Source organism: Spermophilus citellus (genome assembly GCF_964194105.1).
Source record: "Spermophilus citellus genome assembly, chromosome: 8".
Taxonomy (NCBI): domain Eukaryota; kingdom Metazoa; phylum Chordata; class Mammalia; order Rodentia; family Sciuridae; genus Spermophilus; species Spermophilus citellus.
Window position 1 is genome coordinate 43,895,387 of NC_138189.1, and position 288,358 is coordinate 44,183,744.

At 40.7% G+C, this 288,358-nt stretch overlaps 4 protein-coding genes across 7 annotated transcripts; 2 read left to right on the plus strand and 2 right to left on the minus strand.

Annotated features, from left to right (window-relative positions):
• The first annotated feature begins 26,643 nt into the window (after positions 1–26,643).
• Positions 26,644–49,818, plus strand: REST (RE1 silencing transcription factor). Of its 3 annotated transcripts, none has more exons than XM_081304109.1 (4): positions 26,644–26,812; positions 29,743–30,646; positions 41,928–42,011; positions 46,480–49,818. In XM_081304109.1, the coding sequence occupies exons 2-4, from the start codon at positions 29,752–29,754 to the stop codon at positions 48,738–48,740; spliced, it is 3,240 nt and encodes a 1,079-aa protein (XP_081160235.1). In that variant the 5' UTR covers positions 26,644–26,812; positions 29,743–29,751; the 3' UTR covers positions 48,741–49,818. The 3 variants fall into 3 exon arrangements, with proteins under 3 accessions (XP_081160235.1, XP_081160234.1, XP_081160236.1); XM_081304108.1 differs by lacking the exon at positions 26,644–26,812 and adding an exon at positions 27,127–27,740; XM_081304110.1 differs by lacking the exons at positions 26,644–26,812; positions 41,928–42,011 and adding an exon at positions 27,127–27,740.
• A 17,381-nt stretch (positions 49,819–67,199) lies between these two features.
• On the minus strand, positions 67,200–80,064 carry NOA1 (nitric oxide associated 1). 2 transcript variants are annotated; one of them, XM_081303889.1, is made up of 7 exons: positions 78,479–80,064; positions 77,149–77,313; positions 76,448–76,653; positions 74,136–74,267; positions 72,955–73,071; positions 70,081–70,201; positions 67,200–69,183 (listed from the first exon to the last, which is right to left on the minus strand). In XM_081303889.1, exons 1-7 carry the CDS (start codon positions 79,620–79,622, stop codon positions 68,972–68,974), a joined length of 2,097 nt encoding a protein of 698 aa, XP_081160015.1. In that variant the 5' UTR covers positions 79,623–80,064; the 3' UTR covers positions 67,200–68,971. The 2 variants fall into 2 exon arrangements, with proteins under 2 accessions (XP_081160015.1, XP_081160016.1); XM_081303890.1 differs by lacking the exon at positions 77,149–77,313.
• An 81-nt stretch (positions 80,065–80,145) lies between these two features.
• On the plus strand, positions 80,146–132,304 carry POLR2B (RNA polymerase II subunit B). Its single transcript, XM_081304103.1, has 25 exons — positions 80,146–80,281; positions 86,307–86,379; positions 91,858–92,008; positions 95,020–95,132; positions 95,250–95,469; positions 95,750–95,908; positions 98,393–98,557; positions 102,899–103,095; positions 103,241–103,360; positions 104,271–104,457; positions 112,034–112,177; positions 112,412–112,551; positions 112,656–112,767; positions 115,587–115,741; positions 116,639–116,837; positions 117,135–117,303; positions 122,508–122,604; positions 123,586–123,680; positions 124,721–124,971; positions 125,054–125,143; positions 125,438–125,545; positions 126,303–126,416; positions 126,817–126,977; positions 130,896–131,091; positions 131,826–132,304. The coding sequence occupies exons 1-25, from the start codon at positions 80,263–80,265 to the stop codon at positions 131,913–131,915; spliced, it is 3,525 nt and encodes a 1,174-aa protein (XP_081160229.1). The 5' UTR covers positions 80,146–80,262; the 3' UTR covers positions 131,916–132,304.
• Positions 132,212–200,553, minus strand: IGFBP7 (insulin like growth factor binding protein 7). The gene is made up of 5 exons (XM_081304115.1): positions 200,016–200,553; positions 140,326–140,435; positions 134,137–134,253; positions 133,394–133,520; positions 132,212–132,479 (listed from the first exon to the last, which is right to left on the minus strand). Exons 1-5 carry the CDS (start codon positions 200,488–200,490, stop codon positions 132,460–132,462), a joined length of 849 nt encoding a protein of 282 aa, XP_081160241.1. The 5' UTR covers positions 200,491–200,553; the 3' UTR covers positions 132,212–132,459.
• Positions 200,554–288,358: the final 87,805 nt, after the last annotated feature.

The window sequence follows — 288,358 nt, forward strand, 5'->3', positions numbered from 1 at the left end:
AAATATCAAAATAGATCATGTGTTGCAAGCTCCTCTTACAGGTGCTCCTCCTGGAGTACTTCTCAATAAACTCAGTGCATGCAATTCTCTCTTGGCTCTGCCTCCAGGGAACTCAATCTACTGTATACTTTTATAGTGAGTCCCAATGATAAAAGGCATTTCTCTTTGTTTTTCTTCTTTGTGGTGATAGGGACTGAATCTAGGGCTTCACGCTTGCTAGCAAGTCCTCTACTACTGAGCTACATCCTCTAAATGTTTTTCTTGCTGATTATCCAAGTCAGCAAGATTTGGAGTCACTGATAGGATTGATATTACCATTGTACCACCCAGTATTCCTCTTTATTGGTGACAGCGTCCTGCTTATTTTGGGTAACACTCTTCTGACTTGAGTCAGGGGTTATTGTGTGCACCTCTAACTTAAGTTCCCTATATTCCACCAACACCTAATACACATCACAGGTGTGGGCCTGTGCCTCAATCCAGCCCATCAGAATCCATTCCTAGAATTTTTCTAATCAGAATAAAAAAAATAGTCTTTTCCTGGGGCCTACTTAGCCCATGAACAGACAGAGGAGCAAGGGAAATATGGAGAATTAGACTCCTATAATCTTTTAGTCTGCTTCCAGGGCAGCCTTGAGACCCCACTTTACACTTCTATTATCCATCCCTGGTTCTCTTTCTAGGTGGGCTTCTTTTTCTTTTTCTTTTTCTTTTTTTTTTTGGTACTTGGGATTGAATCCAGGGGCACTGAACCACTGAACCACAACCCCAGCTCTTTTTAAAATATTTTATTTAGAGACAGGGTCTTGCTAAATTGCTTAGAGCTTTGCTAAATTGCTGAGGCTGGCTTTGAACTTGCGATCTTCCTGCCTCAGCCTCCTGAGCCGCTGGAATTACAGGCATGCAGCACTAGGTGGGCTTCTGCCATTGTAGGCAACAAGATCCTGACAAACAGATTTTTAAGAAAAGCAGATTATGGCCAAGTGTGGTGCTGCACACTGTAATCTCAGCAACTCGAGACACTAAGACAGGGGAACAAAAGTTTGAGGCCAGTCTCAATAATTTACCTAGACCCTGACTCAAGGTAGAGCAGTTGTCTAGCATGTACAAAGCCTGGGTTTAATCTCCAGTACAAGAAAAAAAAAAAAAAAGACTGTCTCAAAATAAAAACAAAAAAAGGCTAGGGCTGAACCAGGCACAGTGGTGCACGTCTATAATCCCAGTGGCTCAGGAGGCTGAGGGAGGAGGATCATGACTTCTAAGCCAGCCTCAGCAAAAGTGAGGCACTAAGCAACTCAGTGAGACCCTTCTCTAAATAAAATACAAATTAGGGATGGGGATGTGGCTTATTGGTCGAGTATCCCTGAGTTCAATCTCTGGTACAAAAAAAAAAAAGCTAGGGCTGGGCGCAGTGGTTCACGCCTGAAATCCCAGTGGCTCAGAATGTTGAAGCAGGAGGATTGCAAGTTTGAGGCCAGCCTCAGCAATATAGTGACACCCTAAGCAACTCAGTGAGACCCTGTCTTAAAATAAAAAATAGAAAGGTCTGGGGGGATATAGCTAAATGGTAAAGTGCCTCTAGGTTCAATCCACAGTACCCCTCTCCCAAAAAAAAAAAAAAAAAAGTCTGGGTAATTTAGTGGTAGAGCACTTGCCTAACATTCACAAGGCCCTGGGTTCATCCCCTAGTACCACAGAAGGAAGGAAGAAGAAGCATATCATGATAATTCATCAAGAAAAGAGACAAGCCAGGCATGGTAGCACATGCCTGTAATCCCATTGACTTGGGAGCCTGAGGCAGAAAAAATCACAAGTTCCAGGCCAGCCTCAGCAAATATAGTGAGACCCTTTTTAAAACTCAAAATAAAAAGGATTAAGGATGTATTCCATGGTAAAAATTCCCTGGGTTCATTTTCCATTACTGCAAACAAACAAACAAAATATAATCAGCTGCTATACTGCTCCTTACAGCTCATAATTTTTTCTTTCCTCTATCACCTTCCGCCTTCTCCCTTTTCTTAGGTCTAGAGATGTGGCTCTCTGGTAGTGTGCATGCCTGACATACATGTAGGCCCTGGGTTCAATCTTCAGCACTGAAAGAACAATTAAACAAACAAAAACCCTCTTCTAAATCAAATCAAACTGCTCCTTCAAGACTTGTTCAAACACCCCCTGCCCAATAAAGTGGAACTTCCTGCCACTCCCAATCAAGTACATGATAACTTTATGCACAAACATGCATTGAGTTTTTGCAACTATTAAGCCATGGCTGCTGCTGTGCTGGTACAAGGCCAAAGACCTCCAGGCACCTTAGCAGTACAGTGTGGGAGAATGACCCAGGAGCAGATGATTACCACCTGAGGTGTTTGGTATAATGAAAGAGCTGTTAAAGAGTCCCTAGGAGGGGAAGTATTAGGTAGCCAGCTTCTAAGATAGCCCTAAATGACCCTGCCACTTGGTATTCTATAGTTGTCCTCCACATTTTTTTTTTTTTTTTTTTGGAGGAGTACTGGGGATTTAACCCAGAGGCGCTTAACCACTGAGCTACATCCCAGCCCTTTTTATTTTTATTTTTTTGAGACAGGCTCTCACTAAGTTGCTAAGGCCCCTCTAAATTTCTGAGGCTGGCTGTGAACTTGCTAACCTCCTGCCTCAGCCTCCCAAGTCTCTGGAATTACAGGCAAACACCACTATGCCCAGCAAAATTTCCTTTACAAAAACATTTGCTGGTAGGCTAGCTTTTTTAGTCACTTATAGTTTACCAAATACTGGTCGAAGTCATAAAAGACATGGCAACTTTTGACTTGCTTTCTTTGGTCAAGCACCATGTCATAAGGACAGTTGAGTCTTTTTTTTTTTTTTTCTTCTTTTTTAAAGAGAGAGTGAGAATTTTTAATATTTATTTTTTAGTTCTCAGTGGACACAACATCTTTGTTGGTATGTGGTGCTGAGGATCGAACCCAGGCTGCACGCATGCCAGGCAAGCGCGCTACCGCTTGAGCCACATCCCCAGCCCCAGGACAGTTGAGTCTTATAGAGAGGTCCACATGGGGAGGAAGGCCTCTACTAACAGCCAGCACCAGGTGAGCCACCATATGATTAAACTATTTTCTTTCTTTCTTTCTTTTTTTTTTTTTTTTTTTTGGTAACAGGGATAAACTCAGGGGCGCTTAACCACTAAGTCAAATCCCCAGCCCTTTTTTATTTTTTATTTAGAAACAGGTTCTCACTGAGTTGTTTAGGGCCTCCTTAAATTGCTGAGGCTGGCTTTGAACTAAACATCTTTCTACCTCAGCCTCCCAAACTGTTGGGATTACAGGCATGCACCACCAGGCCCAGAGAGTGAGCTGTTTCCTAAGTGATCTTTTATCTCCAGCCAAGCCTGTAGGTGAAACTGCAGTCCCAGCTACACCTCCATAAGTGACCATGAAACTAGCAACACTCAGCTAAGTCATTCCCAAATTCCTGACCCACAGAAATCACCTGAGCTGGTAAATGTTTGTTGTGACTTTATGTCACCAAATTCTTTATTTTTTTTTATTTTTTTATTTTTTGGGTACTGGGGATTTAACAGAGACACATTACTACTGGGTCACTTCCCCACCCCTTTTTGTTTTTTATTTTGAAACAGGGTCTCACTAAATTGTTTAGGGTCTTGCTACCTTGCCATCCTCTTGTTTCAGCCTCCCAAGTCACAAGCATGCACTACTGTACCAAGCTATACCACTAAGTTTTAATATATTTTTCTTGCAGAAACAGAGAACTAGCCAGAAACAGTGGAGCATGCCTGATAACCCAGGCTGAGAAAGGAGGATCACAAGTTCAAGAACAGCCTTAGCAATTTAGTTAGGACCCCTAAGCAGCTTAGTGAGACCCTGTCTCAAAATTTAAAAAGGAAAGGGGTGTGTGTGAATGGAAATGTGGCTCAGTGGTAAAGTGCCCCTGGGTTAAATAGAAAGAAAGAAAGAAAGAAAGAAAGAAAGAAAGAAAGAAAGAAAGAAAGAAAGAAAGAAAGGGAAAAGAAACAGAGAACTAACTCCAAAGATTTGCTTCCCTCCTGACTGCTAATATAAGTGTCAAAGGAATGGTAAGTTCTAACTTGAGCTCCTTGGACAGTGATCATTCAAATTACAAATGCAAAAGATTCAAACTGGGGACTTACTGCAAAAGATTCAAACAATATACAACTTCACAGAACAATCACTCTATCTCAACTCCCCATTCTCCTCAGCCCTTGCAATGAGTGTTAGAAATATTGTGTATAATCTTTTAGCCCCTTCTTTATAGTATGGGATATCTAATTGCTTCTTTTTACTTCCTGAGCACCATGGGCATTTCTCCCACCCCAGCCTCTGGAGTAGCCAGGACTGTCATGCAGAAGAGATGTCTCTGGAGAAGGGTTGGAGGAGTCCCTGGAGGAGGGAGAACTTGTCTCAGGACCAGGGGGTTTCTTGTCATATGTGACCTGAAAGAATTTCAGCACATGCCAAAGGCATGGGCAGAATTTTATTTAAGAAAGTAGATACAGGGCTGGGGATGTGGCTCAAGCGGTAGCGCACTCGCCTGGTATGCGCGAGGCCCGGGTTCGATCCTCAGCACCACATACAAACAAAGATGTTGTGTCTGCCGAGAACTAAAAAATAAATATTAAAAAAAAAAAAAAAAAAGTAGATACAGCCAGGTGTGGTGGCCCACATCTGTAATCCCAGCAATTTGGAAGGAGGATTGCAAGTTCAAAGCCAGCCTCATCAATTTAGTGAGGCCCTAAGCAACTTAGTGAGACCCTGTCAAAAATGAAAAAAGGGCTGGGGATGTAGCTCAGTTGTAAAGCATACCCAGTACCCACCTCCACTACCACCACCCCCCCCCCAAAAAAATAAGAAAAGTAGGTAAATATTGAGAGGAAAATGGAGGTGATTTCAAGAAAGAGATGTCTTTTAGATGAAGCAAGGAAAACTCATTCAAGGGAGAATGTGGACTCTCTCCAGAGGGAGGGACAGCAACCCATTGGTATTGGGAGTTAATATTTATAGAGGGAGGGTTGCTAGGCTGGACAGATGCAGGTGCATTAGAGCTACATGATTTGGTGCCAGTTTTCCCAGAGCTTGTGCAGTGCCCTTGTGTTACGTTTGCAGAAAGGGGCTTGGGTCAAGGGTGCCCGCCAAGGACTGCTTTCCTCAGGAGTTCAACTGTTCCTGAGTGTTTTTTTCAGTGTTTTACGGGCACTTCCTTTGAGATTGATATCTCTCTTTTTATTTATAAATTCCTATTCAAAGCTACATATACACACCTCTTTGCCCCCATAAAGGTATAACTTTCTCTAGCATTTCTTTCTTTCTTTTCTTTTCTTTTCTTTTTGGGAGAGGTGGTTCCAGGGATTGAACTCAGGGGCACTAAACCACTGAGCCCCATCCCCAGCCCTATTTTGTATTTTATTAGAGACAGGGTCTCAATGAGTTGCTTAAGGCCTTGCTAAATTGCTGAGGCTGGCTTTGAACTCGTGATCCTTCTGCCTCCGCCTCCAGAGCCACCAGGATTACTGATGTGCCCACCGTGCCCGGCTCATTTTTTTATCTTATTTAATGGTCTTTATCCCATTAATGGTTTTCTTCAGGAATAGCTTCATGGATGTGCAACATATACAGTTGTACCAAGCCCCATTTTTAAGGGCTTGGTACAACTTGTATACAATGCCTTGTATTTGGCTTGATATTCTGTTGTCATTCTTGAAATTATTATTATTTTGTGTGTGTGTGTGTGTGTGTGTGTGTGTGTGGTGCTGGGGATCAAATACGGCCATGCGCTCTACCACGGAGGTACAACCCCAGTCCCTAAATAAATAAACAGCTGATGCACACCATATTTTCATTTTTACTGAGTCTGCTTTTCAAATTATGAAGGCAGGGACCTGGGATAGGGATCCTGTCATGACATCTTTGAGTTCCCTACTGCACTTTGTCAGTGCCTGAAGTAAACTCTTGTTAACATCAAGAGAAAACTCCTTTTCTCTGAAGGACATTTTTTTCCTTATTTTTTAAATTTTGTTTTGTAAAGCCACATTCAGCTGGGTGAGATGGCACATGCCTGTAATCCCAGAGACTTGGGAGGGTGAGGCAGGAGGAGACCAATCTCAACAATTTAGCGAGACCCTAAGTATTAGAAATATCAAGGTATCCATCGGAGTTGATGGGAAAGTCAAACTTTACTTCTGCACTGGATATTTTCAGGTGGTCAAGTTCTTTGAATTTCCTGGACCAGGTGTGCAGCTCAGTGGTAGAGCACGCACTTAGCATGCAAGGTCCTGGTTCAATCCCCAGTGCCATAAAAAGAAGCAAAGTTCTTTGAATTTCAGTCATGGGAAGATTTATGACAACTTCTTGCAAAGGCTATATTATATTTCCAGTTATTTTGGTTAAATCTATTAGAATAGCTTTGGGGGAGGGCAGTGCCAAACTTATACACACCACTGAGCTAAAACTCTGGCCCCAGACAGCTTATTTATATCTTTATCTATTTGGTACTGGGGATTAAACTCAGGGGCACTTTATCATTGAGTTACATTCCCAGTCCTTCATATCATTATTATTATTTTCTTTTTTTTTTTTAAGACAGGGTCTTGCTAAATTTGCAAGACTGGCCTCCAATTTGTGATCCTCTTGCCTTAGCCTCCTGAGATGCTGGGATTACAGGCATACACCATGATGCCCAACTTGAAGTAAAGGTTCCTAAGAATGTGTATTAAAAAATTAAAAGGGCTGAGGATGTGGCTCAATGGTTAAGTACCCCCTGGGTTCAATACCTGCTCCCCCCCCACACACACACACACACAAAAAAACCCAACTCCCTAAGTAGGAAACAAACAGTATTCTCGATTTTTTCCACCACACCTGGCAGGACTTTTTATCTTTATTTTTTATTTTGAGACAGGGAGACCTCAGCCTAACCAAATCGCTGAGATTACAGGTATGCACCATCATACCCAGCTAAAAATAAAATTTGAAAAGAACTGGGGATGTTGTTCCATGGTAGAGTGCTTGACTAGCACATGTGAGGCCCTGGATTCAATCCCCAGTACAACTAAAGAAAAAGAGCCTGGTGCCATAGAACATGCCTGTAATCCCAACAGCTCAGGAGGCTGAGACAGGAGGATCACAAGTTCAAATTCAAGGGCAGCTTCAGCAACTTAGTGAGACCCTCAACAGTTTACTAAGAACCTGTCTCAAAATAAAAATAAAGGACTGGGGATGTAGCTCATGGTAAAATGTCTCTGGGTTCAATCCTCCAGTGCTGAAAAAATAAAAAGAATGCTTAATTTTAGCTAGTGATATATTATATGAAAAAAAAAAAAAAAGCCCTGCAGATTTAGATATTCATTGACAGAAAAGATCTTGCCTGGAATCATTGCACACACTTGTAGTTCCTTGATAGGAGGCTGAGGCAGGAGGATCACAAGTTTAAAGTCAGCCTCAGCAATTAATTTAGTGGGGCCCTAAACAAGATCAGTGAGATCTTGTTTCAAAGTAAGAGAAAAACAAAGGGCTCCGGGTTTGGTCAGTGGTTAAGCACCCCTGGATTCAATCCCCACCAACAAAAAGAAAAAAAAAAAAATATATATATATATATGATTTTTTACATGATTTTTTTAATGGCCAGTTGGAGAAGAATTTTTCTGATGGACTGAAGCCAAAACTGACAATAATAATAATAATAATAATAATAATAATAATAAAAATAAAAATAATTGATAATTAATGTGAAATCTCTAGTTTACATTCATATGCTCCCCTGCTGTAGTCAAATTTTCATATTACTTGATGCAATGCTGTGCACATAGTAGGTGCTGCATAACTATTTGTATTTGCTGCAAGCTGGCAGGAATGTATGAACTTACTGTGGAATGGAAAACAGATGTGACCACTTCAAAGTGTAATCAAACCCTGTTTGAGGTACTGGGGAGGAGTGTATTTGCAAACCAGGAAATAACCAACCCCAGGAAGCAGATGCTGGTATGCTTTAGGTGAAAACATCTTTTTCATAGAAAGCCCTGGGGTTTCATTTTTACCTTAGTGACTATCAAAATTTTTAATCTGTCTAAGGAATTTATCTCCAGGATGACATTCTGAGTGGCTGCCTCCATTCACAGCAAGCTGGGTTTTACGATAATTGCCTTTGATGTCTGTTCTGTGGCCTTTCTCCCATGCCTAACCCCTGTCGCTGTCAATTACCCTGGGAGGTGGCCCACAACAATGGAGACTATTGCCTCGGTAACAACCGTCCAGCCTCCTATCAGTGGAGCCAAAGGCTGCAGGCACTGCTGAGGGCTATACCAGGGGAGAAGGGAGGCCCTGAGGGTCAGACGGCTCACAGTGAAATACATGGTTTTCCTTTCCACTGTATAAGGCCAGCATCACATGTTTTTAGGGGGCATTTCCATCTCAGATCTCAGCCAGATTCCCAACTGAGTGCAAGATGATTCTTAATATTACAGCGGGGGAATTCAGAGGCGGGAAAGAGGAAACCTCAGCTCATGGGAGAGATGATACTGCCCTGGAGGCTGTCTCTCATAAACCACTTCCACTTTCTACACTTACTTAAGATATTTCAGGCAGTATCAAAGGAAGGAACTAACATTTATCGTTTATTGAGTAATGATTGTGATCCATGGTTTGTATGTTTTATTTTGTTTTGTACTTTGGTTCCAAGGGGTGCTTTACCATTCATCCCAGGCTTTTTTTTTTTTTTTTTGAGACAGGGGGTCTCACTAAGTTGCTTAGGGCCTCACTAAGTTGCTGAGGCTGGCTTTAAATTGTGATCCTCCTGTTTCAGCTACCCAAGTCGCTGGAATGACCGGTATGGCCCACTGTGCCTGGGAGATACACCTTAATTCTATTATATTTAACAGGAATTATCAATCCCACTATATAGATAAGAAAAATGTGGCTTCTCTATGGTCTAAACTCAGGTTTCTTGACTATTTTATTTTTGTGATTCTGGGAATTAAACCCAGGGCCACTCTAAGGCACATATACCTCCAAACTTTTTTGTTTTTTAAATTTTATTTTTTGGTATTGGGGATTGAACTCAGGGGCACTTAACCACTAAGCCATGTTTCCAGACTTTCTTATATTTTATTTAGAGACTGGGTCTCACTAAGTTGCTTAGGGCCTCCCTAAATTGCTGAGGTTGGCTTTGATCTCGCAATCCTCCTGCCTCAGCCTCCCAAGCCACTGGGATTATAGGCATGTGTTACCACACCAAGCTTTTTTCTTTATTTTTGAGACAGGGTCTTAACTAAGTTGCTGAGGTTGGTCTCAAACTTGAGATTCTCCTGTCTCAGCCTCCTGAGTCACTGGGGTTACAGGCTTGCACTACCATGCATGGAACAGATCTCATCTCCAAAAATATTGTTCTCAAACTGGACATGGTGGTCCCAGTAACTTGGGGGATTGACACAGGAGGATCACAATTCAAAGCCAACTTCAGCAACTCAGTGAGACCCCTGTCTCAAAATTAAAAAAAAATAAAATAAAAAGGCTAGGATGTAGCTCAGTGGTAAAGCAACTCCTAGATTCAATCCCCAGTGCCAGGGGAAAAATAGAAGAAAACAAAACAAAACAACCAGTATTACGGGCACTATTAAGAGACTCTGTTCACCTATAAAAATGAAAATAATAATAAATAATAACAACCCTGTCCCTCTTTGGTTCTGCTCTGAGATAAAGGGATTTGTTTGTTTGTTTTTGAACTGGGGATGGAACCTAGAGCACTCTACCCCTGAGCTCCATCACCAGCCCTTTTTATTTTTTAGATTGAGTCAGGTTCTCCCTAGTACTGAGGGTCTCACTGAGTTGCCAAGGCTAGCCTCAAAACTTGCAATCCTCCTGCCTCAGCCTCCTGAGTTATTATAGATGAGCACCACCACAGCTTGTGAAGTTTTTTTAATTTATATTTTTAGGTTTATTTGATGCATAATAATTGTACGCATTTATGGGGTACAGTGATATTTCAATATTACGTGATTGTAATGATCTGATCAGATCAACTGGAATATCCATTACCTAAATCATTTATTATTTCTTTGTATTGGTGTTACTGAAAGCTCAGTCCTTGTCCCCAATAGCAATCCAATAACGAGGAGTTGGTTTTTATTTTTTTTTTTACTTTTTATTTTTTATTATTTTTTTAAAGAGAGAGAGTGTGTGTGTGTGAGAGAGAGAATTTTTATTTATTTATTTTTTTTAAAGAGAGAGAGAGAGAGAGAGAGAGAGAGAGAGAGAGAGAGAGAGAGAGAGAATTTGTTGGTATCTGGTGCTGAGGATCGAACCCGGGCCGCACGCATGCCAGGCGAGCGCGCTACCGCTTGAGCCACATCCCCAGCCCAGGAGTTGGTTTTTAGAAAAAGGAAAAAGATGTTTTTTTGCTTTGCTAGCAAAGGAAAAACACAAGGCACTCCTGTCCCAAAGGCTGTGATTCTGCCCATCAGTAGGAACCAGGGGGCTTTTATAGAGGTGATTCAGAGAAAATGAGATTAGGGAGGAGAGATCATAAAGGAGAAGATGAGGGAAAAGAAGATCAGGGAGGAGAAAATCTGAAAGGAGAAAGTTAGTGAGAAGAAGTTCCGGAAAAAGAAAAAAACATGTAAGTTTCAAAGTGACAAGGGATACAGTCAAAGCATCAAGTGAATCCCTGTTACAGTGGGAACATCCAAAATCCTCTTTACTAGCTACTTTGAAATATACATTTTTTTTAAAAAAAAATTATTAGTTATTGATGGAACTTTATGAATTTGTTATATGTGGTGCTGAGAATCGAACCCAGTGCCTCACACATGCTAGGCAAGCGTTCTACCACTGAGCCACCACCCCAGCCCCTGAAATATACAATTAATTGAAGTTAACAAGTATCCCTCCTGTGCTATGGGACATTGGGAATTAACCAACTGCACCCCTGTATGAGATGAAGGGCTTTGAGCTGAGAAATAACCTTTGTGTATTTTAAACTTCATCTAGGCTGTGTCACTTCCCTACTCCCTCACATCAGCCATAGTGGTGTTTTACAGAGAGAATCAGACCACCTTTGAAGGGAAAGTGAAGAACAAGACAGGTAAGCGAGAAATGAAAGAGGGAGACCAGGCAGAGATACACTTTATTTGTCAGAGCTGACAAATAAAGGTCTTCTCCCTACAGGAGAGAGAGGCAAAACAGGCTTGAGTTCTAGGACTTTTATGGAAGAGGCTCAGGAATCAGAGCCAGGTGGGTCCTAATGTGGGTGGTTAGGGGTTGGGCTTGTATGAGGAAGTGGTGAGCCTTTCTCAGAAATGCCCTTGGGCAGGAAAGCAAAACTTTTTCCTTAAAATGTCTGTCACTTAAGATGTCCATCCAGATGCTAAGCAAGGGCCTTATAACCTTATTCTCCACCTCCTGGCACAGAGATGAAAATTTTAACTCCTAAAACATGTAAAAACAAAACAAAACAAAACAAAACAACTAAATACCAAAGAAAATTTCAGCAAAATGTGTCAATTTGAAAGGAAAATGTGTGTGGTATTTTCAATCAGGTTTCCTGATAAGACATTAAGGAGTGCAGGGTGCATCCCTGTCTAAATTAAAACCAGGTTCAAGGGAATTGTATAGGTCACTTTGAAGGAATCTGCATATGCAAGCAGATTTCTTAAGCTTATCTTTTCAGCCCAAACCATATCTCAGACTGGGGTGTAACTCACCGGTAGAGCACATGCCTAGCACATGGTAAGGCATGTGGGTTTAATGCCAGAACCTCAAACAAAACAAAGAAAAACCCCAAACCTTATTTCCATTTAAAGACCTTCCTTCTGTTAGTGGAGAAGTTTTATATTATTCCTGAAACTACATATTACAAATGCATCATAGAGGCAGAGACCAGCCAGGTGACATACGCCTGTGATCCCAGCAACTCAGGAGGCTGAGGAAATTCCAGGTCAGTTTCAGCAACTTAGCAAGATTCTGTCTCAAAAAAAGGGCTGGGAATGTAGCTCAGCAGTAAAGCACCCCTGGATTCAATGCCCACCCAATGTCCCCTGCAACAAATTTCTATCCAAGTGTGAAAAATCCATTTTATGTGGACTTTCAGTTCAAGAGGACCTAATACTTGTTAGTGGGAAAATTTTCACTGATTATTCTCTAAGCATGTAGCACCTCACCACAGGCCAGGTGCATCAGGGGATATCAAGTAGAGATCTTAACATCTAATCTCAACAGCTCAGTGGGACAGTTCCCTCCCACCCCTACAGAGAACTCTGATTTCCTCACAAATCACTGTCTGCTCTAGGAAGCATGTTCTGACCCAGCCTGGGTTAGGTACCGATGTAATGGGTCTCTTTGACTGCCAGGGCCCCCATCTGTCCATCCTAGCTTGCATTTCCAGAACACACTCTCATCCTTCCCCTGACTTCTCAGTCTGCGCTCACCCCTAAATTGTGAACTTCTTTTTATTCCTAACTTGTCATTTGTCCACAAATATTCATTTGAAAATCTGTTCTGTATCAGGCACCATCTAGGTGCTGAAGCTACAATGGTAACAAAACCAAAAACTGACATTATGGAATTTATAGTCTGGTTGGGGAACCATTCATTAAATAAATAAAAATCCTATAATCCCAGGGATTCTAGAGGCTGAGACAGGAGAATCACTAGTTTGAGATCAGCCCTGGCAATTTAGAGAGACCCTGTCTCAAAATTAAAAAATAAAAAGGGCTGGGGATGTGGCTCAGTAGTAAAGTGCCTCTGGGTTCAATCCCTGGTACCAAAACAAACAAACAAACAAATAAACAGCCAGGTGCAGTGGCCTATATTTATGATCCCAGCTACTTGGGTGACTGAGGCAGGATGATCGATCATAAATTAGAGGTGAGCCTGGATAATTTAGTATGATTCTGTCCCCAAATAAAAATTAATGGGGCTGGGGATGTGGCTCAATAGGTAGCGCACTCGCCTGGCATGCGTGCGGCCCGGGTTCGATCCTCAGCACCACATACAAACAAAGATGTTGTGTCTACCGAAAACTAAAAAATAAATATTAAAATTTTTAAAAAATTAAAATAAGGACTAGGGATTTATTTGTCTAGTATGTGCAAGGCCCTGGGTTCAATCTCCAGTACCAAATAGAAGATATACAAAGAAGATATTCATGACTTTCACTTGGCTATGCCCACCAATCCTATACTCTCATGTTATAAATTTTGCCCATTCAGTTCTCTGACTTAAAAGTCATCCAATCTGGGCCTAAACACCTATAATTATTCTCCGATGACTATTAAAATTCTGCCAAGGTGCCATTCTTTCTTGTGGCATCATCCTGATAAACTTGTCTTCACTCGATCAAAGGTTTTTTTGATGGTGTTTTGGGAGGTTAATGATTGACAGTAATAATTACATCACAGAGCTGTCGTGAGCAAAAGTGAATGAAATTAAACACCTGTAAACAGTAATGTACCATCCAGTGCAAGGCGAAGGCCTCACTGTTCTCCTCTTCCCCAGTCTCTAAACATCATAGCTTACTGGAACCAAAGAAATGTAGAAGACATTTACTGAGCACTCAGTATACTAGGCACTCTGCCAGGTGCTCTCTCTCTGTGATAATATTTGATTCACACATCAGCCTTGTTAAGTTGTTTACTAATCTGATTCGCCAGACTAAGAAACTGAGGTTTGGGGTGTAGCTCAGTGGTAGAACGAGTAGTGAGCACAGGGGAGGCCCTGAGTTCAATTCCCAGCACCACAAACAAACAAAACAAAACAAAACAAAAATAACTAGCAAGAAAAGATGGGTTTTCCCAGTCATAACTCCATGGTAAGTCCAGGAAGGAAAGCAAGTCAGTCCATATTTTTGCCTCATTTAATGCATTTGGGAAATATGAATATTTGGTTTATATCTCATAGAGTTGTTTGGAAAATATAATAACAGTAAAAGCTAAGAAATTGGTTACGCAAGCCTGTTATATCTTTTTTTTTTTTTTTTTTGGCACTAGGGATTGAACTCAGGGGCACAGAGTTCAACCACTGAGCCACATTCCCAGCCCTATTTTGTAATTTATTTAGAGACAGGGTCTCACTGAGTTGCTTAGCCCCTCGCCATTGCTAAAGCTGGCTTTGAACTTGAGAGCCACCTGCCTCAGTTTCCCAAGCCACTATGATTATGAGCTTTTGCCACTGCATCTGGTACCTGTTAAATCTTAATGTAAATAAAATTTAAAAATAATTTTAACTAGATGTCTCTTTGTAGATCTAACCATGAGAGTTATATCCTTTTCTGAAAATAAACAATTATTTCATACAAAACCAAAAACCAACTGAATCTGAGAGGACTTAAGGGGTTTGCTTAAGGTGCATCTACCCCATACCAGGAATTGAACCTAGGGTACTTAACCACTGAGCCACATCCCCAGTCCTTTTTATTTTTTATTTTGAGATAGGGTCTTGCTAAGTTGCTCAGGGTCTTGCTAAGTTGCTGAGGCTGGCATTGAACTTGCAATCCTCTTGTCTCAGCCTCTTAAGTTACTATTCTGGGGATTGACCCCATGGTTTTGCACATGCTAAGCAAGCACTTTATCACTGAGCTATATACCCAGTCCTTTTTACTTTGAGACAAGGTATCATGAGTTGCCCAGGCTGGCCTTTAGTTTGCAATCCTTCTGCCTAAGCCTCCCAAGTAACTGGAATTACAGGTGTGTGCCACCACACCTGGCTTGAAGTGTAAATGGCAAAGTCAGGATTTCACCCAGGCTTGTCTGACTCAGTTTGTACATTCTCTCCTGTATTACTTTGCTTCCCAGAATCACACAGCTGACCTTCCATATGCTCATGTTCTCCATCAGTGGATTCAAGCAATAATAGATGGAAAATATTCAGAAAAGAAAACTATGTCTATACTGAATATGTAGAAACTTTTTTCTCTTGTCATTATTCCCTGAACATTACAATATAACAGCTATTTACAGAACATTTACATTGCATATTATAAGTAATCTAGAATGGTATAACAAATCCAAGAGTTTGTGTGGCTGGGCATGGTAGTGTGTACCTGTAATCCCAGTGACTTGGGAGGCTGAGACAAGAGGATTGCAAGTTTGAGGCTAGCCTCAGCAACTTGGCAAGGCCCTAATCAACTTAGTGAGACCAGGTCTCAAAATAAAACATAAAAGGACTGGAATGTGGCTCAGTGGTTAAGTGAACCTAGGTTCAATCCCTAGTAACAACAACAAAAAAGTTTGTGTGTAGGTTATATGTGAAAACTGTCATTTTATATAAAAGGCTTGAGGATCCTCAGATTTTGGTATCCACAGGGGTTTGTTGTTGCTGCTGCTACTGTTGTTGTGGTGGTAGTGGTAGTGGAACTGGAGATTGGACCCAGGGCCTCGTGCATGCTAGGCAAGTGCTCTATCACTGAGCTAGATCCCCAGTCCTTTTAAAATTTTTATTGTAAGACAGGGTCTCACTACGTTGCTCAGGCTGGCTTGGAATTTGTGATCCTCCTGCCTAAGTCTCCTGAGTCATTGGATTTATAGGTGTGTGCCACAACAATTGACTATTGTATTGGTTTAACTTTATAGAAGGTAGAGTTGAGATTTTCAGGGAAAGAAGCTGCTCAGCCATTTAATAGAATCCCATAGAGGGCTGGGGATGTGGCTCAAGCAGTAGCATGCTCGCCTGGCATGCGTGCGGCCCGGGTTCGATCCTCAGCACCACATACAAAAAAAACAACGATGTTGTGTCCGCCAAAAAATGAAAAATAAATATTAAAATTCTCTCTGTCCTCTCTCTCTCTCTCCTCTCTCTCTCTAAAAAAAAAAAAAAATTCTTCAACACTTAAAAAAAAAAAAGAATCCCATAGAGGAAAATAACATTCTAGGGCAGCACCGATTAAAAAAAATACATATATAATGCAAGTCAACTTGTAATTTTAAGTTTTTTCCACGTTTCATATTGGGGATTGAACTCAGGGGCATTTTACCACTGAGTTACATACCTAGTCCTTTTAATTAATTAATTTATTTATTTTGAGATAGGTTCTTGCTAAATGGCTGAGATTGGACTGGAACTTGTGACCCTCCTGAGTCACCATGCTTAGCACCAGAAAGATTTTATGTTTCTGTACCTGACTCCCATTTCCACACCATCCTTGTGCTTTCAACAGAGAAAGTGCTTAATAAATTCCTGTTGAATAAAACAGCATTGCCTTCTACTCTGTGTCTTTGATGAAGATATTTGTCTTTGGATTTAAGACACACTCACATAATCTGGGATGATGGCTTCATTTTAAGATCCTTAATTTAATTGCATCTGTAAAGCCTTGGAATAAGACTATGGCTGGCATTATGGAGATGCATACTTTACAATACCAACCAATAGCCTGTTGCAATATTGCATACCTGTAATCCTAGTGGCTTGGGAGGCTGAAGCAGGAGGATGGTAAATTCAAAGCCCCTGGTACCCCCCCAAAAAAAAGCTAATTTATAAATGACTTAATTATGGCTTTAAATCAAAGGATGGGGGAGTTATATTCACCATTATGTTATTCAGTGAGCATGGACTTAATGTCAGGAGAGATAAGTAATGTGGACATCTATTATAAAACCATAGAAAATCCCTGTGAATTGTCCTTGTCCTAATCCTAGATTATACATTTTTATCTGCTAGATTCAGCATCTCAATCCTCCCTGGACAGTTTTAAGTGAATAGTGCCAATTTTTCCCTTATTATTTTCCTCCTTTCCAGAATGCATGCAGACTAGCTTCTTGTAGAAGGACACTCTTTGCTGGGCATAGTGGTTCACAACTGTAATCCCAATGACTCTGGAGGCTCAAGCAGGAGGATCACAAATTTGAGGTGAGTCTCAGCAATTTAGTCAGATCCTAAGAAATTTAGTGAGATCCTGACTTAAAATAAAAGTAAAAAGGGCTGAGGATGTAATTCAGTGGTAAAGTGCCCTGGGTTCAATCCTCAGTTCAAAAAGAAAAAAAAAAAAAGACATTATTCTAAGCACAAAGCACAATGCAGGAATTTGGACTTCATCTGGGCACTTGATTAGCTCAAAGTTTGACTATCAACCAGGATTCTAATTGGATTATAGTGCTATGATTGTGCTTTTCTGAGAGACTTCTTCACCCTTTATAAAAAGGTGTGTCCCATACTGATCTCAGGCTCTTCAGCTTCAGTCCTATTTTGTTCTAACTCTAGCTGTCTTGCCAAATTTTTTTTTTTTAAGAAAGAGTGTGAGAGTCAGAGAGAGAACTTTTCTTTTTAATATTTATTTACTTTTTAGTTTTCAGCAGACACAACATCTTTGTTTGTATGTGGTATTGAGGATCAAACCCTGGCTGCACGCACGCCAGGCGAGCACGTTACCTCTTGAGCCACATCCCCAGCCACCAATTTGGTTTAGTGGAACCCTTCTCCTGCATCTTCATCTTTCAGAAGGACCAATCTCTGTCCCTCCTGAACCAGCCCATTCATAAGGCCTTAAAGTAGTTGATTTTTGCACTTTGGACTCTTCATGTAAACTGTGCCCACAGACTGCTTAGTTTCCAGCAAGGCAAAATCCTTGAAGCTTGCTCATCCTTGGGCTGGAAGCAAGTTCTCCTTGGAACACTAAAAGCTCTTACCGCCCATGTGTTTACTTAGGCAGAACATATTTCACTTCCTCAATTAGGTTATAAACTGGAGAAGGTCAAACTCATTTTATACTACCTTACCTACCTACACACCACTATTTTACCTTAACAGCTTTAAGGATAGGAAGTGATAATGACAATAATGGTGATGATGATGTGTGGTACTGGGATTGAACCCAGAGGTTCTCTACTGCTGAGTCACACCTCTAGCCATATAATGAGATAGTCTCCGATTGTTACCCAGGTTGGCCTCAAACTTGCAGTTCTCCTGCCTCAGCCTCCCAAATTGCTGTGATTACAGACCTGTGCCATTGTGCTCTGCTGGAAGTGATTTTTTTAAAGTATAAATTAATAGAGACTCTATGGGGAGGAAAGACATTATTATCAGACAATGACATTTTATGAAAGAAATTGAGCATTTTACTTAAGTATTACAAATAACTAAAACTAGCATCAATTGCTCACAATTGTTTTCTCTCTTTCCTTCTCCCTCCCTCGTTCGTTCCTTCCTTCCTTCCTTTTTTGGGTATTGGGGATTGAACCCAGGGCCTCCCTCATGCTAAGCCCACACTGCACCACTGAGCCATACCCACCCCCCAATAGTTTTTTTTTCCCCTCAACTGAGGATTGAATCCAGGGGTATTCTGACACTGAGCTACATTCTCGGGCCTTTTTATTTTCTTTTATTTTGAGACAGAGTATCCTTAAATTGCCTAGGCTGACCTTAAATTCATGATCCTTCTGCATCAGCTCCCAGTAGCTGAGATTACACATGTGCACCTGGCCCAACAATTATGTTTCTTAAAAATAAGACTTATTGAGGTATAATTTGTACTCAGTAAAAATTTGATTTTTAAACTGTTCAGGTCTACAAATTTTGAGAAATGGCTACAGTTGTGTAGCCATTGCCAGAGCTGAGATATGGATCATTTATGTTGCCCACAAAATTCCCTTGTGCCCTGGTTTTCAGTCTTTGTGGTCAGTCCTCTTCCTTCACTTTCACTGCCAGCTCCAGACACCCCTGACAGGACTCATGTCTCTTATATTGCCTTTTCCAGAATGTTATATAAATGAAAGCATAAGCTAAGTGACCCTTTTAAAACAGTTTTAATTTTTCTGGACCCATAATTTTTCTGTGCACACCCATAATTCAGCCATTTGGGAGGCTTGAGCAGGAGGATTGAAAGTTTTTTTTTTTTTTTAAAGCAGACCATCTTTTAATGGCCTGACTGCTTTTATTTATTTTTTATTTTTTTACTTTTTTTTAAAGAGAGAGAGAGAGGAGAGAGAGAGAGAGAGAGAGAGAGAGAGAGAGAGAGAGAGAGAGAGAGAGAGAATTTTTAATATTTATTTTTTAGTTATCGGCGGACACAACATCTTTGTTGGTATGTGGTGCTGAGGATCGAACCCGGGCCGCACGCATGCCAGGCGAGCACGCTACCGCTTGAGCCACATCCCCAGCCCTAAAGAACTCAATTGTTATAAATCCCTTTCCACAGAACAACTAGGGACAATTGACCCTTATCACTTATACAAAATACATGTATAAAGATGTGAGAAAAAAAAAAAAGAATAGCATCACCTTAGAATCACCTTAGATTGAGTAGAGAGAAGTGATGGGAGGGGAGGGGAGGGAAGGGGATGGGAGAAAAGAAGGACAGTAGAATGAAATAGACATTATTATCGCTGTATGTATATACGTGACTACATGACCAATGTGATTCTGCAACCTGTACACGCAGAAAAATGAGAAATTATATCTCATCTGATTCAAATATATGATATGTCAAGGTCATTGTACTGTCATGTGTAACTAAGTAAAACAAATAAAAATTAAAAAAAAATAAAGAAAATTGACCCTTATCACCAGAAATGAAAGTCTCCATAGCACACCTAAAACACATCTTCCCAAATCATCTATTTTCCTAGGGGCCCTGGAAGGTGGTGAGGTGGTGCACACTGTTGTCCCAGCAACTGGGGAGGTTGAGGCAGGAGGACTGCAAGTCCCAGGCCAGCCTCAGCTACCCTGTCTCAAATAAAAAGGGCCAGAGATGTAGCTCAATGGTAAAGTGCCCCTGGGCTCAAAAGACAAAACAATAACAAACAACGAAAAAATCACTTGGGAACTGGGGGTGCAGTGCAGAAATAGAGCTCTTGCCCAGCAGGCTCTAGGCCCTGGGTTCACCCTGAGCACTGCCCCCAAAATAAGCCATTTGTTTTCTCATAAGTGACCTTTCTTCTTTTCCATCATTCAGAAATCCTTTAGGTGCCTGTCTTCCTACCCTTCTCCTATTAAGATGGTTTATGAACAGGACACAGTGGTCCTGCCTATAATCCTGGTGATTCCAGAAACTGGAAGATGGCAAATTCAAGACCAGTCTTTCAGCAACTTAGTGAGACCCTGTATAAAATACACAATAATAATAAAAAGGGCTGGGGATGTATCTCAGCACTAGAGTGTACCTGGGTTCAATCTGTAGTGGGGAAAAAGAAAGAGAAAAGAAAGGTAGAAGCCAGGCATGGCTGTAATCTCAGCTGCTTAGGAGGCTAGGGCAGGAGGATCTCAAGTTTAAAGCCAGCCTCAGCAAATTAGTGAGGCCTGAAGCAACTCAGTGAGACCCTGTCTCTAGATAAAATACAAAAAAGGGCTGGGGATGTAGCTCAGTAGTTAAGTACCTCTGGGTTCAATCCCTGGTACCAAAAGAGATGGGGGGGGGGGAGAGATTTTTCCTTAGAACATTATTATTTGATTGTATATTTATTGTTTTTCTTCTCTCCTTCCTTCCTGCCAGTAATGGAGATTGGATCCAGGGCCTCACACATGCTAAACAAGCTCTTTACCACTGAGCTACATCCCTAACCCCTCTATTACTGCCACACCCCCAACTTTTCATTTTGAGACTGGGTCTTGCTAAATTGCCCAAACTGGCCTCAAATTTGCATTTCTCCTGTGTCAGCCTCCCCAGTAGCCACCACACTTGTATGGACATATGACATTTTTTTCTCCTTTCCAGCATGGTGGCAACATGCCTGAAATTCCAGCTTCTCAAGAAGGTTAAAACAGGATGATTGCAAATTCGAGCCCTTAAGGAACTTAAGGAAACCCTATCTTTTGTGGGTTTTTTTTTTTTTTTTTTTTTTTTTTTTTTGGTACTGGGGATTGAACCCAAGGGCACTTAATTATTGAGCCAAATCCTCAGCTCTTGTAGTGTGTGTGTGTGTGTGTGTGTGTGTATTTTTTTTTTTTTTTTTGAGACAGGGTCTCATTAAGTTTCTTAGGGCTTGGCTAAATTGAGACTGGTCTCCAACTCCTGATTCTCCTGCCTCAGCCTCCAGAGTGACACTGTGCCCAGGTGAGACACTATCTTAAAAAAAGGGGGAGCTGGGTTTGTGGCTCATTGGTGGATGCTTACCTAGTATGCACTAGGCCCTAGGTTGAATCTCCAGTACAGAAAGAAAAAAAAAAAAAAAAGAATAAGAACAAAAGTAAAGAAGCCAGGTGTGGTGGTGCAAGCCTGTAATCCCAATGACTCCCAGTCTGAGGAAGAATGATCACAAGTTCAAAGCTAGCCTCAGCAATTTAGTGAGTCTCTAAGCAATTTGGTGAGACTCTGTTTTAAAATAAAAAATAAAAAGAAAGGGCTGGGGATGTGCCTCAGTAGGTAAGCACTCCTAGGTTCAATCGCTTTAAATATATACATATATATATATATATATATATATATATATATATATATAATATTTATATATTTTTTTTAAAAAAAGAAGGAATGAAAAAGAAAGAAAAAAAAAGCATTTAGTGATGTAGCTCAGTGGTTTGGTTCTTCCAAAGGCCCTGTTATCAATCTCCAGTAGACGGAAGAAGAGTTCCTTAACTCCAAATATATACTTTCTTTAAAGCCATTGAACAAAGTGACTCATAGGGCTCATAGGAATAAAAGCTAATTTCTGGAATGGGGCTGTAGCAGTCAGGGTAGAGCAAAGGGAACACTGGAGAAAGTACAAGAGATGTGAGCTGGGCATGGTAATGCACACCTGAAATCCCAGTGTCTTGAAAGGCTGAGGCAGGAGGGTCACAAATTCGAAACCAGCCTCAGCAACTTAGTGAGATCCTGACTCAGAATAAAAAATAAAAAGGGCTGGGGATGTGGCTCAGTGCTTAAGTGCCCCTGGGTTCAATGGGGCGGGGATAGGATAGGGCCAGGGTACTGGATTGGTTGTTAAATATGAGCTTGTATCCTACTCCTGATTTTGCTATAACCACTCCCATAAACCAGGACAAGCTGAATGCTTGGAAGCCTGTCTCCTTTCATCTATAAAACAAGAGCCTAGACTGTCTCTAAAATGTCTTTCAGTGGTGAAGCACCCCTAGGTCCGATTCCCATACCAAAAACAAACAAAAAGAGAAAATAGAGGGACACCTGACACCTAAGGACCAAAAAGATTGTTAATATTGCCAAAGAAAATCCAACCATAAATTGATGTGTACCACTAGGAGTGTGCTAGGAACAAGGCACACAGAAGATGGTCAAGCAGCAATCAGAACAGTGGATCTGAGTGGAGAGCAGCCTGGCTGAATGGAGGACAATAAGGAGAATAATTCAAAACGTGACAGGAGGAAGAGCATAGGGATCAGGAAAATTTATTTCTGCATTCAAGAAACAATTGGGAGTGTCAACATTGGTAAGGAGGTTCTTCATTTGGAAAGACTGTCATACCAAGTTAGGATCCTGTAGCCATAGTTGTTGGGCAACTACCAAGTCATAGACACTGGAGATAAAGCCACAATTGCCTGCCCTCTGGAGCTTAAATTCCAGTGATGGAATACAAACAATAAATAGTGTAAGCAAATAAAATAACAGAGCCAGGGGTGCAGTTCTATGGCAGTCCTTCCCCTAGTTTAGCATGTTTGAGGCCTGGGGTTTGATCTCCAGGACCAAGAAAAATATATAGGGGGTGGGGAGGAGGGGACTAGGGGAGTATTTCAGTGATAGAGCACTTATCTAGCATGACTGAGAGGCCCTGGTTTGGTCTCCAGCACCACAAAAAATAAAATAAAACAAAATACCTAGCATGTTAGTTAGTGTTAAATGCTAGAGAAAAACACAAAGTAGGGAAAGGCAATTAAAATTGGATGTAAAGGGAAGAGGGTTATAATTTTAAATCATGGGGCCACTGAGAAGACGGTATTTACATGGATGAAAGGAAGGAATGAGCAACAGGGAAAGAAGGGTACTGCACAGTCTTTCAGAAGGGGAACAACAATGACAGCAGTGGATCTCAGAGGAGGTAACCTGGGTTCAAAGAGGCTGTGGCCAATGGAAGACAATAAGGAGAGCAATTCCAAACTGGGCTCCCGAAGCAGGCAGGAAAAGCCCAGCTCAGACTCCAAGTTCCTTGTTTGCCTCCTTCCCTGGAGCTGTTGATGTCAGGGTAGATAAGAGACTGTGCTCCAGTTATCAGAACAGAACTAAAGGTCAGAGTCAACTGGGATCAAGGGTAGATGATGCTGCATTAAACCAGACCAAACCAGGCCTTAAATATATGTCTTAAGATACCTTCAGTCTTTTTATCCCCCCCCCCCCCCCCCCCCCCCGCCCCTCGGGTGTTACTAGTGATTAAACCCAAGTCTTTACACGTGCTAGACAAATACTCTTCCACTGAATCACATTCATATCACTTCTCAACTTTCATTTGAGACAGGGTCTCACTAAGTTACCCAGTCTTACCCCAAACTTGTGATGCTCTTGCTCAGCCTACCGAGTTGCTGGGATTACAGGCTTGTGCCACCATGCCTGGTGATATAATCAATCTTGAGGCCAATACTTCTCCGGATTGGCTGATGCGTCTTCAGAGATATCAAATAACTATAGAGAAGAAACCAAGAATGCCAGGTAATGTGAACTTAAAAATTTTTCTAATTGTGATAGGAAATACATGCATAAGTTTCAAAATTTTAAGCAGAATAAAAAACACCACAAATATTTAAGCTTCTGAGGATTTTACACATCACTTGTCCAACCTCTTTATTTTGCAGACAAAATTCAAATAAGTGATTCCTCAAAGCAATGGAGGGAAGAAATAAGCAGATTCCTGATTCCCTGTCCATCACACTTTCTATTTTATCACAACCTTTTCTACCCTACTGAAAGTTTCATAACAAAGTTACAGAGAACACAAAATATTTTGTTTATTTTTTTGTGATACTAAGGATTGAACCCAGAGATACTCTCCCACCAAGCTATATCCCCAGCCCTTTTTATTTTTTATTTTGAGATAGTGTCTGGTTAAGTTATTAAAGCTGGCCTGAAACTTGGCAATCCTCCTGCCTCAGCTTCTCAATTACTAGGATTACAGATGTCTGCCACTGTGTCTGGCTTGTACCCTAATTTTTAATCAGTACTTGAGTCAGATATAACATTTACAGCAGATTATTGAACTTCAATGTAACATTAATGTGGATTCAGGAAAATTAAGTTCTTTTCTATAGAAAAAAAATGAAACATGGTTAGAAATAAAAAGCACATGGAGGGCACGCTGGCCTGGCATGCGTGCGGCCCGGGTTCGATCCTCAGCACCACATACAAATAAAGATGTTGTGTCTGCCGAATACTAAAAAAATAAATATTAAAAAAAAATTCTCGGGCTGGGGATGTGGCTCAAGCGGTAGCGCGCTCGCCTGGCATGCATGCGGCCCGGGTTCGATCCTCAGCACCACATACCAACAAAGATGTTGTGTCCGTGGAGAACTAAAAAATAAATATTAAAAATTCTCTTTCTCTCTCTCTCTCTCTCTCTCTCTCTCTCTCTTTTAAAAAAATTCTCTCTCTCTCTCTTTAAAAACAAACAAACAAAAAAATGCCTTATCTAACAAAGCCTAGCGTGACTACTTGTTAAAAAAAAAAAAAGCACATGGAAGCTCCAAACAATATTTTACCAAACTCTTGAAATAAACCTCTAGAGAAAAATATGATTAAGAACATATGATAATTAAATTTTTAAAATACAGATTAATTCAATATGTAGGAAATAACCCATATTAAAAAAAGGAGAACTCATTCATATTTCAAAGACTTTATCTTGCAGAATATCATAGATTTTGGATGCAGCAAATTGAATATAGCTTCTTGAAAAACAAGAATTGAAGTTAGATTTTTTTTTTAATTAAAGAAAAAAGAATTCAATTTCATAACACCAGCTTCTCCCAAGTAAACCTATTGATTTGTAATTCGGCCTTGGACATGACCTGTGGCCTTCATGTCATTATAATTTGGGTCACTCTGAATATGCATGCCCTCCCTTGAGCAAGGGCCTCTGCTAATTTTGAATGAATGCAGCTGCCCATTTGCTATTCTTCTATTTGCATCACAATATGTGGGAATAAATTCGCAATTAATAGAACATTTCCAATAAGTGGTCAGACTGAGGAAAGCAAGGACATTTATCTAGTAAGTTTAAAAAGAAATGTTTAGGAGCCGGAAGGGGAAGTGTTCATTTTTACCTTAATTTAGGATATGGAATGCAAAGAAAACAGTTCCTTGACAGTCTTGGTACCTTAGGCTACAGCAACTAAAAAAGCCATGTAGTTTGAAGTCAGATTTTAGTTCAGCAAAGAATACATGAAGTAAAGTTTGAATGGGGCAAAAACACCAGAAAACAACCAACTAACCAACAACAAAACAAACCTCTCAATAACATGCATGATGTAACACCACCATTTTAAAGTGTGAGTTGTGGGGTAGGCCTGTAATCCCATCTACAGAGGAGGCTGAGGCAAGGGGATCCTCAAGTTTTAAGCCAGCCTGGGCAATTTTGTGAGAAGCTATCTCAAAACCAAAGTAAACAAAAAGATGTTTAGTGATAGAGCACTTGCCTAGCAATCCCCAGTATCGCAAATGCCTCTTTCCAAAAAACAAAATTCTCACCAAAACCAAAACCAAAACCTTAAACAAAGCCTCTCCACTTTTTTTTTTTTTTCCCTTTTGGGGCGGGGGGGGGGCGGGCAGGCTAAAAAGGCATTTCAGGTGAGAAAAGAAAGGAAGGGGTATACGAAATTTCTCCTTAAAAGAATATTACTTTGTGCCAGGCATTAGGCTTGATCGTCGTTGGCTGCATGATGCGGAAGTCAGGTTAGTCTCCGGACACCGTGGTCCCAGGCAGCCTCTGGTTCCTCACTGCTCTCTCCACCTTCTGTAACGTGAGAATAATTCCTCCACCCAAATCGTGCTTTCCGGGCTCAGAAGTGATCCGCTACATGACCCGTCTAGGAACGTGCCCCTCAATCCTCATTCTCACTGTTCCGAGTCCTTGCTGAAACAAGTTCTTCTCGTAACTCACAAAATGATCGCATTCCCCCCGTCCCCGCTTATAGTTTGAAATTTGGAAGGCATTTTACCCCAGAAGCTTAAAACTAAGCTTAATTAGCTAAGGTAAGGGTGGGTAGAGAGTTAAAAAGATTCTGAAGGGCATTTTCGAGCGCTTTCGACTTGAGAGGCCGGTGACAATAGTTCTAAAGAATGGTCAAAGCCTGCACATTTTTCTTTTAACAGCTCTATTCTCATGCAAGCGCGCCAGGGCTCCCGGTAACTTTTGTTGTTTGTTTATAAAAGAAATCCAGAAAGGGAGAGGGGCCCGCCCCTTTTCTGACCTCAGGGCAGGAGTGAGCGCCCTGGTGGATTAGGTGCGGCTCCCCCCTGGGCGCTCCCCTAGCCACCCGACCCAAGCCAGGAGCTCTGCCCTTCTCCGAGGGGCGGGGCGCGCCTAGCGGCCACGCGCGCGAACGGCAGAGGGGGCGTGTCCCGCGGGCGCGCGCGGGCGGCGGAGGGGGCGTGTTCCGCAGGCGGGCGGCGGCGGCGCGGGCTGGTGCGCGGCACAGCGTCCTGTGTTGGAATGTGCGGCTCCCGCGAGCTCGCGGCGCAGCAGCAGGCCAAGCGCCGCCGAGGCCCCTGGCCCCAGACCCCGGCGGCAGCCCGGACGGCTGGGCGAGGGCTGGCGGCCTGAGCACTTTCTGCAGCCCCGCTCCTGGCCTTTAAGGGCCTCGACAGCCCAAGCGCCCAACTTTTTCCACCCCTCCCCCCCTCTCCTAAAACTCCAACAACAAAGAAAAGTAGTCGGCGGAGGGGTGGCGACGCCGGGTCGCCAGTTCCCCCTCTCCGAGGAAGACCGGTAAGCGCGGCGCGGGGCTGGGGGCTCGGCCGGGGTGGGGGAGGGCCGGGCGGCCGCGACGGCCGCGGGAGGGGGAGGGCGCGGAAGGACGCGGAGCGAGGCGCTGTCCAGGGCTGATTTGCAGATACTGTGGCTCCGGCGACGGCCGCCGCGCCGGGCGGGGGCGGGCGGCCGAGCGGGATCGGGTTACACGGCAGCGGCCCGGGGCTGGGCCGGGGGCGTTGGTGGAGAGCTGCACGTCTCCGGGACCCCCTCCCCATTTGAGGAAGGCCGCCGCTTCCGCGCGGGCCCGCACGCCCTGCCAGTCTAGACTTTCAGGCCAAGAGCGGAGCTGCTCGGGGCCCTAGTCCTGAAACTTCCTCCTGATCTTCAGCCTCCGGGTCCCGCCGCAGCCCCGCGCCGGCCCGCCGCCCTCTGGGCCCCCTCCCCCAGCCTGTCGCTTCGCCGGAAGGCGCCGTTGAGTGCGGCGGGGCGGGTTGAGTCAGCCCCCGGGCTCGGGCGGTGCCGCCAGCGGGCTGGACAGCGATTTCTGCGCTCCGACTGCCCCGAGACACGGCCCTGTGCGCCCGGCGGCCCGCGCTGGCAGGGCCGGGGCGCTTGTCCCGCCGGGCGCCGTGGGGGAGTGAAGTTAGCAAACTTCCGGGGCGCGGGGGCGGCCCGCGTGGGGCCCCCTGGCTCTCGGGTCCGCGCCTGCGGAGGGCGCCCGCGGAGCCTCCGCGGAGGGCGAGCCGGGCGGTCGGCGGAGCTCGGGCGCCGGCCACACGGTAACTTTCCGCCCTTTTCCCGGACTCGGGCCCGTGGGCCGCGGAGGGGGCTGTCTTTCTCGGGAAGGACTCAGTTGGGGATCGGAGCCCCGTTTGCTCACCTCCACCGTTTGAATTGGGGGAGCACAGGAAGAGGTTCAGGACGAGCGGTGGGGGCAAGCCCGGTGAGTTGGTGGGCGAATGTGTGCAGGGAGCGGGCGGAGCGGTGAGGAAGCGAGAGCTCCCGAGTTTGCAGAGAGCTGCTTTGTGTTTGGTATTTTGAGAAAATGGCCGAATGCCTATTTCAGTTAGGAATGCCGCCGCCGAGGCAGGCGCCGGTGGCAGCAGCACATAGGAATTTCGTGCAACACGTTGGGCTTTCAGGCAGTGCCCAAACGGTCTTCCTGACAAATGTTAAAATTCCTGTAAGAGTCATGGGTAGGGTGGGTTGGGGAATCTGGAAGGTCGATGTTGGGTTAAATTTCCGAATAGCTTGCGCTGTTAAGCCTTGGAACTGCTTTTGCCCTCCGTTTTCTGTGATGGCATTTGAGCCCAACTTTTGTTGGTGCAAATAACTAAACGGGTTTATACACTTGGGTGGAATGGATTGCTTTTTATCTTTCGGTTTAACTTTATTATTTAGTTCTGTGTCTTTGCTTTTTCTGATTTGCAGAAAGACACGGGCTGGAGACTAGCACCTTTTAGACTGGAAAGTAACTTGGTTAAGATCATTTAAAAACCCAACTTGTTTTCAGGAAGGTGATCTTGTAATGGCTTCCACTGGGCAAGTAGGCCAAGTCAAGCACAATGGAAGAAAGTTGCTGATTGTGGCGTTGAGTTGTGCGATTGTTTTATTAGGGGGTTTGAAAAAAAATGTTAACCTTCATTTGTGAAGTTTCGAATAAACCAAACTTCCCTTTTCATAGGAAAAGAGGCCCATACTTTTTTTCCGCTTTTAAATGTGGGGAGTCATCAAAAAATTGAGACTAAGTGGTACTGTCTCGCAGTTTTTTTTTTCTTCTTTTTGAAGTTAGTTGCGTTCATATGAAATTCAATTAAATTGACCAGTTATTATAGGCTTCCTTCCAGACTTGTGTACTTATACATGCACAGAATGGATTGTTAATTTCTTGGCTTTCTAATTCAGGCCATTAAAGTATTGAAGAGGAAAGTTGGAAGGAAAATAGTTTACTACTAGTGTGTTGGGTTTTTAAAATTATATTTTTTTCCTTTATAGTGGGAATCAGACATAGGGCACTGCACATGGTGGGTAAGTGCTCTACCACTGAACTACTTCCTACCCCTTTTTCATTTTATTTTGAGAGGGTGTCATACCTGTGATTCTCTTGCCTTAAGTCCTGAGTAGTTGGTTTTACAGGCATATGCCACCAACACTGAGCTTAAACAGTTTTTAATTAACATTAAAAATGAGAGTAGGGGGCTGGCATTGTGCTTCAGTGGTAGAGCATTTGCCTGGCACGCTTGGGGCACTGGGTTGGATCCTCAGCACCACATAAAAATAAATAAACAAAATAAAGGTATTGTGTCCACCTACAATAAAAATAATTTTTAAAAAATGAATGTAGGTTTCCCCACCACCACCAGAAAAAAAAAAAGTGCACTTGCCTGTCAGTGGTCGACCTAGTTGATGAATGAATTATGTTAAACAATTGGCAGAATTTTCTTTAGGGGTAGAGGAAGTTTGTGTGTGTGACTCAAGTAAGAGGATTAGGAATTAACAAAACTATTTTAAGAAGTTATCAAAACTCATTTGAGTTTTGGAGGTTATATTGAGAACTATGTAGTTTTCAGTTAGGAAGAATTAGAACTTTGGGGGTCATGGCCACTTGGGAGGCTGAGGCAGGAGGATTACAAGTTCAAGGCCAGACTCCGAAATTTAGGGAGGACCCAAGCAATTTAGCCGCATCCAGTCTCAGAAAAAGCAAATGGACAGTATTAAATAATAAAATTAAAACTTTACGGGACCCAGTCTCACTGGGAATGTAGCTCAGTGTGATAAAGTACCCTAGGATTCAATCCCCCAGTACTATACCTCCCCACACCCCCCCAAAAAAAAAAAAAAAAAAGAGAGCAGAATTAGAATGATGCTTTGGTTTTAGGCTCCTAAGCATTGTGCTTAAACTGTTGCTCTTGTGTTCTTTTTTGTTGTTGTTGTTCCTAATTCAGAATACAGTTATGGCTACCCAGGTGATGGGGCAGTCTTCTGGAGGAGGAGGGCTGTTCACTGGCAGTGGCAACATTGGCATGGCCTTGCCCAACGACATGTATGACTTGCATGACCTCTCCAAAGCTGAACTGGCTGCTCCTCAGCTTATCATGCTAGCAAACGTGGCCTTAACTGGGGAAGTGAATGGCAGCTGCTGTGATTACCTGGTTGGTGAAGAAAGACAGATGGCAGAATTGATGCCTGTTGGGGATAACAACTTTTCAGATAGCGATGGAGAAGGACTTGAGGAATCTCCTGAAATAAAAGGTGAACCTAATGGACTCGAAAACATGGAACTGAGAAGTTTGGAAGTCAATGTTGTAGAACCACAGCCTGTATTTGAGGCATCAGCTGCCCCAGAAATTTACAGCTCAAATAAAGATCTTCCTAATGAAACACCTGGAGCAGAGGACAAATGCAAGAACTTGAAGACCAAACCCTTTCGCTGTAAGCCATGCCAATATGAAGCAGAATCTGAAGAACAATTTGTGCATCATATCAGAGTTCATAGTGCCAAGAAGTTTTTTGTGGAAGAAAGTGCAGAGAAGCAAGCAAAAGCCAGAGAATCTGGCTCTTCCACTGCTGAAGAGGGAGATTTCTCTAAGGGCCCCATTCGCTGTGACCGCTGTGGCTACAATACCAATAGATATGATCACTATACTGCGCACCTGAAACACCACACAAGAGCTGGAGATAACGAGCGAGTCTACAAGTGCATCATTTGCACTTACACAACAGTAAGCGAGTATCACTGGAGGAAACACTTAAGAAACCATTTTCCAAGGAAAGTATACACATGTGGTAAATGCAACTATTTTTCAGACAGAAAAAACAATTACGTTCAGCATGTTCGAACTCATACAGGTAAGAGACGTTTTCTAGGCCATAAATTTAACTCTTGTTTCTGATTTTCAATTTGATGGTCTGCTAAATAGTGCTTCAGAAAAGGGATGCAGGTTGCATCATTTCCTCTGTTTGCAACCTTGGACAAATTATTTATATTCTAAAAACTATTTCCCTAAATTAGACTGCTTTTAAGTTTGTAGATGTATGTATGTGACATTGAACACAGCTAAGATGTAGCATAGTTTCCTAAAAGACTTGAGGGCTTATACAAAAGGAAAATCCAATAATTAGTCTTCCATAGCAGCATTTAACAAAAACCTCACTTGTAAAAGCATTTGACTTGTGGTATTGAGTTCCTAAGTGGAACAACTTGTCTTTATTCCCAAAATATCAGAATGTGAGAAATTAGAGGCTGGGGATATAGAGCACTTGTCTAACATGGCATCAAGTCCTGGGTTGAATCCCTTGTACCAACAAAAGCAGAACAAAAAAACCCAGAAAATTCTCCCTAAAACCATGAAATATAAGAAGTTAGGTTTTGTTTGTTTGCTTGAGATTCTAATGATTGAGCCCAAGAGTGCTCTAACACTAAGCAACATCCCCAGCCTTGAGGGGAGGCGAGGATTGAACCCAGGGTCACTTAACCACTGAGCCATAGTTGCTTAGGGCCTTGCTGAATTGCTGAGGTTGGCTTTGAACTTGTGATCCTCCTGCCTCAGCCTCCCTGGAGTTTTTTATTTTGAGATAGGGTCTTGCTGAGTTGTCCAGGCTGGCCTGGAACTTGCAATTCTCCTGTCTCAGCTTCCCAAGTCCCTGGGATTTCAGGTGTGCGTGACCATGTCTAGTGAGAAATTAGTTTTTAAAAGATGTATGAGATCTCCGATTGAAATCATTTTCCTAAGAAAACAAATGTGGATATAGAACTATTTTTTTGTTTCAGAAACAGTTATATGTACCATGTTCTAATGCATTCAGGTTAAGAGAACATTTCTAGTCCCTAAGTACAACTCTATCAAGAATTGAGGAGGTTCTCCAGGGGTGGTGGTGCATTCCTATAATCAACCAGTGACTGGGGAGGCTAAGGGTGGAGGATGGCAAGTTACAGGCCAGCTGGACAACTTGGACCCAGTCTTAAAATAAATAAAATGGGCTGGGAGTGTATTCAGTGGTGGAGTACTCTTGGGTTAAATCTCTGATGTTATCTTCCCAGCCACCTAGTGTAACTAGGTGTAACTAGGTATAGCACATGCTTACATGGTATGCCTGAGGTCCTGGATTTGATCCCTAGCACTAAGAAGTGTTGAACTTTCTTAAAAATATGAGAAGTTGTCAGGGGAGTGGCCACACGCCTGTAATCCCAGCTACTTGGGAGGCTGAGGCTGGAGGATTACAGTTCAAGGCCAGTCTCCTTGTTAATTTAGCAAGACTGTCTCAAAAAAAACAAAAGTAACTGGGGTTGTAGCTCAATGATAAAACATCCCTGGATTCAATTTCCAGCCCCCCAAAAGAAAAAACATTTCAGACTCCTCAGAAGTAACTAAGAAGCATGTACCCATTATCTTCTCTCAATGGTCTCTTTCACTATTTTATCACATTTCGCATGTTTGAGTTTTTTTTTTAAGTGGTGACTTTTTGGAATATACTCACTAATAACCTGAATTAATATAATACAGTAGAGAGTTGAATTCAATGGGTTTTAGTGTATTCAGAGTTGTGCAGCCATCACCTAAAATAGTCAGTTTTAGGACTTCTTTTTTTTTAATCAGAAAAACCCTCATCTTTAGCAGTCACTTCCCATTTCTCTCCAACACTGTTGATTATTCTCCTTCCTGCCCTCTCTTCTCTATTCTCTCCCTCCCTCCCTCCCTCCCTCCCTCGTACAGGATATTGAATTTGGGGCCTCACACATGCACTGAACTGCATCCCCAATACCCTTTTTATTTCGAAAAAAGTTTTGCTAATTTGCCCATGCCTCAAACTTGGAATCCTCCTGCCAACTCTTCAGGTAGTTGAAATTATAGGCTGCCTCAAATTATTCACTTCTTCTTCTTTTTTTTTTTTTGTACTGAGGATTGAACCAGAGGTGTTTACCAGTAAACTACATGCCTTGTCCTTTTCATGTTTTTTAATACTGGCTATTGAACACAGAGGCTTAACCACTGAACCACATTCCCAGCTCTTTTTATTTTTTTAAAACAATCTCGATAAAATGCTTAGGGCCTCACTAAATTGCTGAGGCTGCCTTTAAACTTTTGATTCTCCTGTCTCAGCCTCCTGAGCTACTGAGATTATAGGTGTGCACCACTGTGCCCAGCTTACTGTGGGGTCTCCATTTTTTTTAAAAAAATGACATTAAAAAAATGTCTTTCAATAGTTAATTTTCACATTCCTTCCTTCCCTTTTCTTTTTGTTGTTTAACTTTTACATTTCTGTTATATTTTCTTGGTAAAAGTTATTAGTTTTGAGGCTTATGACTGGTCTGAACAAAATGGATAAAGAGTAACCTAGTATTGTACTCTTTGGATAAGAGATGAAAAGGGGCTGTGGGGTGTTGTCTATATCCGGTTTCCTTTGTAAGGGTTAGCACCCCACACAACAGAATCCCATAGGTAAAATGGGGTTTAATTAAAACTTTGTAGGTGAAATTCCATTACAATTACAATTCCATGTGCCCAGTGGTACTTGCTAGTAATTCCTCTGAAGGCTGAGGCAGGAGGGTTGCAATTTCTAGGCCAGCCTGGGCAATTCAGCCAGCCCCTGTGCCAAAATAAGGGCTGTGGATGCCATGATGGTGGGTGACTCATACAGTAATTCAGGGACTCGGGAGGCTGAGGCAGGAGACTCTTAAATTCTAGGCCAGCTTCTGCAACATAAAGAAACCCTGCCTCACAAAAAGGAAAAAAGGGCTGGAGATTAACTCATTTGTAGAGCACCCTGGGTTCAGTCCCCAGTACCAATAACAAAAGCCACAGAAATTCCATTGCAAGAAGGACCTCAAAGATTTCCAGGCCCCAGCAGATGTGTTGAAAGATTTAAAATGTAGTCCAGGAAAAATTTTCCAGTCTTTGAAATTTGTTGTAACCTGTGATGTCACCATGCTTTGTAACCATTCCATTCAAAAGTAAAGTTCAGCTGGGTGTGGTGGCGTCCACCTGTAATACTAGCAACTTGGGAGGCTGAGACAGGAGTATTGCAAGTTCGAGGCCAGTGGTGAGTGAGGCCCTGTGCAACTTGGTGAGATCCTGTCTCAAAATAAAAATTAAGGGCTGGGGATATAGCTCAGTTGGTAGAGTGCTTACCTCGCATGCACAAGCCCTTGAGTTCAGTCCCCAGCACCACAAAAATAAAATAAAAATGAAAAACTGGGGATGTGGCTCAGTGGTTAAGCACACCTAGGTTCAATCCCCAGTACCATGAATGAATGAATGAATGGATGGATGAATGAATGAATAAATGCGAAGTTCAAACATTACAAAAATACATACTATAGGGGAGGGAAGTTATTTGGGAATCTTACCCCATTCATCACTTATGGTATGTATTAGACAAAGGGTTAGACTAAACTAACCTCATCTACAATCAGTCTTTTTGTAGTACTGGGAATTGAACTCAGGCCCTCAAATTAGCTGAGCAAACACTGTACCACTGAGCTACATCCCCAGCCCCTCACCTTTAAACCCAAATACTGTATATTCTTCATTCGTAAGTACTTCATATTCATTTGACAGTTTTTCTGGAACTTCAGATTCTAATTTAAGATTGTTTATCTATAGAGTGCACCTATAGTCCAAGCTACTCAGGAGGGAGGATCATTGAAGCCAGAGAAGTTTCAGGTCAGCCAGGGCAACATAGCAAGACCCTTCTTAAAAGAACAAGCAAAAACTGATAATGTTGATCCCACAGGTAATGACTAACCTTAGAGATGTTGGGTTACCAAACAATTTTGACAATTTCCCCCAAAAGCTAAAAATATAAATTTTTAAATACATATTTTTAAAATATAAAACAGCAAATTTAACTTTGTTGATGTAAGAGCAGTTTTAGACAGGCAAAAAATGGAATAAGGAGAGAACAGGAAGTTTTGCTGTTGGTGTGTGTTTTTTTTTTTTTTTTAAAGAGAGAGTGAGAGAGGGGAGGGAGAGAGAGAGAGAGAGAGAGAATTTTTAATATTTATTTTTTAGTTCTCGGCGGACACAACATCTTTGTCGGTATGTGGTGCTGAGGATCGAACCCGGGCCGCACGCATGCCAGGCAAGCGCGCTACCACTTGAGCCACATCCCCAGCCCTGGTGTGTGTTTCTTGTTTTTTGTTTTTTGTTTTGGCAGTACTGGGGATTGAACCCAGGTCCTCGTCCCCAGCCATGATGACTAATTTGTAATTACTGCATTTTATGCATGTACTGTATCATCTGTAACTGTTTCCCCTCTTTTTTTTTTTTTTTTTTTTTTTTTTGAGGGAGGTGCAGTTCTGAGGATTGAGTCAGGGGTTTTACCACTGTGCTACATTTCCAGTCCTTTTAATTTCTTTTCTGAAATGGGTCTTCTAAATTGCTGAGACTGGCCTCCAACTTGTCATCCTCCTGCCTCACCCTTCTAATAGTTGGGATTATAGCAAGGCACCACTGCACCTGACTTAACTTCAGTTTCTATAGGGGGATCCTGGAGATTTAACCCAGTAGTAGGCTCTACAACTGAAGTACACCCTTGGTCTCCCCGCCCCCACCTCCACACCCATTTGAGTGAGACAGGGTCACTTTTAGTAACTAAGGTTGGCCTTCAAACCTGGGATCCTCTTGTCTCAGCCTCCTGAGTCACTGGAACATCTTGCCTTACTTTTTTTTTTTTTTTAGTGATTTTTTTTTTTTTTCCTGGCAGTTTGTGGCATGTGTCTATAATTCCAGTGACTGGGAAGACTGAGACCAGGATCCCAAGTTGGAGGCCAAACTCATCAATTTAATTAATAATTAATTAATTAATTTTCAGCCTTAGCATTTCAGTGAAACTCTTGTCTCAAAAATAAAATGACTCCGGGGTCTTAGTGAGGTGGTAGAGTCTCCCTGGGTTCAAAAGTACTGCAAAAGGAGAAAAGTGATTTTCCCCTCCCCTCATATTTACTTTCATTGTGATCTCCTCCTCCATGGTACTTTTATTTTTTTCTTTTACTTTTCTTTCTTTTTTACATTTTTTTTAGTTTAATACATGAATTAAAGGATAATAGTTTGATTATATAAATTCTGAGAGTATATTGTATGAAATGTATCATTCTCAAAGTATGTTTATAAAAAATTTCATCTAGAATAGAGAGAAAATGAGTGCTGGAATCATTTATTTCCTCTGTACTATTAGGTAGCCTAGTTCTCAAATTGACTTAATGAATTTATACCATTCTCACTGAGTGCACACTGTTGGGCCCTTTTTCCTATGCTAATCTTGAATATTCCATTGGGGAACACTATATGGTAATAGTCATGTTTATAGTGAAAACCATAGATGTGAATGCTGTGCCTGAGGTCATATAGAAGGTCAGAAATCTCATTATTCTACAGGTAATTATTGTTGTGGGGAGGGCAACTAGGGATTACTTTTTGTTTAAACTGACCTCTTACATGAAAACTGTTAATTTTGCTTTTTTTTTGAGCGGGAGTTGTACTGGGAATTGAATTTTATGATATTTAACCAGTTTACAAGTTCTAACTTAAAAGGTAACTTATTTGTTCCATGTGTGTGACTGAAAAATCAGTGCTTAACTAAGCTTTCTAGAAGAGTAGGCTTTTGTTGTTGGCTTTTTGGTACTGTTGATTGACCTAGAGGCACTTAACCACTGAGCCACATCCCCAGCCTTTATTTTTATTTTGAGACAGGGTCTCATTAAGTTGCCTAGGGCCTTACTAACTTGCTGAGACTGACCGCAAACTAGAAATCCTCCTGCCTCAGCCTTGCTTTGGGTTCACTGGGATTATAGGTATGTCCCACCATGCCTAGCTCTAGAAGAGTTATGTTTAGTTTGTGCAATTGTACATTTTCCATATTCTTCTATATTAGAAATGACTTAAAAGTACTAGTGACTTGGGAGGCTGAGGCCAGGAGCATTGCAAATACAAGGCCAGCCTGGGCAATTTAGCAAGACCCTATCCCCCCAAAAAAGTGAGGGGGGCTGGGGCTGTAGCTCTGTGGTAAAGTGCCCCTAGGTTCAGTGCCCAGTAGGAAAAAAAAATCTGGGGGTGGGGTGGTGCAAGTTTATAATCCCAGCCTCTTGGCAGGGGAGTATTGCAAATTTGAGGCCAACCTCAGTAATTTAGGGAACTGTTTGGGATGTAAATATTTTTAAAAAGATGTAATTCAAAACAAAGGTAACAGAAAAAGAAAACATCTTTATAGATTAACATGAAAGATCACTTGAGGATAATTTACTTTTAAATCTTTTTTCTTTTTTCAAAAAAGTATTATAGGGAATTGAACCTGTGGCCAATGCATGTGTCGCAAAGCTACTTCACAGCTCTATTGTCCGTATTACTACTACTACTACTACTACACTTTGGTACTGAGGATTGAACCCAAGGATGCTTTGCCACTAAGCTATATCCCCATCCCTTTTTAAAGTTGCCCAGGTTAACCTCCAACTGGAATCTTCCTGCCTCAGCCTCTGGAGTGCTGGGATTATAGGTGTGCAACATAGCTCTCGGCTATTTTTAATTGTTTTTTTCTTTTAACAGTACTGGAGAGGAATAGTCTCAGCATGCACATTCTTAGCTTATGCTGTACCACTGAGTTACATTCCCAGCCTGTTTATTTTTTCTTACTACCAAATTATAAGAGTACATGGCATTTTGTTATCCATACATCAGTTGGTGAATATTTTTTAAGTTTCATTTTTTTTGGCTATTAGGAATAATACTGCTATGAACATATTATGTATGTATAAGTTTTGTGTGGATAGTTTTGTATTTCTCTTAGGTTATACCTAAGAATGGAACTGCAGTACTGTATGCTATTTGTTTTTGTTGGCATTTAACCTTTCAGGAACTGCCAAGCTGTTTTCCAAAATGGCCTTGCAGTGAATGAGATCTCCAATTTCTCTATATCCTAAAACTCTCCAGTAATGTTAACCTAGGGTTTGGTGGTGTACTCCTAATCCCAGCAACTCAGGAGACTGAGGCAGGAGGATCACAATTTCTAGGCAGTCTGGACAGTTTTTTAAAGGAAACCCTATTTTATCGAAAAGGGGAAAAAAACCAGGGGCTGGGATTATAGCTCGGTGTAGAGCGCTTGTCTAGTAGTATGTTGAGGCACTGGGTTCAATCCTCAGCAGCACATAAAAATAAATAAATAAATAAAAGGTATAAAGAAAATGTATCTGTTTAAAAAAAAAAAAAGGACTGAGATGTAGCTCCACAATAGAGCTCCCCTGAGTTCTTTTTTTTTTTTTTAAATATTTATTTTTCAGTTATCGGCGGACACAACAACTTTGTTGGTATGTGGTGCTGAGGATCGAACCCAGGCCGCACTCATGCCAGGCGAGCGCGCTACCGCTTGAGCCACATCCCCAGCCCAACTTCCCTGAGTTCTATCCCTGGTACTATCGGGGGGGAAAAAAACCCAAATTTTTGTATTTCTGGTTATAACCTATTCTTGTAAGAATTAAATCTTCATTTTTGCGATTTTTTTTTTTCATTTGTTTTTGGCGCTGGGGATTTAACCTAGGGGCACTTTACCACAGAGCCATACCCACAGCCCTTTTTATTTTTTTATTTTGAGACAGGGTCTTAGTAACATGCCAAGGGCCAGGGCCTGGCTAGGTAGCAGAGGCTGGCCTCCAATGTGTGCTCCTCCTGCCTCAGCCTCCTTAATTGCTGGGGTTATAGGTATGTGCCATTGCACTTGCATATCTAGTGGTTTTGATTTTCTTTTCTATTGATGATATGCATTTCTTCACATGCTTTGGCTATTTATATATCTATGTAGAAATACATTAACATTCTTTAAACTATCTTAATTCTTCCCTGGAATCAAGAGCTATAGGGGGATGGGGTGTGGGGTAGTCAGTTGTGGAGACCTTGATGGGAAGTTCTGGCGAGAGATGACTGTTTCCACCTTATGGGGTCCTCCATGTGGAGGCCTGGTATTTTGCAGCACAGCTTAGGTGTGGAAGCCTGATGGTCCTTGGCCCATTCTGGGCTTAGGGAAAATAGTGAGCCCATCTATACAGCATATAGGCTGCTTGCTTGTTTCTGAGCTTCGGTTTCCATATCTGAAAATGCACACAGGCCCCCCATGCACACAGGCAAAAGCGCCCATGACCTGTGGCTTCTGGCCTATTTATTGAGTGGATGACCAATAAGTGATATGTATTGCTTATAGAAGTAAAGGAGCAAAGAGAGAATCCAGGGGATTGGGAAGTGCTGGAAGGGATCAGGAGCTCCAATGCAAATGAGAAACTCATTAGGATGAAGTGTGGGCATTGCTTCTTTCCTTCAGATGAGAGTTCTAGCCATCTCATTTAGGTAGACAAGTACGCCAGGGGCATTGATAACCATTGTGGATTGATAACCAAAGGTTCTGTTCATCCATCTCTGCAGTAGTCAGTCCACTCACCCTCTTAAGCATCCACCCATGTATTCTCCAGCCTGCCAGCTAATTACAATGGAATGGTCACTAGGAACATGTTTTTTGTCCATTTCCATTTTTAGTTTCATGCCATCTTTTCCTTGTCCTGTTTTTGTTGTGTAGGCAAAGTTAATAACTGATATCCCCCTCCCCCCATTATGGGGATGGAACCCAGGGCCTCTGCATACCAAGGAAGTGCTCAGACACTGAACTGTGCCTCACATGCTCAATAACGGATAGTTATTTAGGGCTTCACATGTGCGAAGTATAGTGTTAAATGCTGTACATGTAATATCCAAATTCTTAAAATAGCTTTGCTGGTTGGTACATGTAATCTCAGGAACTTGGGATGCTGAGGCAAGAGGATCGCTCACAAGTTTTAGGCCAGCCTCAGCAAGTTAGTGAGAACCTGCCTAAGAAGGGCTGGCGATGCAGCCCAGTGGTGGAGTGCCCCTAGGTTCAATCCCCAAGAATGCAAAGAAACAATCAAAAAACACCACTATAATGGGAATGAAGCTTCTGATATTTTTATAGATGAGGAAACTGGAAATTGGGCTCCTAAGTAATTTGCCTAAGATCATAATTATTATCCTGAGGCTAATGAAAACAATTTTTCTTTATACTGGGGATTGAATCCAGGCACATTTTTATCACTAAGCTATATTCCCAGTCCTAATTATTTTAAGGCTGGGTATTGCTAAATTGCCCAGGGTTTCATTACATTGCTGAGGCTGGTGCTCAAACTTGAGATCCTTGTACTTTAGCCTCCTGAAACACTGGGATCACAGGTATGGGCCACTGCCCTGAATAGCCCACATTCCCCACCCTCCTCCCTGTGTTGCGGATTGATCGCAAGGCCTTGCACATGTTAGGCAATTCTCTACCTCTGATCTGCAATCCCAGCCCATTTCATTTTATTTTGAGGTGGGGTCTCACTAAGTTGCTCAAGGCTGGATTTGACTCAATCATTCTGCCTTAGTCCCCTGAATAGCTGGGATTACAGGCATGGGCCACCATGTGCAGGGAGTATTAAATTACTATTATTATTGGTACTGGGGATTGAATGCAAGAGTGTGTAACCACTGAGCCATATCCCCAGCCCATTGTTGTGGAGGTTTTTTGGTTGTTGTTTTGGGATAGAGTCTCACTATGTTGCTTAAGGGCTTGCTAAGTTGCTGAGGCTGGCCTGGAATTTGTGATCCTCCTGCATCAGCCTCCCAAATTGTGGGATTACAGGTGTGTGCCACTGCACCCAGCAAGTTTTAAGTTCTTTAATAATAAATCACTGGGCTCTTAACTTTAGTTCTTAGACTTTATAATTTCTTTCAGAATTGGTGACATAGCTGTGTTATAAATGTAATGATCACCACATGCATTTTTAGTTTAAAGCAAGCTCATCCTCACTTGAATATTATTGTTTTAAGCCAGTGATTTCAAATGGTAGATTCATCATTTATAAGGATCAGAAAAAGTACCCAACTAGTAGCATCAGAATATTTGAGTAGAATTTTTTTCTTTTTGTTTTTGGTGCTGGGAAATGAACCCTAGGTTCAATTGCTAGAAAAGAGGAGGAAAAAAGTCTTTGTTATATAGTGGTCAGTAGTGAATATTGTTACATTGTTAGTGACAATGTATTTGCTCTACCACCAAGCTGAACTCCCAGCTATCTATCTATTTATTTATTTATTTTGGGGGGCAGGTTCTCTTTGAGTTGCTGAGGTTACCTTGAACTTACGATCCTCCTTCACCAGCCTCCTGAGGAGGACTCTCGGATTTCAGACATGCACCACCATGCTATTGAACCCAGGGGCCACATAACTATTGAGCCACATCCCCACCCCTCTTTATTTTCTATATTGAAACAGGGTCTCGATGAATTGCTTAGGGCCTCACTGAGTTGCTGAGGCTGGCCTTGCACCTGCAGTCCTCCTGCCTCAGCCTCTGTAGTTGCTGGGATTATAGGTGTGTGCCACCATACCTGGCAGAAGAATAATTCTTGTTAAATATTTCTTGATACATTAGCCAGATAATAGTTTAGTTTTTAATGTAATAATATTTGACATTGTGCCAGGCAGGTGTGGTGACTCATACCTGTAATCCCAGTGATTTAGGAGACTGAGACAGGAGGATATTGGAAGTTTGAGGCCAGCCTCAGCAATTTAGCAAGACTCTGTCTCAAAATAAGACAAAAAGGGCTGGGGATATGACTCAGTGGTATGGGGGATGGGATATATATATATATATTCACTAAAAATTGAAAAGGGCTATAAGAATTCAAAAAGCCGGGCTGGGGATGTGGCTCAAGCGGTAGCGTGATCGCCTGGCATGCGTGCGGCCCGGGTTCGATCCTCAGCACCACATACCAACAAAGATGTTGTGTCCGCCGAGAACTAAAAAATAAATATTAAAAAAAAAAATTCTCTCTCACTCTCTCTCCTCTCACACTCTCTCTTTAAAAAAAAAAGAATTCAAAAAGCCAACAGTATTGTTTGTCAGCAAAGTTAAAATATATATATAGTAAATTCTAAAATGAACCATTTATATTTCTGATGTTTGATAAGTTGAGGCTCTGCTAGAAATAAGAGGAAAAAAGTCTTTATTATATAGTGGTCAGTAGTGAATATTGTTACTTGTTAGTGACAATGTATTTGACTTATTTTGTTATATTTAAAAACTGTTCGTTATTGTTTTGCAGGAGAACGCCCATATAAATGTGAACTTTGTCCTTATTCAAGTTCTCAGAAGACTCATCTAACTAGACACATGCGTACTCATTCAGGTTGGTAGAAAATGGGAACTTTCCCACCATTTTCAGTAAGCTGATGTTATTTTTTTAGAAAGTACTATTATAAAGAAGTTCTTTTTGTTATCATTTTTAGTATTGGGGATTGATCCTAGGGGTGCTTTGCCATTGAGCTACAGTACATCCCCAGCCCTTTTTTTTTTTAATTTTTAGACATGGTTTTGCTAAGTTGCTGAGGCTTACCTCAAACTTACAGTTCCCTGCGTTAACCTCCCAAGCTGTAGGCACCACCATGCCCAGCTTTATTTATTTTGAGACGGTATCAAAAATTGCCCAGGCTGGCCTCAAAACTTGTGATCCTCTAAGGTCCTCCTGACTCACCCTCCTGAGTCTCTGGGATTGTAGGTTTTTTTTTCACTATGCCCAGCTTGCTTGCTTATTTGCTGTATTTTTGAGTCTGTGGATTGAATCCAGGGGTGCTTTTTATTAGTGAGCTACATCTCCAGCCCTTTTAATTTTATTATTTTGAGTCAGGGTCTTGCTAAGTTTTTGAGGCTGCTCTTGAACTTGAGATCCTCCTGCCTCAGCCTCCCAAATTGCTGGGATTACAGGCATGCACCACTGTGTCTGGCTTTAAATGGGGATTGTTAACCTGAATTCTGTGGGTGGGACTCCTGAAACGGAATATAATTTTTTTTTCTATATGCATATTTTTCTAGGAGGATTTTTTGTTTTGTTTTGTTGTTGTTGTACTGGGGGATGAAGTCAGGAATGCTTTACCACCGACCTACATCCCTAGTCTGTTATATTTTTTATTTTGAGGCAGAGTCTTGCCACATTGTCATGATTGGTCCCCTTCAGCCTCCCAAATAGCTGGGATTACAAGCATGTACCCCCACATCTGGGTTCTTCTAAATCTGAGCTATCGGGTTGTGCCCCTTAATCAGAATTTTTGTTTTATTACTTCTGAACACTTCCTGACTTCATTCTCCAAGGGTAACTTGGATTTAATATCAGGCTTAGTTAATGGTAGACATTGTGTCATGTGGATAGCTGTACTCTAGCCAACACATAAAATGTTTAAGTGCTTTATATAGGTTAATTCATCTTAGCTTTATAAATATTATTATGTTGTAAAGTTCTATTCTCATTTTACAGAAGGCAATTTTTTTTTTAAAAGAGGGAGGGAGGGAGAGAGAGAGAATTTTTAATATTTATTTTTTAGTTCTTGGCGGACACAACATCTTTGTTGGTATGTGGTGCTGAGGATCGAACCCGGGCCGCACGCATGCCAGGCGAGCACGCTACCGCTTGAGCCACATCCCCAGCCCACAGAAGGCAATATTAAGGCATTGAAGAAATATGGCCATTTTTCCTGTGGAATGTCTTCCCTTCTAGATGTCTGATTGCTTTCTCATGATGTCATTTTGCTTTTCTTCTGTCCCTTTTTTATTTTATTTTTTTAACTTAACATCCCTCTACCTGTGAGCTGCATCCCCACCCCTTTTCAATTTTTGAGACAGGGTCTCTTAAGTTGCTGAGGCTGGCCTCAAAATTGCAATCCTCTTTCCTTAGGTTCTGAAGTTCCTGGGATTACAGGGGTGTCGTCTATCACTGCGTTCAGCTTCTTTGTATTACTTGTAAATTGAAAATTAAATGCTTGATATCTACCTTGGGATGTGTTTAATCTGAAGCCACATCTAGTGGACCCATTGTGATGAAGGGTCACTGGGTTAGGATGATGACACTTGTGTCCTTTTTGTATTAAATGTTTATGGTGTCTTTTTAAAATTGATAGTATATTTTATTGTTTAGGAAATAATGACAGGAAAAAGTCTACCTACTCAGTAAATACATAATCTTTTTCTTATATACTTTAAATATGGAATTGTTTAAATTCATGGATACAAAACCTTTAGATATAGAGGGCTAATCACTTTATTTTATTTATTTATTTTTTGTATAGGAATTGAACTTAGGTGCTTATCCACTGAGCCACATCCCCAACCCATTTTGGGCAGGGTAGGGGCTTACTGGGGATTGAACTTGGGGCACTTGGTCACTGAGCCACTATATCCCCAGCCGTATTTTGTATTTTGTTTAGAGAGGTCTCACTGAGTTGCTTAATGCCTGGCTTTTGCTGGGGCTGGCTTTGAACTCACTGTCCTCCTGCTTCAGCCTCCTAAGCCACTGGGATTATAGGAATGTGCCACCACGCCCCACCCCAACCCATTTTTGGGATAAGGCTCTTTTTAAAAAATATTTATTTATTTATATATCTTTTGTTTTAGATGGACACATTATTTTGTTTTTATGTGGTGCTGAGGATCGAACTCAGTACCTCATGCATGCTTGGCGAGCACTCTACCACTGACTGAGTCACAACCCTAGCCTAAGATAAGGGTCTTGCTAAATTGCTTAGGGCCTTATTAAGTTGCTCAGGCTGGTTTTGAACTCATGATCCTCCTAAAACAGCCTTCTGAGCTGCTGGGATTATAGGTGTGCACCACTGCATCTGGCTATATAGTTTACATTTTATAATTATAATCTTCAGTATTAACCTAGGAGGCCATATTAGCTTTCTGCTGCCTTTTTATGGTGTCTTGTGTACCTGCTGAGTTAGTATCTTTGCTTGAAACAAATATATTTGGATTTACCAGATGTTTGGTATTTTGCTTGCTTTTCTTTTTGTGATCCTAGGGGTTTAACCCAGGGGTGATCCATCACTGAGCTACACTTCACCTTTTTTTTTTTTTTTTTTTTTAAAGGGGTTGGGGATGTTGCTCTGGTAGAGTACCCCTGAATAAAACCAAGAAAACAACCCTTCCCTCTTTTTTTGTGATGTCCTGGGGATGGAACCAGACATGTATGCTAGCTAGGCGAGTGCTGTACCACTGAGATTCATCCCCAGCATTTTTTTTTTTTTTAATTATTTAGACGGGGTCTTGTTAAATTGCCTAGGCTGGCCCCAAACCCAGTATCTTCTTGCATCAGCCATTCAAGTGGGTGGGATTACAGAGTGGGTGGGATTTCAGGCATGCCCCACCTGGTCTAACTGTATCTACATATGTTAAGGAAATGTTGTCTCCATTTAGATCATTCATGACCCTGTAGGGTCAACTATAGAGTAGCATGTTGTGGGAACCACATTTTGACATTAAAAAGAGTTGTCTAATTAGTGACATATCTAATCTGACATACCTGGAGAAGTGTGTTTTTGTGATTTAGTATTATATAATAATTTTCTAATCATGGAAAGCTTAACATCTACATGGTTTTGCTATATTTCTGAATTTTTGCTTTATGAAAAACTTATAAGATTGATATGAATTTGAGAATGTTTGAGAGATGAATTTTCATAAATGTTAATTTCCATTTCTCTACTATGCATTCCATTGGACCAGTGGGGTATGGATACCATTTGATAATATTTACTAGAAAGTGATCTAGATGGGTATGTATTCAGGTAGAATGTGTTATTCTTATGCCTTTAATTTGGGTTATGGGGGTGGTTCTGGTTTTGTATGTATCTGTGATTATGACTGCTTGTGTTACAGTATCTATTTGTATGCAGCTTCTCGTGTATCTAGTTTTAAGTGCCCATTTTATAGAAAAGGTGAGAGAGGAAAAAAATCACAGAAGTTTTCTGAATAATTACCTTAGCTATATTTTTACTTTAAAATAGCAGCTTTGGCATTAGAAAGCATGCTGAGTAAAACTTACTGAGCTCTTGCCATAATGAACAAAAGGTTTAAATTTCAAGAGAAAACCTTTTCCTCTTTATGTTAGGCTACAGCAGAATTTTAAAACCTTTGTACTTAGGGTCTGGGAGTGTTTCCCAGAGTAAGAGATATTTCTCCCAAGATTTATCTTAGAAAATGTGTGGGAATTTTATAATGTACTCCATATACATTTGTTTTCCCTTAACAAAAAAGTTTAGAATTATTTTCTCTTGAGTGACATTGCCTCAAAATTAACATCCACCCCCCGGTTGAGTTTTTTCTAGTAATTCCATTTCTTGATGAATCTCAGTTGTTTAATGGTGCTTCAGAGCCTTAACTTTATGGAACTTTTTTGAGGGGTGGGGTACTGGGGATTGAACCCAGGGGTACTTAACCATTGAACTACATCACCAGCTCTTTTTAATTTTTTAGTTTGAAACAGGGTTTCACCAAGGTGCTGAGCCCTTCACTTAAGTTGAACTTAAGATTCTTCTGCCTCAGCCTCCTAAGTCAGTGAGATTATAGGCATGTGCCATTGTGCCCAGCTTTATGGAACATTTTTTGAAGATGATGGTGGACAGATAATTTATTCCTCTATTGGTTTGAGAATCAGTGTCAAGGGATAGAGAAAAGCTATACAAATAAATACAGTAAATGCAAGGTGCATGATACATTCTTTTCAATAGTGTTTGTGATTATTTTATATGTACAATTTCTTATGAGCATATTTAAATCTTGAATTTGTTTTAATTTGTCTTCTAACATCTCTTATTTATCTTTAGGTGAGAAGCCATTTAAATGTGATCAGTGCAGTTATGTGGCCTCTAATCAACATGAAGTAACCCGCCATGCAAGACAGGTTCACAATGGGCCTAAACCTCTTAATTGCCCCCACTGTGACTACAAAACAGCAGATAGAAGCAACTTCAAAAAACATGTAGAGCTACATGTGAACCCACGGCAGTTTAATTGCCCTGTATGCGACTATGCAGCTTCCAAAAAGTGTAATCTACAGTATCATTTCAAATCTAAGCATCCTACTTGTCCTAATAAAACAATGGATGTGTCAAAAGTGAAATTAAAGAAAACCAAAAAGCGAGAGGCTGACTTACTTGATAACAGTACTACCAATGAAAAAACAGAAACAGAGCAAACGAAAATAAAGGGGGATGTAGCTGGAAAGAAAAATGAGAGGTCTGTAAAAGTGGAGAAAAAAGATAATGTTTCAAAAGAGAAAAAACCTTGTAGCAATGTTTCAGTGATTCAGGTCACTACCAGAACTCGCAAGTCAGCAACAGAAGCTAAAGACCTGGATGTGCATACAAGAAATAATTCAGAAAAATCCTGTAAAGCCAAGAAAAGCAAAAGGAAGATGGAAACTGAAGCCCATTCCATGCATGATCCTGTGAATGATGAGGAATCTATGACAAAAAAGAAAAGGAAGATAGAAGGTAAATCCAAAAATAGCCAGGAAGTACCAAAGGGTGATAACAAAGTGGAGGAGAATAAAAAACAAAATACCTGCGTGAAAAAAAATACCAAGAAGAAAACCCTAAAAAATAAACAAAGTAAAAAAAGCAGCAAGCCTTCTCAGAAAGACACCTCTCAGAAGGAACCTGTTCAAAAGGAGACTAGTCAGAAGGGGCCTGTTCAAGATGTTCAGAAGGGGCCTCTGCAGATAGAGTTGCCTCTACCCATGGAACCTGTTCAAGTAGAGCCTGCTCACATGGAGGTGGTTCAGAAGGGGCCTGTTCAAGTAGAGCCTGCTCACATGGAGGTGGTTCAGAAGGGGCTTGTTCAAGTAGAGCCTGCTCAGGTGGAAGTGGTTCACCAGGAGTCTGCTCACATGGAGCTGATCCCTCCTATGGAGACTGTCCACATGGAGGAGGTTGTTCACAAGGGGCCTTCTCACGTGGAGCTGCCCCCTCCTGTGGAGTCTGCTCATATGGAAGAGGTTCAGAAGGGGCCTGCTGAGATGGAGCTGCCCTCTATGGAATCTCCTCTTACAGAGGATGTTCAGAAGGGGCCTCTGCAGATAGAGTTGCCTCTACCCATGGAACCTGTTCAGATGGGGCCTGTTAACATGGAGTCTGTTCAGATGGAAGTTGTTCAGAAGGAGACTGCTCAGATGGAGCTGTCTCCTCCCATAGATCCTCCTCTTCACAATGAGCCAATTCCCAAAAGGACTTCTCCCCGAAAAGATAACAGAAAGGAAAGGTCCAATATGCAGAGTGAAATGACACGTAAGGAGCAAGTCCTTATTGAAGTAGGCTTAGTGCCTGTTAAAGATAGCCAGATTCTAAAGGAAAATAAAAGCACACAGGAACTTTTGGCATCATCAACACCACTGCCAAAGGAAGACTTAAGAGAGGAGGAGTCAGAAGACCAAAAATTACTCTCAGAAGGTGAAGGAAACAAAGAAGATCCTTTTCTGAAAGTAGGAACAGAAGAAGCAGAGAAGCGTGTAGCCGATTCCTGTACCAAGGAATCTAGTACTAGTGTTTTATCTTCTGGACAAAAGTTGAATATGCCAGGGGGTGAAACTGTAGCTGATAAGCATCAGACTGACTCAGCTATGCTTTGTGAAGTGGAAATGGACACTGATCATAACCCAGCAGAGAATCTCCCTGATAAAGACTCAGCAGTTGGAGAACCAGTTTCACCATTGCTTCTTCCCCCACCAGTAGACGAACATGAAGCAGTGTCCCAAACTGTGCTGGCCTCACCTCCTGTTACTGTGGCAGTAAATGAGTCTCAGGAAATTGATGAAGATGAAGGTATCCACAGTCATGACGGAAGTGACCTAAGTGACAACATGTCAGAGGGTAGTGATGATTCTGGATTGCATGGGGCTCGTCCAGTTCCACAAGAAGCTAGTACAAAAGATGCAAAAGAAGCCTTGGCAGGCAAAGGGACTGGGGGAGATTTTGTTTGCATCTTCTGTGATCGTTCTTTTAGGAAAGAAAAAGATTACAGCAAACACCTCAATCGCCATTTGGTTAATGTGTATTTCCTTGAAAAAGCAGCTAAAGGGCAGGAGTAATTAAAGATTGGGACAAGATTCCAGTTCTTAGTTTGTAAGAGCTATTAATTTTTATATTCATTTATAATAGTAGAAAAACCTTTCAAGATTGCTTTAATTAGTGTCGAGTATTGATTTTTAAGAGGCATCCTTTTCCTTAGGACTTCATATATACCTATTGATTGTTGTATAAATTTTAGCAAATCCAAGGGAGTTAGTGTACTAAAAACCAGCAGATACCTAAATCTATTTAGCTTATATGTTCAATTGAAACGAGAAGGCCATGATGATATAATAGCATTCTATTGCTTTGTCCATTTACAACTTGTCATTTTTTTCTCCGTGTCTGTCTTCAATCACTTTAGTTTACTTTTCCTTTTTTATTTAGCTCTATAAAAATTGGCTTAATAGCAAATTACTTGAACAATTTGCCTGCTTTATATAAAGTTAGCACTTTAAGATTTCTTTAGAGATGAAAAAAGACATTTAAATTGAAGAAAAATTAGCCCAACATTGTATCAGTCCAGGTATTTACTTCCTGAGTTTTGATCAATATTTTGTGTTAATTGTCATAAAAACAGTGATTTTGGTGTTTTTTTTTTTTTATTTTGGTGCTTTAATGGCTTAAGATGTTGCACATTGTTTTTGTTTTTTGTTTTTTTTTTAACCTATGCAGTTATATTTTTTCTAGAAATAGCATTTGTGTTGAACAGTAACACTTTATACATATATATGCATGTTTATTTTGGCCTCGTCAGAGGAATATTTTTAGGCTTGTTTGCAAAAGGGCAGTTTTTATTTTCTTTGCTGCAATTGTCTTTTTTGCAGAATAATAGTGTGTGCAAGTTTGTGAGCAAATGAAACATGCAGGTTCAATCCATTCATTATGATTTTCATATCTTATACCTATGCCAGAATCTGTATTTCACATTAAGTTATTTATTTTGAATGAATATAGTAAATTCACAGCTCTCTTTCTTGATTTTGCAATAAATAAACCAAGAAGTTTTTATTTTTAAAACACATTTTTATCTCAAATACCAACCATCAGTTACATTATTTTTAAATTTTTTTTTTTTTGCCTGTTATGGTACAGTTACTTCTTTTTTTTTTTAATTTCAAAAGTCATTTTATTTTTTTTTACAGTTACTTCTTAACTGTAATATTATCTTTGGGGAGAACCTTTTCTCTTAAATGGTTGGTGTCCATGTGGCTACTTAGCTGAATAAAGAACTGTAACTGAGATTTGGAAATTGCAAACCTAGAATTAGGAGACGTAATCATTCCTTCAAGTTGTATGGGACATCACTTGTGAGATTCCAAAGCCATAGCTATTATACAGCAAATCTAGAATGAGAGATGGCGTGAGTTCTGGCAAGTCAGCTGCAGCTTCCTGTGAATACAGTGAAGAAGGCTGGGGAACTTCAGTACAGTCCAGATTTTTAAAATCCTACTTTCTCAGGGATCTCCACAAACTAGTGGGTATCCTGGCTGTCCCTGTGACAGCCTCTTCTACAGGTGAGGCCTCAAGTGAATTGCAGCTATCCTGATGTGCCTATAGGGGCACTTTGTATGAAAAAGGGTGTGTACTCCAAAACTGTTCTGTAGGTTCTTTGGCCATTTGCCAGAGAGTATGAAAGAATCCAACATAGGATTTTTATTAACATTAGGAGTTCATTTCAGTAAAATAAAGTATGATCCCAATAGGGAATCTTGAATTCCAACCTCCCATGTTCTATTTTGAAATAACCCCCTTCATGAATATTTTGATAATTTTCTTTTACCTGGTGATCTCTTTGAGGTAGGTTTCAGATTTTGGCAGTACAACATGAAAGATTAGGACAACCATTAATGTATGGGTGGAAAACTTGTTAATCTGAGAGTGAAGTTTGAGTTAAAAGTTGCTCAAACTTGGAATTGACTGGGAGGCCAAAGAATTTTAAGAAGATTCTCTCAAGACATGAGTAAGTTGTGTGATAATGGTGTGTTTGGCGTGTATGAATGGGAATTTATAAATGTTGAATTATAGGCTCCGACAATCATTGTCAGCAGGAGATCAAGCTGCAAATATTTATGTTTTAAACCTTAAATTATACAGCTAGTTAAGTCTTCCTAACAGCTAGTTTTTAATGTTAATGAGCACATTTTACCTAAGTTACCTTTTACATTATATTGAAAAAGATTCATTTTAAGCACAGATTAGAGATTGGGAATCTGCTTGGGGAAGAGGTCTTTCTGGATTCTTTCATACTGTAAAGGAAAGAAATTTGCCTTCTGGGGAATTGAACTAATTTCTAATCTAGCCTTTAAGACTAGAATGCTGAAAACAAAAATATGAAGGAAATTAAAACCCCTTATTAAGTTGATGTGTAAAAACATTGTTACTGGAAATTGATTGGGACTTGAGGCCTTTCTTCCAGAAAACAAGGACTTGATTATCAGGCCTATATTAGGTCCTGAACCTTAATGCCATGTATTTGTACTTTTTAAAAATTGTTTCAATGAAAAATATATTAGTAATTGGAACTTCTGGTCCAGTTGGGAGTTCTTCCATTTGAAAAATGTGATATTTGTATGGAACTGTTTGAATCTTTGTATTTTCTAGTGCCCTCCCCACAATAGAATTGAAGCTAGAACTTTCTCTTTTGATAAAGGAACAATAAACATGTTATTTGTAAATTGGTATTTAGTAACTAGTGGTAAACTTGAAATACTAGAATGCATTATAAGCCTAATCCTAGGTAGTCATGAAAATCTAATTATTTTTGAACCTGTATTCCCATTGGTTTCCAATATATTTAAGTTATATTTTTCCTCTTTATCAGAGCTGCTTCTTATTCGGGGGCTACTTTTATTTTTATTGAGGTGTCATTCATAAGGAGCTAAAATGTTTTTATAAGGCTTCTTATAACTGTAGCTGGATGTTTTGCTCTAGTCTTCCAAGAAGGGCCATTTTATTTTTTAAAGTAGTCACTTATAACGGCATGTGGTCATTGACTTTGGGGGCCGTTTGCATTGCATGCTGATACAAATTAAAACCCCAGTTAAACCTCATCACATGTCACTCCATGAATGTTGAAGATGGAAGGAATACCTTGCCTGTAGTATACTGTCACTTCTGGACTGAAAAGCTGGGGGAGGAAATTTACTTTGCATATATCAAAAAAACTTAAAGCAAGTGTGTCAAGTTCAGTTGTTGACCTCAGCAGATGAAGTGAGTTGATAGTATTAATTCAGATTTAAGAAAATATCTGAATCTTGGTTTGTGTAGATTTATAATCTACATACTATATTAATTAAATCAGATAGCTTTTACAGTACCACATGTGTACATAGGCACCCTCCCATCCCCTTCTGCATCCATTAGTTACTGAACTTTCTGAACTGGCATTGTAACATAACAACAATGTTTTGTTGCACCAATTTTATAAACTTTTACAGTGCAATACGTGTTATTTTTCTGAGGCAAACCAAAGGTATGTTTCTCAAGGTTCTTGCTGCTTTCTTTAGCAGCATTTGATGGCGGATCTTTTATATACATTTGTAATAGATAAAAATAGGCCAGATTGCAAATTCTTTTTAAAATCTTAAACCATGTACCAAGTTTTTGGTTGAAATTGTGTAGGATAAGTTAAATTGCATTCTATTAACCAATGTGAGTGTATTTCTGTAAGCATAGTTATGTTGAAATAAAGTTTTAAAAAGCATGATGCCTTTGTTTATTATTGGTATAAGAGTCAAGGAAATTGAACTTAATATAACTGATAAAATTGTAGGTAGAAAGGGCTGTAGGTAGAAAGGTCATGAAATCTTTATTGTGTGGAGTAACAGTGCTGTGGGTAGCAGTCCAACACCTGTAATCAGATGTGCTGTATTTTGGGAAGTGGAGGTAGGGAAGAAACCAAAAAAAAAAAAAAAATTCACTAGTTTTACATAGTAATCACTTACTACTTCAGGTAAGGATACAGTTTAAATGTTCATATTTCTTCAGTGGCAGGCCTGGGATTAGTACATTTTCATGTATAAAAGAAAATGAAGGGGCTGGGGTCATAACTCAGTGGTAAAGCCTTGCCTAGAACAAGTGAGGTGTTGTGTTTGATCCTCAGCACTACAAAAAATAAAGGTATTGTGTCCATCTACAACTAAAAATATTTTTTTTTTAAAAAAAGGAAGAAAATGAAACCCCAGGGTTGGTGATACATCATCATCTTAGACTCTGCTTACCCTGAAGTGGAAAGAAACAGTCCAAGCTATAGGTTAAGGCATTAGGCGTTTTTGTTTGTGCAGTCCAGAGAGGGGAGAATGAGTTTAGGAAACCCTGGCTATGCAAAGCAACAAGGCATTGTGATGGTATTTTGTCTTGATGCTGTGAGTAGTCTTGAGAGTCCTGAATCATGAGCAAAGAGATACTTGGTATTTGGATTGGTGAGTTACTCACTGTCATACTCCACCCTCGCCCATGAGTCCTTAATAGCAAAAAAGAAAAAATTTAAATTTTGAGACAGGGTCTAAATTTAGCAGGCTGGCCTGGGACTTGGAATCATCCTTTCCCAGCCTCTAAAGTTGCTGGAATTACAGATATGTACAGTTAACAGCACCATGAATTGCCTTTTTTTCCCTCCCAATGCTGGGGATTGAACCCAGGGCCTTGTGCATGCTAGCTAGGCAAGTGTTGTCCCACTGAGCCACATCCCTAGTCCCACAATGAATTTCTAAAGCATTAATTTTTATTGGAATAGTAGAATCTATGACAAGGGAAATAGAAGTTTATACCTGACTGGGATATGTGGCAAGTTTATTTTTAATATGTAAATGCTATTGATAGTCTGATTTGGTAATCTTATGTTATTTTTTAAAATATTTTTTAAGTCATTAATTTATGTAAAATGTACAAAAGTTGTTACCAGAGTCTTCCTCTGGTCCTTTGCTGTGTCCTCAGATCCTTACCCTGTTTTTACATGGACTATACATTCATGCTTTACCTGCTACACTAGAATTACATATTTATTTATTTGTTTATACTGAGGATTGAACCCAGGAGTGCTCTCTACCACTGAGCTATGTCTAGACCTATTTATTGTTATTTTGAGACAGGGCCTGGCTAAATTGCTGAGGCTGGCCTCACACTTGGTGATCATTTTGCCTCATCCTTCAGAGTCAACTGGGACTACAGGTGTGAGTCACCTTGCTGTCTTACTTTTAGATGGAACCAGGGCCTCCTTAGTGTGTTATATTTCTAGCCAGCCTGATTATGTTAACTTTTTTCATTTAATTAAGATGTTTTCTGCCAGATTTCTCTGCTCTGTTTTTCTATATAATCGACATTCTATGGAAAGACACATTAAAACTATCTTATTCTTCAAAACCAGTGTTTGTAACATCTGTTGATTTTTATTTGAATCAATTCTATTATTGTTAAAATACCCTGTATATTAGCTGACATTCTGTCAAGAATGTTCCCTTTCCCCCACTTATTTTACTACTGAATGTTGGTGTAGACTTGAGATTGTTAGCTGGGCTCATGTATTATGATCAACAATGGTCATGTGCCTTTACCTAATTTAACCACTGATTGGTCGTGGGTGCCCTTTGTAGTTCCCTGATTGGGGTAACTTACAGTCTGTTAATACTCTGAAGGGCCCCATTTATAACAATATATTGAAACCCATGTAAATCACACTTCTATTTAAGTCATGATAGCACTATAATTTTTTTTAATTTATGGAAACTTGATGGGAGGTCTTATGGGATAAGTGAAAATAGAAATTTATCAGTGGCCAAGATTCTGTCAACTGAAGAGGTGATCTTGAGGAATAATTTCCTAATTGTTTCATTTATTTGTGACTTCTCTTGGCAGTTAATGAGATTGAACTCAGGGTCTCAATTCATGTGAGGCCAACACTGAGTTACAACCCCAGCCCAATAACTTTAATGTCTAATATTATTATTATAGAGGCATTCTCATTACCAAAACTGACAACTCAGAAGTAATTTGTTTTTAGCCTCAAGACTAAGTTTGTTTATGCTTGTGTTTCTTGTCTTGGTAGAACTTGGGATTGAACCCAAGGGTTCTCTTTATCGCTGAACTACATCCCCAGCCTTTTTTATTTTCTGAGACAAGGAATTTTAAAGTTGCTGAGGCTAGCCTCAAACTTGTGATCCTCCTGCTTCAGCCTCCCACAAAATTGATATCAAAAGTCTGTACCACCATGTCCTCCTACTTGCATTCTTTTTCTTTTGTAATGGGGATTGAGCCTTGAACCCAAGGGCACTTTACCATTCAGCCACATCCCTGGCTCTTTTTTGAGACATGGTCTCCCTAAGTAGCTTAGGACCTCACTAAGTTATGGAGGCTGCCCTCAAACCAAGTGATCCTCCTACTTCACACTCCTGAGCTTCTGGGATTACAGGTATGCACCACTGTACTCAGTTGTGCTTGTGTTTTTAAAGTTAGAAATTTGCCAATAGTACCCAGGTCCTACAATGTCAAAGTTGTTTTGCACAGATGTATATATTTGGTATGCTTAATGTTTCTTGGCAACGACAATGATGAGTTACCAAGGAGTTTGTCTTACCTTGGTCCCTTTATCATAACATCTAACTACCAGTTTATGTTTACTAAAGACAGGAGTTTATCAGTGCAAGCCAGATTAATTTCACTTCCTTGAGATAAAAGTGAACTGGGTTAAAAGTCCCCTGATTCAATTTATGCAGATCTAATATAGAATAAACTGGAACTTTAAGCCACTATGTTATGTGGCTAGCTCTTTAAGGTTGTAAGAATGTGTCACAGTTCTAAGGTTTGGATTTGTTTGAAAATGCTGTTGGGCCCTGTAATTCTCCTGTATTGTAAGCCTCTCAAATTGTCCTGTTTGGTCCACTTATTGTTGGAGGTCCTTATCTCCCACTTTCCTGGAATCCACTGGAGTGGTGAGAACACAATGGACTACCTTCTCTAAGCAGCAGGACAGGGTAGAAGGGGATGAGGGGAGCAACACATCCTAAATGATTAGTCATCTTGGTTGGAATTGAATTTCACTTAATTTTTAAAAAATGGCCAGGCACAGTGGTACCTGCCTATAAACCTAGCTACTCAGGAGGCTGAGGCAGGAAGATTAAAAGTTTGAGGTCAGCCTGGGTAATTTAGCAAGATCCTATCTCAAAATTTAAAATAAATAAATAAAAAAGTGCTGGGGATGTAGCTTAGTGGTAGAGGACCCTTGGGTTCAATCTCCAATACTGCAGAAAAATAAAAATAAAAATTGCTGGGCATGGTGGCACACACCTGTAATCCCAGCAGCTTGGGAGTTTGAGGCAGGAGGATGGAGAGTTCAAAGCCAGCCTCAGCAAAAGTGAGACACTAAGTAACTCAGTGAGACCCTGCCTCTAAATAAAATGCAAAAAGGGGCTGGAGATGTGGCTCAGTGGTCAAATGCCCCTTAGATCAATCCCTGGTTCCCAAAAACAAAACAAAAATAATCTTTTAGATGTAAGCTGCTCTTTGTGCTGTCCTCCCACATCCTGTCTCTATGCAGTCACAGCAGTCATTACACCGATGGCAATAATAGTAACAGACATTTTCTCTTCATTGGTGTTTCTTTTTGGTGTTTCTCAAGTGCAGTATGTGTGCTCACAACACGAATTCTGAGCTGATTTTGGCCGGAGTTCCATCTCTGGTCAGCAGATGGCTTGCTAGCAGGCAGCCCAGCTCAGCCCAGCCCATTCAGATGAGATCAGAGGGTGTAGACCTTTATCTCAGGGCTGTGGTTTCCCAAGTTGGTGAACTCCAGAGGATGGGATCATTCTGGAGGTCCCTTAGGCTCCGCCCACTTGCTCGCTCCCCTTTTTTGTGTGTGTGTGTGTGTTGCTGAGGGTGGAACCCAGGGCCTTGTGCATGCAGGACAAGCACTCTACCAACTGAGCTATATCACCAGCCCTAGGCTGTGCTCTTGTATGTGTGAAATGTACTTTGCAGTTAAGAGCCTAGGAAATCTGAGGCTGTTATGCCCCAATCTCCTTGCATTTTAAATCTTGCCAGAATATTTGGTCACTTTCATTGAATGTGTTAATCTGTAATGTCTAATGAAATGAATTCATAAAGCTTTTAAAACTTTCTTTCTCTTTGCAACTTACAACCACAAAAATGTTCATTTTGGTGAGATTTCACACTAACTGGCGAGGATTGTTCAAATTGTTGCTTTTAGATTTTCAATAATTGATCGAGTCTAAACATCCCAGAATTAAAGCTTCTAGTAAAACCCTGAGTTGAAGCCTGAAGTCACCTCCTCAGTGACTCATGCGGCTCCTGGCTTCTCCCTCTGAGCCCACTGTGCCCTGCAGGATGAGAGGGCGTGGGGAAGGGACAGAAATGAGAAGTGCTGTTTGTTGGCATGGTGGCATGCACTTTGTGATCCCAGGTAGTCATAAGGCTGAGGCAGGAGGGTTTGAGGCCATTCTGTTCAATTTAGCAAGAATCTGTCTCAGCATAAAGAGCTGGGGATACAGCTTAGTGGTAGAGTGCCCCTTGGTCAAATCCTAGTACCACCAAACAAAAACCCCAAACAACTGTAGATTGCCAGTGTGACAAGGGTTCTGAAATTACTTACAGCCACAAGGCCTCAGCCCTCTTCTTGAATTCTATCCTAACTCCCTTTCCTTCTTGGAGAGCACAGGATACTGCTTTGAGATAGAAAGTTTCTTTATTTGGGTATTGTTACCCTCCCCACCTCAGAGAATTCAAGATAGCTGGCTTCCTTTCTGCTAGTAGAAGCACTGCTTGCCTTGCCAGGGAGAGGAGGGGATAGAGATAGCCTAGGATAAATCTGAGAGCTGCTTTTTTTTTTTTTTTTTTTTTAATAGAAAGCTACCAAAGTAACATACACACATAGTTAAACACAAAATATACCAACAGGATTTATGATGAAATAAGTCCACAACATACAGCAGCTATATGAGGTAAATTTAGAATATCATTAAACTTATTTGATAGGTATACTTTGCATTCTTTTTATATAGGTCATAAGAATAGTTTGTAGCCTCTATTCTGGTTGGCGCATGTTGGCATGTTGGCACACGCGTGTAATCCCAGCTACTTGGGAGGCCAAGGCTAAGGATCCCAAGTTTGAGGCCAGCCTCCACAATCTAGCAAGACCCTGTATCAAAAAATAAAAAGGTCTGGGAATGTAGCAGGGATGGATAGATCCTGGGTTTAATCCCCAGTATCACCAAAACCAACAAACAAAAAAATTGCAATCTTAGACTGTATTATCCCCAAAGTCATCAACGCACTGAAATTTCACAGTGGATTAAAAAATCCACAAATTTGGGCTGGGGTTGTGGCTCAGTGGTAGAGCGTTTACATAGCATATGTGAAGCACTGGGTTTGATTCTCAGCACTGCATACAAATAAATAAAATAAAGGTCCATTGACAACTAAAAAAATTTTTTAAATCGCTGGACACGATGGCGCACGCCTGTAATCTCAATGGCTCTGGAGGCAGAGATCGCAAGTTCAAAGCCAGCCTCAGCAATTTAGCGAGGTGCTAGGCAACTCAGTGAGACCCTGTCTCTAATAAAATACAAAACAGGGCTGGGGATGTGGCTCAGTGGTCGAGTGCCCCTGAGTTCAATTCCTGGTAACCTCCCTCCCCCCAAAAGAATCCATACATTCTTTGCAGCCCTTACATTTGGCTTGAATCTGGGACTTGTTTTGACCAATAGAATGTGGCAGAACTGGTGCTGAGTGATTTTTTCAGCCTCCTGAGGGATTGTAGCCTCTATTCTGGTGTTCTTTCTCAACACTTGTGAACAAGCCTGAAGGAGCCTACTTGATGAGACCCTAGGTAGAGAGCCACCAGTGGGAAGAGGCCTGGCTTTGCCAGCTGTTGGATCCATCTCAGCCCAAGCTCCAGTGAATGAGGTCAGCCTGCATGTCCTGTAGGGCAGAACCACTGAGCTGATCCCAGACTAAATTGACAAAATATAGAATGGGATAAATAAATGCTCAAAGTTACTAAGTTTTGGGTGGTTTGTTATTAAGCAATAGTTATGGGCATAAATGTAATCGTGTCCTCAAATTCCATTAATAAAATTTTTCAATTAACAAATGAGCAACTGTACCTAGAAGTGGCTTACCCCATGCCCAACGGGGGAGTTAGTGGGTAAATGGACAGTTACACATTGTTCTCCTTTGTTGAACAGCCTCTTGTCCAAGTTCTTATGCTGAAAATTTTTAACACATTTCTTAGAATTAGCTTTACACAAAGCTTGATTTATCCAATAAAAAAAGACATTTCTTTAGTGTCTCAATAAAAAATACACCTTTTATCTAGTATTTCGAAGGAAAGCGATTCCCATTTCTCTAATTTGCCTTCGTGTTCACAATACAGTTTAAGGAAAAAAGGAATCTTTTTAGGCCATATGCCAAATGCTGAGAAAAACTGGTGATAACAGCTTTTAATTAGGCAAGTAAGAACCCCCTTTTAGTAAAAGTAAGATGTTATAAGGAACAGGAAATGGTATGAGTGCTATACAAGTAGAAAGGGCAGGGTCGTTTAAACAAGTTCACAGCCAAATTAACAGTTTGGTGTTTGAAGGGATTGATTTGCAAGTCAAAAAGAGCTACAGTTCCTCCAATTCTAATAACACTAATAGGATAAGTATTTAAAATTACAGTCTCTCTTCTATGATAGTTTAGCGGTATAATTTGGATGTTTGCATTCCAAATTCCCAATGTATCTAATTTATTCTTTTCTTGATTAGAATTGTGGGTCAGGATCTCCACTCATGCTGTGATCTGTCCGTGGTACTTGGCAAGCTCACTAGCAATGTGAGTTTCCCAGGCAGCCAGGGAAGCAAAGGCAATAGGAAGAATGGAAATCGCGCTGGGACACTCGTTCAGGTTTGGACAGCATTGCTGAAGTCAGATGGCAAGGGTGCATGCAGCACACCTCACAAAGAGAGAGAGAGAGCTCAGAGAAATATTTTCAGGGTGGAATTGTATATGGTGGGATTCAAAAGATAATTAAATGGTAGTAATAATTTCTTTTTTTTTTTTTTTTTTTTGTACTGGGGATTGAACCCAGGGACACCTTATCAGAGCTGTATTCCCAGCACACATCCCACACTTTGTTTTTTAAATTTTGAGGCTAGCCTTGAACTTGTAGTCATCTTGCCTCAGCCTCTTGAGTCACTGGTATTACTAGCATGTGCCATCATGCCCAGCTAGGAACAGAATTTCTAAGGAAATTTTATCATTTCCTTTGGATGTTTCAAAATGGGTTTCTTTTCTCTGAGGTGGTGATGTTTCCTTCCTACATTCAGAGTTCTCATCTTTAGACTTGTGATGGGTTTTACAATCAAAAGGAAAAATTGTGCTGATGTGACTGAGTAGTCTTCTAATTATGGTCAACAAATCCATGCATATGTTAAAATCCATAGAACTACACATGAAAAGGAAAAAAAAAAGGCTGTTTTACTGTGTAAGTAAAAATAATCCCAGATGGAGCTGGTTGTGGTGGTGCACACTTGTGATTCCAGTGACTGGAGAATGAGGCAGGAGGATTGCAAGTCCAAGGCTAGCTTCAGCAATTTAGTGAGGCCCTAAGCAACTTAGCAAGACCTTGCCTCAAAAAAAGGGCTGGGGGTGCTGAGGTTGCAGTTCAGAGGTAGAGAGAGCACTTGCCTAGCCTGCATGAGGCACCTAAGCACCACATAAAGTAAAATAAAGACATTGTGTCCACCTATAACTAAAAAATAAATATTTAAAAAAGGGCTGGGGATGTGGCTCCGTGGATGAGCACTCCTGGGTTCAATCCCTGGTACAAACCAAAACTTCCCACATGGATACTGGAACAAGACTGTGTGGGTTTGTTTGAATCACAAAGCCATTACTTATTTATTGTGTTCCTGGGCAAGTTACTTGTGGCTTAGTTTCCTTATTTATAAATGCGAGTAGTAATAGTATCTCTTGCATGTAGTTGTAAGGACTCAGAATATATAATATGTAAAGCACTTATTAAAAGCGTCAGACATATCATATGCTATTATAAGAACAAAAGGGGTACAAAGAGTGTGTGGATATCTTATGAGAGTAACTATGAGTAGCCTGAACTATTACTTTTAAAATTATTTTTATTTAAAAACTTGTTTGGGGTAAGGAGGATTGAACTTCAGGGGTCTTTTATCACTGAACTATATCTCCAGTCCTTTTTTTAAAAAATATATTTTTAGTTTTAGGTGGACACAATGTCTTTATTTTATTTTTATGTGGTGCTGAGGATTGACCATCAGTGCCTCACACACACTAGGTGAGCACTCTACCACTGAGCCACAACCCCAGCCCCCCCTAGTCCTTTTTTAAAAATCATAGGTAGTATAAAAAATAATATATATATATATATATATATATTTATTTATTTTTATGTGGTGCTAAGGATTGAACCCAGTGCCTCACACATTCTAGGCAAGTGCTCTGCCACTGAGCTACAGCCCCAGGCTACACTCCAACCCCCAGCCCCAACCCTTCCCCCCTTTTTTAGTTTGAGATAGGTTATAGCTAAGTTGCTGAGGCTGGCCTCAAACTTGTGATCTTCTTGTCTCGGTCTCCCAGGTCACTGAGATTACACGTGTGTGCCACTTCTCCTGGCCTGAAATACAGTTTCTATGAGATTCTGCCTTTCTGCAGGATAGGAAGAAACTCTAGAAGGGTTAAGTGTAAATGCTACTAAGCAAATTTAAATCTTCTCTTTGGCTGCTTTCCAGGGAAGGCAAAAACCAACCAACCAACCCCAAATCCCTTCACTCTACTAATTCATTCATTCATGCATTGAATGCCTGCAATTTTCCAGGGGCTTATTGAAAGGTTAGGCAGGATCTTAGCAGTCTTTCATTTCCAAAATCCCCTGACATGTGATGATGTGCTCTCTAGTGCATCCTGCTTATTTTTTAGGGCCTCGGTTTTCTCAGATTCACCACAGCTACTGGCCAGAGTTTCCCACCACGTCTGTGATTAAACTTCATACCTACTATTGCATTTACCAGTGAGAACATTAAGGCCAAAAACATTCTTCCACTAAACTGTCTACCCAGAAGGTTAAGTTCTGAGAACTATTTGGGAAGTAAAAGGCAGCTTTTGAAAAACAGGAACCTGGGAATTGGAGCAGGGGATGTTTTGAAGATGATTTGTATATATTTAGGAGTATTTAGATCATGAAACTTTTTTTTTTTTTTTTTTTTAGATAAAGTCTCTTACCTTAGCTTCCCTTGTGGCTGGGATTACAGGTGTAAGACACCACACCTGGCTAAACTTTCTTTTTGAGAGTTGAGGGACAGGGTCTCACCATGTTACCCAGGCTGGCCACAACTAACAGTGCTCTTTGACGTGAAAAGAAAGGTGAGGCACATTCCAACATGATGTTAAAATAGTAATGTCACACCATTTTCCTCCCACTCCACGGCATTAGTGGGGCACATAAAATGAGGGAGAGACATCAAGAGCAAGCAGAGGTGCTATTTATTTGATTTACATGAGTCTGAAGTCTTTTTTTTAATGTTTAAGCATTATTCTTTGACAGTTGAGAGAAAACAATCCCCCTGGGAAGAGGAAAGCAGCCAAGAGAAAATGGAACAGCCCAAGAAAGAATGGAAATGATTCTATTGCTCCACAACACAGAGCCAAGTGGGCGGGAAGCCAGGGTAAATGATCAGAGGCTGTCTACGGAACGGCTGGCCTCGGCTTGAGCACTGGGTGCCTACTCAGTGAGCAATAACAACTCTGTCACGGGGGACACGGCTGGAGCTCCAAGTTAGTCATCTGCAGGAAACCAGCCTCCATTCTCCATTTTGTGAGAAGTGTTTGATCAGGAAACACACAAAAGAGATTGCATCTGTTATGTCAAAATACAGTCCACTGGGGGCTGGGGTGTAGCTCAGTGGTAGAGCGCTTGCCTAGCATGTGTGAGGCACTGGGTTCGATTCTCAGCACCATGTATAAATAAACAAAATAAAAGTCCATTAACAACTAAAAAGTATTAAAAAATACACTCTATTATCATGTATTTCTAAAAAGAACAAGTTAAAAAAAGAGGAAAAAAAAAGATTGCATCTGTGCTGCACTTCTCCTTGGTTGTCTCAAGTAACAAATTCATACTCTAGAAACTACACAGTACAGCCCTGATGGTTGTAGAGCTTGGTATTTAGGGTGAATAAAAATAGAAAATGTCTACAACTCTAGTTTGATGGAGATGCTGTTATTTTAGTTTTATTAGAGAAGGGAAAAGTAGAGAGATTAGGTCTATCTTCAAAATAAAAAGCTTAATGACCCTAATGTCACATAGAAGTTAAAAAGCCCTTTGAGCCAGGCATGGTGACACATGCCAGCCTCAGCAAAAGTGAGGTGCTAAGCAACTCAGGGAAACCCTGTCACTAAGTAAAATACAAAATAGGGCTGGGGATGTACCCCGGAGTTCAATCCCTGTTCCCACCCTCCTCCCCCATCAAAAAAAAAAAAAAAAGGCCTTTGATGGTGCATAGTTTTACTTCTTCAAAACAAAAGAGGTGACATGTATCATTAGGCTACAGAATTTGGTAAACTTTCTAGTAAAAACTGTTTTAGATGTTTTCTGCTCTTATTCCTTACCCTGCTCCCATATTACGGATTGAACCAAGGGTCACACTACCACTGAACTATGTTCCTCAGTCCTTTTTTAAATTTTGAGACAGAGTCTTGCTAAATCATGGATGCTGGCCTTAAACTTGCAATTCTCCTGCTTCAGCCTCCTGAGTTGCTGGGGATTACAGGCTTGTCACCATGCCCATTATGGTGTGTGTGTGTGTGGTACTGGGGATTGAACTCGGGGTGCTCTACCATTAAGCCACATTCACAGCCCTTCTTTCTTTATTTATTTTGAGACAGGGTCTCAGTAAGTTGCCCAGGTTGGCCTTGAACTTGTGAATTTACCATGTATGCCACTGTCCAACTCTTTGTTCTGTGGAAGTGAGGGGTTGTCCTGACACCTTACCATTAATTTCCCTTCCTTGCCTGGCCACCACCGCTCACTAACTCCTGCACCCTGCATAGTATAAGTGATTAAGAGAAATCTCCATTCTCAGATGAATGGACTAAGGAAGTATCAGTAACTAACAAAAGTTCAGGAATTAACACAGTAACAGGAACTTGTCAAAGCAAGATCCATTGTGGGGCAATTAAGCTTCACTGGGTTGGAGGAATATGGAGTTAATTAATACCAGATCTTAGTAGAAACCCTCCACCCCAATATGAATTGTAATGCATTCTGCTGTCATATATAACAAATTAGAATAAAAAATAATTTTTTTATTATGAAGTGTATTATTTATTGTGAAGCTCTTATTATAGTGTCTGAAATACAGTTGGCTGTCTACAAGATTTTTAGAATGAAGGAATCAGTGAATAAGTGAATGAATGTATGATATTCATGGCAATGAGGATTTGAAATGTCTTTTTTTTTTAAAGAGAGAGTGAGAGAGGAGAGAGAGAGAGAGAGAGAGAGAGAGAGAGAGAGAGAGAGAATTTTTAATATTTTATTTTTTAGTTCTCGGCGGAAACAACATCTTTGTTGGTATGTGGTGCTGAGGATCGAACCCGGGCCGCATGCATGCCAGGCGAGCGCGCTACCGCCTGAGCCACATTCCCAGCCCTTGAAATGTCTTTGGAACATCTAATATTTACAAAGATGATGGAACTGAAGAAGCATGTTACAAAAAAAGGTCATTTATATGAAATCTTTCTCATTAATATGGGGGCAAAAAATTAATAAAATCAAATTTTACACAATTCAAATCCTGTGAAATACAAAAAAGGCTAGTATCTCATAATTTATAAATTTCATTTTAGCTTTTCATGTTTAACTTAGCATTTAAATATCAGTTTTTTCAACTTACCATATGAACAGAATGAAGGAGAAAAACCATACATTTATTTGACTAGATACAGAAAAAGCTGTAAATATAATTTAATAACTCAGTGTTGAATAAATTCTAATTAAATTAGATGTAATAGGAAAATTTCTTTTTTTTTTAATATTTTTTATTGGTTGTTCAAAACATTACAAAGCTCATGATATATCTTCTTTCATACATTTGACTCAATTGGGTTATGAACTCCCATTTTTACCCCAAATACAAATTGCAGAATCACATCTGTTACACACTCACATTTTTACATAATGGCATATTAGTGACTGTTGTATTCTGCTACCTTTCCTATCCCCTACTATCCCCCCTCCCCTCCCCTCCCATCATCCCTTTCTACCTCATCTGCTGTTCAATTCTCTCCCTTGTTCCCCCCCCCCCCTTTCCCCTCACATCCTCTTCTATGTAATTTTGTGTAACATTGAGGGTCTCCTACCATTTCCATATGCTTTCCCTTCTCAAAAAATAATTTTAAAAAATTAAAAAAAAAAAAAAAAGAAACCCTCCACCTCTCCTCCACCAAGTCTAGGCATGGAGTACCTTTTTTTTTTTTTTTTTTTTTTTTTTGGTCTGAGGCATTGTAACCATCCTTTGCTGACTTCCTCTCCTGTTTTTAGAATCATAAGAGGTTAGGAGTAAATCTTTCAGAAAAAAAATCTAGTGTAACTCATTTTACAGATGAAAAAACAAAAATCCAAGGAGATGAAGATAATGAAATTGGAACTTAGTAAATTGCACTGTTTCAAACCACTAAACCACTAGCAAGTTACCTGGGAATAACTTAGATATGCCTAGGTCATGCTTTATGAAACAAAACTTTTGAATTTTAGACTCCTGATAATATGAACATTTTAAAAAATCTTTATTAGTCCAAAAGCCTAAAATCTATTAGTCTAGAGAGAAAAGTAAAAAGAGGGCATGTTCTGTTTTCTAAAATCAATATTCACAAGTTGTCAGGGCAATAAATTCTTAAACTCAGTTCCTCTGCAAATGCCAAGTTAAAGATAAATATAGGGCTGGGGATGTGGCTCAAGCTGTAGTGCACTCGCCTGGCATGCGTGCGGCCCGGGTTCGATCCTCAGCACCACATACAAAGATGTTGTGTCTGCAATAACTAATAAAATAAATACTTTAAAAAATGTATTTATTTAAAAAAAAAGATAAATATATATATTTGGTACTGGGGATTGAACCAAGGGATGCTGTACCATCTGAGCCCTAGCCCTAGCCCTTTTTATTTTGAGACAAGTCTCACTATTTTTTTTGGTAGTGGAGATTAAACCCAGGGATGCTTTACCACTGAGCCACATCTCCAACTCCCTCCTCACGTTTTTATGTTTCTATTTTGAGACAGGATTTCACTCAGAGCCTAAGATTTTCACTTAGAGCCTTACTAAGTTGCTGAAACTGGTCTTAAACTTGCAATCCTCCTGCTTCAGCCTCCTCTGAATTACAGACATGCATCACCACACCCAACTAACTCTTTCAGTTTTTCCTTTAAAAAAATCTATTTAAACTGACAAGATTATCAATATATACTTTTAGCTACATCTGTATTGATTTATATCATTCTTTAAAAATTTTTATTTAAAAAAATCTTTTTGGTACTGGGAATTGAACTCAGGGTGCACTACCACTGAGCTATATCCCCTTTTTAAAAATTTTTTATTTTGAAATGGGGTCTAAGTCACTTAGAGCTTGTTAAATTGCAGAGGCTGGCCTCTATCTTGTGATCTTCCTGCCTCAGGCTCTTGAGTTGCTGGAATTACAGATGTGCCATGGTGCCCAGTTTATTATTCTTTTTAAATCATGCACTGTATATGTATATGTCACTGTATATGTTTTATTTCTTCTTAGATTCATGAGTTCAAAAACATGTTTTATTTTTTGGGTACCAGGGGCTGAAACCAAGGGTGCTTAACCACTGAGCCACATCCCCAGCTTTTTTATTTTGAGACAGTCTCATTAAGTTTCTTAGGACCTTGCTAAATTGCTGAGATTGGCTTTGAACTTGTGATCCTCCTGCCTCAGCCTCCTGAGCTGCTGGAATTACAGGTGTGCCACACTGTGCACCTGGCTAAGAATGTGTTTTAATTAGGAAGTTTGTCATTTTCAGTATGTGGATGAACCTAGAAGATATGCAAAGTAAACTAGGCACAGAGAAACAAGGACCATATGATCTCACTTATATGTGGAACTTAAAAAAGTCAAACTCACAGAAGTAGAGACTAGAGTGGTGGCTGCCAGGAGCAGGGGCAAGGGGTTGCAATGTATCATGTGTTTTTACTAATAGCTAAAAGGATTTTAATTGTTCTTACCAAAAAGAAATGAATAATTGAGGTGAAAGGCTAATTGCTTTGATTTAATCATTCTACAATGTATATTTTGAAATATTACATTGTATCCCATAAATATACACAATTACTATGTCCATTAAAAATAAAATAAAACCTAAAAAAAAAAGTCATGGTGTTGCATTCTCCCCAAGATAAAAAAAAACACTAGAAATCAAGCTTTTTTTTTTGTTTGTTTGTTTTTCATCTTGGGAAGTTACTGCCCTCTACAGGTGTATTTAGAAATGTTGGGGGTACTTTTGGGGTGTAATTGAGGGGTCTGGGGGGAGTGGCTACTGGTGTTTAGTTTCTGGGGACAAGGGATGCCAGACCTACTGAAATGCAGTTTTTTTGTGAAGAACCACCTTCTTCCAGATACCAGTGTAGCTCTGTTTGAAATACCATGAAAGTAAAATGTACAAGTTACGTCTTGCATCTGAAGTACTCCATTCTATTTAGTCTAAGGGACTTGGTGGGAGGGAGGTTAAGGGATGGGGAGAAGACATGAGTGTGAAATTCATAGGGCTCCCATGTGGTGGGATAGAACACAGGTTGTGGGAAGCCACTCCTGAGCTATTTAGCGTCTTCATGGGGCCTTGAGCCAAGGAGATTTTGGTCTGGCATTTCGAGCTATTTTGTGCACCCTCTCCCCGAATGGATTACACAATACACTCGACTTAAGTCTTTGCTTGGCTAGGAAGACTGGCTTCTATCTCCGAAGTTGGGCATGGCCCATTGGGAACTAGAGAGCTCACCCCCTACCTTAATTGGCCAATAACATTCTGTAGAAAGTCTCTGAAATTCTCCCATATTAAAGCAGAACACAGGCACACTCTCTTTCCAGCGTGGAAGCTCGATCCCTAAGGTCAAAGAGCTTTTCTGCTCCCCCACCCCCACCCCTTAAAACTATTTTCTGGGTTGTGTGATTTTTCACAGTATTTTTCAGCTAGCCCACTTCACACAGGGGAACCCAGCTTTCATCACCTGTGTGGCCAAGGTCGAGAATAGGTCTATTAGGAAGTTAATGGATTTAACAGCATTTCAGCCCAGCTTATCATTCCACTGGCCTTTATCTCAACATACGCTATGTCACCTGATGCAGTTACAGTACTACTTACAGAGAATAACAAAAAGTAAAGACTTCTGACTGATGTAATGTTTCTTAGCTACACACAGGCGAATGTTAATAAGTGGTTAAAATTCTCTCTTATTTGTTGAACTGACCTTAGATGCTAGAAATATAAAGCCCGAATTCTTTTTTAAGATTTTCAGGCACTTTCAAACTGTGCAAGGTAAATTTCTACTTGTCTTCCAGTTCATTTTCTCCTTCTTCTCTTGATAAAACCCAAAATGGCTCCCATTTCCCAGCTTCCTTGTAGCCATGTAATGGCTGACCAATGGACTGTGAGCTGTTCACCATTCTGCTTTTCTTCCTCCTTTTAATTAATTAGGGAAGCTGCCTGTTGCCCACTCTTACCCTCTCTTCATACTTGCTGGGAAAGGATGACAACTTGAATGGCCTCCTTGGACAGAGATGGAAGCCAGGTAAAGTTCCACCAGATGGATCCTTGGATGACTGATTACATGGAGTACAGCCAAAGTATTTTGGAGAAGGACTTTTGGCCATTTTTTCATATGCTGACTCCTTAACTGCCCTGTCAACTATAGACTCCAAATAAAATAAATGAAATCTGGTTCAATAAAAATTTGGACTTATTAATTCTTTTTATATATATTTAGGTCACAGGTACATACATAAACATAAACTGCAAAAAACAATTTGTTATATAGGCTCAATATATTATCAATAGTTCAGCCCAGTGCTGAATAGTTTTAAAAAGTCAAAAAACCTAAGGTTTTCAGGAAGGATGACAGCATCAGGGACTTTATTATAGCCATATTTAATATAAATTAATGTATATTACCATGTGGAATATAGTTAATACCCAGTGTGAACCCGGGTCCATGTCATACATTTGTTGTTTTTTTCTTCTTTTGCAGATTGGACACAAGGGAAGGAGGCTTCTTGGTTTTATAGGCTACACTTCTCTTGATGCGCTCTCCTTTGATGTTAACAATATATGGCAAGAGAGGAGGCCGGACAGTCAGAACTGTTCCTTGAGGTGTGTAGCCTCGGAGATGTAATCTGTCCTTAAAATGAGGTGTTACTGCAACCCAACCTATGAAGCATGGGACAGAACACAAAATGCTGTTAGCAACTACCTTGTTAAGAAACATGGAGCCAGGTGCAGTGGTGCACACCTGTAATCCCAGTGACTTGGGATTCTTGAGGCAGGAGGATTGCAAATTCAAGGTCAGCCTCAGCAATTTAGTGAGACCCTGTCTCAAAAAGTTAAGAGCCACGGTGGCCTGAGGCAGGACGATCACAAGTCGCAGAGGTTAATCTCAGCAATTCAGTGAGACCCTTTCTCAAAAGAAGGTGTAAAAAGTGTTGGGGATGTGGCTGGGCACAGTGGTACACACCTGTAATCCCAGCAACTTGGGAGGCCTAGGCAGGCGTGCAAGTTCAAAGCCAGCCTCAGCAGATTAGTGAGGCACTTAGCAACTCCGTGAGACTTTGTCTCTAAAAAAATATAAAAAGGACTAGGGATGTGGCTCAGTGGTTAAGCACCCTGGGTTTAATCCCTGGCGCGCGCACGCATGCGCGCGTGCGCGCGCGCACACACACACACACACACACACACACACACAAAAGTAAAGCATACAATGCATTTGTAAAAAACATAAAAGTTATTTTCAGAATAGGTCACATTATCTAAAAAAAAAACCTGGCAAGTATTCCTTTTTTTGGGTACTGGGAATTGAACCCAGGGCCTCAAGTGCGCTACCATTGAGCATTTATATCCCTGGCTACTAGCATGTACTCCTTAAAATAGGGCACATGTCTAAAAATAAACTCAAGTCAGTAAAACTACTTAATTTGCTTTATAAAAAGTGTCTAGTGTAGGGTTGTGGCTGCAGCTCAGTGGTAGAGCGCTTGCCTAGCATATATAAGGCCCTGGATTCAATTCCAAGCATGGGGGTGGAGGGGAGAGAAGTACTTGGTGTAAAATTACCTGCAGAGGAAAACTTGATGTCAGCCACTGCTTCAGATCCCCCAAGTCCTTCTTCTAATGTTATGTCTTCGGCAACAAGAGGAGGAAATTCTGCCATTCGTTCTTCTCCACCCATTGGAACCTTCCATTGAAATATAATGAAGATGTCTCTACTACAAATTAAATTCCCTGCAACTGTAATATTACATAAATCACTGATAATTGTGTACAGGATCAAAAATGGAATCCTTTTGCTGGGTACAGTGACACATGCCATAGTCCTAGCAGTTCAGGAGGCTGAGGCAGGGAGATCACAAAGTTTCAGGCCAGCCTAGGTAATTTAGGGAGACCTGGTCTCAAATGAAATATGAAAAGGGCTGGGGATGCAGCTCAGTGGTGGAATGACAATTTTGGGATTAAGTCTTTAATCTGTTTCATATTTATTTATTTAGTGGTACTAAAAACAAACAAACAAACAAACAAAAAAACGTGCTGGGGATGTGCCTAAGCAGTAAGGTGCCCTGGGTTAAATTCTCAGTATTAAAAAAAAAGGAAATAAAGCATACAATGCATTTGTGAAAAGCATAAAGTTATTTTCAGAATAGGTCACATTATCTAAATAAATTGACATGTATTCCTTTTTTTTTTGGTACTGGGAACTGAACCCAGGGCCTCAAGTGCTCTATCATTGAGTCATGACCCTGGCTACTGGCATGTATTCCTTAAAACAAGGCACATGTCGAAAAATACACTCAAGTCAGTTAGACTACAAAATTTGCTTTATAAAAAGTGTCTAATGTAGGGTTGTGTCTGCAGCTCAACCCAAAGCATCTGGCTCTAATAAATTTTTTTTCCGCCTCTGTACTGAGGATTGAACTCAGGGGCACTCTGTATCCTCAGTCCTTTTTATATGAGATAGGGTCTTTTTTTTTTTTTTTTTTTTTTTAGAGAGAGAGAGGAGAGAATTTTTTTAATATTTATTTTTTAGTTCTCGGCAGACACAACATCTTTGTTGGTATGTGGTGCTGAGGATCAAACCCGGGTCGCACGCATGCCAGGCGAGCGCGCTACCACTTGAGCCACATCCCCAGCCCCGAGATAGGGTCTTGCTAAATTATGGAGGGTATCACTAAGTTTCTGAGGCTGGCCTGAAACTTGTTATGTTCCTGTCTCAGCCTCAAGAATTGCTAAGATTACAGTGTGTGCCACTGTGCCCAGCTTCCAAAAATACAACCAATATACAACATATACTATCCAATCATAAATATGGTATATCTTGTAAAAGAGCTGAAAACAGTCTCTACTCAGGCAAATGGGCTTTGAAGAATTTTAAGAACGATTTCAATGGCATGGTAAGGGCCAAATGGGGACTACTTCAGGGGTGGGGAACGGGGAGCCAGCAACAAGCAGGTCTGTAAAGAGAAGGAGTGAGCAGGACACTCCCCAGTTTTTTTTTTTAAAATAGACGAAAACAATTTTAATGCATATATAGGCCAAAAAAAAAAAAAAAAAAAAAAAAAAAAGGAGCTAGGATAGCAGGAAAGAAGAGGAGCAATAAGCTAAAATTGGTATCTGAGATTGAGAGATTGAGAATGGGGACTGAACCCAGGGGCACTCTACTGTAAACTTAATTCCTAGCCCTTTTATTTATTTATGAGTATATATGTATTTTTTGGTACTGGGGATTAAACCCAGGGGTGCTTTAACACTGAACTACATCCCCAGCTTTTTCCCTTTTTCTTTTTTCACTCTTTAGTCAAAATTTTACCTTTTAATTTCTTGTTTTTGTTTTTTTCTTGGGTACTGGGTACTGAACTCAGGGGCACTCAACCACTGAGCCATATCCCTGGCCCTATTTTATATATATATATTTTACTTTTTGGTGGACACAACATCTTTGTTTGTATGTGGTGCTGAGGATGGAACCCGGGCCGCATTCATGCCAGGCGAGCGCACCACCGCTTGAGCCACATCCCCAGCCCCTGGCCCTATTTTTTTTGTTGTTATTTATTTAGAGACAGGGTCTCACTGTGTTGCTTAGTGCCTCACTTTTGCTGAGACTGGCTTTCAACTTGGGATCCTCCTTTCTCAGCCTCCCATGCTGTTGGGATCATGGGCATGTGCCACTGTGCCAGGCTTACCTTTTTATTTCTTAATTTTTATTTCGAAACAGGGGCTTGCTAAGTTGCTGAGGCTGAACTTCTATGTCTGGCAACCAGATCATCTTTATTGTGAAAGGATCTGCAGTGCACTACAGGATGTTTAGCATCATCTGTGGTCTCACCACTGGATGTCAGTAGCATCTCCTATTTGTGACAAAATCTGTAATTTCTCTCCACTCAGCATTGTCTAGTATAACTATGCAATGATGTGACTACTGGGCACTTGAAAGATGGCTAGTGTGACTGAGTAACCATATTTTAAATTTTATTTGATTTTAACTAATGTGTTTAAATTTAGGTAGGCATATGTATATGTGGCTAGTGTGGCTACCATTTTGGACACTGTAGTCTAAATACAGCTCTGTGGCTTTTCTAGAAATCACTTCTTTTTCATATAGAACCCCTTTTGCTTTATACCCAGAATCCTCAGAGAGAATGAGGTGGAAGGTTAGCTAGCTGATATATAACAGATAGTTTTGTCCAATACAGGCTTTCTTTCTTTTTTTTCTTTTTTTTTTAATATTTATTTATTTTTTAGTTGTAGGAAGACACAATACATTTATTTTTTTTATTTTTATTTGGTGCTAAGGATCAAACCCAGTGCCTCACGCATGTGAGCGATCTACTTCTATGAGTCACAATCCCAGTGTAATACAGGCTTTCTTGGCAGGGCGGTAGGACCATCAAAGGTGTACCAGCTCTAACTGTGCAATCATCAAGCCGGTTGACTCACCTGGAGTAATGTATGACCTGCATGCTTCTGATACAAAGCATCTGCCCTGTCCAAGGAAGTAATATGCACAGGAAGGAAGTTGGAAGCCACAACTGTAAACCAAGCGGACTGATTTCCCTTAAGAAAGGAGGAGAGAAATTATTTTACCCAATGAAAAACTTGATTACAAGGTATAGTAAAAAAGGAGAAAACTCTTCATAAGAATGGGTAATAATAGCAGCTGTAATCAAATTATATAAATATAAAAAAAAAAAAGGGAGCACAATATGGAAGGAGTGCATTTTACAATTCATGTAAATCATAAGACTAGGACTTTTGCAGACTTGTTGATACTATTGAAGTTAGGTATAAAATATTAAAAATCTATGGGCTTTAATGAAATATACAAGGGTTCTAGATGTGTAAGACTAAAATTTCCAATAAAGTATGATAAAACACAAAACCCAAGGAATGTACTGTAACAATGTACTTGTAAGTTGCATGTTGGTGGACATATCTATGTTTTGTTTTCCTTTCTTCTTTTCACTTTGGCAAAATGAAGAATGATTCTACAGATGCTCTAAAATCCCCAAAATGGTATTATACAGATGAATACCAAGCAAAAAGAACATATAAAAAAGATAATATCTGGGAATTACTTCAATGCATACTAGCTCTGGATCAAAAGGTCTAATCTTATGATTTCCTTGTGAAACAAGAGCACAGGAAAGGGATAGTATTTCATCTTTTTTTTTTTTCTTTTTTTGGTATTGGGGATTGAACGCAGGGGCACTTGACCACTGAGCCACATCCCCTGCCCTATTTTATATTTTTATTTAGAGAGAGGGTCTCAGTGAGTTGCTTAGTACCTCACTTTTGCTGAGGCTGGCTTTGAACTAGTGATCTTCCTGCCTCAGCCTCCCAAGCTGCTGGGATTACAGGCGTGCGCCACAGCTCCTGGCTCAGTATCTGGTCTTAAATGCTAAGTTTTATAGGACATTCAATATCCCTTTGATGATAAGGTTTTTAAGACCCAATATTCCTTTCCCCCCCCTTTCTCCCAAGCTTTTATGGAAATTTCCAAACATATAAAATCATGACTTAGTTATATAAACATTTTGACAGTCTTATTCATAATGTTAATGCTTCTTTAAAGTACATCCTAGTACCTAGTAGTTTTTAATGGTACAGATTTTTCTTACCTGCAGGAAATCTATGCGGCCTATAGCACCCAAAAATAGAACCATTCCTGGTTTAAGCACAAAAGTTCTTGGAATAATGGAATGTGTTGGTAGAACAATGTTTACTTCTTTTTCTGTTAGAAGATTTAAAATCTGTAAGGCAAATGGCAAGTTTAATACAGAATTACTTTTACTGAAAATAAATAATAAAAAAGGGCTAGGGATGTTGCTCAGTGGATAAGTGCCCCTGGGTTCAATCCCCCCCCCCCATCCCACCCCAAACAAAACAAAATCTTGTGAATTTGGTTCTTAGCAATTTAGTGACACCCTGTCTCAAGAAATAAAAAGGTCTAGGTTGGGGATGTGGCTAAAGTGGTAACAGGCTTGCCTGGCATGCGTGAGGCGCTGGGTTCGATCCTCAGCACCACATACAAATAAAATAAAGATGTTATGTCCACAGAAAACTAAAAAATAAATATTAAAAAAATTCTCTCTTAAAAAAAAAAAAAAGAAATAAAAAGGTCTGGGGATATTGCTTAGTGGTAGAGTGCTTCTAGCATGTGAATCTCTAGCTTCAATAACCAGTGCCCAGGAAATAAACAAACATCCCAGTCCTTTTTTATTTTTTAATTTGAGACAGGGTCTGAGTTGCTGAGGTTGGTCTTGAACTCGTGACCCTCTTATCTCTCAGCCTCTTGAGCTTCTGGGATTATAGGTCTGTACCACTGCATCTGGCTATCTGACAGATTTTTATATTAAAAAAAAACCTGAGGGACTTAATTTTGCTAGCCAGAATATTTTGCAAATCTTTGACTTTCTGACTCAACTGTTTCACATGAGGGTACATGACTAAAGTAATGACTATCTTGACCTTTGTGAAAGGAAATAATTAGTTGGTGAAGTTACACTAATAGAACATCACTGGAAAGCAGTCCAGTTATTCAGAAAAGACTGAGCATGAGTGATTACTCTAGGAGAGCAATAAATGTTAAGCTGATGTTTATGATGTGGTACACCAAAGAGTATATGATTCTGAGAATGAAATAGTAACTGAACCTGATAAGGTAAAGGAAAGTACCTAAGAAACCGGTATTGTTTCACAGGGAGGTACGAGATAATTAGGATAATTAAAAACTGGCAGTAGCCAGACTCAAAGGAAGAGATTAATACAACTGTTGTGAGGCTGTATCCCAGATGCCCACTTGAGCCAATGATTTGGATAAAGATCAAAACTGCAAATAATAAAAAGTTGTGAGATTCAATAGGTCTGTTACAAAACAAAATAATTAAGACAAAATCAAAGAATTTAATTAAAACAAAATGAAAGTTACCCATAAGATGCTGCAATTGGATTAAAAAGAGGCCTAGGGGCTGGGGTTGTAGCTCAGTGGTACAGTGCTCGCCTGGCACGTGCGAGGCACTGGATTGTCAGCACCACATTAAAATAAAGATATTGTGGGCTGGGGATGTGGCTCAAGCGGTAGCGCGCTTGCCTGGCATGCGTGCGGCCTGGGTTTCATCCTCAGCACCACATACAAACAAAGATGTTGTGTCCGCCAAAAACTGAAAAATAAATATTAAAAACAAAATTCTCTCTCTTAAAAATAAATAAATAAAGGGCCAGAGGCACTTAAAAAATAATAAAGATATTGTGTCCACTTACAACTAAAATATTAAAAAAAAAAGAGGCCTAAAGGCAAGACAGGTTCACTTAATTCTATTCTAAATTATGCTCATCTAATAAAAACAAAAAAAAAGTGGAAAAAATTAAACTATGCTCATTTGACAGGACTTACAATTTAACATATTTCAAGGGAAATAAGTTTATGTTGATTCCATACAGTTTTGAGGAAAAATGAGTACAAGTTATAGGAAAACTGTTAAGTGCAATACAAACATTGGGTCAAAGACCAAATGGGTTACTGTAGGAGGTTATGTGACACTGCTTCACCTAATAGTGAATCACTCCCTATTTTAGTTCAAATTGGATATCCTTGTGATGGATATGTTACATAGGGAATTCAAACATGGAATAGGGAGCTGGACTGGAGTGGTATTTATGATTTCTTCCAACCTCAAAATCTAGGATCCTGTAAACATCTAATTAAGCTAACTACAATCATAAATATAATCAAGTAGATTGTCTTCAGACAATTTTTTGTCTACCAAAAAAGTAGAGATTTGATGACATATAGATTTGCCTCCTAATTGCTTTATGAATGAATCAGAACTAAATTTAAAGTGGAAGTATAGCACCTTTCTTGCTTTCTACCAATTAAGACAGTACTTCTGCAATTGAAAGTAAATGTTTCTAAAAGAAACCAAAAACGTACGCAATTTTCTTTTGTAATTCCAGGGGTGTCATAAAACCAGTGGGCATCTTTCACATCTTGAGGAGTCAATTCTATCCGTTTGGTGGATTTCTCCACAACCATGACAGGTTCATTTCCCATGTCAAAGGCAAGTGAATCAACATCAAACTCAAAAGTATCTTCTTTCTTTTGTTCTTTTGAATATAAGAATGTTCTTCCAACTCTTCCTAAAATGAATGATATTGAGGTTATGAGTTGCTCCTTTAATGCTTTTGATTTCCAGACAATTTTTATGTTTTTCTCAAACAAGTCACTCAGACTAACTACAGGGTATGGAAGTAAGACTGCAACAATACTTGTGTGGAACTCCCCACAAAGGTAGTGAGAGTCAGACTTTTAAAATGATAAAAGTGCAAGGCTAGCTGTGCACACTCAGGCAGATGGCATTGGAATTCAGTTTTCACTAAAGCCAGGCTGAAAAAGTTACCAAGGAGAGAAGGGTAACCTAATGTAAAGCTGCTGCACAGAATCAATGAGCATTACCACTTGTATTGGTGTGGGTTTCCAAATAGCAAAGCCCTTGTCTCTAAAGGGTCTGTTCCAGAAGAAGGAAGTAAGTCTCTACCCACAGAAACTGGCTAGCTTAAGACAGCTGTATTGTAGGTCTCAACAAAGAATTTTAACAGAGAATCAACAAGGGTTTTCCCAAATAGGGCACTTACCAACTACATAACCATGCTTTTTAAAGCGATTCAGTTGATTTTGTTCTTGTTCACTAAGATCTTCTTCAGCTTTATTTGCATCACTTTTAAGTCTTTTTTGTCTTTCAAACATTCTATAAGGAGTTGGGTTGCAAATAGGAAACTTCAGAAGGTTTAATGTGGTACCTGAAATACCGAAGAATAGTGTTTTCAGAAAAGGGATCAAGGGGAGGAAAATGAACATTTCTTAGGATCTACATTATGTTGGCTGTGATTCATCTCCCTCAACCTCCATGACAATCCTCTATAAAATTATTGTCACTTTAAATGAGGAAATCATCTTAAAGATGGGCTCAAAGGCTAACCCAGATTTGAATCCAAAATCTGGAACCTGATTATTCCCATTTCCACACGGCTATCCAGTACAAAAACAATTCTGTGTATAAGTCAGATGAGATTTGGTACATTCAAAATGACATGGCTGTAAAGAGTTCTGAGTATATTTCAACTGAAAGTGCAAGATAGAGAACAGTGGGCCAGGAAAGGCATGGCGGCACATGCTTGTAATCACAACCTTCCGGAAGGCCAAGGCAGAAGGAAATTTCCTTCTTCTGGAAAAGAGACCCTTTAGAGACAAGGACTCTGCTACTTGCTAAAGCCAGCCTTAGCAACTTAGTGAGACCCAGTTTCAAAATAAAAAATAAAGGGCCAGGGATGTGGTTCAGTGGTAAAGCACCTTGGGTTCAATCTCTGGTATCAAAACAAAAAAGCAAAAAACAAAAACACAAAACAAAACAAAAAGCTCTAACCAAATGCAGTTAAACCCTGGTTTCAAGGGAACAAATGGGGAAGTTAGTTTTGTGAACTTAAATAATGAAGAGGGTCATAGAAGAAATCAGTTTCCCATCACAGAAGTTTCTTAAAGTCACAAAACAAAGCCAAACACCATATTGCATTAACGAATTATTCAGATGTTATGTATGTATGGTGTCAAGAATAAATTCAGGATGTGAACAGTAACACTGAGGGGTGGAGAGCAGTTAAAAAAAAAAAAAAAAAGGAAGCACAATTTTCAAGAAAAACATTCAAAGAAAATAAACTGGAAGGGAAATCTCCAAGACAGTGGGAACTTTGCTTTGTTTGTTCCCTGGTGTGTTTTCTGTTTGAAAACAACATATACTTAATTTCGACGCAGTAAGGTGATACAGAAGAGGGGTGTAACAAAGTATGAGAGGATTTTTAAATGGAAGCCTCCATGCAGTCTAACTTGGTCGTTAAGCAAAGAAACAGTAGGTGCCTGTGCCATGACCAGACGTCCAATTTCTCAGCATGCGAGCCTCCTAAGCCTCACCTGGCCAAGGGGAGATGGTGGCCCTGTCGATGGCCTCGGTGCCCTTTGCGGTGCAGTAATCAGACTCCAGGAGTGTGTTAAAAAGAGTGGACTTGCCAGAGTTGGTGGCGCCCACCAGGTAGACATTGCCACGGTAACGCCAGGAGCGCTGAAGTGCGGAGATCAATTCTTCAATTCCATAGCCAGTCTTGGCGCTGATCAGCCTTACGTCCCTGACCACCGTGCGCGACCAGGCCGACGGATTCGAATTCTCCTCCGCGTCCCCTGGCTTGTCCTCGCTGGACTGCTGTGGTCCTCGGTGGCCAGGGGCCGGCAGGAGTCCGGCACGGATGCAGTCGTCCCACAGCCTGTTTCGGAGTCGCTGCCGGTAGCCGGGAGAATCCTGAGGGAGCAGGTCCACTTTGTTCCCCAGCACGATTAGCTGCTTGGCACCCACCAGCTTGGGCAAGTCGGACAGCAGGGCGTCGGGCAAGTCTAGCAGGTCTACCATGTACAACACCAGGGCTGGCCCAGGCCGCCGCAGCGCGGCGCTCACCAGTTCCAAGTACTGTTCGCGACTCACCTGCACGCGCAGGGCGCGCCGGTGGTGCACCAGCAGCCAGCAGCGCTGGCACACGAGCCGCACAGGTCCGCCGTCCGCCTGGGCCACGCTGGAGAACTTCTCGCTGGGGAGGTAGCCGGGCATGCCGGGGTCCTGGCAGTGCAGCTGTGCCCCGCAGCCCGTGCAGTTCAGGCCGCTAGGAGGCACCGTCGGGTCCGGGAGTTCTACGATCGGGCGCGGGCGGCGGCCGGCCCGTACCTTCTGGTGGAGTCGTTCCTCCTTCCGCTGATCCTGCTGTCGTTCTTTCTCCTGCTGCAGCTGCAGCACCTTACGCAACTGCTCCTCCGGACTCGGTGCCCGCGGGGGCTTCGGGACATATTCCGGGAACACAAAATGCTCCTCCGTGTCAGTGGTTTCTTTGTAGTTCCCAGTGGCCGAGGGGCCACGAGGAAGCCCACGTCCCAAGAGGGATGGGTACTGGAAGAAGGCAGCTGCGCATCTCCTCTCCAGGATCGGATCCCGGAGGCCATGGCGCGTTACGGCGGGCGACAATCCCTGCAGGAAGCGCCACAGCAGCCTATGCGCCAGGCTTATGGGCAGCATGGGGAAGGGAGCCACCAAGAGCGGGGCGGAGCCACGAGCGCAGGCGTGTACCAAGATTCCAGACCCGCGCGAAACCCGAGACCCAAGCCCGGGGGTACTTGGGAATTGTTCACCACGCGTAAAACCTCGTGAGTTCTCGCGATGAAACTCTGAGGCCTTAGAGCCCACTTAAAGTGGACAAGGTACCGTCAAGCACGACGTGCCACAAGTCGTCCTTAATAAATCACATTTTGTCTTTAAAAGTGCAGAAAATTGGCATAGAGTGCTGCGGACTCACGTCCACAACCAAAACCTTTCATTAATACACTGATTGTTTTTCGGGCGTCATTGTTTGTGCAACTACAGTGACAAACAAAACAGACCGAAAGCTTTGACCGGCAGCAACCAACTCTCGGTCTAAACGAGCTATCCTCTTAACACAATTTGCGCGCCAGCAACTCTCCCCGGCTAAACTTTACCCTACTGTCCGCGCAGGCGCAAATCTTACGTCGGCGTTTGCGGGCGGCCTTTGCTGCGGCACGCAGAGCATTCTGGGAATTCCGGAGCCGGAAATTACTTCGCTTCTCCCTGCGGGTACTGGTGGCTGTTGTGCGCTTATCTTTGATTTCTCGAATTAGGAGCTCCAAAGCCTTCTGCCAATATGTATGACGCAGACGAGGGTAGGTGAACACTCAAAACACATTTCGCGGCGACTCATTTAAGAAGGGAAACGGGTGTTACTGGGTGGAGGGAGTTTTGAGGCTCTCTCCCTCGTCCTCCGCAGGCAGCCCCTTGTCGTGTTCCCCACGCACCCCAGGCCCGGAACCAAGCTAGGCTTGCGGGAGGCGCAGGGTCAGGGAACCTGTGTTCATGTTTCAAGTCGGGTTCGTTCTGGTTCTCTCCATCGTCTCCTTCTGTCCAATCTGATATCACCTTTCATATTTGAACTTGAAGGAGCTCCCCTCTGCCTTTCAGTTTTCCTAAAGGTCGCAGTCGATTTATTGAATAGCTGGATTTTTGAGCACCAGTCTTATGCCTCACATTGTATTAGGCTCTGGAAATACAGCGGGGACAAAGGATTTTGGAGGGGGAGGGTTGGTCTAGTTTGGCTTTCCTTCTTGTCTATTAGTCTTTAAGTAAATTGCTTTAAACGATGGCCTTTAAATCTCCCACAGGATAACATAGTTCTCAGGTTATATGTATTCCGCTGAACAGGGCCAATTTATCTTTTTACTTTTCACATATGTTATTCTTAGTCATGCCTAATGTATTTTTTTTTTCTTCCTTTTGGTACCTGGGATGGTGTCCATGGTTTAGTCATTGAGCCAAGTCCCCAGACGTTTTTTATTTTGAGGCAGGGTCACATAAAGTTGTCTGGGGCCTCACTAACTTGCTGAGGCTGGCTTTGAACTTGAGATCTTCCTGCCTCAGCCTCTTGTGTCACTGGGCTTCGTGGAGTGCACCACCACACCTGTCTTTGTGTTTTTAAAGTTCCCTCTTCCTTCTCCACTTCTATTATTTCAGATATCTGTTTTTTCTCTTTTCTCTTTTAAGCTCCCAATTCTCTGGCCGCCTCCCACATTTCTCATTCTCTTAGCCACCTCATAAAGAAAATAGAAGCAAAAACTTAAACTTTTAAAGTTGCTGAAACATCTCAGTCTCATTTATAGCTTTTGTCCAGAAATCTTATATTCTCTGCTTTTTAACTACTATCTCAGTGGAAGAAAAATTCAAGAGAAGTTTTTTTATAGCTTACTTTTTTGAGTGGGTAATATATTCTCATCACTCACAAGCTGGAAAATAAGAGTGTTGAAAAGTATCAGGTCTCATTTTTGTTTTCCATCTGCCCAGTTTGAACCCTCTCCACAGGTGATACTGTTTTTAGATTTTTTTTTTTTTTTTTTTTTTTTTGGTACCAGGGATTGAACCCAGGGGCACTTAATTACTGAGCTACATCCCCAGCCATTTTTTCATATTAGAGACAGGGTCTCACTGAGTTGCTTAGGGCCTTGCTAAGTTGCTGAGGCTGGGTTTGAACTCTCAATCCTACTTATCTCAGCCTTTCGAGTGGCTGGGATTATAGGTGAATAGAATAGAATAATTATATGCTTGGCTTGTTCTGTTCTCAGATTCTTGACATTTATTTTATGGCCTAGGGATGTAGCTCAGTGGTAGAGCACTTACTTAGTGTGGATGAGGCCTTGGGTTCAATCCCAGTGCCATAAAAAAAAACAACAACAGTTTAACTTCTTTGTTTTTTTATGCATATTTAAGCAAATATAAATTGGGTTCTATTTTTCCCCTTTTTACAAACAAAAAAATAACATTCACACTTTTCAGCACTTTGGTTTTTGTAATATGAGTAGGGGTTTTCCTATTACTACATAGAGAGTATTCTCATCACCCCAAAGCTATTGAGTGTGTATGGATGTACCATAACTTAAGTAGTCTCTTATTGAAGGATATTAATAATCGGTACTGTAGTGAATTATCTTGTACATAATCATTTTGCTCAAATGTTTGTAGGATAGATTCCTAGATAATAGAATTGTCAGGTTGAATGATATGTGTGTTAAAAAAATTTTTAGATGGTGCCATGTGACCAATTTACATTACTAATTTACATTGTACTGATTTACATTCTCATCAGTGTTTAGTAATCCTGTGGAAAGTAAGTTTGTCAAAGCTGCTACAGCAGTGAGTCTACCTTTGATTTGTGCAGACCTTCCTCCAAAATCTTTATTAGGTATATCCTTATTAGTTTTCACCTACTTCTTTTCAACCTGGCTTCTTTCTATGTGAAAATGTCAAATCTGGGCTGGGGATATGGCTCAAGCGGTAGCGCGCTCGCCTGGCATGTATGCAGCCCGGGTTCGATCTTCAGCACCACATACAAACAAAGATGTTGTGTCCGCCGAAAACTAAAAAATAAATATTAAAATTCTCTCTCTCTCCTCTCTTAAAAAAATGAAATAAAGATATTTCAGTTTAATAAAGATATTTAAAAAAAATGTCAAATCTCACTTGTTTGTAGGAAAACAAGTTAAACTCTTTTCATTGTTTGCTTTTTCTTCCAATATTTTGTTTTTCTCATCACAGCCAAGCTTTGCCTTATTTCCAATTTCCATCTTTCAGGGTCTCCTTAACCCATGCTAGTCTGATTCTTCTGATGCTGCTACATTAAAACAACTCTTACTAGATTATTTATGACTTCTTAGTTGATAAATCAGATGGGCATTTAAAGTGTCATTTAAAAAGTCTTATCTATAACTATGTGGTATCCAACATTGTTGACAGACTTCCTCCTGGAAATTCACTCATCTCTTTTTCTTTACTTTCACTTGATTCTTCTTACCTATTTGACTTTCCTTCTCATTCTCTTCTACTATTCACATTCTTCCTGGGTGATCTTATCCATTCTTTTATGACTTCAGTTACTGCCTGTATGTGTGTGTCTTTTAGATATGTATTCCCAATTCAGATATTCTGCATACTAACTACTATTAGACATCTGGGATGTCACCTAGGCTCTTTAAACTCATCACTGCCTAAACTGAATTCACTGTGTTCTTTTATCCATTCTCCTTCCAAAGCCTTTGCCTTCTGTGTCCTCCATTTCGGTGAATGGTACTACCCTCTTATTTCTGGTTGTGGAAGTCAGAAGCCTTGGCATTGTATTTTTGTTTTTAGAGAATCTGGCCCCAAATTTCTGTCCTTAAGTGATCCTCCTGACTTAGCTTCCTGAATCACTGGGATTAGAGGCACACATAACTGCTCTCAACTCCTTGGGAATCAGTTTTAATTCCTGTTTGTTGCTCTTGTATCTAATTAACCATCACGTTTTGATGATCAGAGTCTTCTAAATATGTCATATCTGAGTCACTTCTCTTTGTGCCCATTGCCACATTCTTGTTCATGCTACCACCAGCTCTTGGCAAGAACACTCCTGATTTGTGTTCTTCTGGTCTTCTCCAAGCTATTCTGCACACTGGGCATAGTGATCTTTCAGAAGTGACATCTGATCTAGCCATACCCCTATTCAAATCTTAGAGTGGTCTCTCATACCTCTGTTGGTGTGAACCAGATTTGTCTCACTCCCTTTCCAACTTCACTCTCCTGCTTCAGTGGCCTTCTTTCCATGAATATGCCACACGTCTTTCATTATGGAGTCTTTTGCACAAGCTTTTTTTACCGCTTTAAATACTTCTTTCTTTACTCCTTACCTTCACAATCTCATTTTTGCCTAATTTACTGTTCCATTCATGACATGAGGTCTGTGTTTAGCTTAGCTTCCCCCCCCCCCCCCCCTTCATACATTGGTGGTGATGGGGATTGAACCCAGAGTTGCTTTACCACAGAGCCATCTCTTTTGTTTTTCTTTTCTTTTTTTGGTACCAGAGATTGAACCCAGGGTCACTTAACCAGTGAGCCACATCCCCACCCCTTTTTTATATATTTTTTTTAGAGACAGGGCTTTACTAAGTTGCTGAGGCTACCTTTGAACCTGTGATCCTCCTGCCTCAGCTTCCTGAGCTGCTGGAATTACAGGCATGTGTCCCCGTGTCTGGCCTCTTTTCATTTTTTGAGACAGGGTCTCATTAAGTGGCTTAGGATCTCACTAAGTTGCTAAGGCAGGCCTTGAATTTGTGGTCCTCCTGCCTCTGCCTCCGAGTGGCTAGCTTACAGACATGGGCTGCTACCACACCCAGCTAGCTCAGCTTTTGAGATGTCTTCCCTGACTTCTTCAGATCCTGGTTAGAAATGTCCACATCATTTGGGCTTTATTGATTTCACTTTGTCTGTATTTCCCCAATAAGTCATAATCTCCCCAAGGATACAGATATATTTATCTTGTTGAGGGTGGTGTCTCTAATGCCTAGGCCATAGTAGATGCTCATGCTCAAATATTTGATGATTAATTTAATAGATAAATTAATACATGAATCTCCCTCATGGGTTCATTTTCCTTCACATGACTATTAAACAGAGGTATTCCCTAATATCTTGTCTTCAGTCTTTTCCTTATGAAAATTCCCCTTATTTTCTCAACCATTTGTTCAAGATTTCAACTTTGTTTATGACATGAAACTTTTATTTGAGCTTCATATTTATATCTACTTACCTATGGAAAATATTTAAAGGGCTGTATGATCTCAGATATATCTAAAACCTTCCTCTTCATTTCCTCTTTTTTCTGTCTTTGAATGTACTTCTATATGGCAGTGATATTAACCTTTAATCTCTTACCAAAGCTAGAAATCTGTTATTTTTTTATAACTTTCTTAACCTCACCTCCTCCCCCTTCATGCATAAGGATTAGTATTTTTTTTTAAGTTTTATTTTGTCGATGTATCAAAATTTTTTTTGTTTTTGGTACCAGGGATTGAGCCCAAAGGGGTGTAATTACCAAGCAACATCCCCATTTTTATATTTTTTATTAGAGACAGGGTCTTGCTGAGTTGCTTAGGTCCTTGCTAAATTGCTGAGGCAGGCTTTGAACTCGATATCCTCCTGCTTCAACTTCCTGAACTACTGGGATTGGGGCGGGTGCCTGTGCACCCGGGTGGATATGTATCAGAATTTTAATCTAAAGCTTATAAATTTTGTAGACTGTATGTATAAATCAGAATAAAATCCCAAAGTATAGCACACTTATTCTTTTATAGAAGAAAATGGGACTAATACTTGAGGACCAGTGCATAATGATTTTTCCGGTGCCTGTTGTTTAAATTACTATTGGCTGTATAACTACCCCCAAAACTTGCTTAAAAATTACTGTTTTTGGAATCTGTGAATTTGGAATTTGAACAGGGCATTAGACGTGACTTGTCTCTGCCCCACAGTGTTGGTGGTTCAACAGGGAAGATGCCAAGTCCTTAGTGTTGACTTGATAGTCTGTGTGTGTGTACAGGATCTGGATGGTTTACTCACTTGTCTGGCAGACTAGGAAAGACTAGGATTGCTCTTGTAAGTGGCTTCTTCTTGTTTGAACTTCCTCACAGGATAGCAGCCTCAGAGTAGTAATACTTTTTAATGGCAGTTCAGGGATCCATTTGTTTTTGCAAATAAGATGAAAACTGTATTGCTTTTTCTGATGTGACTTCTGAAGTCATGCAGCATTGCTCTAGTTGCATTCTCTTATTACAGAAGAGTTGAAAATTCACTCGGATTCAAGGAGAGGATACATAGACCACTGTATCTTGATAGTAGATCACATCATGGAAGTGCAGGTGGAATGAGAAATGTGGTTGTGGCCATCTTTGGAAAATATAGTCTGTCGTACCTGTATGTGTATGAAATGTTGCTCTAATAGACCATCCTTAGGGTGTTGCAAAGGTATTGGAACCTTTTTCTAGTTCTATCCTCTTAACCTGATCTGCTTCATTCTCTGAGGACCTTGTTGGTTAGAGGACAATGTCTGAGCTTTCTTCTACTTATCATTATCATAAGCTATAAATTAAAATTTTGTGGACTTTCTTGAGAAGATGAAAAACTTACAAATTCATGCAAAATAACATTGAAATTTGTAATAAAATTTCTTTGTATATGGGAAGAATATGTGACATAGTCGTGTTATTCTGTTACGTAATTAGATGAAATTTTAGGAAAATGGGGTAAATATTGCTTTTTACTGAGCTGACTTTAAGTTTGCTTAAGGTGTAAGCTAGTGGTATATTATTGCATATAATATTTTTGTTTTTGTAGATATGCAATATGATGAGGATGATGATGAAATCACCCCCGATTTATGGCAAGAAGCATGCTGGATTGTAATCAGGTAAATTTTTTAGACAAAACTGAATAAGCTTTAAAAGGCACTATAGGGGCTGGGGATGTGGCTCAAGTGGTAGCGCGCTCTCCTGGCATGCGTGCGGCCCGGGTTTGATCCTCAGCACCATATACCAACAAAGATGTTGTGTCCAACGAGAACTAAAAAAAAAATAAATATTAAAAATTCTCGGGTTGGGGATGTGGCTCAAGCGGTAGCGCGCTCGCCTGGCATGCGTGCGGCCCGGGTTCGATCCTCAGCACCACATACCAACAAAGATGTTGTGTCCGCCGAGAACTAAAAAATAAATATTAAAAAATTTTCTCTCTCTCTCTCTCTCTCTCTCTCTCTCTCTCTCTAAAAAAAAAAAAAATTCTCTCTCTCTCTCTCTCTCCTCTCTCACTCTCTCTTAAAAAAAATAAAAATAAAAGGCACTATAAAGCATAAAGGGATTTTTCTGCTTTTTCTATTCCTAATAGGTAGATGTTCTCTATGAATATGTTGTGAAAGAGTTTTTATTAACTTATTTATTTTTTTAATATTTATTTTTTAAATTTTAAGTGGACACAATATCTTTATTTTACATTGATGTGGCGCTGAGGATCGAACTCAGTGCCTCAAGCATGCTAGGTGAGCACTCTACCACTGAGCCACAACCCCAGCCCTTAACTTATTTTTTAAGTATTTCAGACTTAAAGAAAAGTCACATAAGGAATTCAATTATGGGCTGGGGATGTGGCTCAAGCGGTAGCGCGCTCGCCTGGCATGCATGCTGTCCGGGTTCGATCCTCAGCACCACATACAAACAAAGATGTTGTGTCCGCCAATAACTAAAAAATAAATATTAAAAAAATTCTCTCTCTCTCTCTCTCTCTCTCTCCTCTCTTTCTAAAAAAAAAAAAAAAGGAATTCAATTATGCACTTCACTGGATTCTGTAAATGTTACCTTTATATCACATTTTCTTGGTCTCTTTTTCCTCTGTACGTATTTTTTTTCTGAAACATTTGTAAGTTACAGACATAAGAACAATCTTTCCCATGATCACAACACAGGGATTGACTCAGTATTGGTGTAATAATTTTCTTTAGTCATAGACTGCCCAAATTTTGCTAGTTGTCCTACTGAAGTTTATGGAAAAATTTTAAAAACTTTCTTTATCTGATTCTGGGTCCATTCTAGGACCACATATTGTGTTTTGTTTTTGTGGCTTCTTATTCTATCTGTGTCCTTTAATCTGGAACAGTTTCTCAATCTGTCTCTATCTCAATTTTTTTGACCTTGACAGTTTTTAAACATATAGGTCAATTACTTTTTGTCTTTTTTTTTTTTTTTAGTGGTGCTATGGTTTAAACCTATGGCCTCATGCATGCAGGCATTTTTTTCTATCACTGATCTACATCTGAACCCCCTGGTTATTGTATAGAATATTCCCCCGCCCCCCACCACCACCTCAGTGCTTCCTTGGAACTAGATTTAGAAGATTACTTACTTTTGGCAGAAATGATATTCTCTTTTAGTGCCATGTAGCAGAAGATACTTTTGTTCCATACTGTGATGTTCACTTGATTCCATGGTTTTCTCTTTTTTTTTTTTTTTTGTGCTAGGGATTGAACCCAGGAGCGTTTAACTACTAAGCCACATCCCCAGTCCATTTTATTTATTTTTTATTTTGAGATAGGGTCTAGCTAAGTGTCTTAGGGCCTCATTACATTGCTGAGGCAGGCTTCACTAAGTTGTTGAGGCTGACCTCGAATTTGGGGTCCTCCTTTCTGAGAGGGCTGTGATTACAGGCAAACACCACCACATCCAGCTTTTCACATTATTGTTAAGTGGGTAAAGTTATAATGGGTTACCTATCAACCTTAATTCCCATTTAAGTGTAACTGAAATGTATTTAAGTAAAAAGCTTATATATGGGTTAGCTCAGTAGTAGCGCACTTGCCTAGCCTGCAGGAGACCTTTGGTTTGATGCCCCAACACCAAAACAAATAAACAAAAACCTTACATAGTAAAAAATGTAACTTGTAACTTGTAAGCATCCTGAATTAAGTACTATTCCTTTAGGTTATAATGTTAATTTCTTATGACCCTTCTCTTTGATCAGCAAACTGACATTTACTTTGTATAAGCCCTGTCAGTCCAGAGTGTATATTCTTTTGGTTACCACACCCTTTTCAAAGAATATATGTTTCTGACAGTCTGCTATTTGCATTTGGAATATAAATGAATATCTTTCTTGTTTTGTTAGAGAAAGTATTTTTATCTTAAGCAAAAAATGTTATTTTCAATATATGTAGGAGATTGCTTAAGGATAATGTACTGTATTGTGAATAGTCACAGCATTTATCATTTGTTAAAAGATAAATTATTTCATTTAAAATTTTTGACTGTAGATACTTTCCTATTGTCAAATGGAATTTTGTTTGACTTTTTAACATCAAGTGAGTTTTGTTTTATTTAAGTACTGGGATTCAGCCTATGTCCTTGTACATACAAGGAAAACACTTTACCACTGAGCTGTACCCCACCCCTTTTTATTTTGAGACAGGGTCTCACTGAGTGGTGAGGTTAGCCTCAAACTGAGGTTAGCCTCTTGACTCAACCTACTGAGTAGCTGGGATTATAGGCATGTGCTGCTATGCTTGTTTTTTTTTTTTTTTTTATAAAAAAGAGATGGGGTCTTGCCAGGTGTGGTGGTACATGCCTATAATCCCAGCAACTCCAGAGGCTGAGGCAGGAGGATCGAAAATTCAAAGCCAGCCTCAGCAAAAGCGAGGTGCTAAGCAACTCAGTGAGACACTGTCTCTAAATAAAATAGAAAATAGGACTGGGGATGTGGCTTAGTGATTGAGTGCCCCTAAGTTCAATCCCCAGTATCCCCCCTCTCCGCCCCCCCCCCAAAAAAAAAAAGACGGGATCTTTCTGTTTGCCTAGTTTGACCTAAAACTCCAGGGGCTCAAGTGATGCTCCTGTCTCAGCCTCCCATGTAGTTGGGACTTACAGGTGCATGTCACTGCCCCTGGCTAGTTGAAGATTGTTCTGTGTGTTGGTGAGGAGGGTGCTAGAGATCAAATCCAAGGCTGTATATGTACTAGACAAATGTTTACTCTACTGCTACATTCACAGCCCGACAGAACAGCATTTTAATGAAGAACTGTTCTAAAGATTTTAGCAAAAGTAGTTATGATTAGTGTCCTGAAGTAATGAAACATTTCTGTGGTTTCATGAAGATTTTTTATCTTAAATTCTCCATAGCAACCATTGTTATTTATATTAGGCAATGCTTTCCATGTGATTTTTACATATCAGTAGGTGTCCCAAATAGTTGAGAAATTTCTTTGTCCTGCTATCCCAACAGTCTGTGCTGAAAGAAAATGTCCCAATCACTAGCCTCTCTTAAAAAGTGAAAAGAAGGGCTGGGGATGTGGCTCAAGTGGTAGTGCGCTCACCTGGCATGCATGCAGCCTGGGTTCGATCCTCAGCACCACATACAAACAAAGATGTTGTGTCCACCTAAATAAATAAATAAATAAAATTTCTCTCTCTCTCTCCCTTCTCTCTCTCTCTCTCTTTAAAAAAAAAAAGTGAAAAGAAAATGCCCGAGTAATTCTTCAGGTTGCTTTATACAGGGTGGTTGTATGCTTTATTCTCTACCATAGGACCTAACTTTTAATATTGGTGGTCGTAATTGATTGGATCAGGCTGATACCTTGTTACAAAGGCACCCATTTTGTAGGCCTGCCAATGACCTGTGAGGTGATTTGATGATGCCACAGTGGGAGGCTGGTGATTAGTTGAGCTGTCATATCAGAAAATTCATGTGGGGAGCCAAGAGAATTAGTAAAGAATTACTAGGAAGAGGGGAGTAGAGGCTAAGGCGGGGTTACAAGGTGGGGGAGTTGAGACGTGGTGGTGGAGTACTTCTTCTGAGGGATGATGAGGCAATCCAGTTCTTAGGGTTATGCTCCATCTCAGAGCTCTCTAGCCTCTCTGTGCAGCTTTCCTGGGTGGTAGTGGAGAGTGTTCTACTGACATTTCTCTTGCATTTTTATATCTTTCTGTCTTATTATGTGTTTTTTTTTCCCTATCCCTCTACTGAAAAAGTGCCTGACTGTTCCTTGTGAACAATAAGGTTCATCCTTCTCTAAGACTTCACCTTGCAATAACTCTTATCTATACTATTAACTCATCTCTCTCGAATTCTTCATTTTTAATACCAGTCATTGTTGAGTATTTTCACTTAAATGACTTAACATTTAACATACTAACATATTCTAAAGAGAACAATGATCTTTGTTTTTGTTATTGTTTTAGTGCTGGGGTTCTAACCCAGGACCTTGTATGTACATATTCTACACATATTCTATCAAGCAATACCGCTTAACCCTAGAACTAATGATTTTTATTTTAATTTTTTGTTTTTGTACTGGGGACTGAACCCAGGGGTGCCAATGTCTTCGCTGGGCACAAGATCACGAGCCACCACACACCTTGTAGATCCAAACAGCAATTCTTTATTCCCGAACTCACACCGGCCTCTACACACACGTTCTGGGGAAATCCCAGTTCTGCTGCCACCCCATTCACCTACTTGACGAGGCTTTTTTCCAAAATCCCATTTGAACTCAACGGGAACAAGCAGCAGGAACACCCAGCAGCAATAATCTTCAACCTCCAACTTTCCTAAAACCCCTATTGTCTTAAACCAGGAACGCCCTAAACCCAAGGACCGGGAAACTTCCTCAAACCTGATCAGCTCTAAACCTGGATCCGCCTTGGTTCTTGAGCAAGGTCACCTTACATGCAATGTCAACAGCGAAATCCATTTAACATGGGGTACGCTAGCAAGGAAATTTTGATGCATCATTCCTACTTGGCAATGGCCCTCAGCACAGGGGCGCCTAACCACTGAACCACATCCCCGGCCCTTTTTTGTATTTTATTTAGAAACAGGGTCTCTCTAAGTTGCTTAGGACCTCACTGAGTTGCTGAGGCTAGCTTTGAACTCAGGATCCTCCTGCCTCAGCCTCCCAAGCCACTGGGATTGCTGGCATGTACCACCATTCCAGCCCCTATTTTAGTTGTTGATATCACCCTGGTCCCTCTTACTCAAATTAAAATATTTTTTTATTTATTTTTGTGGTGCTGAAAATCGAAACCAGAGCCTCATTCATGCCAGGCAAATACTGTACCACTGAGCCATATCTTCAACCCTTAAAAATTTTATTATTATTTTTCACTCTCCATTTTATTTTGAAACTTTTTTCAAGAAATGTTTCAAAAAGGTTGAATAAAATTTGTCTATAAAATACTTACTGCTGTGACATTATTCATTTTTTTTTAGGTACCTCATGATATCTTGTTTAGTGGTTGGCATATAGTGGCTGGTACTTATGAGTGTTTGAATTGAATTATAATGAGAATGGAGAAATGTGGTAGGAAACAAACCAAGTTGAAACTGATTTTGGACTTCAATATTTTCCTAGTTCTTATTTTGATGAAAAAGGCTTGGTCAGACAACAGTTGGATTCTTTTGATGAGTTTATTCAGATGTCTGTTCAAAGAATTGTGGAAGATGCTCCACCTATTGACCTACAAGCTGAAGCTCAGCATGCTAGTGGAGAAGTTGAAGAACCGGTAAGATAGTTATTCTAATAAAGTTACATGGATAGATGATATTTTGAAATTTCAGCCCTTCTTTCATTTGGCTTTAAGGTTAAAAGTCAGTAAGAATTTTTAGAGTGTACTTACAGCATCTTCAGTCAACTTCTGATTTATTCTTACTAGAGATATGTTTTTGTAAGTAAATAAAAATCCTAATCCTTATGCAGATGGTGGGTATTTAATAGTTGGGAAGAAGGGACTCAAAGATGAACAACTAAGAGAAGCAAGCCAGAAATAATTGTTTTAAATAATACTACTTCTTGGGCCGGGGAATATAACTCGGTTGGTAGAGTGCTTGCCTCACATGCACAAGGCCCTGAGTTCAAACTTGTAACCATCCTGCCTTAGTCTTCCAAGTAGCTAAGATTATAGGCATGTGCCACTACACCTAGATAAGAAAAAGTGTTAGGAGGACTTTTTCTTGATATTTTTTTCTAATTGCATGGGATGCATTATTATAACAGTATGAGATTTGAAAAAGGAAAATCACAAGCTGAGTGTGGGGGTGCCTGTCTGTAATCCTGGTTACTTCAGAGGCTGAGGCTGGAGTATCTCCAGTTTGAGCCCAGCTTGGGTAACATAAGTAGACCCTTCTCAAAGTACAAACAAAAGACAAAGGAAAAGCATCAAAACTTAAGTTTTATTCACATATGTGCATGTTTTAAGCATTGTTAAAATTATAACATTGTTGAATTTATAAGTTTAGTTTTACATAATCATTGTAAAGAAATCTAAATAATGACTGATTTATAATAATGACCAAGTAAATAATGACCAAATAATGACCCAGATTTAGGAAAGTAGAGAGGCAGCTGTGGGATAATTGTTGGGCTTTGATTGACAGGGAAAACTGTAAAGCAAAGTGAGATAGAGTTAGTGCGAAAGGTGGTTATTTCCAGCCATTTCAGTCATATTTCTCCATAGCTTTTATTTAAAGGGATGGTTTGTTCTCATTCTAATTTGACATGCTACACAGAATTTTGCTTTAAGAGTAAAAGTAATTGGCTTTTCAGGGACTGTGATGGAAAAAGGAACATAAGGTTTCTTTTTTATCTCAGTCATTTTTTTCTTCATGGTTTATGCATAAGTAGAGAGATAATAGTGTAACAGTGTATTCAAAGTGCCAGTAGAAGCAATTTGTAAAGTTTACTTATCAGAGCTTAGAAAAGAAGAGCAGAGGAGAAAGATGCTGAGGCATTTCCACAAGAAAATACTTTAGTTTGTGAAGGGGATGGGGATCAGCAATCAACCTGTGAATTTTAGGGCTGGGCTTGTGGCTCAGTGGTAGAGTGCTTGCCTAGCATGCATGAGGCAATGGGTTCGATTCTCAACACCATATACAAATAAATAAAATAAAGGTCCATCAACAACTAAAATATATTTAAAAAAAAAACTATGAATTTAGTTTATCCCTCTCCCCCAATCATACTGGGGATTGAACCCATGGCCTCATCTGTGGTGAGGCAAGTCCTCTACCACTGAGCTATATTCCCAGTCCTTTTTTATTTCATTTTGAGATAGGGCCTTAGTGAGTTGCCCAGGCAGTCTTTCTGCCTCAGCTTCTCAAGTAGCTGGGATCACAGGTGTGTACTACTGCACAGTACAGTTTCTGTTTTTGATCTTATTGGAAGATAAGATGGAGTCATCAGAGGTTTTGGATGATATGAGGGATTGTTGAAAGGTTGTCAGAGAATATTCATAAAGTATTATAACTTAAGAAAGGTCACTTTGGAAATGGTATTTACTTAGAAGGGAAAGAGGCTGGAAGCAAATGAAAATCTTAGAATAGTCTAAGATGATTTCCTAAACTAGAGTGATAATAGGAGTGATGGATGGAGGGTTTCTTCCCCTTGGTTCAATACTCCTGCCAATTATTTTTTCCCTTTACCTATTCCAGCTTGTAAGCCTTGAGTATCAATAATTTTTCCTTAGGAAAGTATCTGCTTAGTCCCATCTTCTATGAGATTTGATGTAGAGAGAAATCCATTATCTGTTTCTCTCTGAAAAATTATATTCTTGGATCTTGTTTAATTAGGCAGCAGATGTTAAATGAGAACTTTTTAAAAATAATCTTTTAATTTTTAGTTGTAGATGGACATAATATCTTTATTTTATTTGTTTATTTTTATGTGGTGCTGGGGACCGAACCCAGGGCCCTCACACATGTGAGGCAAGCGCTCTACCATTAAGCTACAACCCTATCCCAAGAGAACTTTTTTGTTTGTATTTTGTTGTCAACTGAGCTTATAGTCTGCCAGGATTGGAAGTGCTCAATACTTTATATAGAATGAGAATGATTAAGATTTTTTTGGGGTGTGTGTGTGTGTGTGTGTGTGTGTGTGTGTATGTTTGGTACTGGGGAGTTAACCCAGGCGTGCTTTACCACTGAGCTATATCCCCAGGCTTTTAAAAAATTAAAAAAAATTTGAGACAGGGTCCTGCTAAGTTGCTGAGGCTGCTGCCATCCTCCTGTCTCAGCTTCCTGAGTTGCTGGACCTATAGATGTGTGCCACTGTGCCCGGCTTTTTTTTTTTTTTTTTTTTTTAGGTATGTTTAATGGAAGAGTTAGATTTATTTTTTTCTAATATTCTACTGATTAGATTTGAACACCATTCAAAATGTCAATTTATTTTTGTTCTCTGGTCATTTTGTACTTTTGATCCTAACCAAAGAGAGGGTATGAAACTGTATAGGTCATTAATAAAATTCATACTAGTTTATATTAGTCAAAAAAACCTGTGTATACTTTTTATTTACCTATGGCATATTAAATCATTTTTTTTTTCTGCCTTAAGAAAGCAATTAGGTATAAAACTATATACATATAGTTGACTTTGAAGAGTCCTCATATCAATAAAATAGATTAATTTTGCCAGTTTGAAGAGCTAATTTTACTTAAAATATTAATGTCAGTTAAAATGGAATAATTAAAATGTTTATGGGAAAAATTATTTACCTTTTTCATGTTTCTTGTTTAATTTCAGCCAAGGTATTTGTTAAAGTTTGAACAAATTTACCTCTCCAAGCCTACCCATTGGGAAAGAGATGGTGCTCCTTCACCAATGATGCCAAATGAGGCCAGATTAAGAAATCTCACGTAAGAAAGATTTTTTTCCTTGTAATCAATTGATACTGAAATAGAAACCAGTTACGGATTTGCATTTTAGCAAATACCTTACTGTTGCTCAGTTGTGACCCATTTCTATTTTCAAAGGTATTCTGCTCCACTTTATGTTGACATAACAAAAACAGTCATTAAAGAAGGTGAAGAACAACTTCAGACTCAGCATCAGAAAACTTTTATAGGAAAAATTCCAATTATGTTGCGTTCAACTTACTGCCTATTGAATGGCTTAACAGATCGTGATCTTTGTGAGTTAAATGAATGCCCTTTGGATCCTGGTGGCTATTTTATTATTAATGGATCTGAAAAGGTACAGTAACATTATTTTAAAACATTACAAAATGATAGTTAAATTTAAATCATTAAAGTTGAAATTAAAAAGTAGACTTTCATACAAGGTAACCAGAAAGTAGAGGTTAAAATGATATATTTCTATGAAGCATTTATGCAAAATGGAGTTTGTAAAGTTCAAGAATTGATGTTTCTCTGTGAGCCTTTATGATCAAGTTAAATTAAGGTGCATATTTTACTTTTCATACATCAATGACCTTTTGGGTTTCATGGTTGTAACTTCCTTATTGCCCATATAGGTTCTGATTGCCCAAGAGAAAATGGCAACAAACACAGTTTATGTGTTTGCCAAAAAGGATTCTAAATATGCCTACACAGGAGAGTGTAGGTCATGTCTGGAGAATTCTTCCCGACCTACCAGTACTATATGGGTTAGCATGCTGGCAAGAGGAGGGCAGGTAAGGTCTGGGATATGATGTGTTGTTTTTGTTTATTCCTTTGTGCCTTGTTTCATAATTTATCAGATGGAATTCTTAGTCAAAAAAAGCTTCTCGGGAACATATTGGTGTTACATGTTAGATATTATTATTATTGTCATGTAACAGATTCCCCCAGCAGCAACACTTATCATCATGTAGTATCTGTGGGTCAGGAATCTGGGTGCAGCTTAACTGGGTCCTCTGGCTGAGTCTCTCTCATTAGGTATTTGCCTAGGTTACAGACATTTCAAGGCTTAGTCACATAATTGTTGACAGGATGCAGTTCTTTACTGGCCATTGTACAGTTTCAGGTCTTTGCTGGCTATTGGTCGGAAGCTTTTCTCAGTTTCTTGTCATGTGGGCCTCTCCATTCAGTAGCTGACAATAAGAAAACTTTCTTCTTCACAGCAAGCAAGCACAAAAAGCCATAGAACTAGGCATTTGTGTGTAATTCCACCAGCTTCGGAGGCTGAGGCAGGAAGATCATAAATTTGAGGCCAGCCTGAGAAACTTAGCAAGACCTTGTCTCAAAAAAAAAAAAAAAAGAAAGGGGTGGTGCTAAGGATGTGGTAGACCTCCCACGTAATCCTTGGTATGGGGAAGAGGGGCTGGCAGAAGACCTAGAGAGTAAAAGCAAGATGGAACCAGTCTTTTATAACTTACTTAGAGAAGCAGCATCCTATCATAAATTTTTGATTTTCTTTGTGGTACTTGGGAATGTACCCAGGAATGCTCTACTATTAGCTACATGCCCAGTTTTTTTCTTTCTTTCTTTTCTTTTTTTTTTTTTTAATTTAAAAAGTTATATTAGTGCATTATAGTTATACATATAGTGAAGTTCATTTTGACTTATTCATAAATTCATATAACAGTTTTGTGCATTTCACATCCCTGCTCTTTTTTATTTTGAGACAGTCTTGCTAAATTGCCAAGACGAGCCTCAGACTTGCTCTCTTCTCACCCGCTAAGATTGTGGGCATGTGTTGCCATGTTAGACTAGAAGACAGCCTTTGCCCGAGCTGAATGGAATAGATTGAATAGCAGTTGATGAGTAGATAATTTGAATTAGTGGTTCTTAATTAAAAGTTCACATCAATAATCTTAAGACTCTAAAGTATAAAAGATTCGACACCCCCGCCCCTTGACCAAATTATGGGGATGGTGGCAGTGGTGGAATAGGGGCTAGGTATAAGTAGTTGGAAAAAGGTCCTCAGGTGATTGTCATGTACATTCTTTTGGGAATAATTGGCTAGGATTTTGGAGAGGACCAAGATATGAATAAAATTTATTAAGGATATTATGTTGGCAACTCTGGACAAATGTAGGGTTGTGAGGCCAAGAGAAGGTAAGGTGAATTTAAAGTGGAGAAGTATGACTAAACCAAGCAGCCAGGTATGCCAGTGTAGGCTAATCACTTACTTTGTTTTTGTATGTGCATAAAATTAAAGAGGAAGAAGCTGGAAATAAGAAGCTTAAATGTAAGAGGCTGTTTGTTAATTTTGAAGCATTATTCAAATAAGGAGATACCTCACAGATCAACTCTGATCTAATATTTAGCTTTTATTCTGTACTTAGCCTTTTCTGTATTTGTTTATTCATGTCCGTGCTTTTACCCCTCGTCTTTTTCTTTCTTCCAAAGTCCTCTCCAGACCCCAAGATGGAGGGGACAGAAAGGTATCAGTTGTATTTATATTTTTTGGCAGCCAAAATATCATTTCCAAATGTGGTATTTGGTTAATTCTTAGGGAATCTTGACAGGCTGGTGGAAGAGAATGGAAGTTCTATATGGTTTAAATGACCAGGCTGTCCATAAAATTAGTCAACTTATTTCAGTAGTTTTGGAAAGCAGTCATAGGAGGTCCTCAGATTATGGGGAGGCATGTTTTTTTTTTAAATTTTTTTTAAATTTTATTATTTTTTATTGGTTGTTCACAACATTACAAAGCTCTTGACATATCATATTTCATACATTAGATTGAAGTGGGTTATGAACTCCCAATTTTACCTCAAATGCAGATTGCAGAATCACGTCAGTTACACATCCACAATTTTACATAATGCCCTATTAGTAATTGTTGTATTCTGCTATCTTTCCTATCCCCTACTATCCCTCCTCCCCTCCCCTCCCATCTTCTCTCTCTACCCCATCTGAGGCATGGTTTTTTTGAAATACATGAAAGTAAATGGTTTGCTTGCTGTCTCCATTTTTTATTTTTTGGTGGTACTGAGGATTGAACTCTGAGGTGCTTTACCACTGAGCTTACCACTTTTTATTTTTGATTTTGAGACAGGGTTTCACTAAGTTGCTGAGACTGGTCTGGACTTTGCTAGGGCTGGCCTCAAACTTATAAACTTTCTGCCTCAGCTTTCTGAGTAGCTGAAATTTAAATGTTTTTTTTTTGGGTGCTTTTTTATTTCTGAGCTCTTGTATATTTGTGTTCTAATAGTGTTTTATTTTTCTAGGGTGCAAAAAAGAGTGCTATTGGTCAGCGCATTGTGGCAACTCTACCGTATATCAAGCAAGAAGTTCCCATCATTATTGTGTTTAGAGCATTAGGTTTTGTGTCTGATAGAGATATCCTAGAACATATTATTTATGATTTTGAAGATCCAGAAATGATGGAAATGGTAATGTGAAAACAGAATGTATTCATAGTATCTGATAAAAATTCGAGCCAGGTGTGGTGGCGCATGTTCGTAATCCAAGTGACTTGGGAGGCTGAGGCAGGAGGATCACGAGTTCAAAGCCAGCCTCAGCAATTTAGTGAGGCACTTAGCAACTCAGTGAGACCCTGTCTTTAAATAAAATATAAAAAAGGGTGGGGGAGCTGGAGTTGTGGTTCTGCTGTGGAGCCCTCACCTAGCACGTGTGAGATGCTGCTTTTGATCCTCAGCACCACATATAAATAGATAAATAAAATAAAGCTATTGTGTCCAACTACAACTAGAAAAACATAGAAAAAATTTTTTTAAAAAGGGTGGGGGGCTGGGGATGTGGCTCAAGCGGTAGCGTGCTTGCCTGGCATGTGTGCGGCCCGGGTTCGATCCTCAGCATCACATACAAACAAAGATGTTGTGTCCGCCGATAATTAATCTCTCTCTCTCTCTAAAAAAAAAAAAAAGGGTGGGGATGTGGCCCAGTGGTTAAGCACCCCTGCATTTCATCCCCGGTTCCAAAACCCCCAAACAGCAGAAAGCTGTAGTGAGAAGTATTTTTTTGGCTGTTACAAATCTCATGTATAGGGCTGGGGTTGTGGCTCAGTGGTAGAGTGCTTGCCTAGCATGCATGGAGTGCTGGGTTCAATCCTTAGCACCACAAAATAAAATAAAGATGTTGTGTCCACCTAAAACTAAAAAATAAATTTAAAAAAATATCAAAACAAAAACAACAGCAACAGCAACAACAACAAAACAAATCTCATATAGTGAAAACCACCTTTCCTGTCTAGGCCTCTCTCCTGACAGTTCAATATAAAATAGACATGAAGAGTAGAGACAGTCAAAAGTTCAATGGCAGCCCCATGAAGAAAGCAGTAAAGAAAATTATAAAAGCACACACTAGTCTTGTGTTATTTAGTAAAAAGGAAAAATGAATAGTTGATACCTTTAAAAAAAAAACTTTTATTTTGAGGGGAAAAATCCCACTTTTTTTGTTTTGCAGGAATTTCTAACTTATAGAAAAATTGCTAGAATAGTACTGACAACTCAGTGTATTCTTCACTCAGATTCAGTTGTTAACTTGACCACATTTGCTTTATTGTTCTGTTTATGTATTTACATTACTTTTTTTTTTCTGAATCAGTTGAGAGTGAGTTAACAGGCATTAATGCCTCTTTACTCCCAACACTTCAATGTCTATTTTCTAAGAACCAAGGTGTTCACTTACATAATCATAGTATAATTACTAAAATCAAGAAATTTAATGTAGATGTAATACTATTAATATGTAGATCTTTTTATAAATTTTATATTTGTTTTGTTATATATGACAGTAGAATGCATTTATGCACTTTGATATATTATACATAGATGATTTCTCATTTTTTCTGATTGTACATGTTGTAGAATCACATTAGTCATGCAGTCATACATGTGGTAATAATGTTTTGTTTCATTCTACTATCCTTCTTATCCCCATATCTCCTCCCCTTGCCTCCCTTCAGTCCCCTCTACCTAATCTAAGGTAATTTTATTCTTCCCTACTGCCCCCGCCCACTGTGAATTAGATCTGCATATCAGATAAAACATTGGGCTTTGGTTTTTGGGGATTAGCTTATTTTGCTTAGCATGATATTCTCCAACTCCATCCATTTATGGCGAATACCATAATTTCATTCTTCTTTAAAGCTGAATAATATTTGATTGAATATATATACCACATTTTCTTTTCCATTCATCTATTGAAGGACACCTAGGTTGGTTCCATAGTTTAGCTATTGTGAATTGAGCTGCAATAAGCATTGAAGTGGCTGCATCACTGTAGTATGCTGATTTTAAGTCATTTGGGTATAAACCAAGGAGTGGGATGGTTGGATCAAATGGTGGTTCTCTTCCAAGTTTTCTGAGGAATCTCCATACTGCTTTCCATAGTGGTTGCACCAATTTTCAGTCCCATCAGCAGTGTATGAATGTACCTTTTCCCCCACATCTTCGCCAACACTTATTCTTTTTCTTTCAAGTTAATTTATTTATTTTAATTAGGTATATATGACAACAGAATGCATTTTGTACACAATTGCAGCACAACTTTTCATTTTTTTGGTTGTACATGATGTGTTGCCTGTATTCTTGATGATTGCCATTCTGACTGGGGTGAAATGAAATCTTAGATATTTACTAATTGTTCCCATAATATCTTGTTTTTTCCCTCTTGTACTGGGAATTGAACTTAGGGGCATTGTACCACTGAGCCAAAGCCCCATTTGTGTGTGTGTATGTGCATGCACGTATGCAGTGCTAGGGATCAAACTCAGGGCCTTGAGCATGTTAGGCAAGTGTTCTACCACTGAGCCATATCCCGAACTCCCATATTTGTTTTTTATATTTTGAGACAGTCTTGTGAAGTTGCCCAGGATGGCCTGGAAAATGGAATCCTCCTGCCTCAGCCTCATGAGACATTGGGATTACAAGGTGCCCCACCAGCTCCAATAATATCTTTTTAAAAAATTTTTTTTTTTTTTTAGTGTAGTTGGACACAATACCTTTATTTTTTATTTATTTATTTATTTTTTTTTTAAAGAGAGAGTGAGGAGGGAGAGAGAGAGAGAGAGAGAGAGAGAATTTTTAATATTTATTTTTTAGTTCTCGGCGGACACAACATCTTTGTCGGTATGTGGTGCTGAGGATCGAACCCGGGCCGCACGCATGCCAGGCGAGCGCGCTACCGCTTGAGCCACATCCCCAGCCCACAATACCTTTATTTTATCTATTTATTTTTATGTGGTGCTGAGGATCGAACCCAGAGCCTTGCATGTGGTAGGCAAGCACTCTACTGCTGAGCCAAAACCCCAGCCCCGATAATATCCTTAGTAGAATTTTTTTTTTCTTAGTTCAGAATCTAATTCAGGATCATTCATTGCATTTTTTTGTTTATTTGTTTTGGTACTAGGGATTTAATCCAGGGTGCTTTACTACTGAGCTATATCCCCAGCCCTTTTTATTTTTTATTTTGAGATAGAATCTTACTAAGTTGCTGAGGGCCTCGATAAGTTACCAAGGCTGGCCTTGAACTTGTGATCCTCCTGCATCAGTCTCCCCAGTTGCTGGGATGACATGCATGGATCACTGTGCCCTTTTGCATTTTGTTTTTCTATGTCTCTCTTAAATTTTCGTCCGCCTCTCTTTGTCTTTTTTTTTTTTTTTACAATATTTTTTTTAGTTGTCAATTGACCTTTATTTTAGTTGTCAGTGGACCTTTATTTTATTTATTAATATGCGGTGCTGAGAATCGAACCCAGTGCCTCACATAGGCTAGGCAAGTGCTCTTCCACTGAGCCACCACACTAGCCCTCTCTGTCTTTTCTCTTTTTTTTTTTTTTTTTAAGAGAGAGTGAGAGAGGGGGGAGAGAGAGAGAGAGAGAGAGAATTTTAATATTTATTTTTTAGTTTTTGGCGGGCACAACATCTTTGTTTGTATGTGGTGCTGAGGATCGAACCCGGGCCGCACGCATGCCAGGCGAGCGCGCTACTGCTTGACCCACATCCCCAGCCCCCTCTCTGTCTTTTAGAACACTTAAATGTGAAGAGAAGGTAGGCCATTTTTTAAATTTTTTTTTTTTTTTTAATTTGTAGATAGACACAATACTTTTATTTTTATGTGGTCTGAGGATCGAACCTAGTGCCTCACACGTGCTAGGCAAGCGCTCTGCCATTGAGCCATAACCCTAGCCCTAGGCCATTTTTTTTTTTTAATATAGAATTGCCCTCATTTGGAATTGACATATTTCTTCATGATTAGATTCAATTTAGGCACAGGTAGAACACTTGCCTAGCATATGTGAGGTCTTTGGTTCAATCCCAATACTTGTGATTAATACCAAGATTGAAAACAGTTGACACATTTATTTATTTGTAGCTCAGTAAATTTTTATTGGATTCAGAACTTCTTTAAATATTTTTGATATCTGGAAGGAACTTTTATTATTATTATTATTTGCCATTGATTATTAAACTGTAAAAACAAAACAAAAAACCCATATTATTCTTTTTATAGAGGAATTATTTGTATTTTTATTTTTCTAGAAAGTAAAATTGCCTGTACTGATGAATGGATTTTGTGCGAGATCTCTAGATCTTTGAGGTGGTTCTTCTAGTTCTAAGATTTTATAATTCCTTGATTTTCTAAAAACACATATGTATTTAATTAGGTTTATAGGAATATTTGGCATGTTATTAAGTTAAATGACAGCTGACTCATTTTGAGTTGAAAATATGAATTTGAAAATAATTTTTATATGAATTATTTGACAGGTTAAACCTTCTCTTGATGAAGCTTTTGTCATTCAAGAACAGAATGTTGCATTAAATTTCATTGGTTCAAGAGGAGCAAAGCCTGGCGTTACTAAAGAGAAAAGAATTAAGTATGCAAAAGAAGTTTTACAAAAAGAAATGCTTCCTCATGTTGGTGTTAGTGATTTTTGTGAGACCAAAAAAGCATATTTCTTGGGGTATGTTAAATTTTATTGTTTTAACTTCTATACCAAGATATAGTTGAGATAGTGTTTTTCTTAAAGCTAAAATTGTAAAGAATGATGTAAATATTTTGGGGAAGAAACCAAAACCAAGTGTTTTTCACTTCTTTTTTTTTTTTAGATATATGGTTCATAGGTTACTTCTGGCAGCTTTGGGTAGAAGAGAACTAGATGACAGAGATCACTATGGAAACAAAAGATTGGATCTTGCTGGGCCACTACTTGCATTCTTATTTAGAGGGTAAGATATATAGCTCCTATACTCTGAGTAGGGAGATTGACTGTAGATTAGTCAATCTAAGACTAATCTTAGACTGGAGTTGCTAAGCCATCTTGGTATTGTATTATGTACTTCTGTGTTTTCTATGTTCTCTTTGCTACTTGCTCAGATTTAGTTAAGTTCATGTCTGGGAATGATATTTGTGAGCACAGTGAGTGTATTTCTTGTTTATGTTTGTTTATTTTTATTATTATTTTTTTATACTGAGGATTGAACTCAGGGTCACTTTACTACTGAACTACATCCCTAGTTCTTTTTATTTTTATCTTGGTAGTTACTGAGGCTGGCCTTGAACTTGTGATCCTCTTACTTCAGCCTCCAGAGCTACTGGGATTACAGGTGTGGGTGACTGTGCCCAACTGCTGCTGCTTCTTTTTTTTTTTTTTTTGTACTAGGTAGGTATTAAACCCAGGGCATATTTACCATTGAGCTTTATCCCCAGCCCTTTTAATTCTTTATTTTGAGACAGTCTCACTAGGTTGCTCAGAGCCTTGTTAAATTGCTGAGGTTGGCCTTGAATTTGTGATCCTCTTGTATTAGCCTCCCAGGTTGGTGGGATTACAGGCATGCGCCACCATACCTGGTTTAAATTTTAGTTTTTATTAGTATTTTGCACGTTTGTTTAGTGTGTTATAGATTAGTGTTTTTCAGCCTTTTATATTATTGTCCCATGATACTATTTTGGCACATTTTCCTATTTGCTTTGTCTGCACATATGAATATATACTATATGTGTGGGTTTTTTTGTTTTGTTTTTTGTATGTGTGCCCTGCCACAATCATTTTTGCCCCCTTGTGGGCAGTATTATCTTTATTAAGAGTGCATTTTGTTGACATTTACATGTTTAAAACAATATCATTTTATTTGGCAGTATGTTTAAGAATTTACTGAAAGAAGTACGAATCTATGCACAGAAGTTTATTGATCGAGGAAAGGACTTTAACTTGGAGTTGGCGATTAAAACGCGGATAATATCTGATGGCTTAAAATATTCTTTAGCTACTGGAAACTGGGGTGACCAAAAGAAAGCTCATCAAGCCAGAGCTGGAGTATCTCAGGTAAGGGTATCAACTATGACTGTAGGATTCATAGGAAAAATGTTATAGGACTAGTAGTTTCTTTAATTTATTTAATGCAGGTTATTTTGCTTTTTATTTTGTTCTCAAATTGAAATCACTGGGGGTTTTAAATTATGCAAATAAATTTTTAAAATTAACTATTAGCATAACAAAGAGGAACTTAAGTTTTTGGCTTACAGTTTAGAAACTCAAGATAGTTAATAAGAGTGGCTACACGGGAAGTCAGACATTATGAGTTAGCAAAGTCTTTATGTATTTAAAAAACTCCAAAATATAAAAATAATTAAAAGTTCCATTTTAGAAGTTAATCCAGAGAATAAGTAGATATTCCCTTCATTTGTTAGAAAATGCATGATACTTCTGAGTTTTTTTTTTTTTAATTGGTTGTTCACAACATTACAAAGCTCTTGACATATCATATTTCATACATTAGATTGAAGTGGGTTATGAACCCCCAATTTTACCCCAAATGCAGATTGCAGATTCACGTCGGTTACACATCCACAATTTTACATAATGCCCTATTAGTAATTATTGTATTCTGCTACCTTTCCTATCCCCTACTATCCCCCCTCCCCTCCCCTCCCATCTTCTCTCTCTACCCCATCTACTGTAATTCATTTCTCTCCTTGTTTATTTTCCCATTCCCCTCACAACCTCTTATATGTAATTTTGTATAGCAATGAGGGTCTCCCTTCATTTCCATGCAATTTCCCTTTTCTCTCCCTTTCCCTCCCATCTCATGTCTCTGTTTAATGTTAATCTTTTCTTCCTGCTCTTCCTCCCTGCTCTGTTCATAGTTGCTCTCATTATATCAAAGAAGACATTTGGTATTTGTTTTTTAGGGATTGGCTAGCTTCACTAAGCATAATCTGCTCTAGTGCCATCCATTTCCCTGCAAATTCTATGATTTTGTCATTTTTTATTGCTGCATAGTACTCCATTGTGTATAGATGCCACATTTTTTTTTATCCATTCATCTATTGAAGGGCATCTGGGTTGGTTCCACAGTCTAGCTATTGTGAATTGTGCTGCTATGAACATTGATGTGGCAGTATCCCTGTAACATGCTCTTTTAAGGTCTTCAGGGAATAGTCCAAGAAGGGCAATAGCAGGGTCAAATGGTGGTTCCATTCCCATCTTTCCCAGGAATCTCCAAACTGCTTTCCAAATTGGCCGCACCAATTTGCAGTCCCACCAGCAATGTACAAGAGTACCCTTTTCTCCACATCCTCTCCAGCACTTGTTGTTGTTTGACTTCATAGTGGCTGCCAATCTTACTGGAGTGAGATGGTATCTTAGGGTGGTTTTGATTTGCATTTCTCTGACTGCTAGAGATGGAGAGCATTTTTTCATGTACTTATTGATTGATTGTATATCCTCCTCTGAGAAGTGTCTGTTCAGGTCCTTGGCCCATTTGTTGATTGGGTTATTTGTTATCTTATTGTCTAATTTTTTGAGTTCTTTGTATACTCTGGATATTAGGGCTGTATCTGAAGTGTGAGGAGTAAAAATTTGTTCCCAGGATGTAGGCTCCCTATTTACCTCTCTTATTGTTTCTCTTGCTGAGAAAAAACTTTTTAGTTTAAGTAAGTCCCATTTGTTGATTCTTGTTATTAACTCTTGTGCTATGGGTGTCCTATTAAGGAATTTGGAGCCCGACCCCACAATATGTAGATCGGAGCCAACTTTTTCTTCTATCAGACGCAGAGTCTCTGATTTGATATCAAGCTCCTTGATCCATTTTGAGTTAACTTTTGTGCATGACGAGAGAAAGGGATTCAGTTTCATTTTGTTGCATATGGATTTCCAGTTTTCCCAACAGCATTTGTTGAAGATGCTATCCTTCCTCCATTGCATGCTTTTAGCCCCTTTATCAAATATAAGATAGTTGTAACTTTGTGGATTAGTCTCTGTGTCCTCTATTCTATACCATTGGTCCACCCGCCTGTTTTGGTACCAGTACCATGCTGTTTTTGTCACTATTGCTCTGTAATATAGCTTGAAATCTGGTATCGCTATACCGCCTGATTCACACTTCCTGCTTAGAATTGCTTTTGCTATTCTGGGTCTTTTATTTTTCCATATGAATTTCATGATTGCTTTATCTATTTCTACAAGAAATGCCGTTGGGATTTTGATTGGCATTGCATTAAACCTATAGAGAACTTTTGGTAATATCGCCATTTTGATGATGTTAGTTCTGCCTATCCATGAACAGGGTATATTTTTCCATCTTCTAAGATCTTCTTCTACTTCTCTCTTTAGGGTTCTGTAGTTTTCATTGTATAAATCTTTCACCTCTTTTGTTAGGTTGATTCCCAAGTATTTTATTTTTTTGGAGGATATTGTGAATGGAGTGTTTTTCCTCATTTCTGTTTCAGAAGTTTTGTCACTGATATACAGAAATGCCTTTGATTTATGCGTGTTGATTTTATATCCTGCCACTTTGCTGAATTCATTTATTAGTTCTAGTAGTTTCTTTGTAGACCCTTTTGGGTCTTCTAGGTATAGAATCATGTCATCTGCAAATAGTGATAATTTAAGTTCTTCTTTTCCTATTTTTATGCCTTTAATTTCTTTTGTCTGTCTAATTGCTCTGGCCAGTGTTTCGAGAACTATACTGAATAGAAGTGGAGATAGAGGGCATCCCTGTCTTGTTCCGGATTTTAGAGGGAATGCCTTTAACTTTTGTCCATTCAGAATGATGCTAGCCTGAGGCTTGGCATAGATAGCTTTTACAATGTCAAGGTAAGTTCCTGTTATCCCTAGTTTTTCTAATGTTTTGAACATAAAGGGATGCTGTAGTTTGTCGAATGCTTTCTCTGCGTCTATCGAGATGATCATATGGTTCTTATCTTTAAGTCTATTGATGTGGTGAATAACATTTATTGATTTCCGTATATTGAACCATCCTTGCATCCCAGGGATGAATCCTACTTGATCATGGTGCACAATGTTTTTGATGTGTTTTTGTATTCGATTCGCCAGAATTGTATTGAGGATTTTTGCATCTAGGTTCATTAGAGATATTGGTCTGTAGTTTTCTTTCTTTGAGGTGTCTTTGTCTGGTTTCGGAATCAGGGTGATGTTGGCCTCATAGAATGAATTTGGAAGAGCTCCCTCTTTTTCTATTTCCTGAAATAACTTGAAAAGTATTGGTATTAATTCTTCTTTAAAGGTTTTGTAAAACTCCGCTGTATACCCATCCAGTCCTGGGCTTTTCTTGGTTGGTAGTCTTTTGATGGCTTCTTCAATTTCATCCATTGATATTGGTCTGTTCAAATTGTGTGTATCCTCCTGACTCAGTCTGGGCAAATCATATGACTTAAGAAATTTATCGATGTCTTCACTATCTTCTATTTTATTGGAATATAGGTTTTCAAAATAATTTCTAATTGTCTTTTGTATTTCTGTAGCATCTGTTGTGATATTGCCTTTTTCATCCCGTATGTTAGTAATTTGAGTTCTCTCTCTTCTTCTCTTCGTTAGCATGGCTAAAGGTCTGTCAATCTTATTTATTTTTTCGAAGAACCAACTTTTAGTTTTGTTAATTTTTTCAATAGTTTCTTTTTAATGTGTTTTTAATGTGAATGCAATAGCTAATCTCAGGTGTAATATTAGGGAAAAGCTTTTAAAAGGCTCATTAGGTATTTTTATTTTTATTATTATTTTTTGAAACCTTTTATTTATTTGTTATTTTCCTGTGGTGCTGAGAATAGAACTCAGTGCCTCACATGTGCAAGTCAAGCACTCTACCATTTATTTTAAAAAAATAAAAATGCCCCAGCCTGACATTTTTATTTTTTAAATAATTTTTATATTTGGTTTACTTTTTTTTTTGTTTTTGCTAACTGGAGATGGAGCTCAGGGTGCTGAGCTATATTCCAAGCACTTTTTATTTATTTATTTATTTGTTTTTTTTTTTTGTTTGTTTGTTTGTTTTTTTTTTTGAGATACGGCCATGCTACATTGAGGAGGCTGGTCTGGAGTTTGGGATCCCCCTGCCTCAGCCCCCCAAGTCCCTATGATTACAGGCATGTGCAACTGCACCCAGCACCCTTTTTCATTTTGAAACAGGGTTTTGTGAAATTGCCAAGGCTGGCCTCGAACTTGAGAACCTCCTGTCTCAGCCTCCCAAGTTGCTGCAGTTATAGGCCTGCACCATGATGTCATATTTATTGTCTTTTCCTGTGAGATTTTAAACCTGTGATGTATTTATGGGCGTTTGAGGTGGATCTCCCCATTCTCTTTAAAACTAGCCAATATTGTCAAAGTTTAAAATATTTATAAAGAAGCAAGACTATGAATAATGAAATCAGGCAAGAAATGTAGCAAAAAAAAAAATAAATAAAATTACTGGTTTCAGAATCTTAAAAAATAACAAAGAAACAAAAAAAAACTAGCCAATATTGTTATTACCTGATTGATTTGGCATCCAGATAGCAAATTCAAGTTCCTAAACCTTAGATGCTGTGTGAAATTCTAGGATATAGCTGATAACAAAGTTAAATTTTTAGTTCTTTTTAATTCATTAAGGATTTTTTTGGGTATACTTGATGTTTTTGATGCTGGGTTCACAACTTGAATGAGACTCCAAACCAACTCTCAGGGAGTTAATCAGCATTTAGCAGAGTAATATTCATTTATATATAGCTCCTATACTCTGAGCTTTAGTATGATAAAAGATGCCACACTGCAAAGTCAGTTCAGTGAATTGTTATTGGGCCCTCTGATGTGCCAGGTACTCTGCTACATTTTATTTTATTTAATTTATTTTTTTTTAAAGAGAGAGAGAGAGAATTTTTTAATATTTATTTTTTAGTTTTCGGCGGACAAAACATCTTTGTTTGTATGTGGTGCTGAGGATCCAACTCGGGCACGCATGCCAGGCGAGCGCGCTACCGCTTGAGCCACATCCCCAGCCCAACATTTTATTTTTTTAATATATTTTTTAATTTGTTCTAATTAGTTATACCTGACAGTAGAATACATTTTGACAAATCATACATAAATGGAATATAATTTCTTATTCGTCTGGTTGTACATGATATAGAGTTATATAGGTTCTGCTACATTGTAGACATACAAAGATAAATAAAATAAGATTTCTGATCTTTAGTCATTTATTACTATACTTGTAGATAGATGGTACAGTATCATAATAAGAGACCTGCACACCTGCTGGGTGAGAATGCTAGAGAAAGGCTTTATGATAGCCTTAGAGGGTGAAAAGAAGTTTAGGAGATAATACCTGGACCGAATCTTAAAGCACAGTTGGTGGAGAGGAGGGTGGAACCAGCCTCTCACAGAAAAACTGCAGAAAACTCTTAATATCCTGAACAGAAGGATGGAGCCATAAAGAGGGTATGTATGTTGGAGCTGGAGCAATTCAAGATTTGCAAATTAAAATGGTTAGGTGGAGTTGGAAAGGGGGGTTGGAAACAGATTGTAGAGGGGGAGTGGCATCGTTATTTTTGTTTTTTAGACACATTCATAGTAATTGGCAGTATGGAGAAATAAGAAGGACAAGGTTGTTGTCAGGAAGATTATTATAACAACCTGAATAAGAAGTTATTAGGGCCTCAATGAGCAGTTTTGTAGAGATGAATAATGGGATCAAATTTGAGAAATTTTTAGGAAGTAGCTTTTTTTTTTTTCTCCACATCCCCAGTCCTTTTTATTTTTTATTTCTTTTTTTTTTCATTTTTTTTTTATTGTTGGTCGTTCAAAACATTACATAGTTCTTAATATATCATATTTCACAGTTTGATTCAAGTGGGTTATGAACTCCCATTTTTACCCCGTATACCGATTGCTGTATCACATCAGTTACACTTCCATTGATTTACATATTGCCATTCTAGTGTCTGATGTATTCTGCTGTCTGTCCTATTCTCTACTATCCCCCCTCCCCTCCCCTCCCCTCCCCTTTTCTCTCTCTACCCCCTCTACTGTACATCCTTTCTTCCACTTGTATTATTCTTCTCTTACCCCTCCTTTCCTCTTATATGTAATTTTGTAAAACCCTGAGGATCACCTTCCATTTCCATGCGATTTCCCTTCTCACTCCCTTTCCCTCCCACCTCTCATCCCTGTTTAATGTTAATCTTCTTCTCAAGCTCTTCGTCCCTACCCTGTCCTTGGTTACTCCCCTTATATCAAAGCAGTCATTTGGCATTTGTTTTTTAAGGATTGGCTAGTTTCACTTAGCATAATCTGTTCTAATGCCATCCATTTCCCTCCAAATTCTATGATTTTGTCATTTTTTAAAGCAGAGTAATACTCCATTGTGTATAAATGCCACATTTTTTTTTATCCATTCATCTATTGAAGGGCATCTAGGTTGGTTCCACAATCTTGCTATCATGAATTGTGCTGCTATGAACATCGATGTAGCAGTGTCCCTGTAGCATGCTCTTATTAGGTCTTTAGGGAATAGACCGAGAAGGGGAATAGCTGGGTCAAATGGTGGTTCCATTCCCAGCTTTCCATGAAATCTCCATACTGCTTTCCAAATTGGCTGCACCAATTTGCAGTCCCACCAACAATGAACAAGTGTACCCTTTTCCCCGCATCCTCTCCAGCACTTGTTGTTGTTGGACTTCATAATGGCTGCCAATCTTACTGGAGTGAGATGGAAGTAGCTTTTATAAGACTTTGTGGTTGACTAGTTGAATGACGGAAAGTTTCATGGTGTATAGTAAAGAGAAGAGTTCTTCCCGGATGAGAGTTCTTCTGAGTCGATGTCTTTTGTAGAGGTGGTAACAGTTCATCAGACAAAACAGTAGAGAAGTGCATTCCATTCTGTGGCAGTAGCATGGTCCAGGGCAAGGAGGTGAAAGTATGTCAGTGGAGTACAGGAAGTTGGGAGACTGGCAGGGAAAAGTGTTTGGGTCTTCATTAAGAAGGCCTTTAATATTTTGCTCTTCTGAAGCCAGGTCAGCCTGTTTAATAATTTAAGCAGGTGAATGATATGGACACAGTTTTAGTAATTCTGGAAACTGAGGAGGGTAGATTGGAGGCAACAAGGCAGGGATATATACATGTGAGGTAAACAGCTGATCCAAGGTTCTACTGTAACTTTGGGATGAGAGGGCTAGATATTTTAGAAAATTTGAAGATTGAATTTACAGGCTATATTTATCGATGTGTGGAAGGAGATAGAATCAACAACATAATGTTTGATGTGTAGAAAGAATAACTTAGAGACAAAAATTATTTTAAGATTTCTAGGTTGGGAGATCAAAGTTAGGCAGTGATGACATTAACCATGATAGGAGACTTAGGAAGAGGGATGAGGTTTGGGTTTTTTTAGGGCTGGGTGAGGGGTAATTATTTAGAGGTATATTTGGCTTGAATTGCTTGTTTTTTTCCCTCACTAAATATTATCTTATTTATCTTGCTTAAAATGTCTTATATGGGGTTGGGGCTGTAGCTCAGTGGCAGAGTACTTGGCTAACATGTGTGAAGCACTGGATTCAGTCATAGCACCACTTAAAGATAAACACATCACAGAGATGCCCAAACTTTAATGACGTTATTTTTCTCCTAGGTATTAAACCGCCTGACTTTTGCATCTACTCTTTCTCATCTTCGTCGTTTAAATTCTCCTATTGGTAGAGATGGCAAGCTAGCAAAACCAAGACAGTTGCATAATACGTTGTGGGGAATGGTTTGTCCTGCTGAGACCCCAGAGGTAATATATTAGAATTTATATTCAGATCAAAAAGCCTGCTGGTGATTATATAGGACATAATTAAGAAGCCATTTTGTATTAAATTATACATTGTGGTTTAGACCTAAGATATTATTAACCATTTTGTTCTTAGAAAGTAAATCTTGAAATCAAGTTGAAGAAAAAATGTGTATGGAAAAGAATTTGTATAGATATGTAAAATCAATGTGAGTAATTACTTGATTTGTTCCTTAGGGCCATGCTGTAGGACTTGTGAAGAATTTAGCACTGATGGCTTATATTTCAGTTGGATCTCAACCTTCTCCAATTCTGGAATTTTTAGAAGAATGGAGTATGGAAAATTTAGAAGAAATTTCTCCTGCAGCTATTGCTGAGTGTGTATAGATGGAGTTTTCTTTTTAAATAAAATTTTTACTCTTTAGGTATAGCTTAGTAAATGATTGATAAGTGCAAAATGCTTTTTGGCTTTTCATTTTAGTGCGACTAAGATTTTTGTTAATGGCTGCTGGGTTGGAATACATAAAGATCCTGAACAACTGATGAATACCCTAAGGAAATTACGGCGTCAGATGGACATCATTGTGTCTGAAGTAAGAATTTTTATTGTTGTTGTTGGGCTGGGGATCCAACCCAGGGTCTTGTGCATGCTCAGCAAGTGCTCTATCACTGGGAAACAACTCTAGTCCCTGAAGTAAGAATCTTTAATTAGCTAAAAGAGCTTGGGTCTCTAAGATTTTTAGACAAGGCATAAGAATAGAGAATTTTTTTTTTTTTATATTGGCATCTTTCTTTCATCTAGATTTTCTTGAAGCGTGAAGTATATTTAAGGTATTGCTTGCTTTAATCTTTAAATACATGTTCCTAAAAATTTTGACATGAACTTGAAATCATTGTTATATTTTAAACTCAAATTATATATTAAAAAAATTTGTAGGAGATTTTTTCCTAAAGCTGAGACTACTTTTAAAAATGGAAATATTTATCTCTGACTTATCCTTTGACCGAATCCAGAGATTCATCATGAATTGTGATGCACTTTTAATAGATTCTCTTATATTTAGGTGGATGTTGAAGTGATTTGGTATCAGGATGGGTTTTTTCTTTTTTTCAGTCATTAAAATATAGTATGAACTTCATTACTTCCCAAAATAGGTCTTTTAGTATACCATTATTATTTGGGGATATTTCTTAGACTTTTTATTCTTCCAAACCTACTGTCTGTTCTGATACTATATATAATGTATTTTACCTAAGTACTTCTGACAGAATGCTTATACCATACATTGGGGCCTGTGTAGGTGAAAGTGGGTTTGGAAAAAAACTGTAACATGTTTAGCCAGTAGCTGGCTTCCATTACACATAGCAAAGCAGAGAAGAGTATTGAGTTGCTGCAGGTCTTCTGCATCAGGCAGGCCCTGGGATTTGACTCGGGCATATTTACAGCTTAAAGAGAGGAACAGAATGCCTCACCAAGGCAGGCAAGGCTCAGAGAAGGACCTAGAACCAAAGCTGATTATATTTTTCGTGATGGAAAAATTTGTCAGTGATTATTGATTATGCCCCCCCTTTTTTTTTCTGAGACTTTATGTTTTCTATGTTGGGAGACTCCTAAATGGGAGAATTGTGTTATTTTCTAGGTGTTTAATGCTTTTTCTTTTCTTTCATATTTTGTGATGACTAGAGTTCCGTATGTTATCATTTCTAACTTGTTGCACCTGTTAGGTAGGCTTTCTTGCCAGTAGTTGTCTCTAGACCTACTAAAGAATGCCTCTTTCACTTGGAACTCAGAATACTGACCTTTGAGGAGGAAAGCTGTATTTATGTCATCCTATTAAATCGTGTTTAAAAGCACTATCTTTTCTTGAATTTCAGAATGTCATTCATGGTATTTCTGCTCACAAATAATGATTCTTCTCAGATTGCTTTCTATGAATAGGAAATGGGCTAAGAGTATAAATGTTTTTTACTTCTTGGCTTTTTACCCTTTAATTTTAGAGAAGAACTTGGTGTTTATTTATTTGTTTTTAATATTTTTTAGTTGCCAACGGATTTTTAACTTTGTTTATTTATATGTGGTGCTGAGGATCAAATCCAGGGCCTCACACATTTTAGGCAAGTGCTCTACCACTGAGCCACAACCCCAGCCCCTGAATTTGGAGTTTTTGATCAAACTTTTGTTACTTACTATGGTTTTTAAACTAACTCAAATATTTCTCTTTCTTAAATAAATTCAGTCCTTTCTTTAGTAAAAGGATTCAAATGTGATTTACTTTTTAAAGGGTTTGATAGTACTAGGGATTGAACCCAGGGCCTTGTGTGTGCTTAAGTGCTGTATCTCCAATCCCTTAAAGGTCTTTTTGTGGGGAAACACTAATCTGTTCTTCAGTTTTCTAATTCATTAGCAATTCATTTATTAATCAACTTCCAAGATTATATATGAGATCTAGATAATTCACTGGAAATTATTATTTGTTTCCTTTTTGACTTTATATTTTGCATTACTTTTATTAATGTATATGTTTTATTGCAGAATTGAAAGAATATAGTTTGTATACTTTCATGTCCAATAGAAATAGAATGTGAGCCAGGAGTGGTGGCACACCTCTGTAATTCCAGAGGCTTAGGAGGCCGAGGCAGAAGGATCACAAGTTCAAAACCCAGCCTCAGCAATTTAGTGAGGCCTCAAGCAACTTAATGAAATCCTGTCTCAAAATAAAAAATAAGTGCTGCAGTTGTGGTTAAGCACCCCTGGGTTCAATCCCTGGCACCCCCTGCCCCGGCCAAAAAAAAGAATGTGACCCACATATGCAGGTTAAAATTTTTAGTAGTCGCATTAAAAAAGTAAAATAGAAACGAATGGAAATAATAATCCTAACCAATATTAGGATTTTTCACTTACAGAATTTTAAATTATAGCAAGATTTTTAGTAGATTGAACATTGGTAACTAAGTTTTGTCCATTTTATTAATACTTGGTTGCTTCAGAAATTGAGTAGATGTTGTTTATTATTATTACTGTTGTTATTACTTTTATAGTATTGGGAATTGAACCCAGGGGTACTTTACCACTGAGCTGCATCCTCAATCCTTTTTGTTTTGAGTCTTGATAAGTTCCTGCAGCTAACCTCAAACTTGTGATCCTCCTGCCTCAGCCTCCCAAGTTGCTGGGATTACAGGTGTATGCCCCATACCAGATCTTTTATTTTATTTTTGAGAGGGGGCCTTACTATGTTGTCCAGGCTGGTCTTGAATTCCTGGGCTCAAGTGATCTTCCCATCTTAAACCTCCTGAGTCTGGTACTATGAGTGTACACCATTGTACCTGACTGGAACTATTTATTTTTAGCTAAGTTGTTATGATATAGAGAAAGTAAAAGTTCATGAGATTATTTTTATCTTTTCATGTATAGGTTTCTATGATCAGAGATATTCGAGAGAGGGAGATTCGGATCTATACCGATGCAGGCCGTATTTGTAGACCACTTCTGATTGTGGAAAAACAAAAGCTACTTTTAAAGAAGAGACATATTGACCAATTGAAAGAGAGAGAATATAACAACTACAGGTAAAAAACAAGTAGAAAAATGTGTGCATTTAAAAATTGAGCTAGAATTCACATATTTTAAATTAACCATTTTTTCAAAGTGTATAGTATGTTCCCAAGTTTGTGCACCCATCACCCCTAATTCCAGTATATATTTTTATAACGCATGGGATTTATAGGATTGTGTTTAAGTATGTAAGTTTTTGTGATGTGTTAAAATCAAATTCTAAAAATAACAAATATAATGTATATAAAAACACATAATTATGTGAATAATAGAAATTTAATTAAAAGATGAACTTTAAAAAAATAATTTATTTTAATTAGGTATATATTACAGCAGAATGCATTTTGATGCATTGTACACAATTGCAGCACAACTTTTTAAGATGAACTTTTTTTTTTTTTTTTTTTTTTTTACATATTTTATATAGTGCTGAGGATTGAACCCAGGGCCTCACACATGCCAGGCAGATGCTCTAACACTGAGCCACAACTCCAGCCCTAAGATGAACTTTCTTTAAACAAATTTTTAGTAATATGTAAATGTATAGTCTTAATTTAAAAAATTTAAACAACATATAAAAATTAAAAAATGTTAAAGCCCCTAATTCATACTCTCCTCTTCATAACTAAATATTAGTAACAGTTGGGTACATGTATTTTACCAGATCTTATTTTGTATATTATATATTTATCCCTGCCCTACAAGTACAGTGTCTTCAACACAAAACAAACTAATAATAGTTATGGGACAATAATTTATAGTATTGTTCAGTAGCTTACTTTTTTCATTAACAATCTTGCATCTATATTAGAACTTTTCCACAGCAGTACATATAAATATAGGAATACTTTTTATGTAAGCCTTATTAGTTAAAATATATCAAGAACTAAGGAAACTGAATTCTTTTTTAGTTGGCAAGATCTTGTGGCCAGCGGGGTAGTAGAATATATAGATACTCTAGAAGAAGAAACAGTGATGCTTGCAATGACCCCAGATGATTTACAGGAGAAAGAAGTTGCTTATTGTTCCACATATACCCATTGTGAGATTCATCCATCAATGATTCTTGGTGTTTGTGCATCTATTATTCCCTTTCCTGACCATAACCAGGTTGGTAGCTTTTTTTTTGATTTGCAAGAAATTGGGGAAAATTATAAAAATTAGAGGTTAGTGTGTAATCTTAAGAGAAAATACTTTTAATGAAAAGCTTGTGAACACCTATAGAATCAGTAATTTGACATGCTTGCTATTGTGTTTCATTGTTATGGGCCATGATTGATTATTCCAAATAGTGATCACTTGTCTTCCAGAAACTTTTTCTGCCAATTATTTTCCTGATTTATGGTTAGTATCTTTTCCTTTAGAGATTAAATTTTCATTGATTCAACTTTTCATTTCTTCTCTTAGTCCCCTAGAAACACATACCAGTCTGCTATGGGTAAGCAGGCTATGGGAGTGTATATCACCAACTTCCATGTACGTATGGACACATTGGCCCATGTTCTTTATTATCCTCAAAAACCGCTTGTGACTACACGGTCTATGGAATATCTTCGATTTAGAGAGTTGCCAGCAGGTATGTTCAGTTTGTTTTACATTTTTTATGGTCTTGCCAAGCTTATAGCACTTTACTGGGTTCTTGGGAGGGTTAAAAAATGCATATGGCACAGTACCTAGTCTCATGGAATTTATAATGTGATGGAAAGCATGAATGTAGTAAGAAGGTGGATATGTGGAAATTCTAGACTTACAAAGTCCTTTGGAAGCACAGAGTGATAAAAATTATTGATTCCAGTTGAAAGTGTAGAGCCAATTTCATGGAATGGTGGCATTTTAGATTGGAGTAATGCTGGTAAAGTGGGTATTTGAAATTGAGAGACAGTTTTGAGCAAGGGCCGAGATACACAAAGGTGGGAATAGTTAGAGGTCCTTTCAGTTTAGTGTGGCTGGAATGTAAATATATAGAGGTAAAGCTTGGACTGAACATGTGGAGAAAGTCAGAGCAGGTTGGATTTTATTTTGAGAATGACCAACATTTTTGAGCAGGGAAGCAAATAGGATTAGAAATTTGTTTTAGGACCTATTATTTTGACAGCAGTGTAAGGTTAGAATTAGGGCCTGCATTAGCAGGCAGATTATTTAAAGGTTTTTTTCAGTAGTCCAAGTATGAATTGGTAAGGGCTGAAGAAATGAAAAAGAATGATGAATGAGACACTATTTGCAATACATTTGATAAAACTTGAAGATTGGTTGGATATGGAGTGGTGAAGAGAGGGAAGACTGAAATTGGAAATATCTTGGTGTTTATGGCTTGGGTGATCGAGGAGAGGTGCTTTTAAAAAGATTGGGAACTTGGGATGTAGCTTGATGGTAGATCCCATGCATTAAACCCTGGATTTGATCTCTTCATTTCAAAAAGAAAAACAAAGAAACAAACAAAAAACCAAGATTGAGATCATGATACTGCCACATCGATGTTCATAGCAGCACAATTCACAATAGCTAGACTGTGGAACCAACCCAGATGCCCTTCAATAGATGAATGGATAAAAAAAAAGTGGCATTTATACACAATGGAGTACTACGCAGCACTAAAAAATGACAAAATCATGGAATTTGCAGGGAAATGGATGGCATTAGAGCAGATTATGCTAAGTGAAGCTAGCCAATCCCTAAAAAACAAATGCCAAATGTCTTCTTTGATATAATGAGAGCAACTATGAACAGAGCAGGGAGGAAGAGCAGGAGGAAAAGATTAACATTAAACAGAGACATGAGGTGGGAGGGAAAGGGAGAGAAAAGGGAAATTGCATGGAAATGAAAGGAGACCTTCATTGTTATACAAAATTACATATAAGAGGTTGTGAGGGGAATGGGAAAAAAAAAAAAAACAAGGAGAGAAATGAATTACAGTAGATGGGGTAGAGAGAGAAGATGGGAAGGGAGGGGAGGGGGGATAGTAGAGGATAGGAAAGGTAGCAGAATACAACAGTTACTAATATGGCATTACGTAAAAATGTGGATGTGTAACCGATGTGATTCTGCAATCTTGTAATGTTTTGAACAACCAATAAAAAAAAAGAAAAAAAAGAGATTGAGATCATGATAAAAGGAGGAAGAGGTGTTTGGCATTAATTCTGTTTAGTTTACATTGATTTCGAGTTGCTATAAGAAGTGATCTTCCAACCGCAAGTTGCAGTGTTATTTAAGGAAGGTCAACTCTACTATGTGAAGTTTCTTATATTAAAAATAATTATAGATTAATATGAAGTTGCCTAGGGAGAATTTAGAATGATAAAAAAGCTAGAAACATACAGAACTTTAGGCACCAAGAAAAGAAACTGGGAAAGAAGCTAAGTAGCTGCTAATAAGCAGAATCAGGAGTTTGTAGGAGAGTCTCAGCCTGGACAATAGGCAAAATGGTACAGAAAAATCTGAAGGATGAGAATGTTGAATATTAGGGGAGGCTGTGTAAATAATTCTTGGCACTTTATCTTATTGTGTTAACAGAAATTTGGCTTTGAATTGGGTAACTTTTATTGTCAATATTATTAGTAAACTTTGTCTTTAGTGGCTTTAAATTATTAACTCAAAAAGGAACTCTGACAATCTGATAGCAGATTTTCATGGTAAAATTATTTATTTTCAAAATCTTCCACAAGGGGTTACTCTTGTCTAATAAAATTCATTAGGCTTTCTGTAATAGGCTCATATCTCTGGGCTTTGCTTCCAGTGCTTTTTTTAGAAAATACAGTTTCTTTTAGCTAGATAAGAGAAATATAATGTATGGTTGGATTTGAAAGAAAATGTTCTTTCTTAGGTTACTAATGTAAAGTGGTGAGACATGGCTGGTAGAGTCTTCAGCCTGGCCATCAGTTCTGTTATTCATGCTTTCATAATGGTATCTTTTTTTTAAAAAAAAGCCTTATTATGAATAATCTCAAATCTATGGATAACTTGTAAGACTAGACCAAAGAACTCCTACATACCTTTTTTTTTTTTAAAGGTACTGGGGATTGAACCCAGGGGTCCTGTACCACTGAGCTACATCCCCAGCCTTTTTTATAATTTTGAGACAAGGTCTCTCTAAGTTGCCTAGGCTGGCCTCCAACTTGGGATCCTCTTTTCTCAACCTCCTGAGTCACTGGAATTGTGGGTATGTGCCATTGCATCCAATTCTTAATAATCTGGATACTTTTTATCTAGATTTCTTAGTTAACATTTTGTCATGTTTGCCTTATCATTTTCTTCCTTTTCTCTCTTTTCCTGAATCATGTAAAAGTAAGTTGAGGAAGCCACATGAATCTTTAATTCTTTAGGGTATGTTTCTTAAAGATAAGGACATTGTCCTTAGTCCATCAGGTCAACATTGACATCCAGGTAGTCAGCAATCCCAGTGACTGTCAGGTTTCTTTACTTGTTAATTGTGTTTTGTAATTATTAGTAAGTTATAAGTCTTTTGTGGGAGATAGTTTGAGATCATATAAATGTTCTTTGTCAGATGATGATTGCTGCCAAATGGTGGCTTGCAATATCATTCCTTACTTTGATATTCACATTGTTCCAGATTTAAGCCAGTAGGATCATCTTTAAGATTTCTTTTTTGCCCCCTTCAGGATACTGGAGATTAAACCCAGGGGCATTCTATGCCTGGCCACCTCCCCAGTTTTTAAAAAAATTTTAAATTTTGAGACAGCATCTCACTAAGTTGCCTAGACTGACTTTGATCTTGCAATCCTCCTGCTTCAATTTCCATGTACCACCATGCCTGGCTTCAAGATGACTTCTGATAGGTCCATATCATTCTTTCAGCACTTCTTTACATTTTGCCTTATCTTGTGCTTTTCTTCTCGTAAACCTAGACTCAGCCATTTCTCTTTTTGGTGGAAGATAGTATTTAGAAACCAGAATCTGGGTGGTAGGTGTGCTCATTGCTAATTAAAAATCATTCTTTGTAATTCTTTTCAGCTGATAGAGCTAAACATATACATATGCACACTTAGATACTTGTGTCTGTTTTTTGTTTTGTGCTGGGAATTTATGTCTGTATATTAACCATCGGTTCATCCCAGCATTCCTGTCCCATTCCAACAGTGAAGTTTATTGTAGAATTCCATTCCCTGATCATGAGACTCCTAGCTCTCTCTTTTTTTTTTTTTAAAGATAGAGTGAGAGAGGAGAGAGAGAGAATTTTTTTTTAATATTTATTTTTTAGTTATCGGCGGACACAACATCTTTGTTTGTATGTGGTGCTGAGGATGGAACCCGGGCCGCACGCATGCCAGGCGAGCGTGCTACCGCTTGAGCCACATCCCCAGCCCTCCTAGCCCTCTTTGTTCTCAATATATTTGCTCAGTCTATTTATATAACCCCATCTTGGTTGAATTCTTGGCCCTGGCCATACCTGACACCAGCTGCATGGCTACATTATGAACTCACTTACCCCGTAGAGTTAGTGACTATGTTTTGTGTCTGTAGTTCCTGCCACCCCTTATCTGTACCTCTCTACTTGTTAGAATTGTTGCTCCCCTATTGTACACGTAAAGGAGTAAATGAGCCAGGTGCCGTATATACCCCATTATTCCAGTGACTCAGGAGGATGAGTCAAGAGGATTGATAGTTAAGGCCAGCATGGGCAACTTAATGAGACTTAAATGATAGGGCTAGGTTCAATCACCAGTACTTGGAACAAAAAAAAGGGTAAATGAATGTTTTTAAAAATTGAATTTAGCTTTAAGGAGGCAACTATTAATGATTTATTCATACAGCCAAAATATTCAGTCATTTAAATTTTAGTTCTTTGTATTCTGTAGTTTCAAATGTGGAGTACAAATTATAAGTATAAATTGTGTTGCTGTGTTAACTATATGTTCAGATTTGAGTGAATTTTTTTTTAAAGAGAGAGTGAGAGAGAGAATTTTTTTTTAATATTTATTTTTTAGTTCTCGGCAGACACAACATCTTTGTTGGTTGAGTGAATTTTAATTCTTAGAAAATCTGGTGATTCGCATATTGATTGATGTATGTCAGTTACGTTTATTAAAAACCCACTCACATTCAATGTTAATAATTGTGTTTTGTTTCTAATATTGCAGTTTACTGTTTTATAGTGGTGTGGTGTTTGGGGTTTGTTTTGTCTTTTCTTTCTTTCTACCCCACCCTTCCCAGTGCCTGGTTCCTGGGGACTAGGTCTTCTTTCTTTAATACTTGTTACTTTATCTATAAATTTAACAAAGTCGTTTTGGGGGAAGCAAACAAGAAAGGCTTTGTGGTGGGAAATACAGTGCCATTTTTTCGGTGGGATAGGGAGAGGAGCAGCGTAATACCAGTTTCAAACTTAAGACTGGAAATCAGGAGGCAAGGAGCTGGGGCTTGAGCTTATTGCCTTATTAACTTTGGGATCATAGATAAATTATTTAGGTAGCTTCTCAGTAGCACCTTGTTTGAAGCATAGGGTTGCTATGAGCAGATCATAGAACTTGACTTAGGGAGGTATTATAAATATGAGGCAACTTGTGTGCATAATTATTGATTATAAAACTGAATACATTGGGAATGGCAGGCTAGGATTTGCTTGTATGAAACATTTAGCCAGCAGAGTAGTTATCTCACAGACTCTTAATCAAGGAAGAGTAGATTGACAATTGCCCAATTGCCATGATTAAAAACACCCAAAGCATTTATGGCAAATATGATTGAGTAAAATGGATTTAAAAGAAAGGGCTCTTTTTCTTTACCCCCTGGATAATGATTTAATAAATGCTTTTAAATTCATGGTAGGTATCAACTCAATTGTGGCCATTGCATCATACACTGGATATAATCAAGAAGACTCTGTTATCATGAATCGTTCAGCTGTAGACCGAGGCTTTTTCAGGTCAGCTTCTTATAAAATTTGTCAAAATAGATATACAGTAGTGGAAATATTATGTTTTTAAAAAATAAAAAATAGTTAAAATAGGTTTGACTATGCCCTGCTCCCAAAAGCAAAAGGCCTGATTGATGGTCCAGATAGCTGAGGATACTGCTGCTTGTGTCCCTCTGAATTTTCAGATGTTAATATTTTGGTTGGGTCTTTTCTTTTGTGAGCAAATACACATTTGCATTTAGATAATATAGAAACATACAAAGAAGAAATGAGCCAAACATGTTGGCTTATGCCTGTAATCCAGGCAACCTGGGAGACTGAGGCAGGAGGATTGCAAGCTGGCTTCAGCAACTTAGCAAGGCCCTATCAAAATAAAAAACTGAAAAGGGCTGGGAATGTGGTTCAGTGATTAATCACCTCTGGCTTCAATCTCTGGTACCAAAAATAAATAAAAAAAACAAAGCTCATAATATTAGAACTCATCAGTAAGTACTGTTAAAATGCTAAGTGTTTTTTCTTTCACTATGTTTTCTGTTATACTTCACTTCGGTGGTTTTATTGACAAAATTATTGATCTCTAATCTATGGCCTATGAAGGTTATTTAAAAAATAGAGACTTTAGAGGAGAAGATGGGTTTCTCCCCTCCTCCGCTCCTGTGTAGTTTCAGAGGGTGAACATTATGACTTACTATGAAAACTTGTTACTGGAAATGTCTAAGCAGACCCTGGGCGACAAGCTCTCAGGTTTATTATGAAGGGGTAGGAGTTTGGTCTCAATGACCGTGAGTCCTTCGTTGTCCCACTTGTGTTTCCAGGTGGTTAAGATTTTGAGTCAAATGCTACATGATCCTTAGTGCAGTTACTCTTGTCCCTAGATCCATGGCTTAGATAATCTCCCAAATATCAATTAAATGAAAAATTGTTGGTATATTCCAAGTCCTTTTATTTAATAGAAAAATGGGAGTTATCTTTCAAACCATGTGTTTTTAGGTCTGTTTTCTATCGCTCATACAAAGAACAGGAGTCTAAAAAAGGATTTGATCAAGAAGAGGTTTTTGAGAAGCCTACACGTGAAACATGCCAAGGTAAGTGATACTGACATTTAAATTGTGGAATTTAGTTTATTGTAGTTTTCTTAAGTAATTTTGCCAGGTTGTGCCCCTTGCCCCCCTTATTTTGTAATATGGGAATGTGTTTTCATGTTATTCTTAGGATTCATGATGTATTTGCCCAAACTCTTTGCACCTTCAAGAAATGTTCCTATTATAGACTTTCCCTCATGGTCATCCTGCAAGGGGAGGAAATTTAAAAATCAAAGAGGCTACGTAATTCATGGGCTGTACCTTGTAGCCCTGTTTTCACTGTTCTGTATTTATACTTGTTTTTCAGTTTGTACATTTTCATGGGAGCTCTCCTTTTCTTTCCCAGACTGAGGTGTGACTGTAATATTTGTAAACATTTAAAAAATAAATGAGAACATATCAAATAGTTGCTGTTTCTAATGGAAAACTCAAATTTACTTTCTAGTTGTTATTTATTTTCATAGATATGTAAAAACTACTTATACTGTGGGATAGATAGGATGTTCCCAGGGGGATGTGGTGTCTTCTACAATTTTGACTTCTCATAGGCATTGCATAAAGGTAAACATTCCATTTCCTTAGGTTTGTTCCTGTTACATTGGGTGTTTTATGTGGTAGTGAATTGATGTTCAGTGGAGTTAAGACAGCACAAGATGGAATTCATCATTCTGTGAGAGGACATGTGCAGAGGACACAGATTTTCTTTGTCTCATATGACGTGGAGATGGCAACACACACACTTACCCAAAGCCACTCAGTAGATGTCTGTCATGGGACCATCTGCTCAGTCCAGTGTTCTTTTTCCTTACAGACTTTCTTTTAAAAATGAGGCATTACAGAATTCAGCATAGTTTGTAATATTTGCAATAAGGACTTATTACTAAATATGATTTGTGATGGTAGAGATTTCTATGAACTTCCCACCGACTTAGAACTTGTTGATGTGTATGAATTTTAATCTTTGTTGGGGATTGTGGGATGTTTTCATTACTTTTCTGTATGGGAATATCATTTCAGAAAATTCTATGTCTGTTATCTCACAGGTATGAGGCATGCCATTTATGACAAGCTGGATGACGACGGTTTGATAGCTCCAGGAGTTCGTGTATCTGGAGATGATGTTATTATAGGCAAAACAGTCACCTTGCCTGAAAATGAAGATGAATTGGAGAGCACCAATAGACGCTATACCAAGAGAGACTGTAGCACTTTCCTTAGAACCAGCGAGACAGGCATTGTGGATCAGGTTATGGTAACTCTCAACCAGGAAGGATATAAGTTTTGTAAAATAAGGGTGAGTATAGCTTTATTCATTCTGTGTAACTGGTTTTAGGAAATAAACCAACTTCACTTCACCTATTTTTATGTGAATTTAGGTACGCTCTGTTAGAATTCCACAAATTGGAGACAAATTTGCTAGTCGACATGGTCAGAAGGGTACCTGTGGTATTCAGTATAGACAAGAGGTAGGTATCTTTGATCTCACTCACTCCTAACCCAAAGTTTTGTTGAACATTTTATTAAATCACAGTTTTTTTAAATATAGTGTAGTTTATTAATTATTTTCTTTTATGGGCAGTACTTCTCATAATCTTCTTTAACTTAATTAAATCTTAATTTTAGTGTTGAATGTGAACATACCACCTTGAACAGATTTAGGACATGCAAAATTTGGGGGCGATGTCAGTTTTGGTTTTGAAAATAAAAGTAAGATTTTCAGTTTCTTTTAAGTTTTTTTACTAAAAATATTTTCTTTATAGGATATGCCTTTTACCTGTGAAGGTATTACCCCTGATATCATCATAAATCCCCATGCCATTCCCTCTCGTATGACTATTGGTCACTTGATTGAATGTCTTCAAGGGAAGGTAAGAGACTGTCTTGAAAAATACAGGTTGTACAATGATGATTTTTTTTCAAAATGATGATAGATTATTTCTCTTATGTTTGAGCCAGGGCACTTTGTTTAAAGCTATATACTTATTTTCTTGCTTTCAAATTATTTACAATTCTGCCTTCCTCCACTTTCTTTTTTTTTTTTTTAATTTGCAAAATCATGGCTAAGAAAGAATTTTTTAAGACACGTTAACTTCTATCTACATAGATGGTTATCTTATTAACTGGTTCTTTTCTACAGATGGAAGAATTAATTTATTGGTAGTTAGTTCATTGTGAACTAAGTAATTTTATAGCTGTATTTTCAGCTGTGCATCTATCTTTCCGTGGAGGTTTTCTAATGTTAAGTGTCTTAATAAGATAGAACGGCTATAGGCTTATACATGAATGATGTCATTTTCCTTAAGCCAGCAAAAGTATTTGGGAGTCTAACTCTTTTTATACATTAGCCCATGGGTAGATTTGTATTTGAAGGCTTATAATTTGAGTTTTTCCTCTTTAGGTTAATTGATTTGTTATATATTTTGTGGAAGATATTAATAAAATGAGTCTTGATATTTTATAGCTTTTAAGTCCTAAATTTTCCTTACTACAGAAAGAGTTTTTATAGTGGAATGTATTTTTATTAATGTATAACTTCTAGGGGGAAACAAAATGGAAGCAGCATTTTTATTAAGATTTCTTTTTTAATTGGTGTGAAGTAGCATTTTCAATACTTTTATTTCAAAGGTATCAGCTAACAAGGGTGAAATTGGTGATGCCACTCCATTTAATGATGCTGTTAATGTACAGAAGATTTCTAATCTTTTGTCTGATTATGGCTACCATCTCAGAGGAAATGAGGTATATTTTCTATTACTGTAGTAATTTGTTATGTGTATTCTTTTTTTGTGTGTGTAGTTTTATTCTTAAAAATCAAACCTTTTATTGAAGTATAGTACATATTTTCAAATATGTACACAAATCATAAATGGACAGCTTGATGAATTTTCACAAAACAAACACACCTGCATGACTAATGTCAGGATCTAGAAAGGAAAATTACTGTTTTATGCCTAGAAGCTCCCTTCCAGTCACTATCTCCCACCCACACTGCAAGCTATCCACTCTCTTGACTGCTAACATTATACATTAGTTTTGTCTGTTTTGATTTTACAAATGGAATTATATAGTACATGTACATATGTCCTTTGAACTTGTTTAATATATTTAATTCTGTGCTTCAAAAATCTGTCTGTTTCAGGTCCTCTACAATGGGTTCACTGGTCGAAAAATCACATCACAAATTTTTATTGGCCCGACTTACTACCAGCGTTTGAAACATATGGTGGATGACAAAATTCATTCTCGTGCTAGGGGACCTATTCAGATCCTAAATAGACAGCCCATGGAGGGGAGATCTCGGTAAGAGCACTTCTTCATCATCTTTGTTATTAATTAGTTGTTTATTTGAAAAATGTCAAACATGTAAGAATAGGGATCATTGTATAATAAATGCCAATGTTCCTGTCACCCCACTTCTAGTTATCAACTCGTGACCAATTTTATAACCATATCCATCTCCCCACTTGGAATAACTCATGATTATTTTTAAACTAGGCCCATACATCATATAATTTATTTTTAAAATATTTCAGTTATATTTATAAAAGAGTAGTTCTCAAATTTCTTGATCCTGTGACCCTAGAGAGCTTTTGTTCATGCAAGTCAGGTATATATTAATACTTATTATGTTAGAAATTAAAACTGGACCAGGTATGGTGGTACATACCTGTAATTCCAGGGACTTGGAGGCTGAGGCAGGAGGATTGCAAGTTCAAGGCCAGCTTTCACAATTTTAAAAACAAAAAGAGCTATAACAATTTTATAAAAAATAAGGGATAGAGCTCATTGTAGAGTGCCTCTGGGTTAAATCCCTAGTGCGAAGCAAGTGCTATTCTACTACTGAGCTTCAGCCCCAGCCCTGCAGTTATTTTCCAAATGTATTGAAGCATCATGATTGGTCATTTGGAAAATATTGGTTCATTGAGGTATACAGAATTTCAAATGTTGACACATTTCATTACACACACGTGTGTGTGTGTGTTAAAGAATTGCATTTGTTAATATCACCGCTGATGTCATTTAGAAAAGCCTTCACTGAGAAGTATGAAGCCTGTGGTTGTGGGTGGTTTTCTAAAATTCTGATTTTTTTTTTGCTTAGGTCAAATTTTTAGTCATGATTTTCAACAGATGCTCAAAATTGTTATTCTTGGAGTGAAAAGTTCACTTTGTTCATTTTCTTTCATTTCTTTGTCTGCCAGATATCTAAGTTTGAATTAACATTGTTGGTGTGAATGTTGATGATAACATGGTTGGTGTCAGCTGGCTTTCAGGTAGAAAAAGTATGCTCTATGAGAAAAGTGACTTGTTCAGAATTGTGCAGGTGCTTTTCTGCCAAGACAGCCATCTTCATTATATAGCAGATGTGCTTTTTGAGGACTTCCTTTTTGCTTGGAATATTAAAAAGGGTCAGGTTTGATAATCATTTCTACTATTTCATTAAGGACATTCTTGGGCTGAGAATGTGGCTCAGTTGGTAGAGTGCTTGCCTAGAATGCGTGAGGCCCTTGTTTAAATACTCAGTACCACAAAAAAAAAAAAAAAAAAGATTTTCTTAAGTAAAACTGACCTTTACTTAGAGTGCAAATACAACTATACAACTTCTGGTATAGTTGTATTTGCCTTGATTTGTGCTAAGGTGTCACTGGTTTTTATTCACTTTTACATCAGCAGTGCAAATGTGAACACAGTGAAATAGGCAAATAGTACATTGTTAGTAGTATTATAGAAATACTTTTGACCCTCAGGCGGTCTACCGAGCATACTTTGAGAGACTCTGCTCTAAAAGATTAGTATATTTTAAAAAGACCCTAACCACAAAACCTTTTTAAAAATATTTTTTTAGTTGTAGATGGACACAATACCTTTATTTTATTTATTTATTTTTAGGTGGTGCTGAGGATTGAACCCAGTGCCTCATACTTGTGAGGCAAGCTCTCTGCCACTGAGTCACAATCCCAGCCCACAAAACCTTTTTAATATTATTAAATACTCAAGAGTTCAAATTTGTAATTATTATGTAATTCTTTAAACTGTTTGTTGGTTTTTAATCAGGATGCAAATAAGGTCATGTTTTGCAATTGATGTTTCTTTTTTTTTATTTTTTAGTTGTCAGTAGATCCTTAAAATATTTATGTGGTGCCGAGACTTGAACCCAGTGTCTCACAGCTAGGCAAGTGCTACCACTGAGCCCAATTCTAGCCCTAAAATTGATGTTTCTTAAGTTCTTTAGAGAAAAAAATAAATCTATAAGTTGACCTCCGGATGGAGGTTGTTATGTGTATTCTTTTTTTTGTGTGTGTAGTTTTATTCTTAAAACTATTCTCCTTTCTTCTTTTAGGTTATTGAAGAAATGGGACTATTTGGGAGATTTTAATTAGTCTGGATTTTGCTGATTACATCTCAGGGCTGTGTTTTTTTATAAATAGCTAATTTGATCAAAAAGTTTGATATTTAGGGTTTGAGGTTTTTTGTTTTGTTTTTGTTTTTGTTTTTTTAAATGTACTGAGGATTGAACTTAGTGTGCAGTACCACTGAGCTATACCCCTAAGTTATTTTGAGACAGGGTCTCACTAAATTGCTGAGGCTGACCTTGAACTTGTAATTTCCTGTCTCAGTGTCTCAAATTCCTGGAATTACAGGCATGTGCTACCATGCCTGGCCTCAGGCTTGAGATTTCTACAGTAATACCTCTTAGGTGATATTATGTACTTCCAATGTCTGGTTGCCTTTCTTTTTATGATTTTAGTAGCTACTGATGATCATTGCCTTAAGCCCTTGATGAAAAAGGGATTGCAAACTGATGAGATTCTAATTTTTATCATTCCTTCTTCATTAGCTGGACTACTTCTCATTTTTCTTTAACTAGTTACCTGTTATGTAGTTCTTATGGTAAAGGCAGGGTAAAGGTTGTTTAGCATTTTCCAAAGTTGAACAATGACTTTTTTTTTTTTTTTTAAAGAAACACAGGGGACTCTTGTACCAGAGGCTGTGATTCTGCCTATCAGGAGAACCTTTTTTTGGGGGGTGGGGTACCAGGGATTGAACTCAGGGGCATTCGACCACTGAACCACACATCTCCAGCCCTATTTTGTATTTTACTTAGAGACAGGATCTCACTGAGTTGCTTAGGCTTCTTGCTAAATTGCTGAGGCTGGCTTTGAATTCCTGGTTCTCCTGCCTCAGCCTCCCGAACTACTGGGATTACAGGTGTGCACCACCACACCTGGCTCAGCAGGAACTTTTTTTTTTTTTTTTTGGTAATACTATAATAAACCCATTGGTTTTATTTTATGTATTTTATGTTATGAAAATTGCCATCATCCACTTGTACAATGTGTTTCATTTCTGTGTTGGGGAAACCTGTTTTTCTATTACAGTTGCCAACATTGCTTTTATTTCAGGCTTTCCTTCCTGGGAGTCTCATTCATTGAGAAGCTGCTTTGTTTAGATTGACTTTTTAATTTACTTTTGAATATACAGTTGAATTCTAGAAAGTTAAATGATAACATGATGAGCCTATACACTTTGTATTTTATGAGGAAAATTATATGCTATACTTGAGATCTAATGTTATCTTCCATTTGGGTACCTTTTAATGAACATCAAATGTTGTTAGGCTTCTTTCTCTCCTACCAGGCAGAGAGAATGCTAGATGTTTTAGTTAGCTATTTTGCTGCTGTGACTAAAAGATCTGACCAGAACAATTGTAAAGGAAGAAAAGTTTATTTGAGAGCTCAGGTTTTCAGAGGTCTTAGTCCGTAGAAGGCCGACTCCATTTCTTGGGGCTCAAGGTAATGCAGAACATCATGGTGGAAGAGTGTGGTAGAGGGAATTGGCCTGCTTGGTGATCAGGAGCAAAGAGAGAGAGATATCCACTTGCCAGATACAAATATATACCCCAAAGCCATGCCCTAATTCCCACCTCCTTGAGCCACACCCTACCACTTCAGTTACCATTTAGTTAATCCCTGTTTAGGGGATTAATTCACTGATGGGTTAAGACTCTTACAACCCAGTCATTTCTCCTTTGAACCTTCTTGCACTGTCTCACACAAGAGTTTTTTGGGGACACCACATCTAAACCATAACACTAGGATGTATAAATTAAAGCTGGATTCTCTTTGTTTAGTAATATCATTTTTAACCTTTGCTGTTAGTCAAGGTGGTGTTTATAATTTAAGATAAGCACAAAATAATCTGATGTTTTCCCCTCAATAGTGATGGTGGCCTGCGTTTTGGAGAAATGGAACGAGATTGTCAGATTGCCCATGGTGCAGCCCAGTTTTTAAGAGAAAGATTGTTTGAGGCATCAGATCCATATCAAGTTCATGTTTGCAATCTTTGTGGAATAATGGCAATTGCTAACACCAGGACCCATACATATGAATGCAGGGGCTGTCGCAATAAAACCCAGGTGTGTATGGACTTGATCTTTTTTTCTTTTTAAGGAAAGGAACTCAGACTGTGGGCTTTTTTAAAAAAAATTTTTAATTGTAGGTGGACACAATACCTTTATTTTTTTTTTTATTTATATGTGGTGCAGAGGATTGAACCCAGGGCCTCACACGGGCTAGGCGAGCGCTCTATGGCTGAGCTACAACCCCAGCCCCTGATAATTTTTTTAAGGATATAATCATGTAAGGCTGTTTATCCAGGCAGATTGAGTGTGGTGGGACAGATTGTCCTTTTCACAATTTTGGTAACATACCTCTGTGAGATGCCTAGTTTTTTTTTTTTTTTTTTTTTTAATTTGTTCCAATTAGATATACATGATAGCAGAATGAGAGATGCCTAGTTTTAGAAGGAAAAATATTTAGATTTTTCCAAGTCAGCTGAAGTTTGATAATCTATCCAAGTTGTTCATGTCTTTGAAATAATAAGGCCTTGCATAGGAATTTTAAACAATGAATTTTTCTTAAACCGTTCGAGGAGGTGAATACAAATTGTGCCTGGCAAAAAAGCTACAAAACAACACAGACACAGTTCAAGGCCAGCCTGGGCAGCATAGCAAGAAACAAAACAGCCTGCTAGGAGGAAGGAGCACCATGAAGCAAGGTGACAGAATAGGTGGTCACTTCAGTGCTGCTCATTCACTTGCCATCTACAGTGCATACAGTCTGCTAATTACTATTTATTTTTTCTTTTCAGATTTCTTTGGTGCGAATGCCTTATGCGTGCAAGCTGTTGTTTCAGGAACTTATGTCTATGAGTATTGCACCTCGAATGATGAGTGTTTAAATCTTTTAAAGGATTCTCAACCACATTGTTGTAAATGTCCATGTCTTGCTGGGCACAGTGGTGCAGGACTGTAATCACAGCAATGTGGGAGGCTGAGGCAGGAGGATGGCAAGTTCAAGGCCAGCCTCAACAATTTAGCTAGACCATATCTATGTACAAATAAATAAATGAATAAAAAGACTGAGGATGTAGCTCAATGTTGGAGCACCCCTGGGTTTTATCCACAGTACAAACAACAACAACAACAAAAAAACCTGTTTTACTTCTATGATATGGCTTTAAAAAATGACAATGTATTGAGTTGCGATAGAAAGCATTTTATTTGTTTTGTTTAATGATATGCATGATTTTCTTCTGTAAATAGACAATAAAGTTTTGTAGATAGTCTTGATGTGTTGTCTTTAATTGGTATCCTGTGTTAAAACAAGTGACTATAACTAAAGCATTAGTGAATTGGATTAGAGAAACTTGTTACTAGGCAAGAACAGGGTTGTAGTTATTTGTGACTACTTTTAGCTCTTGTTGAGTAATATTTTTTTTAGGTTTATAGTTCAGCACCTTCACCTGTTAAAAAGATAAAAAGATAAAAATTAGTTGCATGTATTGACATGGTTGACTTTCTAATTAGCATTTAGTTCAGTGTTTCCAAATAAATAAAGATGCTTAAAATGCATAAATAAAGGGTTAGGCATGGTGATTTGCACTTGTTGTCCCAGTTACTTTGGAGGCTTTTGCAGGAAGGTCTCTTGAATCTGGAGTTCAAGGCCAGCCTGAGCAACATAGCAAGACTCCATCTCTTAAGAAACAAAACAAAAACCTTGGGATAAGGGATATATTGGGTAATAGTATAAATGATATGCTGAGGTCCTCCTGGGAATTTTAGCTATACAACGTTAGATGTGGAAGGCAGTTCTGCTGTATTGATCCATGTACAAAAGAGGACCTTATTATAGGCCTGGAAGAGCACATTTCACAAACACCATGTTGAGGTCCAACAAGGTTAAGGAACTTAGCTTCGTGGTCCAGCTCTCATTAAAAAATAAATGCCACGTGGATAGAAAAGATTATGGGAAATACAAGCAATTCCAGTCAGGTTTGAGTTTTGACTCTCCTTGAAGATAAGGTGAAAGCTTCTAAGTCATAATATTGGCCTTCATCAACCATCCAAATACTCTTTTGGAACCATGTATTCTACATTTTAATGGCATATTTAATGCCCTTGGGGATTCCTGACTTTACTGAATTTTTATTAATAGTTTTTTTTAAAAAAATATTTAGTTGTAGATGAACACATAGTATCTTTATTTTTATGTGCTGCCTAGGATCCAACCCAGTGCCTCACACTTGTGAGGCAAACACTTTCCCTTGAGCTATAGTCCCAGCCCCCTAATGATATGTTTGATGCTTTGATTCTTGGTTCTGTTTATTAAGCAAATCACTAGTTATTCTTTCAAGTGGCTGTGAGATTGATTACATACCTTTTTTCACTGGTATTTCATGTAAAGCATCAACCACTGTAATTTTTGCTGATGCAGAAGCCTGTCCTTGGGAATTGGATGCATGGCACTCATATTCTCCAGCATCTTCCTTACTTAGGGGAGATACCTGTGGGGAGAAAAAGGATCTTTAGTTCTTCTGTGGTGGTCTTTTTTTTTTTTTTCCTTTTAGTAGCTTCCATTATATCATAGTTTCCTAAGATGACCAAAGAATTTTAGTAAAGATACTATTAGAAGTAGTGCAAGTCCTGTGCTGGAAGACTTATGGTCTGTTGAGAGTATTCATACTCTGAGGAAATGTCATGGGCAACTTTTGAAATATTGTTGAAGTTAAAAACTAGATATGTGCACATACCAATGTTAGGGAAACCTTGATATTTCTAAGTAGTATCTGAATATCAAATGTAAAGTAAAATATTCATTAGTCACTACTCAATTAAAATAATGCTTGGGTCATTTAGTTTCCCATAAGAATTTTGCTTTGAACTTTTAGGAAAAATTTTTTTGAGTTCTCATTAATTCATTGGTTGTTTCTAAAACATCCAGTCAACTTCAACTCTTATTTAGTTCCCTTTGAAATGGGTCCAATGACCGACTCCTTGGTCAGGCTGTTCCAGAGATGTGGAAGAGGAAGTACTTTTCAGGCTGGCAGGACATTGGTTACCTTTACCAGGGCTGAGTGTCTAATCCTAAGAACAAAATTCTTGCCAGCTCTTGGTACTCACCAGCACCCAGCCAGTTACTTCATGCTTTTCTGGGCCACCCCGGGTCTGAATGGCCAGGTTGTCCCGGTCACCAGGCAAGAGTTCTGTCCTTTGAACTCCATACTGACCCCTTTGTACCTGCAAAAACACAAGGAAAGTCAGCTCTCTGCATCAAAACATCAACTTGGAAATGGCTACATTTCCAAAATTGCTCTTGGTGGTCATCAGACATTCTCATTGGGTTAAACCCAGCACTTTACCTACAAGTTCCCTTTACCCAAATACTTGTAAAACAGAAGTCCTCTTAATTCCTCTATTCCCCTATAAGCAGCATGTTTTAAACAAAAATAATGTGCTTCTCTACATGCTTGGAGAATGTACGAGGCCAGCCTTTCCTGCCACTGGCTGCTATCACTCACCCAGGCCCTTAGAAATCCTGCTCCTCGGTACCGGGCCTTTCTTGCCTAACAGGCCATGTTAGACTGACAAACTGTCATCTAGTGCTAGTTTGATGCTTGGGGTCCTTGGGGCTCTTCCTGTAACAGCCTAATGAATGGATAAATAGTAGCTAGAGTCCAAAGCTAGTTCTGTTACTTTGTTCTCAGGGCTAAGTATTCATCAAATGATTTACAGAAGACCTGAGGTCAAAAAGACCTGTCAAATACATGCCACTATCCTTGTTCTCTTATGGCAAAACTTGCTGCCTATTTCTGTGCATGTCATGATGGGATTCAGAAGATGAGTTAAGAGGAAATTCAGTTGGTTTAATGAATATCGTCCTTACCTTCCCCTTCATCTTTAAAGTTTATTATATAAGCTTTGGAAAATACACAGAAGAAATTTACTTGTAATCCCTCCATGTGTACTCCTTAGCAACTCAGAGTACCCAAAATTTTTAAGTTTTTTAAAATAAGGTACAGGAAGTAATGTTTGTTCATTTTATCCTAGGCCTCTTTTAAGAACCAAGTGAATGTTTACTGTTAGTATGTTTGTAATTAGGAAGGATTTACAACATCAGAAAGGTAGTTTCCTTTTAATTTTCTTCTATGCCAAAGCCAGTTAATTTTTTTTTAAATGGAATTTCCCCACATTGCCACCATTAGAAAAAAACAGATAATTCAATATCTTTCTCTCACGAATGCTATAGACAAAACAGATAACTGGAATGTTTTGCTTTCAGTTCTCCAAATAGCTGGTAGAAACAGCAGCTTTTGAAATAGTTACTTAAAAATGGTCTTGGGGCTGGGACTGAAGCTGTAGCTCAGTGGCAGAGCACTTGCCTAGCATGTGTGAGGCACTGGGTTTGATCTTTAGCACCACATGAAAATGAAACAAAATAAAGGCATGCTGTCCATCTACAACTACAAAAAAGAAAAAAGAAAAAAAAAAAAAAAAGGTCTTGGAGCCGATAGTATAGCTCAGTGGTATACTGTGCTTGCTTAGCATGTGCAAGGACCAGGGTTTGGTCCCCAGCACACGCAACACAACTCACACGTTAATAATGATTCTTAATATTTTGGGATAAGTATTAATTTGATTCATGGTTAAAGGTAATATCTCTGGCTTTTATTTATGAAATCCCAGAATCATAAAAAATTGGGAGGGGATTTGCTTTTGAAAAATATATTTTAATGTTTTGGGAAAGTGAAGATAAAAAACATATTCATCTTTTTTATTAACTGGTAAAAAAAATATGGAATGCTTCATGAATTTGCATGTCATCTTTGCATAGGGGCCATACTAATCTCTGTATCCTTCCAATTTTAGTATATGTGCTGCCAAAGCAAGTACTCGTATAAAGGTTTTGTGTGTGACCAAAACAAAACCACTTAGCAACTGAGTGGTTGATCCTTAGATCATGTATCGCTTAGTAAAAAGCATTTTGTGCTAATTAACCCAATCCACTATGCATGGAGAAATTGTTCTTGTTCAACACAATATTTAACAGGACTCGTAATGTATTTTAATTAACACATTATAAAAAGTTATACACCATGTAGAAAACATGGAAATGCCTGGAATTTTTATGTGGCAACTCTCCCTTACTTGAGTAAGTAGAGTTTAAATGCTGACAAATATGTATTTTTTTCTACTTAAAAAATGATGCAGCCTGAGAAAAGTGGTTTCTAAGACAATTCTGAAGATATTCAATAGGCTGGAAGTGGCTCAGAGTCTTAATGTTGAAGTGCAGGCAGGAGAGACTGCCTTGTCAATCACCATGGGAGGCTGACCCATGAAGTTATTTCAGCCTTTCTGGTTGTACTTTAGTTACAACAAAGTCTTCTTGAATCCTGTTATTGTAATGAGCAATAAATAAGACAAAGTTCCAGTGTTTATAGAATCAGAATAGGTTAGTCTGATTCTTGTAGGTTAAAAGATTTCAAGAGTTTGCTGATTTCTGGGAAACTTTAAAGGACATTTATGTATTATAGAACATATTTGCTTTTTGGCAAATCTTCAGAAGAGTTTTATGATGAAATAGAATGTGCATCTCTGTTAAAACATTCAAATCCCTAGTCGCTGTAAACGAATAAAAGATGAAACGGCTGTCTGGGAAAAAAAATGTGTAATACATGATCAAGGGTCAACATCTTAAATGTAAAAAAGCCACAGGCTGATTGTAACAAGGAACACTGCAATATAAAGTGGGCAAAAGGCAAATGAGAGGGCGGTTCAGAGATGAGAAAACCCAGACATGAAAATCTTCTTAATGTAGTCAAGAAGATGAAAGCAATAATGAGATGTATTAACCCAACTGAAAAGGGAGTTATTCAGTTCTGGGTGGCTGCAGGGAAATGGCACCCCCCACACACTGCTGGTGAGAGAGACTTATTGCCATCCTTAGATAGTAATTGGACAATGTCTATTAAGACGAACACAGGTAGTTTGACCTAGTCCTGTAGCTTTGGGGGCATCTACCCTAAGGAAATGGAAGGGATGTGTACTAAGATATTAAGGGAACATCACTTAAGATGTAAAAAAAAATGGAAACAATGAAAACAATACAGGAATGGTTTAATAAATCATGGCCCCTCCATCTGTGGAATATTATAGCTACTGAGAAGAAGGCTTAAGGGATGTCCATGAAGTATTTATTGAGAAAAGCAAATCCAAACGAATCTATTAGCAGACTGTTTTCATTTTACCGCTCATGCTAGGGGGTATGTTTTTATATGTTTGAAAAGGGGAAGAGAAGGACACAAACCAGGGCAGTTCACATTGGGTATTTATTTCAGGGGTGGGCAGAGGAGGGATTATGAAATCTTTCTTTATATATCTTTGGATATTTCCTCTCTTATCATTATCACTGTGTTTAATTAAAAAAAAAACACAACATTCTTAGAGGCCATTCAAGCCATAATCTAAAGAAATGTCCAGACAGGAAAAGAATTAAATGGACAGCCTCTTAGAAACCTCCATGTCTGGAAGAAGTTAAATTTCATTGCATTATCTCAGACTTACAGAGAAGTCTGGTCATATATGGCTATTTCAGTTCATGTCCCCATTTAAAAATATTGCTCATGGGTTTGCTGAGAAGGTGCAGAATGGTTAATGGCAGGAATGATCAAAACAGCCCACTCACCAGGCTGGGACCCCCACAAAAATTGCTGCTGCAGCCTCCTATGGCTTAGAGAGAAGTCATTTGTGTCCCCTAGTACTGCTGCTGCTAAATCCTTGAGTCACAAAGAACACTGCCGTCTCTGAGTCAGGTGCATTGTTTAACAAGTAAGGATTCTAACGTTCACTTCTATCCAAAGGATTTTGTGCTTAAATTGGATTTGAAATAATATATGATCTTAAATCTGTCTGTATTCTTCATGGCCTGGTTTCAGGAGAGCGGAGAGAAACAAATGCCTGTTTGATTATCTAGGTCAGTGACTTCCTCAGTTTTTGCCATGGCCTAAAGAAGAAGTACTTTTCACCTGGTCATTTGGGATATATGAAAGTTTTACCAAAAAATACCTTAATATGCCCTAACATATTTTCTGTACTTTTTGTCTTTTTATTTTATTTTTTTAAATAAGAAAATGCTGGTTGTGATCCCTGCACCAATTCCAGGACTCACTAATGTGAGTCATGGTCTGCAGTTTGAAAGCCTTTGCTTTAGGTCATGCAAGTGACCTCACATCATGAAGGCAAAGGAAATCAGTGGAGCGTTATGGTTGGGCTTTTGCTCCTTTCTAGCAAGATTTGAGAAAACGTATTTTGTGTGTTTTTCCGTCTACCTTGACTCCTTCTCTTCCCTTCACTCGGCCCTCTCCATCGATCTGTCCCATACAGTTCCAAGGCAAATTGTTCCCTGGTACGTGTGCATGATAGCTGGGGCATGGCAGAGCAAGGACTGAAGATATTACTCTCTGACAAGATTTGGCAATAGGATTCTATGCCCCAGGATACTCAGGCACTCTGGTTTCTCTTGTGTAACTATCCCTAGGGAGCTGTAGAAAACTGCAACAGAGCTTTTTATAGGAATTCCCTTCACACTTTGGGAATCCACCTCTCCACCCACAGGGCAAACCAGTGAGATCCAAATAAGTAATGAGGAATGTCGGCAGCTTGTGCAGTAGAGGCAAAGGAACACATTGGGGGCTGCGTTTCTTCTCTTAATACCCTCCTTTTAAAAACAGATTTTTTTTTTTAAATTGAGGTTAAATTTCATTGCTTCCCAAAACAGGAGTTTCAGCTGTAAAGGGCAGTGTAGTACAGCTGGTGTTGTCTACCCACCCCTCAGCCTCAGGCGTTTTCTGTTATCTCTACTGGGACTCTACTCATACCAGGTGCTTTCTCGGTGGCCACATTCTTGTGGCCACGTGGGGGCGCCAGAGGCTGGCAGGTGACCCGACCTGTTCAAATGCTTACAGAGGGATTTTTGCACTGCAGCAGGGCAAACCCTTTCTTTCCTCTGGGTTTTGTCCCGCCTGGCTGTGGTACCAGAGGTGGGTACCAGAGGTGGAACCCAGGGCCTCACGCATGCTAGGGAAGCACTGAGCTAACACCCCCAGCCCACAATAGCGTTTTTCAATCTGGGGTGAAGTTTTCCCCCCAGGGTACATTTGGCAATGTTAGATTTTTTTTTAATATTTATTTTTTCGTTTTAGGTGGACAATATATTTTATTTTTATGTGGATGCTGAGAATCAAATCCAGTGCCTCACGCATGCTACGTGAGCGCGCTACCACTTGAACCACATCCCCAGCCCCAAAGGAGATATTTTTAATTGTCACATGAGGACAGTGGAAGGGTGCTATTGATATTTAGTGGGTCCAGGTCAGGGATGCTGCTAAACATCTTCCAAAACACAGGCAGCCCCCACAACAAAGAATTATCTGTCCCCAAATTGCAATAGTGCTGAGGCTGAGAAACCCTGGCTTACAAAGAACCCGGCTGACCTGGTGGAAGAACTCACATTCTTTATTTTTCCATTTGGAAAGTCGTTTTAAAGCTTATTTGTTAAAATAATATCATGGTTTTCCACTTGCAAGTAGCATTCAGCAAAATTCAAACAGGAGAAAAATCTTTCCTTTGATGTTCCTCCCTTGTTCTTTTTTTAAATGCTCTGTTCTGGAATAGACTCTCCTGTCTCTAACAGGACCCCGTGGCCAAGGCACCTGGAGGGATACATTGCACCTCACTCCTTCCACCCACTCCCATGTCCTTAACATTTACTCATCCTATTTTCCAACACGTGGGAATCTGTTAAGAATAATGCAGGCTCACAAAGCTTCCTTTAACTTCTTGGCCAGACCCCTGACCTCCTCCTTATAGAATGTGAACAAGGTCTCTCAGCAGACAGGATCCAAAGGAGTCAAATGTTGGGGACCTCAGTCTTAAGTGAGGAGACTGATGCTTTGGCAAATAGTTGGGGGATCCACTTTTGGGCAGAAAGAGAGGAATTCACACTCTTAACCATTATGCTGCAGTCTCCCCTGCGTGCAAACACACACATACACACAGACGGGGTAGGTCAAGGTGTTCAGTGTTGTTGTTTTCCTGGTTTCTCAGGCTCCCTAGCAAAAGTAGGGCAGGGCCTGTTGTGGAGGTCAGTAAAATATTCGCTAGATCCAGGGGAGCTGTCTCAGGCTGCTGTGTTCTGCACTCTGAAGAAATAGCAGGGAATGGGCCTGTAGAGGATTTCACATGGCTATGGTCGCTGGGCAGTGTGAGATAAGCTTGTTACCCTAGGATCTTCCAGAAATCTGTGCCACTGACCTTGTTCCAGATGAGAACAGGGGTTGGGATTCCGATGACCTCACAGCTCAAGTACACCTGGGCACCAGTGACATTCCAGATGTCCTTGGGTGGCGTCACAATGGAAGGACCTACAAGAGAAGGCACAAAGCCAAACCAATTTTTTAATAGCTCTGAACATTATTTGGCATCTTAGGAACTAAATATTGATGTTTATGAAGCTGTCCTCTCTGAGGATATTTGAAATAAATTTCAAAGACTAGTCTGGCTTCTTCCTGACACCAGTCTAATTTGAGTCTCCACTTTGGGAATGCAAGAATCTTAACAAGCAAACCAACAAAAACAATTAGGAAGAAAAATCTGTTCTTTCCCAAACTGTGCTTAAATGTGTTTTAATTTACCAGCTGTTTTGCATCATCTGGGATTTTTCCATTAATTTTAGTTCCAAAAATTTAATGTTTTCTTTCGTTTGTTTATCAGTATGTCTATTTCGGGGAGGGGGATAAACAACCAACCGCCCTTTGGGTAGTCAAAGAAAAAAAAAATCTAAGAGGTTATTTCAAAGTGTGCTGAACACCCAGCCCCGACTCAAGAAGCTGAAGGTTGACAGGTCAAGATGAAGAGAAAATGGGGAGTGCTGGGTGCCTTGATGAAGACATCAAGGAAGATGATAGAGGGTCTTTCTTCCAATACAATTTGTAAAGAACAGTGACTGCCTATTGTGACCAGAACCCCAAGGAGAGGGCTCATTCCCAGAGTCCTCAGTGTCCAGGGCTCTGGTAGGGGACACAGTGAGAGGGGTCATCTTGAAGGTATGGCTTGAATGGAGTCAGCAGACGTAGCACCTTCTGAGGGAGGCCAGAATGACACTTAATTCTGGAAGCCAGCGCTCACTTCCATAGCTCTCCTCAGGGAGGCCCTTACTCAGGTCAGCACCCACACTGTGCATCCTCTTACCACTGACTTGTCTCTCTGGTCACAGAGTTGGCAAAGTGTGGTCCCTAAGCCAAATCTGCCCACCACCCCCGTCAGCCCGGTATTATATTTTATAGTTTGTAAGTTAAGGTCCTTGCGCTTTTTAAATGGTTGGAAAAAAATTAAAAGAAGGCTAATATTTCATGGCATGTAAAAATGGTTTTGGTGTCTGTAAAATAAAGTGTTACTGGACACATCCATGACCATTTGTGCCACCATGGCAGGGGTCAGCAGTTACATCTGAGACCTGGTGGCCTAAAATACTGGTGATCTAACCCTTCACAGAAGAAACTTACCGACTCTTGCTCTAATCAACGGAGGGGAGACGGATGCCTAAATAAGATATCACAGGAGTGGCTCAGAACTTTAATCCTGTGATATATATGCCCATATACACTGGCTGATTTCTGGTTCAGCCCTGACACACGCACTTTTGGAGCAAACAGATGATATTGAAAGAGTGTGTGCTTACTACTGGTTCCTCCTCTGGAGAGGCCAGCTGCCCCAACATCTGGGGCGGGAGGGGGGGTGGAGAAACATACACTTATCTTTAGTGGTAATTACTATTGCACTTATGTTAATTCTGAGCACCAGCGTCCAGCCATGAGGGTCTATCCAAGAGACTTGGAACTGTCCACAGGGGAGAGGACATAGACTCAGAAAGAGCCCCTTGTGGCCCCTCTTCTGTGCTCTACACTGTTTCTCGAATGAATGAGTTAATTATTCCTTCTAAATTTCTTATCTTGGCGGCCCCTGGGGTCTTCTAGTCTAGTCAAATATCTAACTGCAAGGTCATCCCGCATCAGGGTCCTGGGAAAGGACAACCTCCCCTTCAGGGCTGGAAAGTTTTCTGGCATAATCAGCATTCAAAGGACATGAAGTCTCCCCTTTTGCAACAGGCTATTTCCAGCACATATTAATTTCTCGAAACAGAAAGGAAATGACCCCAGAAAGATTTTCCCACTCATCTAAAGTATTAGAAGTTTTTTTTTTTTCTTAAAATCCCTCAGGATATTTTTCTTCTTTTCCCCCCTTTGTAAGAATGCGCAAAACAATCAAAGTTTGAAAGCTCTAAATATATTTTCTGCTTCCTTCCCTTCAAACCATAGGTCTGAATAGGAAGCATGTATCTTGACGTGGGGTCTTGGCTCTTCTGTTGCAGTGGTGGATTTGGGGCATAGCTGTGCTCTATTTATGTATTTTTCTGGCTCAGTCTCAGATGTCTGAAGGCACAATACAGAACCAAGGGCTGGGCCACACCCTCTCCTGGGCTTCCTCCAGGGTCCTGGGATCCCCAAAGGCTTGGACACCACATCACCGGATCTGGCTGGACTTTGAACTACTTTCACCCTCGAAGGCCCCCTGCTGCTCGGTCCTCCTTCCCACACAGACTTGGCAGCCTGACCTCAAAGCTCAGGGGATCTCCAGGGATTGTTCTGGGAAGAATACACCAGTGTTCAGAGATTTGGAGGGGCTCAGGAACAAAGCTTCCTCTCACGTCTCAAAACCACACAAGGAATGCAAGGCGGTTTTGCTGTGAGGTTTTGCTTCACCTTGCAAAGTCCCACTTGTTTTAACCTGTGTTGGTCTCCCTAGTGGCAGCAGAGCTCTCAGTCTTGGTCAGGGGCAGCCTCTAGCGTGCACAGGGAAGAGCGCCAGCCTGGCACGCTGTCAGAGACCTTGAACACAGGCCACGGATTTTCTCATGAAATTTTTTTTTTTTTTTTTTTTTGTTCTAGGGATTGAACTCAGGGACACTCAACTGAGCCACATCCCCAGCCCTATTTTATATTTTATTTAGAGACATGTCTCACTGAATTGCTTAGCACCTTGATTTTGCTGAAGTTGGCTTTGAACTTGTGATCTTCCTGCCTCAGCCTCCCAAGCCCCTGGGATTACAGGCGTGAGCCACTATGCCCAGCTCCATGGAATAATTTTTAAGTGAATGTTCTTCATTTTAATACAGATCACTTTATCACGTTTTTTCCCTCGTGGTTTGTGCTTTTTGTATCCCGTTTAAAAAACTTGCCTAGTCCTATTTTCTTCTACAAACCTTGCACATAAGTTCTTTTCTACATTTAGGTTTTGGTTCCTCTTGAATTAATTTCTGTGAGGTAGGTAGACATTTAATTGCTTCAGCACCATTTATTTAAAAACCATCCTTTTCCTGATGAATTGCTAATGCCTTTCTAGTAAATCCATTGACCATATGTGTGTGGGTCTGTTTCTGCACTCTATTCTGTTCCATTGGTCTGTGCATCTCTTCTTGCACCAGCAACCATAGTATAATGTAAGAATTAATTATGCTAAAATTGAAGCACTAAAGAGAGAGCAGACCTATTATTTCTATCTCCCTCCAACCCTCCTATTATGTCAAGAATCAGAACATTCCAGGGAAGCAAGAATTTTTAAACAAACACTTGAACCCAGGAATACTTTGAATAAGAGCCATTCCAGGGGGTTCAAGATCAGGACAAACCAGGTTGTGAGGTCCCTTTTTTCTCTCCCAATCCTTGGAATCATATAAAATTTTAGGTAAATGGGCTTAAGTCAACAGTTAGACTATTCTAAAAACATAAAGTAATTTGTCCATCTTACTACCAGGTTATGTCTAGAATTCTGCCAGAGTCCTATACCATAAAAAAATCAGTATTATTTTCTATCTCCTGTGGGGTGATGATGGAAGGGCAGAGGAGGGAATGTTGGCTATTTCAAATATTCTTGAACAAAGGTTGGGCTTCATAGCACAATGAGAAGTTTCTAAACTGAACAATTTCTAAACTGAAAAGTGCTGAACTATAAAATGGCCTTTAGGTTTTGATACGTACCCTCTTGCAAAGGGAGGTCATATCAATGGATGATCAGGCAAATACTGGAGTGATCAATAGACCTCACAGAGTCGGTAGAGGCGGGTTGGCCTCAACTTGACTGTGTGATAGGGATCTGCAGCAGCCTGGCATTCTTTGCACTCACTTTGTTCTGAGCTGATACTTGGCATCTCCCTCCTGGGTTCTCCCTGTCTCTGTGCTGCCCACCTGGTCTGGAAATTCCCTGGGCATGAGCGGAGGGAATGGGGGGGACTCTTGATAAAAGCAGAACATAGCAGCATTACAGAGAGCTGAGTGATGTATGTGGTGGGGAGGGAGGGAGAGGTTTCATGGTGACCCACAGGAACTCCAAGAGGACAAGTCATGTGTGGAAGGATGAGAAGGTGAGAGTGCCATTCATCGGCTGCTATGAAGCCACAACAGTGCTGCACCCCGACTCCAAAGCCCATCACCATGAATCCCACTGGGAAGCAACTTCACTGCTAACCATTCTCTTGAACTGTCTGTCGGTCCCACAGTATAATACCAGAAGGTTCTGTTTTACCTGAGAGCACTCAGCTCCATAAGTCTTTAACAAGCAACCAAAGAACTTCTCACCCTCTCCACTCTTTTTTTTTTTTTTTAATTTAGTACTGGGGATTGAACTGGGGGATGCTTAACCACAGAGCCACATCCCAGCCCTTTTAAAAATATATATTTTAGCTGGGCACAGTGGTACACAACTGTAATCCCAGCAGCCAGGGAGGCTGAGGCAGGAGGATCATGAGTTCAAAGCCAGCCTCAGCAAATGTGAGGTGCTAAGCAACTCAGTGAGAGCCTGTCTTTCAAGATGGCTAAACAAGATCCAGAATTTATTTCTGTTTTTAAGGATAAAGAAATTTTTAATTCACTCTGAGCTGATTTTCTCACACAAAACTTCAAAATTGATTATTGAATTGAGGCCAGACCAAGAGTTATGACACTGCCATCTAAATCAGGCTCACTGTTTGGATTCCAATTAAAACAAGTCACAGGATTTTTTAAATGTATAGGGACAGACACCAAGTTAGTTCCAATTATTTATTTATTCTTGCCTTTTTCCATTAAGGACTTTAGTCTGCTCAAACATCTGTCTAGAAAACATCCTGTCCGTAGAATTCTGTCCACTGTCCCTCTCTGTCGCCTACTCACCCAGACATCTGCAGAGAGCAACCACACTGCCCATAGTGCTGGCTGGTGCAAGGAACATCTGCCCTAGGTTTCCCCATGTCAAACCCATCTGGAGTTTTCTGTTTCACATGACTACCTCCGAAAGAGGCTCTCTTGTTTTATTCTCTTACCTTACACAACTCATTTAATCCTCATTCAGTCTTTTCTCAATCTTTTAATTCTTTCCCAAAGTCAGTGTCTATCTTCCAAGCTCATTTTCTTGTTCCCCTATTTTTGATAACTCTTACTCAATACTCTTACATAGGCTTTTCTTTGTAATTATTCAATGAAGGGAAAGAAGAATAAAGAGGAGAGGGAGGAAGTGGAGAAGAAAGAAAAAAAATGATATAAAGTAAGGCAGCCAGATCCTAAATGAAGTTGTAAGAAGAAAGGTTTAAGTTTGGATGGAAACTAAAATTCAATTTCATGAGTCAGCGACACCTTAATGCTACCTAGATGCAGACAGAGGCCTCTTATGGAATCTCCACCCAAGTCTTCATCCTCCTCCTTAGCCCCTTTTAATTGTGTTCTAGATAACTGACCCACAGACCACCAGATTTCTTTAGAAACATTCAACATTAATCTAGGTATACTATATCCTGAGAAACACTAAAGTTATAGCAAAAGCAAAATTGCAGAAGCATGGATTTAAATTTGGAATATTTCAACTTGGTTCTGAAGGGGCTAAGAAGGGGAGTTCTCACAAAACACACAAATTACATGTAAAAAAGACCTTAAAATGGAAGACCTTGAATTTGGCCAGCAATTCATTCAAGTTGATTTCATATAAAGTTGTAATAGAGAGGACAGAGTTAAAGTTCATTATCCTATAATAGGAACAGGGAGGGATAATGCTAACAACATATGTGAACAATTTCCTAGTCTTTTGTAGAGCACAAAGCACTTGCCCGCCATGACCTGAGATGTCTCCATCAGGCTACTATTAAAAAAGAGACAGAACTCTCTGGGGAGAGAATGCTTGGCTCTGGACTCTTGCCAAATTCTAGACGCTTAGACAAACACTTTAGTCATTTTTACAGATTAAGAAACCAGGCCAGGGCTGGTCTTGAGTGTGGGAGTGAATGCACCTATCATGAATGTCCCAGAGTACAGCTGCCGGGTGTCTTGACCGACATCCTTAAAGTTCTGAGGTTCCACTGCCTAGCTCTGGAGTCTAGAGTCCAATGTGTCTCCTCATCTACCAGGTGCAAGGTGTGTGACTCGGAACAAAATTCATTTCCAAGAGATGAGAAAGCAGAACTTACAAAGAAATAACCAGTTACCTACTTAGCCAATATTTTAATCTAGAAGAGCTAGGTAGAAGATGTCAGGAGAAGTCAGGTTTTGAAGCTGAATATAGTCCACAGAGCCTAGGAAGTGGTTAAAAATAAAATTCTCCCCAAACGTAATGTTTATACTTCAACATTATATTCAGCTATATATGTTTTGTTTTATTACGTTTCTCACTTCCTCCATCATCTCTAATTAAAAAAAATTTTTTTTAGTTGTAGATGAACACAATACCTTTATTTTATTTTTTAGGTGGTGCTGATGAAACCCAGTGCCTCACATGTGCTAGGTAAATGTTCTACCACTGAGCCCCAGCCCCAGCCACCATCATCTCTAATTTTTTAAATCTAAAAACTCACTCTCATCTCTACCCAAGATCTCTCTCTGCTCCTGATAGTCCATCCATCATTATGTGCTCATTACCATTTCCAGAACCTTTGCTTACACTGATGTACTTGCCTCCTTGGACTGTGTCCTCCCTCCTCTTATCTCTTGCCTATTCCATTTTCTTTATTTGAGGTTTTAAAATTAAAGTTTCATCTTTCTTTCACAATTCAATGTCCCAGTTCCCACTTATTTCTGCTCCGGGTTCGGAGTTTGTTCCATACAGCTTAGTGCATCATTGTTCCCTAATGTTATTGCTGCCAGGCTGATTAAGGACACCCGTGTTCTGATGGAGTCAGAACTGAGCCAGGAACTGGAAGGAGGGAGAGCCCAGACTACATGCAACAGGTAAAGCACATCAGCACCTTCCAAAAAACACGGTTAGTCAAACAGAGCTAAGAAGGTAGCTACCATCTTGAAAATGCACCAGTGTGCCAATGCCAAGTTATCTAACCAAACTGGTGTTATAGCTATGTCTTATTTATCAGCATGGGGATCATTTATCATGATTTTACTTAATCTTCCACTTGACTTTCTCTTGCCATAAGCAATGCTTCTTGGCTGCTACCCACCTACCAATCAACATCCTAGAGGATGCAAGTGTATTTGAACATCTATCACACAAAGCAAATCCCATGGTGAAGGGAGGTGTGTTGGGGAGAAAGACTCATAAATTATCCTCTCACCAAAAAGAAAGGATCTTGTGCCATGCTGGGTTCTATTTTTCATATTGTGGTGCTCACAGAAAACTTATGAACATGGCTGACATAGCTGAGGGTAGGACTTCTCCAAGTTAGGGTAGATTTGCAAACCACACTCAACTTGACTCTTAATGGTGCTCGGCCTTGGAATAGTTCATACAGAGTGTGTGCATTCTTACCAAATAAGGGGAAGAGGGGTTTAAGGAAGATTTCAGATGCCACATATGGAGCTAAGGAGTTCAGATAATTTGGCAAATGTCCCTCGATTGAGATGGGATTCCGATAACTCACTGAAGGGGAAAGGCCCAAACAAAAGTATAAAATGGGAAAAGAATAGTAGGAAGGCACTATGGCCAGGAGGGGGAAGGGGATGAACCAAGTAGAAACTTCCTGATATTAAATAAAGGGAAGCAGCAACTGTACAGCTAATTAAAGAGCAGAGTCAACTGCCAAGGCAAGTCATTTTGGAAACTTCCAGACATGGTGTGATGTAGCAGCTGAACGATATCTAAGAAATTAGATTATCAGAAGGATCAAACAAGATATAGCAATTAGCAATTCCTTGTATGGGAATCTAGCACTGTCTCAGAGAACAAGAAGGAGAAGAGAAGAAAGTACTAAATCTTAAGCAGTATAGGCCAGATTCAATTCAGAGATTCAAAATTCATATGGTTATAGGAGCCACTACTAGTCATTTACACTTTAGTCTGAATGAAGAATCAACAGTTTATAATGATGGGATACTGCCAGACATTGTCTGGGGCAAAAGTGTACACAACTGCTTCATCTTCTGGAGAAATAAATTATTGGGGGCTGTCTCTCTCTGGAGCTAGCCTGCCTTCTCCCTTGAATGTGTATATTATCCCAAAAGATGTCTCTCCCTTGAGATTATCTGTATTTGCATTCCTCCTTGAATGTGTACCTACTTTCCTAAATAAAGTGTCTCTGGGAAAAAAATCTATTTGGTTTGGGTGGTGGAAAGTCAGCACATTTAGACTATCAACAAAAATTGTTGGGGAGATGATAGACTATGGCCACTTTGGAGTATGGACTTTGGAATCAGGCATTCTGTTCTACCATTTCGGAGTCATGCAATATTGTCCAAGTTGATTTTACTTCTCTCAGTATATTCATCTGTGAAATAGGTTAACGATATCTAAGAAATTAGATTATCAGAAGGATCAAACATGGGACTTACTCAAACTAAAAAGTTTTTTCTCAGCAAAAGAAACAGTAAGAGAGATAAACAGGGAGCCTACATCCTGGGAACAAATCTTTACTCCACACACTTCAGATAGAGCCCTAATATCCAGAGTATACAAAGAACTCAAAAAATTAGACAATAAGATAACAAATAACCCAATCAACAAATGGGCCAAGGACCTGAACAGACACTTCTCAGAGGAGGACATACAATCAATCAATAAGTACATGAAAAAATGCTCACCATCTCTAGCAGTCAGAGAAATGCAAATCAAAACCACCCTAAGATACCATCTCACTCCAGTAAGATTGGCAGCCACTATGAAGTCAAACAACAGCAAGTGCTGGCGAGGATGTGGAGAAAAGGGTACACTTGTACATTGCTGGTGGGACTGCAAATTGGTGCAGCCAATTTGGAAAGCAGAATGGAGATTTCATGGAAAGCTGGGAATGGAACCACCATTTGACCCAGCTATTCCCCTTCTCAGTCTATTCCCTAAAGACCTAATAAGAGCATGCTACAGGGACACTGCTACATCGATGTTCATAGCAACACAATTCATGATAGCAAGATTGTGGAACCAACCTAGATGCCCTTCAATAGATGAATGGATAAAAAAAAATGTGGCATTTATACACAATGGAGTATTACTCTGCTTTAAAAAATGACAAAATCATAGAATTTGGAGGGAAATGGATGGCATTAGAGCAGATTATGCTAAGTGAAGCTAGCCAATCCTTAAAAAACAAATGCCAAATGACTGCTTTGATATAAGGGGAGTAACCAAGGACAGGGTAGGGACGAAGAGTTTGAGAAGAAGATTAACATTAAACAGGGATGAGAGGTGGGAGGGAAAGGGAGAGAGAAGGGAAATTGCATGGAATTGGAAGGTGAGCCTCAGGGTTATACAAAATTACATATAAGAGGAAAGGAGGGGTAAGAGAAGAATAATACAAGTGGAAGAAAGGATGTACAGTAGAGGGGGTAGAGAGAGAAAAGGGGAGGGGAGGGGAGGGGAGGGGGGATAGTAGAGAATAGGATAGACAGCAAAATACATCAGACACTAGAATGGCAATATGTAAATCAATGGAAGTGTAACTGATGTGATACAGCAATCGGTATACGGGGTAAAAATGGGAGTTCATAACCCACTTGAATCAAACTGTGAAATATGATATATTAAGAACTGTGTAATGTTTTGAACGACCAACAATTAAAAAAAATAGAAAAAAAAAAGAAGGATCAAACAAGATATAGCAATTAGCACAGTACCTGGCATGGGGTAAAATTCCCTAAACGAACTTTTCTGCTGTTTATTTCAAAATTCCAGTGCATCTCTGAATGTGGGCGTGACATTACCCAGGTGGCATTTCAGGAGATGAGTTTGGATGTCTTTGCCACAGGATTGGGACAGGGTGGGGATTTTAAGGCCTAAATCAAGGTCGTAGTGATGGGAACTAGAGGAAAGAGAGATGAGAGAGCATTTAGAAAGAACTGACCCTGTGCAGGAGCCAGCTGGATGTGGGGACACAGGAATAAGTTCAAGGTTGTGGGCCTAACGTTTTAGAGGACACTGCCACACCAGAAACAGAAGCAGGGATCTGAAGAAGGTGCTGGAATGGAGGGGTAAGGACCGACTTGGGATTGGCTCTGCTGAACTCTAGGGGATCCCCTAGCAATGAGGGTTGGTTGGATTCCATGGGGAGGGAAGGGGGGACTCACAGAGAGACCAGTGGTGCAAACGCTGTGTGGCTTCCATGGTATCCCTGGGAAGGCCATGTGGGTTCCCTCTTGTGGAAGGAAGCCAGCTTTGCTCTCCCTTTCCCAAGGGAACTCCCTCAACTTGCTGCTGACCACCCAGCCCATCCCACTCTGGCCTGGATAAGGCAGAGAAGTGGGTTGCTAAGGTCAGGCTCAGCCTCCAGCCTCCCATTGCTGGGTGGTCTTCCCGAGGACAGGATTTCCATTATGGCTCAGCCCTGGTGACCGTGAACACGGACACGGTGAAGTGCATGTCCTGCCTGACTCCTGGTTGCCTCTGCACTAGACATCCCAGTCTGGCTCCAGTCTTCAATGCTCCTTAGCGGACAGTTGTCTCCTTTTTCTCAAGCAGATAGTTTTCAGATGTCTTTCTTCAGGGAGTAAATCTTGCAGTCTTTCAAAATTATTACCAGAGGTTTGAACTAACCACAGGATATAAACAAAAGCTGCTTCTTACAGTTTGTGGCTTGCAAGAAAAATCTCAGTGGATGACATTTTTGTATCTTTCCCCTTCTTTTGATGGATCTAGTATGAGAAAAAGTGGGGTACTGATTACAGGTCTGAATGCAGGCTATGGTTACCACCCACAGGTAATTCTGGCACATGTGGTCTTGCGTCATCCTTGGAGGGACCCTGCATGTGCTAAACTGTTCAGGTGCCTAAGGTGCTGAACTCACTGGGAGGGGTGTAGCAGATGAGCTAACACAGGCCTGTGCCAGCAGCAATACCAAGGGACGGGCCAATTTATGGAGGAGAGCTCCACAGATGTTGGAATACCTAAACTACCATCGTATTACCAGACTGACAAATGTCCACACAAGTTAAATTAGCAGGCTAGATTTTGCTTGGTTGGAGCATATGGAAGAATTGACTTTATATAGAGTGCTTTCCTGAAGGGGCACTCCCTAGTTACCAGGGTGTTTCTTCTTCACAGTAATGTAGCCTTGGAAATGCTTTCTTTCTGCCAATCCTGGGCCTGTTCTGTCTGGACTATGACTCACCTTAAATCCAACATATTAAAATTTCTGGTCACTTTTTTTTCCTCCTGTTCCACAAGCACTAAATTGGGAGGGGATATTTCCACAGGAGGGTACTTATTGCTAGACCACTGGAAGGGCCCACCTGATTCTTGGATTCCTAGAAGCCTAGATGGTGAATGCCCCAGGATGCTGCGTCTGAGTCCGTGCCTATGCCTGTTTTCCCTGGCATCCCCAGGCCTGGGGGAAATGAGCAGGCTTTCAGGAGGATCTTTTCCTGAGGCTGGAGGCTCATCCATCCTCAGAGCTTCGTCTCCAGGCAGAGGCTCTGGATTGGCCAACAAGGGCTGCAGTCTGGTTAGAAATAGACATTCTTACACCGGGCCCCCTGGGGAGAGGAATGTACAGGACTCCCAAGTAGCCTTCAACTTTGGGAGGGTTGGACTTGCTAAACTTAGTAGAGAACTCAAGAAGGCTGAGGCCTGAATTCCTGGAGTACCAAGGAGAAAAACACCCGGGTGTTTAGTAGAAGACTGATGTTCCTCTGCTGAGAACTAGTAGAAAAACCCTGGGCACCACTTTCTGCCCAAGTATGAGATTCCTGACAAATTCTCCATGTCAGACTGGCATCTCTGGAAGCAGTCTGAGGGGTATGACAGTGCAGTATTATTTCAGATGAGGACTTACCAGAGGCTTGCTTGGTCTCTGGCTTGGAAAAGACCTTGCAAAGGGTTGTCTGCAGAAAATACAGCTGGGCACACGGAGCCCACAAGAGAAGTTCCAGCTACCTGGCCAACTTCCTGCAGGATCTTAACCAGGGCTGCCAATCTTGGCCGCACACTGGACTCACCTGGGTGTGTTTAAAAAACACCCAAGGCTGGGCCATCTGCCCAGAGTCTCTGTGGGTGTCGGGTCTGGCACTGGGAGTTAAAAAAACTCCCAGGTAGAAGCACACAATTAGAACATGGCTTTAGGGCAGGACATACTCAGATGGTGAGGAAGACAGGCAGGTGGAAAGTTAGAGAGGAGGAGAGGAGTGATTTGGAGAAATAAGGGCCCTGGGTGTTTGGAGGTGGTGGGAGGCCAGGTACAACAGAGAGGTGGTTCTACCTCTTAAATCTTTGGGTGCAATTTAAAACCATGCTCCCTGGGGACTCCGTCTTTGCTCATTTCTTGTCAGGTCACCTCTATGAGGACACATTGGATCTGGCTTTGAGGGGGCGAGGGGCAGGATGAGATGAGGGACCTGTGTGAGCAAGGACCCCTAGGCTTCCACGGACAGCCTAGGGCAAGCTGGCTGCTGCCCGGCATGTGGCCTTGGTACTTGGGGATGTTTTACCCTCTAGCCCAGCCTTGATTTCGTTCAGCACTTTCATGGTTACAGCCGCCTGCCTCCTTGGCAGACAACTCCAGACATGAATCAGCCCCGCATAACTGAGCTCCCCCTGTTCTCAATGTATTTCCCCTCCCAGCCTGTCCCCTCTGGTTATTTTCTGTACCCTTTTGTGATGTCCATAGACCCCAAATCTCTCAGTTATTTGCCCCAAGTCACATCCTTTGTTTATCTCCTCTTTGCTGAGTGTTTTCAGATTTTTCTCCCAGCTTCTTGATAAGATTTGGTATTTCTTCTCCCATTTTCTATAATTTTTACTCTTGTCCTAAGGCTCAACCTGGAACAGAACAGCCCTCTTTTTTCTCTTGTGGGCCAATTCTTGTGTGTCCTGGATACTTACGAGGAATGCTCCTGTATGCTTGCTTTGGGTGCCTCTGTGACCTTACTGGGTGCTCCAGTACAAGACAGTTTTTCTGACTCCTGAGAGGAATCTCATACTATAGAAAGTGCTAGATGTGAGCACATCTGTGCTTGGACGAGCCAGTTGTTCAATGAAGTTCAGAAGGGCCAAATATTACTGCTCTGACAATCAGGAAAATAGGTATGTTTCTCTGATCATGTGTGGTAGGACCTACCTAACTGGGAACTGGTGGACTTTGCATGTACTTTGTATTTATCATTTAGGGAAGCAAGACACACTTGCTCTCATTGGGCTGGGGAACAACACAGAACCCATCCTGTTGGGTGAGAGCCATTAGAAATGGGGGCCAGGTAAAGTAAAGATAGGCCAACACACCTGGGACATGGTTACCCTGGACTAAGGGATCTTGGGAGCAGGGAAACATTCTTTGCTGCTCTTGTTGGTATTTAAAGGACTAGACATTGTTGCACTGGTACTTTGGCTATTTGTAGTCAGTTTTTGTTTTTCTGTATTTAATGGTGCTTGCTTTCTTGGAGTTTTGTCTTACTTGAGTTGTTAATTCCTGTCACAGTGTAGGAGAAACAAAGAAAGGAGTTTTCATTGTTCTATAGAAGACTGGATTTAAAGGCAGGGGTACTGCATTTCACAAGGACTGGGAACGACTACGTGCCAAGGATCCCAAGGGTTGTGGAAGCACCCAAGTTCAGGGGGAGCATCCAAGGTCAGCTGAGCCTGGTAGAATCAGCCTTTTCCTGCATAGTTTTCCTTCCAGAGCAATCATCAGCTCCAACCTTGAAGATTTAGTTCTTTTTAGGTAAGGGAAAATAATTCCCTCCTCAAAAAGGGAACATGGTGTCTTTTCAGAGCAGCCACACTTAAAAGTAGGCAATTCTTTTATGAAGACAGCGAAGCACATGTCCTCAATACTACTGAAATTGGCCTTGAGGCTGCTGCGTCCGCCTCCCCCGTCTTTGCCTTTTGGGTTCGTTCTCAGGGAGTCTCTTTAGCAAAGTGTGTGATCCTTTTAGGAATCGGGCTCAAAGATGATGAAGTGGATCTCTGAACTCGGCTAAGCTGGTGGGCTTCAGACGTCAGGGGCATGCTGCTCACCAGCCTCAGCTGCTCAGGAACAAGGGGAGGAAGTGGAAAAGCAGTACAGCTTGCTTATCCAGTCCATGGGAAAGGATAATGGCCTCTGAGCCTGCAAATGAGTTGAACTGACATTTGAAGAGGAGAAAACACAAAATAAACTCAAATAGAGAAAATAAGAACAAGGCCCTTGGGACGGAATGACGTTGGCCAGTCAGTCACTCAACCTGCATCCAAATTTCTGCCCACATATCTCTGGGAGCTTGACCTCTGTAAGGACCAGAAGAAACATTCACTCTGAAACTGGGTAATTCTTTTCTGTTTTTTTTTTTTTTTGAATAAGCAAACAGCATTTGAACCTATACAGTAAAGATGATTGAACAACGACTTTATAAATGTTCTGTAGTGGCAGCACCAGGGAGTCATCCCCAAATAGCATGTAACAGGCTCAGAAGATGATTAAAGAACGGATCTTTCTAGAATGTCGTGATCATCAGATGTAAGCATGGACTCTCCAGAGATTGATTTCATAATAATTAAAGGATATAAGGGGGAAAAAAGTCATAATCACCATCACTTCAATATCCATCCCTAGGGGCTGGGGCTGTAGCTCAGTGGTAAAGTGCTTGCCTTGAATGTGTGAGGTACTGGGCTCGATCCTCCGCACCACATAAAAATAAATAAAGATACTTTATGTTCATCTACAACTAAATAAATATTTAAAAAATATATCCATCCCTATATTTAGAATACCATCTTCTACCACTGCCTAGTTGAATCTATTCTTTTTTTAATATTTATTTTTTAGTTGCACCTGGACACAATATCTTTATTTTATTTATTTATTTTTATGTGGTGCTGAGGATCGAACCCAGGGCCTCGCACGTGCTAGGCCAGCGCTCTACTGCTGAGGCACAACCCCAGCCCCTGAATTTATTCTTTAAGAGAATACTCCAATGGAAAGATGGTATCAAAGTGGAGGAAGGTTCACAATAATGCCAACTAAAATAATCTTCAGGTAAAAACATGAAATGGATGAATTCATTCAAGGCCACTAGGAATGAAGTGCTATGTAGGGTGACATGAGGGATACAGAGGTGAAGGGGTTGGACTCCTACCCAGGATTTGCATTCCAGGAAGTAGACAGACAAGTCTGTAAGCAATGATAATGTGGATAGAGTGTGGATGGCCCTACAATATAAATATAAATATAAAAAATATTCCTACTGAGTAGGTTAGAACTGAGTTTATGGAAAGAAAAGGGCTCTCAAAAGGTGAGTAGCTAAAATGGTAGCTGGATGCAGGGGCACACACCTGTAATCCCAGAGACTCCACAGGCTGAGGGAGGAAGACTGCAAGTTCAAAGTCAGCCTCAGGAATTTAGTGAGACTCTACCTCAAAAAAACAAAGAAGAGCTGGGGATGTTGCTTAGGGGTTAGACACCACTGGGTTCAATCACCAGTATCAAAAAAAAAAAAAAAAGAAGAAGAAAAATTAAATATTGGTGTGAGTAGGGGTAGATAAAGACATATCAGTATGTACAAAGAGGTGAAGATGCTGGGGTGCCATGTGTGGTAGGTTTAATAATACTTTATTTTGGCAGGGGATTTATATGCCACAGAGAGGTAACTGCAATCTTTTGAGATAAGCAAGTCATCTACAGAGAGAACAGCTGAGTCTCAGCAAGGTCAGGTGTCTCATATGAGGTCACACAGATGTCAAGTGGTGTGGCTGGGACACATGTCCAGGTTTTCAGATTCCGAACCTAGAACTTTCCCTACACAACTTCGGGGCTTCTCTGCACAGTATGGTACGGACGTGATGTTTTGTCTTGTTCTGTTTCATTAGAGAATGAGGCGTTTGGGGAAGAAAATGGACTCTTGAGAATTAGAGGCCAGACTCGATGGCAGAGGTTTTCAATGTCAAGCCAAAGAGATTGGTTATGTCCACAAGTTATCAGGATGCAGCAGGGAGAACAAAGACATTAGTATATTTTGGGAGAAAAGGTCTCGTAATTGCAGGAGTCATAGTGGGGTTGTGGTTTATCATTTCCACTTTGGTCTGAAATGTTTCACAGGTGTTTATTGGTTCTGGATAAGCAGTTTGGACTTGCAACCTAGATAAGTAAGAAACATCCTCCTTCCACTGAATGCTGGGCAGATTTTTCCTCTATCAAATGGTTTGAGTCCTACCCACATCTTAGAATAAAAAACAAATCTGTAAACTCCAGCCCTTTTTATTGGCTTTTAATGTTTTCATTTAATGTTTAGAGTGAAAATCATTATTTGAAAACATGCTTTGCATTTTGTCTTGCCAATCATTGAGAAGGTGCTGTATTCATAGAAATCACCTTTGGTGGCAGAAATCCTATGAAAACTTTAAAAGTCAATGTTAACACTTAGAGAACTCTCATATTAGTGAGCATGTTTTCTCTCTGGCATTAGATATGTGTTAGGTTTACATCTTCATCTTGAGAAAAACTTTACAACTACCAGGAAGGATATAAGTGTTTGGAATAAAGACATTTATTTACTCAACTATAAACCCTGAGTGAATAAGATCTGGTTCTGAGTATTCTCTCAGCCTCTGTTCTTGCCATGTCTCTTCTGAACTCTGAACTTCCTGTGGCTCCTCAAATGTGTCCTGCTCTCCCTAGACTTTGCATCTGCCAGTCCTTCTAGAATACTCTCCTATTTCCCACTCCACCCTCTTTTCATCTGGTTAGTTTCTAGGTATCTTTTAGATATCATCTTAGTTAGCTTTTTGTTCGACAAACTTCCCATGACTCTTTTTTTTTTTTTTGGTACCAGGGATTAAACCCAGGGGCACTTAACCACTGAGCCACATCACCAGCCCCTCCTCTTTTTTTTTAAATATTTTATTTGGAGAGAGGGTCTGAGTTGCTCAGGGCCTCGCTAAGTTGCTGAGGCTGGCTTTGAACTACCGATCCTCTTGCCTTAGCCTCCTAAGCCACTGGGATTATAGGTGTGTGCCACCACATCACACACCTCCTGTGATTCTTTCTTATTGCCTCTCCACTCCTGGGTCCTGTGTGTCTCACCCCCATTTAGAATGGAAGCCTTCCTTGTTTTTTTTTTTTTTTCCCTTAATTTATTTATTTATTTATTTATTTTTTGGCCCAGGGATTGAACCCAAGGGTGTTCAATCACAAAGCCACATCCTCAACTCTTTCAAACTCACAATCCTCCTGCCTCAGCTTCCTGAGCAGCTAGGATTATAGGCGTGTATCATCGTACCCAGCTCCTTCCTGGTTCTTATCTGGCTTTTCACATTTATTCTTAGCCTAGCATTTTCCCAGTACATTATAACTGTCTGCCTACTCCATTAGATCAATTCTGGTAAGGGGTGGACAGTTGATTCTCCCTAGTTCTTTTCTGTGTCCCAGTGCCCAACACTGAATGGGTGATCAACAAATTGCTGAGTAGTTTGGTGAAACGGGACACAATTAATCAAAATCTCTATGTTAACCTTTCCCAAATGCTAGTTTGATTAACTGTGACCTATTTAAAAATTGGTCCTCAGCTGTTTGTAGCTACAAATAAGTCCATGTTTGGGTACACCCTCCTAGGTTCCTGAGTCAGCTACCTAACTATAATAGTAAAATGGCCAGAGTTACTAAGTCTATATTTTACAATTTATACTAACATAGACCACATTTTAAAATCTATTTAAAGAAAGCAGCCATTCCATTTAAAAGTTTAGTTTAATCCCAGGAGATGAAGATAAAGACTAGCTCTGTACCAAAATACTCTTTTATTAGTTAATTTATAAGATCCAGGAATTGGAGCTCAGTAATCAGACTTTTGGGGGGGGGAATCAAAGTGAAGTTTGGGGCAACTATTTAATAATGCAGAAGTGCAAGCTTACATTGATGAGAAGTCATTTATATTGGAAAAGATAGATTTAAAAGAAAAAATTAGCAAGGCACTAAGCCCCAGTTGTAATATACAGTTATATGCAGTTTTAAGTGAAGAACATCAAGTTGCAATCTGTTTCCCAACATGAAGAAAGAATTGCTGATTCCATAAAGTAGAAGGAAATCTCTCACTAAGGGTCAGAACTTTCCAAGTGGCTGGGTGACAAGAAAGCATGTACAGATACCCCTCTTCTAGGAAATAAATCCTTCCCTGTTAATTCTTGCACATTTTAAATTCATCACATAGCCAATAAACTTTAGACTTAGAAGGGCCCTAAGATCCTTCCTGTCCATTCATTTTATAGATGAGGCTTGATGGATTATATATTTGCCTAATCTCATTCCTAGATAAGGGCAGAAAAAGAACTAGAACTATACGAATTCATCTCCTTGCACTTGATTAATAACAAAGTGAAGACTTACTCTGTTGTGTATCAGCTGGAAACCTCTAACCAGGGCAGAGCTGGGAGATTAGAAAGGTGCTGAGACAAGCCATTATACACCCACGGCTACATTTCCTGAGCAGATGGTCAGCAGACAGTTTTGTTGTGGGAATATTTCCAATTTGTATGAATGAGACATGGACAAATCAGATAAGACTGGCTCTAGGCAAGTAATTTCCCCAGTTCCCTTGAGTCTTGGATTGGAAAACTGCAGCCTCCCCTGGAATTCGGGAACATCACAAACATTACTGGATAGGACTCTCCATGTGACAGCCCACACATGCTCATTATGGTCCCAGGTGCTAGTTCACCCAGGGCCTGTGGTTGAAACAGAAAAACAAAGAAAAAAAAATTCCCCCCAAAACACATACATAAGCAAAAACCTATCTTCCTGTGTTCTCTGCTAAGAGAGCTGGAGCAGGCGAGATGGGTTTGGGACTCTGATTCATCCATTAAGACAAATAAACTCAGGCTATGGAGGTTAGGAGGGCAATCTAGGAAGCAAACAAAAGTCTGGTTTTGGAAAGGGGCCCCGGAGAAAACACAGATGCCATTCCCGGGTCTCTCTCCACCATGGGGAGAGACAGGGCTCACTCTCAAAGGCAGAGTACTGAAAGTGCCAACAGGCACACTTCCCCTGGGCAGCTGCAGAGGCCAGCATGAGAGAGGCCAGCTCCTCCCCCTCGTGGACATGTGGCTCTGGGTTCCTAGCCAGTTCTCCTGGGAGCTGGAGCAGCATTTTGGTGGGGAAGAGGACCTCGCATCACAGTTCAGTTTCGCAATGGTAGATGGTGGTTGGACTGGTCTGGAGCAACCCCCCTGCTCCTGGGTCAAAGTCACTGCCCCCATCGTATCACTTTCTGGCAGGCCCTGGGTCTCAGGAAATCTCTGACATATCTTTCAATGATTTACTCCCTTCCTGTGTGTGTTTTAAACTGTGAACTGAAAAATGATAGTTGTATATACTTATGGGACACAAGACGACATTGTGATTTATGTACAATGTGGAATAACCTCGCCAAGGCAACGAACATACCCATCACCCCAATACTATTTTTTTTTCTTTTGTGGTGAGAATGTTAGGTAGTAGCTAGCAATGAGCAGTGAAGTGTAGGCAAGGTCACAAGTGTTCTTTAAATTACTTTAGGGCCCTTCTTTAAAGCCACTTCCAAAGTAGATGAGAAAGCAAAGGGTGGTTGTTAATTTGTAGAAGATAAACAGGAGAAAAAGGAGCTAATTGGGAAATATGTCAAGAGAAAAGGATTAATGGGACTAAGTCTTGACAGGGTCCATTAATGTTGACATAAAGCTAGGAATAATGGCTATAAGGGTCTCCAATGGTCTGGGAAGGAGGATTCCTTTAGGAGCGCAGGCGCACTAAGGTAACCTCTGGCCAGCAATTGACCCCAGTGCCCACATTAACATGGGATTGACTTGTCGATGAAGTTCCGCTAAACAGGATGGCCACTGTGACAGTTCCAGAGAGGACCAAGGAAGGTCAAAAAATCCACCACCTAAGGTGAATGAGGAGTTGAACACCTGACTGGCAGAGAAGGTTCCCCTGGTAAACATCAGTCACAAAACTGGGGACAGCCTTGTCTCCTCTGTCGTTCTCTGCTTGGAGAGGCCCACTCTCTCCCTTGAGGGTGCTTTTTGCTGAAGCCTCACTTTTCTTGTACTTTATTTCCCCCTCACTTTCACTTCTCATAAAGTTCTCTTGCGTGACTTTTGGTGTCTGACTTTAAATTTTCTTTCATCAGAACACAAGAACCGAGGTTTGGAGTTTCAGCTCTCTGCTTTCCTGTGACAAGAACATTTGAAATTTAGTTTCTTAGGGATGCGAAATCAAATGCATTATGATTTGCCATATAGTTGTGAAATATACTTAGAGTAAAAAAAAAAAAATCCAACTTATTCCTCCTAATTGAGGCTTATATTCTTTAACCATTGTCTCCCCATTCCCCTGCCAACAATTAGTAACCACCCTTCTTTTCTTCTTTGAGTTCAATTGTTTTTGATTCCACATGTAAGAACAGGCTATATTCATCTTTCTGTGCCTGGCTTATTTCACTTTGAATGTTCTCCTATTCCATCTCTGTTGTCTCAACTGATAAACTTTCTTTTTAAAGCCTGAATAGTATTCCATGTGTACATATACCACATTTTAAAAAAAATTTTCCGGGAATTGAACCCAGGGGCACCTAACCACTGAGACACTCATTTTTTTTTTTTAGGTGCCCAGGGTCTTGCTAAGTTGCTTAGGGCCACAATAGTGGCTGAGGCTGGCTTTGAACTAGTGATTCTCCTGCCTCAGCCTCCTGAGTCACTGGGATTATAGGCATGTGCCACCACACCTGGATATAGACCACATTTTCTTTATTCGTTCATCCACTGCTGAAAACTTAGGTAAATTCCTTGACTTGGCTTTTGTGGATAGTGCTGCAATGAGTAAGAGTGCAGACATCTCCTTGACATACTGATTTCAAAGCTTTTGAGTAAATACCCAGATGTGGGACTGCTGGATCTCTTCCTAATTTCTGTCTCTGCTCCATCGTCCTGGCTCCCAGAAGACTGATTAGTGTTGGATGGCCAGTTGTTCACCTTACTTCCTGCCTCTGCTCCCTATTCCCTCCACCAACCAGAGATGTGAGTTTACTTATTTTCCCTCTCTTCCTTTGTCACTAAAGTATCTGGTTCAAGTCCTATTCATCCCTTTTGATGCACTGATCTCCCGTCCCTTTATCAGTCCCCCCTCCCTGCCATTTTTTCTTAAGTAAGTGTGGACTGAGCTTAGTGACTTATTCTAGTGACTTAGTTGAATAGAATGTGTTGGGGTGATGATGTGTGACTTCTGAGACTGGGTCATAAAAGGCACTTCAGCACCCTTCTTGCTTTCTCTTGGATCACTAGCTATGAGTGAAGTCAGCCGCCATCTTGTTAGGATGCTCAAACAGCACAAAAGGAAAGTCTGTGATGAAGAACCACATCCTCATGTCAACAGTCATCTGGATGAGCCAGTTTGGAAGACCAAAAGCTCTGCTGACATCTCAATTGCAACCTCATGAGACAGCCCAAGCCAGAATGATGAAGCTAGTTTACTCCCAAATTTCCAACCCACAGAAGAAACTATGTAAGATAATAAATATTTATTGTTGTTTTGGCTGTGAATAATTGGGATAATTTATTATGTGGCACTAAATAACCAATACAATTACAACTTCTTTAAACTTTCCCTATCATCAGCAAGTATTCTACTTTAATTGGCAATCATAACCTGTCTTAGTATGACAATGACTTTTTATTGTCTGTTTTTGGTCATAAAGTCCTTCCCCCAAGGATTAGGGTAAAAACTAAAAACTAAAACAAAACAAAATAAGGCATCAACAGCACACATTTATACACGGATGGATACTTATTGGTTTAGGACAGTTATGATTATGACTTGCCTGCAAGGAGATGTCTGCAATGAAATGATGATCATATCTATTTCCAAGGGCTTTTCTCTGTGTGTCCTTTGTACCTGCCATCCTAGAAGCTGTTACATTACCTTCCTCAAGATGCAAAAACCCCCAAAACTTGTATCTCTTCAATCTCCCCAAAGGAAAAGTCTTTACTGTGAGCATCTGTAACTTTAAACAGCCTATAAAGAACACAGGGCACTCCCCCACCTTGTTAGTCTTGTATTTACATTTTAAAGGAATAGTAAGTGAAATTAACCTGCCATGCTGTAACACAGATGAATCTGAAGAATATTATGCTAAGGGAAATAAGCCACCCGCAGAAGGGCAAATACTGCACAATTCCACACATAGGAGGTTATCTAAGGTAGTCAAAGTTATAGAAGCAGAAAACAGAATGGTGGCTGCCAGGCAGGGGTGATGGGGACATGGGGGTTTCTATTCAATGGGTATAGAGTCCTAGTCATGCAAGATGGAAAGTTCTAGAGATCTGCTGTCCAACGGTTTTGTGCTACACACTTCAAAATGTGTCAAGAGTAGACTTCTGTTATGGTTTTTTTTTTTTTTTTACCACAATGAAGAAAAAAAATGAGTGATGCTAAAATGACCTTATTCCAAAATTCAAACCAGAGATTTCGTTTTTGCAACTCCCCATCCTTCTCTGACAGTGTTATAGTGTCTCAAAACTCTCTCAAAGCCAAATGTTTCTCTTCTTCTAGGAGAACTGGCAGGGTATGGAAGAAAGTGGATGTCACACAAACCAAAGAAAGAGAGGATGTGAACAATTTCAAGAAGTTTGGAATCACTGATCTGGAGATACTTGAAGTTTCAAAAGAAGTGGACGTTAAAAAAAAAGCATTTACATAGCAAAATCCCAAATAAAAGATGGATGTCACCAGTTCACTATCTATATCTCCATATAGCAAAGATACGTGGTCACAAACACCAAAGGATCAAGGCCAGAGAAGCCAGCAATGAGCTAATGCACAGATAAGAGGGGCCTTGAGTTACATCAGTAAGGACAGAGGAAAATAAAGAAGACTTTAGTGCCTTGGGAGAAATGGAGTACACATTGGCGTTCACAGAAAGAAGGAAAGAACATATGGAAAATGGGAAATGGCATAGGAGACCTTCACTGTCATGTATATAATTGTCATTGCCATTTAGCAAACAAGGAACGGGATTAGTGGCAGGCACCAGGAGAAGTGAAAGGAACTCTGGATATCATAAAGACAAGGATATTATAAAGTCAAGTTATACTTAAATTTAGAAATATATGAATACCTTGAGAGTTGACGGGTAGCTGGAGCATACTGTCATTCACTCATTCCTTAATATGCTACTTTTTTTTTTACATTAAAACAGAATTCTTGGTGTTATGCATCTGTAATCCCAGCAATTTGGGAGGCTGAGGCAGGATTTCAAGTTTGAGGCCAGCCTGGTCAATTTAGTAAGATCCTGTCCCCTGCCCCTACCCTGGCAAAAAAAAAAAAACAAAAAAAACAAACAAACAAAAAAAAACGGGGGGTGGGATTAGGGATGTAGTTCAGTGGTAGAGTATACCTGGGTTCAATGTCAAATACCAGGGAAAAAAAGCTAATTCTGGGAAGTTCCTGATGACCACTCTGGGGGCAGGCCCTTCTGAAGGATGTGAGAGAAAAGCTATTAGGAAGTCTTCTAGACCAAGACTTGAGAAGAGCTCTGAGCCTCTTCTGTGGATGTTAGAGGGGGATCTGAGCTGGAGAATGGATCAACTCCATGGGCCTCCACTCCCAGGCCCGCCCCTGGCTGTTTCCAGGAGTCAGGAGGAGGGAGATCTTATGCCTGTCCCTTGTATTGTTTCAAAACAGACTCTCACTCCGACATCCAGACTTTCCCAGTAAATTGACATTCAAATTGTCAGGGAAGCTTGACTGTCCACTTGGGGTCTTGAACCATTTGTGGGACTGGAAGGAGCCCAGGGAAGAATAAAGACAAATAAGCAGAGAGAATTTAGGCCGAGTCATGCATCAGCACATAGTGGGAGCTTTGAATTACAGTTGATTTTCTATGTTCTGCATTTACAGATTTACATGCACCAATCCACCAACTGAAGATCGAAAATATTTGGGGGGAAACTGTATCAGTATTGAACATGTACAGACTTTTCTCCTTGTCACCCCTAAACAATACAGTAAACCAACTATTCACAGAGCATTTACAGTGTATAAGGTATTAAAAGCCATCTAGAGATGATTTCTAGAATGTGGGAGAATATGCATAGGTTATATTCAAATACAACATCATTTTATATAAGGGACTTGAGCACCTATGATTTTGTAATCTGTGGGGTATCCTGGAAAATCCCCTGTGGATGCTGAGGGACAACAGTATTGACACTTCTATCTTTCCAGGCTGTTTATGATCCCTCATAACAAAACAAATACAGAAGGCCCTCCCTTGGCCAGGACCCTTTAGCACCCTTCTTTGTAGGTTTCCTATGGGAATATTTATTGGGTGAGTCTTTCTCTCATCTAGAAGTCCTTCCAGAGCGTGACCTTTTTTTTCCCCCATTTCCCCCTCAGAATGTTGATTGTACTCATATAATACAATGTCTTATTAAGAAAGTAATTTTGCTCTCTCTTTCCTTCCTTCCCGGCTCCATGAGTTGAGAGGCTTTCCTCTGCCATGACCTTCTGCCATGATGCTCTGCCTCACCTCAGGCCCAAAGTAATGGAGTTGCCTGATTATGGACTGAAACCATGAGCCAAAATAAGTCTTTCCTCAAAAAGAAGAAGCTGAGCTTGGTGGCCTACACTTATGATCCCAGCAGCTCAGGAGGCTGAGGCAGGAAGATAGTGAGTTCAAAGCCAGCCTCAGCAAAAGCGAAGCTCTAAGCAACTCATGAGACCCTATCTCTAAATAAAATAGAAAATAGGGCTGGGGAAGTGGCTCAGTGGCCTAGAGCCCCTGAGTTCAATTCCTGGTAACTCCCCACCTGACAAAAAAAAAAAAGGGAGGGGGAGGAGAGGTAATTTTTTTATGAGGGGACGGAATAAAAATAAAGCCAAAGAGCTCATTTCATGTTTGATGAACTTTTTCTGTTTCCTTTAGCCTGCCTCCCCAACCCCCTAACTCAAGAAAAAAAAAATCAGGTTGTCTCATTATATTAACACAGATTCTGTTTATCTATGCATTTCCATTATGGCTAACAAATCAAAAAAAGTATATTTCCTGCCGAAAAATCACATTTAACAAATTGCTTTGGGGACAGAAAAAAGTGCAAGCCCTTTAAAAAGATTAGTTTATGGGGAGAAGTCAGTCCCAAATCACTCCTCTGTATTATTCTCCAGTTAAATGAGGTGGGCACTCCAGGCCACATTTATAATGATGTCGCATTTTCAATCTCTTATGTAGGGCTGAACCATAATTGTTCTCGAATCATACATGCAAAGGACAAAACCAAAACCTTAAATAAGAAAACCTTTGCTTTTCTCTTTTGAATGTCTAGAAAACAGCCAGTTCACGATTTGCGAGAAGAGGTGATAAGCATTGGATGCAGGGGAGACTTGGGGTATTTTCCTAATTTGATTGACTAATGGAAATAGTCTCATGTGGCATTGTTGGATGGTACAACACACTCATTTCAATGCATGATAGAAATCTCAATGCATTTATAGAAATTAAGCTGCTAATTAAAAAGGCAGTTCATTTGAGGATGGAGTCTCTTTGTATATGTTAATTGTATACTATTTCCTATTTTTCCTGTTTTGAACATACCTGGCCCCCAGATTAATGAAGTTACAGGAGTCTTTGTATGTGAATTGCTATATGGTACAGCATGAGTATATTTTGGCCCCAAATGACACCCATCAAAGCATTTTTCTTCTAGGTCTTACTGAAGGCACCGTTTTTGATATATTTGGGGTATGAAGGACTAGCTTGGTATTCACAAAGAATGTTTCTCCTGCTACAGCCTCTGGAAAGCTGATTCTAGTCAAACACTCCATTCTGTGCTGCCATTGAGCACTCATGTGTCATCACATCAGGAACATCCTGCTTGTGTAAGGAGAGGATCCATCAGCAGGAGGCCTACTAGGGTCCTGCATATCTAGCATGTCTGTTTCCTCCTTTCTTCTGTGCTGACCAACCTTTGCTTTCAATCTGGCACTGTAGCTTTTTCTCAGTTCCTTAGGTGTAGACTAAGCAGCCGTGCCTCCCCAGCACTGGCCAAGCTGCAGCACAGAAGGAAAGATGGTGTCTCTTTCTTTCTCCCTGGGTGGTCACTGCAAGGATGAGGTCCTCCAACAGCATGTGTGGAAACATTAGGTCCCTGGCCCCAGTCCCCATACTTAGCCCAGCAGAGGGGCTGGCCTTGGTCAGTCTCACAGCAGGTCCCTGGGAGTCACATTGGTACCCTGTGGCAGACCTGGCCAAGAAAGACAGCAGGTCCACACCTGCTTTCAAAATATTTGGTCTGCTTTGGAGCATTTGTCTTCAGTAGCACTTTTCCCACAGAGGATTACAAATTCTGGCTCCAGGAAGGGAGGTGGTTGTAAGACTGTCCCAGAACTGCCCAAGATTACCAGGGTCTGTGGTTCATGAGGTCAGATCTGGGCTGCCCAATATCCAAAAGGACATTCTCCTAAGCTTCCACAATTACACAGCACCTGGGTAGGCTCTGAGTGTCGAGGCACCAGCCCTCAGCAGAGCCCTGGTTGCTGTTGCTGGGAGCAGTGGTGATCTCCATTGCCCAAAGGTGAGGAAAAGGCAGAACTGAAGGCCTGGTAACTTGCCCAAGGCCAGCAGCTCAGGCAGCCCACACAGCAGCTGTCCTGGCAGGAGAAAGCAAGTCTCCAAAATGCTCTTTCTGTTTCCTCTTTGAAAAATACATCTCTACTCCAGAGCAAAATCATTTTATTGTTTTTTCCCCCCTTCTGTTATGGTTTGAATATGATTTGCTCTGAAACCTGGGTTGAAATTTAATCTCCATTATGAGATATTAAGAAGCGGGACCAGGTGGGACTTTTAAGAGGTGACGAGGGCTCTGCCCTCATGAATGGGTTCATCCCACTCCTGTGATTAATGGATTAGTGGGTTAATGGGTCGTCAGGAGATTGGATCTACTATAAAAGCCAATCTGGCCAGGTCTCTCAGGTGCTGTCTTTTTCCACGTGCCCTGCATTGGGACATAGCCAGCAAGAACTTCATCGCCAAATGTGGCCCCTTGACCTTGACCCTCTTTGCTTTATAATGTACCCAGTGGCTGATATTATATTATTAGCTAAAAGGAGCTAAGTCATGCTCCCTTCCTCTCTCCTTCCTGCCTCTGAATGTGTTAAAAAATAAAAATAAGCCATGACTGGCGCTTGGGTTCTGCTTCTTTTTCAGGTGAATCTGTAAGTAATTCACGCAGGCCCATTCTTCATTACTCTCCACAGGAGGCGCCCACTGACTCTCCAGACTCACATCAGGAGCTAAAGTCACTCTGCCAAACTCTGCACCGCCTTTTTTTCTACCTCTTAGAGTTGGACGAAGGTCCTTCCTTTATAAACCCCTTGCCTTGGGTCCTATGTATACCACCCTAACAACTGAGCTCTTTTTAAACACACCCCCCCCCCCCCCCCCCCCGGACAGTTTGCTTGTTTTAAGAAAAACCAACAACAAACAAAAAACCCACCAACACCCAAGTACTGTCATGCTTCAAGAATTTAAATTATACTTCATTTGGCATAATCTGTGTTAAAACAATTCAGCATTATGTTTACTTCAAATGCACTAGGTACCCTCAGGGTAGAGTTGGGTTTTGTGGGAGAGATATTAAATCTGGTTGGAAATCAACAAAAAACCAGCCTCATGTGGGGAAATCCAGGCCCATCAGACCCTTGACTGATCACATTTCAAAGCCTAGTGCTTTTGCTGAGGGGCATCTTCCTTTAGAAATAAGCAATCCTATTACTCAGAGCCTTCGCTGCACACCACAGCTTTGAAGGAATTTGATAGTTTGCAAATTCAAAGTTGAAAATTAAAGAGCCACGAATAAGACCTGAATCCATTTATTCACGGTAAAATGAATATAGCTTTGAAGAGTCTATCCTTATTAGGATCATCCGAATGTAATCTGTGATCTGGTGTGACGCTGCTTAACTAACCTCTTGCCCAGGAAAGGAGACCCGTTTTCTAATACGAACACTTTCTTCAAAGGACTCAGGAGATATAATAGAATAATAGTCACCAAAGTGCGTTTCTTTTTCAAGGATGTTTCATTGGTTTCTTAATCAGTGTTATTTTTATTTTGCCAGGTGCAGGATACTTCCTCCTCCTTCCCTAAAATGCATGAAAATAAATCCTGGACCCTGCAGGAGGGACTCAAGCTTCCCCATTCACAGAGGAATGTCTATTCCTCCAAGCTCAGGGAGGTTTCCTAACTAATGAACTAGAACATTGTCAGATGTCTGGTTGCCAAGTAATATATTAAAGTGCTTTCCTAACGAGATTTCTGCAAGGTAACTATAAAACCATAAAAAAGCACACTAAGCTTCAGTGAAGCAAATACATTTAAAAAAAAAATAACCAAATGCCTCTAAAGGAGAGAAAAGGTCAATGCAGCAGCTAAGAAAGCTCGAGAGAACTGACAAGCAAGAATATCAAGTCCCAATAATTTTCACATGTGAAAAAAGGGCGGGCACAGGCAGAATATTCTAGGAGGCAGGTCATAATGAAACCACCTGAATGTTTCAATATCTGACTTTAAAAATCTCCCTTTCCTCTCATGTTTGTCTGTTTGGAACATGGAATTGTTGTACACATAACTTCAAATGGGCTCTATCTTGAAAAGAAGAAACAGCTCTTTATTTGTGAAATTTCTTTCTATCTGAGAATTCAGAAATTTCATAGAAAAATCTTGAATATTGAGGACCTTGTCTTTCAGCCTGTGCGGTTATAATAAATACCAGACACTTGACAAACTTAAAAAATTGAAAACTTAAAAAACTTAAAAACTTAAAAAAAAAAAGAAACTTATTTCTCATTCAGGCAAGTGGTGGGAAGTCCAAGATCAGGCCACCATCATAGCTGGGTTCTGGTAAAGGCCTGCTTCTTAGCTTACTGCTGCCTTATTGCTGTGTCTGCATATGGTATAGAGAGACATCGTTTCTCTGTATCTCCTCTTATAAGGGCACTAATCCCAATCATGAAAGCTCCACCCTCATGATCTAATCATCTTTTAAGGGGTCCACATGAATATCATCACACTGGGAAGTAAGGCTTGAAAATATAAATTTTGGGTAAACAAACATGTAGTCCATCACAGATCTCTTTATTAGACCCAATATAATGAAATGCAACCAATACCATGGCATGAAGTCTCTACCATGGACCATTCTGAAACAGTTGGGGGAGTTCTTTCCTTGGCTTCCACTTGTCCTTTTGCTTCATGTTTAATTGTGGAAACTCCCTGACTTCAATGAGGCTGAGAAGCCAGCCTTCTTGGTCTGCATTGTGTGAACATATGAGGTTCCGCTGCATCCTGTTCTGACCTGACCAGTCTTGCGGCACTGGGTCTGTTCAAGATGGACCCAATGCAGTGGTGACATGAGTGAAAGATGAGAGTTATCAGAGATGTATCTTTCATTTATTCACAATTTCAATCAAATCAAATCAAGCGATGGGTTGATTCTAAAGATAATTTTAAAAATTACTTAATGTTATTATGATTACTTTTAAACAACTAACCTCATTAGTATTGGAAAATGATTTATTCAAGATCAACAGGATTAAAATAGTTTTCAAAATATGGTGTTCTGGATCTGAATGAAAGAAATAAAAGAAGAATAAGGCCCATACTGATATGATAGGTATTATATATTTGCTTGATGAGAACCCTTCTCAAAAAAGAAAGAAAAATAAAATGCAGACTTTCTTAGGTGTGGTGGCAAACCCGTGTAATCCCAGCTGTAAGGGAGGCTGGGCAGGAGGATCTCAAGTTTGAGGACAGTCGTGCAATTTAGCAAGACCATGCCTCAAAATAAAAAAAAAATAAAAGGATTAAAATAGTCCTTCCTTTGCACAAATTCCTCAAGGCAAGTACACATTAAAAGGGCAAATAATTGACAGAACAATCACTCTGGCAGTGCAGATCCAGTGCAAATATTGTGTACCTGTCCTTCAGCTGAATTCTGCACTGATGCTTTTGTCTTTAGGAATGTAATAGAGAATGGAATGCAAAGGAAAAGATGTGACATGTTAATAAAAAATCTCTGGACTCAAACAGATCTGGGTTCAAATCCAGGTGACCCAGGGCAAGCTACTTACCATTTGGAGCCTCAGTTTATTCATTTATAAAACAAGGTAATGACAGCACTTGGTTTTGCGGAGTGATTTTCAATGCAAGCACATGGCTTCCCATGCTGCCTGGCACCCAGGGAGCACTCAATAAACAGCCACTGTTCCTTATGATTTCAAAAAGAATTATTTAAAAATGCCACAGGATTTGTTTCCCTGGTGAGGGGAGGCTGGACTAGATGACATTCACGATCCCTATAAGCCATCCTATTCTATTATCCTGTTCCATGTTACTTTTTCCACCCTCAACTGACTCCTGCTCCCATCCCCACCAGTGCCCACCTAACGAAACCAAATGCAAAACCTGTTCCCTGATTGCTCACTATGGGCACTCACGTATGGAACCAATTCATCCTTCTCAATAACCCTGTGGGGTTGGGGCTGCCTCCCTTTTCACAGAGGAGAAAACTGAAGCACAGAGAGGTTGAGTAACTTGCCCAAAGCCACAAGACATAACTGGGATAAAAAACTTAGCAGTGTGGTTCTAGAATCCTGGATCCTAACCACTGTGCCATTGTATCTCGTAGGCAACCTCAAATTCTGCCTCAACAACTAAATAACGGACAAGTAAACTCCTTGGAGCTGATGGGAAAGTGGTAAACGATCCAGTGTTTGCTTTCCATCTCAGCCTTCCATGCTGTTCCTCTAGCACCAATTCTAAGAGCTTCATTCCCACTTATTGATTCCTCTTCCTCACCTTTCACAAGACACCCTTACCTTTGATGGGCCAGAGATATAAATATGTATTTCTCATTCACTTGTGGGCTTAGGGTTTTAAAAATATATGGCTCTACCATGATCTTTTGATCTTTGCTTTCAATGCAGACTGAGTCCAGGGAGGGCTGGAGCTCCCAGCACAGTCAGGCATTTCAGAAATGCGCTTGGATGATAACTAGGAGGTCTTTTTAACAATGGAAAGTTCCCAGTCCAGCTGTTAGGGTGGAGAGGACCAGCCCTGCCACCACCCGCCCACCTCTGTCAACATGGGAGCTGCTACTTGGGCAGAGCTGGTTCCTGCTTTGGGGTCACCTCTCGTCCTGGCCTTATTTAATGCCTCCTGCTGCAGGTGCTCATTTTTTGAGTGTTCTGGATGAGATTCTCTAGGGCTGATGGTAAATGCCTTCCATTGTGTCTATGCAAATGAGGCGCTGTCTATGCAAGCTAGTAGCATTCACTCCACCCACAAAAGCAATCCCTATCTACTCCTCTCAACTCAAAAGCGGTTCTCTTTGCTGTCTTCTTTTTAAATATCATCATTTCTTCAAGCAGCTTTACATTGTCTTGTGATTTCTTTTTTCTTTTTTTTTTAAACTACAAATTGCAGGTGATTCATTGCATTTAGTGTTGCTAAAATTTCCCATGTACTTCATTAGCAAAAGCCCTTTCTCCCCCACCTTTCAACACTGCTTGATGAGATGCAAATAGAACTATTTCAGTTTTCCAGTTGAACAGCCATGAAAAAAGAATAATAATAAAAAAAAGAGCAGAGCCTTGCTTATCTCCATGTTACACATTAACAAGTTCCTCCTTTGCCAGGTTCTTCAAGGTAGGCGTACTGCAAAAAGTCAAATAATTGACAGAATAATTACTCTGGCACTTCAAGGCCAATGTAAATGCTGGGATGCAGCTTCAGATGAATTCTGTACTGAAGCTTCAATCTTCAGGGATGAAATAGAAACTAAGTGCAAAAGGAAGAGGAATTTCCCAACTTCTCCACTAAGATGTAATTAAAAAATAATAATAAACAAAGGAGCTCAGGGAAGGAGCTAGCAAGTTCAGTGTGAAATATTCATAGGTGCCTTCTACCCAGAAAATCTCCCTGCCGCTGACCTCTAACAGCATCTCATTTACCTTTATCATTGTTATTTTTCTCATTAATAATAATAACTTTTAATAATAAGAATGGCCATTGCCCTTACCACCACCATTAACATTGCTTCTACTGCCAATTACTGAGCTGACTATCTCCCAGGCAAAGTGCAAGCTCTTCCATAGGGTGTCTCAGTTTCATACTCATAAGAATCTAATGAGATATTATTAGCCACATTTTACAGATGAGGAATTGGAAACTCTGAGAGTTTGAATAACTTATGCAGACTCATGGAGCTCAGCAGCAGCAGGCCAGGATTCCAGGGTAGGTATGACCCTAAAACATCCATCTTGACGAGGATTCCCAGAGTTTTCTAAATAATCTCTCTCTTTTATCCCCCTTGTGGTTCTGGGGGATAAAACTGGGGGGCTCTATTACTGAGCTACATATCCAGCCCTTTTTATTTTTTATTTTGCAACAGAGTTTTTTTTTTAAGTTGCTGAGGTTGGTTTTGAACTTGTGATCCTCCTGCCTCAGCCTTGCCAGTCAACTGGGGATGTCGCTTAGTGATAGAGCTCTTGCTCAGCCTCCCCAAGTTGCCTGGATTATAGGTATGGGCCATTGTACCTGGCTAGTTTTCTGAGTTATGGTCCTTTGACATGGCCTTTTCCATGCCCTCAGAGTCCACCATAGGGCTTGGTGGACACCTGAATGAATGAGTGACTACAAGAATGAAAGAACCAACAAACAAGAGAATGTGCTTTCTGAAGACCAGATTTTCAAAATACCATACCGTATCTCAGTGGCAAAAGCAAGAAATGTTGCTATAGTTTGGATTTTAAGTGTTCCCCCAAAGCTCACGTGTTACAGGCTTGGTCTCCAGCTTGTGGTACTATTGGGAGGTTGCACAAACTTTAAGAGGTCTTCCAGTCAATGGGGGCGTGCCCTTGAATGGTGTAATGGAACCCCACCACCTTCCTCTTCCTTTTTTTTTCTTCTTGATATCCTAATCCTAAGGTGAGTGGCTTTGTTCCTTTTATGTGTTTCTCCACCACAGACCCATAAGCAATGGGCCCAACCTAAAATGGACTGAACCCTTCATAACTGTGAGTCAAAAAAAATCCTTTTTCTTTATAAGTTGGTTATCTCAAGCATTTGTCACACTGATGGAAATCTGCCTAACACAAACATCCAAAACCGAGTATGGGAATCCTTCTGGTTTTAAAATAAGATCATTTCTCGACCTGCCTAAGATTCAAGGAAGAACACCTGATATTACTTACTGACTCCATTCTACCCACATTTGTCCTGAGTGCTCCAGGCTATGTGGTAATGGTTGACACAAATGAAATGTTCAAAAGAATCTCAATTTTAGAAACATGAAGTATTAATATCAAAACTTTATCAATATTGACCCTCCCACCCCTGTCATTTATGGGAAGATTTCTGAGTGACATTTATTTTCCTTACTTTTTATTTAGCACTGATCTGAGGGGATGACAGCCTTACCTATAACTCCTTCCCCTCAACACACTCAGGTTCAGGAAATGTTGAGAAGGCAAACCAGACAGACAACCCGGAGGAAAGTGCTACACGACATTCGTCAGAGCAGCGCATCAAGGAACGTGCTTTTGGTTACAAAAACTATCTGCTGCATTCTTTTCCTGTCAAGGGGATGTCAATGCCAACACCCTACTCTTCAATCCCTCCTCCTTTCCCCGCCAATGCTCCAGGAATCCCCTGGGTGGCTGAGGATGCTGAGATGCCATCTCACCCTTCCTCTCCTGGAAGTCAAGGCCCATTTCCTCTACAGGGCTTCCCCCTTTTGTCAGAACAGGAAGTGAGAATCCCAACGTGGGTACTTAAAGTAGACCTTGAGTGGATACCTTCTGGAAAATTCCTGACCTTGGGCTGGGAAACCACCCCCCTCCACATTAGTTTTGAACTTGGTTGGTAATCACTTTGGAATTGCCTGCTGTTCACAGCTCCTAATCTTCTTCTCTTTTAGCCCTACTTAGTTCTGGGCTCTACATATGAAAGTTGGCAAGGTATTAAAAATGATTGCTGCCCAGATGCTTAAGAATTATGAAGGGAGGAAGCTGATGTTTAGATTAATTCCCTTCTCCCTGCTCCCACTCACACCATAGACCACATATTTTCCCCTCAGAAAGGAAAACATTCCTGACCTGTGTTTAAATGTTTATCAGAAGCTGTCTGGACTTGTGGAGTCTCTGAAGTCACATTCTTTATTAGTCACATCCTTCTTGGTGTGTGGTGTGACCCTCTGATCGGGCCATGAGGAATGCTTGGACCTTGTGCAGAAACCAATTGGCTGGAAGTGTCAACTACCACCCAGGGATTTTCCCTGAGCTGAAATAAAAGCAGAAGCTGATGAAGACCTTGACTTCCGGGTGGCAGGGGGATGCCTCTTAGTCTCTAATTCTGTGGGACCTTGAAACCTGGATCCAGAGGGGGAAAAGTTGGAAGTTCCAGGTCCTCAGCACAAAACAAGGGACTAAGCAGAGTTTTATCTCAACTCCAAAAAGCTCCTTTTGGGGGTTGTAATCAAATCACTTTGCCTTCCTGGTCCTTTGACATTGATAAATTAGTTCACTTGGGGTTTCTATGTAAGTAGTTTGCATCCAACAGACTGTGGATGGAGTGTAAAAGAATCTGTATGTCGAGCCAATGAGGTGACGCTGGTGTGTCAGAGAGTTAGGCAAGAGCATCAGAAGGGCACTGGCTGGCAGCTGGGTGAGTGGGCTTTGGCTTCAATTCTCACTATATTCACTTGGTTCTCAGTTATTTCATCATTGAAATGGGAAGATTGAAGCAGTGATCTAGGAGGTCCTTTGGGGGTCTGGAATACTTTTGGATTCTTTGTCTTGGTATCTGAAGTGGAGGTAATAGGTGTAAGTTTCAGCCCAGGAGATATCTGTCACAGACTTTCCTGAGAGTAAGCCTGAGTTTGCAAAGAATGTTCTAGAATTTTCCTCTCCACATCAGTATGGGTCTCAAAATGAGGTCTGAGAGAAACTCTTCTGGTGTCCAGAAGAGCTTCCTAGGCTGACAGAACATAAGGGAAGTGGGCTGAGGAACTAAAACATCACTCCAAAATCATTCTAGACCCACGAGACTATACTTTTAACTGTTTTTTTTTTTTTTTTTAAACCAGGGATTGACCCCAGAGGCTCTTATCCACTGAGCCACATCCCCAGCCCTGTTTTGTGTTTTATTTAGAGACAGGGTCTCACTGAGTTGCTTAGCGCCTTGCTTTTGCTGAGGCTGGCTTTGAACTCTTGATCCTCCTACCATTGCCTCTTGAGCCACTGGGATTACAGGCGTGCACCACTATGCTGGGCTACACTCTACTTTTTAATTAACCTGCTGGCAATTAAAAGGAGATAGAGCTGGGGCTGGGGCTTGGTGCTAGCACACTTGTCTGGCATGTGTGAGGCACTGGGTTCAATTCTCAGCACTGCATATGAATAAATAAAATAAAGGTCTAGCAACAACTAAAAAAGTATTTTTAAAATAAAGGAGGTAGAGAAAATTCTTTCATATTTTTAGCAACATTTATCATGTTATGTGGGGAATAGCAATGATGTAATGGGAATGTATTCTTTAAAAAAATTTTTGGTATTAAAAATATACAAAAGTACATGCTCATTGTAGTGATTCAAACAATATAAAAGTATGCAAAATGGCAGAAAATTTCCTATTTTGATTCCATGATAATCCTACCATTGATAACTTATATAACTATATATGCACACATTTTTTCCATTTTCTTTCTTTTAAAATGAAGAATGTTAAACATATTACCCTTCAAATTGCCTTTTTCTCACTGAACAATAACTATATCATATGTTGATCTTATTAGGTCAATGCATGATCTTATTAGATCTATAAGAGTATAGACTCATGGGTCAATGCATGTAGGCCAGATTCATTTTTAATAGCTGCAAAATGTTCTATAACATGGATATACTTCTTTAAGAAATTCAGGATGTTTCCATTGTTTTCTATATACAGACTATAATGAAATAAATATTCTTGCACACAAGTCCTTATGTAGTAAAGCTTCTGTTTCTGTGATAGGTTCCAAGAAGTGAGATTGCTGGGTCAAAGGGTATGAGAATGCTAGATGACTTTCACAAAGCTCGTTAGGAATTCATAGTCGTGGCAGTAGAGGCTGAGGGTTCTCATTTTCTCATACAGTTCCCAGCAGTGGGAGTTAGTCATTTTCCAAAATTAGGCCAAGCTGAAGGGGGACACATTGTCGATTACTGTTGTTCTAATTGCATTCTGGGACTATCTGTGAGGCTGAGCAACTCTTCACACGTTTATTGGCCATTTGAAGTTGCTCCTCTTTTTATTCATTGTTTATATTTTTTCCTCACTTTCCTATTGTGTTATTTGTCAGTTTATATGAGCTCTGTTCATTACAGATATTTACTCTGTTTACCACACATTTTGCAAATTTCTCCAGGCTAGCACTGTCTTTCAGTTTTGCCATTTAGCATATAAGCTCCATGAGAGCAGCGAGGCTACTTGGTATGTACACTGCTGTATCCCCAGCATCACGAACTGTGCCCAGCCAGGTCTAGTGTCACATGCCTACAATCCCAGCAACTCAGGAGACTGAGGCAGCAGGACTGTGAATTCAAACCCATCCTTAGCAACTTAGCGAGGCCCTAAGCAATTCAGTGAGAGCTTGTCTCTAAATACAACAAAAAAATGGCTGGAGATGTGGCTCAATGTTTAAGTGCCCTTGGGTTCAATCCCTGGTACAAAAAAAAAAAAAAAAAAAAAAAAAGAACAGTGCCAAGCACATGGTATGTTCTCAATAAAACAATTGCTTAATGAGTGGATGAATGAATGAGTATAAAAGCTTTAAAATTCAATGTAGCTTGGAGGGGATGTAGCTCAGTGGTAGAGCTCTTATTTATCATGCTTGAGGCCCTGGGTTCAATCCCTAGCACTACACACACACACACACACACACACACACACACACACACAAATTAATGTAGCTAAGTGTGTCAATATTTTCCTTTATGATTTCTCAGTTATCAGAGTAACTCTCTCATTAGTTTTACTTTTTTGTAATCCTAGCAACTCAGGAGATGGAGGCAGGAGGATTGCAAGTTGAAGGCCAGCCTGGGCAATTTAGCAAGGCCCTCAGCAACTTAGTGAAAGCTTGTCTCAAAATTTAAAAAAAAAGAAAAGAAAAAAGGAAAAAAGCTGGAGATGTAGCCCAGTGACAATCCACCCCTGGATTAAATTCCCCTATACCAGTATAGATGATATATTAGTACAAAGGAGATATATATATATAATTTATAATGTTTATATACATACATATATACACATATATATGCTTATGTGTGTGTGTGTGTGTGTGTATACACGTAATGTTATATTCACCAGGATGTGACCCAGCTGTCAGTTGAGAAGCTCCTGTATAGTCACATTCTTGTACAACTGATCTCCAGTAATCTTTTCATATTGCAAAACTGAAACTCTAGACTCATTAAACAACTCCCACCCCTGCTTTCCCCATGCTGGCAATCACGCTTCTAGTGGCCCTGTTTTTACGAGGGAACTGAATCGAGGGAGATGGACAAACTGTGGCTGCTACAACTCTATTAAACTGGGCTTCTCCAGAGACTGGAATGTGTCTTCTGTGCCCCACAGTGCCCATGTGGCACCGGACTCACAGGAAACAGCCCCCATACCTAACTGAGGAATGAGACATTTTTAATTCCTATGCCTTTGGCAGGTGATAGGATGGTTTCTTGTACTCACTGAAGTGATTGGTGGGTAACATAAAGGTTGCCATTGGTATACCTTCCAGGTCAGTGTGCCACAGGAGCTTCTAGATGGGAGAAGGCTGCCAGCTCTTGTTACCCAGCTAATGAAGGGCAGGAGAGGACAGGCTAGCTCAAATGATGCTGACGTTCAAGTACTTATAGTTTGCTACATATAAACACGTTGTAGAAGATTTCCTTACTAATTGTTTGGTTCAGGCTAAGGTGATAAGAATCCTGGGTTCTACTTGCTGTAGTGATTTGAAGGGATGGGGCAGCCTTGATGTACACTGGGTGGTCTACTGAAAAGTAAACGTTTGATATGACGTACAGAATGTGGCTAATGAAACGAGCATATGGAGAGTTGTTCGCATAATGGGCAAAGTCAAAAGGAATAAGGACTTCGTTCACACAGGGTTCATAGTCTCTAAGGTTTTCACATCCATTACTTCTTCTATAACCCTAATCCTGACCCTTTAATGCAGGCCCTGATGGCTCCATTTCACAGGTGAAGGAAGGGAAGGGAGGAGAGTTTAAGTCATGTGCTCCTGATCACTCTTAATCTATGCTCAGACTCTTCCAAGTTAGTGCTTTTGGCAATGTTTCTATAATTTGAAGAGTGTGGTGACATGAACTGCTCAAATCCCATGTTGGAAGAAGGCAGGACATAGAGTACAAATACACAAAAACATAGAAGTTCAGGACTCGCTTGGGCAAGAACAGCCCTCATTTTCTCTACACAGTCTCCCAAGTCACTGCTACCACTCTCGGTTTCTGCCTTCATCCGTGTCTCCATGTCTCTGGGTAGCTGCAGGACGAGGGAGAAATGAAGCTAACAGTACCAGGGCACATTGGGGGGCAGTCCCAGAAGCCTTAGCCACTACTACTAATGATAAAGTCAATGACCAGACTGAGAGATCCCACCAAGTGCCAGGGACCATGTTTGAAGTCTCCTATCAGTTAATACTGTCACCAACCCTTTGAGTAGAAATATTAATCCCAATTTACAGATGACAAAGCTGAGGTTCACAGAAGTAATTTTCCCAAGATCATGCAATCACTGGGTTGGGGAGTGGTGATTTGAACCCCATACTCTCCTCAACATTAATCTGTGCAATATGTATGCTTTAAATAAACAGAAAACACTACCATACCAGGTTAGAGGATGAATGAAAGTTTATAAGATATGGGAGAATCAAAGTATGCTATTTTCTAAGCATTTTCACAGCTTGTGTCCACAAAAGCTTGAGGTTTTTTTTTGGGGGGGGGAGGGTGGGGGGTGCTGGGGATTGAACCCAAGGCCTCAAGCCTGCTAGACAAGTGCTTGTCACGGAGCTACGTCTCCAGGCCTTAGGTTATTTTAAAAAATCATCTCTTTCCACATATGAAAGTGAACCACTTTTTTTTTTTTCATGGCAAACTGTTAGCCATCATTTTGGTGAAGAAAACTGTTGAAGAGTGAAATGTCATTCCTTTGAGAACACTGTCTAGGCAGATCTATGACATCTTTTGGATTGGACTTCTTCCCACTGAATTTTGGGAATGATGTATTTTGCTACAAAACTTTTTACCAACCCCCTCACCCACCATGACCTAATCGATCACCTGGTTTTCAAAAGTGAATGGTTGTAGTTCACTGACGTCTGGTGGGGTCTGTGGTCTCTAAACACTAAACTTATAGTCACCCTTTCAATTCACCTTCAGCAACTCTGTCTGAAATGGAATACTAAAAAGAGGAACTATCCTCCAGCTAGGGAGATACCAGGTAGGCAGATACCACCCCAGTCCTCGCCACCCCTGTTCTCTGTCTTGCCAAGTGACCTTTCCCTGGCCAACGAGAGTGGGCAGAAAATTGCAGAGTAGGGGGTTTCTGAGAAACATTTTCTCACCAGATAGAATGGGATGCATAGCTGGCATTTCCCTTTTCACCATCCCTTTGTCTCTACTGAGGGCTTGATGATTGGACACACAGCATCCTTCTTGCAACCATGAAGTAGGAAGACAAAAATCAACATGCAAAAGATTGTAAAGCAAAAAGACAGAAAGAACCAGGTCCCTGAGGGCATTGCTGAGCAGTTAAACCCATACCAGTGGCTATCCACTCCTGAACTTCTGCTCTGCAAGCAAATAAACCCCCTTTGGGACAAGCCACTGGAACCAGGTTTCCTTTTATTTGTGCCAAACATATTCCTTATGAATAGACCAGCTACTGCTCTTTTTGGCAATCCTTATTTTCTTCCCATTTCCCAAATGCAGTCATCTCCTTATATATACCGAGTAAACTATACCTTTACATCAGGTACATACTTATATACCTAAAAAGCATTGATGAACCAAAATATCATCATACAACTGATTCAGAAAATTGTCATGAAATATTCCTTCACCTCATTCTCCTAAGAATTTCTTGAGTCTGAGATAAATGTCATGCTTCCATGAGAAATCTACTACTTTCTGCTTTTTCTGGCAGTGTATGAAGTTAGGCCTTCCAGTTCTTATGATACACCCTGCTGTTTTTAAGCACTCAGTGGTCCCATTCTTATTCTGTAGAGCTGAGATATGCTTGTGCACACGTGCCCATACACACAAAGAGCCCATCTCCCCAGAGGACTCAATTTTATTTGAGCTGATTGAAAACATAATTTGTTCTTCACAGAGTTCTTATGCTCTTCAGTGATGTAGGTTTTATTTTTAGAAAATGTAAGCGAAAGTGGTGATTTATCTGATTACCTATTCTAATTTATTTTGCATTTTTCTCAGGGAATGAAACGATTCACTGGTTATTTATTTTAGTTTTGCAGAACTAACAGACTCAGGCAGTGTGTACTCGTTAGGAATTGGATCACCTGCAATTAGCCAGGCTGACCATGGGAACTTGGGGAATAAATTTATCATGCTATTAGAAAACTGCCATGGCCAAAAGGTGGATATAAGTTATTTTAATTGACTAAAACAACAGCTGTGGATTCTCTGGACATTTTTCTTTAAAACCACATACATGATTTAACAAAACAAGCATAAGCCTATGTATTTCTACACACTAGAATCAGAGTAATTAGAGGTTGTGGAAATGCAGAATATTAACCGTGCAAGAAATCTAAAGGAAGATACAAGGTTAGGAATGGAAACGGAAATGCACAGACTAAGAGCTGTGAATGAATGAATGAGTGAATCATCTGTTATGTTCAACCGCTCTGACACCACGTTTAGCTTCCTTTGGGTTGAGGTGTGGGTATGTGTGTGTGCCTGTGTGTACACCAGTTTGCTATTCCAGCTACACTGGAACACAAGTAATCAGGAGCTCTGCATGGGCACTCAAACACACTCAGCACTGGTCGCCTAATTTGTAATGTGGGGCAATACTTCCCCATAGGTTCTTCTAAGAATTAAAAAGGTGATATGTCTATGCATGTACGTGAAAATTCTTATAAACCACATTGTGCTGATGTATTCTCTCTCCTTCAAATATGAGAAAACTTCTACCCCCAAATCACATGCAGCTTCTCTATTTTGTAAATACATTCTCAACACTGTTTACTGTAGGAACAGGGATAGCTGCCTGCCTAAGGACCATTGTTGCTGAATATGCTGGAAGTGAAAGCCCTTGAGAAAGAGAGAAGCAAGGCTTCCCCAGCCTCTTTGAGGACTGAAGGAGGGCTCCAAGCACGTGTAGGGTAAAGTGTTGCAAAGAGATTCTTTGATGGTTTTAATGATCGAGCAGTGCACAGGCTCTCCCTGAGAGGTGGAGGGTAACAGTACCGTTCACAAATAGATGACACAGTGGTCAACCATGGTCTTGGTGATATGCACAGAACTAGTAGTTAAAGAGATGCTGAGAATCATGGATGTGGGGCAGTCCCCCTCTTATCTGTGGGAGCTATGTTCCAAGACCTCCTGGGGGTGCTTGAAACTGAATAGTGCCAAACCCTATGTATATTCTATGCTTTTTCTTATACATACATAATTATGAAAAAGTTTAGATTATAATTTACAGCAAGAGATGACTGACACAAGAAATATGACAATATTCTGTAATAAGAGCTATTTAAAGCTTATAAATTGTTTACTTCTGGAATTTTCCACTTAGTATTTTGAAAATATAATTGACTGCAGGTTACTGAAATCTTGGAAAGCAAAACCAAGGATAAGAAGACTACTGTATACCATGCATTGTAATTAAAGTATTAAAGTAAAGACTTTTTTTCCCTTCCATAAGAAACATCAAATAAATCTCCAAATTTCACTCAGTTTTCTTTTCTTTCTTTTTTTTTTTTGGTACCAGGGATTGAACCCAGGGAGCTTAACCCCTGAGCCACATGCCCACCTCTTTTTTATATTGTATTTAGAGAGAGGGCCTCACTGAGTTGCTTAGGTTCTCGCTAAGTTGCTGAACTTGTGATCCTCCTGCCTCAGCCTCCCAAACTGCTGGGATTATAGGCATGCACCATTGTGTCCAGCTTCACTCAATTTTTACTGTTTACATTCCACATACGTGGCTGCTGACATAACAGACCTTTTCAACTATCCTACTAGGGATGCAGTTTTTTTTTTTTTGACCTCAATCCAATTATGTACAAAGGAATATTCTTACCATCTTCTTATTATTTTTAAATATTTGATTGGCCAAATTTGATTCTAATAAAAGAAAAGTATTACAGCAAACAGGTATCTTTCTTTCTGCTTTTGCTGGAAGAACTCTACATGATTTAAGATAGAAATTGCCAGTGTCTGGCAATCTTACATGCAAACTAGATAACTTGGCAGGGCTCTTGGACTTCTGACCAGTAGCTGCGATTTTATAAATAGGAACTGGGATGCAGGTACAACCATCAATAGTCTCTGTTGATGATAGTCACTCTCAAAACAAATCTGATCATAATTGAAAGGTAATTTCTGTTGTGTATTGGAAGTTTCGCGTTTAGCCTTTTGCTTTTATGGGAAAATGTGTTTAAATTGTTTTTTAAACTGGAATTACCAGTGTCAATACACTTCAAAAATTTTAAGAAACATTTGTATCTTTGAATGAGTAATTCTCATTTGCAACTTATTCTAAAGAGATACTTAGAAGAAAGAACTTTAGGCCTAAAGATGTGAGTAGAAAGTTTGTTTATGTCAGAGAAAAACATGAGTAAATTATGGTTCACTTAAATTATGCAGAATTAGGAATAATACTTATAAAATCTATTTTCCTTTCATCAGGTGGGAACAATTAGTTATAAAAGGGGCTGTGGCTGTGGCTCAGCGGTAAAGCACTCGCCTAGCATGTGCAAGGCGCTGGGTTCAATTCTCAGCAACATAAAAATAAATAAAAGTTTTGTGTCCAACTGTAACTAAAAAAAAAAAAAGTGAAAATAGATTAGCTTACATTCCCAGGACACACAGAAGGCCCATGGCAGCTGAAATTAAATGAACATGGATATTTAAGTCTAGAACTGAAAATTCATCATGGTTTGTACAAAATGTGAAACATTTGACAATGAATTGTGGATTCCTAACTGGAATATTGTATCCTTATCATCTCAATATGTCACTGCACCTACTGAAAATTTTGCTTTTACTCCTTTGCTAGGGAACTAGGTATCGAGACATGATTTCAACTGTGAATTTTTTTTCTTAGCAGATATTGAGGTTATTAAACATGGCTGTAAGATTCCTTTGGAGCAATATTTCTCTTCTGAGTTCAATTTGGAGCAAACAAACCTAAGATTCACTCATCTCCATTCTAGAATGTCACTTTGGGCGAAGTAATAACTAATTCACTGACATCTAATAATGTATTCATAGGCCACAACTGTGAAAGTACCTTTGTTCATTTTTTCTCTTTCAGTAGAAATCGCACAGAAAAAAAATATGCTTCCAGTGATTAAAAATAAAGGGTTGAGAGCTGCATGCGTGTGTATTGCAACTGTCCATCCTTTGCTCCTGAGCCCTTCTCTTGACTTGATTTACCCAGGAGCAACAGCCTGTTCTGCTTTTTCACACTTCACAGATCACACGATGGACCACCGGGTTCTAAGTTCCTTAGAAGGAGCCACTATCTTTTCATCAGTTTAAATTTCCTTATGGACCCAGCACAGCTTTGCAAACAGCAGGCACTTGATGGGAATGATGGGGAACTCTGAGAATTTTCCACTGGTATTGAAATCCATGGTAACCTTGTTTCCTCAGCTAGCTGGGGGGAAGGCTGGGGAGGGAAAGCAGCAGGGCGTCATCCCATGAACCTTCCCTACGGGCACCCAGGAAATGCCCCGGGAGTCCTGTTGGCAGGAGGCGAGGGCAAAAAAGGTTTGTAATGGGCTAGCCCAAACAGGGATAGCATATGTGTTTTTAAGTTGAAGCAAGAGTCGATCCATGAATTATTCCCTGAAGACCTACGCTGTGCCCAGAACAATGTCATATGTCTTGGGGCAGACCCAGGAAGCACAGTCTACACATGGGTTCTGCCTTCAAGCTTAGGAAGTTCCCTAAAGCTGGTTGCGGATTCCCTGGCCCTTTCCAAACCCAGTCAATCCTCATTGGCAGGTTCTATATTTGCAATTCTCCCACTTGCTAACACTTATTTGCAAACCCCATACCAGATCATTTGCAAGACATCCAGAGTGGCGAGAAATTCGAGTCACTCAAAGTGCAGTTTCCAGTTGAGGTGCCATTTTGCCTCCTGGCTTCAGGTCTCACTGTAAACAGGTGTCCCTTTTGCAATCTATTTAGTGCCACTTATTTTGTGTGTATTTGCTTTCTATTGGCAATTTAGCTGTTTGGAATGGCCTCCAAGTGCTGTGCTGAAGTGCTGTCTAGTGTTCCCAGGAACAAGAAGACTGGGATGTGCCTTACAGAGAATGTGTCTGATAAGCCTCATCCAGGCATGCTACAGTGCTGCTGGCTGTGAGTTCAATGTTAATGAGAATCCTAACATATATTAAATGAGGTGTCTTTAAACAGAAACACGAAACAAAGTTAGGTACAACAGGTTGATGAAATTGTGGTCAGAGGCCCCTGGGATTCTAACTGTATCACCCCAGGAGCCGTGGTTCAGTGTTTGTTAATTCAGCGCTCACAGAGACTTCCAGAATATAACTACCGCAGATAACAAGAATGCACCATACTCGTGTTTCCTCCACAGCTATTTAACTGAAAGGGAAAGCAGACTATTCTAACTTTTATTGAAGGCCAGTGGTGGCCTAACACTATGGTAAGCATTTAAAAAAAGTTAACTTACGTATCTCCCAAATCTGCCAGTGAGGCTGGTACCACTTTGACTTCACAGAGATGAGAAAACTGATGCACAGGGAGGTTAGGTAAATTTCCCAACCTCACACAGCCTGTGGCTGTGGTAGAACATCATACACACTGCCTGGGAAATACTCGGGAACGATAAAATTGAATGGAACATCGTTCTCAGTCTCAGAGGTTTGTTTGTTTGTTTGTTTGTTTTGTACTGAGAATTTAACCCAGGGGTGTTGCACCATTAAACCGCATCCCTAGCTTTTAAAATTTTGAGTCAGGGTCTCACTAAGTTGCTTAGAGCTTTGCTAAGTTGCTGAGGCTGGTCTTGAACTTGTGATCCTCCTGTCTCAGCCTCCTGAGTCACTGAGATTACAGGTGTGTGCCAATGCACCCCCTTCAGAGTTTTTTGGCAATAGAAAGTAAGTGTGAGGGAGAATTTGAGAAAATGCCAATAAGAAAGGTATCAGTTGAGTGCTAAGAGATTCTCCTTTAGGTTAAGGGACCTATAAGCTGAACAGAGCATCTTCATCCTATTAGGATTCCAGAAAGGTGACAGAGAAAGGTGGCCTCCTATCAGTGTGAAGGTTCCAACGGGGCACATAATAAGTACACCTTTAACTGTTCATTTATTTACTCAAAAAGTGTGCATTAAGTACCTCCCAGGCCCAGGGACTGTTTGACACTGGGGATTTAGTGGTGAACAACAGATAAAGACACTAGGCTCAAGGAACGTGTGCTCTGGAGAAATAACTGAAAGAACGGATCATGTGGCTTTAGGTAAATATTTTTCTCAAAGTGCTGTGTTTTCTCAAAATTTAAAAATACCAACAATACTGATAGATGTAAGCATACTTTTATTTTGCCTGATATAGGTAAGATCTCTGAAATGGCCAAGGAGTTAAGAGGTAGCCAGACCAGAGCCAGGCATGGTGGTGCATGCCTGTAATCCCAGCAAATTGGGAGGCTGAGGCAGGAGAACCACAAGTTTGAGACCAGCCTCAGCAACTTGTGAGGCCCTAGGCAATTCAGCAAAACCCTGTCTCAAAATAAAAAAAACTAAAAAGAACTGGGGATATGGCTCAGTGGTTAAGTGCCCCTGGGCTCAATCACCAGTACCTTAAACAAACAAACAAACAAAAAAGTAGCCAGATGATCACACTGCCTGCCTGACACGAAGTCATCCTGTGTTCCAGGACATCCTTTGGGTGGTGGACTTCATATTCTTTTTTCCCTTTTTATTAGTGCATCATAATTATACACAACAGTAGGATTCACTGTTACATTTGTACATGCAGACAAGGTAACAGTACACTCAGTCCATTTCATCCTTGTTTACCTTTTTCCTCCCCATCTTCCCTCCCTTTGGTCCCCTTCCTCTATTTTACTGATCTTCCTTCTATTTTCATGATCTCCCTTCTTTTTTTAGTCCTTTTTTTCCCTCTCTTTTTCACATGAGAGAATATATGACCTCCAGCTTTGGCTTATTTCACTTAACATGGTGTTCTCCAGCTTCATCCATTTACCAGCGAATAACATATTTTTTCAGTCTGCTCTATAGCTGAATAAAATTTCATTGTGAGCTGGGCACAGTGGCATAAACCTGTAATCCCAGCAGCTCGGGAGGCAGAGGCAGAGGATTGCTAGTTCAAAGCCAGCCTCAGCAACTTAGCAATGTACTAAGCAACTCAGTGAGATCTTGTCTCTAAATACGAAATAGTCCTGGGGATGTGGCTCAGTGGCTGAGCACCTCTGAGTTCAATTCCAGGTACCCTCCAAAAAACCCTTCATTGTGTATATATAGCACATTTTCTTTATCCATTCATCCACTGACAAACACTTAGATTGGTTCTATAATTTGGCTATTGTAAATTGTGCTGGTATACACAGGGATATGCATGTATTGTCATAGTATTCTGTCTTAAATTTTATATGTTTGTTAGTTTGTTTTTGGTACAGGGGATTGAAGCTAGGGGTGCTTAACTACTGAGCCATATCCCCAGCCCTTTTTATTTTTTTAGTTTTTATTTGAAGCAGGGTTTTGCTAAGTTGCTTAGGGCCTCGCTAAATTGCTGAGATTGTCTTTGAACTTGTGATCCTCCTGTCTCAGCCTCCAGAGTCGCTGGGATGTAGCACTATGCCTGGCCATAGCTGGGTCATATGGTGGTTCCATTCCTGTTTTTTTGAGGAACTTCCATACCGATTTCCTGTAGTGGTTGTACTTATTTGTAACACAACAGTGTAAAAATATTCCTTTCCGCACACATTCTGGCCAGAGTTTATTGTTATTTGTATTCTTGATGGATGCCATTCTAACTGGAATGAGTTGAAATCTCCATATAGTTTTGATTTACATATTCCTAACTGCTAAATACGTTGAACAATTTTTCATATATTTGTTGACCATTTGTACTTTTGAACAGTGTCTATTTAGTTCATTTGCCCTTTTACTGACTTGGTTATTTGTTTTGTATTGTTGTTTTGGTGGTAAGATTTTTGAGTTTTTTATATATTCTGGATATTCATCCTTTGTTAAAATATTAGCTAGCAAAGATTTTCTCCCATTCTGCAGGCTCTCTTTTCACACTGTTTCCTTTGCTGTGCTGAAGCTTTTTAATTGGATGCTGTCACACTTATTAATTCTTGGCATTATTTCCTGAGCTTTAGGTGAACTCAATATTCTGAAAAGTCTTCCTGCTGAAAAGTACTAGATGTTGAATAAACTGGGCAAACATTGCCCCATCATTATTAGAAAAGTCCCTAGGGAATGTGACACCCCCAGAGTCCCTGGAAATTTTTTTAAACAGTAGTTCTGTACCTGGGTAGGACATTAAATCATCAGGAAAGTGTCAGAAATCCTGCTGCCCAGGTCACATCCAGTTTGATTAAATCAGAATGCTGAGTGGACGTGGGCATTAGCATTTTGTAAAACTCCCCTGGTGATTCTGATGTACAGCCAAGGTGGAGAAACACTGCTGTAAAGGGTGATGGAGTGCCTTGTGAGCGGAGAGTTGTTAGTCCCAATGTTCTGCCAATTTCACTCAAACTTGCTGATGCTGGTAGATCTGAAAATTAATTCGTTTTCTTGAACCTGCTCTCTGTGCCCTCATTTCTTTTACTCTCCATCCAATACCGAGAGGTGAACATTATCATCTCTCAGATGCAAAGAACCAACCTAAGTGGGTACCTCCTGAGTCTAAATTTGCCCATTATAGTTAAGTGTTTTGATTTTTAAAATGAGCTCCTGCTAAGCTGAGGCTACACATGTAAGCCAAAGAACAGACACGTGGATTGCAGCAAAGAAATTATTATTTCCATCAATAAGACTCCACAAGCCAAAGATAATGCTTAACATGTCCCTACTGGGTACTAATTATATTCTTCTTTCTCCAAACTATGATTTTTGATTCACATTTCTCTTCAGAGCCAATACTTTGTTTTAAATGTACTAACCAACCAAAAAATGACCGATCATTTCCAATGTACAAAATACTGATAGAATATGCAGGATAGAGATAGGACAATAATTACTGAATGTGAGTGACCTCTGTATCTGAACACCTCTAAAAGGTACTATTAGAAAATAGCATATGTGACATTAAGCCTGGAGATGGAAATATTCTATGCTGCAAAGCAAAACACACTGTCTGTTCAGCTTCCTGGATAGATCCCAATAGACTGTGCTGTGCCCTGGGATCTCCCAGGAGACAGGGTAGAACTTCTTGCCCTAGAATCCTTGCAGAGCAAGGTGGAGGGTTCCAGGAATTTATTTATAAGAACATTACCTGCAATTGTTTTGCATAGACCTAAACACAGGCTTTAGCTCCAACCAGGAGACACAAGGGGCAATACTGTGTTTGGATTGGTTGAAGTAAGACATAAACATATCAAAGTAAAGGTATTTATAAACTAACTCATACTTGGTTTTATAGTGCTAATTATAAAAATTGAAATGAAACAGAATTTAATTAGACCTTTCTAAATACCGGGTCCCAATGTTGTTCATGAATTATCATGCTTCTCAACAACTCTAAGCAGCAGACATTATTATTATACCAGCTTTGCAGATAAGAAAACTATAGTTAAGGTCATACAAATAGTTAAGTGGCAGAATGGGGATTTGACCCAGGTGATCTGTCTTCAACTGTACATCTGGAACAACTGTGCTCTGTTTCCTCACATACAGCAGCTAAGTCTTGGTAGCTGGTGGACCCAACACACCACAAAAGTGAAGGCCGTTGGTAGGGATGGGCTGGGATCAGCCTTGGGGAACCATCCAGCCCAAGGTCACCATGGGATAGATATCCTTTAGGCTTGTCCTGAGTGGGGCAATAAGTTTGGGCTGATGTGTGAAGTGGATGAAACTAAGATATGTGAAAAAACTTCATCGTAATATCGTGTCAAGAAAAGGGACAGCCACCTTTCCTGGATGACATGGACTGAGTTGGCTACCTTTCAGAGGGAGCACGTCAAGTTTTTGTTTATTTGTGCTCTGATGGGGACATGGCAGGTGCAGCTCATGAGTCTGAGGATGCAGTGAGGGTTTGCATTGAGCAGAACTTGCCATTTATACAGCTGCTGGTTCAGCTCTGTACCTAACAAAGGTTAGGGGGTGGAGAAAGAACACCAGATTTCTTTGAGCTCAGCCAGATCAGAAAAAGCGGCAGCATGCAATGATAGGTCAGGCAGGATGGGCAAAGAGAAAGAGGCCTCAGATGAGAACGCATCAGGAGGCAGGAGTGAAGAAGGGGGCTGTTAACTTTACCTCATCTGGAAAGGCCTGTCCTGCCCTGCCAGTTATCTCCTAGTGAACCAAAGGCTCTGTGGTATAGAAAGAGCCAAGTCAGATCAACTTTTCCCTCCTGCTCTGAGCCTCTGATCTGAGGTACACCTGAGCAGAGAGGACCTGAAGCCCTGGCCTGTCAAATATTTGGCAGCGTCTTGATCTCTGCCCCAGCTGCCCTCTCCAGCTGGGCTGAGCATCTCTAATAAGCAGCCACACTGCCTGGATCCCTCGTGTCTAACTCAGAGCAGTGGTGCTGTGTGTGCATTTCATTCTCCATCAAAAGCTGGATGGCTTCCTGAGGTGGGTCCTTTGGAAGCCAAGGTTGCTATGTAATTGCTGAAGCAGACATTGAAATTCACTTTTGGATCCCTGAGCAGAAAGTTCTGAAAGCTCCCATGGAGAAGGAACGGGCATTGCATCCTGCAGGCTCAGGCTACCCTGACACAATCCTGAAGCCTCATTTTTGTGTGGTCTCTTTCAAAACCTTCTGCCAATTCCAGGAGATCTATTTCTTGATAATTTTCTCTTCCTGGCTTGGGGTCAAGCCAGAAGAGAACAGAGCAGATGTCAGGTCTAAAGCTTTCCCAGTCCTGCCACTTGACCGGCCTGCTAATCTAAGGTGATGCAAATGAAATGCCTTTGAACCTTTTTTACTCAGGGGAAAAGACAAGCCCCTGTCAAGTCCCTTCTTCAAGCAAAATGCCATGAAAGGACAGGGTGATTGCAGTCAGCTGCATCTCTGCCTGTTAGGACATTAAAGTGCTCTTCTTTTCCCCTCCCAGAAAGTCAAAATGTATTATCCTTAACTGAGTTCTCAGATCCCTACGTGGATTTTTCTTCTGCAAGTTTTCATGTGGCCAACAACAACAACAACAAAAAAGAGGCTGTTTCAATTACTAAAAATTCAAATTTCTTCGAGAGAAGCCCTACCATGGTCTATACCTTACCATGTTTACTACACCTTAGTAAACATTAAAGCTGGGAAAGCAAGTCTTCTTCGAACCTGTTGGCCTGACCTAGAGCAGTGCTGGGATCAGAGGTCAAGGTCAATACTCAAGGTTGAAACCTTGGTGAAAGTGAATACCTCCCGCATGTGGACAGCTAGCGATTTCTCTCCTCCACAGCTAAGAGCTACTGGAAAGGCCCCGCATTTGATCAAAGAGCTCACAGAAGTATTAGGCTCCAAGAGGATCCTAATACTTATTATCTGCCCCAGCACACTGATCCTTTATGTGCTTCCTGATTGCAATTGTGGAGGTGGGCACCAGTTTCCAGTATGGCCCCAGAAGGCCTGATGTTAGACTGTATGAAAAAGGGACCTGTATCAAGAAGTCAGACCACATCCACCCCTCCATGGGACACATTTATTCATTTAAGAAATACTGTCCTCCACTGAATGTAGCATGACATTATCATAAGGTGTACCACGTGTACACAAAGTCAATTAAACTGACTTAAATTTTGTTCTTGTACAGGGTTTCTATTTTATGTTCAGTGCAAGAGCTTTTTTTAGACCTATTTAGACATGAAGGTATCATATCAGCCTTGTCAATTCATGAGAAAAAAAGTGCAAAATAAATCATAAAGGTATTACCAAAACTTTCATATCTAAGGGTTTGACTTTGGAATTACGTTTTTTTTTTTTTTTTTTTTTTGTATCAGGGATTGAACCCAAGGGTGCTTAACCACTGAGCCATGTCCCCAGCCCTCCTTATATTTTTTATGTTGAGACAGGATCTTGCTAAGTTGCTTAGGGCCTTGTTAAGTTGCTGAGTCTGGCTTTGAACTTGTGATCTTCCTGCCTCAGTCACCCAAGTTGCTGGGATTATAGGTATGTACCACCACGCCTGGCTGAATCACTTTTTTAAAAAACATTTTATTTTGAAGTGAAGAGAAAAACATGACAGATAGCCAACTCTACTGGTCTCTGTAACACACAGAACAGCAAGGCTGTCAAAAAAAACTGAGATTCAAGTACCAGAAGTGTATATACTGGCTGTGTGACGGCTGACTTGTAGTTTCCATCTCTGGACACTGGGATACATTCCTCTTACCTTCCAGGGTTGTTGTGCACGGCAAGTACAGGACCATCTATCAGAGCCCTCGGCAAACTCTAAAGCACTGTAAAGCACTATGTCAGCTACCATTGTCACTGCAAGGCAGACAATGTAGACAGAGTCCTTGCTCCTGAGGAGTTCACAGGCATCTGTTGCCCTATAGTTTGAACAGTGCTTTCCTATCTGTTATGTGATTTGACCTTGGCAATGATCTTTTGCGGGCAGACTACATTCCCCTTCATTTATTACAAACATTTTCCTGAAGTTGTGAGCAGTGTTTTTTCGTAGTGGTCAAGTCTTCTTTGAACCTGTTGGCTTGCCCTTGGCCTTCTCAGCACTTACCGTGGGCAGCTTCATCTTCTATAAATGGGGCTTTGTCAACACTGGGTTACTAGGTCTGTTTTACCTGGTCTGAACCGTCTTATTTTTCAGAAGCAAAACTTCTCTGCAGCCTTGGCCTGCTTTGGGGAACAGGGTCCCTTCCCTGGGTTTCCTGGACATTCCCGGGTAACCCTCTGTGCCTGGTGGGGACATTGAAGGGACGGGGCTGTTAGCTCCAGCTGTTTCTAATTAACCTCGCCCTGCCTTCCTTAATAGAATGGAAAAGGCAGTTCAATAAATCATGCTTGTTCAAAGGATACATTATTTGCCATTAATCTAACTTTGGGGATAAAACAGCTCTTTAACACATCAATTTTAATAAAGAATAAACAGTTTCCCCCCCTACTTTATCAACTCTGCTTTCTGCTCATGATAACCCCACATTCTCTCCAAGGCCTGGGGGTGGAGTGTGGAGAGGATGGCCTTGCTTGACCTGGAAGATCCATGTAGAACCTGCTTAGGAAGATTTTCATGGACATTTCTAGTGTCCCCCACCCATACACAGTACAAGGAAATCTTTAATAAAATAAACAGGCTCATTGATTTACGTACACTTAAGTCTCCTTCCCTTTCAAAGCTTTCTAACTGTGACACTCCTAAATTACAAAAGAAAATTGCATTCATAAATCCCCTGGCTTAATAGTTAAAAAAAACAACAACAACAATAACTTAGGTTTCCCTTTCTACCAGTTATGAAGAACAAAATGTTGTTTGTTCTTTAGTTAAAAGCACAGCTGAGGTCAGATGTGTGGGGTAGCTGAGGGGGAAGGAAGCGCCCCGATCTTATCCGCTGGGAGGAGGAATCTAGAGTGAGAGAGGCCGGCTGGCCTTGGACATCACCCAAGGGTGTTTTGTCATTGAACTATCCAAAAGAGAGCCTTATAAGGCAGTTTCTTCTAGAAGGCAAGGCTGCAGTGGACCCTGAGGGCAGGCTCTAGGGACAGGAGGGGAATCACTGTTAAGGATGTCAGAAAATGTTCCGCTTTGTCACCCAGTACGGTGCAGAAGATTCCAAGTTTAAAAATCCTCTTGCTTCCCTCCCCCTCCCCCACAGGTTATTTCTCAGCTCTTCTGCTGAGATTCTGCTGACTCCCACATGACCCTGTTAAAGTATTTGACAGTTTTTACTAAAAAGTTCTTCCTGGTGTATAATTCAAATGTGCTTTGGGGTCTATTTAATTCCAGACTTTAAAATTCTAGTTCCCTGAAGAATGGTGATTCAATAACTAATTTCTAAACAATGAAGGAACATTCATTCATTCTTTGGATTACTTTTCTCTAAAAGGATCTGGTCCTTTAAGACCCTGCCTCAAGGCTGCCCATTTTCTTCTTTTCTAAAGCTTCTTCAGGTTCTCAAATCTTCCCTACAATGTGGAGATTAAAACTGGGTAACATGTTGACAGCAGCACAATTCACAAGAGCCAAACTATGGAACCAGCCTAGGTGCCCACCAATTAGTGAATGGATAAAGAAAATGTGGTATAGATACACAATGGAGTTTTATTTAGCCATAAATTAAAATGAAATTATAGCATTTGCAGGAAAATGGATGGAAGTAGAGACCATCATGTGAAGCAAAATATGTCAAACTCAGAAGGTCAAGAGTTGTCTGTTTCATCTTACATGTGGAAACTAGAGAAGAAAAAGGAAAACAAAGGTGGGAGTGGATCTCATGAAAATCAAAGGGAGATCAGTACAGGGACGGGACCAAGTGGTGGGAAGCAGGGAGGGTGGGGGTGATATTGGCCAATTTATATTGTTACATCGAGTGCATGTACGAATATGTAACATCCCACCAGTACCTGCAACTACAATGCATCAGTAAGAAAATGTGGGGAAAAAAATCTGGGTAAAGTGATAATAAGGAACAGGTGAGTCATTTACCATTCTAGAAGTTTCTATGCTCAAGATGGGCAAGTGAGGTCAGAAAAGTTTCAAAAACATTTTACTGTGCTGGGGCAGACTCTTAGGAATATGTCCCCCCCCCCCCTTTTTTGATCTGAATAGTGGGTGGTCAGAGGGGGGAAAGAATCTATCTCCTGAAATGAACAAGGACCTGTACTTGCCATGCGTCTGAGACCTGAGAAACACTGAAGGTCTTGTCAAGAAGGAACCTAGACCTCTCTACTGGGTTATGGTGACAGCTCTGGGTGGGAATCTCTGCAGTCTTGCCCCTTCCCGATCCCTTAAGGGTGGACAAGAGGTTTCCTAAAGGCACAAATCCAATTATATCACTTGGTGGCTCCCACTGCCCTGGTGCTGGCATCTCCATACCCTAGTGGCTGGAAGGTCTATCCTCACTGGCTCTGTGCAGTGTTCTGCTGCCACCGCTGCCCTCCTGCTGCGAGGCGGCTCTGGGGAACCACAGGCTGTTCCTTCTGCTTACAGTGCTCTACTTATCTCCCATCTTTTAAAAAACCTTTATTTTTAACTGACAAGTAAAGCTGTATGTATTTATGGTATACAACATGACGTTTTGATGTATGTGTGCACTGTGGAATGGCTGAAGCAGGCTATGAAGCATACCAGTTCCCTCTCATAACACTGTTTGTGTGTGTGTGTGTGTGTGTGTGTGTGTGAGTGTGGTGAGAACATTTAGCATCAACTGTCTTAGCAGCTTTTGAGATTCAGTATATTATTAATTATAGGCACCACGATGTGCCACAGATCTCTTGGACTTTTTCTCCTAATTGAAATTTGGTGTCCTTTGACCAACATCTCCCCAACCCCAGCTTCTGATAACTACCATTTCACTATCTCCTATGATTTGGACTTTTTAGGTTTCACGTATAAGTGAGATCATGTGGCATCTGTTTTTCTGTGTCAGGCTTAGCTTATTTCACTTATATCTTCCAGGTTCATCCATGTCATTACAAATGATAGGACTTCCTTCTTTTTAAAGGCTGAATAGTATTCCATTGTGTGTATGTGCCACATTTTCTTTTCCTCTTTCTTAAAACTCCATGCCAACATCCAGAGTAGCACCTCTTCTCTAGCCAATTCATTCTGTCCCTGCCTCAGTCTGGACATCACTCTTCCTTGAAGTCATTCCTGGCTCTTCCTCCACAGCTCTGGATCCCCTCTTCTGGGCCCCCTGTTTTCATGGTGGGATTGAGTTTAGCTCTGACTTGACATTCCCCAAGATAAAATAGACCATTAACAATTTCATTTAATTTTGGAACTCCTCTGTTTTAACTTTCAATGAAGCTCATAGATTCACTGAAGGATATTGATAGGTATGGATACTTAAATGACATTTTATCAAACTTAAAAATGAGTCTAAAATGATCTTCTGAAAGAATGAATATTTAAAATTCATCAAATAGGTTTCTGAAAATCAAAATCTTTTATTGAAGCTTTCTGCAATTGCAAAGAAACTTCTGGATCTAAATCTAGACAGCAACAGAGTGTGGAAATGTTGGGATTTGGGTGGAAAGGTGACCATCAGAGTGTGGGACAGCTGGGTTCGGAAGGTGAGTCAATGCCAGATGAGTCTCCTGGCTGAGACTTCAGGAAGGCAGAATATGTAAGAAGAGAAGACAGGCCAGAGGGTCAGCTGCCTGCATTTCTACATGGCAAGGCACTTTCTTAAGAAGACTCCTTTGTTTAATCAACAAATATTTACAAAATGCCTAACTATTAGCCAGCTGTGTTTGTGTAAGGAATTATAAGATAGAGTCCCTCTTTTGTGATGCTCACAGTCCAATGGGGAAGAGAGACAGTCAGGGAGCCTTTTGGAGAGTGGGGAAGGTCTATACCAGTGGGGCTTGTTCTCCTCTCAGGTCCGTGGTCTTGCTGGTCCCTTTCTGAAGTCCTCACCCATGTTCTTGGCATTTTGGCATGGCTCTGCCAACCTCAATGAATACTGCTTATTCATCTCGCACCTCTCCCCCACTTCCCTGTTTTAAATTCTTTCACAGCATCTTCAATCATGGGAAAATATCTTCTACTTGTTTCTGTCTAAAGCTTTGTCTATTTTATTCAAGGCTGCTGACCCTGACACTATAATAAGAGTGCTGGCCCATTCACATGCTCATTCATTCATTCACCTTATGTGTGAGTACTACACTCCAGGCACTTATTCCCATGGGGACAAGAGGGAACAAAACTCTCTTCCCTCTTGGAGCTCACTTTCTGGTTGAATAATGAGTACGATTAATATCCATCAAGTGCTTTCTATGGATAATCTTTGTGCCATTTAATCCTCACACCAACCCTAATTAGGTATGTGCCCATCCCCATTTTACAAATGCAGAAACTCCTGGGCAAAGTAACTTGCTCAAGGCTATCCTTTGTAAGTGGTAGCTTAAGCCTCACACCCAGGGAGTCTGGTTCTGCTGAACACCGGTAGGAGAACAAGAACATCATGGTGGGGCAGGGGAAAGTCAGGGTGCTTCACAGAGAAAGTGGAAAGGTCCTTGAAGGACAGATAAGAGTTCAAAGGGTGAAAAGATAAGCCAGGGAGAGTGATTATGCATTCCCGGCAAAAGAACAACATCTACAGAGATGGGAGGCCGAAGAAATAGGATGCCTTGAAAACAGAACAGCAGAAACCATGTGCTGTGGCTAGAGCATCAAGGACTTTGGAGAGAAGGGGCCAAAACAGCAGACCGAGTCACACCATGCAGAGCCTCCTGACCCTCCCTGGTGGGCAGTCTGAACTTCGTCTTAAATACACTGGGAAGGAAGAATCTTAAGAGTGACTGATTCCTCTGAGGGAAAAGAGGGAACAGTAACCAGCAGGATCACAGTGACCAAAATAGGACTGCCAAGGACCTGACTTAAAGGATCAACAATAAAAGGGGTAACTAGGAATTGGAATAGAGGAATACCACGTTCTCTTCCAACAGCAAGATTTCATTATACACCTCTGCTTCTCTTTATTAACTTATTTTTATTAAATGGAACTGTCAAGTTCCACTTTCCAATTACCCAGGATTGCAGGAGCCTCAAAAAGATGTGATGTCACTAAATCCATGATGACAGTTCTCAGATTTGGGATTATTAGCTCATAATCTGTCAGATTTTCAAGCAGATGGCTTTGACTTCTTTTGCAGAGGACCAGAAAATAAGCTGAACAAGATCTCTCCAAGAGGGTGAGTGAAGTGGTCTTCACTAAAGATTGGGAGTGGCTCCAGGGTGTCAGGGAAAGTGCTCTGGGAGTTTGCAACTTGTACTCATACTTTCTACTTAATCATCATCATCAATATTATTCTTGGCAGTGCTGGGGATTGAACCCAGGGCCTGTGCTAGGCAAGTGTTCTACCATTGAGCTACACCCCTAGCCTTTATGCGACCTTTTATTTATCTACCTATTTATTTATTTTTGATCAACAAGATGAGATTTGTTCTGTGCACCACAGCACATAGCACGATACGGACTATAGCTAGCTGCTCATTAAATAAGAACAAAAGAACAGAGTGCAGACTGAACCAGATCATTGAGGCTAAGTTCCACAATGCCTCTTCACCTTCAGTACTCAAGCATTATTCAAGTTTCTTTTGAGGACAGAAATGACTAGAGAAAGCTAGAAAATGCATTTCCTATGCTTTGGTACAAAAATAAAGGGTACTCTGTCCCATTTGTTTTTATAATTGTCAAAACATATGCATGAGTGAGAAGAAATAATATATCAGGAGACTTGGTTTTCATCCTTTCCATCTCTGCTATGAAAAGTGCTCTGATGGACCTGGTACCTCTTAGTTGAGGTTGAGAAGAAAGGCTAGCTTATGTCAGGATTTATAATTTTAGATGCTATTTCTCCTAACATTTTCCCAAACATAAAGAAAAGTCAGGTTTGTACCTTCAAGGGGTTTGCCGTCTAGAGAAGTACCAAGGAATGGAGTGTCCAGAGTAATGAGGAAGACTGGTTCTGCTTGACCCTTAGTCTCAATATTTTACCATATCCTGTGTGACTATTGAGAGAAGTAAGTAACAGGAGAGAAAAGGATAAAACTAGCTACAAACTAGAAAATCACATTTGAAGAATCACCAGGCCAATCTTCATCTCTAAGGAAAGTATCAGTCATTTTGAAAGACTCTGGGGGGAAAATTTCCCTGGGAATGTTTATAAGAAAATCTCAATATTTGAAATGAATTCTTCAATGATGTACATTTTTATTTTCATGATGTAAATGACAAATGAGATCCAAAGAAAGAATGGCTGTTTCAGTGAGAAACATATATAGATTATATAGGTCCTAATTTCTAAGCTTAAGGTGATAATACTATAAATAGTTAACAATGAGTTACAGATTTAAGACTTTCGACAGTAAACTTTGAAATTAATGATATACAACCTATTAGTATATGGACTTCTGGAAAAATCTCTAAGGAAAGAAATATTATTCAGAAATTTTGGAGAAAGTATGAACTGCATTAAAGAAGCAACTGGCTTCTGAGATCTTGGTAGAATAGTCTCCCCTCCCTTTTCTACCTTGGCTGGGACCAGGAGAGGAGCTGCCAACCATTGGACTTCTAACTTTCCCTTGAAACTACTGCCCATGGAAAATGTTATTTCAGGCATTAGAGTTAAAATCTGTTCTTTCATTTATTTATTTTTGCAAGTCTGGACTTTATTTTCCCCACTTCATTTATGGCAATCTTGAACTTGTGTGGAATAAAATAAACAAACATAATCTTAGAAATATTTCTGCTGAATGTAGTGCATGCTGGGGACAAATCATGAAAAAAATTGTCATAAGCTTCACAATATAAATTACATCATAAAAAGTTTCTTCAAAGAGTTTGTGTTTTATTTTTGCCCATATAATAATTAGTCAGCCAGATTACTGTTTGAAAATTGATAAATTCCAGTAAGTGAACATTAAAAATATGAAATCCCATTAAAAACTTCTTACAATGTAGCCAATTAAGGAGGAAACAAACATTTTCTGAAAGTCCTTACTTTCAAATTTGTCAAACTCCCTCTCCTTTCTCCATGTCACTTCTTTACACACCCCAGCCAAGAAAGAATGACGAGAAAATGGGTTCCCAAAGGAGTGGGACCATCTCTTGCTAATGGACTTGCCAGCTGTTGGTAAGAGTTGGAGAGCTTTGGGGATGCAGGAGCCTGATGTCTCGGAAAATCTTTTCTATATATACACCCGGTACTGGGAGTTCTCATTTTCTTGGCTTACGCACTAAATTCAAAACCACCAAAAAAAGAGAAGGGAGGCGTCGCCCAAGGCTCCTGGCATCCCGCGGCTGTCAACTCCTCCCCTCCCTTCTTTCTCCAGGGATGCCCTCCAGAGGAGTCATGGGTACCAGCCGGGCGCCGGGTCTGGTCAGCCCGCGCGCACCGGGTAGGCGAGGAAAGCGCTCGTGCCCACCTTGCTCGCAGGTGCCCTTGCTGACCTGGGTGATGGCCGTCTCCCCGCGGCTCTCGGCCCTCAGGCTGGCGGCGCGCAGCTGGCACCCGCTGGAGTAGGTGGTGCCGTCGCTGCCGCACACCGGGTAGCGACTCTTGCACACGCACACGCCGCTCACTGCCGGGCCGCCGGCTGCTGCCCCGGCTTTACCCTTCCGCCTCTTGCGGCTCTTCACGCACTCCATGCCCGGCGCGCAGTGCCCCCTGCCGGCGCCACCGCCCCCGCACGGCTCGCCCTCGCCGCGGGCGCACACCGGGCAGCATCCGCACGCGTCGCGGGTCTCGCCCAGCGGGCAGCCCCGCGGGGGCAGGGGCGGGCAGGTGGCCGGCTCGCAGGGGCCGCAGGCGTCCGAAGAGGAGGAAGAGGAGAGGGGCAGGAGCAGGAGCAGCAGCCCGGCTGCGCCGAGGAGCAGGGCGCGCAGCGACGGCCGCTCCATGGCGGGGTGGCGGCGGCGGGAGCTCGAGTGAGCCGGGTCTGGCCGTCCGGCGCCTTAAACCCGCCGCCCCGCCCGCTCGGCCGGACCGCGGGAACCCCGCCCCGCCCCTCCCGGCCCGTGGGGCCAGCGCGCGCTCCTGCTGGCCGGGCGCGGTGGGGCGCTCGGCGGGTGCTGGCGTCGCCCCCAGCGTCCGCGCAGGCCCGGGCGGCGCTCGGTCTCCAGCCTGCCCAGCAGGGCTTCAGCTTCGGCCGCAGCACCCCGCTGGCTCCCGCTCAGTCCCCAGCCGCCGTCCCCGCGGGGCCTCCCCAGCCCTTCTGTGCTGGCGGTTCGGAGCGAATGGCTCCCTCACCCGCTGATGCCTCACCTTCCTGGTCCAGATGGTTACACTTTTAAACTACAACGAAAACTTTGAGATAACCTAGGATCTAATAAATTCGCCATCGTCCTGGGTTGCCTGAGTGTTGATTATTCTGCGGCGTGGGAAGCTCTTTTTAAGAACAAGCCATTAAGAAAAAGTAGAAAAATGCCTATTTTGTGTCCTCGCTGTGATCTTGGGTGACAAGCTGAAAGGACAAATCTTTGCCCACTACTTTTCTTTTAGGCTCTTTAGAGTCGTCCACCTCTCATACTGCACAAAACCCTATACTTTCTTAGTCCCCCCCCCAAAAAAAAAAAATTTATTCTTGTTAGTTATATATGACAGTAGGATGGATTTTGAAATATAAAGTGTGACTTCCCATTCTTGTGGTTGTACATGACGTGGAGTTAATACTGGGCATATATTCATATATGAACATAGGAAAGTTATGCCCCATTCATTCTACTGTCTTATGTTAAGTTTTAAATCTGATGCTGGAATCCATGAGAGGTGTGTCATGTCTTAAATTCACACTACATTACGTTTGACCTCCATCAAACCTCTCTGAGCTGGGGTACTAGGGAGCCCAGCTCATCAGGGGAGGTGCCACTGAAGCACCTAAAGCACCCCCAGTTTTCTCCAGCGTTCTCATGAGGGGTTAGACCTGAATGATTCTTTAATCTTTCTGTGAAGTGCTCTGCAAACTCAACTTTAAGGCTTTTCAAGAATGTTGGCCCTTAGAACCCCTTCTCTGCAGATTTTGAAGTAGTTTTCATTTTTAAATTGAATCTATAACATTGTAGAGGACATCATTCTGCTTGTCACATGTTAGTTCTTTTGTATTCTTTTTTTCTTGGCATAAATCCAAGGATATGTAGGTTTGCTAACCGAAAGTGAGAAGACAAATTTGTTTCACAATGCCATCAGCAATGTATAGAATTCACTCTGGTAGTCATCCTGGGATTATTATTGTAAAGCTTTTTGAAAATTAATCACAAAATTGGGGGGTGGGGGTGGGGACAAACACCTTTCTATCTAGAAAACCTGATTCTGCTTTTTGTCTTCTATTTAGTGTATTCTGGAAAATTGGCACCTTTTGAAAAAGGTCATATGTTGACATTACATTGTTTAAAAAACAATGATCTGGATATAATGGGGGCATGCCTGTAATCCCAGTGGCTCAGGAGGCTGAGGCTGGAGGATTGCAAGTTCAAAGCCGGCTCAGCAACTCAGCAAGATCAGAGAGAGAGAGAGAGAGAGAGAGAGAGAGAGAGAGAGAGAGAGAGAGAGAGAGAGGGGGGAAGGAAGGGAAAAGAAAAGGCTGGGAATGTGGCTCAGTAGTTAAGTACTTGTGGGTTCAATTCCTGGTGGCAAAACAAAAACAAAAACAAAAAGTCTTTAGAGGAGTTTTCCTAAATATTCTTGCCTTTGTCTCAAAGTAAGAGATAACAGTCCTAATTGAAACAATTGCAGAGAGTACCTTGTTAACTATTTTATTTCAGTTTTATTAATTCAACAGTCAGGATCCACTAAATTGATTGCACATCTACTATAATTATCTGACATAGTTTTAGGTTCTCCAGCAGCAGCCCTTGAGACAAGGATTCCAGGACAAGTAGTTTATCTGAGTGGTCACATCAGGACATTCCTCTTGGGACTGGAATGAGTGTGAGTTGAGCAGGATGGAAAGATGCCAAATCAAGGTGCTTATACTGGCAGCTGGATGAAACCCTCAGGCTTTACAAGTTGCCTGTGTGTGCAGGGCAGGTGAACAGGCTCTGAGAGCAGCTGAACCCATCACTACTGTCCTGCATGGTGTGCTAAAGCATGCATTGGAGCCAGGAGTGAAAATTCAAGGTTGTAGGAGAGTCAAGCCCTCACTATGCAGTAAGCAAAAGCAGCAGTCAAGGTTCCCTTTACCTAGTCTGTGATAGTGTCAGTTAAGCTGGAGGACTTGAAAACAGAAAGAGAAGTAGTTATCTCTAGAAAGGAGAAAGAGTAGGAAAAGGGAAATTAAAGAGAAATCTGACAACTTCTTTCTTACAGGAAAGAATATGTTGTCACATACTCAACTTTAGTTTTGGTGAGATGAAGAGCCTGGAGGTAGAGACGGGATTCTGTCATCTGTAAATATATATGATTTTATTTCTTCCTTGTGGGAGACCAACCTTACATGTGACTGAGTCACACAGGGTCCCTTGCTGGGTGCTGAGGCGCTCAGACACAGATGTGGCAGAGCTTTCCCCACCCTTCTTGGGTTCGAGGGTCGAGGGTCTGTGTCTTGTGCATGGGTGTGTCTTGCTACAGCCCTATGGGTGGAGCTCTGCTCACGTGTTCCTTTGTAATATAACCCCTTGACCTGTTTAGGATAGAATCTTCCATGTGCCTTGTGTGTGACCCCTTCTCTTACTGTGCCCTTGGATGTGGCCTACCCAGGTGTCAGTCAACCTGCTGACAGTGGACATCATGAAGATACTCAGCCCCCTGAAACCTGACCCCTTGCCTCATTTGAATAGTTTCTCCTCAATAAAAGGGATCAGCGCATGCTCTCGCTCTCTCTCTTCCTGTGGACCCTTAAGGTCAGAGGATCCTTCACAGCGACCCCAAAGAAAAAGGTATTTGTGTCTCTTGTGTAGTTATTTTGTGCAGCCCAGTTAGCCCAGTTCAACTGGAATAAACCCTGAGCCTTTCAGTCGAGAGAACAGAAACCCGGTACTTCCTGTTTAATTTGGTGCCTTTTATTTCTTTTTCTTGCTTAATTACTTTGGTTAGCTCCTCCAGTACTATGTTAAATAGAAGCAGTAAGAATGGACATCCTTGTCCTGGTCTCAACCTTAGAGAGAAACTTTAGTCTTTGTCCACTGAGTATGAGGTTGAGTGTAGGGTTTTTTTTTTTTTTAATTTTTATTGTTGGTTGTTCAAAACATTACATAGTTCTTGATACATCATATTTCACACTTTGATTCAAGTTGGTTATGAACTCTCATTTTTACCCCGTATACAGATTGCAGAATCACATCAGTTACACATCCACTGATTTACATATTGCCATACTAGTGTCTGTTGTATTCTGCTGCCTTTCCTATCCTCTACTATCCCCCCTCCCCTCCCCTCCCCTCCCCTCTTCTCTCTCTACCCCCTCTACTGTAATTCATTTCTCCCCCTTGTATTTTTTTCCCTTTTCCCTCACTTCCTCTTGTATGTAATTTTGTATACCCCTGAGGGTCTCCTTCCATTTCCATGCAATTTCCCTTCTCTCTCCCTTTCCCTCCCACCTCTCATCCCTGTTTAATGTTAATCTTCTTCTCATGCTCTTCGTCCCTACTCTGTTCTTAGTTACTCTCCTTATATCAAAGAAGACATTCGGCATTTGTTTTTTAGGGATTGGCTAGCTTCACTTAGCATAATCTGCTCTAATGCCATCCATTTCCCTGCAAATTCTATGATTTTGTCATTTTTTAATGCAGAGTAATACTCCATTGTGTATAAATGCCACATTTTTTTTTATCCATTTGTTTATTGAAGGGCATCTAGGTTGCTTCCACAGTATTGCTATTGTGAATTGTGCTGCTATGAACATCGATATAGCAGTGTCCCTGTAGTATGCTCTTTTTAGGTCTTTAGGGAATAGACCGAGAAGGGGAATAGCTGGGTCAAATGGTGGTTCCATTCCCAGCTTTCCAAGAAATCTCCATACTGCTTTCCAAATTGGCCCCACCAATTTTCAGTCCCACCAGCAATGTACAAGTGTACCCTTTTCCCCACATCCTCGCCAGCACTTGTTGTTGTTTGACATCCTAATGGCTGCCGATCTTACTGGAGTGAGATGATATCTTAGGGTGGTTTTGATTTGCATTTCTATGACTGCTAGAGATGGTGAGAATTTTTTCATGTACTTGTTGATTGATTGTATGTCCTCCTCTGAGAAGTGTCTGTTCAGGTCCTTGGCCCATTTGTTGATTGGGTTATTTGTTATCTTATTGTCTAATTTTTTGAGTTCTTTGTATATTCTGGATATTAGGGCTCTATCTGAAGTGTGAGGAGTAAAGATTTGTTCCCAGGATGTAGGCTCCCTATTTACCTCTCTTATTGTTTCTTTTGCTGAGAAAAACTTTTTAGTTTGAGTAAGTCCCATTTGTTGATTCTAGTTATTAACTCTTGTGCTATGGGTGTCCTATTGAGGAATTTGGAGCCCAACCACACAGTATGTAGATCATAGCCAACTTTTTCTTCTATCAGACGCTCTGTCTCTGCTTTGATATCAAGCTCCTTGATCCATTTTGAGTTAACTTTTGTGCATGGTGAGAGAAAGGGATTCAGTTTCATTTTGTTGCATATGAATTTCCAATTTTCCCAGCACCATTTGTTGAAGATGCTATCCTTCCTCCATTGCATGCTTTTAGCCCCTTTATCAAATATAAGATAGTTGTAGTTTTGTGGATTGGTTTCTGTGGCCTCTATTCTGTACCATTGGTCCACCCGCCTGTTTTGGTACCAGTACCATGCTGTTTTTGTTACTATTGCTCTGTAGTATATTTTGAAGTCTGGTATCGCTATACCGCCTGATTCACACTTCCTGCTTAGCATTGTTTTTGCTATTCTGGGTCTTTTATTTTTCCATATGAATTTCATGATTGCTTTCTCTATTTCTACAAGAAATGCCGTTGGGATTTTGATTGGCATTGCATCTATTCTATTCTTCTTCTATTTCTCTCTTTAGGGTTCTGTAGTTTTCATTGTATAAGTCTTTCACCTCTTTTGTTAGGTTGATTCCCAAGTATTTTATTTTTTTTGAGGATATTATGAATGAAATGGTTGTCCTCATTTCCATTTCAGAGGATTTGTCGCTGAGATACAGGAATGCCTTTGATTTATGCGTGTTGATTTTATATCCTGCCACTTTGCCGAATTCATTTATTAGCTCTAATAGTTTCTTTGTAGACCCTTTTGGGTCTGCTAGGTATAGAATCATGTCATCTGCAAATAGTGATAATTTGAGTTCTTCTTTTCCTATTTTTATGCCTTTAATTTCTTTCGTCTGTCTAATTGCTCTGGCCAGTGTTTCGAGAACTATGTTCAACAGAAGTGGTGAGAGAGGGCATCCCTGTCTTGTTCCAGATTTTAGAGGGAATGTCTTCAATTTTTCTCCATTCAGAATGATGCTAGCCTGAGGCTTAGCATAGATTGCTTTTACAATATTGAGGTATGTTCCTGTTATCCCTAGTTTTTCTAGAGTTTTGAACATAAAGGGATGCTGTACTTTGTCAAATGCTTTTTCTGCATCTATCGAGATGATCATATGGTTCTTATTTTTAAGTCTATTGATGTGGTGAATAACATTTATTGATTTCCGTATATTGAACCATCCTTGCATCCCAGGGATGAATCCTACTTGATCATGGTGCACAATTTTTTTTTCTTTTTTTTAAAGAGAGAGTGAGAGAGAGAGAGAGAGAGAGAGAGAGAGAGAGAGAGAGAGAGAGAGAGAGAGAGAGAATTTTTAATATTTATTTTTTAGTTCTCGGCGGACACAACATCTTTGTTGGTATGTGGTGCTGAGGATCGAACCCAGGCCGCACGCATGCCAGGCGAGCGTGCTACCGCTTGAGCCACATCCCCAGCCCCACAATTTTTTTGATATGGTTTTGTATCTGATTCGCCAGAATTTTATTGAGGATTTTTGCATCTAGGTTCATTAGAGATATTGGTCTGTAGTTTTCTTTCTTTGAAGTGTCTTTGTCTGGTTTAGGAATCAGGGTGATGTTGGCCTCGTAGAATGAATTTGGAAGTTCTCCCTCTTTTTCTATTTCCTGAAATAGCTTGAAAAGTATTGGTATTAGTTCCTCTTTAATGGTTTTGTAAAACTCTGCTGTATACCCATCCGGTCCTGGGCTTTTCTTAGTTGGTAGTCTTTTGATGGTTTCTTCTATTTCCTCAATTGATATTGGTCTGTTTAGGTTGTCTATATCCTCCTGACTCAATCTGGGCAGATCATATGACTTAAGAAATTTACCGATGCCTTCACTATCTTCTATTTTATTGGAGCATAAGGATTCAAAATAATTTCTGATTATCTTCTGTATTTCTGAAGTGTCTGTTGTGATATTGCCTTTTTCATCCCGTATGCTAGTAATTTGAGTTCTCTCTCTTCTTCTCTTCGTTAGCATGGCTAAGGGTCTGTCAATCTTATTTATTTTTTCAAAGAACCAACTTTTAGTTTTGTCAGTTTTTTCAATTGTTTCTTTTGTTTCGATTTCATTAATTTCAGCTCTGATTTTAATTATTTCTTGCCTTCTACTTCTTTTGCTGTTGTTTTGCTCTTCTTTTTCTAGGATTTTGAGATGAAGTATGAGATCATTTATTTGTTGGTTTTTTCTTTTTTTTTAGGAATGAACTCCAAGCAATGAATTTTCCTCTTAGAACTGCTTTCAATGTGTCCCATAGATTCCGATATGTTGTGTCTGTGTTTTCATTTATCTCTAAGAATTTTTTAATTTCCTCCTTGATGTCTTCTATAACCCATTGATCATTCAGTAACCTATTGTTCATTCTCCAAGTGATGAATGATTTTTCCTTACTTCTTTTATCGTTGATTTTCAGTTTCATTCCATTATGATCAGATAAGATGCATGGTATTATCTCTACTCCTTTATATTGTCTAAGAGTTGCCCTGTGACATAATATATGATCTATTTTTTGAGAAGGATCCATGTGCTGCTGAGAAAAAAGTGTAACTGCTTGATGTTGGGTGGTATATTTTATATGTGTCAATTAAGTCTAGGTTGTTAATTGTGTTATTGAGTTCTATAGTTTCCTTATTTAACTTTTGTTTGGAAGATCTGTCCAGTGGTGAGAGAGGTGTGTTGAAGTCTCCCATGATTATTGTATGGTGGTCTATTAGACTCTTGAACTTGAGAAGAGTTTGTTTGATGAACATAGCTGCACCATTGTTTGGGGCATATATATTTATGATTGTTATGTCTTGTTGGTGTATGGTTCCCTTGAGTAGTATGTAGTGTCCCTCTTTATCCCTTTTGATTAACTTTGGCTTGAAATCTATTTTATTTGATATGAGTATGGACACTCCTGCTTGTTTCCGAAGTCTGTATGAGTGATATGATTTTTCCCAACCTTTAACCTTGAGTCTATGTATGTCTTTTCCTATCAAATGCATCTCCTGTAGGCAGCATATTGTTGGGTCTTGTTTTGTGATCTATTCTACTAGCCTGTGTCTCTTAATTGGTGAGTTTAAGCAATTAACATTTAGGGTTATTATTGAGATATGGGTTGTTCTTCCAGCCATATTTGTTTATTTATGTTAATAAACATGGTTTGTTTTCCTCTTTGATTATTTTTCCCCCTTTACTGTACTACCTCCCGTTGTTGGTTTTCATTGTTATTTTCCATTTCCTCTTCCTATAATATTTTTCCGAGGATGTTTTGAAGAGATGGTTTTCTAGCTGCAAATTCTTTTAACTTTTGTTTATTGTGGAAGGTTTTAATTTCATCTTCCATCCTGAAGCTTAATTTCGCTGGATACATAATTCTTGGTTGGAACCCATTTTCTTTCAGTGTTTGAAATATGTTATTCCAGGATCTTCTAGCTTTCAGAGTCTGTGTTGAAAGATCAGCTGTTATCCTGATTTGTTTACCCCTAAATGTAATCTGATTCCTTTCTCTTGTAGCTTTTAAAATTCTCTCCTTATTCTGTATATTGGGCATCTTCATTATAATGTGTCTAGGTGTGGATCTCTTATGATTTTGCACATTCGGCGTCCTGTAGGCTTCTAGGATTTGGGATTCTGTCTCATTCTTCAAGTCTGGGAAGTTTTCTTGTATTATTTCATTGAATAGATTGCTCATTCCTTTGGTTTGGACCTCTATACCTTCCTGTATCCCAATGACTCTTAAGTTTGGTCTCTTTATGTTATCCCATATTTCTTGGATGTTCTGCTCATGGTTTCTTAACAATCTTGCTGAGCTGTCTATGTTCTTTTCAAGTTGAAATACTTTGTCTTCGTTGTCTGATGTTCTATCTTCTAAGTGTTCTACTCTGCTGGTAGTATTCTCAATTGAGTTTTTATGTTGGTTTATTGCTTCCTGCATTTCTAGGATTTCTGTTTGTTTGTTTTTTATAACCTCTATCTCCCTGTATAGTTGATCTTTTGCTTCTTGGATTTGTTTATGTAATTCATTGTTGAAGTGATCTTTCATTGTCTGATTTTGCTGTCTAATGTCTTCCTTGAGACTCCAGATCATCTGAAGCATGTATATCCTGAATTCTTTATCTGACATTCCATCTGCTGCAGCTATTACCTCTTCTAATGTTGAGTTGACCTGCATTGCTTGTGGTCCTTTCTTTCCTTGTCTTTTCATACTGCTCGCGTTTCTTTCTGCTTGGTGAAACTGTTGTGTTATTGAATTTTCCCCCCTATATTTTTATATTGCTCTTGTATAGTTGAAAAGTCTCCCTTGCAGGGGCGGGCAGTGGCTGTGCTCCTCCTCCAATTGGGGTGATCTGTCTACCATGCTGATGGGTCTCTGGGCCTGTTCTGCTGGTCGGTCGCAGGTCTGCGGCTCTGCTCTGCCCCTACTCCAATTGGGGTGATGTGTCTACCATGCCAGCAGGCCGCTGGGCGTGTTCCGCCGGTCGGTGGCAGGTCTGCCTACCTTGCGGGCGCGGGTGGCGGCTCTGCTCTGCCCCTACTCCAATTGCGGTGACGTGACTACCACGCCAGCGGGTCGCTGGGCCTGTTCCGGGCCGAGTGTAGGGTTTTCACAGATGGTTTTATCAGGTTGAGGAAATACTTTTTTATCTGCAGTTTGATGAGTGTTTTTATCATGAAGGGTGGAGTTTTGTCAAATGCCTTTTCTGACTTATTGAGATGATCACTAAAAATGCATTTTATTCTATTGATATAGCATATCTCATTAATTTATTTTGAATATTATACCCAACTTGCATTCCTTGGATAAATCTCACTTAATAATGTATAATCCTTTTTGTATGTCTCTGAATTTGGTTTGCTGGTATTTTGTTGATAATTTTTGTACCTATATGCGTAGGAAATATTGGTCTCTAGTTTCCTGACGTGTCTTTGATGTTGATATCAGGGTAAAGCCTATACAATGAGTTAGGAAATGTTTCCTTTGTTTCCATTTTGGGAAGAGATTGTGAAAAATTAGTATTAATTCTTCTTTAAATGTTTGGTAGATTTCACCAGCAATGCCATCTGGTTGTGGACTTTCCTCTGTGTGAAGGTTTTGTTTATTGATTTAATCTCTTATGAGTCTGTATTCACATATGAACTACTACAGTTATGAGTCTGTATATGAAATACTACAGTTTGGGTGGCTTGAATGACAGAACGTTATTTTCTCACAGTTCTGAAGGCTAGAAGTCCAAGACCAAGGTGCTGGCAGATGTTAGTTTCCTTGGAGGTAGCCCTAGGGAAAGATCTATTCTAGGTTTCTCTCCTTGGTTTGCACATGGTCATCCTCTTGCTGCCTTTTCATATGGTCATCCTTTGTGCATGCACAAATCACTGATTCTGACTCAAGAAGAAATAGAAAATATGAAGATACCTGTTGTGGGTTGAATTGTGTCCCTCACTTCCTAAATTCATCTGTTGAAGTCCTAATCCTCAGTACCTCAAAATATGACTACATTTGGACAGAGTTTTAAAAGGGATATTCAAGTTAAAATGAGGTCATCAGGGTGGGGCCCTGGTCCAATATGACTGGTTTCATATTGAAGACTCTTAAAGAAGAGAGGAGGTCGTTAAGATGTGCACCCAGAGGAAAGGCCAGTGAAGACACAGTGAGAAGGCAGTCATCTGAAGGCCAAGGGGAGAATCCTCAGGGGAACCAAACCTAATGCACCTTGAGTTTGGATTTCTAGCCTTCTGAACTGTGACAGAATAAATTTTTGATGTTTAAGCCACTCAGTCTGTGGTATTTTGTTATAGCATCACTAAGCAACTAATATATCCACCTCCTAACCTGCCAGCCTAGTGACTTTAGGGAGCTAAAAGAGCCTGTTCTTTCTCCCCACTTCATCCCATCTTCCCTTGCCTAATTTCAAAGTTAGGGCTGAGGAGGACTGGGGAGGAAAGGAAGTGACACTTACGTGCTATTGGTTGTTGTTGTTGATCTTCTGGTTCATCTGACTTGTTGTGGGTAATTGGTGTGAAGCTGATCTCCAAAGACTAACTCTCTTGTAGGGCTCAAGAGTCGATTCCTTGAAGGATCTTTTGGAACTACTTCACTGCACAGTTCCCTGTACATGGGAAAGGACAAAAGCAGCCCCTGATGTCCAGGAACTGATCCAATTTCACAGCTGGACCACAGTGCTACTGAAAACTGACCTGACATTAACAGTTAGGTCTCAGTGTTATTGCAAATGCATCTGATGCTTACAGCTAAGCCATGCTGTTTGCCTGTTGGACATGAACAATCTCACAGAACATCTAGTTTAGACAAGGTCACTGTGCCACCACCAAACACCAAGTACCTGCTTCCCTTCCCACATAAGGCTTTGGCTTTGTCAGGTACAGCTGTATTTTGTTCCATTCTGCCTTCTCTCTACGTAAGAGAAATGGTTGTCCCTTTAACCACAGGGGATGCACTGCAGGACCCTCAGTGGATGCCGGAATCCTCAGTTAGTACCAAACCCTCCATATACCATGTTTTTACTGACAATAAAGTTTAATTTATAAGTTAGGCACAGTAAGAGAATAGTAATATTAATAAAATAGAATAATTGTAACTATATTTGATAGTAAACCTTATGACTTATTTATTTCTGGAATTTCCATTTCATATTTTTAGACCTTGGTTGACTGTGGTATCTGAAACTGTACAAAGCAAATCTGCAGATGGCAGACTGTGCTCAGTCATGGAATTGTCTTTCTTTCTTTCGCACTGGAGGATTGAACCTAGGGGCACTTTACCACAGAGCTACATCCCCAGTCCTTTTAAATTTTTTTAAAATTTTGAGACAGGGTCTCACTAACTTGCTGAGGATTTTGCTAAGTTGCTGAGGCTGGCCTTGAACTTCTGATCTTCCTGCTTTGGCCTCCTGGGTTGCTGGAATTACAGGCATGCACCACCATTCTTGTCTTTGATCTTTGACTGCATCCAATCCACGGCAACCTACTGCTTCCTTAGACCTTCCCACAAATTACTCAGCCAAAGTAAAAAATACTGTAACAATTTTTTTCCTAACATTTTTTTTTTTTCAGAGAAACCCCAATGGTTCTATACGGTATCCATTCTCCCTGGCTATGAGTAATAAACTTGACTTGTTCAACTTTGGGTGTGTTCCCGGTGATCTTTGACTGAAGGGCACATGAGAAATCTGCCCTCCAGTTTCAGCATTCTATCCTAAGTCAGCTCATCATTGTCCCACCCCAACCCATAGCACACTGATGAGTCCTTGTACGTCATGAGCATCCTTCTTGGTGTGTGTGTGTGTGTGTGTGTGTGTGTGTGTGTGTGTGTGTGTAGTGTATGGGCTGGGGTTGATTGTGACAGGGACATGTAGCACTAGGGATATTCCAGTCTAATTCTTAATCTTCTTTTCCCTCTTCCTCTTCATCTTTTTTGGTACTGGGTATTGAACCCAGGGGTGTTTTACCACTGAGCTACATCCCCAGCCCTTTTTATTTTTTGTTTTGAGACAGGGTCTCACTAAGTTGCTTAGGGTCTTGCTAAGTTGCTGAGGCTAGCCTCAAACTTCCAACCTCCTGCCTCAGCCTCCCAAGTGGGGCAGGCACTATCATGCCCAGTTTGGGTCCAATTCTTGACAGCTGTTTTTAGAATATAAGGACACACAGCACCTGTGGTTTTGGATTGTGGTTCCTAGTGCCATTTTTTTTTTAGGCAAGGAAAATGTTGTGTTTAATGGTCTGTTATAGTATTTACTAGTTACATGTCATCTTTATCATCATTTCACTTTTTCCTCCCTGTGTCCTTCATCATCATCATCTTCATCCTCATCAATAGTGATTAGGAGATTGTTGAGTGGTGGGTGTGGTGTGGTGATCATCTCAGCCCAGATAAGCAGTGCCTGAGGAAGGGCAAAGGCCCTGTGTTCAAGGGTCTTGCACACCATGCCTAGGACTTTGGACTGGGTCTTAACAGAGGAGAATGAGCTATGGAGGGATTCAGGGGAGAGGCAAGATGAGGTTTGTGGTGTAGGAAGGTCATCACAGAAGTAAGAGGGGAATGAATTCAGATAGGGATAGATTTGAAGAAGAAGGGCAATTTCCACAGCTTGTGCAGTACCTCTATGGGAGTTAACAAAAAGCACCTCCACTGGGTAGATGCCACACAGAGGGTTCAAGACTTGGCAAGCAGGCTGTGCTTTCATGCAAGGAAAAAGCCACCTCTTCCTGCTGGGAAGTGGACCTCGCCTGCACCAGAAAACATGGTCTAGCAGATAGATATAGGGTTGAATTACAGGCTCACTCATTCCCTGGGCCTGGTGCCCTTGTGCGCTATACAAATGGCACAACCCTACAGGGAAGCATCACCTTGTGCCAGCATTGTATTGAATACAGAATTGACACTCAATTCCCTACTACTCCTCTCCCCACCCAAATTCTTAAACTTTACAAATAAAAAAATAAAAGAAGCAATGGTCATAAAAAAGAATTGATACATAATTATAAAGTTTAAAAGTAAATGGAAAAAAAAGGGAATATTAGCTGGACAGCTAGACCTGCCAACCTCCAGCACCACACGGGCAGGAATCAGTGCAAGCCTGAAGCAAGTAACAGCAGTGGGAATGTAGGCAGAGACCATCTCATGCGTTGTCCATACCCAGACAGTTTTGTGAGTGGAGGGGAAACTGTTCCTAATTATGCTGGGCCAATAGGCATGGATTTCCCTGGTCAATAAATAGAACACCCTAAACAAAGGAGAAGACATGGAGAAGGGATTTTAAGAAAGTTGAATATGCAGGCCTTAAAAAGGTCACTGGTTGTGAGACGGAGTCAAGAGAACCCTGAAATTTCTTATCTTGGGGGCTGGGGGAGAGAGCTGCTAAAGCTAGTTTGTACTGGGGGGAGATGTCAAGCCTGACTTTTGTACTCTTTTTTTTAATTAAAAAAAATCAAGTCTGTCCCTTGATACAATTCTGAAGTGGGATGAGAGAGGACCTCCCTAGAGATCATATCACATTGCTGTAGAGACATGGCAGGGCAGAGTAAGCCCTTGATGTTTGTTCTCTCCCTGTTCTTAAAGTCCCTCAATGATAAATTCTCATTGCGTAATAAAGGACAGAAGCTGATTTCTTATCAGTATTCTGTATCTGCTCTTTTAAAAGAGCTACTGCCATGCTGGGAAATAGCTAATGATATAATTGAAAAGGCATTAATAGCCTATAAAATTCAATATTAGAGGACTTGAAGGACTCTCTAGAGGTCATTTAGAGCTAAGTGACACTGGAGCATGCCATGAGCCCTGATCCTAAGACATCAACGTCACAGAAATACCTGAAGAACTCTTAGGGATCATCAAGGAAGATTTTTGTGTGTGCATGTGGTCTGCCTTGTATTCTGCTTCATTATATGACAGCCTTTCACACCAGGAGGATTTCAGAAGGTCACTGCATAATAGCCAACTTCCAAATATATACAGTTGCAAAGAAAATTTAGATTCTAAACTCTAACCTTCACTATACTGCATATATCATGTGAGGCTGTTAAACCTCTGAGAGCTTCATTTCCTGGCTTAAAATTCATTATTTTACACTTTAACTTTGAATTAGCACAGATTTCACTTTCTCATTCCTCTATCAAATAAATTGGAAAGCATTACTTTTTTGTGACAATAAGTTTAAAAAAAATGTGACTGGGCTATTCCATAATTAGACTCCATCCTTCTTTTGTTATGGGGGAAGGATGTGATCATTTGGTGGTAAGTGAGGCAGTGCCCTGTATTAATCTCCCAGTTGCTGGATTCTGTAATTCACCTTGGCCAAATAGAAAAATAAAAAATAAAAAGAAATGTTCTTATCATTCTAAGAAGTCTGGCAGAACATCAAATCAGGATGAATAAAATATTTCAGTGGTTCAGTCACAAACTTAACTGTGAGTGAAATGTGCCCAAGAAGGGTTTTCTCATATGCCTTTGCAAGTTTGTGAAGGTGTTTATCCAGAAAGCATTGATTCTGTCCCTTCTGAGCTGAGGATCAGCTGGGAGGGCGAGATGTTGAGTCACAGCATTCCTTCACCAAGGCCGTTTGTTGGGAAGCTTGTTAAAGTGCTGCAATAGTAACATTTATTTAATGGATGCTAAAGATTCACCTTTAAAAAAAGATTCACTGATAGGAGAATGACACAGATGTTACTTTATCAGCTTCTGAGGTGTAGCTACCTGGCTGGTGTGTCAGCCTCTTAGGTGAATAACAAGCTAATTCCAGCATTGTCACAGTCTATAGCTATTGTCATCCTAAATAACAAGCAGAGGGAGGCTCTCTAAAGAGGAATGACGTCTGCTTGGGAACAGGGGAGCTCTGCAGTGAACACCATGAGTTGTTCAAGGAGGCTAAGGCAGGGGGAAGTATTAAAGGCCAAGTGAGGAGGATTACATAAGATATTTTGAAACAATAATCCTTGGCTACAAGGAACAATAATAGGGTGGCGTCAGTCCAAGAATAAACAGTTAGTTGTCCGGCAGATGTCCTTGCAGAAGTATGTGTGTGTGTGTGTGTGTGTGTGTGTGTGTGTGTGTGTGTGTAAGTTTGCAATAGCCTTTGTGTAAGATTGTGCTTCTGGCAGTCTTTGGTGACAGTTCTCATTAATCATGAGATCTTCTCTTTCACAATCAGCTTTTCTTCGATTAATCAATCAATCAATTAATTAATTTTGTTAGGACTTGACACAAGTGACTCCATTTTTAAAAAATAGCATTTTTTTTTGTGCATAGTAATTGGATATAACAGTGGGGCTCATTTTGACACAGACATGCATGAAATGTAATTTGCCCCATTTCAGTCCCCAGTGCTGCCTCTTTCTCTCCCAGCCTGCCTCCCCTTTGTCCCCTTCCTCTGTGCTACTGGAAGTGTCTCCATTTTGACTCCGACAACTCTCATGCCATCACACTTCAGATCCATTCCTTAATGCCAACCTACCTGCCTCAGCACTGCCTTCTCATAGCACTGGTTACTAAAATGCTTGCTTTGAAAGAGAAATGCTGACATGTCAGAATAAAGGGAATGTTGGAGAATTTTAAGCCCCTCTTCTTTTTGATACGTGTTCAGTGGCATTCTCACAGGTCATTGGGATGCATTATGTTTTATTGAAGGGGCAACATCTTTAAACTTTCTCCAAGGTTCAGAGGTGACATTTTGTCCTCATGGCACTTAATCTTTGGTCTGGAAAGCTCACGTGAAGCCTCCATAGAGATGCTAATTGGCTTCAATGTCAAGGTCTTCAGGGGTGGGCAGGTTGCCCAGTAGCTTCCTTACTGTAGGCAAGGTGATTTGAGGATGAGGTATTCAAGAAAGAGGAGAGAAGATACAGCTCCAAGAGGAATTAACTGAATAAACTAATTACTCCTTGGGGGCTCAGTGTAATCTCTAGAGTCCTGTGTGGGCTTGGTTTTAGGAACCCATGGGGCAGGTTGGTGTACAGCCAGGGGATTGGAGGGGGCATCTAGTGGAGGACTGAACAGGTGGGATGTAGACCACAGAGGTATTCTGTGAGGTTTTTTGCAGAGGTTTCAGGAGGGGCTATGTGGCGGCAATGACACCTTCTATCTCTTTGGCCATGAAATGAGGTGATGAGCACTCTTAAATCTAGGAAATGGACTTACTATGGAAAAATGACACTTTCCAGCTTCTTGTGCCTCTCAGAAACCATCTTGCTAAATATTTTTGGTCACATTTTGTACCATTAGTGTTTTTGAAGCTCATTGGGGTTCAAAGCAAACCTGTTTCCAGGTCTGTCTTGAGCCAATGTGAATGTGTGAAATCTTACTGTGTTTTATTTCCAAACAAAATTTCTTGACTTTGGAGATTCATCTTTATATTTTTGTTTGGGTTTGACAATATCCAGATAAATCCAGGTTTCTTACAGTTTTTAAAATAAAGGGGTAAAAAACCTATCCTCTGGTCGCATGGCTGGATTCCCAGTGGACCTCCCTGATCTGCCCAACTGAATGATTTCCGGTCCCTGGAAGAGCTCCCCTCTCTACAGTTCTCATGTGCCGTTTCTTCTGTGTGGCCTTCCCTGGAGAAACTGAGCATTTACCTCATCCTAAGGCCCTGTTTTCTTTACCACCGGAACCCTGCCTCCTTTGCCTGTTTCCCTTCTGGGAATCTTGCTTGTGAACCCGGGCCAAGCCTGGAATCCCGCCTGACGCCACTCCCACACTTGTGGATGCCTGCCTGGTCTGCAAGCGTCTGCTCAGGAAGCCAGCTCCTCTTGCTGGGCCGCCTGCGTTTGACTGACGCTTGGACTGTGGGCACTTGTCTCCAGTCATGTCCTCCAATACATGTCCACTTGCCAGGCTGTGCTCGCCCACTTCTAGACTGGGTCTCCCTCCCTCCCTTCCTTATTTGGAGCCCATCAAATTCCTGCTTCCAGCCTTTCCCAATCCATCCACATGGCTGGCTATATTCTGCCTTTGCCAAGTCTCTTCTCTTTCCCTAGGGGCTTTTAGTCTAGGAGGGAAAGTAAACCCTATGACAAAGCTCATTTGGAATATGGTTATCCTGTTCTCTCTCTCTTTGAGGTCTATTTAAAAATCATCCAGGGCCGATAGGAAGCAAAAACCTTTCCCAAAGGGCAAAGACAATCTGCTTTGGCCCCTAGAGCATCCTTGCTCACCTTCAGGTCTCAGAGCAGACACCTCTATTTATTGGAAGAGTCCTGTCTGGCCCTCAGGTCTGGCACCCCCTTGGTACATTCTCCATCTTAGTTTTACTGCACCGTATCCAACCACCAGGCAGTGAGATCTCAAGAATAGTGACTCACTTAAAACATTGATTTAGCATGGCTGTATCTCTGGCACTCATCTTAAGTGATCATGAATGAATGAATGAATGAATGAGTGATTTCTCTATACATTTCCCACTGGTAGGCTTTCTGTTGCTTATCTTCTTCATCCTTGGGTCTAATTTGAGCCAAAAACCTATCCAGTATTTGAAACACTCATCTTTGTGTGGACCACACAATGAATGGTAGGAGAAGAAGAAAATGGCCGACAGAACCCAGCCAATCCCAAACCTGCGTTTTTTAAAGTCACAAATATATATAAAATTGCTGCTGCATTCACAGGCCAACAGTTATCTCATTAAATAACTCCTCAGACCTTGATTTAACCATTATGAAAGATGTTTTGATAAAGAACATCTGCTGTTGTTTTCAATTAAATATTGTACCTCTAAACTTTGATTAAAAACTGATTTAAAAATTTAACAGCCCCTTCTCTAGGAGATGGCTAAATGCAAAAAAGAAAAATGTCACTTATTTAAATTGTTTTTCCCCCCTCCTTTGTTGCTCTATTTTAACTGGATTCCCATTAATGACTGTTTAAAACCCACACAATTTTGAATGCAGTAAATCGAGATGCATAAATAAGATTACCACACCAATACTGCTGTTCTCACTATTTTACTATTGATACCTCATTTCATTTTTATGCTTTAATTAAATTGAGTATATTTTATGTTTCAGTTTGCTTTAAAACAACTGCAGTGCATGTAATTGACACTATTTCATCTCTGTTAGAAAGTGCTGAGTTGAATTAAACACGTCAGTTCCATTTCCTTTTACATTTAATATGTGGAATAACTAATACAGAAATAATATGACTTGTATTTCTTTTCCAGGTTTCTCGGATTTGTGAAAATAACTAACCATCAAGTGACTGCTAATAAAGACTGAAATGAAATCTTTACTTTCAGTGTAACTCTTATCTATCTATATAAAAATAGACAGTAGTATAAGCTATTTTTACTTAGTAATTTTTCTCAAATGGTAACAAATAATAAACACGGTCTTGTGATTCCATGTACTTTATATAAAGCATACATCTTCAAATACATATTTAGATACATTTTTACTCTTGCTATCAGGTTTAGCTTAAGTATTTATGGTAGAGAAATGATATTATGCCATGTTTCTATAGCGTAGGACTTGGCAAACTCTTTGTAAAGGGTCAGATAGTAAATATTTTCAACTTTTGGGCCATCCTCTCACAACTACACAACCCTGCTTTTGGAAAATCCAAGCAGTTATTGATGATACATAAACAATCAGGTTTGTCTTCCTTCTAATAATACTTTTATTTATAGGTAATAAAACAGGCAGTGGGCTATGTTTGACCCATGGGCTGTAGTTTGGTAACTGTTATTATCAAGGATAATGAACAAATGCCAGGTAATGTTTATGGCTGAGAAAAGTCAACAGGTCAATTGGTGAATTAGGGTCCTGAATATACTTATGTTACTATAAATATATATTTTTGTTTGTCTTACAATATTTTATATTAATTAATTCCCACCTTAGGATTTTTTCACACATCTTCTATTTTTAAACTAGGGATTCAGGCTCATCAACATTTCCACAGTCTAAATTAAGTTGTCAAATAATTATCCTAATTAAAATTTGCTGTTTTTCTCTTTGGTGGTTCAGACTCTGACTGCAACACATTTAATCTTTCACACAAACTTGACTTAAGTTAGGCCAAATTGCAAATTCTCATCTTGGTACTATTACATTTTTGATTTAGTTCCAGTTTTCGGTGGGAAGAGGGTCAAGTTCAGTGAAAAAGCCGAGAAGCATTTGTTTAATGGGATTTGGAAACTGGATACTATTATTTTGCTAATAAAAAATTGGAAAGATATTTCTCCTTGTCTTTTGAGCATGATGATAGTTTTTCTCTCATACAAAGATACTTGAAAAGTGCCTGACCCCACACTCACGTGATGTGTCTGCGGTGCCTTTGCCACCCGTAACTTTCTGCAGGCACAGCATTCTCATTCAAGTGCAGCTACTGACTTCTATATCAGTTGCAAATTCACTACCTCCTGGTCTAAAGTTGCTGACATGAATGACACTTATTAAGGAGCTATTGCCTTGATGAAAAGTCTGGAGTCTGTTAGTTTTCAGAGGAGTGTAGTTATATCTGCCTGCCAAGTGACTATTTTCCTCCATATTTTCCCTAATCCTTACAATATTTGTGCAAGGCAGGAATTGTTAACACATGACTTGTTTGGAAGTGAAAGGCTCAGAGATTTATTTATTTATTTAGTGAGGTGCTGGGGATTGAACTCAGGGCTTTGCACAGGCTAAGCAAGTGCCCTACCACTGAGCTACACCTCCAGCCCAACCAGGGCTGAGAGATTTTAAATGACTCTCAGAAGATGGCCAGGTTGGGAAATGGTGTAGTTGGGATTTGCCCTTGGGCTGCTTTGGGACCCAGGCCCTCATCTTTCTCTTATGCTATGCATTTTGATATAGCTTCAATGATATAGTTCTCAGTGCCTGAGTCCCCCATCCCAGAGCAATTTAGTCACAATCCTGAGGTGGGCTCTGGACATAGAGATATATTTATAGACTTTATTTTTAGAGCAGTTCACAGCTAGATTAAACATAAAGTACCCCATCATCAACATCTTTCACAAGAGGGGTACGTTTGTTATAATTGATGAGCCTGTGTTGGCACATCACCTGGAGTCCATTTTTATATCAGGGTTCACTCTTGGTGTTGGACAGACGCTTTGTGGGTTTGGACAAGTGCATGATGACATGTGTCACCATGATAGCATCATACAGAGTAGTTTCACTACATTGAAAAACCCTCTGCACTCTATTTACCCTCTTTCCCCACTAACCCTTGTCAACAGCTGATACTTTTGCGGTTTCTAGAACTTCATAGAGTTGGAATCATACAGTATAGAGTCTTTAAAGATTGGTTTCTTCTACTTTGCAAGATGGATCTGTATTTCCTCCAAGGACATGAGTATTTTTCAAAAGTACCCTAGGTAATGTTAACACACAGCCCAGGCAGAACCACTGGCCTTAGGTAAACTTTAGAAACAGTCTGTATTGAAGTAGAGTTGGTTTCTCCTGGTTGCTGGGTGGGCCAAATCTGTCCTCATCACTCTCATTTCGTCACTCTGTTGTCCTGTGCTGCATGGCACACCTCTTGGTCTTCCCCAAGAGCCTGCGTTCTCCATGTGAGCCTGCTCCACATGCCTCTTGCACCTGGCATGGATGTTGTGCTTTAGCTCTGTCTTACTGTGAATAAAACTTTGGGTTCTCACTGCTAGCGTCTTTGTGTGGCATTTTATTGTCTGATTCTTAGCTTTTTCTTAAAAAACAAGCCTAGGTTAGTCCCCAGATGATTAACTAAGGTGGTCTCTGAATTGGGGGAAACGAATGACTAATTCAAAATGGCAGAATCTGGGCAAGGAGTAAAGACTGGACTGATTTCTGAAAACAATAGTATGCGGGGTTCCCTGCTTCCAGGTCTTGCCTCATGCTGTTCCCCTTCTTCCAGAAAGGCTCACCCCCACCTCGTGCCATCCACACTATCAGTCTACAGGTGTTATAGCCTATTTCAGAATTCAGTCTAACACGAGCCAGATGTCTTGATGGAGAGGGGTCCACACGAATGGGGTAGTGGGTATGTGGCCCACACGTGTGTAGGAGGAGGTAGCTGCAAAGACTGCTGAGTCCACTCTGAGACATGCTTCAGAGTCTTCTTTATCTTTAAATCCCTAGAAAGACTCAGAGCCACCAATAATTCTTAGAAAGGGCAGCCTATGACCTGGCGGACTGGACTGAGGACAATTGCTGAAGCTAAAGACACAAATCCATTTGTTGGCTAGAGAACCAGTCAGATGACCTGTCTTGGACATTCCAACCAAGAAACACAGATACTTCCTAGTAGAGGGCACTGGGTGTGAAGGATCATGCATTTACTCAGTGCTGACATCTGTTTTGTGCTGTTCTGGGGCCCCTGGTGGTGGTGACCTACAAGACACAGTCCTACTCCCATGGAGCTTATGTTAGAGTGTGAAATGAACAAGTAGATATGGGAGAACATTTCCAGGTTAACAAGGCCATGGGTGAATAGAGCCATTTGATGGAGTATAGTTGGAACTGATTTCATCAAAGGAGGAAAGGGCCATTCCAAGAAGGTGACAGAGGCTAGTGGGATGAGGGCCAAGCCCAACAAATAGGAAAATAGTTGGCGAGGGGGCTGAGATCATGAAAAAAACTGGAGATGGAAGAGTTGCATTCTTGAGAGATCTTGAGAGATTTTTTAGAGAGCCCCAGGAGATTCTTGGTTGATTTCTCGTTCTTTTGAGTCTCAGAGTTATTTCTTCCCTTGTGTCTTTTGATCTCTCTTTCTCTCTCTCTCTCACACACACCCTCTGGAGCTAGCTTGAGTGAGTCTTGAGTTTTGCATGCCAGAGTGCTTAAAACCAGGGATAAACTGAGGAAGTTTCTGAGGGATGGTGTTGGGCTTTGATCTGTCTCAGAGAGGGCTCAGGAGCAGTGTGGAGTGTCTTCCTGCTCTGGTGTCAGGGAAAACACATTCCTTTTTTTGAGGATGGAAAGCTACTGATTGCACTGAAGCCTGCATTCCTCTGCCAAGGGCTGGAACAAGAAAAACAACCACCGCCCAGGCTGCCAGCAATCTGGCCAGCCACCACCTGTTCTCAGCGCCTGTGTGGGGTATTTAGCTTAGCGAGGCAGCTCCAGCAGCACCTGGGATGCAAAAACATCCTGAATTTCTCCAAACACCACAGCAGGGCTGTTTAAACAGCGTGATATTCAGGAAATAGTCATTATCTCCACACCTCCTGCATTCAGAGGGGTGGATTGTTGGATGAGCTTCTGAGGGCAGTTCAGGGAATGCCAAGTCCTGCCGGCCCGGATCTCCCATCCTCCGTGTGCGTGTGCTGCCAGCTGCCCCGTGGAGCTGGGCTTCTCCGCCGCACACTAAATGAGCTGTCTATGTCCATATGCAAAAAAATTGGATACAGATTGGTGAGGGGAAGAGGAAAGGGACTGCTCTGGGGCCCATAAATTGCAAGGGAACGGTTTTCCTATCGATAATGGGGAAATGGTAGAGGACAGGGATGAGTCTGATCTCTCTGCACGTGCTTGGGGATGGGGTGAAGAGAGGATATACTGTCAGTCATCACCTGGTGTCTCCCCTCCCTTCACTTCCCCTTTCCTTTCTCTGTCGGGCCGCAATCAAAGCTGACCTTCAAAAGCAAAGCAACTGCTATCAGTTTGGGCTGGATGATGTGTCATCAGAGAAATAGGTTGGTAGTCAATAACTATGTGAGACTTCAAAGACACTCTTCATTTTACAGCTCTGTATTGTAACCCTCTGGTGGTCTCTGATGCACATGCTTATTCTTTTGTGGTCTTTAGATTTTACATGAAAGTCAAATCCTTAGACAAGTGAATTTTGTAGATCTGGTTAAGCAGCAGGTCATCTGAGCTACTCCTAGGGAGGTGACTCTAAGGGATGTTGGAATAACTCAGAAATATGGTGCTTTTAAGCTCAGGTTTCCACCTGTTATTATTTTCGAAAGCATCAAAATATATAGAGTTTCTAGCCCTAATGAAGTAAGGCCTTTATGTGGAAAAAGAAACAAAAACAGAATGCTCTCTGATGGTGGCGGCCAATTTTATCTGAAGGTTTGATGAGTCCAGCAGGCATGCGGTTCAGTCTGCCCCAACCCCAGCAAGCCAGCGACTGCAGCCTGAGGTTGGCAGTTGCAGTCAGCTGAAATTCTGAAACCTCACAGTGCATCATAGTCCTGCTTACTCAGAACAAATGGTTTATTTTATCATATAAATTTAAAATCTTTTAATTGGTCTCCTCAAATGTATGTGATTTGGAAAGTCTTGAACATCTTAAATAAGAACACACATTTCCGAAAAGAGAGAATGTTTTGTTAAAAGAGAGAGACAAAAGCAAACACAAAGAAAGCACACTGAAAAAAAGCCACGTAAGGCACATTGACGCTGAGAGACTGAGACTGAGTGAATGGTGCTTTGTAGTTAGGAATAATGGGAAATCAGTGAAACGAAAGACAATTACAAATAAGTTAAAAACTATGCTAATGATAGGTGTATGCAATTATCTCTTGTTCTGCACATAAAGAAAGAGACATATAATTCTTGTCAATAGAAGTCGGTTGGTTTCTCTGCACTCTCACTAAATGATGTTGAATCAATATTTAAAGAATTGGCACAAACTATCAGCTAGAGTATCCATGTGCCTCAAACGAGGCTAACTACGTGGAATTCCATTATAATGTTGAATAAGACTAGGGCCCCTCTGGTTGAAGTAAGAACTCAGGGACCCACATCCTCAGAGCTTTATTTATTTTGTTTCATTTAATTTTTTTTCTTTTTAGTTATACATGACAGTAGAATGTATTTTGACATGCACATATGAAATATAGCTTCCCATTTTTGTGGTTGTACATGATGTGGAGTTACACTGGTCCTGAATTCATATATGAACACAGGAAAGTGATGTCCGATTCATTCTACTGTCTTTCCTATTCCCATCCCCTCTCCCTTCCCTTCATTCTCCTTTGTCTAATTCAAAGTACTTCTGTTCTTCCCTCACCCCCTTATCATATATTAGCATCTGCATATCAGAGAGAGGATTTGGCCTTTGTTTACTTGGGATTCAGATATTTATTTTTTATTAAAAAAATTTTTATTGGCATGTTATAATCATGCATAATAGAGGGATTCAAACGTGCACACAGCATAGTTTGATCAACCTCATTCCTAGTACTTACCTGCCCTCCCCTCCTGTCTCCTCCTGATCTGTGCTCACCCTCTGATCTTTTCCCCAGTCCTTGTAGTTCCTTTGGAGCATCTTTAATGGAGTGTTTTGAACACCACTGTTCTATTTGGTCATTGTCCAAAGACTCCTAACCTTCATCTCTCTGTATTCCCTGGACTACTCTCATTCCATTCTTGGCTTTTTGACTGCCCGGAAGCTGGTGATTCTCGAAGCCAGTATTCAGGGGGGCACCTGTCCCTAATGAAGTTCATAGTCCTAGATGGTGATTGGTAGAAGAAAACATAAGCACAATTAAGTGAGATTTTGAAAGTCAAATTTATTCTATGTAAATCATTTTGTTTTATTATGAGATTATGTTTGCCTATTTATTTTTCTTTTGGTGCTGGAAATGGAACCCAGGGCCTCGTACATGCTAAGCAAGTCCTCTACCACTAAGCTATATCCCCAGCCCTACCTTACTTTTAGAGTTGTCTCAGTATTCCTCCTCTTATGAAATTATGGTAATTGCTATTAAAAATCCCTTTTCTGAATAACTTATAAAATTATTAGCCCTGCTTTAGTGTGCAATATTTTTTTTAATTAAAATTGTACTTGTTTATAAAATTCTAACATCTGGTATCCAGATTTTAAAATTTGTACTTCATGTTTTAAAATACATTTTAAAGATGCTTTATATTTTATTTTATTGAAAAAAGGACATATGACTTTTTTTTCTGATTGAAAATTTGTGTGTGTTTATTAAAAACTTAGAAAGTACAAATATGGAATCTATAACATTGAAAAGTATTAATGTTTACATAATCACAGCTTTCTAAGGAAGATAGGATTTCATTTTTGCTATGCTAATTGAGAAAATGTGAGGCTATAAAACTGCAAAAAAGAGTGACTGGGCTGATTTTTTTTTTTTTTTAGTCAAAAGAGCCAAGAGAAATTGGAAAAACAGAACAAATCCCACAGCAGGCTGCCAGGGAAGGAGGGAGAAGAAGGAAGGAGTTTTTTTTTTTTTTAAATTATTGGGCTGGGGATGTGGCTCAAGTGGTAGCGCGCTCGCCTGGCATGCGTGTGGCCCGGGTTCGATCCTCAGCACCACATACAAACAAAGATGTTGTGCCCGCTGAAAACTAAAAAATAAAGATTAAAAAATTCTCTCTCTCTGTCTCTCACTCTCTCTTTAAAAAAAATAATAATAAAATTATTATTAAAAAAAATCAAGTCCATAATATGGCAGGTAGGATAAACACTTTGAAGAAAAATAAAGTAGTGTAAGATGATGGTGGATATTGTAGATGCAGCAACAAGGAGAGTCAATGCCATGTTTGTGGTAGTTTCTGTCTGTCCATGAGGGCTCACTAGTACATTTTCATACATGGAATATAACTTATCCTAATTAGGATCCCATTCTTGTGGTTGTGCACAATGTGGAGTTATATTGGTCGTGTATTCATATGTGAACATAAGAAAGTGATGTCCAATTTGTTCCACTGTCTTTCCTATTCCTATTTCCCCTCTGGGCCCTTCATTCCCCTTTGGCTTATCCCCCCACCCGCATTGTGTGTTAGCTTCTGCATATCAGAGAGAACATTTGATCTTTAGATTTTTGTGTTTGGCTTACTTCACTTAGCATGATAGTCTCCAGATCCAAGGATGGAATTTTGTTTGGAGCTGCCCAGATGAGACTGAGAGAGAAATACCAAAACAAAAATTTTGGCTGGGCGGGTAGCTCAGTGGTAGAGCACATGCCTAGCATGCACCAGACTCTGGGTTTGATCCCCAGGACCACAAAAGACCCATAAAGATTTTAATGATATTTTCCCAAGCATAATGCCATCAAAGACCTCTTCCCACTCTCATCAGAAGAATTTTGTAAATATGTAAATTACTTTTCAGTGGTTTCTTTTGGGCTTTGGATGTTTTAAAAGCAAGTCTGGGTTGAGATTTACTATAAAATACCCAGTTTTAATTAGCTTGTAAAGAAGAAAATATTAGCCGAGTATGGTGGTTCATACCTGTAATCCTAGTGGCACAGGAGGCTGAGGCAGGAGGATTTGAGTTCAAAGCCAGTCTCAGCAACTTAGTGAAGTGTTAAGCAACTCAGTGAGCCCTTGTCTTTAAATAAAACACAAAAAAGGGCTGGAGATGTGGCTCAATGGTGGAGTGGCCCTGAGTTCAATCCTGGTACCAAAAAAAAAAAAAAAAAAAAAAAAAAGAAAGAAAAAAGAAAGGAAGAAGAAAATTCTAAAATTACATAAGCCCACTTTTGGAGTATATTAGGTTTGAAAACATGGTAAAGATAATATTTAACATTCATTGATTGCCAGAGGCATATCAGAAAGCACAGGGTGATCTTTCCAAGCAGACAAGGACTAGCTGCTGGCCTCTCTTGATAGCAGTTTTACCACCACATTAGCCTCTTCCATGATGCTTCTGCTAAAAGCTTTCTGGTGTTTGAAACTTGTGGTTGATGCTTTAGGTACTATCTCAGAGATCTCCAGAGGCTAAAACCTCCCTTTTGTCCTGTGAGAGGGAATTCCTTATTACCCAGAGAACTGATCAAACATCTTTAGTTGAAATGATTGTGAACTTCTAGTTCCAAATCATGTATGGGTTCCTTTGGGTGATTCTCTAAAGTCTTTTTCACCAAAATACATACTTCACAAGCTTTTTGGAGTAAGAAATTCTATATGATTTTAAACATGAAAGGCTATAATAATGGCAGTTCCTCCTTGAATTTCTTTTGAAAGGGTTGGAAGAAACCTCTCCTTTGGAAGCGCATTCCTTCCTGTTTGGACCCATGGAGAAATACCTTCATTTTCTGGAGTTCCATGTCTGATGCATTTCTGTGATGTTCTTTCAGATGATTAACCACTTCTCCAAATTTACTCCTTCTCTTCTCCTTGCACCTAACCCAAATAATTTGAAAATTCTCGTTGCTTTTTTTTTTTTTTTTTTTTTGGTACTGGGGAATTGAACCCAGAGGTTCTTTACCACTGAGCCTCATCTCCAGCCCTTCTTATATTTTACTTATAAATAGGGCCTTGCTAAGTTGCTGAGGCTGGCTTTGAACTTGCAATCCTCCTGCCTCAGCCTCCTAAATTGCTGGGATTATAGGCTTGTACCACTGTGCCTAGCTTTTTTGCTGCTTACTAAAAAATTAAAAAATTTCTTTTTAGTTGTAGATGGACATGATACCTTTATTTTACTTATTTATTTTTATGTGGTGCTGAGGATCAAACCCAGTGTCTCACATGTGCTAGGCGAGTGCTCTCCCACTGAGCCATGACCCCAGCCCCTTTTGCTGCTTTATTGATAAGAGAGAGAATTGACTTAAGAAACATTTTATGACTAAAAATGCCCATATGAATACGGTAGAATCATTCCTTAAAAAACAAAACAAAACAAAAAATGAAGTATCCCTCTTTAAAAAGGACTACAGAACCAGATGTCAGAGTCCCTTGTTCTGGCAATGTCTGTTTCTTGCCTTTTTCCCCATGGTGATTACTGTTTCTCCCTCCTTAACCATTCCCTCTTGTCCATTTTGACTTCCTGGGATGTCTTGACACTTCCGTCCTCTGGCCTCTACCTCCCTGGTGGTCTAGTGTGCATATTATCTTCAGCTATCTCCATTGCATGTTAGTTTCACAAACATGGATCCTATTTTCAAGCATTTCTCATAGCACTAGAGATTGATTCAAAGATGTTTGGGGTCATGGCTCCTATCCTTGAAGGTGGGAGAGAGAAAAGCCCCATTGGTTCTCTGTGCAGAATCCCATTATGTTGTCAACTGCACACAGTATTATATAGATCAGATGGAAGGGCAGGGGGAGCTGGGAAGGACACTGCTATGGTTTGAGTATGGGGAGTGTCCCCAAAGGTCTATATGTTAAAGTCTTGGTCCCAGGGTGGTGCTATGGGGGGTGCTATGGATCTTTAAAAGGTCTAGTGGGAAGTCCTTAGGTCATTAGGGGCATACCCTAAGGGACTTCTGAATGCTGCTCATCCTCTCTGCCTCCCGGCTTGTGAGTGTGCACATGCTCCAACCTGTGCTCCCACCATGATATGCCACCTTCACCAGAGGCCTGGTGGGGCTGGCTGTTCTTGGACTGAAACCTCCAGAACCATGAGCCAAAACAAATTTCTCTTTTCTTCGTAAGTAACTCATGCGTCAGGTATTTCATTATAGTGATGTCAAGCTGACTTATACAGACACTCAGATCTGCCTGCTGTGCTCTTCCCACTATGCTGTCCTACTTCAGACACAGCTGGAAGGCTGAGGAGCGAGTCCATTAGAATCAGAAGGAAGTAGTACTTGTAGGGAGTAAAATAGATACACGTGGAGATGGGAGAGGGAAGGCACAGTATCACCTTTATCTATAGAAGTTACATAAGGCAAACCAGAAAAAAAAGGTTGAGAGTATGGGATGTCTGGGAGATGACAGGATCCATTTAGAGTAGAATTTGTCAGTAGAAACCTTCTTGAGAAGAGAAGTAAAGAGGCCAGGATTATGCTTGAGGTCTAAGAATCCATTGAACACAAGAATATTGACTCTTCTGTAACTTGGGAGAAGGGGAAAGATGATTAAGTTGGAGGAAAAAAGATGATTAAGTCATTAGACAAAGCACAAGCTGGCGACAATGATAAAGCATTGGTACATCCAAGGGGAATTTTTTGTGTGCAGGACTAATGATAATATTTTATAATTTTAAAAAAATAAAAGAAGGTGAAGTCAGCTGATTTGTCTTGCTTGACTATATAAAGCATTAAAAATCTTTTTAATGACACTCAATTAGGTTGAGTGGTACATTTCTTCTCTCAAGTCCTCCAAGCCTCAAGTATGTTTATGTTTCCCTGATCAGCTCCTGGTGGCACTGATGATGTGAGTTCTGGGACTGAATAGGCAGGAAAAACGGATTCGGCTTCTAGGAACATGGTGTGGAATTGTACCACTTGTGTTCTTGGATGCTTCTCTGGGACCAGTTTCTCTTCTCACCTGGATTGGTGTTCTCCTCGAGCCCATTCTGGGCCAACTGGGGATGTGGCCCCTGTTTTGTCCTTCATTCTCTTCTGTGACCCTCCTGTTTCCTCCCTCATCTGGTTCTGTTTTTCTTGAAGCCTTGTGCTCATTGCCCGACAACCCTGGAGACATCATCTCTGCTAAGGTGGAGGTAATATCTAGCCCTCTCAGTGGTTCTATAGAATTTTCTATATGGATTTTGTGAGGGCTATTTAGAGATCCCAAGCTGAGCTCGACTGAAACAAATCTTTAAGGGTGATATTTTAGGTATTCAAATTGGATGCTGGGGAAGTGTTTGTGGATATCAGAAACTTTTAGGTGTACCTTGAATTCTACCTTGTAAGAAGCTTTATACTTAGAATTTCTGAGGTCACCAGACTTGATGTCCTGTTGCCAGGGCTTTAGTGTAGCACAAAGCCAATTCTCAGGTAGACTGTTCTCTTCCACTGTTAACCAACAACCAACCAACCACCTTCTGCCTGCAGGATTTAAGAATATTCTCATCGTCAAATTAGGTAATAATGCTTAGTGCTTTAAACATCAGAAAGTGAAAAAGACAATCATTGCTACATTTTAGGAGCTAGGTTAAAGCTTGGTCTGGTTTGTGGAGAGACGACGACACCTGGTATATGTGCTGCTTTCCATGTAGTGCCATTCACAGCAAGCAGAAAGTGAGTACATCCTGGGTAGGATGAGTCATCAGAGAGTCAATTTGTTCGGGCCTGGGATGATGGGGTGATCTTTGAAGGATTCAGTTCTGTGCAAGATTAAAGAGCAAGGAGGTGCCTTCATCTTAGTCAAATGCTGGCAATCATTCTGTCCTTTGTGTGCTATAAACTGGGGCCTTAGGTGTGATGATCAAATAATCCAGGATGGAATATTAGCTGGAGAACATCCAGCTTGAACTGGATGGAGACATTTCTCCTGCCTTGTCTTGTCTCTTGCTGCAAATCATCCTGGAAAGATCAGGTAACAGTAACTCCAATTCACGCGCATTTGAAGGATGGTGACTTCAGCCTTATCCATGGCGAAGTTCACAGCCAACAATCAACATGTATTTTCAGGTAAAGAGCCATTGTTCATTTCTGTTATCCGACATTCTCAGGCAGAAATCATACCTTTGGTGACTTGAATGCACAGCAAGTTTTCAACTGTGTGCTACTGTAGCTGAGAACAGGGCTTGGCTCTGCTGGCATTTAGTTGCTAGAGTTTTCAGAATGGCCATTTTGCATTGGGGTGTATGGGACAAATGTGAGTTTGTGAAGGAAGGGAAGGAGAGTGGAGGGAAGGGAAAGGAAAAAAAAGAAAAGAAAAGAAAGAAAGGCTAATTTTGTTAGCTTGAAACAGCTTAACTTGTTATCATTGACACTGAGTGCAATGTTAATTTAACTTTAGCATTGGGGGTATTGACTTTACAATGAAAAGCCAGACACCAGTCATTAACAATGACTGGTACAATCAGAATTTCAGACCTAGCATGATGGAGAGGAAAAGAGCCTTCCAGGAGACAAAGAATCTTGTCCTGGATCTTTGAAGAATTAGTTGTGCAACACTAGCCAAGTTACTTTACCTCTTAGGTCTTTAGTTTTTGTTTCTGTAAGGAGAAAGACAGAGTATTGACCTGAGGTCCTTTCTAGGTCTAAGGTCTTTGAGTCTATTATTAGGATTGTGTTTTGCTCTGAATTTTTTATAAATTTGTAAAATGATGTCGGTTTCTAAAAAGCATAAACACAGCTAGGCATGGTGGCACATGCCTGTAATCCCAGTGACTTGGGAAGCTGAGGCAGGAGGATTGCAAGTTCGAAGCCAGCCTTAGCAACTAAGTGAGCTCCTGACTCAAAATACAAAATAAAAAGGGCTGGAGATGTAGCTCAGTGGTAAGGCACCTCTGGATCTAATCCTTAGTACTCCAAACAAACACATACCCCCCAAAACACAAATATACTTTAATCCATTTATTGAAGTGATAACTGCTGCCTATTTTTTTTTGAAATTATTAACCACGTTGGGAATATAAAGAGGGCCATTCCTCAGTAATGAACCAGTATCCTGAGCACTGTTCAGGACTGTGGTAATGATGATGGCTAACATTTGTGTAGTTCTCTAAACCACACTTCTTGAAGCTTCTACAACACTATCTCCTTTGCTTCTTCCTTAATTTGTAATTCTTAGTCTTGTAGTACAGCTGAGAAGGAAAGTGAAAACACTGTTCATCTCACAGTAAAAGTTTGTTTTTCTAAAGAACTAGTTGATGCATTCAACAATGCCCATTGAGCCCCTGTTATGGGTCAGGCCTTGTGTTAGAGATGGGGATATAAGGGGAAACAGAGTCCTCCTCTTGCATTTGCATTGCAGTGAAAAGGCCATAATTAAACAAATGACTGGATAAATAATCAAGAAAGTGGTGGATGTCACACACTTTATGCAAACTGGGTTGTTCTGGAGTGGCACTAGTACGGGGTGCTGTGGCCTCCCCATTGTGGGAATGGATCCAGCGTTCCCTGGAGTCCACTGCACACTCTTGCCTCACAAGTGGTGTTTCATGGTATCTGGGATGTGAGTTGGTGGTCTCAGGTCAATTTTTAGAGGGTGCCTCAGCCCAGCACAGGTAGTCCCATTGATTGATGATGCTCTTCCAAGCAAAAGTTCACTTGCCAGTCTCAGTGAAAGTATCATTTATGGTGCTGTTGGGGTTCAAATCTATGCCAACAATTGGTCTTGCCATCAATCTCATAACCATGCAGCTCTGGGGTTTTTAGGAGCTCATGCAAGACTAGTTAAGTTATATGAAAGGAAACCAAAAACTTTTCCTGATAGCATTAATGGTAACTTGGTGGCACTAAATTGACCCCACATTGTTCTAAAATCCATGATTTCACTTTTAAGAAATTGGTGAATTCCCATATGACCCAGCTATCCTACACCATGTTATATATCTAAAAGTAAATCAGCATACTATAGAGGTACAGACACATCCATGCTTATAACAGCCAAGTTATAGAATAGCCCAGATGCCTATCAACACATGAATGGATAAGGAAAATATGGTGTGTGGTGGGTATACCCAATGGAGTTTTACTAAGCCATAAAGAAGAATGAAATGATGGCATTTGCTGGTAAATGGTTGAAACTGGAGAACATCATTCTAAACAAAATAAGTCAGACCCAGAAAGTCAAGGGTCAAGTGTTTTCTCTCACATGCAGAAGCTAGACCAAAAAAAAAAAAAAAAAAAAAAAGAAATAAAAAAAGAAATAAAGAGAGTAGGGGGAATGAGTGGGTGGGAATCCCATGAAAATAGAAGAGAGATTAGTGCAGTTGAGAAAGGGGCTCAATGGGGAGGGAGGACTGATGGAAAAGGGAAAAACAGTGGAATGAAATTGACCAAACAGTCCTATATGTAGATATGAATATACCATAGTAAGTGTCACCTTTATGTGTATCTATAATATATTAATTTGAAAAATAAATAAATAAAGAGATCAGTGAATTCTGTGATCCATCATGGGCACAGCGACCTTATGGCCCCGGGTGCACTTCCTGGGATTGTCTTTGCCCCACAGTTTGTCTTTGCATTCCCAGTGTCTGGCTTACAGCCTGGCACTCAGTGGCACTAATTGCAGGCTTACTGCTTCAAGCACTACTCAAAGGTATTGTAGCATTTTGTCTTTTTGTTCTTTTTTGGGTTTTGTTAATTGTCAAAGTAATTTATGGTTGAAGTAAAAAATTCGACAATATAAAAATGATTTACAAGTTACATTCCTTCATCCCATTTCAGAGAAATGATCTCTGGTGATAATTTGATTCTTTCAGACCTTTTCAATTCCTGCATTCATCCCTACTACATCAGATATAGTATTAGAAATATAGTTTGAAGCTGATTATTTTTACTTTTAATAGGAATCTGACTTTTTTATGTCAGACGGGATATTTCTTAATATCCCATGTTACTGATGTAGCATGATTTATTAATCCATTTCTCTCTTGAATGACATTAGGTTGTTTCCAGTCCTTCGCTGTGACAAACAATACTTTAATGGACTTCTTGATTGTATGCATATATTTCCATAATTGTGAGAGTTATTTCTGAAGAATATATTTCTGGAAGTAGGATTTCTAGAACAAGAGTTATGCACATGAAAAAAAGTTTTTATAGACACTGACCAGTTGCCAACTAAAAGCGGCAGCAATTTGTACTCATAACCAGAGCTGCGTGGTTATGAGATTGCTGGCAAGGCCAATTGTTGGCATAGATTTGAACCCCAACAGCACCATAAATGATACTTTCACTGAGACTGGCAAGTGAGCTTTTGCTTGGAAGAGCATCACCAATTTAAAGTGTTTTGGGGGTTAGTGGGAGGAAAGTCAACTCAGAGTTGAGAAAGGAAAGTTAATGGGTCTTGATCTGAAAGGTATAGAGGGTTCCTGGTTTCAGGCGTGGCTGAATACAGGCTCAGAAACCAGGTTGTCTGACTCTGGTTTCTCTCTCCTGGCCTGTCAGCTTTACTTCCTCTTTGGTAGCTCCATCTCTTGGGTCCTCTTCCTGATACTGAAACAACTGTGGAGGTTTAGGCTTCATGACTTCAGGTCCTCTTCCATGAGGAATATCCCATGATCATGCCCCATAAATTTCAGTCAGTGTCTCATTGGCTTTGATGGGACATGTACTCATCTCTGAACCAGTTAGTATCTAGGGCCTCACAGGATTTTCATGGCCAAATCTAGAAGCTGGCTGTTACATCAGAATGACATGGGCTGAGAGTGGGCAGGATTGCTCACAATTTGAAGTTGGCAGCTATTTGTGGAAGTAGGGTCAATGCATAGGATGTGAAATCAGTACAGGTGGGTGGAGCACTGTGGAGGCAGATTCCTTCCTGTGGTTTCATATGCTTAGGTTTAGTTCCATCCTGAGAGTGGGTCTGCAGGAGAGTTGCCATAGAGGACCAATTAGGTGGGAACACTTAAATGACATCCTTTGCATTGTTGGTTGGAACTATAATTATGTAACACTGAATGGCTTTTAAGGGTTATCCTTAGATAAGATTAGATTCATAGCTGAGAAAGAAAGGTAGTACCTTAAAAAAAAAAAACAGATGTATTAAAGAACAAAAGCATCTTAATGGTTTTGTTCAGGTTGCTATGGAAATGACTAAATGCAAATTTTATTTTCAGTTTCTTGAAGTTAGCAAGATACTCTGAGAGTCTCTCCATCAGAGGAACTGGGGCCAGAGGTCATGGAGCAGGATCGGGAAAGAACCCAAGCTCTTGGTGCTTTCTCCACACGTCTCCTAGAGAGGGGTTTCCTATCCTAGAGAAGCAATGCACCAGGGGGTTGTGGGGTTCTCTTTCAGGAACCAGATTCTTCAAAGAGTTTTCTTCTGAAGCAGAGAACAAGGAGAGTCTTCACTGTTAGGCAGAGTGACTCCTGAGCCCCATGACAGAGGGACACTGCCAACAATAAGTAAAAGACTCTATGACTTGGAAAAAGAGGTGCCTGTAAAACTTTTCCTCTACCCTCTTAGATTTAGTGCCTGGATGTCTGCATATTAAGCTAACATAGATGACTGACAGGAGGAAAAAGAACAAACTATTTCATTATTTTTTTTCCTTCCCGTGGAGCTGGGGATTGAGCTAAAAGGCTTCACACATTCTAGGCAAGTGCTGTTCCACTGAGCTATACCCCCAGCCCAGTTATATGAATATTTTAGGTGTATGGGAGTTCATTAAAGAAGAAGAAGGAGGAGGAGGAGGAGGGGGAGGGGGAAGCTGAACAACAAGTGGTTAGACTCCAGGGCTAGAGTATTAACAAAGGAAGGGAGGCTTGGGCTTTAAGGGAGGACGAATAATAAGGAAGCAGCTGGGAAGTGCCCAGTGATGATGAAGCTAAGTAGTTTTCACGAGGCCTCTTATTTATGCCAACTTGTCCTGATGTTCCTCTACCTGTCCAGTTCAAAAATAACCTTTACGACAAGGGGGCATATTTTGGGGTGGCACATTCTGGATCCTTTCACTGGCTAGAGGGTTCAAACTTGCAAACATGATGGCTGGTGATACCCCAATGCTCACGAAAGCACCTTGCTAGTGTTCCAGGGTGAGAGTCAGGGTGATGCTCTACCAGCCCAAGGGAAACCAAACCTCCATCACACACTTTATGAAGGGCCCAGTGAAATTAGATTTCAAATAACTTTATTTTTTTTTATTAAAAACTTAACCTTAACTGTGTATTATATTTTTAGAGTCTAGTACTTAATGATACTGCTTAATGAGGAATTCTATTTTGGCTTTTAGAAAATATCTATGTTAACCATGCCTGTGTAAAGAATAGCTATTTTTATCACTAGACAATTACTAAAGGACTATTATCTACTTTATTCCAATTATGGGCAACATAACTAGGAAGAAATAAACAGCTTTGGGGGTGCTGGCCTTGTACATGCAAATCTACCAAGTGACAGAAAGTGTTGAGGTCACTGCCTTAATATATCCTCCCAATCTGGAGCCTGGTGCTTGGGCTAAACCTCCTTCCCTTTTGAATTGTCTGCAAAATATAAACACACTTCATCACTCCCAAGGAGCTGGTTTATCAGGAGGTCACTGAGGCAGCCTAGGTATAGGGAGTTCAGACAGAGGCTGGTTGATAGGAAGAGCTCAGACAGGAGCCCTGACACCCGCCCACAGAATATGACGCTCTTCTTAGTATTTATAAATGAACTTTCTCTCTGGTTTTAGAAGGCAAGGGATTATAGTCAGCAACTGGCCAGGTAGAAGGAATATTTTCGGTGCTGGGGACCTTCCAAGAAAACTTGAAATCTCACCAGAAGGTGACCATACTGTATCTCCTCCATCTTTGTTGTTCTCTAGAGGGACTCACTCCTTGACTTTCTGGTACCCTCCAGGTCATTGGCTGTCCATTTGGAGGGTCTTTTGATCAGCCACCCCAGGGGGTAGGGTGCAGGAGAAAGGGCGTAGCACACACTGTGCTTCTTTGGCTGAGTTCATACTTGGTTCTGCTACCCTGGAACCCAAGGCCAAGGCAGTAAACCCCTAGAGCCTTGGTTTCCTCAGTTGTAAAAGGGGACTTATTTTGATTGTAATGTTTTTTCCCTAGAATTCACATGTTGGTCATATATTAATGGTAATTGGAGGTGGTACCTTTGGGAGGGGACAGGGTCATGAGAGTCCTGCCTTCTCGTGTGAATTTATCCACTTGAGATTAATGGGTTATCACAGGATCATCTGTTATAAAAGCAAGCTCTCTTTAGCATACTTGTTCTGTCTTGCCCTATGATATCTTGCATGGTCTCTGGACTCTGCATAAAGTCCCCACAAGTAAACACATCCTCGACAATGACAGCCTCTGAATCTTGGTCACCACAGCCTCCAGGACCAGGAGAAATACATTTCTTTTCTATAAATTACCCACCCTCAGGTATTCTGTTTAGCAACGGGAATGGACTAAGACAGGACTAATTCTCTCTCTATTCCTATGTCTACCTCCACCATAGTCTCTATCGTCTCTATCCATATCTAAATCACATACTAGTGCAGATTAAAAGAAGTGATATATGTCAAGTATCCAGTATAATCAAATCTAGGACATTGAAGCTTGGGTTTTTGGAAGTTGATGCTGAGATGGAGTTTGGGGTACAAGTGCAAGACTTTACTAGGGCTCAGCCCCTGTGAACAGAAAGAGGAGGAAATAGAACTGAGAAAAGGGACAAGTTGAGCTACACTGCAGGTCATGTGAAGTTGGGGCCAATCTGAGGAGCCCCACAGAGTATATTGCCTGTCTGAGTTGTCCCCGGGAAGCCTGAGATGGTCAGTCTTTTATCTCTATCTCTCTGTCACCATGACTGCACCAGGAAGGACAAGCTCTTGAATGAGGCAGCTCTGCAGCTAAGCAGCAGAGGCAGAGCTGAGCTGATATCTGGAGACCATCTGCTGGCCACAGTCCTGCAACTGGACAGGAGGCCCTTCCTAAGGACAGTCTGGGTGGCTCATCCTCATGTCTACTACACAGGCCTTCAGCAGCCTGTCTCCTCCCTGTCACGGAACTATTCTCTTGTTTTAACTTTTTCTCCACCTTCTTTCCACTCTCTGTCTGACTTCTTCTCTTGCTGCTCAGCTCAGTGCTGAGAGCTTGCCACCACACCGCAGGGCCCTAGAGGTGATGCCTGTTCAGCTGCTGTTTCCAACAGTTCCATTTCGGCAGGAAGCATTTTACAGATTTTCATCTCATGCAGATACTTCACGAGTTACCCATAACTCCTCTTTACGTTGGTAGAGAGAAGAAAACAGTCAGGCTTTATTCCACAGAATAAAACAGATGCTGGTAAATGCATTGTCAGCCCGTGCCTGCCAGCTGGTACTAACAATAGGAGACCAGGCTTCACATGCATCACTAACAGATTTCCAAGAACATTATGGGCAGCCCAAAGAGCCATGTGGGCTAGTCTCTTCTTCCTTTGTTAACTTTTGGGAGATGGAGGCTGACAGATCATGAATGGGGACATGGATTTGATAACACTTGGGAGGGGAAACCAATGTACAAATTACAGAATACAAAAACACGGTAGATTTCTAAATGCTTATGGCATTCAGAAGCTGCTTGGGTTAGTCAGTTTATCATTGCCGTGATCAAATACCTGGCTAGAACCACTTAGAGGAGGAAAAGTTTATTTTAGGCTCATGGTTTCAGATGTTTAGTCCATGTATGGAGCCATGCTCATCTGCCTACAGTTACTACCCAATAATCCATTCAGATGATTAATTCATTCAGTGGATTAATCCACTGATGATGTTACAGCTCTCATCATCCAATCTTTGCCTAAAAGCCCCACTTTTGGACTTTGCTGCCCTGGGGACCATGATTTCAAAATGTGATTCTTTTGGGGGGTCAATTCCAGATCCAAACCTTAACACTGCTCTTAAAAGAAAATTTGAAATTTAGTAGTGGCAGGAAACCAGACCATGGGCAGAGGATCTAAAGCAACTGTAAGGGCCCCAAATGAGTTTGTGAGTGTCTTCCTCATATGACTGACTGATTCCATGGAGATGCCAGAATCTATAGGTGTCCTGGTATGTATGTCTATGAATAATGAGATGTTAAAAAATGACAGAGAGACCAAGGGTGTGCATCATTTTCATCTCATGCAGATATTTCGTGAGTATCTTCCCTCTTACAATTAACACCATGGATTCTGTGTCCTGTGTGGAATCTCTTGTGTCTGGCTGGCCTAGAAGTCTATGTCAGGGACTGGAAAACCTTGTCAGACCCTTCAACACATGATAAACATAAAATCCATTGTATGGTGGCCTCCATGGTCTAGCTTCCTTCATGGGACTCAGGAGGACCTAGAAAAAATCCTTTTTAAACCCCATTTTAAAGGCTCAGTCATTCTGCAGAAAAGCTAATAGCAGGACCCTCTTGGAGTTCCATGTCTGATGAGTTCAGCTTGGAATCCTGAAGTGCCCTGTGTAAGAAATGAGTAGTACAGGGTTTTATTGTGCTCCGAGACGATTTTCCCAACAATTCTCCATTCGATTTGTGAGGATGCCAGCCCTTGGAGAGATTGAGTGGTTTGCCCAAGGTCTCACCATTGTAAATAGCAGGGCAGATGCCGAGGTCTCGCTTTCATCTGGCTCTGCAGTCTTCAAGTACTTGGAGACCCTGGTTCTGACATTTCTCAAATTAGAGAAAATGTGGGGACAAAGACACTTAATCCCATAGAATCTCAGATCAGTGCCATTCAGTAATCAGGGCTTCAGGGGATGCCACTTGTCCTTCTTGGCAAGTAATCAGGACAGTGCTGCTGTTCTCCAGACTGTGAGGACCACTAGCCACATGTAGCTACTGAGCACTTGGAATGTGGCTCCTGCAACAAAAAAGCTTAGGATGAAAAAAGAAGGCAAGTATCAATGATTTTTATGTTGAGTATATGTTGAAATAAAATTTTGGATATATTAAGTAAGAATTATATTTAGCAATTACATATTTCTAACAATATAAACTATGTGATAAAATATTTTCATTCGCTTCTTTTTACTTTTAAAATTATGTCTCTTAGAAAATTTAAAATATTCACATGATTTGCATGGTATTTCCAAAGAATGACTCTGGGTTCACTTAAGTTCCTGAATACCTTTACTCTATTTTTGGTGTCTGCTTCTTCATTTGATTTATTGTTCCTGGTGGGGACTAGGTAGGTCACCTGCTTTGGACCTTGAAATTTAAGAGGTACTTCCCAGCATGAGAGTTATTTAACACTCATGTGAGCATAGTCATAATTGGGTACTCACAGGAGTCTTGCAGTTTAACCCCAATGTAGAAGCCTCCTAAGGATCATGCCTCATTCATTCAACAAATATTTATGTAGCATCTTCTTTATGATGGTCTGGGATCAAGAAAGTAGTAGTGGTCTTCAGGAATTTGTAGTTTGGTAGGAGCAATGGATACTGTGCAGGTTGATAATTTTATTACTCTTTTTTATTGGTGAATTATAATTATACATAATAGTGGGATCCATTGTGATGTATTTGTATATGTAAGTAACAAAATTTTTGATCAATTTCATTCCTCAGTACCATTCTCCTCAGTGATGGTGATTCTTATGTGTCAACTTGATTGGGCTATGGGGCACCCAGTGTATTTGATTAAACATTTTCTAAGTGTATCTGTGAGGGTTCTTTTGGATGAAATATCAATTTGAATTGGTAGACTGCACAAAGCAGATGTACTAGATAAGTGTGGTCTTCATCTGATCAGTTGAAGGCCTGAAGAGAACAAAAAGAATGAATAAGAGAGAAATTCAGAGGCCAAACTGTTCAAACTGGGACATTAGTCTTCTGCCCTTGGACCAGAACTACATTATTAACTTTCCTGGGCCTGAGTTTGTCCACTGAAAATCTTAGGATTTCTCAGCCTCCACAATCATGTGAGATAATTCCGCATAATAATTTGTCTCTCATGTATGTATGTATGTATATTTCTATATATCTACTATCTGTTTATCTTCTATAATTCCTGTTTCCCTGGAGAACTCTGACTACTATAGACAGTAAATAAACAGTTTATATACTGAAAAATTGTGTAGCTATTGCATGGAGGGCATGGTTGTGTGGTGAAGGATATGGAAATATCTAGAGGCTGGTCTAGATATCCTCATGTTCCCTTTGGTTCTGGCCTTCCCCACAGAGTCTGGTCCACTGGGTCATCTTTCGCAATTTGGTCACCCTCTTAGGTCCACATGGCAAGTAGTGACCCTCTCTGGTCTATACCCTAAGTCTGATTCAGAATGGAAAAATGTCCCCCTAGGCCTTTATCAGTTTTACCTCAGGGGTCAAAGCAGCAGCACCATTTTACATTTTCATCAGCAGTGTATGAGAAGTCCAGTTTCTGCACATCCTTGCCAGCACTTGTTATTAATGTCTGCTTTTAAAAAATTACAGCAATCCTAGATGGTGTGAAATGCTATATAATTGTGGCTAATGATGCTGAACATCTTTTCATATACTTATTGGACATTTGTTTATCCTCTTTGGAGGAATCTCATTCAGCTTTGCCCATTTTAAAGTTGGGTTGTCTCTTTATTATTGACATATGCAGTCAGCCAATCACAGATAGCCAACTCATCACACTGTGCTCAAATAAGGCAGCTGCCTAGCTGTAGCCAATCAGATGATGTCTCAATTTAGCTTCTACATTCAGTCTGTATAAGCTCATTGCTCACATTGGCTGACCACAGTTCTTGGAACCCTGACTAATTTTGAGTGCTGCCCAGTTCATAAATCATTCCTTTGCTCAACTACGCTGTTAAATTTGATTTGTCTTAAGTTGTCCTTAAAACACTATGTTATGGTTTAGATCTTAGTTGCCCCGGCAAATCTCATGTGTGCAACAATGCAAGAAGGTTTAGAGGTGAAATGATTGGGTTATGAGAGCCTTAACCCAACCAGTGAATTAAAACCCTGATAGGGATTAACTGAGTGGTAACTGAAGGCAGGTAGGTGTGGCTGGAGGAGGTGGGTCATTGGGGGGCGTGCCTTTAGGGTTCTGAGCAACTTTCTGTCATGATATTCTGTCTCCTTAGAGCCTTGAGGAATAGAGTAGGCTGTCTATGGAACTCTGTTTCTGAAACTGAGCCCCCACAAACTTTTTCTCCTCTAAAGTTGTTCTTGTCATGTCTTTTGGTCACAGCAGTGAAAAAGCTGACTAAAACCTAGTAAGATGGGGGAGAATCATGCTCACTGCAAAAATGTCTAGCTTATGCTCTGCTTAACTGTTAAAAATAAGATTGACACACCTATCAGTTCTTCAAACACAACTCCAAAATTCAAATGCCCTCATCATTCTTTAGTAGCTGTTCTCCAAGGACAGAGGTAAGTTTCTAATTAAAGTGATTTAATTGTTCCTCACAACATTCCTGGGTATGGCAGGAGAGTAACATTCAGGAAGGTCAGGTTTTATTGAAACAGTATCTGAAAAATGGACTCATGATACTCAGGTTCTCCCCTCAATACCAGAAACTTTTGAAAGAGGGCTGGCCATCTTGCTTTGTCACCTCTGATTGGAACAAGAGGTCACACTTGATCACATCTAGTGATACATGTACCTTCAAACTTCTGCAAGCTTTTCAAGTATTAGTGTATCTGATCTTCAAAGTATTCTTGTAAAGCTAACTTTATTGTGATATTATCGATAAAGAAATTGAGTCCAGAGAAGTTAACTTGAGTTAAGACCTGAATCCGATTTCCATGCACTTCTGTCATCTGTAAAGCCAAGTGTGACCATGGGCCCTGCCCCCACCTCTGTACTCCAGACTCCAGAGATTGGTCTGCTCTTTGTTTTTACACTTATTGGAGACTTCAATTCATTTGTCCAAGATAACTTCTTTTCTAGAAGCTTCTTTAATGTTTACAGTTGGGGAAAAGAATCCAAAATCAACGTTCAGAACCCCCAAACACATCAACAGCTGCTCGTTTCCAGAGTTGCTATGTGAGCTAGTAATGCCCAGCGTCGCTAGGTCTGAGCCACCGCCGCTATTGCAGAGCCTTGAGATGGCCTGTGCTCTGCAGTCAGGCCTGGCTGCCCCGGGGAGCGACCGACAGGTAGAGCGTTCCCGGGCCTTTCCGGTAGATGGCAGCATTGTGCAGCCAATGCCTCCTCTTCAGCTCCAACCTCACTTTTGTTTCCCTCCCCCGCCCGGGTGCTCAGCAAAGAGGCTCCGGTCCTGGCGCTACCCGGGTGCCTGCGACGCCGAACCACCTACATTTGGTCTGTGCCTGGCAGGTCACAACAGATATGAATCCACAGCATGGGGCTGACTCAGACTTGGGTGTTTTTGTGGGTACAGGCGTAACCGTTGCTAGTTAGTTTACTTGACTTTTAATTTTTCCCCTTCACCAAAGAGAAGGTCAGAGGAGAATAACCGCACCCATCCAAATGACTTCCTTCCCAGGCTCCTTTTGTGCGGTGACCATTGTCTTCTTCGGAGACCCCCCCAATCAGCCCGCCGCTTTTGCTCCCCGGATCCGGCCGAAAGGGACTCCGCGAGCCGTGTGATGCTGGCTGTCGCCGGTAGGGGGCACAGTCGTCACGCGCTGCGCTGGAAGCTGACCCAGGAAGGCGGCGGGCTGGTCTTGCGAGGTCCGTGTCCTACGCACGACTTTGGGACCCCAGGCTGCCTGTGGCGGGGACATTTCCTCTTCTGAACTCTGGGATTTTTCATGATTCTCTGGACCTCATTCCCATAGAGATCTCACTTCACCCATTTTCCTTTTTCTTCTGCTTCCCACCTCTGGCTTATTTCCATCAGCTTTTAAATATCTTTTCTAGTAAACCTCATCTTGGGTGAAACCTCTAAGACCCTAAGTCTTAGAGGATCCATCCCTCTAAGACCGTCCACTCCTCTCAAAATCTCCACTTCCAAGCTCTTGGTTGGCCAACTTCCTCAACCCACTTTTCCACTCTACCCGCTTCCTTCTTGAACTGCTTTGTGTCAGTGGAGAGGAAACCCACCGCCCTCCTCTGACTACTCCACCCATCACAAATCCGTAATTGGCTTTTAATCTCCAGTCCAAGATTCTCTTTTGAGCAACAGACCCATTGATTCCCTTTGCCAGGCTAATAAGGGATGCTTGGAAATAGTGCTTAGAAAGTAGCCATGGTCTCAGGGCTGTTACATTGAGAAGAATAGTAATGTCTTCCATCAAGCAAAGTTTTAAATAACAGTTCTTCAGTTCCATCCAGCTGGGGCTTCTCTCTCAAGCCTTCCCCAAGCTAAAAAAAAAAAAAAAAGTGTTCTTACCTAAGAGATTCTTAAAGATGCCATCCCTGAACCTAATCACCATTGTGTTTCCATCCCTGCTGAGGGGTTCATGCTTGGTCACCTAGCCAGAGCCCCCTTTTGCTAGCCCTGGCCAAGGCAGGAGGCCTGACCAAAGACCAAAAACTCAGCCATGGGCCCATTAGAGTCTTCTGTTGCCATTTTGGGGCTGGTAAATTGAAAAGAATGTTCTGGTTAAAATATGGAGAGCTGATCTGAAAATAGGTTGAGGGGCAGGTCTTACATCTTAACTATTTGGAGCACTACCCTCAAGGAGCCTGATGCACACATCAACACAGAGTGTCAGTGGTTCTAGTTCTGTGTTATATCCATGCATGCATGCATCCATTCATTCAGCAAATATTTATTGGATGTTTCACTGTGAGTCCAGAGTAATGCTGGTGCTGGGATAGCATGGTGAGAAAATCGGCATGGGTCCTAATTGTCATGGAATGTGTTAGTGAGCTAGGGAGACAGCTATTAAGCAAACATTTTCATGACCTGTTGTGTAAATTTTCCTTTTGGAAGGGAAGAATGCAGTCTGAGACTATATAACAAAGAATCTGAGAAGTGTAGTACTGCTTGAAGTTCACCAGGTCAGGGGAGGGGATTATAGGAGAGGCAACAGAATGTTCAAAGGCCTTGTGGTCTGAGCAAGCACGGTGTGGTTGAGGAACTGGAAGACTCTGGCCATGCATTGAAAGAGAGTAAGTAAGATGAGCTGGTGAGAGCGACGCTAAGCAAGCCACAGGACCTTGTCTTGTCAGATCAAAACTTAGAGGATTTGTTTGAGGAGTACAGGCCAATTAAGTCTGAATGACACAGCTGGAGGGTGGGGGGAGAGAGTGAAAAATTTGAACTGCAGAATCAAGATCCAACAAAACTTCACAGGTCTAAATTAAAAGTGATTTAATTAAAAGTGATCGAGTTAAACAAATGTGAAATTCTACATTTAGGTTAAAAATTTAATTGACTTTCAAAATGTTATGCATAAGGATATTTATCACCACATAGTTTTAACAGTGAAAAAATGGGAAAAATAAAATAATAACTATGGGACAATGATTAAGTACCCTGTGTTTACAAAATTGAGAACATTAATACTAAAAGTCATACTGTTTGGCTTCAAGCACTAGCATCTTTTTTCCTAGCCATATGTTGTTGGACATTTAACATAAACTCTTTGGGCCTCAGTTTCTTTCTCTAGATTATAGTATTAATAATACTATGTCACATGGTAAACACTACCTAAGCACTGCATGAGCATTAGCTGTTATTATTTTCTATTATGTTTTCAAGTATGTTTAATGTCATTGGAAATGCTTGGTATATACTGTTAAGTAGGGAAAAACATACAGAATCATGCGGTGTAATCCGATTTTGTTGCAGATTGTGGGTTTGTGAAGTTTAGGTCTTCTGCTTTATCTGCTTGGGGTATAAGATATGGTCACATGTTTCCGATGAACTATCACTGTCTGGGTGGTCACAGCTGTTCAGAGGATAGTTCTCAGGGGGCCCGGAAGAGATTTCTTCTCACTGTTTTGTGCCAACAATGTCCTGGGTTCCCATTGTTTCAGCTTCTTAGTTTGCCTTTGTACACTTTTTTTTTTTTTAATTGTTCCCAGGTGCTGCTGCTGTGGTTGAAGGTTCTAGTTTCAGCAATGTGCTATGTCTAAAACATCTCCCTAACACTGGTGATTCAGTAATCCAGGTTCCTGCACAAGATCAGCTGAGCTCATCAGGGAGGGCTGAAAACCAGTAAACCAGAAGATGTAGTTAGGGGCTCTTGATTTCTTTCCACCCAGGAGACCTTTGGGCCCCAACTTCTCAGAGACATATGACTTTGGTACCAGGGGAAAGAGATGGGCAGACTTTGTTAAAGACAAAACAGAACAAAACAAAACAAAACATTATCCCATGACCAATATTCTCGCTTCTGGATGCTGGGTGCCTCTGTTTTAAATCTGCAAAACTAAAAGAAACTGCCTATATGATTGTTTCCAGAACGGAAAAAAAAAATGTGTCCCAAGATGACTTGTTAGACATGAAAGTGGCTGGCGACTTTTAACTTGCAGATTTTCTTGCTAACAAAAAAATTATCAAATTCTGTCTCCATCAGGGACCCAGCTACATATTCATGAAAAAGAAATTGACTAGCCCGATCTGTAGCACAATATTAGCCATGCTCACCTTTGGGTGGTGAGATTCCAATGAACTGTTTTCTTTTTTCTATATTTTGTTATGTTTTCCAGAATTTTGACAATGAATATGTATCACTTTCACAATTAGAACCACAGATCTTGCCAACAAACTTATTTAAAAAACTCCCGCTCATTTAAATGGATACCACATGGGGGAGGTCTGTGTGAATTTTTGCTGTTGTCTTAGATCCATCCCAGCTGTTCCAAGCGACAATCCTATTCTCTCCAGGCAGATCTGGAACCAGCGAGGGGCCAGAGGGTGTGTTGTGCGAGGGTTCCATACGGCCACACACGAAGAGGTTGAGAAATAATCCACAGGTCCTCCAGCGAGGTTGCTGGTCACAGCGAACCCCTCCCAAGACTGCTATTGGGAGGTGTGTATGGGGTTCCCAAGGTTGATTCATTGAAAGGACTCACAGAATGCAGAAAGACGATTATGCTCTCAGTTACAGTTTATACAGCTGGAGGACACGGATTAAAATCCACAAAGGAAGAAAGCATATAGATGGATTCCAGGAGAAATCAGCCATGACCTTCCAGTTGCTACACCCACAGTGTATCACGTGGATGGCAGTTCACTCCCCCAGTGATGATGTCTGGGAGCACAGGTGAAGGAGTATTCCAGTGCTGTCTGGGGCTCAGTCTTGTGGGCTCAGAGTGGCTGATTTTAGCTGCTAAGTCTTCTGCCTCCAGAGAGATGAAGCAGATAGAACATGGTCAGGGCCACATAGGGCATTGATAGCACAAACACTGTGCTTTGACTCCAGTATACCAAGTCCTCCTCAGGCAGGGCATTCCAAGGGCTTAGGGTTATCTCCCAGGATCCAGTCAAGGGCCAGCCTTTTCTTTGGACCGTGCAGTGTTAAAGCACTTGGTGCCTGCACAGGAGAAGAGCTGAGAGTTTAAGCCAAGCTCCCTTCTGTCTGTGTCTCTTGGGTACATAATTTTTCCTGTTTTTTTTTTTTTTTTTTTTTTACCCTTTTCTGGATCATGGGGCCTGAGCCAGGCAGGCTAATCCCTGCTTTGTTCTTCTCATGGCTTACACACTTGTGGGGCCACGAGGCTCTGTTGGAGGTAGAACTCCATGTAGAACCTTGGATTAGCTTGACATTCTCATAGCCAATATTTCATACCTCTGCGCTGTGTGCCTGCTCCTCACAGGTCTTCCTGAGACTCCCGGAAATGGGCTGTCTTGTCTGGGTACCTGCTTGGATTAGGGTTGGGGCCACTAATGGCCTATCCTGGAATTGTGGCTCTGCTCACATAGTCCTGAACTCCTCCTGGCCCTGGTCTAGCCCCTTTCTCCCAGCATGCCTTGAGATGAATGCCACTATGTTGTAAAGTATATCATTCTCATGCTGGGTGCAAACCTTTAACATATGTGAAGGTGAAAATGACAGGGGGATTCCACCACAGGTAGAGGTGAATGAGCAGGGAGACCATCATTAAGAAAATATTGGACAGCATGGTATTCTGGGAAGGGTGACAGTGTTGGGGCCAAATGGAGCTGAACTCTAATCCCCGCTTAGCTATTTCCTAGCTCTGTGATCTTGAACAGGTTATTGGCTTTCTAAGTTCCATTTTTTTTTCACCTGTATAATGGAAATATTTAAATGAGCCATGGTTAGGATTAGCAATTTTGTGTGTAAAGTGGCTAGTTCAGCACTTGGTGTATTGTAGGCTGGGAGGAGAAGTAGTCATTGTTGATAAGATTTGGTTGCACCTACAGTCACTGTTTCTAGATCAAAGAAGGTATTTGGGGAACCAGGTTCCAGGTGAGGCACTCCACTTGGTCCAGTGTGTGTGTGTGTATGTGTGTGTGTGTGTGTGTGTATGTGTGTGTGTGCATGTGCGTGTGTGCATGATGAATATTTAGTATCTTTTCAAGGATGCTGGTGAGAAAGATGAAGAGTCTGGAAATCATATCATATGAAGGAAATGGGAATATTTAGTTGTAAAAGAGAAAGCTTAGTGTGAGCTTTCTTTAAACATTGGCAGGCCATTTTTGTATAAATATATCAAAATAGATTCTATTGACATGTATAACTAAAAAGAACAAATAAAAAAAAAAAACCTTTGTGGAGTTACCATATACAAATAGAAATAGACCCACATTGTGTAGCTCTGAAGGACATGACTAGATCCAATGGGAAAGGGTAGGAGGCAAGACTGCAGAAAAATTGTAGCTGTCTAACAATTAGAGCTGTAGATTAGGTTACCCCTGGATTGTCATGTCCTGGAATTATGCATTGGAATATGCATGATTTGTGGGAACACTGGAGAGAGGTTGGCTTTGATGGGAGCCTGGCTGAGATAAACTCCAGGGTGCCTTCCCCCCACCCCCACCCCATTTTTCTTGTTAGGATCCTGTAGGAGGTACTATTCATAAAAATTCTTTAGTATTAAACACCATTATACCTTCGAAAGAGCTGCAGATGCCCACAGAAGGTGAAAAGTGAGGGTCTCTTACCCTACACCTACTAATACTCCCAGAATGAAATTCCGACTCGGTTTGGGAGAGAGCTGCCCAGCAAGTGTTTCTCTTTAGAATGATTAAAGTCTTTGGATCCATCTGGACTCATTCATTTTAACTATTCCATTTCCCAAGAATATCATCTCATTACTTTTTCAATGACCCAATATTTTCAGCACAAGTGAATGAGTCCAGAAAGTCATTTCAGCCATTGATTATTTTTGCTAACCTTCTGATCTGTTCTGAATCTCTTTTTCTTTTAATTTCCATTTATGTCCTCCTGTCTCGTCATCTGTGCTGGGCTGAAAATAGTAACTTGGCTTGACCTTATTATCTACCATTTAAGATTTTATAGTCTTTGGTTAAATCTCATCTTAATAAGTGTTCCTAGGCTGTAGATTATAGTTTTTCTTTTATTTCTTTTCTTTTTTAAAGGCTGCTCTTTGCAGTTCCTATCTGTCATCACAGGACCAACTCTACTGCCCTTGTCTGAGCGTGCCCAAATCTCACTTTATCTTTTTGATAAGAACTGGCCTCAAAGTTAGCTTAATAAGATACACCTGTTTGCGTCAAATGAAGAACATGTCCTCTGTAGCCTTGGGTGCTCTCCTAGTTCTGTTTGTGAAAATTCTCCCAATCCTGTTTTCATCGGAGCTAAAGTAACCCGAGTAGGCCAACGCTAAGCGGTGTTAGTTAGATCTTAACGTGGCTGTATTTATCAGCTGCTTTCTTGTGAGTAAATTTTGGTGTGGGAGAAGGGACAGAGCAACAGGGGAACTGTTTTTTTTTTTTTTTTTTTTCCTGAATGCTGGGGTATGCCTGGCCGTTGGATATGGGAAAAACCATGAAAAAGACAAGATCTCATTGATGGGCTGTAGGTTAAGGCATAATAATTATGGAAAGGGGAGCTTCAGACCCTGAAAGGCAAACTTCATACTTTGAGAGGATGGGATCTGGGTGGCCCAAGGTAGTTTTTATGCTAGAAATAGGGAGGAAAGACAGAGTGGTAGAGAAGACATTTTCTTGAAGTTTCCTGGGATGCTTTTTTCTTTGAGGAATTAAGGTGTCTTGGCTTTCAAAGATCTTTCTAGTGATTCCTGACTGGTTAGGCATGACTCAAGACTCATCCAGACTTTAAGGTTTGGGCAGACTTCTCATGCATTACCTTGGGGCCTTTGTTGGCAAATTCAATTTAAGATGAGGTGGCAAATCAACAGGAAAGGAAAAGACTTCCTTTCCTTCTTGGGTGAAGTTCTCCTGCTTTTCTTCTGGGCCCTCAAGTTCTTTTCCTGTTCCAGGTCCCATTTCCTCCGTGGAATCTGCTTGAGCACCCCGCTGGGCTTGAGCTCTGCTTAGCTGCCCTGCAGTCAACCTGCAGGCTCCAGAGCTCTCCTGTGGGGCTGGCCCTCCCTGGCTGCCATCCCATTGTCCCTTCCTCTTCAGGATAGGAGGTTGGCATGATTATATCACCAGCATCATCCTCAAGTAGCTGGAGAGAGGTCCCCAGGTCCCCAAGTCAAGGAGCTAAGTGTAATACACTCTGTCTCCTCAGTCAAGGGCTTGCTATCTAGTCTGTTTCCCTCCCTCTCTCCCTCCCTCCCTCCCTCCCTCCCTTCCTCCCTCCCTCCCTTCCTTCCTTCTTTCCTCTTCTTTTTCAATTTGGACTGGCCGGTAGTACCTGAGGTTTTGGATTCAGTGAGAATTTTTTTAAAATTGGGTTTTTCCTTCAGTAACCGCAAAACATTCTTATCAGTTATAAATGTGGAAATTTTATTTTGTCATGAAAATTGCTACTGAGAGGCATTTTCAAAGAATAAATATATAATTTCTTATGACCATATTATTCAAATTGGGATTTTTGGAGTCAATCTCTGGGGTCAAGAGCCTATTATTTCTCCAAAAGAGGGCCTTATACATTATTCAAATTTGAAAGACACTGGTTTAGTTGCTTGCATTTGTTCATGAATGGTTCACTCATTCACTCAGTCAACGCTTAGAGTGTTCCTGCTTACTATATGCCGGGCACTGGGTCAGGCACATGAGCACATGATCACATGGTGTGTTTGGTTCTAGACTCCTCACTGCTCTGACTGACCAGGTAACCCCTTCTGCATACATTGGGCTGGCAATTTCTCTATGCTTTTCTTTCTCCATTGCTAAACAAGAATCAGAATATTTGATCAATTTCTGTCTTTTCAGAGGTGTGGAATTAAAAAAAAAACAAAGCAAAACAAGAATAAAGAATTACTTGTATCCAAATTTGGTGTTTGCAAGTTAACAGCAAGCGCTAAATCTACATCTCATCCTACCTCCCGCTAACCTCAGTGGGAGGGACCTGGGACCCATGGAAGGTCCATCCAGCCCTAGCTGAAATGGGTTCTACACTACAGAGGCAGAGTTTTCACAAGAGCTATTTTTGGATTCGTTTATGCTGCCACCAACTTCCAATTTTACATTTTACAAGCTCCCATGGGGCTGAGGAGTTACCCCCTGGGAATCTTCTCTGCTTAGCAGGAACTTGAGGGCAGAGTGCTGATGGGTCTTGCATTTAAAGAATAATTTGTCACAAAGCTAAGGGGCTTATTACTCATTCTAACACGGAGAGCTAAACAAACACCAGACTAGATGGAGACATAACCCAGGACCTTTGAACGCAGAGCTAATATGAATAGCCATTAAAGTAGCACATTTGCAAACCCACCCCCCAGTGGAACAGTGCTTGTTAAACATGCCTAGCCATCCGGCATCTAGATGCAGTGCAGTCAGCAAAAATGACTCTATAGATCTTAAACATGTCAGAGTAAATCTCTTAACAGGGCCACTACCACCCTGGAGCAGTAGGTGGGATACACTTTGCCTAAAGGGGATAAATTCCTTTTCAAGTGAACCTGGCAGATGTGGACCCTGCTCAATCCAGCTGGGCAGGTTTTTCTCATCCCATGATAGCATCCATCAGGGCTAGTTTGTTCCTAAAGTTTCGGGGCCTGGTTCGAGACCTTCACTGGTTTCTGCAACACACTATGTGTGGCTATTGTGGGAGACATGGTGTGATCCTCTCATGAGCAAGAATGATGAAGGCATTTGTTGGGGGCAGGATGCCTTCTCCATCCAGTAAAAATTTTTTTCTTGTGTCTCTTTCGTGCCAGGCACCCAACTGTGTACCAGAGATATTGATGTAGATGAGATACAGTTCCTATGTCATGGATGCCCATGTTCCAGATGGGGACACAGACAAATACAGATGCAATCTGTCCTCTTGATCCAGTGGGGGGTATACTCAGGGTGAGTATTAAAACTTTGACCCAGAGGATGTGTAGGAGCTAACAGGTGATTGTGGGGGGATGGTAAAGTGGGCAAGTCCCAGGGTGTGGGATGGGGAGCATGTCAGTTTGGAAACTGCAGGAATGCTAGGGCAGTGGGTGGTAGACTGCAGGGAGGGTCTGGTGAGAAATGACATGGAGGATTTACGTTTCTTGATGATATTGCCTCCTACTTATTTTCCCCTGCACTCCTTCCCTGAGTGTGGCAGGTGTGTGTGTGTGTGTGTGTGTGTGTGTGTGTGTGTGTGTATTAAAAAGGAAACAAACCAAAACAAAAAACCCCAATGCATCCTCAGTAAACTTTTCAATTCAAATGTTTTGTTTGCCTGGTTGAAGGTTATTTGGAAGGGAAACGGATGGTGTCTTTGCTTGCTCCAAGTCAGAACTGGGAAAAGAGCACACGCAGGCCAGTTATCATAGAGGCTGTGACCTGGTATCTGCCAAGCTTTCAGATGCTCTGCGAAAGGTTCAGTGTTAAAGACAGCAGGCTGTCAGGGACTCTCGGCATAGAGACAGAAGGAACTATGCCAGAGGGGTGCTGGGAGCAATCCTCCCAGTCTGCTTGGTGTGAAGACGTCTGAAGGTGCACCTGCATTACCCATGCGATGTGCAGAAGCAGAAATTGTGGTTCGGTGAATAAAATGGTGACTCCTGTGTGACAACATGGATTGTCAACTCAAGGCAGCTGATGCAATTAACAATGAGCACCGTATCACTCTTGGTACAGCCATTTATACATTCAAAGGATGTTGCAATGCTTAAGATAGTGGCTCAGATGCTATAGCAAAGGACAAAGTAACAGTGGATTTAATAAAATAAGAGGATTAATTCTTCCTCTCATAGAAGTCTGAGCTGGTGAGTGACCTAGGGGTGGTAGGTGGCTCTGTTTCTTGAGATTGTGTAGGATGCAGACACCTCATATTTTCTTCAGCTAATATCCTTTAGGGTCAAAATGACCCACCACCAACTTCCAACTGGCAGGAAGATGGAAAGGGGAAAGTAGGAGAAAACAGCTTGCTTCCAAGGGCATGACCTGGGAGTTGCAGATATCACGTCTCTTTGCATTGCATGTTAGGCAGCCTTATGTCACGGTGACTAAAGTACTTGGACAGAACAACTTAGAGGAGGGAAGGTTTGTTTTGAGCTTATGGTTTCAGAGGTTTGATTCATAGTCGGCTGAATCCATTGCTGTGGGCAGAGGTGAGGCTGAGCATCATGGCAGAAGGGTGTGGCTGAGCAAAGCTGCTTACCTTATTAGGGCAGTCATGAAGCAGAGAGAGGGGGAAGCACAAGGGACAAAATATAAATCCCAAAGTCACGCTTCCTGTGGCCAACTTCTTCCAGGCACACTGTACCTGCCTAAGGTACCACCTGGTACACTAATCTTTTCCAATTAGGTGACAGTTCTTATAATCTAATCATTTCACTTCTGAATATTCCTGCATAAACCAGGAGCTTTTGGGGGACCACAACACATTGTATTGGCAAGCAATTGGCTGCTTGGCCCCACCTCCTGGAGGTTCCACCACCTCCCAATAGTGCCACCAGCTGGAGACCAAGCCTTCAAAATATGAACTTTTGGAGGATGTGTACAATATAAAACTATAACAATTATTAAGCTTCCTATCTACATTAATTCCCAGTGGCTATCATCCCTTTTAAGAACAAGCTTCAGCAGTATACACTTGGAATCCCAGCAGCTTAGGAGGCTGAGGCAGGAGGATCATGAGTTCAAAGCCAGCTTCAGCAAATTAGTGAGATCCTAAGCAACTCAATGAGACCTTGTCTCTAAATTATATATATGGCTAGGGATGTGACTCAGTGGTTAAGCACCCCTGGGTTCAATCCCTGGTACCAAAAAAAGAAAAAAAAAGCTTCAAGGTAACCATGAGGCTGAGGCCTAATTAACACAAGTCCATGGGCAGTTTGAATGTGGCCCCATGTGGATATGGTTCATTTGACCAGGTCTTACTTTGCCTCTTCCAATTTATGCACTGACCTGGGCAAAGAGGACAGTGTAGCTTCCTGGGAAGAATGCTGGATTAGGGTGCTGGTCTTGTTCTGTGACCAACAGAGTCATCTTTAACCAGCATCAATCACATGCCTGGAAGGTTGGCCCTGGCACATCCCACTGAATTTCAGAATGGCATTGTGAAATAGGAAGTTTTTATCTATATTTTATAGAAGACAAAACTGAGGCTCAGAAAGCAGAGTGTCCCAAGGTTATATTGCTTGTGAGAGGTAGGACTGGAATTCAAAGCCGGGTCTTCTGACCCCAACACAGAACTCTTTCTTCTAAAGCAGATGGCCCCACAGGCCACATCACTGCTGGGCGAGATGGATCTGGAGTCAGGCTCATCACCTGTTGTGTAGATGATGAGTAGCACCTCTACTTGGAGCCCTTCAGCTTAGCTCGTGACTTTTATGACTCTCTATTTTTGTGACAGAGCCCAGCCCCAATCCTGGAGGTTGGATCCCCTGCACTGGTCCTACCCACACATCTGCTTTTTGATGGGCTGATGGGCCCTCTCTGAACTTTATTTTTCTTTTCTTTTTTCCTTCCTTCCTCCCTCCCTCCCTTCCTTCCTTCCTTCCTTCCTTCCTTCAATTAATTTTCTTCTCTTTTCAAAATGACGAAAGGAATAAATGCTCATAAATTTCAAATATAAAGAAGGGTCTAAGACAAGCTGTGCCCGTTTCCTCTGCCCTCTAGATGCTCTTTCCAGTTCCTTTCCCAGAGGTAACCCCTCTTAGCAGCCTGGTCACTTCAGGTGTTTTTTTGTCTGTGGGTTTATTTCTGTCTAGATTTTAAAAAGTAAAAATGACAGTGTGTAGGTTGTTCTGTACTTTGTTTTTTTTTTTACTTAACAATACACTGTATTTTTTTCTATATTGGTATATTAAAAATGATCTCATTCTTGCTGGTGGACACATATCGGACTGGCCATGTATTTGACTTGGGTCCTGCGTATGTTTTGGTGTTGTGTGAGTTGTTAATAGTCTGCACTTGGGAGTACCAGCAACCCCATCCTGAACCCTGGATCTATTATGTATTAGCTGAGTGACCTGCCTCAGTTTCTCCATCTATACTGTGGGGTTAATAATAATAACCTCATAGGATGCTAGGCAAGCTAGATGAGTGAACACACGTAACACAATTCGAGTAGAGTTGGGGTTTGTGTCATATGAGAGCTACGTGAGGATTAGCTATTATTTTTAAATACCTAGACACTATTTTATAATAGGTTTGGTCTCTGTTACTTGCCATTTAAGTTGTGATTTTTTTTTCCTAAAACACTACTGTGCTCAGTAGACATTTTCGTATACTTTTGTGTACATGTGGAAGTGTCTCTGTGCAGTACATTTCTTGCAGTAGCATTAGTGGGTCTGAGGATTTTCAGTGGTGATATGAGCAGGTGGTCGCTGCCTGACCATGCTTTTCTTGGTTTGCTCACATCTGCTCACCTAATAAGAGCGGTTGGGCATTCTGCCATCCTCCTGTCCTCCACGGGGCCAAAGGTTGGCAGAGCTACATAGCAGTGAGCGTTCCCCTTTGTCTTCCCAGGGCCTGGCCCTTTGTGGTAATTCACTAGAAGGGATAGCTATTGGGATTCTGAATTGTTACTTTATATAAAGTATGGTGTCCAGGGGACAGATGACTGACCACACTTTGGATCAGAAGCCACATGCTCATTGTGAGGCTGAGCATGAGATAGCACAAGTGGTGGAGGAAATGGAATTTTTTTTCAGTAGAAACACTACTTTGCTTTTTTTCTTTCCACATTTTTTGTTGGCGCATTATAGTTGCACATAATGACGGGGTTTGTTATTGCATATTCGTACATGTACACAATATAACAAATATCATTTGGCCAGTACCATCCCCAGCGCTTCCCCTTCCCCTCTCCTCCCACCTCTGATCCCTTTTCTCTACTGATCTCCCTTTGATTTTCATGAGATTTCCACACCCAACATTTTTTCTTTTTCCCTCTCTAGCTTCCACATGTGAGAAAACAAAAAACAAAAAACACATGATCCTTGACTTTCTGAGTTAGGCTTATTTTGTTCAACATAATGGTCTCTAGTTCCATCCATTTTCCTGCAAATAACATTGTTTCATTTTTTCTTGAGAGAGAGAGAGAGAGAGAATTTTTAATATTTATTTTTTAGTTTTCAGCAGACACAACATCTTTGTTGGTATGTGGTGCTGAGGATCGAACCCAGGCCGCACGCATGCCAGGCGAGCGCGCTACCGCTTGAGCCACATTCCCGTTTCATTTTTTTTTAATGGCTGAATAAAACTACATTGTGTATATACACCATATTTTCTGTATCCATTTGTGCATTGGTGGATACCTATGCTGGTTCCATAGTTTGGAATTAGCTGTTAATTCCACAATTCACAATTGTGAATTGTGCTGCTATAAACATAGGTATGCGTATTTATCTATAGCATGATGACTTTAATTCTTTAGGATAACTTCTAAGGAGTAATATATATGAGTCCTATGGTGGTTCCTTCTTTTAAGGAAAACTCCGCACTGATTTCCACAGTGGTTGTACTAAAGTACAATCCCACCAAAGTGTAAAACCGTCCCCTTTTCTCTACATTCTTTCCAACATTTATTATTATTTGTATTCTTGATGACTGCCAATCTAATTAGAGTGAGATGAAATCTCAGTAGTTTTGATTTGCATTTACCTGATTGCTAATGATGTTGAACATTTTTTCATATATTTGTTGGCCATTTGTACTTCTTTTGAGAAGTGTCTGTTTAATTCATTTGCCTTAATTGGGTTATTTGTTTTATTGGTGTTAAGTTTTCTGAGATTTGATATATTCTGGATATTAATCCTCTGTTAGAAGAGTAGCTTGCAAAAGATTTCTCCCATTCAGTAGGTTCTCTCTTCTCATTCCTAATTGTTTCCTTTGTTGTGCAGAAACTTTTTAACTTGATGGCATCCCATTTATCATTGGTATTATTTCTTGAGGTTTAAGAGGTCCTATTGAGAAAGTTGTGAGAAAAGTCGTGAGAAAGCCTATACGTGATTCTATGTTTTCTCCTGGTGGTTGCAGAGTTTCTGGTCTAATTCCCATGCCTTGGATCCATTTTGAGTTGATTTTTGTGCAGGGTGGGATAAGGGTCTAGTTTCCTTTTTCTACATATGGATTACCAGTCTTCCCAGCGTCAATTTTTTTAAAAAAGTTGTCTTTTCTTCAGGGTATATTTCTGGCATCGTTGTGAAGGATCAGAGGACTGTAGATGTGTGGGTTTGTTTCTGTGTCTTCTATTCTGTATTATTGGTCTATGTGACTGTTTTTTAAAAAAATAATTAATTTATTTTAATTAGGTAGATATGACAGCAGAATGCATTTTGATTCATTGCAGCACAACTTTACATTTCTATGGCTGTACACCATGTAGGTCACACCTTATGTGCAGTCATACATGGACCTAGGGTAATGATGTCCATCTCATTCCACCATCTTTCCTGCCCCCATGCACCCTCTACATGTCTGCTTTTATGGCATGGGACTTTTTAACTTGACCATCGTGTCTTCATTGGTAGGTGTGGATGTGAGGAATCGCTGGATGCAGGGACCAAGTGAAACTCTGAAAACCAGGAAACAAAGCTGTCCTATGCAATGTAGCAGTCATATTTGTCTTGATCTTACTGAAACAGCAGGGGCTGAGTGATAAATGTGATGATCTGGCTTGACTAAATGTTGGTCATTTATTTGCCATTAATTAATACTTATTGAGATAGGAGTACAGAATGACCAGGACGGGATTGCTATCTTGGGAAACCTTGCAGATGTTTTCAGAGGACTTGAAGATCCTTTATTTTTTCAAGCTCACTAGGAGTGATGATGATAATAGTGCAAACTGGGGCTAAGCTCTACTCTGGGGAATGGATATGAAAGGGAAAACTGGGGTCCCTTTGTGAAGAAATGGGTGAGGAGGCTTTTCTGTACAAAATATTAGAAATTAAAAGTCACATTTTATGATTAGCAAAGACATATATTCAGTAAAGACAATTTAGAAAACTATAAAGGAAATTAAACATCACCTATAGCTTTTTCATTCAGAGACAACCACTGTGGAAATTAAATGCATTTATGTTTGATCACATTTATACATAGGTACATTTTAAAAGCAAAACTGGGAAGTTGCACTTTATATACCATTTTGCGACTTACCTTTTCCCTTAAATTGTATTAGGAACACTCTGCATAACTTTGATTATTATCTAATAACATGATATGTGAGGAATTATGGCATTCAGTTACAGATATTATTATAATCTATTTGGTCAGTTTGATGAGTATCTAGACTTTTGTTTCTTTCCAAGTTTTTGCTCTTATACATTGTCCTACAATGAATATCATAAATTTTTATTAATATTTCTGTGCATTCCTCACTGGTTTTTAAAATAGAGTCCCAGAAACAGAGGTACTGGGTGAAATATTGTGAAACTTTCAAAACTTTTATTACCAAGTTATTCTTCAGAAGGCTTGTGCCATGTGGCATTTTCAGCAGGAGTGTAAGAGAATGACAATGTTCCTGCATCCTCATTGACACCATATGTTGCTATTTTAAAGATTGTTTTACCAGTATTTTTTTTTTTTCTGGTAGAGATAACATGCAATGCTGGGTCTCTTACTGGGTATCAGGATCTGGGATTTGAGGCCTGAGGATTTCAGATGCTGCTTTTTGCTCCACATGCTATGTTGAGTGATAGGTATAAAAGTGCGTTGTCAACTATAGTGAGCTACACAAGTGTGGCAATATTACTGTGATTGCCAGATTGACAGAGTTAGGTTTCTGCTGGGATGTAGTTGGGACAGTAGGAGGGTTGAAAATTTGTGTAAAGTTATTGATCCATTACATATTGGGTGTGTGACAATCTTAGTTCAGCTGCTGTAACAAAAATCCCATAGACTAGGTGACTTAAACAACAGGCCTCCCCCCACCCCCATAATCCAAGAGGCTGAGAAGTCCAAAGTCAAGGTGCTGTGGATTTGGTTCCTGGTAAGGACATATATCCCGGTTTGCAGAGACCCTTTTTTTTTTTTCTCTGTATCCTCACACAGGGGACAGAGATCTTCTCTTTCCTGTCTCCTATAAGGGCACTGACCCCATTTTTGAGGATCCCACCATCATGATTTAATTACTTCCCAAAGACTTCCCCTTCAAATAACATCATATTGGAAATTAGGTCTTTAATATATGAATTTGGGGGAAACTAGACATTCAGTTCATTGTAGTAATCTTGGGAAATTTATTTAACATCCACAACCTTACTTTCTTCATTTGTAGGTGGAGAAATACTGCATGCTCAGAGTTGTTGTGAAAATGGCAGCATTAATGTTAGGTGTATGCACCTAACAGGCCTCAATCAATCAAAGACAGACATCAGTTATACAAGGGGTCATTCCACAACTGCCAGAAGTGGATACTATGGAGTTAGAAGGTTTTTGTGCTTAAAAGCAAGAGTGGAGTCCACTGAATCCTGAGTATTTATCACCATCCTGCTCACAAAGCACACAGAACAGCATGATTTCTGATTCTGTGCTCATTTTAGAATCCTACCCGGGACCACCATGTAAAAAATTTCTTCCTGGATCTTCCTTCAGGTCTTACCTCTGATGGGAATTGAAACTCTGTGTCCAGCCCCCTTCCTGTTCTCGCTGTCCACTCACCTGGCATCCATTACTCCATGGTTTCCAGACTCCTTAACCAGCATCAGCGACAGATGCGCTTTCCCTCCTTGAGTCTGCTCTGCGGGCTGCCCTCTTCCCCTCATCATTTCTTATTTCTCACCGTGAAAATCGGGAAAATCTCTCCTTTCTCTTTTTATGGCTTCCTGAGACCTGAAAATAGATGCAATTTAAATTCAGTAATTATGACGACAATGAAATGACTTTTGTGAAATGCAGAGTTTAGCATTCAGAGCTTTCCTGCTGTGGAAATCCAACTCTCTCTTTGCCTTCATTCTGTGGCTGTTGCCGTGGGGGCGACGAGTCCCTCCCAGACCTGGCTGCCAAGCTCCATGGGACAGCCAACTCTTCCACATAGGGGCAGGCCACTGCTTTCACTTGGGTGCTGGGGAGGGTCAGCCAAAGTTACACTGGGCTCTGCAGACCTTTCTAAGCCTCAGGGACTCTCTGCCCTTCCATAATGCGTGCCCTTGGATGGTAGCACCTGGTGGTATTAGGTGCCTGGAATCAGGGGTGGAGGTCGAAGGGAGTGCGATTTCTTCTCTGTCAATGACTAGACAGTCACCTTCTGCAAGCTGTTTGTGGCAATCTTTTCCTCTATTCTTGAAGCAGGGCCTTCCAGAGACTTCACTGTCTCTGTTATAAAGTACTTTGAGCTCTCCAAAAGACCACAGTGAGTGTGTTAGTGTGGATTAAAATCTTACTTTCCTGGCACACATCTAAGCCATCCCTTAAACAACTGGCTCTAATTCACAGTGGAAAAAAGATCTGCTTAGACCTGATTTCAGATGGAGGACCTGGGAGCCACATAATACCGAGCCCATCTCCTGCCCGGTACCATCTGCTATCCTTAGAGAGATGGAGCAGCCACAGTACAGGGAGGAGGGGCCTGCAGGTGCAGGGAAGGAAGCCTGACCGCCTGCCAGCCCTTCAGAGGCTTTGCTTTTTAGTTTGTTTAGTTTTGTTTTTGTCTGGTAGGCTCAAAGAGAGACTGACTGTCCTACTTTCCACAGGAACAATCACTCCAACATTTTAAGCAATTAAGTCCCCGGGGGTGGGGGTGGGGGACCTCATTGGAGAGGGCTTGCAATGGCTCCTTGACCACATGCTGTGCCTGTCAATTTATAACAGCAATATTACAGAATTGGGAGCCAAAGTTGGAGCACACAGCTATTGCTTAAAGTCGAAGGGATGATTCCTGGGGACAGCGATCTTCACCGGACCCCCCGGCATTTGTTCAATCTGGAGAGAGTCTGTCTGCCAGGTTCCTGCTTCTACATTACAGGATGAGCCAGGCCATTCATTGCCCCCTGCATTGGGGAAGTGGTATTAATTCTTCTGAGAGTCAGAGGAGCTCAGGAGAGTATGATCAAGGTTCTGCTGGTGATCGGAGCCACCTTGGGGATGTGTCTTCATTTATGGAAATATCTCTCTTTTGCCATTCTGGGCGATGCCCACCTAATCCACAATGTAGTACCATGAAGAGTTCCTTTTGGAGATATCATTTCACATTATGGGGAAAGGCAGGTGAAATAACTATAGCCTCAGACCTGAAATTTAAAATGACTGGATCTTTCCTTCCTGTCCCCGATACCTCTTACCAAACTCCTTTTGCCTCCCCTCCAATATTTGGCTTATGTATCGTATCCTGGCAGTGGATTTCTTCTCAAATGTCAACTGACATCAGGACATTTTTATGGAGATTTTTGCATTTTATTGGGTGGCTTGAATATAGAAAATCTGCAGAGTGAAGTTCAGATATATTCAAGGGTCAGCTTCACCCATGTGCACCTAAGTGCATCGCTTGGGGTGGTGTGATGGATATTTTTTTTTAAAACTCTTTTAGTTGTACAAATATATAATAAATAAATAAATAAATAAATAAATAAATAAATTTTATTTATTTATTTTTTGTAGTGCTAAGGTTAAAACTCAGTGTCTCAGATGTGCTAGTCGAGCATTCTACTGCTGAGCCACACCCCAGCCCCATGTAATGGATATTAAGAGGTTCTGGACCACCTGGTCCACCTTGGCCTAGCACTTGAATTCACAAAGCTGCCAAAGCACTGAGCTTGTTGGGTGGTGCATCCAACCATGACCCTGAGCACCAAATCAACCTAATTAAAATTGATGACAATGAGAATCTAGGGAAAGGGGTAGACCTCTACAAAATTGATGGAGAGGGAAACCCCACTGTTATTGTTTGAATCTGGAATGTCCCCCCAAAGTTCATGTGTCCAAGACTTGGTCCCCAGTGCAGCGATGGGGCTTTGGGGAAGGGATTGAATCATGAGGGCGCCAACCTCATCAGTGGATTAATTCATTTGATGGATTAATAATTTGAATGGAATACTGTGAGGAGGTGGAAACCATAGACAGGTGGGGCATGGTTGGAGGAAGGAGGTCACTGGGCCATGCCCTGGGGAATGATATATTGTCCCTGATCCTTTCCTCTGTCTCTCTCTGCTCTTTAACTGCCAAGAGCTGGGCCACTTTCCTGTGCCACACCCTTCTGCCTCACCTTGGGCACAGAGGAATGAATGAAACTGGCTGACCGTGGACTGAAATCTCTAAAACCATGAGCCCCCAGTGAACCTTTCCTTCAGATGTTTTGGTTGCAGTGATGGAGGGTGACTAACACGCTCATTAAGTGGTGGGCCACCGTTGTGTCGTAGTTAAGGACTATGGCAAATAATCCCAGGCCATGGATGTCCTTGAAGGAACACTTCAAAGGAAAGAAATGAACAAATAAAAAAATTTGGCTGTCAAAAAAAGAAACGGAAGCAGCAAACTCTCACTGGTGGAAAGACGATTTAAACTGGTGGAAGGGGTAAGGGGCCACGACATCGGGCAGCTTCTCTGAGACATATATCAACTCCTACGGTGTGAATTCCATGGAATTTGTCTTTTTGTCCCTCTTTTCTTTTGTCCAGAGACCCCAGATCATATGGCTCCTCACAAGCTCTGTGGGGCAGAGGGGAAACCATTCATAGGCAGGTAGGAAATAAGACAGAGGGTTTTCCTGAGCAGTTTTTCCTGGAGTACTGAATGCCTCAAGCCAATGGGTCTGTTGGGTTAAAAAATAAATCGGTCACTTGGTTCTGTTCATGTAGTTCAGCTGAGCAATTCCATAGAAACAAAGGAACTACTTGTGCTTCTAAACCAACAGTTTCCAGGATGGTGGGGTTGGCGGGCACCTCTCCATCTGCGTGCCCCCGAAGTTTGATGACAGGGGTGATTTAAGCCGATTTTTTAATGAAATTTTGCCTTGGAGTGTGGGAAGAGGTTGAAGTCTGAATGAAAGTGCTTTCCTCCGTTCTCAAGCCTGGGAGCAAACTGGGGCTGTGTTGGGAGCAGAGTCAATCATGACCATGCTGTGGCATTGCCACATTGAACAAATAAAAGTACAGGATGCCTAGCTAAGTTTGAATTTCTGTTAAATAACAAATACTTGTAGTATGAATATGTCCTTCTGGTATTTGGGACATTTATAAAAAATATTGTGTGTCTGAGTTCAAGTTCAATTCGGGGATATTGTTTTATCTGGCAGACTATTACCATCCTGACTGTTTGCAATTTCTTGTATAAGTTGCTAAAGAAATATTTGTTAAAAAGGTAAAATCATAACCATCAGAAAAATATTAAATGAACATGTATCCAAAGATTTTTTTTAACTCACTGATTAATGAGAGAACCAGTAAGATGACATAACTGGTTCAAATATGTGTGCATACACCTCCCCCCACACACAAAGACAATTAGGAAATGCTGAACTGAATTTGTTAAAACATGTAAAACTAGATATAGTCACAGGCAATAATTAGTTGCATTTCACTAGGAAAAATTAGCTTGTATTTCTAAGGACAAAAATCATTTGCATTACTCTTAGCTTTCTACAACTTGAAATAGTTGAAAAATAGGTCAAAGACAATGAAAGGCACAGACAACCATATAAGATGCATTAGAACATTTGGTAATCATTTTTTGCCATTTTAAAGTCTTTGACAAATTTCCTGATGTGTCATGCTCTTTGCTGCCTCAGGGCCTTGGCACATGATGGCTTCTCTATTCCTTCAGTTGATTTGTATTGCCCTTCATATCTTACCTCAAACATCACTACCTCTGGAAGCCCTCCTTCACCTTCAATCTAGGTCAGGGTTTTGTGCTATAAATTCTTATAGGATCATGTTTATTTCATTAGAGCATTTATGTGAATTAATAATTCATGCTTCCCACTGAGGTCTAAGTCCTTGCATGATCTGGTCTCTGTTGGCAATAGCTTCTTCGACAACTATGCTCCAGCCAACTTTTCTACTTTTTATTCCTGGACCATAAATTTCACTTCAGGAATTTTGTACCTGTTCTTTCCAGTACCTGGAATGTTTTTCTCTTGGCTTTGCTTGCTGTATCTCTTTTCATTCCTCAGTTCTCAGTTTGAATATCAGAAAGGCCTCTTCTGATCTCTTAGGTAAATATGCTCCTTCCTGTTGGACACAGTGGCGCACGCCTGTATTCCGGTGGCTGAGGAGGCTGAGCAGGAGGATCATGCATTCAAAGTCAGCCTCAGAAAAGAGAGGCACTATGCAACTAAGTGAGATCCTGTCTCTAAATAAAATACAAAATAGCGCTGGGGATATGCTCAGAGGTGGACTTGAGTCCAATCTCTAGTACCAAAAAAAAAAAAAAAAGAAAAAAAAGAAAAAGAAAAAGCTCCTTCCCACCCCCCACTTTCTTTTTAAAAACTTGAGTCACATAATAACTGTACATATTTATGGGATACAGTATTATAATTTAATACATGAATATAATGCATGATGATCTAATCAGGGATAATTATCATTTTTTGCTCCTTATCATTTCTTTGTGTTGGGAACCTTTGAATTCACCTCTTCTAGCTCTTTATTCGACATCTAATAAGATGTAAACTGCAGTCATCACACTGTGTGGCAGAACATGAGGGCTACTCCTGCAGTTTGGAACCTGTTACACTACAACCTTCTCTAGCCTCTAGTGACCACTCTTCTACTCTCTGTTTCTTTGAAATCAACTTTTTAATTGTCCCACATGAGTGGAAACATGCAATATTTGTATTTCTGTGCCTGGATTATTTAACTTGACATATTGTCCTTGGGTTTCACCCATGCTGCTACAAAAAAACAAACAAACAAAAAAAACCCCCAAAACAGGATTTCCTTTTTTTTTTAACAACAGAATAATACTCCACTTTGAATAGCACCACACTGTCTTTGTCCACTCATCTGTCGATGGACACTTTGATTATTCCATATCTTTGCAACTGTGAATAGTGCCACAAGAAACATGGGAATGCAGGTGTCTCTTTGATACTTCGATTTCATTTCCTTTGGATGAATCCCCGGTCATGGGATAGCTGAATCATATGGTAGTTCTATTTTGAAGAACCTCTGTACTGTTCTCCATAGTGGCTGTGCTAATTTGCATTCCCACTTACAGTGTATATGGGTTTCCTTCCCTGCATCTGAACCAGCATTTGGTATTTTTTGTTTTTTCAATTAGGCCCATTGTAACTGGGGTGAGATAATATCTCATTGTTTTGTTTTTCATTTCCTAGATGATTAGTGATACTGAGCGTTTTTTCATGTACTTGTTGGCCATTTGTATATCCTCTTTTGAGATATGTCTATTCTACCCCAAAGCATTTGCCCATTCAAAAATAGGGTTGTTTCTACATTTTTGCTGTTGAGCTGTGTGAGTGCCATATTCACCTTGGAAATCAGGCCCTTGTTGGATGAAATCTGCACGTGTTTCTCGAGTTGTGCTGGTTTTCTCTTCACTCTGTTCTCCTGGCTGTGCAGAAGTTCCTTAGTGTGACATAGCCCTTATTTTTTTATTTGCTTGTACTTTGGGGGTCTTATAAAAAAAACCAGTGCCTTGAAGGGCTCCCCCATGTTTTCCTCTAGTAATTTCATAGTTCTGCACTTTACATTTAGGTATTTGATCCATTTTGAGTTATTTTTTGCATATGGCAAGAAGTAGGTCCACCTTCACTTTCTGCCTCAGTGGTTCTTAAACCTTAGCACAGATGACAACCACCTGGAAGGCCTTGTTGAAACACAGATTTCTGGGGGCCCATAACCAGAGTCTTGGATTCAGTAGGTCAGGAAGAGGCATGAAGGCCGCTGTTGTTAACAAGATCTTGGGGATGCTGGGCTGGTTTGGGCACCGCTCTTGGAGAAACACTGCCTGGACTTTCCCCCTTTCCAACCTTGACTCTTTGCTTCTTCCCTTAAAGACTGAACTTATTTCTTTCTCTCCTACAACTGCAAGTTCCATATGGGCAGGAACAGTGAAGTGCCTATTCTCCACTTCATCCAGAGTACCAAGGGCAGTGTCTGGTAAGAGAAGATGGTGAGTAAATATTTGTCAAATAAATGAACCATTTTCTCTTTTCTTGTTTTGTATTGTCACAAAGGGCTTATTTATTAAAGTACTCTTGAATTAAGGAACTGAGATCAAGCCAAAGAGATTGACTTTCATCATTAAAATAGGCTAATAGATGAGGAGTGGGTTTTTTTTTTTTTTTTTTTTTTGGTACTGAGGATCAAATCTAGGGCCTTATGCATGCTAGGCAAGCATGCTACCTCTGACTTATGTTCCGAGCCCAGAAGAATGGTCTTAATAAACCACATCAATATCTGATCAGTAACTTGGATAAGGACCTGTGACAATTGGGACGTGTGTGGTCCCATGAGTGTGCCTTCCTCCCTAGGGTCAAAGAATTAACCAACAGCTGGTTAGTTGACATTAGGTTTGCATGCTGTGGAAGGCCCACACTGACCCGGGTTTGGCTAAGACCCAAAGTTGCAGTGACATTCAGAAGACATGGCAGGCGAGGTGGGAGAGGGGTGTGCTTTGGCATCTTGGGTCCCCTGTTACCTGCCATGATGCAGCTTGAGTGAAAGAAGAGAACAGGAGGTAAAAGACACTTTCCACTAAACGAGGTTATGGGCAGTGCTCTCACATCTCTGGGCTTGACATCTTATGTGCCTTTCTGGGTCTAACTCCTGGTCCAGCCCCCTACCTTTTTTTGGTACCTGGGATTGAACCTAGGGGTGCTTAACCACAAAGCCACATCTTCAGCCCTTTTAAATATTTTAATTTATAAACAGGGTCTTTATAGGTCTCTTAGGGCCTCCTGAGTTGCTGAGGCTGGCTTTGAACTTGCAGTATTCCTGCCTCAGCCTCCTAAGATGCTGGGATTACAAGCATGCACCATTGTGCCTGGCTTAACTCCTGGTCCTCTTGATGCCCATATTCTGTTCCCAAGACCTCAGTCCTGGATGAGGGCACACCCTCAGACCCTTTCTGTCTAGCAGTGTAGTAGGTCCCCCTCCCTTTTTACTCTCTTCTGTGCCATTCCTCTGGGCTTTCACCTTGCCAGGTGACAAGGTTAGACGGTAAACTAATGGTCCTTATGACACACATACACATGCAGCGAGAGACATCTGGCAAGGGCACAGTGCTTAAAACTACAAGCTCTGAAGTCAGTCCTAGATTTGAATCTTTTTTCCTGCAAAATACTATGTGTCCTTGAGAAAGTTACTTAACCATTCTGTGCTTCAGGTTATGGGGTTAACAATGGCACTGATTTATAGGATTGTTGTAGGTATATGAGACATACTTGCAGACAATACTGTGTCTTGTACCTACCAGGATAAAGGTTATTCCTTCACAGAAACAGCTTTCCATTTTAACAAGGGACTTTGGCAGACACAAGCTTTGATTACAACAGTCATGGCCATTCAGATATTTGGGGACATTCAGATGACAGCAGTGAGCAGATGGCCATCCTGTTTGCAGAGAAAGCTCTGCAGACCTCAATGGGGAGGAGAGCACTAGGTGACTGGGCCACTGCTTGTGCTCCTAAGAAAGCAGGTCCTGCTCAGACCATGGCAACCGAGGAGAAGACAATAATAGCAATGTTGTATTCAGGAGTGTTGCTTTAAATAATCCTTCTCCTTAATAGCTTTGCCCCTGGCGTGTGACAGGTGTTTACATTATTAAGTAAAAGTGTTTAAACAGCGACCTCCTTGGTATAAGGGTGAAGGAGATTAAAATCCAAGCAGTGCTCTAGCCATTTAAATCAATGAGACTTGTCAGATCTGTAACACATGAGCTACTTAGAGGGTGCAGGCATCTATTGTTTTTGAGCTTCAACTAATATCTCAATATGTGTGTTCCCTCAAAGTCTGGCCAGGCACTAGGATGCTCATTAAAGACTGGTCTGACCATGGCCTCTTTCTCCATGGAGGCGGCATTAATTAATAGTTGGCTAAATGTGTGCTAAATAGTTATGCTGTTAGGGAGGATCGAGGCTTGAGTTGATTTCCATTTAGGGAGATGACCTTGAGGAATCCCAATGGCTCAAGTCCTGCTAGCGGCAGGGATGGTGGACACTGCCCTCTCCTCTGCTGGTGGTGCTAAATCAGGATGTTTGGCTGAACTCACATTTATAATTTTTTTTTAACAACTTCTCTCTCTCTCTCTCTCTCTCTCTCTCTCTCTCTCTCTCTCTCTCTCTCTCTCTCTCTGTTTTTCCACCCTGTACTGAGGATTGAACCCAGAGGCACTCTACCACTGAGCTACATCCCCAGCCATTTCTTATTTTCTGTTTTGAGACAGGGTCCCTCTAGGTTGCCGAGGCTGCCCTCCATCCTCCTCTGTCTCCAGTGCAGTTGGGATGACAGGCACGCGCCACCTCGCCTGGTTTTGTGCTTTCTTAAGTTGGGTTGTCCCACTCTTTAGCCAGAACACTGGCAAACACCAGCAACACTGAGGAAGCAGATTTCTGAGAACTAACCCTCTTTCTTTTTTTAAGCTCCATGTTCAACCAGGCACCAGAAACATATCTCTTCCTAGATCCTCCATATTTTCAGTGGAGGGGAAACTTCTTGAAAGAAGAGCCACTGGACCCTGAAGCTCCAACTCTTACTCCTCAAGATTTATCTTCCCCTTGGAAGTCTCAGGCTGATTTCTAACAGGCCCCCCCCCCCAAGCCAGTTTCAGGGTGAGGGCCACTGATTCATTATGAATGCTACAGAGACCCCAGTGTCCCCCACTTGCTAGATACGAAGAGGACACTTGACCCTTCTTTGAATTCCTTGGATTCATAGCTAAGTCAAAAAGAAATGCCTGCAGGTGGGTCACAAGGAAGAGTTTCCCTGTGTCAGCTGATGCCCCCTGTGTCTGTCTGTCTGCCTTGTTCATGGCGTTTCCAGCTGGCCGGTCCCTGATGTCCAGGAGACTACTCATGTGACACCTGCAGAAGTGCCAGTTCCACAGAGGATGAGGTGTTTTCTCTCTGGGGTCTGGAGGTCTCTTTCCCAGGTGACTGAATTTGGCAGGGTTCAGTGCAGTGAGGCCAGGGCCTCTACTCTCTACAGAATTTCTTTGTCCAAATACAAAATCAAAGAGTTTACAATGAAAAAGAGATCCGTGTAATACCAGGACCAGCGGCATGCCCATCTCCTGGGAGCTTGTTAGAAATGCAGAATCTCAGGTCCTCCCACACTGCTGAGGCCATCTGCATGCCCCAGGCTCCCCAGGCACACTGTGTACACCCTACACAGCCTGAGAAGTGCTGGCACAACGTGGGCACAGCCATTTTGTCCACACCCTCTCACCCCATCATGAGGAACACTCCATTTAAGTTGGCTCAGGGAAAAGTCCCTTGATGTCTCTATCCCTGGGAGCTAAGAAGTCATCATGGCCTGCTTTTCTGGAGGATGGGAGAATGGCTGGGGACTTTTAAATGTCTGGAAATGATTGATGGGAGAAGGAATGTTAGGGATGTTCTGCTCAGAACAAAGGGGTGCAAGTTAACTTGCTTATCTTCACAATCATGGTCAGTATCTCTGCCGCATGCATTCCTATCTGTGATGTGTAGGCCTCCAGGGGCCTGGCGTAAAGTCAGCATCCAAGAAACAGTTCTCTAGATAAAGGCTCTATTCAAAGCAGAAGCGAAGTCTCCCAGACAACGCAAACATGCAGGCCAGGCGATTCTGCAAGAAGTCCATTTCATGAGACAATTCCTACTGGGTGCTTGATTGCTTGGTTTAATCTTCACAGCAACTCTAAAGTCGTGCATAAATGCAGGCTCAGGCATTGAAGGAGAGCAGGCATTTATTCACAGAAACTAGAGAGAACCCTCTGTCCCTCACTTGCTAGATCTGTGACAGGAGACGCAAGTGACTTACCCTCCCCAACCCTCCTTAGCTCTTCCATTTAAAAATTGATTATCAGGATGGCACTGATCTTTTGGGTGTGCTGTAGATGCCAACCATAGTATCCCCTCTGTATTCTCTGTATTACTCAGACTTCAAGTTTTCTTTATAGGAAGGCAGAATTCTATTTGAGGAGGGGAATCCATCTTGAAGTCACTTTTCAGAAAGGGGCTGAACAAGGAGGTGACAAAGGCTTCTTCTGTTTCCATGTTTTCAGACCCATGGATTCTAGTTCTAGGACTGTCCCTGCATTGCCAAGTTCCCAAATCAGTGGAACTTGAGCTTCTGAGGAACTCTGGATGACATAGCCAGGAGTCGGAATGTTGTGCTGCAGGTTCGTTGAGGACCACAAAGTTAGAGGGAATGATAGATGAATGTATTTATTGAGGCAAAAAAGCAGAAGTTCTGCGGCATCAATAGTGTAGGAAAATAACACCACAGTGTGTCCTTTATGATCAACATCGCTGGGGAAGAGAAACACACAGCAAAATATCATTCAGGGGTTTGAAAGGTGGTTGGGGATTCATGTTCACTGAAACCCATGTGTTTGGCTCTGACCCTCTCCTACATGATTTCACATTCCACACCTGGGAGGAGGCTAGCGAGCTCCCATCACAAAGAGGATTTTTAAGAGCCACTAACAAGCTCGAAAAGAGCATGTGCTTTCTTAGGAATATGCACTCTCTCCACTCGTTAAATAGCACTGCTCTCCCCTGAAAAATTATTTCAGGTGGGGAGATCTTGTGAACTTGGAAATACAGCATGCACATTTGAATTTTTTATTCCGTAAGCTGACTGCTGAAAGTAAGAGTTAAAAAAAAAATTATCTCCCTCTGTTTTATCTCCGGGAGAAGATAAAAATAGGGAGAGGTATTTTAATCTGTCAGTTATGCAGCCACCTTCAGACTGCCTGCTTTCCTTTGGAGCCAAGCTCCCACTTTGGGGATTGCCTTCCTTTGATCTTATATTCTCTGGGCGTTCAGGTACCCCTTTGTGCCTATCTCAATCATGTGTAACAAATCATCTTAATTACTCCAAGCCTGCTTCCTCCTCTGGTTCTCATTTTCTGAAATTCCTGCAATGGTTACCAAATAAATCAGTGTGGGGCTCCAGCCCTTGGAAACAGCATGGAGACACCACCAGCAGCCAGAGGAATTTCAAAAAGTTAGTTAAAAGGCACAGGAGGAGCAAGGGAATTGAGTGAGAACTCCCCCTGGTTTGCAGCCTGGAGCTCTGGGGCTGACTGGACTCCATTTCCACAGTGTGTTGCGGGGCACAGCCCTCACGCCTTCCTTAGTGCAAGGGGAGAGTAATTAATGTCATGGCCCCTTGGTGTGGTACCACAGCTCCCCCTTTCTCAGCTGGGCCCCAGATGCTGGAGGAACAGCCACATCCCAAAGTCCAGGCAGGCAGAGGAGGCTGGAGGAGCAGGAGGTTGGTGGTGACTGGCTGGAGCTCCCCAAGGTGATCTGTAGGAGACCCAGGCAAGCAGTGGGCCAGCTCCAGGGACTTGTCCTGGAGTCGGAGTCCGCCTGCTTCTGAGTGGCTTCTTTCCCAGGAAGGTCGGGTTGCTTGAGGCTGCATTTTCAGCGGCTGTTGCGAAGGATGAACCTGGGTCAGAGAGGCAGGCCAGGCTGGGATCCTGCGCGGGGCAATCCAGGGGGAGGTAATTAGGAGCAAGGAGCTGAAACTGCAGAAAAGAAAATGGAAGTGCGCAGCAGCATCAAAACCTCCCTGACAGCTATGTCTATTAGCCCCTGGCATCGCCTCCTAAGGGAAGTTCGAGAGACCCATTACCGGAGGCATTTAAGGGGCCGTTAGTTAACACTCGGAGGGGGGGCTGCTCAGAACCACGTTGCTCCTTCTAAGAGCCAGGGGCTCCTGCGAGATGCAGCTTAGAGGGTAATTGCTTGGACCCCTACCCCTCAGTGCTGTTGGAAGGGCCACTTAAGGAAAGCTTCTGCAGCTGGATGAGTCCACCATGTGTTCTGTCTCTGCAAAGGGAAGGTGCAGTTTGTGCGCATGGCCGCAAATCCACCCAGTGCATCCCAGCCCCAGGGCTTCGAGGGACTGTTGGGTCCAATAGGAAACATTCTGAAAACAAAATTTACGTGGTCTGGTTGGGCAAAGCCTTTTTGAGAGTCTTAGTTGAGGCTGACAGTGCAACTCATCTAGCACACGTTCTTGGGCAAACATGGTGATAAAACAGGTTTGGGTACAAGTAGAAGGTGTCACTCTGCTACCTCTCCTTGACTGTCCAGGCATTCTAGGGAACTTTGTCAGGTGACCAGGAAGTGGCTTGTCCTGTACATCTGTCTGAGAATTTGTTTTCTTTATTTGATTCTAGTCACAAAACATCGGCAGTATGTTAGGCACCCTAGGGAGACAAAGTGAATTAGATTGGGCCTCCACCTCCAGGGCTTTTCAATTTTACATTTCTCTTTGAGAAAGTTTAGATGAGTGTCTCCCAAGGCCCCACATATAAAGGCTTGGTTTCCAGAGTTGGTATTGGGAAGTTCTGTGGGCGAATGAGGAGGTCCTTAGGTCACAGGACTGGGGACCAGGCTCTGGAAAGGCATGGTGGGATCCAACTCTGGCAGTCTCTTTCTGCTCCCTTGGGTTACTGGCTCTGCCCCATTGACATCCTGTACCCTGAGGTGATGCAGGCAAGAAGCGGCCCTACCCAGCCTGAGTCACTGTTTGGAATTTGAACCTCCAACACTGTGGGCTAAATGTATTTTTCCTCATAAAGTTAGTTGCCTCATGTATTTTCTTGTAGTAAATGCAAAGCTGACTACTACATTGTTATTGCAAAGTATGGATGCCTAGGACAGAATCTGTGAAAGTAGGGTCTGGGTATGAGGTTATTCAAAAAAATTTTCAGGTGGTGTCAATGGACAGCTATTACTGGGAATTATTAAATTCCTCAAGATTTTCATCATTTTGGATAATTTTTGGTTCCCTAATTCTTGATCTCTTCTAGGTCAGTGGGATAACCCTTAACCAGCCTGAATTAGGGTTGTTTTAATAAGGGTCAAGTTAAATTTTAGATCCTAATTGACTCTGTACTTCTGTAGCCACTATAATCCCCAAAGAGATTTGTCTTCTGATTCAAAAAATTATCTCTCCTAGTTCATCTTACAAATGTTTATTGAGAATCTACTATATGCCAGAGGCCCCATTCAAGCACTGGGGAAAGATACATTTGTGAGCAGGGAGAAAGGACCCTGTTTTCATGGAGCTTATATTTCAGAACCAGGTCCAGGTTCATATGAATCTCTCCTTTACCTTGTTTGAGTCTCTTCCCTAAGCTTGCAACTGAATTCTTCTAGATACTCATTCTTCCTTCATCACAGGGAATCAACAAAAAGAAAGTATACTTTTAAACTTGGTGCTCTGGACTGAATGTTTGAGTCCCCTCCCCCTCCCCCTTATGCTGAAATCCTAAGCACTGTGTCATGGTAGCTGATCATTAGCTTTTGGGAGCTAATAATGAGGGTGGAGTCCTCATGAATGGAATTAATTAGTGCCCTTATAAAAAGTCCAGAGAACTAGCTTACCCTCCTCTTCCATCTGAGAATACAAGGCATTTGCAATCTGCAACTAGGAAGAGGACCCTCACCACTTACTAATTACTATGGCGCCATGATTCATGAGAAATGAGCTTCTGTTGTTTATGAGCCACCTGGACCTTGGTACTGTGTTATAACCACCTGAACTATGACACTTGGTGATTCTTCATCTATAGAAAAACACTAAATCAGAAAAGAGCAACCATTGTGCAGCCCAATATCTAAAAGGAATCATGGCATCTTCATAGCAGGTTGGATTAACTTAGTTTTATAACTAAAAAGGTTGAGGAATATAATCATTTAGATGTCTGTGTTTTACTCTATGTATTTCAAAATGAGTCTCCTTTTCTTTTTCTTCTTTATTTTATATTAGGGATTGAGCCCATGGCTTCACATATGCAAGGCAAGCACTCTACCTCTCAGCTAGATTCCAATAGCCATATTTTAGCTCAGCTAGATTCCAATAGCCATATTTTAGAATTTTATTTTGAGACATAGCCTTCCTAAGTTGCCCAGGATGGCCTCAAACTTGTGATCCTCCTGTCTCAGCCTCCCCAGTAGCTGGGATTACAGGCATGCACCACCATATCTGTCTTAAAGTAAGCCTCACTTTGTATTTGTAGTGGATATCTGTTGTTTCTATCACCACTCTTATATTGTCCTATTAAATGTTGAGAGGAGATATTCCTCAGAGCTCTATTTTTGTGTGTTACACTTCATCATGACAGCACATCATGAGAGCTCCTCTGTTTCCTGTGCCCTCTTTTCTTATCTCCCCAAGGGAGGAAAAGTGATTACCTATGCATGAGTTTAGGTGCAGTGGCTGAGCGTATTAAACTCAGCTGCTGTGGAGTGCTGCAGTCTGGCTGGGCACAATTCAGGAGCCACTTGTCAAAAGAAACTAACTTTATTTTTAGAACTACAAACAATGAACAAAATAGCTCCTCAGGAAAAAACCCTCAGAGCCCAACTGCCACCACTGGCTTCCACAAGCCTCTCACCCACACAAAACTCTCCACCTCCCACAATCCTTCTGTTCTTGAGACCGATTGGCTGGGTCGTGTGGGCGGAGCCAAAGAAGTCCCCCAATGAGCAGCTCCGTGGTCTGAAAGGGCAGGGAAACAGCCCAATGAGCAGCTCCGTGGAGGAGCCAATCAGCTAGATGTTGCTGGGGCGCTGTGAGCCAATCATCAGCTGGCAGTCTGAAGGGCAGGGAAACAGCCCAATGAACATCACGGCAGAGGAGCCAATCAGCTAGATGTTGCTGGGGCCGCTGTGAGCCAATCATCAGCCGGCAGCTGGAAGTTTGCTGGGGCCCCTTTGGCTGTGGCTCTCAACAGTGGAGAGTGGTGATTTAAATCAAATCATGGCCTTTGACTCTTTTGTGGCTGTGTTTGTGTTGGGAGCTGGATGTGCAAAAGTGCAGGTCAAGATGACCCAATTTCTCTGGTGATGCCAGCCTGACAAAACTCTGTGCAAAGACCAGAGTTATCAGTTGAGGACTTGAGTTCAGACAGCAACTCCCAGGGATATAGGTTTCTGAGCAAAACAAGATGACCCTATTGGTTTGCCAGTCCTCTGTCCTTCAGAGTGCCTGCTTTGCTGAAACTTTCCCACAAATAACCTTTTGATGAAACCTGTATAATAAATGGGATGAGCTAGCTCTGGGTCAGTCTTCTCCCATCGGGGATTGGCTGAACCACCTGACCCCACCTTTTACTCTCTATGTGTATCTGTTTGTCTTTTCTTCACCTCCCATCACTCCTCATCTGGTTTCTGAATTAACAGCTCAGGCATGAAGACTCAGCAAGCTGCTATTTTCTCTTGGTCATCTATCAGTTTGTGGAGCTCCTTTTCTGTTTCTGCAGTCTCTAAATCTTATAGGAGCAGGCTCTCATGGAAGTCTGCATGTCTGTTGTAGGGTAGGCTCAACTAATTTAAGAATTGGCAAGCTTTGTTAACAGATCTGAAGCCTGACATCTACTTGGTTAGCCTTCTCTACTTGGTTCATGGGCCTTTCTCTCAACTAGGGTGGGGCATGGATCCTCTTCAAACCTTAATAGTAACTGTGTTGGTGAGTTTTCCATCACTATAAGGAAATACCTGAGACAATTGAATTACAAAGAGAAAAGACTCATGTTTCTGCAGGTTCCAGTCCAAGATGGAGTGACTATGGCTTTGGGACTCTTGACAAAGGAAGCACATTATATGGAGGCATATAGTGGAGCAAAGCCCTCACCTCAGGGACAGGAAGCAAAAAAGAAGAGGACCATACTGGGGTCCCACAATCCCCCTTGATGGCATGCCTCCTAAGACCTAAGATTTCCTGTTAGGCCCCGTGTGATGAAGGTTTCACCATGCTTCCCAATGTGCTACCTGGGACCAAGCCCATAACGCATGGACCTTTGTGTTACACTTATCCAAACCATAACACTTACTGCAAACTGTAACAGTAACTGTATCCCAAATCCCCTCTAGGAGCCACTTTTTTGAACTCATAGTCAGTTTGGATTAAGTGACTCCACACATGAGACCTATGATTAGTTCCTCTTGACTGCATTGATTAGTTTAAGGATGAACATATGGCCCAATCAGATCCAGTGAGCCACAGTGATGTTTCTTTCATGGAGGAACTCCCGATTTTATTTGCTAGACCTAAAAGGTTTAGGGATTAAAACCATTGCTGCCATTCTCTTAAGACGCAAAATCAAGAAGTGTAGAAAAATACTCCTGTTGACCTTGGATGAACTCAGGATTTGGCCATGTCTGCCTCTGAATCTTTCTTCTTAGATGAGACAATAAATTCCCTTTTTGCTTAAGGTAGTCTGGGTCAGTTTTCTGTTACTTGCAATGGTAAATGAGTCACTCTTCATATTATTGCACACTCTCAATTTTAATTAATTTTAGAAGCCCATAAACCATCTCTATAGCTCACTTAGATCCCAGGAGCTAAAGCGGACTTTACACAGTATTAATTCACCACAATGTGGATAGTGAGATTAAAGTGTTGAGATATTAATTATTTTATGTGTCTTTCATTACTTATTTGCTTGTTAGTTTTTGGAAACAAATCTGATATGATACTTGACTCTAGTAAGCCTTTTATTCAAAACTTTCAAAATGCCTTCAGTTCACTTTTTTTCTTTTGATTAACTAGAAAAGAACAAATCTTGTTCTTTAAAATTATAATGATTATTAAAAATATTCCAAGGAAATAACCAACTATTTGGTAAAAGTTATTTTAGTTACATACCAAGATAAAAGACTGACATTTTCATTGAGAATTTTGATGGAGTTGAAAGATAACTAGAAGAATGGCAACACGGGTTTGGATGGGCAACAGGAAGGAAGAAGGTCTTCTGTAAAGGAAAGGAAATCACTGAAGGTAAGAGTAAGCCAAACTCATGGCTGCTGATATGGACACGGATAGTTGTCCACAAAAATGTGTGTTTTCCCTTCCGTCTTATAGAATTTTTACTGAGAAGTAGCTGCCCAGCCAGGGACTACATTTCCCAGCATCCTTTGTGTCTAGATATGGTCATGTGACTCACTCTCACCAATGAAATGTGAGTGGAAACCATATGCGTTCTATTTGTGCCAAAGCTTTAAAAAAGTGGTCCACTTTCTTAATACCTTTCCCTTCTTCCCTCTGTGTTTGGTTCTCTTAGTGATTACCAGGAGCATCAGCTCAAAAAAGCTTGGGTCTATGAAACATGGAGTGAAAGAAAACTTGCTATGGGCTGTTTTGTGAAAGTCTAAGTAAAATTCTGCTGTGTTTGGCTTCAGTCTATTTACAGATATATTTGATGCAGTGAGAACTCAATGATTCTCCATGTGGGGTTTTCAGATAAGTAGCCTCCATGTGACTGTAAAGTGTTAGAAATGCAAATTCTTAGCACACCTACAACCTGCTTCCCAAACCTACTAAATCTGAAAGTCTAATCCAGAATTTGGTGTTCAGCCATCCCTCTATGTAGTTCTGAAGTGTACTCAAGTTTGTGGACTACTCTCTTCCCTACCAATTTCCCCACTCCTGCCACCTTAACTGATCAAAAGACATGAGTTACTTCCCTCCCTAACTTTGCCTTTTCTGAAAGTTAAAAATAATGTTGGAAAATCTTATGTACCTGAGAATACACTTGGCAAATTGAAATTCTGCTGAATTTTGAAGAAATGAAACTTCTTTAAAAATTTAAATAGCTTGAAAACAACTATTGTTTGGTTCTAAGTATTTTCATTTTAAAAAATGGCATATATTTGAGAACTGCAGTCACTGCCCAAATGCCCACCAGGTAGTCTAATCAACAGAAGTGGGTTGAGTGGAGGGCAGCAACCAATTCTAAGCTATAGCTGGTTGTCAAGAATGTGTGCCTGGTGACTTCAGTTCTCAACGATTTTAAAGAGACCTAGAAATTTAGATTTTTATGTCAAATCTTCTGATTTGCAAAACTTGTCCCACATTAACAAAAAAATAATCAACAAGGGCTGGGGTGTGCCTTAGTAATTGAGTACTTGCCTAGCACAGTGAGGCACTGGGTCCTATCCTCAATACCACACCAAAAATAAATAAATAAAATAAAATATAAAAAAATCAACAAAACCAAAAGTTTTGTGTGGGCCAAACATTTCTGAGTGTTGAATTTGGTCCTGGGGCTGCCAGCTTTACAACTTTTGTTTGGAGGTACCAGGGAAGCAGTCATCCTGGCTAACATCTCCTTGTTGTCATTAAGAGGCAAAATAACTTTTACACAAATGATGAGCTTCAAAGGAGGGGAGAATCAGACCTGTACAAAGTAGTTGCCAAGGTAACGTCTTGTTGATCAGAAAGGGACGGCAATTGGGTTTTATGTCGACGCAGTGGGGGAATGAAACATAAACTTTCTCAGTCTTCTTTCTGTTTAAGATCAGCGAGGAAATGGAGGTGAATGCAGTGCTGCTGCCTGAGATTAGCAGGAAGCAATTCTTTTCCCATTTGGAGAGACCCCAGTGAGACCTGATCAACTAGCAACACACAGAAGTCACACCATTAAATCTTCCAATTTGCTAGCAGCAAATCAATGAACTCTGATAGCTGCTGCCCTAAGCTAGCACCCAGGGAGCTGTGGACAAGCTATTTGATACCTGAGTTTTAGTGAAGGAAAGTTAAAGCATTTTCTTAAAGCAGGAGGGAAAAAAAGATTGTATTAAGTAATGAGAGAAGACAGTTGAAGTTTTTTGAAAAGGGCTGGTTATTTAAATTGTATCTTTGGTTCAATTTATTGAAGAACTATTGATAATTAGTATTTGGTTGCATATTTCTATCAATTAGAAAGACTTTTACATTTTATTTCATTTCATTTATTTTTTATTATAAAACAAGACACTGTTTTAGGGCCTATCCAACAAGCCATCTCTTCTTTCTGAGCAAGATCAAACCTTAGTGTATTTTTGGTACAATGAGATGGAAATTTTAGAACACTAAGATACTTGCCTGAGGAGTTTGACTTTCCTTTTAATCCTTATCAGACATCCTGATATTACCTATACTTCCTTGACCGGCTGCCTGAAGGTGGGTTTCTTTGATTGTGTAAAGAGTTCTGGGCCCTAGAGGTGGCCTTGCTTACCTAGTAATGGGAACAAATAATGAAGTGTTGCCATGACACTATTAAGCCTTTTTTTTCACTTAACCTAACTTGGACATCTTTTCATAGAGAGATACTCTGTCCCTTTTAGTAATAGTATAGAATCTTGGACACAGTGTTCTCCAAATATTGCTTGTCATTTGTAATATATCCTGTTTATGTTATGATGATATTGCAATCAATATCCTTTGGAATTCATTTTTTGCTTTCATGTATAGTTTTTTTTTTAAATTTTTTTGGTGATGCTGGGATGGCACCCAGAGCTTCACACCTGCTGGGCAAGTTCCCTACCACAGAGCCACATCCCAGGCCTCATGTATAGTATTTTTGAAGAACAAGTATCTTCATGGAAGACTAAAGGGCTGAAGTATATATAGATTTAAAATTTTAATAGTTATTACTTTTAAGTATAGTCCCTACAAAGAGATTATAACAACGTATACTCCCTCCAATAATTACTGAAACTGCTAGTTTTTTCTTCTTCCTTACTATGTAATATACATTTTCTAATCTTTACAATCTTATAGGGGAAAAATAGTATTTCATTGTTCTAAAGTTTTTCTTTCATTGTAGGAATCTTTGAACACCCCTTAATACATATTAAAGACAATTCTGTTTATTTTTCAGTGAAATCTTTCTTCATTTACTTCACTCTTCTAAATGTTGGCATTTTGTTTTTATTTATTGTAAAAACTCTCCTTTTGGACTTTTGTCACACAAAGATTGGCATAAAAAAGTCGGTGACTGATTCATGTTCTAAGTATTCATCATCTCAGCCAAACACACCAATGGCCACACCGAAAGGCGCATGACTCTCAGGCACAGGGCACAGTCAGGGAAGACCTAACTCTCACCCGCTCACCTATACAGGAAGGCGTGGTCATGGGATCCCATGGAAGCGATTTACTAGTGATGGTAGTTGGAGGAGGCTGGTGAACATAGGGGCGGTGGGAAGTCAGTGCTGTCCCATGTGGGATTTGTGAGAGTAATGTAAAAAAATGTAGGCATCTGAGGGCTGGAACTCTGATGACAGGGCTTATTTTTATTCTTATTTCACAATAGCTATTTGCATCACTGCTTCTTGTGGGCAGAGAATAATTAGTATCTTGTGGCTCCCTTATGCCACCCTACCTTTCTAGGCTGGTGCCTTGCTCAAACTTAGAGCGCTGCTTGTTTAGGCCAGTACCAGACTCTTTTGGGGGTAAGAGGCACATTTTATTGTCAGTACTCTCTGTGGTTCCCACATGGCACTTTCTTTTATATTGGCCTAAAGATCTCTGTTAAAACTAACGGTAAGCTGGGCACAGTGGTGTACACCTGTAATCCCAGCAGTTTAGGAGGCTGAGGCAGGAGGATCACAAGTTCAAAGCCAACCTCAGCAAGTTAGTAAGGCCCTAAGCAACTTAGCATGACTCTGTCTCTAAATAAAAATATAAAAAAAGGGGCTGGGGATGTGGCTCAGTGGTTAAGTGACCAGTACCCAAACCAAACCAAAAACTAATGGTAAAACCACCACCAGAGTTAACTCAATTTTTCTCCTTTGTACTTGTAAAAGCAATTCTTAAAAATCCTTGAAATTTACCTATTCAAGACCAAAAGCCATTGCTCAGTTAATTTCTTCCTGGCGATGATTCTTTCTTCTCAAATAGGCCACTTTTCAGACTGGAAATCACCCAAATCCTCAAATAGCCTGATGTTTTTCACATGTTGATTCCAGCAAATTGCTGTTTGCATGTTGCCCTGGTGGGGACTCACTTAAAAGCTAGATTTGTTACTGTGTTGACTGACATTTTCACATGACATTTTGAGCTGCCTGAATAATTGTGATACCTACCAGAAAAAAAAAGAAATCAAAGTAATGAAAGGTACCTAAAATTATTCATACCTCAACATTTCAAGCCTTAATTTCCTGTCTGAAACATGATGAATTACTCATTTTTAAAATCATCTCTAGCTACTGAGAGTCTATGATGATGTATATAGATGGTTTGTAGATGGTAAAAATTAATGAATATAACAGATTGTCAAAATAGCAGGTGTGATTATAAAATAATGGGATCAGCTGAAAACAGCAGCTCTCAGAGATCCAAATTATAAGGGGGAAATGAGGATTGGAGAGGGGCAGGTGATCTACTAACATCTTGTGGGCACCAAACACTAGGGCCACTGTGTTCTCTCCATGTGCAACAGCTCATGGTCTTTTCTTTAAATCAGCCTTGGTCGGGCCAGGAGGTGGCCTTGCAGGAGCAGAGGATGGTGAACCGGCTTTGGGAACTGGCTCTCTAGTTTTACCTTGACTATTCCCACCCTGGGAGAGGTCTGTGACTTTTCATATCATTCTTTTTTAAAAAAATATTATTTTTAAAAATACACTACAAAAGTGGAATGCATTAGAATTCTTATTACACACATAGAGCACAAATTATACATATAGAGCCCATCTTATTATTCTTGATGGCCAAGTGTCTAGGTTAGCCAACTTAACACAGAGTAGGAAGCCCCTGTAATATGGATAAACAGAAAAAGGTTTATTTGATCAACAACTTTTCTTTCTCTCTTGGTGGAAACTGCTATTATTAGCATTACTCCTTAAGTGCTTATCAGCATAAGGATGCATTTTAACAGGTAAAGTCCTCTTCCAACTTGGAGGGATAGTGCATGAATAATAAACAAACGTACAGTTGCTACATCTCCTTTCCTTTATGTCTGGTGCATAAACTCACATGCATTTTTGTGCCTCCAAGTCTTTGCTGACATGCAAAGACCTTTTCTGATTGGATAAATGTCATTCTCCAAAGATCAGACCAAATATTGCTTCTTTCTATGATTTTCTTGATCTTTCCTTTCGAGTTGAAATAGCACCGTTAAGTATGCCGGTATAATTTACTTGTAATTGACAAAAACTTCCTTATTCTACAGAGAACTCAAAATATCTTACCAACAAAAGAATAAAGAGGACTTGGATTCAGGGGAAAAACAAGGGCAATAAAATAAATGTCCACCACCTACTTGTGTACAGTTGCAAGGAGAGAGCTACACATTTTGCTCCAAGTTTTTGGAGCTAAAGCCCAAATGGAAACAGTGAGTGGTAAGATTTGGGTGTGTCATAAGATAAAAATAAATGAACTGTTCTGAGAAAGCTCTTCCCAAATCTGGGATCTGGGAGGAACTTTACCATATTGTCTTCAGAATATAAGCATGGATGATGTAGGGAGGACGTGTTTAATTTCATTGAGCTGTTTCTGAATGTTACTCAAGATGAGAAACCCAAGCACAGCTGAAATAAAGCAGTTCCATCGAGGTGTGAAACCAAAGTTCCACATCACATTAAGTTTTTTTTTTTTTTTTTTTAGATTTTTTTCGGTTGAATTGTGCATGAAGCATAATTTCAGAATATCTGCAGTAATAAATGGGCTGCTTATCTTTTAGAACCTCCAGAAATTATTTTTTGTTAATATGTTTGATAAGGATTGTATGGCTGAGAAAACTTGCATTTTTTCCCCCAGCAAAAACCAAGAGTACAGATAGCCTGCAGCCAATTGAGGAAAGATCTGGATGGCTTGTCAATCAATCTGTCAGAATGTGCCTCTGTTGGAGCGCTTATCACGCAGTGTAACAGACATCAGTGTCCCTGGCATAACTGCATCCTCTTCAAGGGCAGGAGCTGTTTCTTTTCTACCTCTGCATCCCTGGCATCCAGCATAGTGTCTGAAACAGAGCATCTATGTCATAGACTTTGTCAAGTTGAATCAATTTAAAGGCTCTCCGTTGTCATCTGGTGCTAACTGGGCAAAGATAAGACCCTGAGAAGGCAAGGGCAGGGAACAGCTGAGCTTTGAAGGGAGTGAAATGGCAAAGAAACAGGAAAGGATGGGAACATGGAGCAGGTCCACGGGAGTCCCATGAAGGGGTGGTGAGTGGGGCCTTCACAGAGAGCAGGCGGTTCTGGGCATGAGCTGATTAGACTGAGAAGGGATGAGTTAGGCTCCAAAAGAACAGTCCAGAACCAACTGGAAATGGCCATTTCCCACTGGGCCAGCTTTGCCTGTGGTCTGTCCTTTTCCCTCCTTCATTTCCTGTCTTTGGAATTGCAAGCGGCTGCACACACAGGAAATGCATTTCTGGCTCCCTTGGTAGTTGGACTTCAGTTTCTATTGCCAGTGGAAGCACTGGTGACAGGCTGGAAAGGCCATTTGTCATCGACATGTAGGCAGCAGGGGCTGGTGCCAGGGTGACTGGCACTCCAGCAGCATTTGTGCTGCTTCCAGCATCGTCTGTGGCAACTTGGGTTCCTGCCAAGCACCTGTGGCCAGTAGCCTCCCAAATGCCACCATGGATCCTCACCTCTTGGTGTTCATGGTCTTGTGTAATTCCCTGTTCTTAAGTTACCTGCCACCAGTAGAATATGGTGGTGTGGAGGGATGCCCTTCTGGAACTAGGGTGGAAGGGTTTTGACTCCCGTCTTGCCAGCAGATTCTATGCCTTTTGGCTTGCATGCTCTGTTGAAGCAAGCTGTCATGTTCATGAGATCCATGTGGCAAGAAACAGGGACAACTCTGTCCAAGAGCCCACAAGGAGCTGCATCCTGCCAACAGCTACATGCTCCTGAAAGGGTATCCCTCTGCCCTTGAGCCTTCAGAGTAACACCTACCTTGCTTGCAGCCTCTGAGACATCTGAAGTACTGGAAAGACCCTGGGAAGCCATGGCTAGACTCCTGACCCACAGAAACTACGCAGTTCTAAATGTGTGTTGTTTCAAGCCATCGGGTTTGGAGATAACTTGTTTTACAACAGCAACAGATGGCAGGGCTCTCAGTTCCAAAAGCCATAGCAAGTGTGTGCTCATGGGCTCTGGATAGCTGCATGCTCGTCCCTTTGCTTTCCTTTCTCTCAGGGCTACAGCAGCTGCCTGCAATTCCTGCCACCTTCTCTGTAGCCACAGTTTCCAATACCTTTGTTGCCATTTTATTTTATTTTATTTTTTTTTGCCATTGGAGATTGAACCCAGGGGTGCTTAACCACTGAGCCACACCCCCAGCCCTTTTTGCATTTTATTTAGAGACAGGTTCTCACTGAATTGCTTAGGGCCTCACTAAGTTGTTGAGACTGGCTTTGAACTCTGGATCTTCCTGCCTCAGCCTCCTGAGGCATTACCGGTGGCATTACTGGCATTACCGGTGTGTGCCACTGCACCTGGTCTGTTGCCATTTTCTTATATTACATCCCCGAGGTGTGAAATATCTGAACAGTGACTGACACATCTACATAATCATTTTATTTAAATAAAATATTTGTTGTTCATTCCTTTTATTAAAGGGAACATTATTCTCTCTATATATTTTTAATTGACAGATAATAATTATAAACAAGTATGGGGTATGACGTGCATTTCAATATCCACATACAATGTATAATGATGAGATTAGGGTAACTGGCACGGCCATAACCTCAAACATTTATGTTTTCTTTGTGCTAAGAACATTCAAAATCTTCTCTAATATCTATTTTAAAATATACAATTGTTTTCAACCACAAATATTCTACTGCACTACAGAACACTAGAAGTTATTTCTCCTATTCAGCAGCGCTGCAGTATTCTCAATACAGCTGTTCTTTTTAAGTATTAAAGAAATGAGATGCAACTTTTTTTTTTTTTTGAGTGAATAAGCGTTTGCCTCTGTGCAGGTCTTGGTTTCTGGGGAAAGGTCAACTTCAAAAGGTGGAGTCATCTGTGCTTTTCTCCTTGGGTGTGGTTGGGTATCTCTCTCTGCCACCTGCAAGCAGTACAGGCAATCAGAAGGGATTCTGACAGACACAGAGAGGTTTCTTCTCGTTTTCATGTGGGAGTCCAAGGAAGTACAATCGCCGTGTGCTCCCTGTAACTAGCATAACATATTATGGTGTGTGGATAAGGCCAAACTCCTAGCTCGGCAGGTGAACCAGTACATCGACTTCATTCTCTCTGGAGACTTTAGAACTAGAAAGAAATCTCCACCTCAGGCCAGAGCAGCCCTTGATGAGGCTCCAAAGAGAGGTGGCAAACTCACCACCACACAGCGCAAACCAAGTCAGAGACAGAAAGAGCTGTAGCTTGAGAAAAAAGGGAAAGAAAGAGACTCGTCAAAGAGACCATGTCTACCCACCCACAGAAAACTCAGTGAAGAAAATGAGCTACACTTCTCCCATTGGAAGGCCTGGGGGGAGAAGATATTCAGGAAAACCACAGGGGCAGAAAATTAGATAGTTTATCTGAAAAAGGGAAAAATGAGCACGAGGGTGTGTTTGACATATGGCTAGAAGTGAGAATAAAGGCAAAACATCAGTGTATACTTGCCATCAGAAGAATGCCTTTTATCCAAAGATCTCGAAGCAGTTTGAGTCTATTAATTGACTTGTGAGACAGTTAAATTATTACTCATTTTTATGTGGCATTGTATTCTGAGATTTGCTAAGCATTTTATAACCCAAGTAACTTAGTCATTCCCCAAACAACCCAAAGGTTGCAGTGTGACCATTCCTGTTTGGGACACGTGGAAACTGACCCTCAGAGAAATTGGGTGACATATGAAGGATCAGGAGAAGGCAGAGGCTCAGAAATGAACCCTCAGTAAGGAATGGGGAACTCTACCGCGGGCAACTCAGTCTTTACTGCTGCTGGTTCTTCATGACATCTCTGGTGAGCAGCGTCCTGGTTCCCAAAGATGTCCACCGTCTAATCTGTAGAATCTGTGAGGATGTGTATCTTGAACAGCAGAAAGGACTTTGCGGATGCAATTGAGGATTTGCAGTTATCTTGGATTATATGGGCGGACCCAGAATAGTCATTGCCTTACAGTTCTGGAATTTTCTAAAAGGAGTGATTAGAGGCTTTAGGAGAGAAGATGGTTCAGTTTCCAGAGGCTGCCCGCATTCCAAGGACTCCTGGGCCTTGGGAGGTAGGAGAGTCAGAAGCACAGCTTGGGATGGTGAGGCACCATGAGTCCAGAAATGGGGGCAGCTTTTAGAAGCTGGAAGGGATTTGGAAGCACCTTCTTCCCTAGAGCCTTCTGAAAACCCACTTCAGATTTCTGAATTCCAGAACTGTAAGCTAATAACCTTGTGTTGTTTTAAATTGCTGAGTTTGTGGTTATTTGGTACAGTAGCTGTAGGAAACTCATACAGCATCTTTGAGGATTGGAGGGCTCCATGGCTCCTGGACACTCCAAACACAAACTTCCACTTTCTGAGTTTTTTGGGTAGCAATTACAGAGGATTTTTTTTCCCCTTGAAAGAACAGCCTGGGTGTGTGTTAATAAAAACAATGGATTAATGGGTTGAAGAAAAAGAGTAATGGTAGTAACAACAGCAATGTCATAAATAATAGAGCTTGGGCTTAATGTAGGCCCAGTGCGAGGACAGGGTCTTGGTGTGCCTTTTCTCTAGTATCTTCTAACAGCTCTGAGTTAACCATCTTTGTTCTACAGGGGAGGAAACAGAGTCAGAGAAAGCCATCAGCTAGTGCTGAAGCTGGCATAGGTACCAAGGATACCTGACTCTCAGCCACTACTGGGAAGAGTTCTTCTAGAGAGTTCTTCTTTCATTGAAGGAGAGGAATGTGTCATGTGTGAAGGCAGACACACACAGGCAGTTGGACGGGCCTTAAGGAGGTGCCTCGACTCTGCCTTGGCCAGGTGAGATGAGGGACTTCCCTTTTCTACTCACTATAGCCCCTGCCATCAGAGGGCAATACCTTTCCTTTACTCTGTTTTTTTTTTTTTTTTGCCATGACTGACACCTTTTTTTGAAAGAAAACCAGCAGTTTCACATTGCTCAATAAAAGTCCAGGGCTGCAGGGGTACTGGGGCTGCTTCAGCTTCCACAAGGAAGGAGGGGTGGGGTGAGTGAGGTCAGGGTGGATAGAGATGGGAGGACCCGGGTTTTAAAGAGACATGGCTGGAACTGACAACCACGCTTAGTATCAGTCAGACCTGAAATAATTTAGAAAATTATAGGTATTATTGCAAAAGGGGCATACAATAATCCCTATTCTGAAGTACTTTCGACAGTGCTGTAGGAATGGAGCAGCTTTGCCACGGCACCCCTGCAACTACTGCTGCTCCTGCAGATCTGCTCCAATGGCTACTGCTGTACACCATTGCGCTCTCCCTGCCCTGGACCTGCTCCTCCCTCTGGTCTGATTACGACTGCACCCTTGCTAAAATTGCTACCACGATCAAATTACTCTCGCTATCATTTCCACCGGCTATCTCTGCTATCATCACTACATTATGTCAACCACCACCATTACTGCTACCATTAATGCTGCTGTTACCATGACAGTTACTACCACCTCGACTGCTGTTGTCACTGTCTGGTTTGCCAAATGCTTCTACTGTAATAAACATGCAGCAGACTTCAGCCTTCAAAGAGGTGGGGCTGGAGCAGATCCTCAGGCAACCCTGGATCTGCCTGGCAAAAGTTCCTCCTCTGGGTTTTTTCTCTGGGCTGCTGCTATCCTTTGGCTACTGCTCAGGTTTGGACAAAGTAGCTGTGACTGCTCGGGAGCTCTCGGAGGTAGCACAACTCTGCTTGCTTCACTAATCCCTGTCAGTGACAAATGCTCCTCAAATCCATTCCCCAATGGCCCTTTGAAGTGGACAAACAGCTCCACAGCCATGAAATATCATGTTTTAAATAGAAGGTACTATGTCAAATGTCACCAGCAGCTCAGCCACAGGGACTGCTGATCTTGGACTGATTCAGATATTTTTGGGATAGCAAGAAGAATTAACGTTCATTTGAGGGCTTATCATATTTTATCAAGTGCTGTTCTAAGCACTTAACACGGATTGACTTATTTGTCACTCCATGAAACTCTGAGCCAGTTACTGTCATCAATCTCATTTTACAAACGAGAAAACCAAGACACAGAGAATTTAAGACACTTGTTCAAAACAACACAGCAAGTGGAAGAGCAATGTTAATTCCAGAAAAGACACTGCTGGCCATAAACCTACCAACACCTGGCTTTATTGTACGTATCATTTTGGCCAAGACTAGTAGCTGCTTAGTAGATTCTACACTGGTAAAGAAAGGAGTAGTCCTTATGAGTGTTCTCACCTGAAGGGCAACTCCAGTTCTTGGCAGGAAGAGACCAGCAGGGGAGTCAGGGAAGTCCAGAAGAAATTGATGAGGAGGTACATGCATAGAGACCCAG

Bases quoted from the DNA above. Each gene is read 5' to 3' on its own strand.
- NOA1 (XM_081303889.1), bottom strand. From the start codon at position 79,622: ATGCTGCCCATAAGCCTGGCGCATAGGCTGCTGTGGCGCTTCCTGCAG. The intron at 74,268-76,447 runs GTACGTTTTTGG...TTTGCCTTACAG, and splicing joins GAATTACAAAAGAAAATTGC to ATTTTAAATCTTCTAACAGA. The intron at 70,202-72,954 runs GTGAGTCAACCG...TTTCAATGGAAG, and splicing joins CAGGTCATACATTACTCCAG to GTTCCAATGGGTGGAGAAGA.
- POLR2B (XM_081304103.1), top strand. The intron at 98,558-102,898 runs GTAATGTGAAAA...ATTATTTGACAG, and splicing joins ATCCAGAAATGATGGAAATG to GTTAAACCTTCTCTTGATGA. The intron at 112,552-112,655 runs GTGTGTATAGAT...TTTTCATTTTAG, and splicing joins TCTCCTGCAGCTATTGCTGA to TGCGACTAAGATTTTTGTTA.
- REST (XM_081304109.1), top strand. From the start codon at position 29,752: ATGGCTACCCAGGTGATGGGGCAGTCTTCTGGAGGAGGAGGGCTGTTC. The intron at 30,647-41,927 runs GTAAGAGACGTT...ATTGTTTTGCAG, and splicing joins GCATGTTCGAACTCATACAG to GAGAACGCCCATATAAATGT. The intron at 42,012-46,479 runs GTTGGTAGAAAA...ATTTATCTTTAG, and splicing joins ACACATGCGTACTCATTCAG to GTGAGAAGCCATTTAAATGT.
- IGFBP7 (XM_081304115.1), bottom strand. From the start codon at position 200,490: ATGGAGCGGCCGTCGCTGCGCGCCCTGCTCCTCGGCGCAGCCGGGCTG. The intron at 134,254-140,325 runs GTCAGTGGCACA...GTGTTTTTGCAG, and splicing joins CTGTTCTCATCTGGAACAAG to GTACAAAGGGGTCAGTATGG. The intron at 133,521-134,136 runs GTGAGTACCAAG...TTCTCCCCACAG, and splicing joins AAGTAACTGGCTGGGTGCTG to GTATCTCCCCTAAGTAAGGA.